Source organism: Aphelocoma coerulescens, chromosome 27, assembly GCF_041296385.1.
Source record: "Aphelocoma coerulescens isolate FSJ_1873_10779 chromosome 27, UR_Acoe_1.0, whole genome shotgun sequence".
In the NCBI taxonomy this organism is placed as follows: domain Eukaryota; kingdom Metazoa; phylum Chordata; class Aves; order Passeriformes; family Corvidae; genus Aphelocoma; species Aphelocoma coerulescens.
The window spans coordinates 5,335,223-5,553,157 of NC_091040.1; the positions used below are offsets into that span (position 1 = coordinate 5,335,223).

At 52.4% G+C, this 217,935-nt stretch overlaps 5 protein-coding genes across 7 annotated transcripts; 1 reads left to right on the top strand and 4 right to left on the bottom strand.

Annotated features, from left to right (window-relative positions):
* Nucleotides 1-14,623: 14,623 nt before the first annotated feature.
* On the bottom strand, nucleotides 14,624-15,796 carry LOC138099304 (histone H2B-like). Its single transcript, XM_068996471.1, has 3 exons — nucleotides 15,694-15,796; nucleotides 15,224-15,427; nucleotides 14,624-14,889 (listed from the first exon to the last, which is right to left on the bottom strand). The coding sequence occupies exons 2-3, from the start codon at nucleotides 15,368-15,370 to the stop codon at nucleotides 14,689-14,691; spliced, it is 348 nt and encodes a 115-aa protein (XP_068852572.1). The 5' UTR covers nucleotides 15,371-15,427; nucleotides 15,694-15,796; the 3' UTR covers nucleotides 14,624-14,688.
* A 1,850-nt stretch (nucleotides 15,797-17,646) lies between these two features.
* On the top strand, nucleotides 17,647-174,168 carry MYO1D (myosin ID). 3 transcript variants are annotated; one of them, XR_011146736.1, is made up of 23 exons: nucleotides 17,647-17,837; nucleotides 53,240-53,448; nucleotides 54,311-54,404; nucleotides 55,219-55,384; nucleotides 57,107-57,160; nucleotides 58,014-58,109; nucleotides 59,202-59,318; nucleotides 60,478-60,681; nucleotides 61,830-61,975; nucleotides 62,057-62,171; nucleotides 62,792-62,962; nucleotides 67,585-67,655; nucleotides 69,509-69,583; nucleotides 71,015-71,147; nucleotides 81,510-81,676; nucleotides 86,257-86,464; nucleotides 100,447-100,670; nucleotides 101,883-102,027; nucleotides 102,500-102,604; nucleotides 109,579-109,692; nucleotides 115,934-116,088; nucleotides 123,824-123,885; nucleotides 124,423-124,816. XR_011146736.1 is itself a non-coding variant. In XM_068996795.1 (22 exons), the coding sequence occupies exons 1-22, from the start codon at nucleotides 17,743-17,745 to the stop codon at nucleotides 171,891-171,893; spliced, it is 3,021 nt and encodes a 1,006-aa protein (XP_068852896.1). In that variant the 5' UTR covers nucleotides 17,647-17,742; the 3' UTR covers nucleotides 171,894-174,168. The 3 variants fall into 3 exon arrangements, 2 of the variants coding, with proteins under 2 accessions (XP_068852896.1, XP_068852898.1); XM_068996795.1 differs by lacking the exons at nucleotides 123,824-123,885; nucleotides 124,423-124,816 and adding an exon at nucleotides 171,737-174,168; XM_068996797.1 differs by lacking the exons at nucleotides 123,824-123,885; nucleotides 124,423-124,816 and adding an exon at nucleotides 118,666-118,999.
* On the bottom strand, nucleotides 174,016-176,776 carry CDK5R1 (cyclin dependent kinase 5 regulatory subunit 1). Its single transcript, XM_068996798.1, has one exon. It carries the CDS (start codon nucleotides 176,745-176,747, stop codon nucleotides 175,854-175,856), a length of 894 nt encoding a protein of 297 aa, XP_068852899.1. The 5' UTR covers nucleotides 176,748-176,776; the 3' UTR covers nucleotides 174,016-175,853.
* Nucleotides 176,777-179,266: 2,490 nt separating this feature from the next.
* On the bottom strand, nucleotides 179,267-198,639 carry PSMD11 (proteasome 26S subunit, non-ATPase 11). Its single transcript, XM_068996405.1, has 14 exons — nucleotides 198,498-198,639; nucleotides 196,545-196,646; nucleotides 191,369-191,493; nucleotides 189,133-189,204; nucleotides 188,780-188,837; nucleotides 186,770-186,964; nucleotides 186,123-186,267; nucleotides 185,830-185,890; nucleotides 184,241-184,303; nucleotides 183,523-183,648; nucleotides 182,947-182,982; nucleotides 181,634-181,685; nucleotides 180,643-180,785; nucleotides 179,267-180,519 (listed from the first exon to the last, which is right to left on the bottom strand). Exons 1-13 carry the CDS (start codon nucleotides 198,586-198,588, stop codon nucleotides 180,643-180,645), a joined length of 1,269 nt encoding a protein of 422 aa, XP_068852506.1. The 5' UTR covers nucleotides 198,589-198,639; the 3' UTR covers nucleotides 179,267-180,519.
* An 8,129-nt stretch (nucleotides 198,640-206,768) lies between these two features.
* Nucleotides 206,769-209,099, bottom strand: FZD2 (frizzled class receptor 2). Its single transcript, XM_068996612.1, has one exon. It carries the CDS (start codon nucleotides 208,603-208,605, stop codon nucleotides 206,932-206,934), a length of 1,674 nt encoding a protein of 557 aa, XP_068852713.1. The 5' UTR covers nucleotides 208,606-209,099; the 3' UTR covers nucleotides 206,769-206,931.
* Nucleotides 209,100-217,935: the final 8,836 nt, after the last annotated feature.

Here is a 217,935-nt window from a genome sequence, read left to right on the forward strand (position 1 = left end):
TCAAGGGAGGAGTGGAAGGTGTCGCTGCCCATGGCAGGGACTGGGAACAAGATGATCTTCAAGGTCCCTTCCAGCCAAACCATCCTCTGATTCTAGATTGAGTTTGACTAAGAAAAGGTTAAGGAGTGACTCAGTTGTGTTCTCCAGTGGAGATTCTGATGTTAGAGGACATTTAGTTTAACAACAGAAACACCAATGCAGCCAGGAGGAGGAAGGAGGCAAATCCAGGCTGGCACAAAGAGCAGAAAAGGCTCATTGAATCCACTTTAACTCCATCAGTGAACCAAAATTAAGTGTCTGTCTCAGCTTGACCATCTCCCACAGTAATTCCTGCATTAAAATAAACGGCTCCTACCACAACATGGAATTGCAGCACAGGATAAGCTCATGGCTGTGTCCCCTCCCCATCCGTGTCGTGTTACACTGTCACTGGTTTGACTCAGAGACGAACTCTCCGGTTTGGCTCATGTAACACCCGACACAGAAAGAGCTCATTCATCAACGGCATCCCAAGATGCTCTTGCAACATCACGGGGAAAAGCTGCTGCTTTGCCAAGTTTAGATGGGGACCTGATTCTCTTCTCTGTACACCAGGCTCAGACATGTCTTAACAGATCAAAGAATTGTTATAGATAAGAGCAGCAACTCTCGTATTAGATAGAAGCAGCTCCTACCCTGTGAAGTTAAGGAATAGGTTCTTCTTTTTTAATGTAAATGTACACTTCAAAAAGTCACTTCTAAAAAAAAAAAATCTTTTCTTAAGAAAAGCAGGTCTGAGGAGAATCTAAAGCATTTTTCACTCCCTCCTGCTCACAGGACACCCATTCTCCCCCACTTCCAGAGGCATTCTCAGACAGCTGGATAAGGAGCCTGGACAGGACTGTGTCACCTGGAGCCACATGTATTGTGTATTGTCCCATGTGGACATCTTGAGCAGGATTCAGAATTTTGCTGCCTGTTTCACCAGAGCTGCACAGGGTTTTTTCAAAAATTCAAAGATCACTTTTGCCAATGATACCATTTTTAGGACTGGGCCCTCTGCTCCTGGGCACCAGGAACGGCATCTCTGTTACCAGCTCTATATTTGTCCAGTTAAGAGTGAAGGGTCCAGCAAACACATGCCAACAGCTGCAGCCACTGGCATGGATCCTCTTCCCACCTTCCTGCAGCATCACCCACTGCCATGTGTTCTATTCATGAGCTGGTCTGGGAGCCCAGTTCTTGAATCACCTGTGCTGTGACTGTTCCAAGCTGCATGTGGCACAAGGACTTGTCCAAAGGATACCTCGAGTTTTCCTCGAAGAGCTGGAGAGGGCTCACCTTCCAGGGAAGGCATTCCAGAGAAAGGAATGGAGCTGGGGAAGGGTCTGGAGCATCAGAAGAAGCTGAGGGAGCTGAGGGGGGCTCAGCCTGGAGAAAAGGAGGCTCAGGGGGGACTTTTGGCTCTGCACAACTCCCTGACAGGAGGGGGCAGCCGGGGGGGTCGGGCTCTGCTGCCAGGGAACAGGGATAGGTCAAAAGGAAACAGCCTCAAGTGCCAGGGAAGGGTCAGGTTGGATGCTGGGGAAAAATTCATCATGGAAAGGTTGTCCAGCCCTGGGACAGCCTGCCCAGGGCAGTGGCAGAGTCCCCGTGCCTGGAGTGACTTAAAAGGTGTGTGAATGTGGCATATGGGGACATGAGTTAGTGGTGGCCTTGGCAGTGCTGGGGGAGCAGTTGGACTCAGAGGGCTTTTCCAATTGAAATGTTTCCATGATTCTGTGATCCTTAAGGAAGCTTTGGGCAGGATGGTGCTGGAAAATCCACCGAGCTTCTGAGCTTGTGTCCACTCCAGCTCTCAACCACAGGTCAGCTGGCAGGGCTAATTCAGCTACTGCATGTTCATTTTGTGGCTGGAAATTGAGTTTCTGGACACTGCAATGGATCTGGCTCTGGGCCAGAGAGAGGTGAAGGATGGCAGGTGGCTATCCTGGGCATGCTTCCCTGTGCAACTTCACATCTCAGGCAGGTGAGGACAAACCCATCCAACACCCTGGGGAGCTGTGAGCAGAGATGGATGGGGGGCTGTGCCCCAGTTCATGTTCTTTGACATTAAAATGCTCATGAATGGGGCAGCTTGAATCAGATCTATTCACGGGGTAGATCAAAGATCATCTGGCAAAGCACCTTGGCACCAGCTGGCATCAGAGCAAGGACTCCCCAGCAGAACCTTCTGGAGCTGAAGCCACTCCCTGTCACTGTTGTCCCTGGACTAGTGCTGCCCCCATGGTAGCTCCTTCTTTGGGGACAAGTGCACAGGGGGGACTCAAAGGTCCCTGTGACCCCCATGGAGGCATCCCCCAGTGTCACTGCATCCACCAGCCCCTCTCAGCCATTTCTGCAGGAATTATTGATGGATTGGAATTATTGACTTGGATGTTTGCACCCAGCAGTGCCTGGGGGAGGCTGGGCTGGTCCTGGCCACCTGTGCCCCTGCCCCACATCCGTGTGTGCCTGACAAACCAGCAAACCCAACCAGCACCAGGTCTCTTCCAGAAACAATTACCTCATGTTGAAGCCATCGAGCATGTGATTTCCCAGCCTGACACTGAGAGCCTCCCTCCTCCAGAGGGAGAGGAGCGGTGCAGGAGCCAGCCGGAATTCAGCAGGAAAGGCTTTATCCTCTCTCCCAGGACATGGTGTCCAAGCAGGACTCTGCCCAGGAGATGGGACTGCCAAGGCACCATGCAGGAAGCAGGCTGCACCCTTCAGAGAAGGAAAGCCCTTAAAACTTCAGTTCTGTCTGGATTTTGACCACCTTAAAACTTCAGATCTGCCTGGATTTTGAGCACATTTCCTGGGAAATTGGCTTATTTCTCTCAGAGCCATTAAAGTATGGATGGATATTTCCAAAGAGGGAGTTTGAATCAAGGCAGAGGAGCTGCACCTGCCCGGTTTGGCATGTTGAGGTGAGGGGATGTGAGGAAATCTCCCCTTGGTGAGGCCCAAACTCTGTACAGCACCTGGCACCTGGCTCTGATGGGGACAGACAGTGTGGCTGAGCTCCATGGCAGCAGGAGCAGGCTTTGTTCTGCTGCCAGGTTCTCGCCAGCACCTCATTCCTTGTCCCATTTTCCTGCAGCCTCGTGATTCGGGGAGGGAAGGGGGGAGCAGCTTTGCTCGGGCATTGAGCGCCTGGCCCGGCTCAGGTCCCACGTGGATGTCTCACAAGGATCCCCTTTGATCCTGGCACAGCCAGGAGGCTCCAGGAACGAGGGCAGAGGCCACGAGCGCTGCAGAATAATTAATCCAAGAGAGGGAACCTACTGGGAACTGCTGTCTGAGACAAATCCCAGTCTCGGGAGACTCAGGTGTTCTTCTCCAGCCGGGACTGGCAAGTTTGTGACTCGCAGAGCCTGGCTGGAAGCAGAGTTTCCCTGAAACCCTCAGGCCTCTCTTTCCTGAAAGCTCCTCTCTGCAGATTAGCAGATGTCTTTGTTGGAGCCCTGGGCCCCTGCCAAGGATTACTGTAAACACTTGGCGAGGTGCAGCCTCTTGGCACCCGCTCCGTGTGGGGGAGCGCAGGTCACCTCACGAGTGGCACTTGGGTGTTCACAGAGAAGCTGTTAACTGCAAACAGCCTGGGCAGGGCCAGCACAGCTTCAAACAGCATCCCTGAAACAGCACCTGTATTTTGGTTTTCCCACCTTTCTTACCAAGGAGGAGTGAAGGGGTTAACTGGGAGATGCTGTTCCCAGACCTGTGAATTCCAAGTACACGAAGGCTGATTTCGGTGTAAAGACAATGTCTGCTGGTGCCAGGTGTCAGAAATGTGAAAGACCAAGACAGAAATTGATGTATGATCAAGGGCCAATCCAGGCCTGAGTGGCACTGGGCGCTGGGAACTGCTCACCCTATGTGGGATCAGGAGAGTGAGGAGAGAAGACCTAACAGATGCCTCAGCTGTCATGGGATCCCAGAGTGGTCTGGGTGGGAAGGGCCTTAAAGCCCATCCAGTACCACCCCCTGCCATGGGCAGGGACACCTTCCACTACCCTAGGTGGCTCCAAGCCCTCTCCATCCTGGCCTTGGACACTTCTAGGGATGGCCAATCTGGGCCAGGGCCTCACAACCCTCCCAGGGAACAATTCCTTCCCAATATCCCATCTAACCCTGCCCTCTGGCAGTGGAAACCATTCCCCCTTGTCCTGTCAATCCAGGCCCTTGTCCCAAGTCCCTCTCCAGCTCTCTTGGAGCCCCCTTAGGCACTGGAAAGGGCTCTAAGATCTTCCTGGAGCCTTCTCTTCTCCAGGCTGGACACCCCCAGCTCTCCCAGACTGTTGCTGGGTAAGGATTTGGTTGCACCCACACAGGGACTAAGAAAGAGCTCCAGAGGACTCCCTCACTTAGAGATGGAGCAAAGACCTGTGTGACATGTTGGCCCAGAAGCCATCACTGGAGGGCCCTGCCCTCTCAGCTGTGACACCTGCAGGACCATCACGGTCAGCTCCAACTCCCCAGCTCCAAAGGCCACACTTCAACCCAGTTTCAATGCAGGATTGACTCTGAACAGAACATTGACTGATGCAGGACAGCACTGAAATAACTCATATTTGAAGAAAAACCCCTTATAGCAAAGGTCTGGAGCCCCAGTTCTGACTGTCAGTACTGATCCTGCCAAGGCCTTAATGAGTGGCTCCAACAATGAATTACCTCCCCTGTAAAGAATGTGCTCTTTCCCAGTTCCACACATCTCTGTTGGCCAACAGCTCTGGCGTGTGTTCTTCCTTTTCCCTGCCAGACAGAAGAACCCTCCCGTGTCAAACTTCTGCTCCCCCATGGGAACTGCCAGGGATCCAGTCTTTCCTGAGCCGCAGGTGGTACCACAGGTGTGGGATCCCAGTTCTGCTCCAGGTTTCCCAACCTGCTGATGTGAGCTCCCAGGCTGGCTGTGGTCCCTCATGCCATTTCTAGAGCCTGATTTTCCCATTCTAAGTCAAATTTACACAGTAACTCTGATCCTATACATAAGATATATATTAAAATGGGTGCAGTTCTGGGTCCCAACATTTGAGAAGGATGGGAAAGCCCTGGAATCTGTCCAGAGAAGGAGAACCAAGCTGGTGATGGGCTGGAAGACATGGAGAGAAGGGGGCTGAGGGGTGACCTCGTGGCTCTGTGCAGCTTCCCGAGGAGAGGACATGGAGAGGGAGATACTGAGCTCTTCTCCTTGGGATCCAGGGACAGGATGCCTGGGAGTGGCTCAAAGCTGCACAAGGAGAGGGTTAGACTGGACATTGGGAAACATCTTTACCAAGAGGGTGGTCAGACACTGGGATGGGCTTCCTGGAGAGGTGGTTGATGCCCCAAACCTGTCAGTGTTGAAGAAGTGTTTGGACAGTGCCCTTAACAGTGTGCTGTAACTTCTGGTCATCCCTGAACTTCTGGTCAGGCAGTTGGAGTAGATGGTCATTGTAGGTCCCTTCCAATTGTCCTGTCCTGTCCTGTCCTATCCTATCCTATCCTATCCTACCCTACCTTCTTTTCTGAGCTACACAAACATTTGTGTGACCCTCTCAAACACATCCTCTCCATTCCCATCCAGCTCCCAAAGTGACAGCGGTGGCACTGGTCTCATGTACAGCCTCTGGCTGCCTCCTAGCATGGATCCAAACAGCCCCTGGCATCCCCATCCCCACTGCCCCGTCGTGCCCTGGGCTGCAGCCCCCTCGCTGGGGCCAGGCTGGAGGGGATCCCAGGGCAGGACCCCAGCAGCTCATCTTGTGCCATCCCTAGCCAGGTGGGATGGCATGAACCCAGCCCTGCCCCGGTGCTGGTGTCAGGGTGGGGTGGCCAAGCTGAGGACCTGGGTCAGGCCAGGGCACATTTAGCAGCTCATCCCCTCAGAAGGTCCCACGATCCATGATTTCTATCCCTGCAGGCATCAGGGGCATCAGAGCGAGCTGCTGCCAAGGACGAGGCTGCACAAGCTTCTCCTGACTCTTTTAGTGAGGATGAAGGCCACCAGCCATGCAGGATGCTCTCCTGGCCTCCCTGAGCATGGAAGAATTGTAGGGAGGGGAGACCAGAGCACTGGGGAGCAGTGGGGTGGTCTGAGCCTTTTCCGGTCATTGCTGCCTGGTGGTACCAGGAGAAAGGGGACAGGAGGAGGAAATAACCTGAGGAGAAACGTCCTGTGTGTTTATCCTGGGAACTAATGACTTCCTGAGCTCTTTGGGTGGCCTTGCCCTGATCAGAGCAAGCCTACAGGACAAGGGCAGTGAACAGGGATGGGGACACCAGGAAGCAGTCACTGGTGGCATGGCAGTGCAGTGTCAGCTGCCCATCCTGTCGGTCCTGCCTTCACAGCTCGGCAGATCCCAGCCCTGTAATCCCAAACACGTGGGAGTCGTGGGGAGGCTGCAGGAGCTGCTGGCTGAGCCATGGTAGGAGTCACCCACCAAACACTTGGATGGGTCTGGCTTTGTTTGGAGCCCAGCAAGTCAGTACCTGCTTCTTGACTCCTTCTGCTTTAAACATTTACCTCCTGCTCTTCCTCCAGAGCTTCCTGCTGGGAATCTCTCTTCGTTAATGATCTGGAGATGGGACACAGCGTTTACACTGATACAAACCCTGCGTGAGCCCTTGATGGAGCGGAGGGTTGTGCTGCCATCCAGAGGGACCCGAGGAAATGAGCTGGCAGGAACTTCATGCAGTTCAACGTCTCTTTTATTTTCCTCTGGCCCTGGGGTTCTTCTAGCTCAAACTCACCGTCCTCGTGTCTTTTCTGTGCTACACTGCCCTTACTTTACCCTTCTTCAGCAAGCTCTGGCTGCCTCATGCACACAGAGACCTGGGGAGGCTGAGCCCAGCTCCCTCTCAATCAGTTCACTTGAAATCCACAAAACTCTTCCCTGCCTAGGCCCATCACATATTTGCTGATCATGAATTCTGGTAGCCAGAAGTCAGACAAGTCCTGGGCTCCAGGGTCCAGGCAAAACTCTTTCATGCCAAGCTAGTTGGAAACCACTCAAGTGGACCTCTCTTTGGCTGTTCTATTTCTTTAGAATCTCTGCTGAGCTATGCCCACAGAATCCCAAAATGGTCTGAGCTGGAAGAGACCTTAAGGATCACCAGTTCCACTCCCTGCCATGGGCAGGGACACCTTCCACTAGACCACATCAGTCAAAGGCCCGTCCAACTTGGCCTTGGACACTTCCAGGGATCCAGGGGCAGCCACAGCTGCTCTGGGCACCCTGTGCCAGGGCCTCATCACCCTTGATTTTGGGGGGAGGGGTTTGGCTCTTCCACACAGCCATTGACAGCTTTCCCAGGAACTGGAGCACAGAGGAACTGAAGGTTGTTGCTCACAGCCTCTGGTGCACTTGGCCGTGTTCAGCTCATGTCTGGGACTGTTCTCTCACAGCCAGGAGAGCCCCAGGCCCTGGATGCTGCGCTGAGGTGGTTGGAAGAAGCTTTTTAACATTTGCAACATATTTTTCAATGACTGATCAGGAAAGTTCATGCCTTCAGGAGTCCTTTTGCTCGCATGACACGGTGTTGGATGATGAATGGATGGTTGTCATACTGAGTTATGCTGATACCACACAGCTGAGCTCAGGGTGCCAGTTTGTGTTAGATCCAGGGATTTTGAAGATTTCGAGATGAAGGAAATGCCTATGTGAATTTTGACATTGTTCTGGCATTGGGAGCCCAGGTGTCTGTGAGGGATCTTCCCAGGCATTTCACTGCATCTTAGGTAGCTGGAAACCTGCCTCTTAAATTGTCATTCCCACTTGGAATGGCCCACCATTGCAGCTGGCCTAACTTGGGATGGGATGGGACAGAATAAAATAGAAGAGAATAGAAACAGAGAAGAGTGGAATGGAATGGAATGGAATGGAATAGAATAGAATAGAATAGAATAGAATAGAATAGAATAGAATAGAATAGAATAGAATAGAATAGAATAGAATAGAATAGAATAGCTTCCAGGGGGAACAAAGCACTACAGGGAGACTAATTATTCTTCAAAGACTTTTTTCTGATAGGTAAATCAGGAGCTGCTTTTTTTATGGTCAGGATAAGCAGCATCATATCCAAGGGCCATGGTGTGGTCTGGCACCTCCTCCCTTGGCCCAGGGGAGGGCAGGGAATGTGGGGGCTGCTGCAGGTGAAGGTGCTCTGTGGTATTGCTTGAGACATCTGCAGGAAGCAAGAGAGCTGATGGACAAAGAAGACCCAATAAATCACCTATTTCATGAAAACCACCAGGTTCAGGATCCTTTAGGTCACATCAGTTGGGATGAGGAATTCTCATGGAGCTGGATATTTACGTGATGCAGTACTCTTGGTTTCTGAAGCCTGGACAAAGGTGGTTGGTCCTTCCAGAACTGCTTTGCTGCCTTTGCTTCCCATCCTGTGCTTTTGCAATGCTCACACAATGCCAGGTGAATTTGGAATCCTTCAGTAGATCCCACAGCAGATCCCACCTCCAAGGACTGGGATGGGAACTTGCTCTTTCCTTCCTACAACACATCCTGAAAAACCTCCCTTGTTCTGCTCACAGCAAGGATTAGAGGAAATCTAGAAAATGTGATCTCTGAGGGAAGAGTGAAAGAATTGGGTTGTTTGGTGCAGAGGAGCAGAGCCTGGGACAGCTGGGGATGAGCTGACCTCCAGCCTCCCCTTTGCAGCTGGGCTTCCTGCCCTGCTGGGATAACCCTCCTCCAGTAAATAAAGGGCTGCCATGGAAAAGAAGGGAATAAACTGCTCTGTGTCTGCCTGGAGAGGATGAGGAATCACAGGGTGAAGCTGCAGTGAGAGCTTTAGTCAGACAGGGGGGACTGGCTGAGTGTAAACACAGCACTGGGCCAGGACAGCTCGTCTGTGCCGGGGCTCCGTCAGTGGGAGTTTTAGGAAGGAAGAGCACAAACTAAACGAACATCCATCATGAGGGGTTTAAGTTGCACTTACCCTGTGTTGGATCAGGGTGAGCAGCAATTGCTCCAGGCTGCTCCCCTGTCCAGCTGTCTCCAGGCTGGACCCCTCCAGCTCTGCTGCTGTTCCCAACAGTCTCATAGCTCCAGGCAGGCGAAAACTGCCCTTGGCTTGGAGCCAGATCCTCCTCTCCGAGAGTGGATGTTTGGAGGAGGGGTTTGCTCCCATTCTTGGGACATTCCAGCTGCCTGGACGCAGGAGCAGCACTGCTGGGCTGCCTCAGGCCCACAGCAGGTGGGGAAGGATGAAGAAACACGCTGGGGACAGTGAGGTGGGACCATGGAGCTGGGTGAGTGTTGCCAAAGATCTTCACACTATCAAAACGTCCTTTTTTTCTTTAAGGCATTTTAATGGAAACCATTTGGATGTCGTGTACTGAGGCAACAGGGTAACAACTTCCCAACACTGTGCTGGGAAGCCTGGGTACAGGAGGCTGAGATTTCAGTGGTCAGCCTGGGCCTCCATCCCTTGTCATAGAATCCCAGAATGGTGTGGGGACCTGAAAGATGATCCAGTTCCACCCCCTGCCATGGGCAGGGACACCTTCTACTAGTTTAGGGTGCTCCAAGGCACCTACGGATGGGGCAGCCACAGCTTCTCTGGGCAACCTGGGCCAGGGCCTCCCTGCCCTGACAGGGAAGGATTTATCCCAATATCCCATCTATCCCTGCCCTCTGGCAGAGGGAAGTCATTCCTCCTTGTCCTGTCAATCCAGGCTCCTGTCCCAAATCCCTCTCCAGCTCTCTTGGAGCCCCTTTAGGCACTGGAGGGATTTCTAAGGTCTGCCTGGAGCCCTTTTCTCCTGAACAGCCTGTTTTGTGCTGGCTCGGGCTGGCTGCGGCTCAGTGCCACATCTCCAGGAGAGCAGGGATGGATTTTTATCCAGGAAGCTGCAGAATCGGCTGCAGTCAGACCTGGTGAACATCTCAAGATGTTTCCCTTCTGTTCAACTGAGTCTGGTGGTTTTGGCTGGATTCCCAGCCCTCGTCAGCCTGGGGAATCACAGACCTGGATGTAAATAGAAGTGGCTCATAGTGAAGCTTTGCCACGGGGCAGTTCCTTCCTGAAGAGGAAACAAAGCTGTTGGATGCTGCTGAGGGACACAGCAGCCCACAATCCCTCATGCAGCCTCTGGCTCCTCCACCTTCTGCTCCCAGGAAGACAAACATCCTCAAGAGGATTCTCAGGAACAGCTTTGGGAAAGACTTCCTCTTATGAGAAGCAAAGGCCTTGAGGACTCTGCTTCATCTGGGTTCTTTCACAGGCTGTCTGGCTCTGCACATGCTGACCTGAGGGGGATATTAATGTTCTCCCACTATAAGTGGTCATGGATTTGTGCAACAGTCACATTACAGTCTTCGTAAAACTGCCTGGAAAACTCCATAAAAGAAAACGCTGTATCCACTTTAATTACAAAAAGCCTAGGAAGTCAATATTTAGTTTATTTACAGTTTGACATCCTCCTCCTTGGCTCGAGACCTTAACATCAATGTGTGTGTTGGGCTGGAAATTCTGATGTGCTGTCTAATTTTCTTTATTACTTCCCTTTTTGAAAAAATAGAGAAGAGGGAAGGGCACAGTTACTCCCTCACAAACGGTTCCTGCTGGGGCAGCCCACTGAGCCATTTACCAGCAGGGGAATTGTGGAAAGGAGGAAGGGGCCCTGCCTCATGAAACAGAAGAAATACCACAGGAAGCTAAGAAAGAAGAAATGAAGAATCAATATAAATGACCAAAAGCAAAACTCATGTTTTTAAAGAGAGACCAGGCAGTTAAAGCATCAGAGAACAACCTGATAAAATCCCAGAATGGTTTGGGTTGGAAGGGACTTTAAAGACCATCCAGTGCCACCCCCTGCCATGGCAGGGACACCTTCCACAGTCCCAGGCTGCTCCAAGCCCTGTCCAGCCTGGCCTTGGGCACTGCCAGGGGTCCAGGGGCAGCCACAGCTGCTCCAGGCAGGCTGAACACCCTCAGCTCTCCCAGCCTGTCTCCAGAGCAGAGGAGCTCCAGCCCTCAGAGCATTTTCAGAGAAATCCCTGTGTTTATGTTTTGTCCTCATTTCCATCCTTCTATCCCAGGCAGAAGCTACATCCCAGAGAAGTTGTGCAAGCCTCATGTGTGATACAGAGCTGTGGTTTTGAGGTGTCCAGGCCCAGTTGGGGGACCCCAGTGGCTGATGTCCTGCCTGAACTCGGGCACACCCTGGCACAGAGCTGCACTGAGTGCCCAGCCCTGAGTGCCCTCCCTCTGGGTCCCAGAGCAAGCCCAGCCCCAACCCTGTCCCCCTGTTTTTTGGGATCAGGTAAAACTCAATCCAATATGTAAAAGCAAACCCTCCCAGGATTTGGACCCCTGGCAGGGGTCCTGCCCGGGCACAGGGATGTGCTCCACAGCCCATTTTCAGTTCACCACTGGCAGCACCCCAGAAAGAGGACACAAGTTCATCCCTCCTCACACTTGGGACAAAAAGCAGCAGCTTTTAATGGGCTTTCCCCCATTTTGCTGGAGCACAAAGCAGCTCCACTCCTTGTTTTCCAAAAGCTTTTAGGATCGTGTACTACAAAGTCTCCAGCCAGAGCTGTAAATCCCACAGCTGTGTCCTGCAGATGAGAGATTTGGTTTGGGTTCAGACCTGGGTTTTGGAAAGGCCAACACCATCCTGAACACAGGCAACAGGAATGGCACAAGTCCACCCTGAGAACAGCAAACCGTGAGAACCCTGCTCCTCCTTCAGGGCTCCAAAAGGACAGAAGTCTTCGTTGGTTGATTTTGGATCCACAGACTGACAAAAGCACCACGTTTATGTTTAACCCTTCCACTTCTGCAGCCTGTCTGGGCTTCTGTCTTCTATTACCAACAGAGCTAAAAAAGATAATAGAAGAAATGAGCAACAACAAAAAATATCATCCTGAAAAACCCTTTCAGGCCCAGCTACTTGTGGGTTCATCCTCCTGCTTCTGCCAAAGCTGCCTTTTGGGGTGACAGGAAAGCAGTTCTTTGACAGGTATGCACAAGGTGTGTGCAGCCTCAACAGGCACTTCCCCTATGGGAATAAATCATCACTTTCAGTTTTTTAATCCAGGATTTGCATCCATGTGTTTCCCATAGGCTGGAGGAAGAGGCTGAAATCACAGAGAATGCAAATGAAACAATAAATACAGACTTTTATGGGGGTCTGGCACAGGGGCCCCTGCCTGTCCCTGGGTGTGCCAGGGGCTGCCCATTCATACGGAATTCCTGCTGCCACAGGGGCAGTGGAGCACATTTCCCTCTTCCCCCAAAGAGGGACTGGACTCTAGAAAATCTTTTGAGAAGTCACTTGATTCATCTTGTGCTTCAGATCCCTATTTGGTAACATTTAAATTGCAAAAGCCCTTTGAGATCATAGAATCCAACTGTTCCCTGTGGCACTGCCAAGGCCACCACTGGCCCACGTGCCACATCCACAGGGCTTTCAAATCCTCCCAAGGATGGGATCCCCACTGCCCTGGGAACAGGGTATCTCTTACACAAGATCTCTCAATTCCAAATCAGTAGGACCTATAAGGACAAAATGCAGGGCAGAGGCAGGGGTTGTGTGGGGAAGGCAGGACAAGATAAACAGGAAAAAAGACCAAATAAAGATACTGAAGAGTAGATCCCAGAGAGCTGAGGATCCACTGAGTCAATGGTGAGGCTAAGTAAGGTCAAGCACCAGATGCAGAGATGCACCTGAGACACCACAGAATCCCAGCATGGTTTGGGCTGGAAGGGCCTTTAAAGACCACCCAGTGCCACCCCTGCCATGGGCAGGGACCTTCCACTATCCCAGGTTGCTCCAAGTCCCGTCCAACCTGGCCTTGGACACTGCCAGGGATGGGGCAGCCACAGCTTCTCTGGGCACCCTGGGCCAGCCAATATTTTGTCTCTCTAGAGCCCAGTTGAGCTACAAGTTTTCAGGTAGGAAAAGGTCCATTGATAACATCAAATCTCCTGCCCTGGCCAGGAACCTCCCCATGTGATCTCTCCAGCATCTCCTCCGCTCCAGCTGCTTCCCCTGAGAGCTGGGGATGGCTCCAGGCTCACTTCCAGGGTGTGATCTCCCACACAATTACTGCAGGGGCTAAGAAGTCAGGCAGCCACATTGCACAAGAGCAGCCCCACCTGTCACCCTCCCAGCAGCAGCAGGGGCTCCAAATACACAGAGAGCAGAGAAGAAAGACAGCAACTGCTCCAGGCTGTCTGCAGGGATAAGAAAAACTGAGTGAATGCTCTTCTTGGTTTTTCCTTGCTGTAATACAAGAGAAAACACTGACGGGATGATGAAGCTCCAAACCAGATGTATCAGAGGGCATGGAACCCTCCCCCCTTCCCCTCCCTGAGCTTTTGGGGCAGGTTGACTAGACCCCAGCCAGCAATGCTGGAGGTAAAATCAGCCTTGGCAGGGGCTGTGTGGGAGCCTGGCTGTGTCCTCAGGTTCAGCTGCAGCTCTGATTTCTGCAAAGGCTAGGACTTTCCAAGTCCATAGATTTGAGCCAATCCTAATCAACCCAAAGAGTCAGGCTGCCAGAACAGGGACTGGACTGAGCTGAAGCTCCTCAGCAGGGGTGTGACAACAGGGCAGTGCAGGCAGCAAGGACATCAAAACTCAGCTCTCAGGAGTTGGTCAGGATATGCTCCTTGAGGGCATCTGTTATCTCGATATTTGACAGGGAAAGAGCCAAAGGACGCTGGTAGGTGACAGTCCAAGCACTGCACAAGTCCTGGATACACCCAGGAGAGGGGAGAGAGCAAACAGGAGCAGCTTGGGGACACAGCCAGAGCCACCAGCAGCTATAGCCAGGAGCTGCTTCCAGTGACAGCCACAGTACCCATGTGGTGCCACAGGAGTGTCACTGTCCCAGATCTGCCACCACACAGTCCAGCAAGCCCCCCCAAATGCCAGCAGGTGAGGCAGCCTCCAGGGTGGGCAGACCTGTCACCACCTCCCTCTGAAGGGACCTTCACAGCCTTCAGCTCATGCCAGCATTACAAGGTGCAATCCTTATGGAAGCATACATCCCTTTTCCAGCCCCCTGGGAGTGCAAGCTCAGCAGCTGGAAAGGCTGGCCCAGGGAGGGTGTCCCAGTGCTACCAGGAGCTGCTGGCACTTCACTGGGACTGAGAACCCTCCCTGGGAAGGCAGGTGGCTGGGCACTGTCCATCACCATGGCAGGATTTGGAGCCGCAGGCAGGAAGCTGGAGAACCTGGAGCCATCCCTGAGACTGGTATGTGCAGGGGCTCCATGGAGAGCCTGGAAATGGGTCACTCAGTGCCAGCACCTGGCACAGCAGCACCAGGGAATGCTGCTGCCTCCAAGCCTGGCATTCCCCCAGGGCTTAGAATAACACCCACCTTTCCTCCTTTTGCTTTTCTTGGCCAAATAGGGTGCAAAGATGCAGCCCAGGCTGCCCTGGGGGGGCTGTTGAGCAGCTGACAGAGCCAAGAGGCTTTCCTGGCCCAGCAGGACCCTTTGGACCTCTGGGGACCATTTCCCTGCTGGCAAGGCTGCCCTGGGAGGCAGATGTGTGTGAGCACCCCCCCCTCCGGGCACACAGGTACCCAGAACTGCTGTTCCCAGTGCTGGCAGCACTGGCCCAGGGAGGAGGCTCTGCCAAGCAATGCCAAAAAACCACTTTATTTACTAAAACCACATTAAAATACTACAAAGACTGTCCCATCCTGCCTCAGCATCCTGGAGGAGGCTTGTAGAGCTCACGCAGCAGCACCAGCTTTGTGGCCAGCAGGACCTCACGGTGGCCAAGGTGGCTCCTCCTGCCACAGCGGGACAGCCGGGAAGCCTCCAGGGCCACATCCCTGAGGAGCTGGGGACTGCCCAGCCAGGCCAGCGCAGAAGCCACCAGGCAGGAATCTCCAGTGGAACGCGTCTGTGGGGAGAGCAACCAACTGCATCAGCACAGCCATTATAGGGCAGCACAGCTGGCACTACCCAGCCCCACCCACCACAGCTTCAGTTTGGGATCATGGAATCATTCAGGTTGGAAAAGCCCATAAAGATCAAATCCAACCACTCCCCCAGCACTGCTAAGGCATCCATTAACCCACCACATCCACGCATCCTTTAAACCCCTCCAGGGATGGTGACACCACCGCCCTGGGCAGCCCCGCTCAGCCTCCGCCCATCATCCAGCCTGGGGTACGCGGATGAGCAGGCGGAGCTCGGGAAGCAGGAGGCTTCACCCCAGCTCAGCCGGGACTTACCCGGTTTAGGAGCTTGTAGATGTGGGCGGAATAAGCCACTTTCTTCTTCTGCCTGTGGAGACGGAGGCAGCGGAGGCTCTGCCAGGCACATCCATCTGCTGCCTTCGGCCTCAGGGGCTCAGGGAGGGCGGGAGGTCCTGGCTCCATGGCTACTGCCCACACTCAGTGCTGGGGTCCCACACCCTTCCCGTGGCTACAAAACCTCTGCCGAGAGAGAGCCAAGCAGGGGCTGAACATGCTGCTGCCCTCACCCCCCACTACCACCTCACTCTGTCCTTCCCAGAGAACTAATTAGAATCAGGCAAATTAGGCACCTACAACACCAAAGCCATCCAGCATACTGCATAAACAAGGCCAGAAGACACCCCCTCCACAAAGCTAAACATACCAGAAAAGCAAAGCACAAATACAGTGCCTTTTCTTTTTTTTTTTTTCTTTCTTTCCCCTCCCCCCCCCCTTCCCCATCTCACTTCTAAGAGCTCCTCCAGTCTCGTCCTCCCCCAAGAGCAGAGAGGAAGCTGGGATCTGCTGCTTATAAGCAGGGGGGGATCATTGCTTTCAGCTGGGAGGGGAGGGGGCCCATCCAGCTGCGGGGATGGGGATGGGGATGCAGACAAGGACAGGGATGGCCACACCACCTCACACCTGCACCCTGTCTCCTACACTCAAACCAGCCATTTTTGCCCAAAATCCTATTAGGTGAGGCTGCATCAGCTCTCAGGTCATCCCCCTGCCCCATTGCCTTAATTAGTATCGTTAATGTAATTAGCCCATGGTGCTGGATCTGGGGGGACTTTGTGTGGTTTATTCTGCATTAATTTGAGGGAGTTCCAGGGTTTCACTAAGCACCAGAGTGAGCAGGGTCTGGGGGGCACCCAGGGGTGCCGGGCAGGGCCTGACCCTGCCCAGTGAGGCCCTGGGGTGGGGGTTACCCTGGGTGCAGCATCTGCTTTCTCCTCCCTGTCCTGGTGGGGGTCTCAGTGCAGAACCCTGTTCTGTGGTGTTTGTGGCATTGGGGTACAGCAAAAGGGGCTCAGTGTGTTCCGGATGTGGCCCCATCCTCAGGGGGATGAGTTTTTGAGGGGGGGAGGATCTCTCAGGTGCAGCCCCCCACCCCACAGGGTGTTTTTGGGGGGTACCTGGGGTGCAGCATCTTTTCCTGTGGGATAGGGGATGGGATTGGTTGTCCCTGCAGGACCTTGTGGAGAGGGGTGGGGGATCCTGGGATGCAGGATCTGTCCTGGAGGGAGGGGAAGGAGAAGATGTTCCCTGAGTGCAGGATCCAGCCCTGCTCTGGGATAGAGATTCCATAGGGTGCAGGATGTGGCCCTGTAGCACGTCCCAGTGCAGGGTCTGCCCCTGAGGTGGAGAGGGCGAGTGAGCCTCTCCAGATAAAGAATGTGACCCCTTAGCACCCTGTGCTGGGTGGGTGAGGGTCTCCCCTGGGCGCAGGATACACCCCAGGAAGAAGTCTCCCCTTCTGAAGGACACCCTCATCCTGCAGCCCCTCATCCTGGGGGTCTCCCTTTAGCACCCTGCATTCGGGGGTGCAGGGGGCTCCCCTGGGTGCAGGATACACCCCAGGAAGGAGTGTATCCTCCAGGAAGGGACAGCACCCTGCAGCCCCTCATCCTGGGGGTCTTCTCAGGTGCAGAAAGCGGCCCCTTAGTACCCTGTGCTGTGGTGGGGGGACCTCTCCCCAGGTGCAGGATGTGACCCTTTTGCACGCGGTGTTGGAGAGGGGACTCCCCTGGGTGCAGGATACACCCCATGAAGGAATTATTCCCCTCTGAATCACATCCTCCCCTGCCCGGAGCACCCTGCAGCCCCCCACCCTGGGGGTCTTCCCGTGTGCAGAGCAATGTAAGCGGCCCAAGGCTGGTTCTGGGGTGCCCGGGTGTTGCAGGGGGACTTCTTGTGTGGTTTATTCTGCATTAATTGGGGAGGGTTCTGGGGTGTCAGTAAACGCCGGAGTGAGCAGGGTCTGGGGGGCACCCAGGAGGTGGGAGCAGGACTGACCCTGCCGGGTGGGGTCATGGGGTGGGGTTTCCCTTGGATTCAGGATCTGCTTTCTCCCCCCCTGTCCTGGCGGGGGCTAGAAAGCACCCTATATTTGGGGTGTGAGGGGGAGCTCCTCTGGGTGCAGGCCACACCCGAGGCAGCACAGCCCCGGCCCCAAAGCACAAATCCCCCATCCCGGAGCTCCCGATCCCGGTTTCCCCGGGATCCCCGCCCCAGCCGTGCCGCCATCCCCGCCTGCAGCGCGCGGCTCCCGCCGCCTGGGGGCGCTCCCGCCCCGCCCCGGCCCGGGGGCGCCGTGCCCGTCGCGGCCGCCAGGGGGCGCTGCGCGGAGCCGCCTCACGGCCCCGCCCCGCCGCAGGTGACACCCCCACCCCCCGCCCGGGGAGCGGCGGGAGCCGATCCCGATCCCGGTCCCGGTCCCGGTCCCGTCCTGGTGCTGTCCTGATCCCGCTCCTAGCCCGGCCCCCATCCCGGTCTCGGCCGTCCCAGTGGTCGCCATGGCGGAGCAGGAGAGTTTGGAGTTCGGCAAAGCCGACTTCGTGCTGATGGACGCCGTCACCATGCCCGAGTTCATGGCGAACCTCCGGTTGCGGTGAGTGAGGAGCGGGCGGCGCGGCTCCCCTGCCCCGGGGCTCGGCGAGTCTTCCCCTCACACACAGCCCGGTTGGGATGGAGTGTAGGGGGGTGAGGGAACCGAAACTCTCCCTGAGCCTCCCGCGCCTCTGCCGCTCCCTGACTGAGCAAACCCGCACAAAAGTGTGGATTTTTCTATGAAGTGGAAGAGCTGGGTGAGGATGAGGGTGCTCAGAGTGCACCAAGCCCTGGGGACTGCGGGGGTCTCAGTCCCCCATCTGGAACGCCTCCCTCCGGGCTCACCTGCCTCAGTGCCCACCTCCCTCATGGGATCACGGAATGGTTTAGGAGCGAAGAGACTTTACAGACTTTACTTTTAAACAGTATGTTGTTGATCACAGAAACACGGGGTGGTTTGGGTTGGGAAGGGACCTTAAAGCCCAGTGCCACCCCCTGCCATGGACAGGGACACCTCTCATTATCCCAGGTTGCTCCAAGCCCTGTCCAGCCTGGCCTTGGACACTTCCAGGGCTGGGACAGCCACAGCTGCTCTGGGCAGCCTGTCCCGCTCCCCTCTCCCAGGTTTCTCGCCTATGCTGACATTCTGCAAAGTTGCTTTGGAAAAAAAAAAAGGAGCAATAAAAGTCACCAAGTCCAAGGTTGCTCCATCCCGAGGGGACATTGCAGCCGCTTGCTGGTGTGGACTTGCTGTGTTAACATTTTGTGATCTTTATGGTTTTATTTCCCTTGTAGACGTGGTGGGTGCTGGGAAGATCCAAATTTTCCTGCCTGTTCCCTCTCAAACACAACTAAATCCTGGGCAGCACTGATAGAGGATGGCCAGGGGACCCTAAGTCTGCGGCTGCTTTTCACTTTCCATTATAAAACATTCATGGGAGCTCCTCCTGATAAACTCTTACGCCCTTGCTTGTGCAAGGATTTGATAATTGCCGAAGGGAAGCCTTTGGGATAAAAATGTGACTTGTTGGCTGTGTCCCACCCCCGTTCTGCTCAGGCTTTCCTGCCTGTTCCTCTCCTGCCACTTGTGTTCTGGAGAGTGTTGGAATCAGTCACCTGTCAGGCCCCTGGATGCACCTGAAAGTGGCTCTGGCAATAGATGGGAGGTGGGCTAGGCTCCCTCAGTAGGCTTGAAACTATTGAGGAAGGAGAAAATTAAGCTTTTTCAGACAATTGTGATGCCTCCTCTGGGTGAAATCTGTAGATTCTGAGATCTGGCTGCTTCAGCCACTGGGTGCTTGGGAATGATTGTGCTACACAGCTACAGGGTGTACCTGTGCCCTGAGGTGCTGCAGGGTTAGGGCTCAGATCCTGTGGGGTATAATAACAACCAGCATACTTCATGCTGTTTTTCTTTTATATTTTGCATTTCTGTTTGGGCAGAGAGCGCATTTGTGTTTGAATATAAGAAAGTCATAATGAGAACAGTTGAGCTTTGAACATGATGTCAGATTGAAATGAATTTTGCAGTGCCTCTAAAAGTTTAAATTTGTTTCTCACTTGTACACTCCATGATATTATAATTGTATTAGAAAGGGCTTGCACGCAGCATCTTTGTAATTAGCAGCAAACTTATGTGTCACAGTTTGTTCTTGGGGTTTTATTCTTTGGTTAATGTGTACTAGAGATCTAAATGAAGTACTGGAAATTGATTGATAGCTTAAAAATCAATGTGGCACGTTGGCCTTTAGGAATCCATTGAGAGGTGCCTTGCAGGGACAGACTTTGCTAATTTGGTATGAAAGGATGAGAAGAACAAGCCAGCAGTCCCAGATCCTTACAATGAATGTGCAACTTCATTTATTGTTTTCTCTGTGCTGCTGCTGATGGTGCCTGAGGGTGTTGTCAGGACATCCCTGCTGTGTCTGATACACCTTGGAGGCCCTGTTTAACTGCAGTGCCTTGGTTGCTGGCACTCAAACCTACCCAAAGCCAGGCTTATCCTCTGAGAATGGTTCAGACTTGAGTTCTTCTCACCTAGCCATGAGCTCTGCCTGTTTCAAAGTCATCTGGTGTCTGTGCTGTGGGCAGAACAAGCTTTTGTCAGAAGCTAATTGATACTGTTAATGTTTCTAACCTTGCTGCTGTCATCCCCTGCCTCTAGGCCTGTCTGCACTGGGACATTTGGGAAGCCTGATCTGAATTTCCCAAAAGTGTGGCCTCTCAGTAAAGTTGCTGAGCTCTGCCCAGCGTTGGGCGCTGTGTGGTGGCCCTGGGCTGCCGCCCTGGCCCTGCTGCTGGTGTTCTACAACACTCAGGCAACACCTGCTGCTCACATTTCACTGCTCTGGAGAGGGCAGTTGACTCTTGGTGCTGACATGTAGGAAACTGTGTGAGACCCAACTCACGACCTGCTCAAGGATTGGTTACATCACTTGTGGAGATGGCAGAGTCTCCTTTGTGCTGAGCAGAGGGAAGGAGTTGCTGCTCCTCCATCGTTGAGTCCCGGTGGCGGGTTTGTTCAGTTTACACTTGGATGGGCTCCACCCTATTCCATAAATCCAGCTTTCTGCCAGAGCTATTTTTGTTCAGGGTCACTGGCTGACCCAAGACGGGCTGTGCTGGATTCAGTTCCCAACTGAGCCCAGATGTGGGTGGAATTGAAATCATACCAGTTTCAGTGCATGCAAGGATATTTCCCCAAGGATGTCTCTAATGGGAAAAAGAGGAATGGTGAAGCTGCACTTTTCATTACTGTAGTACTTGGATTTAGTGGTGTTGACATGGGCTGGATGAGTGTGCCTGGGTGGGTGGGTGGATGCTATGTGAATTTACTACCTCATCTCCCAGCCCTTGCGCTCATGCCCAGTTATTTGTAGGTTTGAGTGGTGATTCAGCAGGGATATCACGGTGTCAGTATCTTTTCATGGCTGTGTCTTACAGCTACTTAATGAATGTTTCATTGGATGCTCAGCAGTCACTGCGTGTTGCACTTTATTGTAAATAAAAGTCATCCTGTCCTTGAATTCCTTGGTCCTGAGCACGCTTCATCCCAGGGTCTGGTTGTGATTCTTAGTCATCAGAATAGTTAAAATAAAAGCAGGACTATGGGAACAGTCTGTGTGGACTCAGTAGCTTTGTTTCTTTATAGTAATCTCCGAAATGGTAACAGACAATTGTTTCTGGAACGCTCATGAATCAGAATTATTAAAACAGCCATATTTGAGTGGTTTGTGTGTCAGCAATTGCCCATCATTCCTTCAGTGAGTGCCTGTTCATTTCTGTACTGCTGCAGGAGTAACTGGAAGTTCCAATTACAGGACATCAGATTAATTGAAAGACTCCTTAAAACAGGGAATCTCTTTGTGTCCAGCAGCTCTCAGGTCCTGCCACTGACAGGCAGGTATTTATCTGTAGAGAAGTGTTACCTGCTGTAAGTGATGGGAGAATGCTCTGGACTTGGTAAAACTCTTTATTTCACTGGTTTTGAGTCAATACGACCATGACTATTCCACAGCAGGTGGAGCGAGATGGTGCTTGTGGAAAGGGAGTGTAGGTCTGGCCAGAGCTGCTCAGCTTTTGCAGAAATTGTGGTGTAGACGAAACTGTTCAGAGAAGCAGGAAACTGCATCATCTCATTTTCTTCATGTCATAGTGAAAATTTCAAGTAGTAAAAGTTACCATTTTTAATTTACTTCCTCATAAGGAAGAGGACAAAAAGCTTATTTTTCACAAGTATGAAATATTCTGGTTTATCAAGTGATTTCTTGTATTACACTGCAAAGACTACTCACTGTTCTGTACAACTTGAATTTGTCTTGACAAACAGATCAAACCTCAGAGCATTAAAAATGGGATCTGTGGAATGCAAAAAGGGAGCTGGAGTTCTTGAATTGTCTGTTGTGCAGCCTTAGTGATGCCTTTGGGAGTCACTTCAGAGCAGTTACTCCTCACAGGGTCTCAGGTGTGTTCTGTGCGGGCAATAGGATCATGTGGGGGCCCAACTGTGGGCCAACCCAGCACCCCATAACCACTAGGAGTGGGAAACCACATGGAAATGCAGGGAAAAGCAGACAATTACACAGGGCAGCATCAGGGCAGCATTTGGGGTAGTCTGATGTGAGCTGTGTGCTCGTGGTGTTTGTGTTCCCACATCTGCGTCGTGAGCAGGTGCTACCTGACTCATCCTCTACTGATTTCTAGTGAGTTGCTCATTCTTCATAAGCATTGTGCAAATCCCCTCTGGGAACACAATAGATCTGTGTCACCTTTATTAAAGAATTCAAGGATGTATGAAAGGAACACAGTGAGAGCACCTGGTGATGTGTAATGATTGTAAAATGAATTTGGGGTTGTTTTCCTCTTCTTTTAACTACTTCCAGCATGAAACCCGCTGTGGAAGGCTGTACTTGCTGCTCAGATGGTTCCTGGTCATCCTGAGCCTGAGGATGTGGTGCAAAGAACTGTGGGTTAATAGTCGTTGCAGTTGTCTCCCTGTACACATGGTGATTTCTGGCCACCTAAAGCAGCATTTAATAAAAAACAGTTCTGTGTTCACTTAAAAACACAAAAAAGTGGTTTTTCTACTGTTTCTCAACTATCTCACAAACCCCAGCATTTTCAGATTAAGGCAATAGTTGTAGATCTGTATTTATTTCAGGTACCTTTGAAACATAAATAATATTTGCTGTGATTATTAATATTTTTGGCATCAAGAATCTACACTGAAAATCTGGTTCTCCTGAGAATATGCTGAAAGTATTTGGTGCTAGGGATGTGTTTGCTGTGCAGGCAGGGCTGAGGTACAGGCTGGAGTCCTAGAAAAAGGTGTCTGCAGCCTGCGTTGTTTTCCTTTCATTTCTCAGGTCTGGAAAAGCAAGCACAAGTTCTGGGGCTGAGCAAATGCTTTAATTTGTCCCCATCTTCAGGAAATCGGTGTCCCTGTAATCCATTAGGAGCAATTCTTAGCAGGGATGTGGGTCCCATTTGACTCTTGCTCTGTACCACACCCTTTCTGCTCTTCCTTTGATGAACCTCAGTTGCAGTTTTGGAGTGAAGGGTGCTGTCTGTATTACACTGATATTTTTACACTGAGTTCCTTATCTTTTGAGCACCATCTTAAACATTCATATTTGGGGTTGAAGTTGCGGTGGGAGAGGTTTGGCTTCCTATGTATGATCCCAGCAGAGGAAATACTATGTGAATGCTTGGTTTCATTTGTGCTTTTGCTAATGAAATATTCATGCTTCATAAACAAGCTTTTCATGCCTTTAAGCCATTTTAATTTCCTCATTCTAAATAGTTATGAATATTTGAATTGTTCATGTGGTGTTGGATTAAAGAGCTGCTCGGAAGAGGCTGCTTTCTCCCTGGAGAGGGGCACCTGCCTCTGGGTGCTGCAGGACACTCCTTGCTCTGCTCAGGCCAGCAGCAGTTGAGTCTCATCCTCCCTTCTTGGCTTCCTCAGAGTTGCTCAGCCTGCAGAAGCTGTCTCGTGTCACAGTTTGGAATGAATGGAATGAAAATTTCCCTTAGTCCATCAAAATTTGACTTACAAGCTTGGCCAGGGGCCAGCCTGATCTTCAGACATGGAAAAGGCCATCAATCTCACTTAAAAAGCAAATCCCAACCAGACGAGTAGCAAAGGGAGGATCCAGGCCAGCTTCCCAACTCCGCAGGGACTGTTCAGCCCATGGACACCTGGAGCTGCTGCAGGTGTGCTCTGGGATTCCTGACTGGAATTCCCATGAGCCAGGCTTTGAATGAGGTGATGTTCCAGCCTGGAGTCTGTTTTGCCTCCATATGTGCTGAGTTTATCTGGTTTCACTGGACCTTCCTTAGCACATCTGCCCTCCCTGCCTGATGAAAGCCTCCTTAGAGGGAAGTTTTACAGGAGTCTTTTTATAGCAGCTGGGTGGAGGAGTGTTTAATAATTTTAGCACCTGGGTGTTGAATAATATACGAGCTCAGATTTATGAATGAGATCAGTCTTCCAGGGTGCCTTGTACTTGTAAACTTCGAGGCTGCTGATGCTGTGCCTCAGACCTACTGGTTCTGCCTCCAGCTGCCTCTGGTCCCTGTCAGAGCACAGGTAACAACATTTAATTGTGGGTAGGTAGCAGCAAGTTGGGGAGGGACATCCATGGCACGTGGCATCAGGTGTGAAACAAAAACCTGACAGAATCAGTGAAGTAACCAGAACTACGGGGAATTAACTCAATAGGAAATGCCCTTTCTTGCATTTTTAAAAGTATTTTTTCCTGCTGTTTACACAAAGTAGATTTACAAAAGTCAGCCGGTAATTTAGGAATTCCTCAGCAGCCTTTTGGCTTTCATCCTTACTCTGCAATTACTTTGTAGATTCTGATGAAGTGCTGTGGCTCCTGAAGCTCCTCAGAGTTGCAGCGCATCTGTTTGGGATGTTGTCAAGTGGAATCCTGTTCTGGTTTTTGATTACCACATGTTTGAGGTGGCTTGTGTAACCTGCATCATCTTAAGTGGAGTAATTTGTCATCACCTGCTGAGTTTCACCAGCTGAAGGTTGACCCTAAGATCTGCTAAACTCTTACAGTAAATATTAGCTAATACTTCCACATACTTCCAATGAGTCTCGTGGCCTCTTTTGGTCAAGAGTCCTTTGCATTGACTTCTGTTCAAAAATCTGCCTCTCCAGGTGCCTTTACTGATCTGACACTCACCGAGCCCTTGCATTTCTTTGACTCTCTGCATTTCTTCAGGCTGAGCAGGCTTTGACACTACCTGAACTTAGTGATACTTACTCAAATTCCTTTAAAGATGCAGATCTCAGGAGGTGTTTGGAGTTACGTCATCTCTCTCTGCATCATGATTGCATCTTTTTATGGAATGAAGGAATTCTGAGAGGGGGAGAAGGAAATAGATGTCTGCACACAGTTTTGCCTGTAAGTGTGAAACAGGGGAGCTGTGTGTCCCCTGGTGGGAAATGCTCATTTCCAAGTGTCTGAAGCAAAAATACAACTTGTAAAGAAGATTTCTGTTCCTTTAAGGGCTTTTTTAGTGAGATGTGATGAGATCTCAGCTCCCGATGCTGCTGTCACGTGATGTTCCTGTATTAGACTAGGAGGAAAAGTGTTCAGTTGAGGTGTTTTCAAGTGCTGAAAGAACAGCCTGGCTGTGAGGCTGTTCTGTATTTGGGAGTGAAAAAGGGCCATTAGATAGACTTAACTTGTTTGAAAATACTTCTTTTTTCTTCAAATCTAAGCCATTAAACTGCTCCCGAGATAACCTCTGTCTTTGGCTAGGAATGAGGTTTTTCTGGTCTCTGAGTTAGTTGTTCTCTGTGGCAGCAACACCCCAAGTGGTTCCTTTGGGTGGTGGTTTAGATGGACAACAGATACTGTCCTGTCGGGGCCCAGCTGAGGTAGGAGGAGGGGGATATCTTGGAAAGACCTTTTAAATAAAATAGTTCTTAATGATAAGCCAGAGGACCCAACCCTGTCATCACTGATGGTCCTGCAGTGCTCCGCTTCTCAGGCTCGGCAGCAGAACTGGGACTGGGGCATAACAAGGCTGCTCTTGCTCTAACTCTTGGTGGTGATGGTATCTTCCATTCTGCCCCCAATAATTTCTGAGCATTTTTCTGAGCAGACTTTAAATTTTCTCCTTGAACAGCACTGGAGTATTTGTTCATCAGTTCTCTCCTGTTCTGCTGAAGCATTTTGCAGCCCACGTTTCCTTGCTGCTGGAATGCTGCTGACCTTCCTTTCTGGGTTTAAAAGTTGGCAGTGACCTGCCCTGTGGCTGCCACTTGCCCAGTGTGACCTGCCAGTCTTGAGATGTGTGACGCTTCAGAGAACACTTTGTGTGGGACTGTTGGGCTGGTCTGATCCAGAGCTTTATTTCCAGAAAAATGTATTCATTGGATGAAAATACAGCATTAAACCAGTTCCATGTCCTTGGGCAGCCACTTACCTGCCACGGTGTCATTTCTCATCCTTGGATGTTCCTTGCTCTACTCCGGGGTGTCAGGCATTGACTCCCACTGTCCCTCCAAGAAGTGTTGTCCCACCTGACCTTCCTTTCTCCTCCTGCTGACTTCCCATATTTCTGTAACTGCAGTACCCTCCTGGTCATCCTTGGTGATGCCTCTCTCCTCTTTCAGTATCTTCTGTGTGCAGCTGGACACCTCTGCCCAACTTTCCCCCTTGCTGTTGATGTCCCTTCAGCTCTCCCAGTGTTCTCTCTGATCTTGGGCTGATTTTCCCAGCCTTGCCCAGTCTGTCAGCCAGAATTCCCTGGGGCTGGAGCGAGTGAGCTCCTCTGGACAGCAGTTCACTTGTTCCACCTGCACTGTTGAACTTGGTCCTTTCTAGGCCTTTGCATCCCAAGTCAGGTGTTGTTATTCCCCTGTGGTGTGCCAGGTCCAAGCCTGAGCCATACACAGAGCCCAGTCTTGCCCAGAGTCACCTCACACTGATTTTTGTGCTCATTCCTTCCCTGTGCCTTGACAAACCCCCTTTCCCACAGAGCTTGTTCAAAGTTATCTACAAAGATTGCTTTTGCTCTCCATTCTATCTCCTTCACCCATCTCCTTGCCTCCCTCCTGTTCCTCCTCAGAACACAGCTTATCTTCTCCCCGTGTTTATCAGTTTCTCCTGCAGGACTGATCTGTACCATGTCTGTCTGAGAACTTTTTGACCAGCATTTCTGTGCTTTTCCCTCAGTTGCTCCTTTTGGCATGCAAGAAACACCATATAACTGCTTCCTCCTTCCATGTGTAATTTCTGGAGCCCACACAAAGTGTGCCATGGTAGGAGGTTTGCAGTGCTGCAGTCACTGATTATCGTGTTCATCTGCTCAAGTTGTTTCCTGGCTCCACGCTGGATCTCAGCCCGTTGGAGTTCATGTTCTCTTGGGTCTGGACAGAGCCTGCCCTGATGTTATCCTGCCTGAGGTTGTTCAGGTAGAAAATTATCTGATTAGAGTATCTTGATATGTTCCTGTTTAAGGTTGATGTAACTTAATTTGGGAAGCCCGAAGGCTCATTACATCTTCCTGGGAAATGAAAACTGGAGATTTGTGTCAGGACTCTGCAACATGTGGGGTGTGATGTGCTGCTGGGGCTGGATGTGCTATTTGGGGTGGTGGGTTTAACTCCATCTCCAAACACAATGTTTACATGGGGGTTTTTGTCCTTGTCCCTGCATTGTTATTCTCATCAAGCCAACTCAAGCCATGTTTCACTGGAAGTTCTGACAGTGAACAAATCTCTTTGTTCTGGGGCCCCTAACAGGAAGGTTTTCTGTCCCATTCTGATGGAGAGCAGGCGTGCATGGCTACTCCTCAAATGAGTTATGCTTTGAGGCACCAGCTGAAACTTTCAGGAAAGATTCTCTTTCAGTATCTGCCCCCATTACAGCATCAGTGCCTTCATCATTGCCCGGGGGTTTATTTATGGTGCCCAGGACAAACGTCCCAGTAGGGGAACTAAAGGGAACTCCAGCACTTCACTGCATTGTCCTGCCCAGGGAGTCCAACAGCTGGGCAGGAACGAGAACCCATCTTTTAACAGCTACTGGATGGCAGCAAAGGCTGTCTCACCATGAATAGCAAAGAAATACAAACTGAAACAGAAAATCCCCTTTCCCACTGTAGGAACAGCATGGCTTTCTTTGGGGAGAGCTCCTCCATGGCATTTGGAAGGGTAAAAACCGTGGTGGCTGTGAAAGCCTTCACACCACGGCCATCAAGGGCACAATGAAGCTTTCATTCTCCACATCACATCGCTGAGATGTTTACACTAAAACTTTTGCTGTTATTCAGATTGCTACGCTGCAGCTAAATAGGTTATTTTGTTTACAAGAATGAATGATAAAGTAAATTTCACCTTCAAAGGAAAACTCCAGCTATGGTTCTTTGAAGGCCTCCCCTCCCCTGCACTGTTTATAAAGCAACTGGATATGGAGTTTATAAACTTCCAAGGCTGGAAACAGTGCCTTCTACTCCTCCTTAATACCAGCTTCTTTGTGTGTTGTTTCTTCTTGATCCCGGGTGTAAAGACCAGGGGAGTGAATGAAAACAGCCTCGAAGAGCTGTAAATACAATTTAGGCTCCCAAAACACCAGACCTGGAGCAGCGGAGTCTTCAAGTGAACTTGCTTGGAAAAATTGTTGCCCCTGCACCCTGCAGAGAATGTCCTCTCTTGTTTGCTTCTCAGAGTATCGGAAGGACACCGTGCTGCTTTTCCTTGTGCTTGCAGGGACAGAGGAACCCCCGTATTCTTTTAAAGCTGGATGTAAACACCTCCTTGGAACAGTAGCTGTTAAACTTTGTTGAAAAGTGCTTAGCAATGACAAAAAAATGTTATTTCCGAAAGGATCTCTGTAGCACTGAGGAGGTTTTTTTGCAAATGAAAGTCCAAATTTACCACAAAAATGTCCCTGTAACCTCTTATAATTCAAAACATATTCCTTGCTTTTCAAAAGCACAGGCAAATTACCAGGGAGCCTTTCTAAAATAAGCCCGAGGTTGGATGTTTGACTTTGCAGACAGTGCTGCTTGATAATCAGCGTTTCCTTTTTTGAGTTTGCCTGTGTCGCAGTCAGAAAGGGACTTTGCTTTGTGTGGTTTCTGACCTGTTCCAGGTGAGGAGAACACGAACAACGCCTGTGCTGCAGCACTGGGATAGAAACAGGAGTATCCCTTTCGCTTCTTTTCCTGATAAATGTAGCATTTGTGTCTCCAGCAAAACAAACAATGGAAATCTTGTCTTTGTTCTTGTTTTTTGGGCCGTGCTGCATCCTGGCTTTCAAGGATGCAGACATTCCTGAGCTAGACATCTCCAGTGTCTGGCAGCTGGTTCTCTGACTCCGTGTTAGTTACGGAACTTAAACCCCTCTGAGGAAAAGCCAGGGAAAAGCAAATCCGTGTGAAGTGTAAAGCCTTTAAACCTGGTATGAAACCCTAAGAGCTGGGCTTGGTAGGAAACTGAAGGAAAGCTGAGCACTTTTGAAATTATTGGGAATATATGGCTTCATTTTTCCAATCAGTCGATAGAAAACATGTTTTTCATTAAGGACTTACATTTCTGGAGACTTAAGGGGGGGGCTGCTTATTGTCAAAACGAGTCTTGTTGTTCACCAAATATCTTGACTGCCTGGTTTGACTTTTGGTGCTGTCCCTGTGTCCCTGCAGGCAGTGAGGGGGAGCTGGTGCTGGGCTGGCACCTGGAATGCTGGAATCATGGGTGCTTTGGGGTTTGGATGCTGAGTGCTCGTGCCCTGAGGAGCAGTGCCAGGCTTCAGCTGGCTGGCAGGAATGGGGAAGCCAGGAAAGAGTGATGGGGGACACCCATCTCCTAAAAGATGCCACATGTATCATCCCCTGCCATGCAGGAAACGAGCAGCAACATAAATCTCAAGCTTTCATAAACCTAAAGAATGCCTGATTGTTTCTGTCCTGCTTTTCCTCTGGGTTTCTGGATCTTGGATGCTCTCATGAAGGAGCCAAGGTGGCACCTGCTGCTCACTGGATGAGACATTGGAGCAGGAAGATCTTCACTGTTCCCAGGGCTGCTCTGAGGGGATAATGTGAGTTTGGGGCTCTGCTCTCACACCACAGGCTGTGATTAATTTCAGGGCCAGCCCAGATGTGTTGCTACTGAACTTTGGGAGAAAACTCGTGTCAATCTTGGTCTTCTCCCGGGAGTTCTGCCCATAACTGATTGGTAACTGGCTGCTCAGCTGCTTTGCTGAGAGGCTGTTTATTAAAGTTTGTGAGCAGACCCAGTGCAGATGGACAGATCACTTATTTTAGTGGACAAACAAAAATGTGTTGTGTTGCAAACTTTGTAGCTGAATCATGGAAACTGTAGAATTGGGTCATAATATTTCAAAATGTTAAACTCCATCTGATACATTTTAACCTTCTGCCTTTCCCATATTGTCCTTGTACCTAGGAAAAAACAACAGAAGTTAAAAACAGTAAACGTGGTGAATTTTGAAGACATTCTGTGGCACCTTGACCAAATGAAAGGAAGCATTTGCTAGGGTTACATTTATTAATGTGCACTTAAATCACAATAAATGACAGGAGGGATAAATGAGCAGGTTCTTCTTACAGAAAGCCTGGCTTGGTCAGTGTCAGGTTTATGTTGTACAAGGATGTGGGAAGCTCAAACAGTTCAGTAGTCAGATCAGTGTTTGTTGGGGTTTTTTTTATCAAGACACTTTTGCTGCCTTTTTGAAGGCTCCTCTTTACCTGTACCTGGTTATGTGACATAAATCTTGTACTGGTAGTAATTCCCATGCCACCTTCCCATCCTTTGTGCGGTGGCAAAGGATGTTTCACCTCAAGTGCCAAATTCTCTCATATCTTGATGAGCAGGGTAAGCCCCATAATCAATCTGGGAAAGCTTTCTGGGGAAAATAGCTCCACCCCGTGCCTTTCATATGTAGATGTACTGGCTTGCCTTGTTTAAGACAAACGAGCAGCCTCTGTTTATCCTAATGAGGTATTTGATGTGGAAACTGATAGCACTAATGGCCAAATCCCAAATAATTTGCTGTGTAGGAAAATTGCCCAATTGTGCCCACCCATCTGGTCATCCCTGGGTGTCACATGGAGAGTGGGAGCCTTTGATTCATTTCCTGAGTAATGGAGTGCAATGGATATTTTGCAAACTAAAAGTTTCTATCACTGAAGACAGTGATTTCTTTGTGTTTTGACCTGGGTTTTGATACTCTTTGTACCCTCCAGTGCTATGAGTGCCAAATAGTCCCTTTTTTTCATCATGGGGAGAAAGTAACTTGGAAAAACATCCTATCCCGTGTCGGCTACGAGCCATCCATTTATCTATGAGGACAGGGGAGGAGCAGTGTGAGGGAGCAGCACTGGCGAGTTCAAGCATTCCCTGGTTTTGTTCTGCTCTCTGATGTTTAAACCTTTCAGATATTCTGTGGTTGTTTCCAACTTCACAGTGATGAAAGCTAAAAACCTCTTAGTAAGGGTGAGGATGGTTGTATTCTTTTTACTCGAAGAGGGTGTATTTTAAGAAAAAAACAATAGTTATCATGATACACATGGAATAAATCACAAGTGGTGAAATTTATTTCTCAGACTTTTCCTCCCTCCCTGCTCAGTGCTGCTGCCACCATCCCCTTGGGTTTTCTGGGACTAACTTCTCCTGCCGTGGAGTTTTCACACCAAGGATTTTGACTTTGAAATTGCATCTTTCACTCAGAGGGGGAAAGTGGAGTAGTTTTCAGTCTCACAGAAATTTTAAATCAACACAGAGAAAGTAATGGCAGCAGATGGATTTTTATGGAGTGGGGAATGTCAGAATTGCCTTTCACAGGAACTGTATTGTCACACAAGAACTGAGGGGTTTCAGGAGGGATGTCCCTGCCCTTAGGTGCTCTCAGGTCCTGGTGTTAATGCCTGGGAACTGATTTGGCTGGAAGAAGGATCTTTTGCTTCTCTGCTCAGGATCCCCAGGTGGCTTCCAGGGTGGGAACTGGTGGCACAAGGTGATGCTGGGGTCCTGCTGGCTCGGGGTGCCAGACCTTCCTCAGCATTCCGTTCCCACTGACCCCCTCCCTTCTCCTACCTGTCCCATTAGAGAGCTTAGAGAAGGTCTCAGTGGAAACCCTCTTTTCTGAGCTTTTTAATCATAGAATGTTAAGGGGTTGGAAGGGATCATTTAGTCCCATGATGGGCAGGGACACCTCCCACTAGACCAGGTTGCTCAAGGCCTCATCCAGCCTGGCCTTGAACATTTGCAGAGTTGGGGCATCCACAACCTCCCTGGGCAACCTGTTCCAGTGTCTCACTATCCTCACAACAAATAAATTCTTCCTAATATCTAACCTGAATTCCTCTTTTTTTTCAATTTGTACCCATTCCACCTTGTCCTGTCACTGCAGTTCATGACGAAGAGTCCCTCTCCAGCTTCCCTGTAGCCCCTTCAGACACTGATGGTGTTGTGAGGTCTCCACACAACCTTCCCTTCCCCAGGCTGTGTTAATGTTGAGTTAAAGTTTCCTTTCCAGCATGGTTCTCTTGGTGTTAGTCTTAGAGGGCTGAAGGGCCCTACTCTTAGCCAGTACCTGCTCCTCTGGGAGCCACAGAAACCCTTCAGTCTTACCCCCTTGCTTTGCTGTTCTAATTATTATCATTCTCTAATTATGCACAGGATTAGTCACTTTCTGGTGCTTCTGGATGCCACTGCAGCGTTTGTCACTCATTTGCTTCGGGGTTTCACATTTGCGGAGTGTAACTGGCCACTCTTCACGTGCCTTGGAGTTTTCTTGTTAGATTGTCCTTGAATTGCATCACAGAGAAGTTGAAATAGTAACAAAAACTCACTTCCTAATAAGTGGATACCATCTTGTCTTGCTGTGGCTTGCTTTCTTACTAAGTGTATTTTGGGATCTCAAGAAAACTCATTTGTTAGATCACACTTGTGAAGATACTTTAGGGGGCTTTGTTCCTCTAATTCCAAATATAACCATCCTGTCATCTTAATCAACATTTGCTTTAAACTTTTCCAGCTGGAAGTTAACTCCCTGGCAAATTTGGCCAACACCAGTGGCAATGTGAAGGTGGCTTTTTTTTGGTTATGGACTTAGTTCTTCTTTTCTGTGTACAGATATGACTGTGGTAGGGGAGCACTTTGGGATTTCCTCCAAAGATGACTCATGTTTGCCAGATCCACCTGTAGCAAAACCAGGCCAGGCCTGAATATTTTACCCAGCAGTCAGTGAACTTTCCCTGGTAGCTTCTATGGGTTAGTTTGCTTTTCTTCTCCCATTTGTCCCCCAAAGAGCAACAAAACCCTGGCATGAGGGTGGAGGGTGTCTCCGTTCAGGCTTTTGCTGCTCCCCTGCCCTCCCATCTGCCTTGATTTTGTAACCGGGAGTGGAAATTGCCCAAGGTCACCTTTGAGAAAGCAACACTGTTCTTGCTGCCAGTCCTCTGCCTCTTGGCTGGTTTCTGTAGACCTCGGACTCCTGCTTGCAGCAGCCTGTGGGAGTCCTGGTGGTTAATGAGTGTTAATTTCCTAGATAGTGTCGGTTATCTCCATTTCAGCGAGAGTTTCGCCTTGCAAAACCTCAGCTGCAGCAAGGAGCTGGTCGTGGGTGGTGAACTGGTGGTAGTTGCGTTTCACAGGAGTTGTGAAGCTGATGGGATGGGCTTGAGAGAACTGGGGGAAACACTCTCAGTCTAGAATCTGTGCGGTGTGGATTCCCCAGAGAGCAAGAACTGGTCTGATCAGGGACAGATGACTCCCCCAGCTGCTAATTAGCACCGCCATCTCCTCTGAGAGCAGCATCTCCTGAAGCATCCAAAGGGAGGGCAAAGTTCCTCATGCCTTATCCAAAGCAAGATCTTCCTGCAGAAACTTCATCACCAGTAGCAGCATCTGCAGCTGGGCCTGGGGTGGCAGCTGTCAAATACTGCTGTGATGAACTTCACACAACTGGAATAGAAGTTGAAAAGATTTGTAGCTGCAATTTTTATTTTTTTTCTTGCCTAAGACACTCTTTCCCATTCTTTTCTGTTCTCCAGCATTTTGTTGCTGACATCTTTGTCCACTGGCCTCTGGTCCTTTTTAAACAGTTTGTTTGGAGCCAGGAGCAGTTGATTTGTTATGTCTCTATCACAGGTGTTTATGAAATTCATTTTGAAATAAATTAAAGGTTAAATGGAAGGCAGTTGTCTCCACTTATGGATTCTATGGGTGAAGTTAAACACTCAGATCTAAACAAAAGTGCAAGCTATGCATTTCCCAGGATTAAATTATCCTGTTTATGGTGCTTCTTTTGCTTCCCCCCCCCCCCTAATTTACGGAGTTACTTCCTAATATTTACAGATATTACTTCCTAAAAGGAGATTGTTATCAATGCTTTAGTGCCCCTTCAGGGCTGCAGCAACAGGGTGACCTAACCGGGTTAATTCCTCCCAGTTTAAATTCCTTCTGTCGAATCAGGAGTAACGCTTTGGATAGGGAAGCGTTTCTAGCAGCATCCCACCTGCTCGGCGGTGGTCCGGCTTCCCTGGATTGCGGTGGCGATGTCCCGGGAGGGAGGTGCTCTGCAGCCCTGGGGTTGAGATCCACTCCACCCTTGGAAGCTCCGCTCCCGCCGCTGCCCTTCCCTGGCGCTGGCAGGGCCGGCCCCGTTGTGTAACGTCCTGCAGGAGAACCGGCTCCGGGACACTGCTCCGCGGCAGTGATTAATCGGGGAAACATCTAACAACCTTAAATGGCAGCAAATTTATTTTGGCAGGTGGAGACTGAGAAAGTCCCTGCTGCCACGGAGGGAGTGTTGCTCTGAAGCGCTCGGATCACAGTTTGTTTGCCCTAACACTTTCTCCAGTCTCAAACTTTTACCACTGCACTAAATTCTCCTTTTTACACATCTTTGTACCATGATTCCCACCCAGGTCAGAATGTGGGGTGACATTTTTTCAGACCCTCACTGAACAGCAGAAGTGCCATTGCTTCTTGCCCCAGAGAATGCAGTGCACATGCCTATGGATAAGGGGTGAAGTGTCCCTCTGCAGTGACATGGGACAGCCACAGCTTTGTGCTCAAGTTTGTCTTTCCAAGCCTTATGAACTGGCACTGCAGATAATCCCAGATGTCCTCTGGGAGACTGGGCACGATGAAGTCATGTACCAGCCTGCCAGACCGAGTATTTCAGATGTTCTCGTTATAGTCTTTCTGAAGGTGAGTAAGTAACTGGGTCCATCTAAGAGTTCTTTAGGAGATTGGTTAAGATTGGTTTTTAGATTTAGTGACCCACCTTTAAAAGATCCTTGATAAGGGAGAATTGATTTCTTTGCAAATTTTAGTAACACTCAATATGTGAACTATTTTTTACTCAAAAGCTCCAATTTCTCAGCACTTTTGCTATATATTTTGAATTGGAATTTAGTTCTGACTTGAGGAATAGTTTGCTGGAATTTTTCTTTTTTAATCTCCTTGTTGGCCAACATGAGTTTTGTTGGTGTACCCATAAATTTCATGGAAGTTTGTTTATATTACTGAAGCTCTGTTCAGGGAAGAAAGTACATACCTAAACCTAAATTTTATATGCTCTAGAAAACTTTCAGCCTCTCTCTCAGGTTGCAGTGGTTAAGTAGGACTAAAAATGGCTGTTTCTATCATGTTACTGCTCGAGATGTTTGTGGCCTGCACTGGCTGTGGTTATGGGGGTGTTCTTAATTCTTAAATTAGTTCCCTCTTTACCAGCAGAAGTGGTACCGTGTGGTGTTTGCTTCCAACCCTGTGCTAAAGCAAAGGCATCAGCAGGCAAGGAACTGACACCACCAAAAACCCTGAGTTGGTGTTTGCCTTTAAAAAACCCAATAGCACAGATTTGAGACAGTCAATCTCCTTGCACACAGACGAGCTGTGAGTCTGGCAGGATGTAATTCCATTTTCCTGAGTAGTTTGATTTCCTTTTGGCCTGTCTGTGCTTCAGCTCGTCACTGCTCTTGTGCTGAATTGATGTTGACTCTAAGGTAGTTTTCTGAGTAATTCAAGCAAAGGGTATTTGTGAAAAGATTGTGATTTGCTTTTATCTATAGCAAATGCAGGCTATCAAGAGAACTTACAAATGCTAAACTTCTAGGCCCATCTGTACATAATTTTTCAAGTCACATTTTATGACTGCACATGGTGGCTGCAGCTCCTAGTGCAGAGAAGCAGCTGGCAGACACTGTCCCTTGTTTTTTATTAGGGTATGAAGGCACAACACATCTGACACAGCCCAGAGACTGCCATGGCTTAAGAGTTCATTCAGTTTACTTAAAATCTTAAGGCAAGTCTAATTTAAGCATGTTGATTTTCTCAGAAAGCTTTTGTTAGTTTGGCTAGTGGCCACATTATGTAAGATATAATTATTTGGCCTCAAAGTAGTGATTTCAGCAGGGAAACAGTGTAAAGCTGGATGTGGGCTGTGTTGTGGCAGCACCCTTCCGAGTGACACAGGTGAGGTGTGGCCATAAAGGCTCTGGCTCCTTTGTGCCTGTATCCTATTCCCCTCCAGGTGTCTGTGACTGTCCTCAGTGCCAACAGGCAGGAAAACCAGAAAACAACCAGGAAAACCTTCTCCTTTCATGTCTTCTGAAGGGCTTTGTGGCTGAAGTGGGCAACTTTCATGCAACTCTTCTCATGGACATGCTCCAAGAGGTGCCACAGCCAGGGCTGACTCCAGAGCAGGGGTGCAGCCCCTGGGGAATGTCTTGGGTGATTTTACCACTCTTTTTGTCTGGGTCCCACCAGAGGTGTGTTCAGAGAATCAAGAGCTCTGGTTCTTCTGGCACAGTAGCCACAGCTGAGGTGTTTTTAAATCTGTTTTCCTGATATTGAAAAGAATTGTTAGGAACCTCCTTAAATTCCCTTTAAACAGCTACTTCATTTTCTTTGGTTTTTTTTTTCTTTGCCCTAGATGGAGCCGAGGGAGTCTGGAATAACGTGTGTGGAATCGACAGGCCATGTTCTGTCGCACACAGCTTTCCTTTGAGATGACCTTTAAGCCTTGTATTAGTTGCATTTCCATTTAGGGAATCCTTGAGCTATTGGATATTATTGTGGGGAGGAAGGCTGAGATAGAATCAGAATTTTCAGTGTTTGTTTTCTGATAGTAAATTGCCTTCTTGCATGTCCTCCAAGAGTTCACACAACCAATACTCCAAACTGGGCTGCTCTCAGAGGTGGCAGCAGCAGCAGCAGCTCTTGGGTTGAGGAGCTGTGTGGGGCAGAGCAGGGACACCCCGAGCACAGGGACAGGGGACATGGTACTGGTATCCTGCTCACAGCCTGCAGCAGGGGACAAGAGGAAAGGTCTGGCACTGAAAATGTTCCCTGACGCACACTCGAGATCCAGGGTTTCTCAAGATTCTGGACACATTTTAAGTTTAGGAGAAACTGTGCCTTAGTGCAGCACCAAGGAAGGCTCTGGAGGAGGCAGGTCCTTGTTGGGTCATTCTGTCCCTCTCACTCAAATGTGGAATTCTGGGACAGCAGAGCTTGGCAGGAGCTTGATTTTATCAGGAGCTCTGGCCTGTGCTCGTCAGTGAATCTCCGTGTTTCACTTTAGCATCTGATCCTGTTTTGGAAACTCACTTCCTTTTCCTTGTCTTGTGCCATTTTATGATTTAGATGCACTGTTCACATGATGTTTCACTACTGTGTTGAACATAAACTGTGGGTTCCTCTGTGTTCTCCAGCGTTCACATCCATAGCAGTGAACAGGGATGGTCCTGGGGCTCAGGTGCTGCTCTCCCTGTGGCTCCTCTCACCCAACCCCTCCTGCTCCTGCACCTTCCTCCCTGGCTCTCCTGACAGGAGCGGTCCTGGGGGATGATCTGGCACAAAGATCCCAGGAACAGTCCTGCATTCCAGTTCAGACCTGTGTGAGCGTTTGAAGCTTCTCAGTCCTAAGACAAAGCAAGAAACATTACCATCAGTGCAGGAATTAACTTGCTTATAAGTGTTTTTCCTGTCTAAAGCTTTTATGACTCTGGGAGGTGGCATCAATCTCATCTTGGGAAAGCTCAGATTAGTATTATATGGTCAAAATACTTGTCATGTATTTATTACTGATTTGTCAGGTACTGAAAGGATGAACCAAGCCAGTGACTGCTGACAGACCACCTTGGCCAAAGTGGCCGAGGGGTTGATTTTCAAAGCTACATCCCTTTACCGAAGGTACCACCCTGACACAGACCAGTTTTGCTGTGGAGGAAGGTGCAGGTCTTTCTGCTGGACGGTTTTGTGGTCACAAGTCACTGAACCTGGTTTAAAGCTATTTTTATTGTCTTCATTTCCTTCAGATCTATATGGAATGCTTGTGCTTTTAACGTCCTAGTTTTTGTTGTGATTCTGTGAGTGCCAGCTGTGAGGGAGGCACTGCTGTAATTGCAGCTCTGCCTGGGAGTGCCAGCACCTTGTGTGCTGCTGCCGTGTCAGACCTCTCTGTTTGAAACAGGCCCTTGTTTGGATGCCTCCCTGAATGATCTGTCAATAGCTGAAATAATACCTTGATCCCAGAGCAAGTGGTGCTGCCAGAAATGCCTCTTGCTGGCCTGGCTGGCCCCGTGTCACAGCTAATAAATAACCTGTCCTGGTGCTCCCAAGCTGCCCTTCCCATGCCTTCAGGGGGTGGGTGGTTCCCTCTGCTGGAGTGGGTACAAGCCATGCCTTCATGATGGGAACACCAGCACAGACAGCTGCCCAAATTCTGGCTGACCGTGGCTAAAATTTGGGCCTCGCTGGACTTTTTGCTGTCAGCTGTGGTGTGAAGACAGTTGTGTCTAACCATTTTCCCTCTTTTTTTTTCTAATTAAGCATGGGTACAATGTTACAATGTGAGGGAGAGGCAGGAACATGAGGGGGCCACGAACCAATTCCAGGGTTCAAGAAACAGCAATAAAAGTGCTATTATGAATGAGCAATGGCTTGTAAAGGGCTCCAATGTGCTAATGTAGGTTACTGGGTTGATACCGTTGCTTTAGTAACGGTTCTTTCATCTGGTTCGATGTTTTGACAGTCCTTGCAGTTGGACTGTGAGGGATTGGTCCCTTGTGAATTTTGGATTATTTCTCCACGTCACCTTTCTAGTTGCAGAACCTGTGTAATAACACTGAGCTGCAGAGCACGCTGCTGTTCCTGATCAAACTGGGACGATCACAGCCTCAGTAATTGCAATGGTGTTAATGTAATTATCACCCAACAGGCTGTAATTTGAAAATGGGCCCCACTGCTTGGCCAATATGGTGCTGTAGTTTGGAAGCTTTTAAAATACTGATCCCTTTGTTTTGTTATATACTGCTTATATCTTATCAGCCTGTGATGAAAACCTCCCACGTGCCCTTTGCCTTGTAATTACACATTTACAAACAATCAATGCTGTGGGGAAAGTGCAGCAGGAGGCTGTGTTTAAATAAGGAGTCCCACACTCAGTGCAGTTTCTGCACGTGCCATATGGTGCGTGCTGTGTGCTGGTTGTGTGTTAGCAGCTGGTCAGTGTTTTATGAGGTGGTGTCCCAGCATCGGGGGGGTTTTCCCTACGGAGGTTGCTGGGAACAGAAGGAAGGACTGTGTGATACCTTTGGAGACACAAATGTTACACAGCCAGGGCAGTCTCACCTTGCTGCTCATACCAGTGCGGCTCAGGTACCTGTTCTCCCAGGTCTCTTTGGAAACAGGGGTCAAACAGGCGATCAGGAAGGACCTCATGAGCAAAACAATCGTAACTCACCCAGCTAAGCCATGGATACGAGTTCTGCCCTCGTTTGGAAGCAGTGATCAGTATGTGAGGAGGCAGTAACTGATCAAAAAGGATCCTAAATTTCTGCAAGTCCCCTGGGTTCAGGGAGGTGATGGTATATATCGTGTGTGTAGTTACACTGTTTGAAACTGAAGTGGTGCTTGATGTTCTCAGTAACATCTGGGTGTCAGCACCCTCTTCTTTCCTGACTTACTGAGGAAGATGAGGGGCATAAAACAAGATAGTCCAGCAGCAGCGAGTTAATGTTTAGTTGTAGTAATATCTGGTTTATTTCCTGTGCACTTAATCCTCAGATGCCCTAGAGTGGGTGATCTGGTTGCAGATTAACCACAGCGCTGATAAAGGTGCCCATGAGCTCCATTCAGAGGCAGCTGGGTCCTCGCAGGGCACAGCAGCCCAGGTGTGGAGCTGGGAGAGCGTGCCCATGCTGCTTCCAGGTGGGGAGCTGCTTCCTCAGCCTGTGGAGCTCCAGCTTGTGAAGCTGCAGAGCTGAGGGGGCTCTACACAGAAAGGTTTTAGCCTTTTGCCACCGTGTTCTCTGAACAGGAGCCCTGGTGAAGGAGCTTCAGGGATCTGTCAGGAGGTGATCCCCACTTCTGCAGTGTGGGCACCATACAGGAGTTATTGGTGTTAAAATATCTTTATCCAGTCCCTGGAAACCTGGCCAGTTGATGTATCAACGCCAAAACATCAGCTTCCCATATGAAGGTATCCAGGGGAAGGTTTGTGGCTGGTGAGCCCAGGGGCAGGGCTGGCAGCTGGGAATGCAGGGACTTGACAGAGGTTTGGTAAACCAGCTTTGGCCTGCAGGGCTGCTCCAATGGAAGAGATGTAACCTGGCCTACAGAGGTGCCCTGTGAGAGCAGAGTGTGGCTGCTGGAGAGCTCTGGGACTGTGAACAGAGCTCTCCCAATAGATCCCTGTCCAGGACTGCTGCAAGTGCTGGGCAGTGGCTGCTGAAACCTCTGCTAGGCCAGGGGCTGCTGAGGACACTGGGCTTGTGGGGGGAACAGGAACCTCCTGCAGTGATCACAAAGCTGAGGTAGCTGTTGTAAAAACAAGGTTCACAGCATCAGCGGTGCCCAGCAGGGAGATGCCCCTGCCAAAGATGCTGGATCCCAGTGGATGCAACCCAATTATCCAGAAAGCTGAGCCATTCATTTCCAGCTGAGTAATGGGCTGAGAATGGCAGGGTCACAGATCAGTGCAGAGGGTGATGAGAGGACACCGAATGCACCGTGTAACACCAGGCAGCAGCTCAGAGAGCTTCATGAGGTGGCTGGATGCTGTGGGAGGAGATGCAGTCAAAAAAGACAAGGAAATGTTGGTATGACTTAATAAAATACAAGCAGGTTTTGTTGTAATAAGTATAAACAGGTTTGTGTCTCTGTATTTAATACAGGATAAATGAAAAGAAATTGAGATGGTTAATGTGGTGTACAGTTACAAGTGGTTTGTGGAGGACAGTAAATCAAATTTGAATGAATCAACTAGAAGTGGAAGCAAACCCAGACCTGAGCTGATGGAATTACACTGTGTCTGTTCTCTCCTCTCCTCAGCCTTCCTTCTCTCCCCACTTCTGCTCACTTCCCCATATCACCACCAAAAAAAGGGAAGGAGAAAGAATTTAAGGCCTAACACTGGTAAAGTGGCACTGGGTGGGAGAGGGGAAATGGTGAACTCTCCTTGCTGGCTGGGTGCACGGGTGGGTTGGTTGTTTGGACAGACTGACCCTGTGTCTTAGGGCTTCCACTCAGTGCTTGCACAGGCACACGCAGGATTCCTTCATCCTTGGCTAGTGAGGATCTGTTGTTCTCTTCCCCAGAACTGGATGAGACACAGCCCAGATATTTCCAGAGTCCTCTTCGAGTGGTGTTAAACTGTTTTGGATCCCTGGCCTGTCTTGCTTGAGGTTACATCAACAGATCTGGACTAAGGGAAGGATTTTTCTTGTATCAGGTTACTGGACAGTTTAGGAGGGTTTTTGCATGGCCTGTTTCCTGGAACCATTGGCATTTCCACTGCTGAACTGGGATTATTTTAGGACTGAGACAGACATTTCACTCCTCAAGCAATTACCTTCAAAAGACAACTCCTGCTTACATGAGCAGAGAAGGAGGAGGGATAATTAGCTGGGTTTTAGCTCCTCTGACCTGGGACTTTGAAAGAAGTGTAGATAAGGTGATAGTAACTGTCCTTATCAGTATAATGACCTGTGCAGCTTATCAAAGCTGTTGATTTTATATATGTAGGACCATTTCCTTAACTCAGTGCCACTCTGTACCCAGCTAAAGGCCAAAGAATGGTGTTTAAGATGAGTGTAGATACGGAGTGTCAAGTTCCTTTGTTCTCCTGCTCAAAGGACAGAGATGTGAACAGGAAATAACTGAGCTTTATTTCTTTTCCTGTAAGTCTCTCTTGAATATATTTAGGAGGAAAAGAGTCATTTCATAAATACATTCCACTCTCCTTTTGACAAAACCAGGATTTGTAGTAATTTTGTTGGCACTGCATGAAAGTGCTGTGACTGAAACACTTGAACCCTGTCTTTATCTGCAAGTCCATCAGGCCATGTCATTGTGTCCAAAGCTATAGACACATTTTCTGGCTGGATTGTCTAAGTGACCATTTTATTCCTCAGATTCAGTCAGAAGAGCGTGGGCAATATTTACCAGGAGGAACCTTGTGTAAATGTAAACCTTTAAAGTTCATTTTACATACAAATATCAAAAATAAAGAATCATGGAATCACAGGATGGTTTGGGCTGGAAGGGACCTTAAAGCTCATCCAGTGCCACCCCCTGCTGTCAGCAGGGACACCTTCCACTGGCCCAGGGGACTCCAAACCCCATCCAACCTGGCCTTGGACACTGCCATGGATGGGGCAGCCACGGCTTCTCTGGACACCCTGTGCCAGGGCCTCCCCACCCTCCCAGGGAGGGATTTCCTCCTGATATCCCATCTCACCCTCGTCTTCTTCACCTTAAAGCCATGGCTAGATTAAATAAAAAGAACATGAAAATACTATAATCCTTGAGGATTGGGATGTGTGAGAGAGCTGTGTATTAGTAACAGTTGCATTACATTTTATACAATATCTAAAATCTAAAGTAATAAGAGTTGTGTCTATTGTGGGTTCAAATTCTTGCATTCAAAGCAGAATTTCTTAAGTTCACCAAAGGCTGCTTTGGTGTGAGGGTGGCAGCTTTGCTGCTCATGGATAATCATGGATAAGCTGATGTCATGATGTGTGTGCTGATAGATAATGGTTGGCGGTTGTATTCCACTATGGATTGCCACCTAAACCTGTGGATTGTCAGTGCTTTCCCACTGACACAGCAAAACATTCTGAGAAACTTAAAGCACTCCATTGTTTCCAGAAGTCCTTGGAAAACTGGCAGTAAAGCCATTCCCCTCATTTGCTATTGCCTGCTGGAGGCTGACCACTGAGTGTGTGAGGAGCTGATAGTGACCGTTCCTATGTTTATAATTATTGGTAATTCAGGAAGATCTTGATTATTCCAACTACATGAGTATGGATGAGATATCCATTCATCTTTTGTGCAGCAGGGATGAGTGTGAGAAGGGTAACACAAACCACTTAAAAAAACCCATAGAAATATATTGTAGAAAATACGTTTTCCATCTAATAGATGATTTTCTCTCTATAAGAGGTGTAAGGAGATTGACAGTTTGTGACTGCCAGACTTGTTGATTCCAAGTGTTCCTTTGTATTTCATGCTGTTCTGTGAGGGTTCAGCAGCTCATTGCTCAGGGGAGGGAGGGAGGTAGCTGCGTTTGGAGGAGGATGTGTCACCTGAAGCTGCCCGTGGTGTGCCAGAGCTTGGCAGGGGCTGTTTGAGGGGACCTGGGGAGGGTCCAGCGCCCCTGCCCTGAGCGGGGCCAGCTGCTCTGGGACTGGTGTGAACAGGGATGTGACCACCCTGCAAAGGAGCAGCAGTTTTACTCCGTGCTGCTGCTCTCAGTGTGTAGTTGGGTCTGCTAAAGCTGAGGGTCCCTTCACCACCACTTCAGGCTAAATCAGTGCTTTCAGTAAATAATTAGTGGCTGAAAACATCTTTATTAAACTGTCTGATAAACTGTGGCGCTGCTCTGACTTTTGGAGATTGTTATTAACTAATACTCTTTACCTGACAATTGATACTTCGCAGAAGTAGAAGCCTGCCTGAATCCTCGGGCTGATTTGTCTTTCAAAATATCTTGTTTTAAATAATTTCACGGGGCTCTGAATTCCACTGGCTTAGGTTTAAAAATTTGATAGTGTGGTCAAAGCCAGCCTGGCTTGTGGCAGATAAATTGAAGATACTTTTCAGGTTATCTGCATGTTAATTTTGATTTGTGTGGTATTTGTGCTGTCTCACATTATTATTACTTGAATAGTCTTTCAGCTTCTGAGTGGGAGCTGTCTTTGACAGAGAAAAATATGTCAAATGTAAGGGAAGTAAATGAACCCAATCTTTCCGGTGATAATTTGAAACGATAAACTAAGCAGCATGTAAATCAAGTAATCTGTTTTACTAATCAAACCTTTTAAGTCCTTTTCCATTTTGCTAATGTTCCCCTGGGTTATCTGTGTACAGTTGCCATTTAGGAATTCACTCCTTTTGCAGTGGATGATGAATGCATAAATAGCAGCTCTCCTGCTGCTCAGCTGCTTTTCCATTCAAAGAATGTAAAGTGAGGTACTTCAGGCTACTGTGCAAATTCATTTGCTTATCTTGCCAGTTCTGCCCTGCACTTCCCATCCCCACAAGGCTGTTTGAAGCATTCTCTGTGTTGTTCCTTCTCTTTTTCCATTTTGAAGTTGACTTTCAGTGAGAGGGAGAAAGATCCTGATACTGAATCTGCCAGGTCAGTCACACTCAAGTGAACCCACTGCACTTGGTTGTAGTTAAGAACCCCTTTATTTCTCACCCAAACTTTCTGTGAAATATTAGTTGCTCTTTAATTGGAAGAACAAACCTTGTGTATTTACTGGGCCTTTTCACACTGACAGGATCTTGTCCCTTACAGAGCCTGAGGTTTGTCTTCCAGGGCACCTCCTGCTTCATTCTTGGTGAAGGGAGAGACTGGGGGATGGAGAAGAGGGGTTTCAGTGCAGTTCTGTTCAGATCACCATTAGGGACACGAAGCTTTTCCAGTACAAAACAGAAAATATTTGAAAGAAAGCCCCAGAACAAACCTGAGCCAAATCTATATCCAAACTGGGAAGCTTTTCCTGACTAGCCATGCTTTCAAGGGAGCACGAGGAAAAGTTCTTTCAGCCTGAGCAGTTCATGGACATATTGTTGAAATGTATTTGCTTTGTGATTTGCAAACTTAATTTTCCCCTCCACTGCTTGTGGTTCTTTGTCCACGTGCTCTGGCTGAGGCCGTTGGTGTCTGAAAGGCGTTGATGGCAATCTGAGGGTGGCGGAGGTCACAGCTGTCTCTCATTGTCCCCACAGCAGACGTGGCAGAAGGGAATCTTTGACTGAGGGGCAGGATGGGCAGCTGGAGGTGGAATATCCTCATCTGCTGCTTGGAGACTCAGTGGTTTGTCCACCAGAGCCCTTGGCTGGCACTGGAAGGGCTGGGACAGCTCATGGGCCAAACCACGGAGCTGAGTCACCACCATGTGCTGTAAAACCCAGGGTGCCTGGAGAAGCCCAGTGTCACAGCCCAGTGTCACAGCCAGACAACACACAGGCCTGTGTAAGGACTTCCATTATTTGGTTTGGGGTGACATGGTGCAGATCACTGCAACAACTCCAAAGGAAGCCCTAATGATGCAGAAACACGAGTCATTATGTGTATATTTTGCATTATTATTTTTGCCTGGTTGGCGTGGCCTGTATTTGTATAAATAAGGCGCCTAATTTTATTTTAGATGGAACATTACCAGAGCACGGAGCCAGTCTTCTGGAGTGCTGGCAGATGGGGTTCTGTATCTTAATGCTGCAAGATGATTCTTGGGTTTTCTGAGCCCTGTCCCAAACAATGCTGCATTCAGGGGCTCCAGTAGCATCCACGGGTCAGCAGTGGCCACGGGATGAACAAATCAGAATATTCCTTCCCAGCAGAACAATGAAGCAGCTGAACATCAGCAGCTCCCAGCCAGCTGACTGCTAAAGGGGTCTCCAGGCATTTCCAAAGAAAACCTGTGGAATACTGGGACTGTACCTTGGCACTTGGGCTTGTGGAGTGAGGAGAGGTGTAGTTATCACAAGGTTCTGTTAATTGTGCAATACTCCAAGGGCTCAAGGGACGACAGGAGGAGAGGGGGCTGAATCTGTCCAGGGCTTCGTGCAGTGCCCTCCCGACCACCTGAATCCATTCCTCCTTCACCTGCCCACCATGGCTTGTCCCTCCCTTTCTCCACAGCTTGGTCCTTCCCACACCTGAAGACTTGTCAGGGTTTCCCCTTCATCCCCTCTAAACCAGACAGTGTCGACTCCTTCCCCAGTTCAGCCAGAGCATGGACAGAGTTGGGAAGGTGTCACACCAGGTATGTGTTAGAACATGGCTTAGAAAATAAGGTTGCAAATCATCAGTGCAGGGGCTGATGCAGCGTCAGGTGATGTTATTTGTGAGTGGTTGTTGTTTCCTGAGTTACTGGAGAGTTGGGAGCAAGGAACAGGAGCTCAGTCATGGGCTTTGTTTTGCTGCATGTTTCTGGATCTTTCTGCTTGGTTGAAGGATTTTATAGCCCTTCCAGCATCCCTCACAAGAAGGTTATTTAGAAGCATCAGCTTGCCTGGAGGCCACTGGGACAAAGCCACGGCTGCAGAATTCACACCCCACTGAACCAGGGTGGGGGAATCGGTAAGGATCTTTCTCATGCAAATCTATCCAGCCACCAGGCAGTGCCCTGGTGTGTGCCTTTTAGGCAGGTGTTTTTGCGGTTTTGTCCCCTGAAATGCCTGAAGGTAGCAAATGCTTTAACACAGTCCAACGTGCAAAGCCGAATTCCCAAAATTGAAGGCCGAGATAATCGTCATGTGGCAGGTTACAGTTAATATGGACACGGGGTTTGGAAAGAGGAGGTGAATGAAGGTGAAATGTCCTTTTTAAGTACCTGTGTGCTGTAACATCAGAGTGAAAGGAACATAATGGATCATGAAGTCAGTTGTGGGTTAGTGCAGGAAGCCAAATTTTCTAAATACATCTGTAAAATAAACTCAGCCATATCCAGCAGGGCTCCCTGGTCCTTGCAGCTCCCACTGAACTGCTCTGCAGCTTTGCCTCTCCAGCCTGTGTTGGCCAGGGTCCTCCATTCCCATTTTCCCTTTGTATGGGCCTGTGTTGTGTTCTGTTTAATATTTTCTTCTGGCTGCCTGGCAGGATGATTCTCATCTCCCCAGGTCTTTACAGGCGATCACTTCCACCTTTTTCTGCTCCTCAGTAGTTCTGTGAGTGTCACGTATTTAAGTGAGTTCCTTGCATGACAGGCTCAGTGCTCCAGCTGGCTCAGGGTGTGATGGGAGCAGAAAGGAGAACCCACCTTTTGCTTTTTACTGTCCCTTTATAGGTTATGTGCTTTTATTTGACAGATTAAAAAGTTAGAGGTTATGGCAGATGGCAGTCTCTTGTTTGCTGCTATCCCAAGCCTGTTCTGCTCTTTCCTGGTTAGATCTGGGATCACAGGATAATTCTGCCTCAGGACAGCACTCAGGGCACCGTCCTGCCCAGAGCACAGTGGTGTGGTTACTGCACTGAGATTTTACAGTGTCCCAGCCAGATTTTCACATGGAAACTGGGAGTGTGTTTTACTGCTCCACACACAGGGAGCAAACTGCTTTCCTCTACCTGTGCTGGCAGTGACTTCCTCCTGTGCACATTGGAATAAACCACAAAGCATTGTGTTGTCCTGGAGGCTTTTCAAAGAACTTCCCTTTGACTCCTTATCTGTTTCAAGCCTGCTTCTGCTTTCTGCTGTGCTTCCAGAGCTGGAAAAGGAGTGTGCAGTGCTCCCCTGCTGCAGAGAGAGCTCGGCTGGTCTGACGCAAATAGAAATGGAAGTTCACTGACTCCTGTGTTTAGTGGTTTGGCATTTTTTTCAGTGCAAGGTTAGTGCTTTATATTTAAGGAGAGGGATTTTATTATCATTCTGTTCCTACATCTCCCAGTTTTAGACTTTATTCAGCATTCATTAGAGCTGGTTAGCATCCATCTCCCATTTTCCTTCCCCTGACCTTACCCAGTGGGTTTGCAGAGCTGGTGGATGACTCAAGGGTCAGCTGGGTTGGAGCTGAATCAGCCTCATCAAATTACAGTCAATTTGCTTAAACCTTGGTTTGGTGAGGAAGATGTGGCAGTGGTCACTCGTAGTTTGCTAATTTTATTTAGAAAAAAAATGACATCATTACAAAGAACTCTTTTAACCTAATTTCAAAGCTGGCTGGAGGCTGCAGATGAATGGAGTATTCCTCACCCTGCCCTGTCTGCTCCCTCCATACAGGAAAGGAGTGGTGCAGAACACGCTCCAAATGGCATTTCCTATTTTGTTCAACTGGCAGCATCTGAACACCGAGTCCATGCAGGCCAACTGCAAAAATCTCACCTGCACCCAAAATGAATTTAATTGCAGTTTTTCTGGCCCTCAGGGTGGATCAGAACCTTGTACACATGCATAGTTTGAATATTGTAGACATGCATATTCATGATCAGGACAGACTTGGATCATTTTCCTGGTGCAGGGAGGTTATACTGACTGGACAGTTTTTTGGTCTGTTTTTCCAAGAGCAGCAGGAATATTTTAGCCATAGTTCTGCCAACGCAAATCCTGTTTATCTGAGTGCTCTTGTGAGAGGCTGATTTGCTGTGAGACAGTTTATGAGCAATTTACTGAAGGATTTGAAGTCCTGCTTGACAGCTGAGTTTATTTTGAGATTTACCTAAAATAAAGTCTTTGAGCACCACTGCACTCTCAGCAGGGAGACCCGGTATCACATAGGAAAGGCACAAGTACCTGAGGCACAGAGTGAAGTTTGCTTTAGGAAAGTCACTCACTTCCCAAAGCATGAGGAGAATGGGGTTGTTCCCTTGGGTGAGTGCAGGCTGCTCATTCTTGCACTTCAAAACCAGGTGAATATGGTTTCAATGCCAGAAGTCTGCCTAAATTCCCTTCCTTAGTGAACACATCCTAAAGGCCCAGCCTTGGCTGTCCATGAACATCTCTTCATGAACACAAGTTTTAATTAAATGTCTCCACATAGGTTTGCAAAGAGAATGGACTCAAAGCCTGCAGTCATGGATTTTCAATGTATATATTTCATGGAAAAAAATAACTAAGGCTTGTTACCCTATTTGGGAGAATAACCCAAACTACATGGGGTGTTTACAACAGGAAAAGGAATTGTCCCTGCTCCACATATTGGAGGTGTGCAGCTTCTGGATCATTCTTCCCGTGCACAGAGGAGGAAGAAAAAGCTGTGTGCTCATACTCAGTATTTCAGTTTGTGCTCTGGAGTTCACAAATAAGCTGGAAATAGAGAATAGTTTGAACCCATCAGTTTTGATTCTCTTAACCTTCAGTGAGCCTGGGTTAGCTGCTGACCAGCACAGCTAAAGCAGCTGTAGCACTCCTGATTCTATCCTGAATTATTTGCTTTTCCTTAACATTTCCTTTCCTTTAAGCCCCTGCTGCACAGCCAAACTGAATCCCATCTCAGTGGGTGTCTGTGCTGTGACTGACCGAGCAGCTTCTGTCCTGGGGGACCTGTGGAGCATCAGGAAGGGCTGAGACCAAGGAGCTTCAAGGAGCACCTGCTAACGGGGAGAGCTTTGGTGTGTGTGTAAAGCAGAATGTGCTGCCAGTCTGTGAGCAGTGCTGAGAAAGGAGCAGGTCAGGACCAGAGAAGGGCTTTTTCCAGTAGAAAATGATCCAGAATACCAACACCTACACTTCAGCTCTCCTAAAGGAACAGCAGACTGGTGACCTGCCATGATTCTCCAACAGATGCTCTGTCCTTTGGATGTTGGACAGATGGGCACGGACTGGCACAGTGGATTAGTGAGGAGCCGTTTGCCTGGTGCTCAGGGCTGGCAGTGCTCCCCCAAGGGCTCTTTGGCTTCTGGAGCAGAGGAGTTGCATGTAATGATTAATTAGGAATCCCCTGCCTGATGTGAGTGCTCGGAGCAGGGTGGCCTGGTGGGGTGTCTTTGTGTAACGGTCCCGTCCTGCAGATGTTGTTTGGGAGTGTGGGTTCCAAGTCTTGCCAACTAACTTTTCTTTATTTGTGCTGAGTGCATTTGAAGTTGCATCATTTCCTCAGTAAGAAAAGTTTTATTTTTGACTGGAGTGTTTGTCAGGTGGGGGAAATCCTAAATGTGAGTGCTCTCTGGTGGTGGAGATTTCTGCTTCAGTGTTCCCATTTCTGCAGTGTATTTTCCAGGAGCAACTGCATGTGAATATACCCTGCCTGGAGTTAAAGATCGTTGGGGTTTTTTTTAACTCCTTTCCCTAAAAATAAAAACTACAAAACAAAGTAAAAGCCTTTTTCTTGCCTTAGTGGACTTCTTTCCTAGAGAAGAATTTCTCTCCCTTAAAATTATTTATATTCTGTGACTCACTGGTTTTTATTTTCTCATTATCAATTGATGTTTTAATGAGGTAATAAAAACTGGTATAAAAACTTCTCATGAAAGAGCTGATGTTCCTCCTCAAAATAACCCACAAGAATTAAATACTGTGAATTGCTTTTTGGCTGCTGAGCTGCTGGAGAGAGGGGACTGAGGGGAGACTCACTGAGGCTGCAGCTCCTCCCCAGGGACAGCTCCGATCTCTGCTCCCTGTGAGCAGGGACAGGACCCCAGGGAACAGCTGGAGCTGTGTCAGGGGGATTTGGGATGGAGATCAGGGGTGCTGGGCACTGCCCAGGCTCCCCAGGGAATGGTCCCGGCCCCGAGGCTGCCAGAGCTGCAGGAGCGCTGGGACAGCGCTGCCAGGGATGCCCAGGGTGGGGTTGTTGGGGTGTCTGGGCAGGGCCAAGGGTTGGACTGGGTGATCCTGGGGGTCCCTTCCCACTCTGGATATTCCAGGATTCTATGACATTGATACAGAAATTATTCAAATGGAATTATTCCAGGGAAATGTTTTGTTGTCGCACAAGCTGATGTGATTTCCATGAGATACAAACCAAGGTTTGACCCTGGGGGTGTCACCCCGGGAGTGGACACTGGGGTTCCTTTTATCAAGGAGCTTTTTTTGGTCAAGGAACTGCACTATTGTTGCTTTGAATAACGCAACCCCAGTTCCGTGTGTTACACCTCAGCACTAAAATGACTGTGCTAGCTGTGAAAAGCACCAAATGGATTCATGGTCTTGTTTTGTGACCTCGCCCTGCAGAGGAATCATGGATTTAACACCGCTCAAAGCTCCCCATTTGCACTGCCCTCGTGGGTTGTTTTCTTAAGCTTTCCTGAGTTCTCCATGGGCAAGGCAAAGCCGGCTCTCCCACCGGAGCCCTGCAGCCAGGAAAACAGGCCCTGCTGTTCTTGGCCTGCTGCTGTGCTGAGCCACGCTCAGGGATGAAAAGGGGCTTTATCAGCAACGAGGGCCGAGGAGCCGGAGCTCCTGGTGGGAACATCTGAGCACAGCTCTGGAATTTTAACTCTGGTGCTAGGAAATAAAGAGAAATGAACTGAGAGGTAAATGAGAGTGTCACTTGTTCATAAACTCTGTATCCCCAAAGCCAGGCTGGAGAGGTGCCTGTTTGTCAAGCCTGGAGATGGATCCTTCTTCCCCCTCATCTCCATCTGCCTTTTCCCACAGAGCTGAAGACACAACTCATCAGAGCCTGGTAAAACCTTTTAGAACTTGGCTTGGAGGCCCAATGTGGGATCTGTCTTCAGCTGAGCTGTGGGGAAGTGACAGGCAGGATGTGAGCCTGCTGCCTGTGCCAGCATCCCAGCTGGAACCCCTCTGGAGCAGGGGCTCTGCAGGGACAGGCTGGCAGGACCAGATCTGGGGGTTCTGCTTAGAGGCAGAGGGTGCTGGGCACTGCCCAGGCTCCCCAGGGAATGGTCCCGGCCCCGAGGCTGCCAGAGCTGCAGGAGCGCTGGGACAGCGCTGCCAGGGATGCCCAGGGTGGGGTTGTTGGGTGTCTGTGCAGGGCCAGGAGTTGGACTCGATGATCCCTGTGGGTCCCTTCCCACTCAGGAGATTCTGTGATTCTGTCATTCACTCAGAGACACTGAACTGTCATGGGAGGAAACTTAAACTAGGTCTGGCAATGCAAGTTTACATAATTCATTACTTAAGGAAGAGGTCAGAGTATTGGGTGCTGTGATGGTGGCTTGGCACGACACTGCAGCAGCAATGGCCTTTATTTCTTTATTTCTCCTCAGCTAAACCAACCCCCTCACCTTCTCTGTGGCCATGAACCCTCCAGCTGCTCATGGAGTTTAAAACCTCATCCACAATCTGCTGGATCTTTATTTTCAGCATCAGTAGTGCCTTGAGCAGCAGTCCTGTGCTGCTGGGCAGGGACTTGGGAGAGCAGCCTTGGAGTTCTCCATTGGGTAACTCACCTTTTTTGGGTGTCCGTCTCCAAAAGGTGGGAGCGATTCTGCTCATTGTGATGTCCTTGTGGTTTCCATTACATATCGATATCCCAGTGTGACTTGATCTCCTTAATACCAACAGCGTTGTGTGGGTTTGATTTTTCAAGCTCTCCTCTGTGTATGCAGAGTCCCCCATGGACTCCCAGCCTGGTATCCCATCCCTTTGCACTTCTACCTGTTTGGGATCTTCCAAGAAATTAAAATTAGGGGTATTGGTATTGCTAATTATGTTGACCTTATCTTTTCTATTATCTTTTATTTATTTATTTTATTTATCTATTTTTGAAAGGTACATTACTGGTACCTTTCAAACAGCATGTATCTCAAAAATGTAAAATAACTTAGCATTTTAAGCTCATTATTGTTTTGGGAAATGCGTATCAGGACACCTTCAGTTAAAAGTGATGCAGGAAGAAGAGGAAGTTTTGCAATTTTCGTGTCTTCCCAGTGCAGTATTCCAGGAGGAAGCTGGAGTTGGAGGCACAAACACTCCTAGAAAGTGGAATGCTGGTTGCTGGATGATATTTCTTGAGTTTTATTACACCTGCTAAAAACTGAAGCTGCCAAGATGCTGCAGAAGATTCTCAAATGAACAATAGAAAATGTCAGGGCTGTCACCACATGGGGGTGGTAATAAATTCAATAAAGTAATGCTGGAATTTGTGCTGGAGTCCATCCGGATTCGAGGCTCCCGGGCTGTGTGGAGGAGTTCTGGTGCCATCTAATGTCCCGAGGTTTAAGTACAGCTGCAGACGGGGATTGGCGCTGGAAATCCAGGGTTTGTGTGTTGATCCCTAAACCTGCTGCTGTCCTTTCTCCTCCTGAGAAACAAATGCTGTGTGACTTCCTCAGCTGTTAATCTGGAATTATTCTGAGCTCTCCTCATAGGTAACTTTCAATAAAATAGGAATTTGTTTGGAAACGTCTTCTAACTTAAACACTTTTTTTAAACTAACATCAAGTTATTTTCTGTCTTGTTTGCAGAAAGAATCGAAGGGCCAGGTAGGGATAGGAATGGTGTAGTTTAGGGTTGTTTGCACACATTCTTAGAAATTTTTCCCCTCTGGTTTAGCAGCAGTGATGATACTGAAGTGCCTTCCAGCAAAAAGGACTCAATGCTAGAGCTGGGAGGCTGCAATTCCCTCCTGGGCTTCTGTCTTTGTTTACTTTCAAGTGTGATTAGACCTCTCAGTGAGGGCTTCAGAACTTCTGCTCCACTGGCCTGAGGGGTCATGGACAACTACAGAACGTGAAAAAAGAATTTGCCTGTAAATCCCCTTTATGAAGTGGATTAGATTTGCTCCTCACACTCGTGTTCACTTACTGTCCATTGTAGAAACTGTAAATTCCATATCACCTGTCTGGAAGTGAAACAGAGGTAGAAATGTCCTTTGTAGGTGGTGGAACTCCAAGTCAGCCCTGGGCTGTTGTCCTTGTACCCTCGGGTCTCTGTATCTGCTGCTGTGCCATCCCTGCTTGGGGCATGTCCAGAGCCAGGGTTTTACTGTGGTGTTTCCATAGGGTGATGGATGGAAGAGTTCACCCGATGGCCCGGGCAGCTGCCTGTCCTGAACCTTTGCACTTGTCTGATTTGTGCCTTTTGTCTCCTGCCGGGCAGGTTCGAGAAAGGCCGGATTTACACCTTTATCGGGGAGGTGGTTGTTTCCGTGAATCCTTACAAGAACCTGAACATCTACGGGCGGGACACGATCGAGCAGTACAGGGGCAGGGAGCTCTACGAGAGGCCTCCCCACCTCTTTGCCATCGCTGATGCTGCTTACAAAGCCATGAAGAGACGATCCAAAGACACCTGCATTGTCATCTCAGGTAGGCTGGGAGGGCTCTGAATGGTGATGAGCACTTGATCTGTGTGAAATTCCAGGCGGAAGGAGAATAATTGTTTGGCTAATGACAGCGTTTTATAAAAGAAACTTCATTAATCTTAAAGCTGCTCATTTGCATTTGAATCCGTGTGTGGAGACCGGCACAATTATTTCTTATCTCATTCGAGAGCTGGTGCCAGTCAGGAGCTGGATCTGTGCCTGCAGAGGGATAATGTGAGCAGGAGCCCTGTGTCTGCTCTGGGATGTGACCTGGGATCAGGAGTGACCTGAGATCAGGTGTGACCTGGAATCAGGAGAGCTGGGGTCAGGAGTGAGCTGGGATCAGCAGAACTGGGCTTGACTCCCCTCAGAAGCTGCTGATTTTTGTCGCTGCCCTGGCTGGCCACTGTTAGTTCCCTGCTCCATTGGAAAGGCAGTGGCTCCATCAGTGGGAGCAGGGCTGGTACCAGAGTGATCCCTGGCTGGATCCTGGCACTTGCTTCCTTAATGTCCCCGTGCTCGAGCGGCTCTGAAAGGAGAGAGCCCCGGGCTGGGGTGCTGAACAGTGGCCCCTTGTGCTGCTGCAGGCCAGGCTTTCTCCTCTAACAATATTCCTTTGATCCTCTGTGTTCCAGCCCTTTTCCCGACCTGTGAAATCTCACAGCACAATTGCTCAAAGTCAGCCCAGCAGCAACCAGGCAGGGTTATGGCTGTGTTTAGAAAACGTCCCAAGTGCACACAAAGATTGCTTTAAAAAGAAAAACTCAAACCCTCCAGGCACTGTTGGGGTAGAATTGAGGTCTTCTGTCCAATGATTTGTTTTGCTTTTTTCATCTGTTTGGTCACTGTGGTGTTTCTGCCCCCAGGTGAAAGCGGGGCTGGGAAAACTGAGGCCAGTAAATACATAATGCAGTACATAGCAGCCATCACCAACCCCGGGCAGAGGGCTGAGGTGGAGAGGTAAGGCCTGGGCTGGAAAAGAAGGGAAATTCTCCTGCTTGTGGATCTCCTTCTGTGAGCTCTGCAGCACCACATTATCAGACAGTTTCTTGTACATGCTGATTTATACTTCTGCTTTTACTCTGGGAATTTTGCAGTATTAATTGCTGAAATCACAGTGAAAAGTTTATTTTGAAAGTTCAAACTTTCAAAATCAAAACAGCATCTAGAAATACCATCCAGCCAATATCAACTATCTAATGGCAGGACTCAATGATCTTAGACGTCTTTTCCAACCTAAATGATTCTAAATCACTTTTCCTGGGGCAAACTGCCTGAAATTTGGGTGGGCTAGAACACCATGTGGAGTGCAAGGAGTGTATTCCGTGACCTTCCAGGCTCACATGATTCCGAATTGCAAAATGTCCCTCTCTGTCCTGGAGTAAAAGTTTTGGAGCAAAGAATGTGGCTTTCTGCAGAAACAGACTTAAACCTACCCAGAATGAACTTTTGAAAATGACTTGAAAAAGAGTTCAGAAAATTGGTTTCAGAATTCAAATGTGTATAGAAACTGAATTTCTGGTGCTGCTTTCAGGGTGGGGGTCTGGTCTTTGAACCAAAGAGCAATTGCTTGCTCTGAGGAGCATTGCTGACAGCTCCCAGCTGATTTCCCATGGGATTGCTGATGTCATCCACATCTGCCCAAATCTGCCATCAAAGAGCATCACTGCTGTCATTGAATTCTTCTGGAGAAATGGCTGGGAAAAAAAATCCCATGGTGTGAGTGTTGAAATCTTACCCTGTTCCCTTTTCCATCCATCCGTCCGTGCTGCAGAGTGAAGAACATCTTGCTGAAATCCAACTGTGTGTTGGAGGCCTTTGGCAACGCCAAAACAAACCGCAACGACAATTCCAGCCGGTTTGGAAAGTACATGGACATCAACTTCGACTTCAAGGGAGACCCCATAGGTGGGCACATCAATAATTACCTGCTAGAAAAGGTGAGGCACCCTCCCTTCCACAGTTACAGCCTTTGCTGGAGTTACTTTTGCAATCTGGGCTTTGCCAGTAGAAAGTTTTCCGTTCAAACGTGTACAGCAGGTGAGATATGAGGGCCTGGAAATAAATCCGGGGTTTAATTTTTCCTCAGGAGTCAGGAGAGCCACTGCAGTGCTGGCAGCACCCTGTTCCTGGAGCACCACGACTTCAGCAGGAACAGGGCTGTGTTACCCAAAGGATTCTGGGGGGGGTGGGGGGGGTTGAAGCTTAATGTCAGTTTTTATTTTGGATACAATTTACCCTCTGCACAGCTCCTTTGTAATTCCTGCCCTGAGCTCTTCCTGGAGGAGGAGATCTCCAGGGCTGTAGGGAGCAAGTCTGCTTGAGCAGTGTTATTTTGGAATAACGCCACAGCCTTGGATGAGCTGTTGGTAGTGTTGTTTTTATATGTTCCAAGTGATCCTGAGCATAATTATTTTCTTCGTGTCATTAAGTGGTGTCTGAAAACATTGGAATATGCAAAACTGGAGAAACCAGGCTTGAGCCATTAACAGTTCTTGCTGTGTGAGACACGTCTGGCTTTGATTATGTGTTTGACCACATCTGCCAACACCCTTTTTTGTTTGTGTTTCTTTTTTACTTCTCCCCTTATTTCCCTGAAGTCTATTTTCAGAATAAACACTTTATTTTAAAAAACAAAACAACAAACCCAAACATTTAACTTTGGATACTTTGATGTAAAAAGAGGGCTGGGACTGCAGCTGCAGTGACTTAAATCCTGATGATTTATTTATCCTGATTGCTTACTTCATATTCTTGACTTCTCCCAAGTTAAATTTGTTTCCATTTGAAAGCAGTGGAGGCTCTGGCCCAAACACAAGCTGTAACAGACAGTGGCTTTGCAGCAGGAACACACTGGATCATGGAATGTCCTGGGTTGGAAGGGACCCACAAGGATCATCCAGTCCAACTCCTGCCCTGCACAGGCCCCCAACAATCCCACCCTGGGCATCCCTGGCAGTGCTGTCCAAACACTCCTGGAGCTCTGGCAGCCTCAGAGCTGTGCCCATTCCCTGGGGAGCCTGGGCAGTGCTCTGGGGGGAAGAACCTCTCCCTGATATCCAACCTAAACCTCCCTAGCACAGCTTTGTTCTTCATTACTTTCCATAGTTCAAACTCACAGCATAAAATAAGGACACGTTGCTTGGTGACTGAATGCCTGCTGCATTTAACCCTTTTTTGTGCTGTTTACACTGATTTGGAGGGAAGGTTCTGGAATGGAGCTACGGCTCCCTGAAACAAGGCCCTTGTGTCAGAGCAGAGCATTCCCTGGTACCGTGGCTGGGAGCTGTGGGCAGCCTGTCCTGGGGGTGTAGGAGTGGTGACCACCAGGCCCTGAGCATTTGTCTGTAGTCACAGAGTCCTGATTTTCACTTCCAGTGATTAAATAATTCTAAAACTAAAATGAAGTTTTATTTCACTCTTCCATGAAAGCCACCCTGTGGTTCCCACATGGAGTTCCTGGGTGGAAGTAGGACATTGCAGCTTTTACACAAGCTGGTGCTTTTGACTGTAGACCACAAGCTCCAGGGTGACACGTGTGATGGTGTTCCCAAGAGCCTGAGTGTGAGATGTGATGGATTTGGGGTGCCCTGGTGATCTGGGTGTCTGAGGGGAGGTGCTGATGTCCCACTAACACCCAGTGCTGTGCTTTGTTCCCCCAGTCCCGTGTGATCGTGCAGCAGCCGGGGGAACGAAGCTTCCACTCCTTCTACCAGGTTTGTGTTCCTTTGCTGGAGCAGTGACTTGTCCCCAGTTTCCCAGACGCTTTGGGCAGAGCACTCAGGGCTTTCACCCTCTCATGTATTTTGCAGAAGGTTCCCTTTTGCAGCATCTTGGGTGATCTTGGGTTCTTCAGTTCTCTGCGGGGGCCTGGGCTGGGAGGGAGCCTGGGAAGATGGATTGTTTTCTATCCTCCAGTCCCATATTAACACATTTATAAACTTAAAAGGAGGCTGACTAAACAAATATGGTAGGACATTGGACTTTGACTCACTGTTTTATTTGTAGTAAGTCTAATCCCTCTATTTTCTCTTGAGGCCTTTAGTCCATATGGAAGTAATTTTATTACACCAAGTTGACTTTTTTTGTTTTTTGGATGTTTTTAATGTCTTCCACATTGTGTGGTGGTTCCCTGTGTGTCCTTTGGGGGATATGGTCAGCCTATTAGTATAACCTTATTCTGCAGTGAGGGAAGGGGAGGTTTGTTTATTTTTTTCCCATTTCTCAGTACTCCACGATGGCGTGTTAGCACTTTCCTCACGGATGTGTCATTTCCAGGAGGAAAAGTCTCTGTGGGGGCAATGTGCTTGCCAAGGCACAGCTGTGGCATGGCCCAGGTGTGAACAGGTCTGGAGGGGGTTCAGGCTGGTTTTTATACAGTTGTAACTCTAAAAGGACAGTGATTTGTGGTGGCAGAGCCCTGCACCAGTGCAGACTCCACATCTTGCACGCTGTGTTCCACATATTGCAGCAGTAATTAATATTGTCATGATTTTGCTTGTCAAGAGACAGAAAAAAGAAGGATTTTATATTTTTCATTCACCATTTCTTAAAACACTCTTCATGCAGCTCCTGCAGGGAGGATCTGAGCAGCTCCTGCGTTCTCTGCACCTCCAGAAGGATGCATCAGCCTACAGCTACATCTGCCCTGGGGCACAGCTCAAGGTGAGGGATCTGAGGGACCCAGGGACAGCTTAACATTGGGAATGCTGCTGGAAATGCTCAAAGCACTGCTGAGCTAGCACAAGTTGAGATCAGTGGGGATGAATATAGAAAGGTGACACTGGTGTGCTGTTTGTAATGAAGTTTCTGGCACTACATGATAAAGCATGAGTTTACTTAAATCATAGAAAAAATATCCCTCTATTCTGCTTAAAATATACAAATATACCTGTGCATGCTGCATGTGTCTGCTTATAAACAGCAATAAAATGTTTTATTAATAAATGCAGGTGTAGATATTTAACACATTACCAGTGGCAGACATTCCACGCTCCATGATAGGTAACTTAAACTGCTTTCTGCACCAAAAAGCCATAAGGACTCATTTTTTTGCAGCAGGATCTTTGAGTTACTGAAGCACTCAGTCTTCATGTCTGACTTGTCCTCAAGGGGGAACTCTGAGCAAGAAAGAAGGGAACAAACCCATAAAGTTTTTAGGACAACAAGATCCTGAGCGCTTCAGATACATCTGGAGTTGCCCCTAGTGTTGTCCCTTTGAAGCAAGGTCCAGACACAAGGCTCCCTGATTTCCTGGGTGCTTTTGTGAGATGTGCTTTGGTACAGAAACCCAGAGACCTCCTCACATGCCAGATGACTCCCTCTAAAAATGTGCATTGAAAACAAACCCGGGAGGCTGCAGGGAGGGAGGGAGAGGCTCATCTTGAGAAAGGTGGAGAACAGACATTTCCTGCTGGTGCTCTGCAGCCGCTGCTCAGAGGGTCTCTGACTGCACAAATTGTCCCTGTTCTTCTTGGATTTTTTATGAACTCTTTCTCAGCAAATTCCACTGGGAAATTTATTGTGCTGTGGTGGATTTCTGTGTGTCCTGCTGCCAGAGTATGTGTGTGCAGTGCAGGGTTCAGTGTCCAAGCACGCAAGATGGCATTGGAGTAAGCTGGGAAACCTCATGACAGTGGCTTGCATGTGAGAAACATCAAAGTGCATCTTTATTTCCCTTGGGCTTGTGAAATCCTTGCTTCCTCACAGCTGACTTCCATTAAACCCCCCACATCCCAAACTTCTCTCTCCCCTCAGTGTTCCATCAACGACGGGGCCGAGTTCAAGGCAGTTGCTGATGCCATGAAGGTGATTGGCTTCAAGCAGGAGGAGATTCAGACTGTCTACAAAATCGTGGCAGCCATTCTGCACCTGGTGAGCTCCCTGCCCATGGATATCCATCCCTGAACCCATCCCTGGGCTGTTCCTCAGGAGGGCTTGTACTGCCAGCAGCTCTGATTTTCCTGCTGCAGAAGCACTTGGAAGCTCTGTTGGCTGGGAAAGTGTGTCCAGTTCTCAGCTCCAGTGAGGAGAGAAAGTCCTTGCTGGAACAGGGCACTGCAATAATGATCACATGTATTCTGCATGTTCCAGATCCCAAACCAGACATCCCACTAAGTACTGGGAGCTGTTAAATGTTCTGAAAAAGGAACTGTTGGGGTTTGGCAGTGAGGGCATAGGGAGTTCTGTCCCTTTTTGCCCTCACACTCACCTTCACCACAGTGGTTCTGCTTCACGTCATGGTGAAGGTTGAGCACAGGAAACACAGGAGACCTCTTAATTCTTTGTATTCTGAGGTTGAGGAAATCTTCCTTCTCCTGGAGCCTCCTGGGAGCCACAGAGCCTCCTTCCCTGCACAGTGTCCCTGTATCTCAGCTCTTGTGTGTCCCTGAGGAAAGAAGTGGGCAGGAGGAAGGTGGCAAAGAACATCTTTGTTGCAGTTCCTTCTCCTCCTTGGGGGAGCAGTGCTGGGAAGGAAGGGAGGCAGAGCAGAGTGGGGCCATGCAGGCAGGCTGGGAGAGCACCTTCTTCTGCTGTGGGTCACCAAAGGGTGTCACTGCTTAATCCTGGCACAGAAGGTACCCAGGAGCAGAGCTGTGGTGGTGGGATGCTGCCAGTCCAGTCCCACTGGCACTGACCTCCCAGCTTCCCCACACCATTCCGTCTGTGGAAGGAGCACTGCCAGGAGAACTGCAGCCAGTGAAGACAAGTGCTGCATCCAGCATTTGTATACATGGTGCAATTCCCTATCCCTGGAATCTGAATCTTGGCATGGTGTTTGATTAAATCTCAGGAAGTGTTTGATGTCATTTGTCCCAAAAGCTGAGCTGAACACTGAGCAGGAATGCTTTGCTTTTAGAAAGCCTTTGCTGCTCCCACTGACCTTGGAGCTTTGAGGGTGTGGATATGGAAGACCCACCTTCCAGTGAGGCAGGATATTTCCTGCTGGGAATAACAGGTGGAAAATGGATGGACCTGGGGGGTGGTGATTCCTGTTAGTAAAAGGCAGATTGAGAAATGCTGCTGATTGCAGGGGAGCCTGAAGTTCTCTGTGGATGGAGACACTCCCATCATCGAGAACAGCAAGGTGGTGTCGGTCATCGCCGACCTCCTGTCCACCAAGGCCGAGCTGGTGGAGAAGGCGCTGCTGTTCCGGACAGTGGCCACGGGCAGGGACGTCATCGACAAGCAGCACACGGAGCAGGAGGCCACCTACGGCAGAGACGCCTTTGCAAAGGTGAGTTCCAGTCCCCTTGCTCTGCACAGGTGTGGGACACTCAGCCAGACACGTTCCTGCTGCCTTTGCCCGTGGGCTGAGCTGCTCTCGGTGCCCAAGGAAGGCTTTGCTGTCAGAGCTGCACAGTGCTCAGTGCCAGGAGGATTCCTGCTGGGTCCATAAGCAGTGCTTGCTGTACATCCTGCAGATTTCTCTCTGCACCTACGTGTTCCTGAGTTCTGTAGGGGTTTGTGGCACCTCCCCATCCCTGCCCTTCCAGCAGGGTCCAGCTCCCACAGCCAGCAGTGCCAGGAGGGGCACACTGAGGAGGGGACAGGCTGCAGGCCAGGCTGGCATCTGCAAATATGTCATAGAGGGAGGAATTTTCTGTGAAATGGGTTCCTCAACTTCATTTTGCAGTTAAATTCAAAGAGTAGAGAGTGGAAATGGAACATCTAGAATTCAGGTTGGAAACACAAAGTGTTGGGTTTTTAAAATTTTTTAAAGAATTGTAGAATGGTTTGGGTTGAAGGGACCTTAAAGACCCTCACATTCCAACCCCCTGCCATGGGCAGGGACACCTTCCACGAGAAAAGTGGGTACTGATGGCAGGAGTGACAATTGTTCCTCCTCTGCTGCGAAATCAAATTATAAGGGAGGAACAGATCAAGTTATGAAGGTCCTTGATTATTAACTTGACTTCTTTTCCTGAGATAATGTATTTACCCAGCTTCACAGAACATTTTGAACATGAGGACTTTGAAGACACCTCTGCCTACAGAACATTTTCTTTGTGGAAGGTGAACAGGATTATTTTCTTGTCATAGTGTTCAGTTTTTGGGTTTCTGTGACTGACCTCTCCCTTGCTCTTCACTATTGTTAAATAATTCTCAGGAATGGTACTTATTAGGCAGCTGAAAAGCTGACTGGAAGCAAATTAGGGAACTGCTGCACCCAGTGACCTCACTGGGATTTCGACTTGTTAAAAATGACTTTTGGAAGAAAGAAAAGAAATACTTCCATAGAATATTTTCTCCAGTCAGTAGCTGCTCACTTTCAACAGAACATTACCTGCAGCTTTGGTGGAGGCCTGGAATGAGCTGTGTTGAATTTCCTGGGAAGAGCTGAGGCAGGTGCAGGCAGGAGCCCTCAGTCTGTGTTTCCTGCAGGCCATTTACGAGCGTCTCTTCTGCTGGATTGTGACACACATCAACGATGTCATCGAGGTGAAGAACTACGACACCACAGTGCATGGCAAGAACACAGTCATTGGGGTCCTGGATATCTATGGCTTCGAGATATTTGACAATAACAGGTCAGCCACCTTCTAAAGCCCAGTGTTGTGCCCTCGCCTGTCCCAGAACACTCATCACCTTTTCTTCTCATGTTATTGCAGTTTTGAACAATTCTGCATTAATTACTGCAATGAAAAGCTCCAGCAGCTCTTCATTCAGCTGGTTCTAAAGCAGGAGCAGGAGGAGTACCAGCGAGAGGGAATTCCCTGGAAGCATGTGAGTGCTTTGGCAGGGGAGGGAGAGGTTGCTGTGAGGTCAGTGTACCAGCACAAGTCCCAGATCTGAAGTTGCTCCACATGCAGGCTCCAGTCGATGGGACATCTGTGTCCCTGCCAGCTGTCCTGTCAGGCTGGGATCAGGCTGGGGCAGGAGCTCCCCAGCCACCTCAGCACGTGTGTCCTTGGGAAAATAAGGGACTCCAGGTCTGAGATGAAACCTCTTGTGGCAGCTCTGTGATGCCACACACACAACTGTGCATTTCTGTTCTGAGTGCTTATGGATTTTTCTAGTTGTTGATAGTAACACTCAAAAATCTTGACTTTTCCTGTTCAAACTCTCTTCAGAATGCCAAGGACAGGATGTGCAGTGTCACTGTGGTGACTGCACACAACTGAATTGTAAAAGACATTTTAAAGGGCATTCAGCAGCAGAGGTCTCAAGATGTTTGTGAGGGGTTTGAAAAATCACTTCCTTTGCTGTTCAGCATAGGAGAGCAGCCTGCTTGTTCAGGAATTAGAGATCTGCATGTTCAGAGCTGATTGCTCCTCGCTGTCACACTGGTACCCTCCCATTTCTGCAGCCAAGGTCACCAACACCCTGTCCTTTGTTTGCTGCAGATTGATTACTTCAACAACCAGGTTATCGTGGACCTGGTGGAGCAGCAGCACAAAGGGATCATTGCCATTCTGGACGATGCCTGCATGAACGTGGGGAAAGTCACGGATGAGATGTTCCTCGAGGCCCTCAACAACAAACTGGGGAAGCACGCGCACTTCTCCAGCAGGAAGGTAACCCACAGACCTTGCTGTCCTCTGCCATCCCTTCTCCGTGTTCTGAGGTGGAATGGAATGAGGAAAAAGGGGTTTAGGGGTGGCTGGGTTGGAATCGCTGCGACTGACTGTGAGATGAGGAGCCCGGAGCAGCTCCAGCCGCAGAGGAGCCCGGCAGAGGGAGCTCCAGCACGTCCGATGGCACATCCCTTTTATTCCGGGATAAAAGGAGCCTGAGCTCGTGCCTTGACATACCATGATGTCATCTGGAACCAATCGATGCGCCGGCTCGGCCCACGTGTTGTTCTTCCCAGGCTGCTCTAATACATAGTGACAGTGAAATTGTTCACACTCCTGCATTATTACAGCGCTGTGATTTGGGCTTTTTTCATCGTCATTGGCTGCAGAACGTGCTCATCTCCCGCTGCACCTCAGAGCACCCCGGCCCCTCGCCCGGCTTTGTCTGGGCTACAATGGGCGAATTAAAAGGCTTCATTTGTTCCTCACTTGGCAGCAGATTGCAAAATGGTCACCAGCCTGATTAATTTGAGAATCTTTCACACTAAGTAATCAAATAAGAGCCTTTAATTTATTGATGTCTCTCTACTCAAAAACACTGTCTGAAATGCATGGCTCAGAGTGCCAGTCCCCCCTGTTCCCTCCCACCCCGGCACAATGTTTTATGTAGGTCAGAAATACCAAATTAGCCTGGTTGTGTAAGATATGTGCTAAAGGCTGCCTCCGGGAGGCCCAGGATAAACAATGGGTCTGGCTGCGGCTGTCTGAGGAGAGGCCAGGATGAAAGTAAGCCAAAACCCACTTTTTCCTCCCAGATGCTGCTTTCCTTAAATGCCCTTTTGCTGCAGCACACCTGATGTCTCACCTGCCACGTGCACCCGAGCTCAGGGAGTGGGACAGGGAGCTTGATTCCAGTGTTGACCCAGATTTCACATGCCTGAGCGGTGACATGGCACGTTCTGAGAAAACCCACCTGAAAACAAGTGTGAGGCCTAGTCTGGGTTCCTGTTTGAATGCAAACGGCTTCCTTTAGTGGTAATGCTGGTGGGATGGAGCCTGGGATCCTCTGCAGTGGGGTGCTGGGGGAGTGGTCCAGTTTCCGGAGCTGTCTGGTCAGTGGATGTAGAGAGAGGAGTTTGGTTTCTGCTCTGTCCTGGCTCCCACATCTGCCCAGGGGCTCTGCCACAGAGGGAGCAGGTGGTCCTTTAGTGCGGTGGCAGAAGGGGATGGAATTTCAGGAGGTATTATGGGAGGCTATAAAATGAACATTTAAAAATAAAATCTGCTCAAGTCCTTGCCTTCAGGAGTCCCCTCCCAGCAAGGAGACATTAAAGGACAGCATTGCCAGCTGCAGCGTTCCTCAGCAGGAGGTGGCGTTGTCAGAAACTGCCTGCACAGGCTACAAGGGAGACAAGGAATCCTGCTATAAATAATGTTTATTGAGGGGGTGATGGATCTGCCTGGCTTGCTAATTTCTAGTTAAATCAATAGAGCCTTGAAAACATTGACCCATAAACCTCTCAGCATAATGATTATTTTTTCTCCCCATCACATCTCTGCTGATGTCCCAGCACCTCAGAGCTCTTCCTCAGTCCCACCCACAACTGCTGTGGGAAGCCTGAGCCTTCTGAGCTCTTCTAACTTGGATTAAAACAAAGGGCTTGATTCCATCTCATGCCCCTGCCTTTGCAGACTGCAGTGGCTCCACGCAGATCCTGTAAAGTTCCACACAGATGGGAGCTGTTCCCGAAGAGGTAAAGTCGTGTGTTGGGAGCAGCTCCTGTCCCTCAGCCCAGTTCATGCTCTGCTGCTCCCTGCAGAGTATGTTGCACACAGGCTCCATGTGGAGAAGCTCTAGGGGGCTGTGGTGCCCTAAATAGTCGTGTCCTACTTTGTGTACCCGGCTGCTCCACGCTGTTGGCGCCCTTGTCCTGGGGAAGGCTGAACAAGCCAGGAGAATGCTGGTTAACACTTCCACCAGCAGAATTTGTGGCAGAATGTTGTGCTCTTGGAGCGTGGGGTGTCCTCCTCAGATTTGTCTAATACTAATCTGGATGTGCAGATGTGCCACACGTTCTGGTGGCCCTTCCCAACATCACTGTTCGTATCCTCAACCTCTCCAAATTCCATTTCTTTTCTGTTGATATTATACTTTGGAAGGATCAAGTGCAGTGACAGACAGTCCATGAATGCCTCAGTCTTCAAATTGTGGAGAGTATCAATCTCATCAAACTGGTTCTGAAGGGAGGAGTATCAGAAGGTCCATTCCAATCCACCTGATGTTGTGTCTCCCAAGACACTGGACAGTGGTGAATGCCCACATGAGAGCCCAATATCGGACAAATGTGAAGTGATAACTTGACCTGCTCCCATCTTCAGGGACCTGCAGCCCAGGAACCTCCTGGTGTCCTTAGTAGGGTTTTTTGTGTGGTCTTCTTGGTTTTTTAAATATACAAAGAATTCCACAGCTTAGATACCCATGTGAAGAGCTCCTTCCTCCTTGTTTCCCTCCCTCCTCCCTTTTCCATTTTAGATTACATCTCTCACCTCCTAGTTTTTAAATGGCAAAACACAGTCATCTCCACGTTTTTTGCCATCATCTCTGGGCATTTCTTTCCTAACCCAGAGAGGCTGAGTTCGTTGGCCCATCCTCCCAGGGCAGGCAGTCAGCAGGGGATGGTTTTGCCCTTCAAGCCTCTCCCAGTTCTCCGTGTTCTTTTTGAGATGAAGGAGGGTAGGTAAAGGGACAGTTTGGGGCCCATCAGTTCCTGTGAACTTTGCCCTTTCTCAGTGGGAATCCCTGCCCTGCTGGGGCGTTTCATTTGCTCTGCTTTGCCCTCATTTAACTCTGGGTGTCTCCCGCAGTTTCTCCCAGGCAGCCCTCAGTGATGAAGTGCCACCACCCAGCCCCACGACCTTCCCATTGCCCTCAGGTTATGGCTCATTTCAGATGCTGTGAAAGCACAGCCTCAGTGCTGGCTCCCACAGGATTCCCATCTTTCCAACACCTTTCTCCTGTCTTTACTAGCCTTCAAACGCTGTGAGCTGTCAGTGAGGAGCCTCGTGCAAGGGCTCCCAGAAACCCAAGCAGATGATCCACTTTATCAATGGACTTGCTGCTCTTTTTTTCATTGATTTCAGCTGCTTTGTCCAGCAGACACAAAGTTTGGAGAGAATCACGCCTTAAGAAAAAACAAACCAGCAAACAACAAAACCCCTGATTGCTGTGTTATGGCTCCTTCCAGCCTCTCCAGAGCTGGATGAGCTTTAGGAGGAGCTTGTGCTGCCAGCTGTGCCCTGTCTGGTAGCACAGACACATTTCTTTTTCCATTTGGTATTTGCCTCTTTTATTGACTCGTTGGTTTGAGCTGTGTGTTTGGGTGGCTGACAAAGGCACTCCCCAGCCCCGTGCTGGGAACACACTGCAGCAAGAAAAATGACTTTGTTTTCCTGGTATTGCCTCGTTCCTTCACTTCCTCTGTGTTCTGCTGCACCTCGGTCATCCATCAGCTCTGCAGCTCCCGGTGCTCCCTCCTCCCGCCGTGCTGGACTTCCCACACCTCTGGGACCTCCTGGGGACCTTGGTACTCACACTCCTTGGGCTTCTCCTTGTGATTAATTTTGTGTAAAGTATATTCTATTTTTTTCATTTTTCACAGTCTATCCTGTGCTCTCGGACACAGGTGAATTTTTGGAGTGTATCTCCCTGTGCCAATCATCCCTCCTGCCCTGCATTTCAACCATGCTAATTTCCTCTTTTATTTCTCCAAGACTTTTTGTGGATAGCAGATATCTGCTCATAGCCCTCGGTGTCGTTAAATGCTGCCTGCAAAGACTTAATTCATCTCCTGCTCCTTATGCCTATAACAAAATCCTCATTCTTATCTCATTCTGCCTTTTTAATTAAGCCAGCACTGATGGATTTTTTGGCTCCTGCTATTCCTGGAGGGATGAGTGTGTTACAGCCACTGCTGCTGAACAGCTGCCATGTGGGCACTGGACATCTTCTGTTGTACAGAAGGGATGGGATGGGATGGGATGGGATGGGATGGGATGGGATGGGATGGGATGGGATGGGATGGGATGGGATGGGATGGGATGGGATGGGATGGGATGGGAATTTGAGCCAGAAGCAGAGGGCTGGAGCATGGATCTGCAGGGGGGTCCCTGTTTGAGGGGTGTCAGATGACCCAGTGGGATCTGGGGCAGAACAATTGTCACAGCAGTTGGCCCATTTCTCTGCTGAGGAGCTACACTGCAATGGGAAAAAATATAAAGGAAGATTTTAAAAAAGTCGTAAATTAACTCGTGGGTGCAGTGTTTCTCTACAGGCACAAGTGTTCTTTTTGCATAATGGTGTTTCTGAGATAATATCAATTTCCTGATAAAATTATAGGCTCTTGCAGCTTCATTTGTACAAGCACATATTCTTACAGTGCATCCATGAAAACATTATCCAGCACTGGGTTTCACATCTGCACATGCACATAGAAAGTGGAATTCCTGCAGTTCCTAGTGCTATTTTGAAGGCAGGTTGTTCTTCCATGGAGCTTGTAAATCCAGGGATGGTGTTTTAATATCAACCCAAGGGTAGTATTTTGATGTATGTGGATTTATTTCAGCTTTGTGCCACGGACAAAACGCTGGAGTTCGACAGAGACTTCCGGATCAAGCACTACGCCGGGGATGTGATGTGAGTTGCCTTCAGAAATAAAGTTGCACCTTCTATTTTTGTCTTCCCAGCAGCTCTGAAGTGGTACAATATTCTGATTTACTGCTGCTTCTGGTGCAAGCCAGAATAGCTGTCACACACAGTCACAGAGTGCAGCGCTTGCTTATCAATTAAATCTTCTGCTGGTGCCTTGCTCTACAGAGTGGGAATTTGTACTTGGAGTGAAACAAAAGGAGAGGGAGGGGTGGGAGTGAGGGGAGAGCAGTGCTCCAGGGGAAAAAAGAGGGAAAAAAGGCAGCAGTGTTTATGCGAGAAAGCTACACTGAGCTAATAAAATCTGGTTTAGACATCTGTTTGGTGTGATTATATAACTCTGGCTTTAAATTCTCCAATCAGCTGGAGCAGGCTGGAAGCACAGGGAAGGGATAACCTGCAGGAGGGATTGGGGCAGGAGGGTTGGGAGGTGCTTGCCTGGAACCTGCAGGAGCAGTGCAGGAGGTGACAGCAGTGGGAAGGGAGAGTGAGTGGAAGTGAAGGATGCACATGGTAGGAACCATTTGCTGGGAAAGCTGTCGTGTGGAATATCACTGGAGTCACTTAATGGTTTAGGATTTGTGTAACTTCCCATGTCAGAAGAAAGGGAGTTACTGAGGGAATAATTCATAATTTCTTTTACCTTGAGATTGATTTTAATTTTAGTTCCAAGGACAACCAGTGTTACCAGACTGGAGCCCATGTAGCACAGGCAGGTTGTCTTGTGGAGCCTTTGCTGAGCAATTCCTGACAGATATCCCTGATTTCAGGGGGATTTGGAGGAGAAAATACAAGGTGCTGTCTTAGTGGTTAAACCTTCTGAACTGCCAGTGGCTGACAAATGGTGAAAAAGAAAACTGAAATGTGGAAGGAATCACAGATAGTTCAAGCTCAGATCTTACGTGGAGCCCTAAGACTTGAGGGTGGGGAGGCCCTGGCACAGGATTCCCAGAGAAGCTGTGGCTGCCCCTGGATCCCTGGAAGTGTCCCAGGCCAGGTTGGATGGGGCTTGGAGCAACTTGGGATAGTGGAAGGTGTCCCTGCCCATGGCAGGGGGTGGAATTGGATGACTTTTAAAAGGTCCTATTCCATGATTCTGTAATTTGAGGATGGCTTTGTACAGGGATTTGCAGGTTGTAGGTTGATCCCAGAACCTGCAGGTTGGATGCAGCTTCCCAGGGTGGGATCTGCAGCTCAGGAAACATCTGCGTGGGAGTCACTGAATGGGGAGATTTTGGACCTTTTCCATGAGGACAGAGCACTGCCTACCTTGAGACTTGGAGAAGGGATAAGACCCTGAAACAGTGACCTCCTGGAGTGGTGTTGCTGTGGGAATAGAGGAAGGAAGGAATCTAAAATGTGTGTGTGTTGATTTCCAGGAGAGCTCCCCAGTCACTGGTCAGAGGCTGCTCTGGAATTCAGCCTCTCTCCACCACGAGAGGGGCAGACTGCACAGACTGAAAACCAAACCTGAGTTTCTCTAGGATTTAACACAAGCACACGCTCAGTTTGGAGACAGAATCCTGAGTGTAACTCCCGAATTTGGGCCATCTACCCCTGCCCAAGTGCTGTGAGGTGTCTCAGCCATCCCCGGCCCAGCTCCAGGGGCTCTCTGAAGCCAGGTTGTTGTTCCTGTGCTGGAGGTGGGAGCTGGGCCCAAGGATCCAAGTCTCACACTCTGCTCCTGCAGCAATTAGTGATAGGCTGGGAGCAGGGCTGGCCTCCTGATGAGCATCTGCTGTGTCTGTAGGAGTGCAGGGATGCTGATTCCACAGTTAGCAGCAGCTCACAGATGGAGTTTGCTACTTTGTAATTAACTCTGGTTTTCCTGTGTTTTTTAGTTACTCAGTCACTGGATTTATTGACAAAAACAAGGACACTTTATTTCAAGACTTCAAACGCCTCATGTACAACAGGTAAGAATATTAATGAGGTGAATTTTAATCTGATTTGTCAGAATCCTTTTTTGTGGAGTGATGCTATCAGAGACTCAGGTTTTCAGTGATTCTCTCTTCAGTGTGTGTGAATAAACACTTTGGGATTTGATCTTTGTACATCTCCCGTGACCCAGAGGCTGTTAGTTTGATTTTTCAGGTTAAAGTCCTTATTCTGTACATGTTGTCTCTGTCCTGATGCAGCCTTTAATTGAACTGAATTTAAAGTGTTTGTTCCAAACCAACTGATTGTGCAGTCAAGATAGTGCAGCACTTGCTTGTACTGCCTGATTTGTCATTAACCAGTTGCAGATTTACCATCACTGCTCTGTCTGTAATCAGTGCTGAAGATACTGGGGAGCTTTGGTCAACAACAGATATCCTTGGCCTCAGCTAAAACATCCTGGTTTGGATGAAAATATAGGGGGAAATGGGCAAATAGATTTGAATTCTTTCATGTGTGCAGTGACGTGAAAAATGCAAACCATGAGGTCATGTGCTGGGCAAGCAAAAATTGCCTTGAGATTTGAAATCCCATCAGAATGTGGGTGGAAGTGTCCACAGAGCTGTTTTTCTTCACCTGGCATTAAACATGTCCTGGTTCTGTAATCTGCAGCTTTCAGAGGCTCTGCTCAGAGGACAGTGGGTGCAGACGCCCTGCAGTGCTGGGCACTGTTTACCTGGGCGGGTGTTAAATTGGTCTGCAGTCCTTTGGGCTGCCTGGCTGTGCTCCCCCAAGCAGTCCCACTGTTCCTGTTTTCAACACTTCCCATTGACCAGGAACCTTGCAAAATATTTGCTGTGTGATTTTATTAAATTTAGCCTGTTTTTTGTGTGAAGTCTCTGGAAAATCCTGTTCCCCAACACCACTTCCAGCACATTAAAGCCTGTGACAGATTGGCCATTGGACTGCTGTAAATGTGCTCAGTTTTTGTCTGTTCCTGAACTCTTGCCATCCATCAGGGCCAGTTTACCTCATGCTGAACCCTTCAAAAATACAGGCTAAAGTGTATAAATTACTTTCTATATCAAGAGAGGTGCAGAAATGCAGCTTGAACACAGGTGCCAGGTTCCAAGGGAGGATGGTGTGGTCTCACTCTTCTCTGTGTTGATTAAATTCTTTCTGTTGTGTCAGTGAGGCAGCCCGTGCCTTTGATGGATCACTCTGTGGGGTTTCACTGTCCTATTCCTGCACATCTTGATCTGAAGGGAGAATGTGCTGGTTGTTCTTCCAGATACTCAGTTGTAAGCTTGAACTTGCTCTTAAGAGCACGAAATGTTGTGCCAGGAATGTCACCCTGGTGTGGGTGATGTGCTGTGAGCTGGAAGCAGCAGTGGGTCTGGGTGGAAAGCAGCTGTTGGATTGGCAGTGGAGTGGGAGTGCTGGGAGACTGCAATTAGACTCTCTCGTAGCTCCAACCCTGTGTTGAAGATGATGTGGCCTGAAGGGAAACTGAGCATCACTGAGGTCACCAAGAGACCTCTGACAGCGGCTACTCTGTTCAAGAACTCCATGATTGCACTGGTGGACAACCTGGCACTGAAGGTAAAGATTCCTGTTTCAAAATTGACTCTGACTTCTGATGAGAAGAGTGTGGCTTCTCCCTGGAGGGATTCCTACCTTCCCATCGCTGCCATGTGATGGGAGCTGAGCTGATCACAGGCAGAGAGGAGCCATGTCTGGGAGGATTGGCTCCATCCCCCATGAAGAAGGTGGACTTTTGGTTCCTCCATGACCAGTGTGTCTTTCACTTGTAGGAAAGCCAGTCTGTCTTAGGTAATGATTATTATATGAAATCAATATGAGCTCTTTGGGCAGAGGGCCCAGAGGATGCTGTTCATGGTGGAGAGGTTCTCTCTGGCTTCCCAGGCCAATGGGCTTCCATACAATACAGGCAGACCTGTGTGAGTTCCTTCTTTCCTCCTCTTTGCCATGCCAGAGGGTGAGGAGGGAAAGCTTTTATTTCACCAAATATTTCAGTTTTATGGTAGAAGGCATTGCCTGGGCAAGAACCACGTTGTGTGAAGGAAGGGGGGGAAGGGAATGCTCTGGGAAGGGGCTGTTGGAGCAGCGCAGCCGAGCAAGTGCTCAGATCCTGTGTGAGCAGAGATCCCTGAGGAATATTGGGGTGTTACTGGAGCTGGGTGGCCTTGCTGGATTCCTGGCACTGGAGTACAGCCCACAAGAGATGAACAGAGAGCCCAGGGTGCTGCTGTGTGTTCACATTCAGAATAATTAAGCAATAAAGAGCTAAGTGTTCCACGTGTCTTCTCAGGAGCTGTGGGACCAAAGGAAACAGGTCAGAGCACGGCCACCCAGTGCTGCCTGTGCACAGCAAGAGAGAGAGCTGCCCTCTCTTCTTGTTTCCAGAGTTAGAATATGAAATCACACCTGATTTATGGGGTCATACCCAGAGCGTGCTGGGCACTGCCCAGGCTCCCCAGGGAATGGTCCCGGCCCCGAGGCTGCCAGAGCTGCAGGAGCGCTGGGACAGCGCTGCCAGGGATGCCCAGGGTGGGGTTGTTGGGGTGTCCTGGGCAGGGCCGGGGGTTGGACTGGATGATCTCTGGGGGTCCTCCCAACTGAGGATATTCTGTGATTCCATGTTTCTGTATTTTCCGTCCCTGTGCTGGAGTGGGTTTGATCTGAGCTCTGCAGGAGGGTCTGGGACCCACCAAAGCTGCCTGGAGGTGCCAGCTGAGTCTCCCCAGTGGGGAATGAAGCCCCGTGGCTCCCCCAGGATGTTTTGCCTCAGGGCTCCTGAGAAGATGTCCCCATGAGCCCAGCCCAAGGCCAGGCCTTGCTGAAATAGGCACCATTAGTCAAAACTGAGAGAGTGCCTATGTAGCCAGAGAGGAGCTTTCCTGGATGGCAAATCATGAGCTGTTGGAGCTGGGAAGGTGGCTGTGACTCTGGTGGGGATGGGGACGCACTTCAGTCTGCTTCCCAAAGAGTCAAAATTGATCTGAACTGTCTATCTTCCAAATAATCTGCTGGCTGGCCCTGAGCTGAATCTGGTACAGGTGCCAGGAGGTGCCAGGAGCCCAGGGAGTTTCTTTGTGTTGTGAGAGGAGCAGTTGTGGAAGGAAAAGTTTCTCCTTGGTGTTGCTGGCTGTTGTTGCAGGTCTGGTCCTACAGAGTGGCCGTGGTCACTCATGCCCAGCCCAGCGTGGGGAGCCTGAGGCAGCCCAGGAGGGGGTTCAGGACAGCCAGAATCACTGTGGGGGTGTTGTGGGGAGGGCTGTGACCAGGGCACAGCAGGGAGCTGGGAGGGCAGGTTCAGCAGGCATCCGTGGAAAAACTTCCTTTCCTTGTTAATTGGAAAAGTTATTCCAGGCCACCTGGAAGTTGTAAAAATAGAATAGTCCAGAATATGCTGTGCACTGTGGTGGTTTGAACAATCCCTGCAGCTCCCAGCAGGGCATGGAGGGTTTAAATCCCACCTTATCCATCTTGAATCAGTGGGTACCAGCATTGCTCACTGAAGGCTGCCTGGCTTGGGTGGAATTAATTTCCTTCAGTCCATTTATCATCAGTATCTCCATCACAAATACCAGCCTTTTCCAGGAGTAGGCATAACCAGGAACTGTTTCCAAGTCAAATTCACTTGAGGAGCTTCCTGTGTGTGTCTCAGTGTAGTCCTTTCCCATTTTTTACCTGTCCTAAACGTTCACTGAGAAGCTTGTATTGAAGCTGTTGGGGTTTTCCTGATTTTCTGTTGAATAGCAATGGAGAAAGAAGATTTCATTAGTATTGAGATACCAGTGCTGATAAGCATAATTTAAACTCAGCATGCTCCAAAACCAGATTTCATGGAGTCACAGAACTGTTCAGGCTGGAAAAGCCCTCTGAGATTGAGTCCAACTGACCCTCAGCACTGCCAAGGCCACCACTGACCCCTGTCCTCAGTGCCACATCCACACCTTTTCTGAACACTTCCAGGGATGGGGACTCCACCCCAGCCCTGGGCAGCCCCTCCAGGGCTTGAGCACCCTTTCCATGAAGAAACTTTCCCAATATCCAACCTGAGCCTCTCCTGGCACAGCTTGAGGCTGTTTCCTCTTGTCCTGTCTCTGTTCCCTGGGAGCAGAGCCTGACCCCCCCGGCTGCCCCCTCCTGTCAGGGAGTTGTGTTTTTGAGACCCATCCTGCAGCCATGCTTGTGTCAATTTAAAGGGTCTAAATGTTGGGGAAGTTCCTTAGACAAGGCTCCTGAACACAACCTTTGTGTACTTCAAACAGTAAATCAGAGTGTGGAGAGCTTCTGGCTGGCTGCTCTGCCCTGAACATCTCTGTGAGGTGACTTTCGGGACAGTTAATGATATGCACATGTCATTAGCAAGTCAATAATTGGGCATTCAGGCCATGCCAGTGAGATGTTGGTCATGCACAAAGGACTGGATGCTCTGCCTCAAGTCACTGCCAGTTTGGATACTTGGCTCTTCCTTCTGCTGGGGCTGGAACTGCTGCTGGTGAAGCCACTCTGCTTTGGGGACACCATCACTGCAGTTCCAGGTGCTCTCCTCCTTCCCTGGGGCTGTGTTACTCATTTTTCCCATGCTGAATTTGGGACCGAAGTTGCACTGGTGGGGAATCAACAATGACACTCTCTGTGTGTCTTGACTGTGGCTTGGACCCTGCAGGACTTTTTGGGAAGCCTGTGGTCACAGCTGATGGAAGCAGCTCTGAACACTGGGTTGCACAAGTTGCTGAGGTCTAGGGATGTCAGAGGAATAAGGTTCCTTAGTGACAGCTAACACCAGTTCATATTATTCTCAGCTGTTTCTCAAAAAGCCAAGTTGAAGATAGGTCTGAGTTTTGTGCAGATGGAGCTGATGGTTTATGGACATTACCTGAGTGTGCCCAGTGCAGTCAGTGCTCCTTGTCTCACCTGGGCTGTTCTGCCTCCGTGCTGCTCTGAAAACTCCTTTAAACCCTATTTATGTGCCCACTTTCTGTAGTGCTCAAACAGGATGGCAGTCCAGGAGCTCCTCTTTATTTATACTCATGTTTGGCCTCCCCGGAAAGCTGCAGGGTTTTTTGGCTGTAGCAAGAGTATCTCTAAACCTGTCCTTTGGGGGAATAGTCTCCAAAAGTGCCAATTTGATGGGCAGGAATAACAATCTTGGAATTTTAGAATTGTTAAGGTTGGAAAAGACATTTAATTAAGATCATCAAGTTCAACCATCAGCCCAGCACCACCAGAATATCAAAGTCTGTGACTGCAGTAGCTGCAGCATAAGTGGTTGTTTAACTTTTCTGCTATCTAAAATAACAACCTTTAAAATTCTCTTTTGTTGCTATTCTGGTTTAAACCTGGAATCTGGTGGTGAAGCAGAGCTCTGCAGTCTCTGAGAGAAGGGGCAGGTGTTGTGGTTACTGGGATGTCTCAGGGGCTTCCATAGGGTCAGTGGCACGGTACTGGTGTTGTTAACAGTGCAGGGGCTGTTCTCAAATCTGGTTTTAATTTCAGCTTCTGCAAACACAAGTCCATATGGAGACACTGGAAATGTGGCTGGAAATGCCACACCTCCAATTCTGGGGGCAGTTTTGGGGCCACCATAACAAGAAGGACCTGAAAGGGCTGGATATGGGAAGGGATCGGAGCTGGATGGGGCTGGAGCCCCAGGAGCAGCTGAGGGAGCTGAAAAGGGGCTCAGCCTGGAGCAAAGAAGGCTCAGGGGGGACCTTGTGGCTCTGCACAAGTCCCTGACAGGAGGGGGCAGCCGGGGGGGTCGGGCTCTGCTGCCAGGGAACAGGGACAGGAGGAGAGGGAACGGCCTCAGGCTGGGCCAGGGGAAGTTTAGGCTGGATATTGGGGAAATTTTCTTCACAGAAGGAGTAGTCAGGCATTGGCACAGCTGGCCAGGGCAGGGGTCGAGTCCCCATCCCTGGAGGGGTTTCAAAGCCATGTGGACGTGGCACTTGGGGACAGGGGTCAGTGGTGGCCTGGGCAGTGCTGGGGGTCAGCTGGATTCGGTGATCTCAGAGGGCTTTTCCAGCCTGAACAATTCTGTGACTCCAGAAATCTGGTTTTGGAGCAAGCTGAGTTTAAATTATGCTTCCCAGCACTGGTTCTCAATGCTGCTGAATCCTCCAGATTTCCAGAATCTTCTGGGCAAAAACTTCTCATAGATAGAAAAAAGTGCTGTTTTTTCCAAAACCAAACCACTCAAAACAAAAACTGCCTTTTCCGGTTGCCATGTGCCATTTCTCAAGCACATTTTACTGCCCAGGCTCTGCTCTCTGTGATGGATTATTTTGGGTGTCTGTTTTGTAAATCCTTGCACAGGAAGCCCTGTGGCTGCCCCAGCTGCAACTGGTGAGCTTCTCTGGGAACTCTCTGGACATGCATCTCTCCCTTGTTTCTTTTCTTCTTTTCCTCCTCCTCTGTAACTCCTTTTGTCTGCCTCTTCCTTCCATCTCTCCCCTCTCCTATCCAGGCTGACAGGTTTCACCTCTGGTAAGTTATAATGTCACCACTGTGACTGGTTGGACACACCCAGCATGAATTTGTCAGTCCTGTGTCCCATGGCTTCTCTCATGTAAGGAGCTGTAAAGTGCAGAAAAGAAACCCCTCAAGAAGGAGTTCATTTAGGGTGCAATGGCTTAAAACTGGTTTGGTTTCTTTTTAACACTTAAAAATCTAAAAATCACTCAGCGTGATAGAAAAAAATAAAATCAGCTGCAATTAAACATCTAAAGAGCTTTCAAAGCTGGGGCCTTTGTGTCTCTGCATTTCAGTTCTTCCCTTTACAAATTGCACTTCTCTGACAGCAAGAATGGGAGCTGCATAATTATCCCCCTGAAGAGCTGGGGCTGGGGGGATTGGAAGCATGGAATAATCTACTTTAGAATTTACTCCAGGAGCTGTCGTTTCTGAGAGGCTTTAATTACACTGTAATTGCACTGATAGATGATCTCCTGTCTGTGCAGGCACTTCCCATTCCTGCTTTCCAAAGGATTTCAGCCTTTTAATATCAAATGCAGGCACAGTCACAGCCCTTTGTGCTGGACCTGAAGTCACGTATTCGAGGGGTTTTGCATTTTTGAGTGGCAGAGCTGTGCCTGACAGCCCAGCCTGTGCTGGGGGCTTCTGTGGCAGTGGTGAGGAACAGCTGAGAACTGGCTGCTGTCGTGTCAGCAGTGAACGAGTGGCACTTCCTGGAATTCATGCTCCTAATGGCATGTCCAGAGAAGCTGGGGCTGCTTTTGGATCCCTGGCACTGTCCCAGGCCAGGCTGGATGGGACTTGGAGCAGCCTGGGACAGTGGGAGGTGTCCCTGCCCATGGCAGGGGGTGGCACTGGGTGATCTTCACAATCCCTTCCAACCCAAACCGTTCCATGTTCCTTTCATTTGGATTCTGTGTTCCCAAGGTGTTGCAGTTCTGTGGATTGAATGTGGAATATTTGTGATATCAACCCCATCAAGGGATTTAGATGATTTATATTCATCCTGCCATCAGATGCAGCACAGGGCAGATCTGGCCTGGCCCAGCACCATCTGGTGTTGGTGACCCTGCTCCTGACACTGAGTGAGGTTTGTCCCTCATGGTGTGGGTGGGAAATGGCCCAGGGTGAAAATCAGCAGGAGGGGAAGGGGAAAAATGCTGCCCATTCACCTTCACAGCTTTGGGCTCTTTCCCAGCATCCAGTCCAGGTGTAATTCAGAGTTCTCTGTGTATCCTGCATTTCCCTAAGCAGCTCATTCCCAGTCACATGGGAGCCAGGTTTCAGCAGATCAGGGCAGCCATGCCCACAGCAAATTCTGAGAGCTGCCAGGAGACTCTTGAGGGAATGAAAAGCTTTGGAAACCTTCTCACCTTCCATGCAGAGAGAATTTCCAGGAGAAAGCCAAAAAAGTGAATATAGAAATATCTTAAATCTCTTAAAATTGTCCCAGCTTATTATGTGTCACCTTCTTCTCCTTAAGGAAAGGGGAACAAGTGTCACTGGGATGGGTTGAGTTGAAAAGACTGATCTCTCCAACTCCCTGACAGGAGGGTGCAGCCAGGTGGGGCTCTGCTCCCAGGTAACAAGTGACAGGAGAAGAGGAAACAGCCTCAAATCATGCCAGGAGAGGTTTAGATTGGCTATCGGGAAACCTTTTTTTTACTGAAAGGGTTGTCCAGCCCTGGCACAGCTGCCCAGGGCAGTGGTGGAGTCCTCATCCCTGGAAGTGTTCAGAAATCTGTAGATGTGGGACTTGAGGACATGGTTTTGTGGTGAACTGATGGTGGTGCTGGGTCAGCAGTTGAATTTGATGATCTTAAAGGCTTTTTCCAGCCTTAATAATTCTGTGAGTCTCTGAACTGCCATGGCAGAGGAAAGTGCTCGGTGGTGGTGACCTTGGAGAAGACCTTGCACAGAACGGAGCTGTCGCTCAGCTGCCTGGTGTCACATCATGGAATCATCATGGAGTGGTTTGGGTTGGAAGGGACCTCAAAGTTCATCTCAGAATCATGGAGTATCCTGAGTTGGAAGGGACCCTCAAAGATCGTTGATCCAACTCCTGGCCCTGCACAGACACCCCAAGAGTCCCACCCTGTGCATCCCTGAGAGCGTTGTCCAAACACTCCTGGAGCTCCTTGGGCCCTGACTGTTCCCTGGGAAGCTGTTGTGACCATCTCATCCCCCCCCTGCCATGGGCAGGGACACCTTGCACTCTCCCAGGTTGCTCCAAGCCCATCCAACCTGGCCCTGGGGAAGCCGTGTCCTTGGTGCTCCTTCCTTGTCTGAGCCCCCTGCTCTGAGGAAGAGCCGGATGAGGAGAGCTCTGCCGGTGTGCTGGGAGCTGGGCACAGATTCCCCGTGTTCCCAGTGCTCCCAGTGCCCTGTGTGCAGGAAGAGGAGCCAGACAAGGCTGGGAATGAGCAGTTCCTGACGTACTTGGGGAGCGCTGGAGTGGCTGGGAGAAGGGAGATGCTGCAGGAACGGATGTTGCCCACACATCCTCTGCTTCTCCTGCACTCCTCACACCCATCCCTGCTCCTGGGCTGCTGCCGGGAGGGTGGGCAGTGCCAGGATGCTGCCAGCTCCTTGTGGGTGCTTGGCTCAGCTTTTGCTGTCTATTCCCACCGCAGGGACATTTCCTGGAGAAATCACAGCCTGGTGCTGCTGATCCCATCCTTAGGAAAGCAGGGAAACCTTCCAGCCCAACACTCTCCCTGGAAGATCCAGAGGCTTGTCTCAGCTTTCAGGATAGGAGGCTCTGCTTTCCAAGGCCTCCCTCTCTTGGCCCATTTGTGGCTCACACTCATCAGGGAGTGGAGGATCCATGGGCTGCTCCATGGTGCTGCAAAGCTGCAGGTTGTGCCAGGGCTAGCCAGGACAGCCACAGATGATCCTGTTCCCTCAGTATTACTGAAGGGAAATGGCAATTTGGGGCCTTTAAAATTATCCTGAGATTAGGTAAGTGACCTCAAATCATAGAAATAAGGCTGAATCATGGACAAATCATAGAAAATATGGCTGAGGGGGACCTTAGGAGTGCACCTAATTCACCTCCTGTTTGAGGACACCTCTGCCTGTATCTTCCCTTTGCAGGCTCTTCTCCCCACTGGTGGATGTTCCCTCCTTCCCACAGGCATTCTGTTCTCACTCCTCCTTTTCCTGAAGCTTAATTTGAATTTTTATACTGAGGTTAAAGCCATGACTTCTTTGTCCTATGTTCAACTTCTTTGAACATTTGCATTTCCTCGTATCTATCCTTTAAATACACAAAATCTCCCACCAGGGGGGTTCTGTGCCTCCTTGGTCCTTCTGGGCTAAAACCTCAACTCCTCTGAGTCACGTTTGCTGGATTTTTGATCTTTCTTCTTCTTTCCTGCACTGACTCACATTCCCACTTGAACTGCAGTGCCCTGGCTCTATGAGATGCTCAGAAAACTAGAAATGTGTTGGGTTTTTTGTCTTGCAGTTTTCCTGTTCCTGTACCCTTTCCTACAAAAACATGGATTTGCCTCAGGTCAGCTGGAACACCTGGATCTCTTTAGCACCACGGTCAAATCAGTTTTTCATTCTTCATTGACCAACTCTTTCTGCTTGCTAAACGTGGAACTTTGCATTTGTTCTCACTAAATTAATCCTTTTTTTTTCCCCAGATCATTCCTCCCCTTTGTTACCATTGTGGGTTTTTGAGGCCATCCAGGAGTGCTGGAACAGAACAGGCTCCTCTGGAGAATTCCTGGGCTTTCCCTTTTGGGATCCCTCAGGTTCCTCAGGGCAGCATTAGAGGTGGTTTCACAGGCATTGGCTTCATCTGGTCCAGGTTGCTGAAAGGCCATTCCTGGTTATCAGCTGTGGTTATCAAAGGTGACATTTTGTCACCTTAACGATGTCACCCAGGCTGTGTATTCCCCTTATCCCCATGTCAGATGGCCGTGAACTGCCTTTGGAATGCTGCAGTTTGTGTGTATCTGTGACGTCCTCTGAAGGTCTCTGGTCATACTGGGACCTTCTGAGCTCACTGGGATCCTCTTGGAGTTCTCTCTGAGGCTGAGGCTGGGTGGGCTCTGCCAGCCTGCAGGATGTGCTGCTCCTTTTGCAAGGGCTACTTAAAAAGTTTTATCTCTTTATATTAGAAGAATAGAATTTGAAAAGCTACAGTGGGCTTTCTATGAAGCTGTGCCAGGGGGGTCAGGCTGGAGATCAGGGAAAGGTTCTTCCCCCAGAGGGTGCTGGGCACTGCCCAGGCTCCCCAGGGAATGGGCACAGCCCCGAGGCTGCCAGGAACACCTGGGAGTGTTTGGACCGTTCCCAGGGATGCCCAGGGTGGGATTGCTGGGGTGTCTGTGCAGGAGTTGGACTGGATGATCCTTGGGGGTCTAACTCAGAACATTTTGTGGTTCTATGATTATTAATTGCTTTTCCACACACCAGCAAAGTTAAAAGTGGGATAGCAAAGGCCAACCAGGAAGAGGAAGAAATCACTCCAAAAGCCAGTGGGATGGAAGTACATAAGGTTAAAGGCTTTGTAACCCCCCCTCAAAGGCTGGTGTGGTTACAGATCATATTGGCCTAAACAAAAACTGCCTTTAATCTCATAAAAATAAAAGTAAACATCAAAATACTCCAACAGACCTGGGTGGGGTTTATCTCAGGGTGCAGGAGGGCTGGCAGGGAAAGGAGTGTGACCCCGTGGGACTCACCTGGACATCTGGGGTCGGCCCTGGCAGCACAGGGCAGGACCTCTGCAGGGTGGAGTAAAGGCACCTGTCCCCACTGCGCCTTCCCTGCCCCCTGCAAGTCCCGGGTGGTGCAGGAAGAGGAGCTCATGTCCTGGTGGCCTGTGCTTGTTCTGAGGAGGGGGTGGCTGGAGGCAGCTGGGTTTGGGGCTCCATCTTTTCCATCGTTCAACCGTGTTGGAATTGGGGGTGTCTGACTTGGCTCAGCACAGATAAAAGTGGTGACCAGGCTGCTTTTGGAGGTGATGCTGGGAAAGCTCTATCCAACATGGCAGTGAATTCCATGAATTCCACGGGTTTGATATCCATTCTGAGGACTGGTGTTATTATCCTCAAAGCAGAGGAGGAGGGGGATGTGGTGCTGGGTGGGTGCACAGCACAGGCCAGTGGAGCTCCAGTGGGGAACACGTGGGTCCTGTGAGGGGTCATGGCAGGGTGCGAAGGAGGGGAGTGTCAGAATCACAGAATCAGCCAGGCTGGAAAAGACCTTTGAGGCTCATTGAGTCCAACCTATGACCTAATACCACCTTGTCACCCAGACCATGGCACTGCGTGCCACATCCAGGCTTTTCTTAAACACTGTTATTGTCCCTTCCATTTTAACCTTCTGATTCCTGCTGAGCAGCCAGGCCTCGTGGGCTGGGCTCACAGCTTGTGCAGGAAGGGCTGTGTCTGCACAGAGTGTTCTGCCCAGGTGACACTGCTGTGATCTGTCCCCCAGGAGCCCTACTACGTGCGCTGCATCAAGCCCAATGACAAGAAGTCCCCGCAGCTCTTTGATGAGGAGCGGTGCCGGCACCAGGTCGAGTACCTGGGGCTGCTGGAGAACGTGCGGGTGCGCCGGGCCGGCTTCGCCTACCGCCAGACCTACGAGAAGTTCCTGCACAGGTGAGAGGCTGCGCAGTGCCTCGGGCTGGGCTCGGTTTAAATCAGCTCCTGGTTAAGCTGAAGCAGATCCCACACGACCATGGATGCTCTGGTTCACCTCTGCTGAGGTGCTTGTGCTGCTCAGGCTCAGGTCCTTATCTGCTGAAACGCACTGGTTGTGTTACTCTGCAGCAGGAATGTGTAATGAGGTGCTTCCCCTGAGTATCACCCTAAAACCTGAGCTAATTAACTGGTGTTTTCTGTCTGAATTGTCTGATTGTTGCAGCGAGAGAGACACACGGACGTGGTGTGTCTGGGGGAGCACGTGATGGTGCATGGTGACATTATGTGGGAAAAACCCCTGGACTTTAAAACTGGGGGTGGTATCATGACCCCGTTAAATGTGTTCTTGATACTTCTTGTCTGCTTAATTCCTGCCAGACTTGTGACAAATGACATGTTTTAGATTGAAATTTGTCTTAAGTCTTCGCTAAATTGATGTGGGCCCTGCGAGTTCAACCTGCTCTGATGGAACAGTGAATGGAGATTTTGTTCTGTTATTGAATCAGGTGAGAAAAGGGCTGTGAGAGTAGAAAAAAATTAAACTATCCAAGCAGGTGGGATGTCATGAGTTAGAAACTAAGTGCTGGTGAAAGATCTTTTGCTGTTCACAGTGGAGATTTGCCTGGATGTATCATAATACCCAAGGTGGAATGAAAGGCTCTGGCTTCCTAAATCCAGTCTGCAGCGCTGGGGATCATTCCTGAACCATTCTGCAGTAGATAGAGTGTTCTTTCACCTCACATGTGGAATTCATTACAATTTACTCTTAAGATTTGTGTAATCGCTATTAATATAAACAGCTGCTTGGTTTTTAATGAATGTTTGATGAGCTCCCGTGAGCTCCAGCCCAGCAGTGTTTGCAGCCAGGAAGCCAAATCAGTGCATGGCAACTGCTTCAGCTTTTTGGGCAGCTGGAACAGGAGCCCTGCCTAGCCCTGGAGTGGGATTTGACATCCAGAGTGAGGGATCAGACACTGTGTGTGTGGTGTTGCTCCACGCCTGGTCTGCAATGGCTTCTCTAAATTCAAAAAAGGAGAAAAATATTCCTCTGGCCTGGATATTGTTTTCAGGTTTTTTTCAATAATTCCTGGTTCCTTGTCTTTGGGTGAGCCATTCCCTCTTAGGGGCTGGGGGATGTGATCTGTGGTACAAGCTGCACATTTCTGAGCTGATTTTGAGCAGGGATCACACAGGGTTTCTGTTTCTTTGTATTTCCCAGGTTTACTGGGAGACTGGGAATGTGGAGGGGACTCCAGGCCCCTCAGCTCTGGACTCCTGCCCTGTGTGTGGGGCAGTTTTAAGACAGATCTTGAGTAACTCACAAGAGGCAATTTTGGGATGTAAATTGATCATCTGTTTGCTTCCATTTGCAAAGATACCATGGAGTTCAGGTCCACAAACAGATATTTAACTCCCTGACAGGCCCCTGAGGCTTTCAGGTGTTCTCAGCCCAGAACAGATCCCTGGGGTTTGTTTTGCTAATTCTTCTTAGGGGCCAGGAGATCGAGATCAGGATATAGAGAGATAAGAGGTAACACGTATATAAAGTTATATATGAGCACGTGTGTCTGGGTTTTATCTATACGTGTATATAATCTCAAAAAAATAACTTCTCTTTCTGTAGGAGAAGAGTTTGTTGATATTTAGCCCTAAATCCTGTAAGGTAGTTGGTATCTCCTCTCTCAGTGGGGAACGAAATGAAGCACAGTTAAGGCCATTATAAATGTCCTTTCCAAGCTTTCCTTGGATAAAGAAAACCTTCCTTTGAGCTCTGTGCAAGCCAGGCTGCCCTTTCCAATTTGAAATATGTTGTATTGGACAAGGAGAAGTTGTCCTTTCCCGTGGTCACAGCATCAGCCAGTTGGGTGGCACACGTGGCACTAACACAGATGGGGTGCATTCTCTTGGTTTAATATATAAATTACCATAAAAAAAAAAAAAAAAAAAAAAAAAACAAAAAAAAAACAAACTGATTTCGTTTCAGGAAGGGGTTTGTGAGTGTAATCCAACCCTTTCCACACGGAGGCATCCATATGCCTATCCCAGGCCATGTCAAACATAGCATGGAATCAACCCTGAGAGCTGTGAACAGCAGGCTGGGAGGGGCCAGCGAGGCCCAGCTGCAGCTGCACAGCCCATATTGTTCCTTAAAGCTTCACCATTTAGTGGCTTGCAGAAATCTTGGTTCTTAGGAGAGCTGGACTGGGAAATGTCCAGGAGCAGCCTCATGCATGTTGGGTGTTTCCATAGGGAGGTACAGAGGGGAAGGAGAAACAAAAGGTGGCAGGAAGAGGGTGTTCCATGTCTGAGTGACTTTGGAAGCTGTGGGGATCTGCAAGCAGGAGAGGGGCAGGGCTGTAGTGTCAGGGAGCAGATTTATTCCAGACTCTGCCTGGCTATAATTAGTGCCAGGCCAGGATTGTGAGTGGCTGTGGCATCCAGGCCGTGCCCTGTGCTGCGGGGAAGGAGTTGGTGGCATTGTGTGACACGTGCTGTGGGAACAACGGGAACAGCTGGAGAGCTGGGATATTCCACCTGCTGTGGCTGGGAGGAAGGGGGGCCATGGGCAGGGGGTGTCTCTAATGCCACAGCTCGGGTTGCTGTGGAAAGGAGGAGGAGGGTTTGACATGTGGGGCAGGTTTTCAGTTCTATGGCATCCCTTCTCTCCTGAGCTCCTTGGTGGGGCAGGCCTGGCTCAAAGCCTGGGTCCCAGCCTGATCCATAGGCTGGGTCCCACATGATCCATAGGCTGGATCCCACATGATCCATAGGCTGGGTCCCAGCCTGATCCATAGCCTGGGTCCCACATGATCCATAGGCTGGATCCCACATGATCCATAGCCTGGGTCCCACATGATCCATAGGCTGGATCCCACATGATCCATAGCCTGGGTCCCAGCCTGATCCACAGCCTGGGTCCCACATGATCCACAGCCTGGATCCCAGCCTGATCCATAGCCTGGGTCCCAGCCTGATCCACAGCCTGGGTCCCACATGATCCATAGCCTGGATCCCACATGATCCACAGCCTGGGTCCCAGCCTGATCCATAGCCTGGGTCCCACATGATCCATAGGCTGGATCCCACATGATCCATAGCCTTGTCCACCGCCTGTTTCCCAGCCTTGTTCCCAGCTCAGGGGGTTGCATTACCACTGCTTTGCTCTTTTATTTTTCTTTTTGCTAACGTAAGTGTCTCAAGGTGAGAGATTTTTCCCAGTGAATGAATTATTGCAGGAACATTTTCCTGATGAGATCAGGGAAGAGAATCCAGCGTGCAGCATTGGTGTCCCGTGTCCGTGTGTGTGAGAGAGCAGGAATGCTTCTGCCAGCACGTGCTAAATCTTCTCCTGGGAGCCTGAAGGGGGGTTTATAATCCTGTTTATTTATCAGTGAGATCCCTGTAACCCCCGGGGATGGTGTTCCCTGCTCAGGCACAGTGTGCACCTCCACTTTCTCCCACTTCCACAGCGTATTCCAAAGGCTGATTTGATGAATGAACGCAGCGCTGGGATGTGTTTCCATTCCGGCTCTTCGAGGCTGTTCCGAGCCTCCTGCGGTGCCGCCACTCCCAGGAAAAGGGTGATTGTGAGGCCGTTTAAGTGTAACTGAGAACTGAGAGTGTCTGAAGCATTGAGATTGATGCCTGCCTTGGCTGGGGGCTGTGAAGGGCGAGGTGGCTGAGCTCGCTGAGTGCTTGTTTTATTTAGGACACGGCTGCGGGTTCCATTCCAGGGAAAGTGTCTATTACAGCTCTTATTATGTCCATAAATCTTATGCAGAAAATTCATTGTTGCTTTTTGCAAATGCCTGTTCCCCTAATCAGCATTTCCTGGGCTGGTAAATCTTACAGAGCTCGGGCTGATGCCGGTACTTCAGGTTTGATTTGTAGATGTCTTCGTTCCAGTCTGCATCTCTCTTTAGTGGGAAAATGAGTTTGGGGAGTGAGGATGGGAGGAATGGCTGGCCCACAGTTACAGGCAGTGTTTGCACAGATTGGGGCAGTCAAAGCTCTGCTGCTGGGGCAAGTGACAGAGTCTGGTAGAAATGCATGAGAAAAAATTACTTGCAGAATTTTTAAATCCAGGTTTTCTGACAAAGCAGTTGGTTGCAGATGGCTCCTTATGCAGAATGTGAAAAAACCAAAGCTTTCCTTCTTTACAAACAAACCCCAAACCAAACAAAACCCAACCAAACAAATAAAAATTAAAATTGGATACTGAAGGTGTGAATAATGGAACAGACAAATCTGCAGGAGGCCAATGCTGAGTTTGTCCCCTTGCATCAGTTCAGTGCTGATGAATTCAGCCCCTCCCAATATTATTTTTCAGCATCTCACAAAATCATGCCTCTCCTTTAGTCATTTTTCTTGTCTTTTGAGGATCATGATTCCTACACAGGATGCCTTGAGACTCTTCCATCTGTACTCAGTTTTATTACAGTTTAGTTGATCATTTTTTCCAAAACCAGTTGAAGTTTGACCTTCTCGAGCACCTTGGTGGCAAGTTCACATTTGTAAATTGTACCTTTTAATTCCAGGTACAAGATGATCTCTGAATTCACTTGGCCCAACCACGACCTCCCCTCAGACAAGGACGCTGTGAGGAAGCTCATCGAGTGCCACGGCTTCCAGCACGACGTGGCCTACGGCAAGACCAAGCTCTTCATCCGCACGCCGCGCACTCTGTTCACCCTGGAGGAGCTGCACGCCAAGATGCTCGTCAGGATCGTCCTCTTCCTGCAGAAGGTAAAGCTTCCAGCACCTCAGAAACTCAGCTCCGGTTCCTTAAACCACCCTTGCTCTCCTTTCTGGCTCTGTTGCTGCACAGATTCCAGACTGCTGCACTTTGGTCACTGCTGGATATTTTCAGAGCTCTTTCCATTGTGCTCTCTGTAGCCTTGGTGTGGTGGGAGCTTGCTGTGAGCTGTAGTACCTAAAAAGTTGTTCATCACTGTTTAAAAACTTGCTCTGTTCTCAGTGGAGAGAGCATGCCTGGGAGCTTGAGGGACTTTTATGGCTGAAATGTAGAATCACAGAACTCCAGGCTGGTTTGGGTCAGGAGGAACCTTAAAGACCAGTCCCACCAGGCCTTGGGACAGGATGCCCAGAGCAGCTGTGGCTGCCCCATGCCTGGAAGTGTCCAAGGCCAGGCTGGACAGGGCCTGAAGTAGCCTGGTCAAGTGGATGGTGGCCCTGCCTGTTGAGCTTTTGATGGGCTCCCCTTCCTTCTCGGACCAGGGTGAAAGAGCAGAGGAGGCTGCTGTTCTGCTAAGTTCTTTATTTCATAGTCTCATAACTTTCTTGAAGGCAGAGTTCAAGGGGTTACATGATAAAGCCAAGCAGCAACAGCAAACAGCAGGCAGAAAACAGTTTCTTCTAATTTTAGTTTCCTCTATAATTTTTTTCTTACAGAAGTGTGGATTATATTTGTTAACTGACCAATAAGATTAACACACAATTCTAGTTTTCCTTTTCTTAACCTATCCTGGTCTAATTCTAGCAGTTGTGAATCTTACACAAGTGTTACACAGGTATTACACAGATTTGCATTTACAGTTTCTACCAGCTCTTATTGTTTATGTGAACACTCTATCTAAAAAATGTGAACAGTGTAATTCTATCTAGATTTTGTCTAAAGTAAAGAATTCTTTGAAAAGGTAACACTGCTGCAGCAAGACCTGTGTTTAAGGTCTCTGCTGCAGCTTTTTAATGTTTAAGGCACTTAGCATATATTTCTACTAAAAGTTAAAAATCTCTATTTCTATTTCACTTTGGTGTGGCTTCATGTATCTCAGCTTGTCCAAAGGTTTTTATTCAACCCCTGTGCTTTGGCTTCCCTCTGGGCCTGAGTCGAAAGAAGCTTTCACTCCAACACCTGCCCATTGACTGGGTGAGCTTTCAGGTTCCTTTTAACACAAACCATTCCCTGACTCTGGTGTTAGTCCTTGCTGAAAACTGTGTCTGTACGAGACAGATCTGTCTGGCAAAGAGCAGAAATGGTGGGGCTGACTTTTCCCTGTCAGGCAAAGTTGATTAGTTCAAGACTTTTAGAAATTAATTTGTTAAAATGCGTATCTTCTGTGAAATTCTTGGAACCTGGGAAAGAACAGAACCTCTGAACCCATTCCTGTCCCTCACAAATAGAAGCTGCTGACAGATGGGTATAAAAACTTGACAGGGCAAAAGCTCTGCAGGGAGCACAGGTTTGCACAAACTTTCCAAACCTGATGGATGGAATGGGGAAGAGCCTGAAGGAGAAACTCCCCCTGGGAGCTCTGAGTTCTGTGGAACACTCACATTTGTGGTGTCTGCAGCGCCTTGGATGTGATTCCCTTCCTGGAAAGCCAACCAGTTTGGCCAGTGTGGGAGCAGAAAGCATCGAGTCCGGGGTTGGTCCCTTGTTCTTTGTTGTGCTGAATGGTTTGTGTTTAGTAGGGAATTCTGCACCTTCCATGTGCAGTGAGTTTTTTCAGAAGGGCCAAGCTCAGGCTGTGGAGGATGCAGGCCCTGCCTGTCCCTGAGCTTTGTGCTTCAGAGTTTTCTTCCCTGCTCTGAGTATGTCCTGCTGCTGAGCTTCCTTGGGCTGCTCAACATCTTCTCCCACCTTCCTTCCCTGGAAAGGGCAGCACTTTTCCAGAAGCTCCATCTAGCTTATTCTCCTGGGGTGGCCTAGGGCTGATCTGTGGGGCCCCCCACACCTCCTGGGAGGTGTTTCTGGATCCTCAGCTGTGCTTCCCCCGTACTCACTGGGGTTTCTGGGGAGGAATTTCCTGCCTGGAGCCACTTTGGTGCTGTCAGGGAGGTCACAGCTCTAACCCAGAGTCTCTTTCTTCCCAAAGAATGGGGTGAGCTAATGAGCTCCTTGTGGAATAAAGCTGCAGTGGGGGACTGCTTGCTCCCAGGTGACTCCAGCTTTCCTATTAAACCAGGGAGGAATTGAGGGGTGACCTTTTTGGAAATTGCAAGGTGCAACTACTGGAGAATAACTTCAGAGCCCCAGGCCATGTTGCTGTGGGAGCAGATCATGGCTCAGTGAGCTCCAAGCTCCTCCTTCAGATAAATTCAGCGAGAGGCACAATTTCAACAGCAACTTGTCAGTTTTGTGAGTTTGCTGCCAGCTCCAGAATTACACAGTCTGGGCTGGGATCTGGACTGGGCTCAGCATCAAAGAGAGAAGGGCAAAGGATATTTTTGCCCCTGAAAGGTAATTACCTGCTTAGGAGTAATGGATCAACTCCCTGGCTACACGAAGGCTTTTGCTGCCGTGGTTTTGTGTGGCATCAGGTGTGGAATAACTGTGGTGCTTCTGGGGGTTTCCTTGTTGTTACAGTGAGCAAAAGTGATAGAATTTAAAATGCTGGTGTACGCTGTCCTGTGGCATCACAAACCTCTCTGCCCTGTGTTCGGCTCTCCCTGGGTGGAGAGGGACCAACATGAGTCTACCTGAGGACTGAAGTAGGACATAGAGGCATCTTTTGGTTATTTTTCTGTGAGAAACCTCCAGGGAGGTTCTAACTTACCTCATAAAGGATTTGTGGGGAAAACACAAACTCCTTCTCTAGTGCTTAAGGTACTGAGGACTCTGGAGAAATCTGGATATCCTCCTGGAGCTCCTTTCCTGTAGCTGAACCCTCTCTGCTTGCATTCACTGGATGTTCTTCAACCAGGCTCTCAAATGCTGGCAAGAGGATGCAGAGAAGTTTTTCAAAGTCCTGGAACTTGCAGCTAAACCAAGAAACACTCAATGAATCAGTAAATGCTTGTTAAACAGCCCATCAGCTAAAGAGCAGCTGTTGAGCTGATGTCTGTAGGTAGGGATTAGAGACCTTGTGCAGTGTTAACTCTACCCGGAAAACGCTTGAGTTTGTCTCCAGTTTCAGTGTTTCTCTTATTTCCTGTTAACTCTGCTCCCAGCCCTGTCTGGGATCCCTCCCGTGCTCTGCTGCCGGCAGATGGGGCCGGTGGAGTCGGGCAGTGCTGGAAAAGGAACAGTCAACAATCAAAAATCAGACCAGAGGAGGGATCTGATGAGGGCTTCTCTGAGCTCTGAAAGCATCAAGGCAATTTTGCCTGTCATTTCTGTTCTCAGCTTGCTTTCAATTGTTCATTAACAACTCACGGGGAAATGTAATTCTTGCTCTTTTCCTTCTGTAGTTTTGCCTGTGAGCATCAAAGGCTGAGGGAGACAAACTGTGAGCACATCTAGAAGGACTTGATTTTCTTTTAAATAACTGAGCCTTCTCTTGCATTGGAGTTCCTCAAATTTGAATTTAGGAAGAGGGAAAGATGAGAGGAGATGAAATGTGGTGTTGTGACAATGGGCACTTGTGTGACACAAGCTGAGGCAGATGTGAGGAGCAGCCTCAGAGCAGCTGATGCCAGCCTGGGGCCCAGGGGTGTTTTCCTCTGCACAGGAATGAGTGTAAGTGAAAGAATCCACATTTAGCAGCTCTGTTTCTAACGATGTGTATTCTGTGGCTTATTGCTCTCCTGCAAATCACGAGGCTTTCCAGAAGGGATTCAGTAATTATCTGGAGAGCTTCATCATCCAGTGACCCCTAACCCTGCAAACAGGGCTGCTGCCTTTGTGTAATGGTGCTCACAAGTTTGGTTAAATTGAATTAAAACTGACTTCTAGTTTAAATAGATAATTTTACTTTCTTTTGTTCTATATCTCCTGGATGTCTTCACCTTTAGATTTATCTTCCACGCTTCTTTTTTTTCCATGGTAAAATGTCAGTGAGATTCCAGGCTGTAATTTTCCTTCTGCCCCAACGCAGTCAGTGAGCAGATGTGATGTGATTTAACCGTGGCAACTTGCTGGCTCCAGGAGAATTCAGCAAGTGAGAGCTGTGTCCAGTGTCACAAACCCCATATGGCAGCAGGGATGTCACACCAAAGGGTCACTTCAGAACCCCCAGCTGAGATTGCTTCATGTGGTGCTTAAGGGTTTATTTGCTGTACCTGCGCTCCTGCCAGCTCTGGGACTGTCACCCTGAATGCAAATGGAGCAGCTCTAATGTTAATCATGCAAATAAAAAATAAAAAAACCCGCTGCCATGAAGCTCTGCTGCTTTTCCTGCCCTTGGAAAGGCTCCCACAGGCTCATTAGCTGTGCAGAGCAGAGCTTTGTTCGGGGAAGAAAGCCCGGGCAGCCGGCACGTGCGGGCTGCGCAGATGATGGCTCCTGTCACTATAATTTACTGCACTATTTCGGTGTCATTTTATCAGGCCGGCACAGCTGCGTATGGAAATCACTCCCGAAATCTTCCTGCCTGGCACGGAGGCAGCAGGAATGTCCTTGAGTGCAGCCCGGCCCCTCCTGGGACACAGCCCGGCAGTGGGGGGAGCCCCGGGGGGCAGCAGGGCTGGGAGAGGCAGTGCCGACCCTGGGACATGCCCTGGGCATCCCAAGGTGTCCTTGGGCATCCCAGCGTGTCCTGCAGCCCGGATGGGCTCTGCAGAGGCTCGGGAGCTGCCATCACCATGGCAACGCTCCCCAACCCGCGGGGACAGCAGCACAGAGCCATGGCTGACGTGTCATCATTCCATGTCATCATTCCGTGTTTCACCTTCCTGCTCCAGCCCCACGAGCCCTGGCAGCTCGGGACACAGGGAAGCCTCAGCCACACAGGGAAGCTTCTCCATGGACACAGGACGTGTTTCCTGTCGGGTTATGGAGGGGCAGGAGCAATCCAATGGGGGCTTGGGCCAGTGACCCAGATAAAAGGGATGCAGTGGATTTGCCTCTGGACTCCAGGCTTTTTCCATCCCGAGGGAGTGTTTGTGAATGCTGAGGGAACAGGTCTATAATGACATGTGGATTTGTTTCCTGGACCCAGGCTTTGATCTGGAGAGGCTTTGGCAGGCAGGAGCTGTGACAGGAGATGCTGTGGCTCCTTCCCAAGGAGCAGGGGGTGGGAGCTGCCAGGACCAGGAGCAGGGAAGGAGGAAGAGCTGGCTCTGTCTCCTGCGCCAACACTGACTGACCGCAGGTTTTAGGCTGCTGCAGCTGCTGTCAGATGGAAGGTCCATGGACACCATGGTTGTGCCTCCCAGAGGGACAAGCAGGCAGTGCCTTGGGAGCAGCAGGGCCAGGGTGCACCGTCTCTCCTGAACACTTCCTCAGTCCCACTGGATTCGGGATGACATGAGCTGGGAATGGGTTTTTCCATTCAACAGCACCCCCTGGATTTTCTCCTTTCCATGTCCCATCAGGTGTTAGGTTTTGCAGCTGCCTTTGGCAAGCTCAGCTGGACACTGCAGGGGAGGGACCTGGCTGTGTTTGGGTCCCTGCAGGCACCAGCCTCACGTGGCACCCTCAGTCCTGCACCAGCATGGCAGGATTTCACTCAGGACTGGAAGCGTGAAGGAGAGAGAAGCTGGAGAGGGACTTCCAGCTTCACTTCCACTGTGAAGCTGGAAAGAGACTTTTTGCAAGAGGAGGGAGTGCCAGGACAAGAGGGAATGGCTTTGAGCTGAAAGAGAGTAGAATTATATTGGACATTAGGAAGAAATTCTTCCCTGTGAGGCACAGGGTGCCCAGAGCAGCTGTGGCTGCCCCTGGATCCCTGGAAGTGTCCAAGGCCAGGCTGGACAGAGCCTGGAGCAACCTGGGATAGTGGAAGGTCCCTGCCCATGGCAGGGGGTGGCACTGGGTGACCTTTCCTGTCCCTCTTAACCCAAACCATCCTGTGATTCCATGATTCTGTGGACATCTGTCACATCCCTTCTCAGTCCTCTCTTCCATGAGAAGTGTCCCAGGTAATTTAATTTCTCCAGGTTTGGAGGTTGTTCTGTGCTTCTGGCTGTCCCTGCAGCCTTTACCAGTACCAAACACTGAAGGTGAGGAAATGACCTGTGGTTCAGGACCTTCAACATGAAAAACTCTACCTTGAATTTTCATGGGATGAGAGAATGTTCCTGCCTCCCTTTGATGGCAGCAGCTTTGTTCTGGTGACTGGAAACTTCTGTGCTTCCCTGACACTGGAGCTTTGGCAGTTCCCATAATCTGTTGATACAAAGTTGGCTCCTCCCCACCACATTTTCCTTCCCTGGACGGGGAGGTGGTCACAGCCCCGAGGCTGCCAGAGCTCCAGGAGGGTTTGGACAACACTCTCAGGCAGAGGGCAGGATTGTCAGGGTGTCTGTGCAGGGTTGGATGATCCTTGTGGACTCCTTCAGGAGATTCTGTGATTCCTGGTGTTGCAGAGGCAGGAAATCCTGCAGAGCGCATCCAGGATTAACAGTGTGTCCTGTCAGGTCCATGGGACACCACAAAGGACACCCATGGACCAGCAGCTCCACTTGGGGGGTGGTTGGGAGCTTTCCCAGGATTTGGAATCTCATCCCTGTCCCAGAGCATGGGGGGGCTTTGCTGCAGCCATGGCTGAGCTGCAGAAGGAGCTGCAGGAGGAAGCTGGAGCTGAGATGTGGCTGCATCCCACACCTGGGACCTGCTGAAGCACGGCTCCTTGGGTGATTTTTATGTTCATTATTGGACACGCTCTTGTTAGTGCCAGCTAATTAATCTCGGAGTGGGACCCTTCTCTCTTCCCAGTCTCTGCAATATTGTTGCTGTTAAGCGAAGCAATAGAATGAACATTGTTCAGCTGACTCATGTGAAAAAACAGCTCTCAGCAAATGCAGCAGCTCTTCCCCCTCGCTGCTCTCTGAGGTGATCGGGGAGCCTTTGATTTAAACTCTTTGCCTCAAACCTTTGTGGGATCCGCATTCACTCAAGCTGGGAAAAGGCAGGTCACAAACTGGGGCTGTGAGCGGGGTCTGAGCCACTCCATCACAGCCCTGCTCTGTGAGGAGGTGACCCTTTGGAGCAGTCAGGAATGGGATCACTGAGGATGGGAGCATTTCTCCGAGGCCCCGTGGCCGCCGCGTGTGGGGCTCCTCTGCTCTGGCACAGAAATATTTAATAACCCTGCCCCTGTGAGAGCCCCCAGAGCTGAGCAGGGAGCTCCGTGCCTGCGTGAATGATGGGCTTTGTGTGGTTCTCTCCAGTTGGGCTGCCTGGAGGACAAACCATGAGCTGGGGCACATGGAATATTGATCATGGAGCAGTCCGGGCTGGGCCGAAGGAGGGTGGTGGGAGGAGGTGTTTGTGGTGCAGCTGGAATGGAGGAGTTTTCCAAGGTTTGTTTCCTTGCAGAACTGCTCCAAAATACAGCGCTGGGGTTTAATTTAGCCGAGCTGGGTTTGTTTGCTGAATCCTGGGCATTTGTTTGCTCGCTCATGTGTTTGGATTGGGAGCTGTGTGGGTTTTCTGCACTCATAGGGATTGCAGCATCTAGGTCAAATCTAGATTATCCCTTTTTCCATGGAAGATGCACAGGCGAGGCGATCCCTGCATCCTGGGCCCACCCTGGCTGCTCTGCTGGCTTTCCCTGTGCTCTGCAGGGCCCAGTTCATTGTTTTCCTTTATTTCTACCTCTTTTTTTCCCCTTTTTTCAATAGCACCTGGAACAGCCTGCAGACAAGGCTGTAATGCATAGATTGGTGTGGAAGATTTATGTTCTGCTGAGGTGATGGATGTGACCTGAGTGAGGTTTCTTTAATCTGAGAAACTCTGCTAGAAGCTCACTGAGGTTTTTAAACTGATTCTAAATGTGTGTTCAGATCTTCCCTGCCATTCACCTGAATTTTAATTTATTAAATTTTAATCAAAAAACACGTGAATTAAACATTCTTTAGAAAAAAAAAATCAGTGCTTCCCCTAAGATGGGATGTGTCTCCTGCTTTGGGTGGATGCTGTTTGTGCAAGCCCCTGGTTTAGAAGCTGCCAAAGCAGCTGCTGCACTGGGAGTAGTGGGATCATCCCCGGGATCACTGCTGGGATCACTGAACACCCGGGGCTGTGCAGGAGGAGATCCCTTGGTCTGGAGGTTTTCATGTCCCCAGGGGTCACTTCCACCTCTGGGGTGCCTTAACTGAGGGAATAAAAGGGACTGGAGGAAAGCCCCTGGATCCCTGGAAGTGTCCCAGGCCAGGTTGGATGGGGCTTGAAGCAGCCTGGGGCAGTGGGAGGTGTCCCTGCCATGGCAGGGGTGGCACTGGGTGGTCTTTAAGGTCCCTTCCAACTGGGATTTGGGATTCCATGGTTGATGTTTCTATGAAATATCCCATTTTAAAGGCTGTGGAATTGGTAGAGGTCTCTGGAGAGTGAAGAAAGAACAAGGAGCTCCCTCACTGGGAGCAGCTGTAGAAATAAATATTCTTTGTAATGTTCAGGAATTTCAGCTGTGTTCAGACTTTGTTTTTCTAACCTTTTCCTTTCTGTCTATCCCTCTCTTAGCCCTTTAGTCCTGGTTTCAACTGCCCTCCTAATTTTTCCTCCCCTGAATTTTAGGAGGACAAAGCATAGAGAAGGCAAAGGTATTGAAAGAGGTGAGGGGAGACTGTGGGTGAGGGCTGGATGGGGGAATGTTGTTTGGTTTGTTGCTTGGTTTATGGTGCTGTTTGGGGGGGGGTTAAGCCAAAAACCTCCTTTTCTTTCCATTTTCAACATGATCACCATTATGTCTCTGCTCTTGTGTCCGTGATTTGCTCACGGGCCCTTCCCTGCCTGCTCACACTGAGGAATCAACACATGCTGCTGGTTATTCCCCTCCCCTGCCGTGTCTCCTCGGGCTCTCCTCATAGGGACAATCCATTCCGTGTCCTGTTCCTCTGCTCCTGCTGGTCCCTGGGCTGTGCTCTGATCGATGGCACAATCGACTGCCTTGGAGTCTGTTCCAGAGGGGTCACTTGGAAAACTGTCACCAAACCGTTTTTTTTGGGAGCCATCGAATCCTCCACCCCCTCCCTCATGCCCCACACGAATCTCCAGCTCCTCATCCCTCTGGAATGTTGCCAGACTCTCCTGGTGTCCTCTGCCTGTGGTGCTTGGCTGGCAGTCGGTGGCTCCGTGTCTGTGGCTGGGATTTGGGATCTGGGGAGGCAGATGGCTCTGGAGCTGGAGCTGAAGCCGTTCCAGCAATGTCACTCTGATTTCAGGCTCCTTCTGCCCTGCGGCTGATTTTTCCTGAAAGATACAGGGACTTGGCCTCTCGGAGGCTGCTGCTCCTCTGTCAGCTTGGGTGGGAGCTGGCTCGGGATTTGGGAGCTGTCAGGGCAATCTCGGGAGGTCAGGCGGGGACAGGGGGATCTTCAGTCTCATTCCCATGGGAAATCAGCTTAACCGGCGGGGAAAGCTACAGAAGGAGGAAAGGGAAGCATGGATTTATTCTTGCCTGTGGGAGGGATGACACAGGGCTCTGCCATCCCAGGCTGCTTTACTCAGGCCGTGAGGATTCTCTAGATGCAAGTTCTGAAGCCCCCAGCTGGCTGGGGTATGTGGCTGGGTTGAAGTGGGAATTAAGAGGTGCCTCTGGCTGTCAGGTCTCAGAGGGGTGATCTTCTGGATCCCTTTGGAACTGAGCATGAAAATCTCTTGGATCTTACCTTGGGTGCAGAGGCCCAAAGGAGAGAGGCAGAACCCTGGATGTACAAATCCTTCTGTGGGGGTTTGGCCCTCCTGGGCCCCCAGCACACACCAGAACAGGACCTTTGCAACAGGAGAATCTGTTAAAGGCCAGGTAAACTTCCCTCTGGGAATCTGATGTGTTTGATTTCATTGTACAGGGCTCAGTGTTCTTGAGTTATGACCTGGAGGTGGGGGAGAATTGAAAAGGTGCATTGGGTAGAGCTCTCCCAATATTCACACCCAAGGAAGGTGTGAGTTGGCAGGAACACTTCAGCATCCTGGAACTGCTTCTTCTGGAAATGCATTGGCACAGGGTGCCCAGAGAAGTTGTGGCTGCCCCTGGATCCCTGGAAGTGTCCAAGGCCAGGCTGGATGGGGCTTGGAGTATCCTGGGATAGTGGAAGGTTGCCCATGGCAGAGGGTTGGAAGTGGATGATTTTTAAGGTCCCTCCAACCCAAACTATCATGTGATTCCATGATTCTGTGATCCTTGTTTGTCTTATGTCCTGCTGCTCACAAAGTACCTGCCCAGCAGGGAGTTTCCTGCTTCGACACCTCCCCTTGTCCCTAGGATGGACCATTCCATGTTTCTGGAAGGCTCCGTGGGACCATCAGGCAGCCAGGTCACCATGGCAGCTCAGCATTACTGAGGGGCTGCTTTGAGCTGCAGTGAGCCCTGCAGCGAAAAAGAAAACCACCAAGGCAGAAAAACAGTTAATTTAAAAAACAGTTAATTTAAAAAATATTTGTCCCCCATTCCCTGGGAGAAGTTTGTCCTTCCCTTTGACTGTTTCCTCACCTTTGAGGTGCTGCCGTGGTGCCGTGGAAGGTCCTCACTGGCAGGGGGTTCTCCAGTTATGACAACTTGATTTGAGAACATGCTTTTCATTAATAGTTCACTGTGTGTGTAGCCAGGGGCATGCCTGGGCTGGATAATTGGATTTGGGAGGCCACTGTTTGTACAGTTGTGACACCTCTTGCTGTGAAGCCAATTTCTGCAGCGATGCAGCTGATACAACATCGGGGCAATCTGTTCCAGCCTTTGTTCCAGGGATGTCTGACTGGTGGAAAAAGTAACCACAGCGAGAGACTTCCCTCAACAGCAGCTCTGCTTCCAGCCCAGGGAAGCAAAATCAAGACCTTGTTCTGTGTCTCAAATGATCCAGGGAAAAGCTGACAGACGTGAAGCGCTACAAAGTCTTGAGCATCTTACACAGATTTGCTGTGTGTGTTCTGTTCTTGAGATCCTGTGGAACACCCAAGGGCTGTTGCACTGTGGCCCTGAGCCCTTTGTTCCTCATTTCTGTTCTTACTAAATTCAAAAATGAGAAGTTGGCAATAGGGTTTTGCCCAGTGGATCGTTTATTGTCCATACATCCCTTACAGGTACATTTTATGCCTCTTCAGTCTATGCTTAGCCTTCTCAGGCAATCCAAATCTTCTTTGCTTTTCTTTAAAACAATTTCCCCAGTACCATTTGGATGCTCAGTTTTTGGATCCTAGTTGGTGATTCTGTCAAGTTCAGTTTCAGAGGCTGCTCTGCCCTCAGTCAGGGAAATGCCAGCTTTAATCCAGCCTTACACGCTTTGGGTGAAATCCAAGCCTTGTGCAAATCAGGTTTAGCCAGGAAGCTTCGAGCCTTGAGCTTCCCAGCAGCTCTGAGGGCCTTTGCGTGGCTGGGGCTGCACCAGATCTGAGCTAAAGCCACCGTGGTCACCGAGTGTGGTAGCAGTGACTGCTGGGCACAGCACGGGGGCTGCAGGGGCTGCTGCCTTCCCTCTGTCCATTGGCCTTGAGGGATAAATAAGGAACGTGTTGTGCATTACTTTATCAGCACACAGGGCTGAGACTCTCAGCCCCAGCTCCCTGGCTTTGGTTGGTGTGCTCAGTCCAGCACTGCTGCTTTCTGCTGTGGCTTTCGTGCCTCCTGCTCTCGCCTTTCCCTTCACTGTCCCCTGTCCTGCCTGGCTTCCCCAGCTCTTCCTTCAGCCACTGGAATGGTCTCTGTTCCCTCACCCTCCCTGGGAGGGAGGTTGCCTTTGGTCACCTCGGCTGTGTTGGGTCGTGCTCAGAATCCCAGAGTGCTTTGGGTTGGGAGGGACATTAAAAACCATCCAGTCCCACCCTGCCATGGGCTGGGACACCTTCCACTAGAAGGGATGTTCAGCCTGGAGGAGGTTCCAGGGAGACCTTAGAGCCTTTTCCAGGGGCTAAAGGAGCTCCAGGAGAGCTGCAGAGGGACTGGGGACAGGGGATGGAGGGATAGGACACAGGGAATGGCTTCCCAGTGCCAGAGGGCAGGGATGGATGGGATCTTGGGCAGGAATTGTTCCCTGGGAGGGTGGGCAGGCCCTGGCACAGGGTGCCCAGAGCAGCTGGGGCTGCCCCTGGATCCCTGGCAGTGTCCCAGGCCAGGTTGGACATTGGGGCTTGGAGCAACCTGGGACAGTGGGAGGTGTCCCTGCCCATGGCAGGGGGTGGAACGAGAGGGTCTTTCAGGTCTTTCCCAACCCAAATTGTTCTATGATGCTGTGATTCTATGTGGGCAGGACTATGCAGGTTCTGGGCTCTGTTCTGGTATGTGACAGCACAAATGGGCTCCACTGATGGGTTTGATGCTCCATAAAGTGCTGGGTGCTCCAGCAACTGCCCAGGCTCTGCCAGAGCTCCACGGATCGTGTCTGTTGGGAATGGGAGACATCCCCCACAGGGACAGTGAGGCCAAAGGAGAACAAGGAGGGAGAACTCTGACAGAGGTTGAAGAGAAATTCTCTGCTTTTGAGGGGTTTGGGACCCAAAATCTCTGTGTTTCTCTTTAAACTTGGGATGTCTGGAGAGGATCAGCCCCTCACAGCTCTGCACTGATTGCTGTGTGAGCTTTCCTCAGCTGCATGGCAGGACTGTCAGTGAAGCTGTCAGGAGAACCTCTGACATCAGCTTCACAAAGCAATGGCCGTGTTGAAAACTGCCTTGGGTAATTAATTAATCCTTCTGTAAATAGGGGCTTGATGTGCACCAGCAGTGCTGTGGGATCTTTTTCGGAGGGAAATAAAGTCTGTGACAGGACTGTGGTGAGCAGGGAGGCTCTTGGCAGGTGCAGGAGGTTCGTTATCCTTCCAGTTAAATTCTGCAAGGAAAAAAAATCCAGTCTGCTGCTTGGTGGGTTGTGTTGGAGGGTGAGTACAGGTGGGAAGGGATCCCTGGGGAAGGTGCTCGGGAATGCCCGTTCCTCTTGGCTGGTTCCAGGATGGAGCAGCACCTGCCTCCTTCCTTCTCCTGGGGCTTCTCCTTAGCAGCTGGTGGCTGTGCACTGTCACTGTCATGTCAGCACTGGAGCAGCCTTCCAGCACCACTTCCCAGAGTGTCCCCTGGCAGGGGGTGCCAGGAGAAGCCCAGGAGCTGCTGTGTGCTCTGCTTGTGGTGCTCTCCAGGCACAAACACAACTCACAGTGACACTGGAGAAGCTGGGCCCCATCCCAGAAGTTTGGGGGATATCCTTTGGTTTGCATATTTGGTTGTTTTTCCACACATGACCAGAATAGATACTCCCCAGGCTATTTTCAGAGCAATCTTCTTTTAATCAGAGTTAAAAATGCTTCTTTGTTCTCAATTAGCACAGAGTCATGGAATGGGCTGGGGTGGAAGGGACTGGAATGCCCATGCACATCCACCCCCTGCCATGGGCAGGGACACCTTCCACTGTCCCAGGCTGCTCCAAGCCCCAATGTCCAACCTGACCTTGGACACTGCCAGGGATCCAGGGGCAGCCCCAGCTGCTCTGGGCACCCTGTGCCAGGGCCTGCCCACCCTCCCAGGGAACAATTCCTTCCCAAGATCCCATCCATCCCTGCCCTCTGGCACTGGGAAGCCATTCCCTGTGTCCTATCCCTCCATCCCCTGTCCCCAGTCCCTCTCCAGCTCTCCTGGAGCTCCTTTAGGGCCTGCAAGGGGCTCTGAGCTCTCCCTGGAGCTTCTCCTCTCCAGCTGAGCACCCCCAGCTCTCCCAGCCTGGCTCCAGAGCAGAGGGGCTCCAGCCATTTGATCATTTCCATGGCCTTCTCTGGATTTGCTCCTTTCTCGTGTTGGGATCTCAGCCATAGACACGCTGGTTTTCAGTCATGTTCTACCCGGATTTGATTGGCACTGGGAAGTCCCTTCCCTTGAAATAAAACTACAAATCTGTGTAGTACAGCAAGAGAAAAGCAAACGCTTCTCCTGCTCTCCCTGCTGACTCCGTGTGTCCCTGGCACAGGTGTGGAGGGGCACGCTGGCCCGCCTGCGCTACCGGCGGACCAAGGCGGCGCTGGCCATCGTGCGGCACTACCGGCGCCACAAGGTCCGGGCCTACCTGCGCGAGGTCGTGCGGCGCTTCCAGGGCGTGCGGCTGCTGCCCGACCGCGGCCGCAGCATCCCCTGGCCCGCCCCGCCCAAGGTGCTGCGCCGCTTCGAGGAGGCTCTGCAGGACATCTACCACAGGTACGGCCCAGCTGCCCCGTGTCACACCCACTGCTCGCCCCAAGGGACACCTGGCTGAAGGATGTTGGTTGGGTGTCGCTGGCGCTGTGCCCTTGAGCAGGCGGATAATTCTGGTCCAAACATTTAGGGTTGAATCACAGAATCCCGGGATGGTTTGGATCTTAAAGCCCATCCAGTTCCACCCCGGGCCGTGGGCAAGGGCGCCTTCCACCAGACCAGGTTGCTCCACTGTGATGAACATTGGGTTTCCTTCCCTGGCCCCTTCCTGGGCCCCTTCCTTGGTCCCTTCCTGGCCTTTCTGGTTGGTTTTGAAAGGAAGGAGCAGCTGCTCTTGGATGAGGGGGAAGAGAAAAAGAATCTTCTCGATTTCCTCAAGACTCCTGGTAGTAAGCCAGTGTTTTTCTGCAGTAAAATGAGTGCTGTTCCCCTGGTCACCCATGTTCTGTGTGCAGAACAGGTGTTTGTACCTTCATTAAACCTCCCAGTATCTAAAGGCTGGGCATTTTTTCTCTGGGAAGCTACAATTTTTCTCTGGGAAGCTACAACTGTAACAAAACAGTTACAATTCCAGTTTGAGAAATGACTTTGGAAAGTGGCTGAACAAGAGAAATGTTGGCTGGAAGGGCTTTCAGAGATCTCCTGTCCAGCCATCAGCTTGCAGCGCAGTTCCAGCAGCTCTAGATCAAGTCAGCTTTGTTATTTTCCCCAGCTGTCTCTTTCAGGAGAGACATCCATCCACCCACAGCCTGTCTGGGGAGAGAGGCCTGCTTTCAGAATTAGCTCAATTATCAGAACTACAGAATTTTAGTTGCTAAAATGTCTTTTTATAGCATTAATCCTGGAGCTCTGGTGCTGCTGAGCAATGGATGGGCTGCCCTGCCCTGCCCCGTGGTGCAGTTGGAACTGAAGGGCCAAATTCAGCTGTTAAAGGAGAATGATGCTGAAAGTGAGCCCAAAAATGGGGCTAGCAAACACTTCATTGCAAAGAGATGCACCAGTGGTAGACTCATGGGTGTGGGATGGGGAGTGTGGCACCCAGACCTATCAGGGTTGGGGTGAGCCGTGACTTTAAAACATCAACTGACCTTTGCAGCTTTAGGAATGCTCGGGAAGGACTCTGAGGGTGTCCTCGTGGTGCTGCTCTGGCAGCAGGAGTCCTTCCTGGGTGAGCTCCAGGCTGTGGGGCTGACCCAGGCCTTGGTTTGGTGGCAGGTGGAGAGCGGCCGAGCTCATCCGGAGCGTGCCCCCAGAAGCGCTGCCTCAGCTGAGAGCCAAGGTCGCTGCCATGGAGCTGCTGAAGGGCCACAGGGCTGACATCGGCCTCCAGAGAGCCTGGCAGGGCAACTACATCGCACTGGTGAGTGCAGGGGCCTGGGCTCAGGGTGCTGGAAGGGGGGAAATTCGGGCAAATGAGCATTGGTTTCTCAGGAGGAAAAGTACTTGGAAATTTGCTCTGTGAAAGGGTTTCATGTGGGTTCAAACTCTTGACTTCCACTGCACTGGAAGTGACCTTTGTGAATCCTGAGCAGCAGCATTAAAGCAGTGCCATCAGCTGGCTCTGCAAACAGGCAAAGCCAGACCTCACAGGGAGGCTAAAATGCTGGATGGGGTGGAAAAGAGCAGAGACTGAACAGGAACAAAGAAATTCTCTCTGGGCAGGTTTGCTTGCTGCCCTCTACTCCATCCTTCCTTCGAGCATTTTGGTGTGGCAAGGTTTGGTTTCCCAGAGCACAGAAGGGTGGAGGGAGCTGTGTCCCAGCCATGCCACTGCCAGCCCCTCTTCCCCCAGCCCCCCAAGGAGAGTCCTGAGCCTGTCTCTGCTCTTCCAGAAACCAGACAGCCCCCAGAGCTCGGGCTCCTTCACCCCGGTGGCCAACGAGCTGAAGCGCAAGGACAAGTACATGAACATCCTCTTCTCGTGCCACGTCCGCAAGGTAACGGGGCTGGGGCGTCCTGGGTGCCCAGTGGGAGCAGGAGGTGACCCTGGGGATGCTTGGGCAGCAGTTCAGAGCTGTTCCAAGGAGCTGCATCAGGGATTTTTTGGGTGGATACCTCCTGCGCCAGGGCTGGGTGGCTGCTGGGGCCTCGTTGCAGGGAGTTGGAACTGAATGGTCTTTAAGGACCCTTCAACCCAAACCCTTCCATGATTTCATGATAAAATCATTTCATTCTGCATAACTGGTTTGGGTCTGACATTTTTCATAGCGGAATTGGGTTTTTTGTTAATTTGGTTGGAAGGTTTAAACAACTAATTAAAAAAACAGACTTGCTTAATTGTTGTGGGTAGCTCCTACAGATGCTGGTTTGAAATATCTGTCAGGGAAGGATATTTTAATTTTACAAAGCCAACAGACAAACCCAATTTTAGTGGCAAGCCAGGGCTGTGGATGTTGAGGTGTTTTTAAGAAGCTGTATATTCTTTTTATTTCTAAATATTGCAGTTGGTCCCCACGTGCACAGTTATTCCTTATGATTCTGCAAATGTTACATCTGCACAACTCATTCTGCAGCACAAAATCTCACTTCATAATAAAACTTTGCCAGTGGCAGCGAGTTATATTGTTTATTCAACAGCAATTGGTGTTTATAAAAGTAGAAATCTCTAATTGGTTTCCAAGCAAAAACATTTCAGTGGAGTTTGGTGTTGCTGTGACCACGTTCTCTGTGAGGACAGGGTTCACTGCTGGGATGGGTGCTTTGGGTGAGTGGTCGTGTCAGGATTAAAGGAGGAGCGGGCGAGTCTGAATCCAAAGTTCCTCTTTACAACCTCACAGCTCTTGGGCTGAGCCTCCCTGAGGGACAGAGAAATGCACAATTCCCCCTGGCTTTTTTCAAGTTAGGCTAAAAACAAAATAATTCTTCTTCTAACTCATGTAATGAACTGAGTCCAGTTGTAGTTTCTGGCTAAACTGGGATAGCTGTAAAAAGGACAATATTCAGTCATGAGAGAGGTGATGATGGGAATTGTGGGTTTGGATGGGAATGGAGTGATGGTGAGGGGAATCACTCGGGGTCTGTGTGAGATGAACACAGTGTGGGAGTTTTATCTGGCTCACTGTCATGCAGCTTTCCAGCCTTTAAGTCCTTGTGTTTCTCTTGCTCCTGGTTCAGCTCTCAAGGACAATCTCCTGCGCAAGCACAGGGCAAAGCAGATTCCTGAAGCACAGATCCACATTTCACCCTGTTCCCTAAGTGCAAGGACAGAGCTCCTGCCTTCAGACAAGTGTCTGAGCAGCATTTGTTGGTTTTGGTGTGTGAAGGAATCCCTGAGCCGTGTTTCCATACTGTGACTGTGCTGGGAAAATCCAGGTTTTGTGGGGTTTGTTGCATTGAGATGCCAGCACTTCAACAGCAGAAGCAGAATGGGGATGGAATAGGTGTTACCCACCATAAAGTGGATTTCTCCTGAGCCTGAAAGGCTTTCAGTGCTCTCAGAGGCAAAGCTTTAGCTGATTGTGGGTGCAGTAAAAGGGCAGCTCAACTGAAATCACAAATATTGCAGCGTTAGAGACCTGCAGCCTTGTGGTTTTTAAATTACCTTGTAACTTCTTTTACCTTTTGAAAGGTTAAATTGTTGTTACTTTCTTCTCTCAGAGAGGTGGGACTTGATCTCCTGCTGGCCTGCTCAGTTAGGGATTCCTTGGCATGGCTTTGGAGCCATCAGCAAGGAAGCTCTTGGATCCCTGGAAGTGTCCAAGACTGGGTTGGACAGGGCTGGAGCAGCCTGGGACAGTGGGAGGTGTCCCTGCCCATGGCAGGGGTGGCACTGGATGGGCTTTAAGGTCCCTCCAAACACAAACCACTCCATGATTCCATGATCTCAGCACTGTTGAGCACAGGACTGCAGTGCTGTGCCATCCTCAGGGTTGTGTGTGAGCCTGCTGAGAGATCCCAGAGCATCTCCATGTCACAAATCCCAACCCACACTGGGATGTCGCCCCTTCCTGAGGGAACCGTTTGTCTTCCTGCTTGTATGGACAGGAAATATCTGGGTGAGCCTGACATGAACAGAGCAGGGAAGACAAACACTGCTGAAATTTGAAGGTTAACAGGACAAGGATTTGACGTGAGAATTTAGCATTTCCCTTTCCAAGCAAGGCACTTCCTCAGGTCATCTGTTCTGGCTTAAACACTGCATCTGCAGACTAAGCACCAGTGAGAGCTGAGGGAGAGTGGGAGTGACTCCGTGCTCCGACTGCAGCACAGGCTGGGAACAGCCTCAGCCTCCCTTTGCCCTTCACAGGAAACAATTTCCACCCTGAGCTGTTTAAAAGGAAGGTGTTTCTCTTGTCAGAAATACAAGTCTTGCCATCCTGCCTCTTTCCCCAGAGTAAGGGCAGTCCCCGGGTGACCCTCAGTGCTGGGGCAGGGGGAATCTCTCCTGGTTGCTGCATTCTTCCCTTTGAATTTTTAACAAATAAATCATCAGTTTCTTCCTTTTAGCCTTGACTTCCCCATGTCCTACCAAACGTTCTTGGCCCAGGGTGGCACTTGGTGCTGGCACGTGCAGCCTGGCCCCGTGCTCAGGGCAGGTTTGTCACATCTCTGATGTTAAACCAGGTTCCTTGTGGGTTTGCAGATTGTGTGTGTTCTCTGCTGAAAATTGGTTCATGTGAAGCTTTAACAGGGGCCTGAAAAGTGAATTACAGAAATGGAATTGTAATTATCAGGTGATTTCATTGCTTCCCTTAAATAATTCTCCTGAACAAAGCAGCAATTCACAAAAAAGGCTGTTCAAGTTCATCCGTGGTGTGTTTTCATGATTCAGCTTATTTGAGGACTCTTGAGCAAAAACCGTGCTGCTCCTGCTGGTGCCTGAGGCAGGAAGGTGTTTGTGGGAAGGTGTTAAAGGGCACTTTGGTGAGCCTGGGGTGAATGTTCTGTTTCTGAGGCAGCATCAGCCTTCCTTTCTGGCTTCCTTCAGGTACTGAGTCACCAAACCATGTGTGACGTAGCTGTTGACAGTCAACAGCAATGTCAGGGTCTGCTCTTGGAAATGCTCAGATACCTGCAGTCTAATACACTTCTTTATTTGAACAGGATAAGAGCATAAATACTGGGCAACTTGAAAAGACACAGGTTGAGCCCAGAGGTCACCTTTTAAACACATTTATGAGTGGAGCACACCCTGTGACCTGGCAGATATTGGTTCATTAAATTCATTGAGACAGGATTTTTGTAGCTGATGGCTGACATTGATCTGATGAGCACTTCAGGAAGAATCTAGAAGATTCTAGATCAAGAAGAATTTCCTGGAAAGGGTGGTCAGGCATTGCAAGGGGCTGCCCAGGGGGGTTTGGAGTCCCCATCCCTGGAGGTGTCCAAGGAACACCTGGAGGTGGCACTCAGTGCTCTGAGCTGGTGACAAGGTGGGCATCGGGTACAGGGTGGACTCAATGATCTTGGAGGGCTTTTCCAAGCTCAGTGATTCTGGGATTCTAAGTCAAAGAAGTAAATTTATCCAGGAACTGCTCTCCAGGTTTTGAGAGGTGCTGGTAGAGTTGCTGCTGGTTCTTTGCCTGTGTGGGGGCCCAACTTCAGCAGCTTGAGCTGAATAATAACAGGGGGGCTCTGTTTGGACCAGTTTTTACAGAAGGGTTCTGAAGAGGCTTTGAAGCCTCACTGTGGGCTGTGTGGTTGCTTCCCTGCAGTAGGTACAGGTAGAAGCAGGTCATTCCTGCCTATGGAAAAATCCATCTTTTCTGAGCATTGTGGTGCTCTTCACTTTTTCAAAGGAAATCTTCCCGATTTTTGCCTTAGGAGAAACCAAATGCATATTTCATGCAAACCTCCAGATTTTGTTGGATCACCTAGGAAACAACTCTCTCTCTTTTTTTTTTCTTTAGAATAAAGCTTTTCATCCCACTTTTCCCTTGTCACTTGTGGCACCAAGCTCCCTTGAGAGCAACATCTCTTCCGAAGGCCGGTGCCCTGCGGTGTCCAGAGGCCACTGACAGAGACCTGAAAAACTTCCTTGAAGATTTTTCAGCTCTAGGCCAGACCTTCATTTCCCCCATGAGCTTGTCAAGAAGCTAAACTAGGACTGATTCGCATTTGGATCAACAAGATATAAATACAGAATGCCCAGAAGGTGCAGAGAACACAATGCTGGGAAGGGCTGTTCCCCAGGAGGGAATGAGCTGTAGCTGAGAACATAAGGCCTGTCCTTACTCCTACAAGCCCAGTAATGGTATTTGCACTGTCTGAGTCCCTTCTGTGCCTGCTCCCCACTGTGACAGTTTTTACTTTAACCCACAGCAGGTATTATTTACTTAAATGCACTGTAGGTGCATGAGGCACCTGAGGCCTCTTTTGCTTGGAAAGAGCTGGAAGGACATGAGAATTTGCTCCTCAGGTGAGATGAGCTGCTGGTACATTTCTTTAGCTGAATTTTAATACTAAAACCAAGGGGAAGTCGAGAAAGAAGAGGAATTTAAAACATGCCTGCAGAACTCCCACAGTATTCCATTGCTGTGGAATGCACCTTTGGGGAGCTGGTTGCCAGTGGCTGAAGGTGAGTCCAGGTGTGCCAGAGGCCACCTGGTTCAGGAATAGTGTGGCAGCAGGAGCAGGGCAGTGCCTGTCCCCTGAGCTGGCACTGCTGGGGGACTTCCAGTCTTGGGGTCAGTTCTGGGCCCTCATGACAGGAAAGACTTGGAGGGGCTGGAGTGTGTCCAGGGAAGGGAACAGAGTTGAGAAAGGCTCTGGAGCCCCAGGAGCAGCTGAGGGAGCTGAAAAGGGGCTCAGCCTGGAGCAAAGGAGGCTCAGGGGGGACCTTGTGGCTCTGCACAAGTCCCTGACAGGAGGGGGCAGCCAGGGGGGGTCGGGCTCTGCTGCCAGGGAACAGGGACAGGAGGAGAGGGAACGGCCTCAGGCTGGGCCAGGGGAGGTTTAGGTTGGAGACTGGGGAAAATTTGGTCACAGAAAGAGTAGTCAGGACACAGCTGCCCAGGGCAGGGGTGGAGTCCCCATCTCTGGAGGGGTTTCAAAGCCATGTGGCACTTGGGGACAGGGGTCAGTGGTGGCCTTGGCAGTGCTGGAGGAACAGTTTGATTCGGTGATCTCAGAGGGCTTTTCCAGCCTTTCTGACCCTGTGAAAGCTGAGTGTGCTTCCCATCTCTGCTTCCCAGGCAGCAGCCACGGGACCTCCTGCCCTGGGGTGGCTCTGGCATCACAGCACCAGAAATTTGCTCCCTTTGTCACCGGGGGCTCGGGGCTGGGGGTGGGCAGGGACAGCAGCCAGGCAGGATCAGTGCACAGGGAGCGTTCACTGGGTCAGACTCTTCAAACAAATCACAGTAAATCAATGCCGCAGCATTGATCTGAGCTCTGAGGGGCAGATCCAGCCCCAGGGACTGGACTTTGGTTCAGCTCCCAGGACGTGGAGCGTGGAGAGCCCAGAGCTGCCCCCGATCCTGGTGAGGAGCTGGTGCTGCTCCGCTCCAGCACCCGACATGTGGCACCAGGCTCTCCTAGCCAGGCACTCCTAACCTACTTTCTCAGGGCCATTCAGTGTTTTGTAGCCTTTAGGCTTTTCTCTTCCATTCATCTGCTTCCTAAAATAATCCTGGTTACTCAGCATCTCTTCCTGTGAGCCTTCCCAGGCCCTCAGTCATGTTCTTCACCTTCTCTGAACCACCCCAGTCTCCTTCACGCTCACCACCCTGGTCCTTCACAGGCTATTCCAGGTGAGCCCATGGCTCCCAGGACGTCATTCCCATGTTATCCCTTGCCTATGCCAGCATTCTGCTTTCTCTGAGCTGCCTCATGTCTTTGTGCCAAGATCTCTCCAGAGCTGTCTGAAATCATCCTCGGTTGCTTTTTCTGAGTCGATGCTGTTAAAGTAAAGCTGTCACAGAGCTCCCCAATTTGCATTTTTTGCCTTTATTTGCTCTGAACTTTGTCACTCTGCTGCCTCCTGACTGAGGATATTTAAGTTCTCCCGTTTGTCTCCTGATTTCACCCTGGAAAATCCTATTTATGTTCATCCTCCTCGTCACGTCTTACCCTTGTCTCCCCTTCTCAGTTGATTAATAAATATCTCAGTGACTGTGATACACTGATGACTCTGCTTTTGCCTCAGTGAAAAACAATTTCTACTTTGTGTCCTACTTTCTTACGCACTTCCGACAAAACTTCCCATCCTGCCTGGTGAGTGTTTAGTGCTGAGGGGCATCCCACAGCCTGGATGAGGTGGAGCTGCTGGACTGAGTCCAGAGCCACGGAAATGCTCTGAGGGCTGGAGCCCCTCTGCTCTGGAGCCAGGCTGGGAGAGCTGGGGGTGTTCACCTGGAGAGGAGAAGCCCCAGGGAGAGCTCAGAGCCCCTTGCAGGTCCTAAAGGGGCTCCAGGAGAGCTGGAGGGGGACTGGGGACAAGGGCTGGAGTGGCAGAACCCAGAATCCAGAACAAGGATGGCCCAAAGCCTCAGGTCTGGACTGTGCCAGCCCCTGGAACAGCCTGGGCTCTGCGGGGCAGGGATTTTCCATGGAACCCTTGGGGTGCCAAAGGCACATGGATAATGTGGGAACAACAGCCTGGGATTGGGCTCCACATGGACTTGAACGTGGCTGGGGGTAGCATCTGTCCTGGGTTTGAGTGAAGCCCTGGAACTTCCCGGGGTGCCACAGCTCTGCTGGATAACCAGGAACGTTGCTCCTCTGAGACGCTGCGTTTCTCTGTTTGTAAAATGGGACTACAGGGACCATGTTCCCTTTTCACTCCGAGGAGAAAACCTGTTTAGGAGCTGTGTGGGTTTGGGGTATTTTTGTGTGAGTTTGGGGTATTTGTTAGAGTGTTTGTTGTGTGAGTTTGGAGTGGTTTTGTGTGTGTTTGGCACTTAGCACCACACAGTTTCCTCTCCTGTGTTCCTGCAGTGATCAGTGGCACTGAGCAGGTGTTTCTCTGCAGGTGAATCGCTTTAACAAGGTGGAGGACAGGGCCATTTTCATCACTGACAGACACCTGTACAAGATGGACCCCATGAAGCAGTACAAGGTGATGAGGACCATCCCGCTCTACAACGTGAGTACAGCACTGGGGATCCTCCTCTGAGGCTCTTTCAGGACAGTGTCTTTACTCTGTAGCTCCATTTTCAATATCCATAAAATGGAAAAAGTCCTTGGGTTGCAGTTTTTAATATATTTAATGTCTTTATATCAGTTATAGCGCAGTTATTGCAACACCAAAGCATCAGGGTGGGAGTGTTGGGGTGTCCTGGGCAGGGCCAGGAATTGGACTGGATGGTCCTGGTGGGTCCCTTCCAACTCAGGATATTCCATGGTTCTATGATTCTCTGATCATACTAGCTTTTAATTTCAGTGCATAAAATAAAAGCTAAACCCCAACTGCCTCTTCCACTTCTCTGCTCCCTCCCTGTTTCAGTTTCCTTTGCTGTGTGCAGGATCCTGCCCCTGGAAGGGGTTGGCATTTCACAGCAGCTTATGGCACTATTCCCATGTCTCTGAGGGATTGTTTGATCCTTCCTGTTGTGCTTGAATTTATTTATTTTTATTTTTTTATATTTGTTCATGCTTAATGTAAATCTTACCAAAGCTAAACTTGGAATTACAGCGAGGTCTGGCCTTGGGGGCCGCAGTGTGGAGCTGCCAGGGCCAAGGCAGCAGATTATCAGGGATGGAAGGGGGTGGGCAGCACCTCAGCTCTGCTCCCTGGCATCCTGGAGCAGGGATTCAGCTGCCTGCCTGTCTCCCTCAGCCCGAGGTGACAGTGCTCTGGTTATCTCCAACCTCCAGAGCCTGCCTGGCTGCTGGGAAATGCCCTGCACAGATTTGTTGGGATGTTTGCATTTGGAGAAGCGACAAACCTGGCATTTCTGTATTGCCGGGAGTGCAGGGATGGGATTAGGGTGAGGGTGAAATCTCATCCACAGATGTGGGGGCAATGATTAGCTCTGGCTGCATCCATAATGTTGGGTTTAGAGTCTCCTCCTGCCCTCTTTGCTGGGCATCAGCCTCAGCTGGGCACCCAGCACAGCGTATCCATGGAGTAGCTGCTCCCAGTAGGAATCCTGGCTGCAGCAGACAGTGTCTCCATGGCAGTGCCTCTTGTTTTGAAAGGAAGCTGCCCTGAGCAGCTGCGGGAGCTTTTCCTGGCTGCTGTTCTGTCCCAGTGCCGGTGTCTCAGTGCTCAGAGGGGCTGCTGGCACATCCTGCTGTGTGCCCAGGGGCTGTGTGCCCGTGCAAACCGGGGTGCAAACACTCCCAGCCTGGTGCAGACACCTCCAGCCCGGTGAAAACCGAGGTGCAAACATCCCCAACCTCTCAGCAGAGCTCAGACACTCACACACTCACAGCCTTTTAGCAGAGGGGTTTTCCACACCTGATTTCCCAGGTGTTCCCAGACAAGTGTTATTTGATGACGTGGACATGGTGGGGTTTTGTCCATCAGGATTTCTCACTGCTGTTTTCTCCTCTCTTACCTTAGCCAAAGTGTCCAGGTCACTGAAATTCACTGACTGTAGGGCTGGTTAGAGATAAATCTGTGTTTATCAGAGGTTTAGAACAATGTCTGCTGTACCTGTGTGCCTGATGGGTGTAAGGGTGCAGACTGTACATTTACAACAGCACAAGACCAGGCCATTGTTGGTCACCTGAACATTTCCCTCTGAAATCCTTAAAGCCTGAAAAATTAGAGGTGAGCAAGTCAGGTACAATGGCAGGTTACTTAGAGAATATCTGTTACTAAGAAATGTCAGTAATTGTTGCTTTTTCACCAAAAAAAAAGTGTGTCTGAGATAGAATATCCATTCCTACAGGGAGCCCCAGGCTGTGTGGTGGTCCTGTGCTGGCTGTGTTCTGGCTGTGGTTTTGGCTCTGTGTTGGTTCTGTGTTGGTTGTGTGGCTGCTTTGCAGTTCCTCAGGACGAGCAGTTAATGGTCTGTGCAGGCAGACCATTCTCTTGCTCTGAGAGTTCTCACATTTCTGCAGATATAAATCAGTTTTATTGGTAGATCTGCAGTTATTCCCTTCAGTAATCAACCACAGGGATTCTTGGCCAGTTTCTTTGACCTGAGCAGGAGTCCTTGGTATTCCAGGGGTCCTGGAGTGCTTGGCACAGGAGGGATGGATCCAGGAGATCCTCTGCTGACCCAAACAGGTGTCAGGGTAATATTCCAGGGTGGAAATTTGATTAAAACAAGCTTTGGTAAATTCCATGGTGTAAAATTCCAGCTCTGTTGGCCAGAGCCTCTCCCTGTAGCGGCTCCTCCTGCCCTGTGGTCCTGGGGAGCAGCCCCAGCCCTGCCCGAGCCCAGCGGGGCTGCTCCAGGGGCTGGGGTGGGCACTGATCCTGCTGATGGATCCAGAGCCCCCCGAGCTGCAGGAAAGGGAGAGGAGGAGAGAGTTTGGGGTGTCTTTGATTCATACACAGGACACAAAGTATTTCATAGAATCATGGATTGAATTTGGATTGGAAGGGACCTTAAAGCCCCTCCAGTGCCACCCCTGCCATGGGCAGGGACACCTCCCACTGTCCCAGGCTGCTCCAAGCCCCGTCCAGCCTGGCCTGGGCACTGCCAGGAATCCAGGGGCAGCCCCAGCTGCTCTGGGCACCCTGTGCCAGGGCCTGCCCACCCTCTGAGGGAAGAATTTTTTCCTAATATCCAGCCTAAACCTACTCTCTTCTAGTTTGAAGCCACTCCATTTGTATTTCTCTTGCCAGGATTTCTCAAATTTACCTCTGGCAAACAGTCAATCCTGCAGAGGAGTTGTTTGTTCCTTGTTGTAGTTATGTTTTATATTTGTTACCTAATGTTTGTATTTGTGTTGTTTTTCCACTCCTGAGCTGCCTTGCACACTGTCCCCTGTTTTTCTGTGCCTGATCCCCCCCTTCACGGGAGCCCTTCCTCCATGTGAGGGAGGCAGTGGAAAGAGCTGGTCAGTGATACAGAAATTCCTTCCTTTTTGGGAAAACAGCAATTGTTTGAAATGCTCTGAAGGTTTTTTGAGGAGCAAATGGATGATGATGACACCAGCTGGGATGTGTATCCGTGGAGCAGCCCTGTCCTACGTTTGGATGAGTGTTCTCTGGGAAGAGGGAGCGTCCTTCCCACGCACAGAGGTGAACCCGGCTGGAATCCTCTGCCTGCTCCCTCTGCTGCTCCTTGTCAGCGTTTCCAAGCACCCTGTCAGCACAGCAGCATCCTCAGGGGTGGCGTTTCCATGGAAATCTCACTGGAGACAGTCAGCTGATGGCTGCTACAGACACAAACTTGTTTTCAGCTGAGGAAATCGCTCCCCATCGCCCACAGCCAGGTTTGCCTGGCCATGGTTGGAGTCACTCGTGTCCCTGCACGGTGCCAGCTCTGCACTGGGACAGGGGGAAGGGCTGGGAACTAAACAGGTTTGGTTTGGCTCAGATGGAAGGAAGGAGTTCTTTACAGTGAGGGCAGGGAGGCCCTGGCACAGGGTGCCCAGAGCAGCTGGGGCTGCCCCTGGATCCCTGGCACTGTCCCCAGGCCAGGCTGGACATTGGGGCTTGGAGCAGCCTGGGACAGTGGGAGGTGTCCCTGCCCATGGCAGGGGTGGCACTGGGTGATCCTTAAGGTCCCTTCCAGCCCAAACCATCCCAGGGCTCTGGGTGAGGAATGTGTCATTCCCTGCACGTGACAAAGAGCAGCTTCCCTGTCAGCCCTGGTGGATTCTCCGTATGGAGAAGCTGCTTTGGGGGATTCTGTGGGTGGGTTTTCCATGTGCCAGCACTCTGGCACTGCCTCAGAGTACCAATCCACAGTGACCTTCTTGTTCTTACCTGAATTAAAACTGAGCAGGTAATGGCTGTGAGGAATTAAAAGGCACCCAAGCAGCAGAAGGGCTCTTGCAGCCACCTCTCCCCTCCAGTGGTGAACATAATAAAGGATGTTCTGGAGAAGCTGAGGACTTTTTCCTGCTCTTCAAGCAGGGCCAATATTAGTGTTGGTAAATACTGAGATAAGCACCTTCTCTGAAATGATTTCTTTTGTGTTGTATTTATTCGCTCACAGAGTCTTGTGGGGAGGGGTGAAATGGGAAGATTTTGAAGGGCTCTTGGCCTCCTAACAGGGTTCTGTTGAATAATTAATGTTTAAATTGCCTTTTCAAATCTGACACTGCGACTTGTTCATCTTTCACACTCGCTGCACATTTAAAACCTTGATGGCAGCAGTCCCTGTGGTGCTATTGTGCTCACAGGAGGGTATTTAGGCATGCAAATTAATTTTAAGGGACACTATAAAGCCAGGCAGCTGTTAATGCCTGTGCATGAAGTGGAGCTTGTTTGGAAAGCATTTCACAGCCCCAGAATAGCCTGAACAGGGAATAAACTCCACCTGTGCTGGTGGAACTGGTAGCAGAGGGTCCTGCCCGGGGTTCCAGGAGCAGCAGCTGCTGTCCTTCAGCTCCTGGGGTAAGAAACCAACAAAATCCCAGGGACTGGACCTTGTGTGGTGTCTCATCCCAAAAATAGGGCCCAGACCATGCTGCTGTGGGCTGGGCTGGGCTTTTCTGGGATGTGTGAGGCATCCAGAGCTGCTGGAACAGCTTCCTTGGAAATAACACATTGTGACTGCTGAAGCAAAGCCAGGGAGTCGGGAATCTCCAGCTGCATTGGTGCTCACAGGCTCTGGAGGACACAGGAGCCTCTTCCTTAAACAAGGGAATAATGAAACTTTAACTTCCACAGAATGGTTTATGGGTGCCTCTCACTCGGAGGGGAGTGGGGCTTCTCTCTGCAAATCTCTGGATGGCTCAAAGGAGCCCTTTAATGGGCAGGGAAAGTCCTCTGTGTTCTCTGTGTAGTCATCATCCTTTCACCTTTATTTTATTTTATTTTATTTTATTTTATTTTATTTTATTTTATTTTATTTTATTTTATTTTATTTTATTTTATTTTATTTTATTTTATTCCATTTTATTTTATTTTATTTTATTTTATTTTATTTTGTTATATTCTATTTATTCCATTTTATTCTATTTATTTTGTCCCATCTCTTACATTCTATTTATTTTAACCCATTTATTATATTCTATTTATTTTATTCTATTTCCCTTTCTCTGCTTTGCTGTAGTTGCCTTTTGAGGCTTTTTTTGCCCTCCATCCACTTTGTTTCCCCAGCACAGATCCTTTTTTCGCTTTCTCTAATATTCATCTGAGTAACCTGTGCTCCCAGATTGCCCCTCCTAAAAATGTCCTGCTTTTCCTTAGTGAGGTGATGACAAAGCTTTTAGTGAGCCAAGTGCAGTTACTTAACAGACAACAAAGAAAATGCCAGAAAATAAAAAACCCAAACCAAACCTCGGCACCTTTTTATTTTGTCAGAACAGCCAGACCTCATCCATGCCTAAACATGGGAATCACTGTGGCTTTGTAGGGTTTGCAACTCAAATTCTTCCTAAATTCTTGTGTTACCTGCAAATCACAGGGGCACTGAGGTGTTCAGGTTGAAAAAGACCCTTTAAGATCATCAAGTCCAGCCCCCACTAAAGCTGCACCCCCACTAAGCCACATCCTCTGGTGCCCCATCCACACATTTTCTGGACACTTCCAGGGATGGAAACTCCACCCCTGCCCTGGGCAGCTGTGCCAGGGCTGGACAACCAGGGCTGGACAACCCTTTCAGTGAAGAAATTCTCCCCATATCCCACCTCACCCTCCCCTGGCACAGCCTGAGGCCATCAGACACCGTTGGTTTCCCAGCCTGTGTGGGTCTGCAGATGCAGTTGGGCAGACTCCTGGTGAATGTGGGGTCCAGTGCTGTCATCCCACGGAGCTTTTTGGGGAGAGCTTTTACCTGGGGCTGTTGGGACAGCAGCTGGTGCCATCCTTGGCAGATGCCCCATGGCCCTGGAGAGGGAGAGTGGCACAGCAGTGGCACATGAGCTGCTCAGAGCCATCCCAGGCTGGGTGGGGAAACTCCCTCACACCTCCCAGACTCTGAATTCCACAAAGCTGCTGTGGTTTCACCTCGCTCAGCTGCTGGGGGAGCACCCACCCACTGCCACCCCTCAGCTCCGTGGTGGAGCTTGGGAGCATCCTGGAGAGGAAAGAAGCAGCCTGGCAGTGGCAAAGGCACAGGGGATCATGGAATGGCTCAGGCTGGAAAGACCTCAAAGCTCATCCAGTGCCACCCCTGCCGTGGGCAGGGACACCTCCCACTGTCCCAGGCTGCTCCAAGCTCTGTCCAGCCTGGCCTGGGACACTTCCAGGGAAGGGGCATCAATGTTTTTATATCAGCACACCCAACACTGTTCTCCCTTTCTCTCCACAGCTGGTGGGGCTGAGTGTCTCCAACGGGAAGGACCAGCTTGTGGTGTTCCACACCAAAGACAACAAGGATCTCATCGTTTGTCTCTTCAGTAATGACCCCTCCAACGACAGCAGGATCGGGGAGCTTGTGGGAGTCCTGGCCAGTCACTTCAAGAGGTCAGTGCTGGGGCTGCTGGACACCATTCCAAAGTGCCAGGTCATCCCTGGAGTCACTGTGGGGTTGGGCTCCAGCTGGGGCTGTGTTACTTCACTGCAATCCCGGGATACCAGAGGGACCTTTTTTCCTGGCATTTTTGGGACACACGTTTTCCTTACAACACCTTGATGCCTCTTCTGCTTTCCCTGTATGTGTGTGACAGCCATGGGTATTTGGGGGACAAAGATCACTGAAGATGCACTTGAAATGTGTCACAATGGCTCCTGAGGGCTTCCTGCAGCCAAACTCTTCTTATTTAAAATTAAGATGGAGCTTTTCTTTGCTCAGATTGCCCCCCTATCCCAGTACCAGCAGCTGATTTATTGCTTGAGCTGCAAAATGTCATCTCTGCTCCCTGAACTCTGTCTGTCTTGAAAATCCCTGAGCCAAAGCTGGTGATCAGCTGTGGGATATCTGGGATTGGAGCTACAGCTGGAGCAGCAAGAGTCACCTGGATCCCAGGAGGGAATTCCAGGCTGCCCACGCCAGCACCAGGCAGTGGCTGCACTGCAGCCACAAAAGGAACTCTGGGGAGAAGCAGGGTGTGGAGCAAGCAGACCTTTGGGTTGTTCCCTGGCTCTTCCAGAGGAGATTCCCAGGAGGAATGATGCTGCTCAGCACACGCAGCCTTGGCTTTGCTGTTCCCATGCTCCACAGGAGTGGATAAAGGATAAAGTGGAGTCTTTACAGGGAAATCTTCATACAGAGCTGCGAGTGGCAGGAAAACAAGGGGGAATTTTGGTCACTTTAGGTCCCTGGGTATTTTTCCATGAATTCAAGAATGTGCTGGTCCAGCCCCCTCTCACCAGCACGGGGTGAAGTTCAGGGCTGGCCATGCTGCTGGAGGCAGGGGCTGAGTCCACTGGAAATGAATTCTCAGTGCTGGCATAACTTTTTTGGGGAAGTTCAGTGCTGCAGAATGACAGAAAACATTCTCTGGTTTTGCTTTTCCCTAAATATCATTGCATTTCAAAGGCTGCTCTCGAAGGCTTGGGAGATTCTGTAAAGCAATGCACTTTATTTGGGAATCCTTGGGGTCCCTGGAGTTCTTCCATCCAGCATCACCTGCAGGTGGCTGATGCTCCTCGGGGCCTTGCTGGGTCTCTGATGTGGGGATGGGCTGGGACACAATTGGCACAGTTGGAGACAGAAGCATATGAACTGCTGAACACTCCATGGATGGCCTGGAGAGAGCTGAAGGAAAAGGGGGAGAAAAAAGGAAAAAAATAGGGGCATCAAGGCAGGCTGATTTGGACAAGGGGAGAAGAAGGAGTCTGCCCAGAGATGGTCTCTTCTCCCATTTGGAGACTCCCCATGCTTTTCCTGGTGATTGGCTTTACCATCCTAATAAAACCACGAATTTGGGGGTATTTAATCCTTAATCTGCATCATCTCCTCCCCTCCTAGGATGAGAGCACCTGGAGGGATCCAGGTCCCACGTTCAGTGTCCAATTCCCCAAAATTGCTGTTCCTTTTGCTCGGATGGGTCCCCCCAGCACCAGCCCTTGTGTCACCTGTCCCCCACGCAGCCCCAGGCACAGCTGCTTCTCTTGAACAAAGGATGTTGTGAGCATCAGCCTCAAGTATTGCACTGCTCTCCTAAAGGTGGAAACTGCTGATTCTCAGTTTCTTCCACTGATTTTAACAATGACATTTCTATCTTTAAAAATAATTAGGCTTCATCTAATCACTGTCTGTAGGAGAATGGCAGTTAAATACATTTGTGTGCTGATCAGCTCCACTTAACACAATATTAGCTTTATTTTAGTGCTTCAAATGACAAATCTCAGCACAGCTGGGTAAATGGGAGAGCTGCTCTAGAAGCCCATTTTTCTCCAACATCCAATAAAAGTTCCTGGATGAAGGGCAAGGCACAGGACAACTTGCATTTAGTTTCCCAAATATATAAAATGTCATGGTTTCCCTCTTCAAAGCAGCATCTGTAAATCAAAATAGAAGGAAATATTCATGTTTTCCATCACTTCCCATTTTCCTGGAGTCAAAAGCTGCTGTCAGTGAATGGGATTAGCTGACCCCTTGCTGGAGAGGCGCTGGGGGAATTCCTCATTAACCAGGATTAGCTGCGGGTCATGTGCCCCTGGCAGGGGTCAGTTTTCTCCTCCTGCCTGAGGAGCTGCTGCTCTGAGCAAAGACTGGAGCCAGCAGGAAAATCTTGAGCCTAAAAGTTCAGTTTCTTGGGAAGATCCCACCCATGGTGGGGTTTGAGAGCTTTGCTCCACCCAGGAGGTGGGAGCAGCTCCCGTGGGTTGTGGAGCTCTCACTGAATATTGAAAGCAGTTTCTGGCCATCTCAGACCCATCCTGAATCCCTGCTGGGAGGTTTTGGCAGGGCTGAGGTGTCACAGGCACCTGTGGTTGTGTGGGGGGTGGTGGGTAATGATCCTTTAACTTTGTGGAATAAAATCATGGGAATTCAGGGCCATTCTGTGTTGGTAGGGAAGGGGGGGGAGGAGGAGGCTGCTGGGGTCACCTGTGCTGGGGATACCCAAACCTTCTCATTCAGATGCTTTCTGACAGGTTTTGGTTTTTATTCCAAACTCTTTGAACTGAGAACTTCACTGCTGACATGTCTACTTGGGAATTTTGGGCGTTTCCAGCAAGAAATAGCTTGGACATTTCAGAGCAGTTACAGAGGTGACATCTCTCAATGCTGCACTCTGCAGCTGCTTCTGGGCACAAAGGCTTCACATTTGGGAATGTTTTGCCTGAGTTCACATTTCTTTGCATCACCCATGAAAGCTTCACAAAGCTGGGTCTTTTAAGAGTTATTCCTGGTAGGAATTGTCTTACTTTGAGATTGTGGATCACAAGTAAGTGTTCATACAGTGGAAAACTAACATGAGGCTTCTGGGAGCTGTTTTTAATGGAGTTCATGGGACTTCGAGTCACACTTCCACTAAGTCAGCTGGATTTGGGGTTTTTTTACAATGCACCTGAATTCCCAACAGGAATGATGGGAAGCTGGATGAGGTGTTGGTGTAGTGACCACAGTAAGTTCATGTCTGCCTGCAAAACAGTGCCCATGAGCCTGAGCTCCCCTGGGAGCTCCACCTCAGGGATGGGCATCTCCAGCCAGAGCCCAGGAGAGCTGGGATGCAGTGAGTGCCTGGAACAGCTGGGAAAATCCAGTGGTCCCTTGCCAGGAGCAGGTGTGTGAAATGTGGATCGTGTTTTGCCCTTGGTGCCCAGCAGGAAGCAGAGGTGCACTGCAGTAACTCAGAGCTCAGTGCCCTCGTCCTGGGTTTGCCAAGGCAGGGAACAGCTCCTGGGAGCTCTGGGTGTGGCCACAGTGTCCCTGCAGGGGCTGGAGCTCGGGAGAAAGGGACCTGAGGAGCTCTTGGAGAAGAGGAGGTGGGTGGAGAAGAGGAGGATTCTATTTGTCCTTTCCATTTTACATCCTCACAGCCCCTCAGGCTCAAGAAGATGTCTGGAGTGGTCGGTGCTGGGCACTGAGGACTTTCTGGGTGCCCTTCACCTGAGATGACCCAACTGTGGCCACCTCCCTGTGCTCTCACTGTGCTGTGGCTCCCACCTGTGTTGGGTCCTCCCCGTGGGGGTGATCTGATCCCTGGGGGTGCTCAGGTGTCCCCAGGGAGGGTGCCCAAGGCCCATCCTGTTCCCAGGCTCTGTTCCCCTCCTCCCAGGGCTGATTCCCTGCCCGGGGGTGCAGGCAGGGTTTGTTCTGTCTGGCTGCCCACGCGTTGGGATCAGGGAGTCACTGCCCTGCTCTCCGGTGCTTTCTGTTCCCTAATCCCCACATTGTCTGCAGCCTCAGCCCTTGGGTTCCTTCCAGGATTCCTGGAGGGAAGGGGGCGTTAAAAGAGCAGTCAAAGGCAATCCCTGCAGAACTCCAGCAGAAAATCACTTGCCTGAGGATAATTTTATATTTTCTATTGTGCTTTGGGACCTGTCAGCCAATTTTAATCATTAGTGTGCCCTGGATTCATTTTCCTTAGTTCTGGGCCTTACCCTGGAGCGTTGGCTCCGGTACTGATGGGGCAGGAATTCACTCAGAGGGATCTCACTCAGGGGGATCTCTCACTGCCCCAGGGCTGTGGCTCCAGGTCCTGCTCCACACAGGGCTCCCGGTGATCCTCAGGAAAATCACATTCCCTGCCCTTCCCTTCCTCCTGCCCTGAGTGCTGTCCTTGTGCTCCATCCCTGCATTCCATTGCATGAGGGAGGTGGCAGCAATTTCTTTGATTGGGGAAGTGGAGGGGTTTGGGTGTTGGATTCAGTGGCACCTGCACGTGTGTCACTGTAACCAGGAATGGGCGTGTGCAGGTGGAATTTATACATAAATTACATACAGAAAATTGGGGAAAATCCATGTACATCCATAGATGGGCACAGATCACAGAATCCTGGAGTGGTTTGGGTGGAAGGGACCTCAAAGCCCATCCAGTGCCACCCCTGCCATGGGCACGGACACCTTCCACTGTCCCAGGTTGCTCCAAGCCCCATCCAACCCGGCCTTGGACACTTCCAGGGATGGGGCAGCCACAGCTTCTCTGGGCACCCTGTGCCAGTGCCCAGAATATCTGCAAGCATTCAGGAAAAATATGTTTCTATAGCTGTAAAACGTTCAAAACTCTATTTATGTACATCTGTGTGCACAAGTGTAAAAAAACTGGAGGGAAATCTGTGCCCTCAGCCTCTCAAAACCAGGTTTGGTGGAAGGTGCCCAGGTTTCTCAGGCTTCCATACCGAGCCAGACTTGTCTGGGGAAGCACATCCCAAAACACCTCAGTGCCTCCTCAGCACTCAGGGATACAGCTGGGATTAAAGCTGCTTCTGCTGAATTCTGAGCAGAGCAGGACCTGGGAGGGAACAAGTGAGGTCACCCCTCGGTGAGGTCACCCCTCGTTGGGGTCACCCCTCGGTGGGGTCACCAGAGGCTGCTCATCCCTTGGGGTGGGTGTAGGGAAACCCAAAGCTGAGCTGGGGCTGGAGGAGACACCTCAGGGGATTCAGAAAAGCCTTTTTTAGGGAAAAAAGAGCACTTTGCTTCCCTGGTATTCAAAGCTTCAGCCATAGAACTGAAACTGCTCAAAACTGGGGGTGAGGTGTTATTCCCCTGACCCCCTGCGCTGCAGAAATCACTGTCAGGTAAATCCTCCCCAGAGCTGCAGCGATTTGGGGAGGTTGGATCTGTTTGGTACAAAGGGAAGAACACACAGATGGTTTTTCTGGTGTTTTGCTCTTTGCACCAGTGGTGGCAAACAAAGCTTCTGCAAACAGGGGGAAGTTCGAGGGTGTAAATGGTGCCGTTACCTCAGAGGAGGTGTTTGAGGTGATGCTCCCGGAGCTGAGGGGTGATTTTGTTATTTAGTCTGAATGTGGAGGGGTTTGTCAGGGAGATGGAGACAAACACCCCATAAATACCCATTTTCAGCCCATTGTGCAGGAGCAGGAGTGTTTGGTACATTTTTGGTGCTGGCTGTAAACAAAGCCAGAGGAGATTCAACTTGGGGTGATTTTGATTGTTTAGGAAAAAAATGCTCAGCTCAAAGATGAGCCCGGCCTGGAACACAAATCATTTGATTAAAATGGATTCAAGATTTTTTATTTGATGGTTTTTTTCCACTGATGTGGAGAGACAAACCTTTGGCTCAGGCCCAGCAATCAGGCAAGGGGTTAAACCTTCAATTTGTCATATAAATATGCTTTTTCCTATCAAAATTGGGCTGATTTTAATCAGTTTAGGATTGTTCTTTTCTTTTTAAGCTGTTTTCCTTTCTCTGGTAGAAACCTTGATTAACTGCTGAGATTCAGGGAGCTAAACCTGGAGCGTGTTCTGGGTAGCAGGACCATGGGGATATTAATGTTGGATTTTTGGGACAAAGGCAGGAGGAGGAGCCCAAACTGCTTCAGGAGAACATGAGCACAGCTCCCAAAGCCTCTCCCCAGGAAATAACCCTGTCCTGGGGCAGAGCCTGCCCTCAGAGGAGGGGTGGCACCCCCTGGCATCACACAAATCTGGCACTTGAGCTTTGAGAGATCCCTGAGCTGACAGGGGGTCACAGCCAGGGCTGAGGGGGCTCCTTCATTTTTAATCATAATCCATTTTTAGGCAAATTCTGCTGGGTTTGGGGGGAGCCTGAACCCACAGGTAGCAGCTTTTAAGCACCAAGTACCCTGCAGAAGGGCAGTGGCAAGGGGAAAACAGTTTCCTTATACAAAATAAATGGGAAAATAAAACAAACTGGAAAAATTGGCCTCGTTCTCTTGGCTTGTGTTTGTGACTTCAATAAAACCTCTAGCCTGTAGCTAAGATTTACCTTTGATTTATGGTGTTTATAGAGTTGGACAGGGCTTGGAGCAGCCTGGGATAGTGGAAGGTGTCCCTGCCCATGGCAGGGGTGGCACTGGATGGGCTTTCAGGTCCCTTCCAACCCAACCCATTCCATGATTCCCCAATAATCACCTCTGGTAATTCCTCTGTCGACCCCACAGTTGTAACTTGGGTTGAGAAATGAGTTTTCCTTGGGAAAACAGATGAAAGATTTGTTGTTTTGAGTGACTCTAGGGCATGGAGAGGTGGAATTACAGCACCCTGATGAGACTCTGTCTCTGCTGTAATTCTTTTACATCTCAGAAAACTCTTGTTGAAACTTTTCCCCAACACTTGTCCTGTGGGAAAGGAACTTGTTAAGGAACTCAGAAGAGGATCATGCCCTTCCTTAAAACTCATCTTCCCACTGCTGCTGCTGCTCATTCTCTGAGTGGGTCCCTGGCCAGGGAAGCCTCCCCAGCTCACACTCCCATGGAAAAGCAGCTTTTTGTTACACTTCTCAATGTGTTCCTGACACGGAAAAAAGTATTTGTCTCCCACAGTCCTGGATTTGTGATCTTGAGAACACAATGAGCTCAGGGGAGGGGTTTGGGCTCTCACCAGGCCAATGGATTTGTGTGAATCCTTTATTTGAGTCCCAGCCTCTGCATCTGAAAGTCAATTCTTGTGTCTGGTAACATAAATAGTAACAATTAATTGTATTTCATGGCCTTTCTTTGAGTCCAGCCAGGTTTATTGGTCAGTTTTCCTTCCCTAATCTGCCTGTGCCCTGCACCATTGTGTGTCAATTTTGTCCAAAACCCTCTGGAAAGAGGATTCAGTTTTATTCCTTTCCATCCTTTATTCCAGCATCCCTGTGGAACTTTGGTGCTTTCCCTTCCCTGAGCAGCTCCTGGATGCTGAAGGGTCCTCCTGGGAGGGAGCTCTGGGTAGAAATGAAGTTATTGGGGCTTGGGGTGCTGAAGGAGATTGATATTCCCATGGTGTCGCTTGGTGTTTCCTGGAATTGTTTTGTGTTCGAGAAGTCTCCCCCAGGGCACTTAAAAATCGTGGATTACTTTGGGAATTTGGACCCAGGTTTCCTCAGTAACTGTAATTCCTGTGGAAGTAGATCTCCAGTGACCCAAAAATCCTCTTCACTGGCTGGAGGTGCTCTCTGGTGTCCAAAGGTGCTCCCCAGAGATGCCAAAGTCCTCTTCAGTGGCTAGAGGTCCCCTCCTGTGGCCACAGGTGCTTTCAGTGACCCACAGGTGCTCTCAGTGACCCACAGGTGCTTTCAGTGGCCCACAGGTGCTTTCAGTGGCCCACAGGTGCTCTCCAGCCCTCCACCTCAGTGTGATATTACTACAGATGATGTTTGCTCTCGCTGACCTTTTGCAGAGCTCCCTGAGTTTCCCGGTTCATTCCCTGTCTCCATCTGAAGGATCTGTTGGGTTAAACAGGTAAATCCTTTCCATCCTTGGACAAGCTAAAGCTCCAGAGTGAAACTGGACTTACTTGTGGTCTGGGGGGAAAAGCAGCATTGAGACTGTCAGAAGAGGTGAGACAGTCCTAGAGTAGAAAACTCAAAGCCATCCTCCTCCACCTCCTCCTTCTCCTTCTCCTCCTCTTCCTCCTCCTCCTCCCTCAGGGTTTCAGAAGCCTCAGACCCCTAAATATGAACATTTTCATATTTTAGGGCACTTAACATTTTCTGTGTCATTTTATGAGGCTCTGTCCAGCTCTCTGCTCTCCTTGAGACATTTATGATCAGAAATTAAAGCAATTAAGGCAATCACTCCTGAGGATCTGGAATTCCTGCATCCCACAGCTGCCCTTCCCAATCCAGCTTCCCTTTTGGTGCTGGGAGCTGGGGATTTCCTCCAGCACAGGCAGTGATGTGGGAATAGGAAAATGGAAATTTCTCATCTTACAAATCTCTTCCTCTCTGGCTCTGGGCTCTGTTCAGTGCATTCATTATCACAAATTCTTATTTTCAGTCTTGAACCGCAGCTCTCGGCATTCACTGAGCACCGGGGAAGTTTGACACGAATCCACACTTCTTTCTTTTCCTGAAAATGCTCAAAAATCCCGTGGATGTGGCACTTGAGTGATGAACATGGTGGGGGTGCTGGATTGACAGTTGGACCTGATGATCTTCAAGGTCTTTTCCAGCTTTAATGATTCCATGATTCCATGAGCCATCACCCCACCCCCGTTAACAACCTGACAGAAGCAGGAGTGTCTCTGAAAAAGTGTTGGATGGTACAAACACAGCCCTAAATCCTCTGCTGCATCCAAAAATCCCAAAATCCCAGAATGGTTTGGGTTGGAAGGGACCTTAAAGCCCCTCCAGCCCCACCCCTGCCCTGGCAGGGACACCTCCCACTGTCCCAGGCTGCTCCCAGCCCCAATGTCCAGCCTGGCCTGGGACACTGCCAGGGATCCAGGGGCAGCCCCAGCTGCTCTGGGCACCCTGTGCCAGGGCCTGCCCACCCTCCCAGGGAACAATTCCTTCCCAATATCCCATCCATCCCTGCCCTCTGGCACTGGGAAGCCATTCCCTGTGTCCTGTCCCTCCATCCCCTGTCCCCAGTCCCTCTCCATGTTTCCTGCAGCTCCCTCAGGCCCTGCAAGGCCACAGTGAGCTCACCCCTGGTCTCCTCCCCAGGCTGAACAATCCCAGCTCTCCCAGCTCTCCATCCCTCAGATCATCCTGGAGCCTCCTTTTGTTCCCAGTGAGGCACTCCAGGCTGGGTTTCCCACCTTGGTTTCCCACACTGGCTCTCATTATTCCCAGTGAAGGTCTTGTTGTGCTCTGTGGGCCAGACCCTAAGCCAAGCTTAGGAGAAGCTTTGCCTTTTAACTGCACTCCTTCAGTTTGGAGAGAGCTCTGAGGATCAATCCCAAAGAGGTTTCTGTAAAAACTTGGACAGCAAAGGTTTTCAAGGCCTTAATATTTTTAGAGAGACGGAAATTTAATAAAATAAAGAGGATCAGTAGGTTGGTCATGTTTGAAACAATAAGGGAAAGATGCATCTTTCTCTTAAATATTTAATCAAGAGAAATAGAATCATCAATAAAATATTGGTATTGATTAATGTATTGGATATTTGATAAGCCTCATCAAAAATATTCCAGCCACTTTTTACATTCTTACATAAAATGAAGTATCATGAAAATTCACATGAACAAAGCTTTCCTGCTCTTCTGCTCTGTGGCATCTTCAGCAGAGCCAAAACTGCTCTTTGCAGCTTCCTTTCCTCCCATTCTCCTCTGGCCCAGCTCTTTGCATCTCCTGAGCTCAGGTTTGAGTTGTTCCCCAAAAAGCTTTGGTGTTTCTGTGACTGCTCTGTCAGAGGTCACTGGGATCCCAGAAAATGATTCTGTTTAGTGCCTTCAGTCTGTTTAGGGATTCTAATGAGTGATTTTTCACAGAATGCAGAGGGGAGGTTGGGTTTGAGGTTTTTCTGGATGGTGTGGAAGATCTCACTGATAAGACCTGGATGTGCTGAAGACCCCGAGCTTGGGGCTTGGCATTTTTGGAAATATCTGAGGACCTTTCTAATTAGATACTAAATATTTGGCAGAAGTATTGCCTCCCAACAGTTCCTTCTGAAGCTGAGGTCAGATAAATTGGAATTTAAATGTGGCTGTATTGGAAAAACAAAGCAAAACCGTTTATTTCTCAACATGTTTTAGAGCTTTTATTTTGTTTTTTGCTACAGATACAGAACTGAATCTGTGAGCTGAAGGTTTAAAGCTCGTGCTGTAAAGCAGGCTGGAAAAAAAAAATCATGTTCCTGGTGTAAAACTGAAGTAGATCAACTTAATCTACTGAGCCTGGAGTGTTGCTCTCCTTCCAAATCCTCCCACACCAGGTTGTCATTTCTTACCCAGATTTCTGAGTGTGTTTGGTCCATGGCTCTCCTCTTTCCCCTTTGCTCTGCCAAATTCCCAAATTAAGCAGTGTTGGGGTTTTTATGTCATATAAGAAAGATTTGCATAAGTGCAGTTATGGTAATTTTGTGGTGAGTTTCAATGTGTTGGCTTCATTTCAGCCCTTCAGACCCTTAAATCACTTTTGATTTGCTGTTGCTTAAACATTGTCTTTTTACCCCTTTGGAAAACAGATGCATTGAGGATGAGCCGAGTCAAATTTCCTTGGAAATCTGCTTTGTTCCTGGAGTCAGGCTGAGAGCTCCTGCCCAGAGCTGGGTGTAATAATTTATTATCCAAATGGGATGTTTTAGGGCTGAATTAAGTGAGGGGGAAAAAACCAGAGGGGAGTGCCAGTGAGGAAAATCCAAATTTTTTTCCCCAATTTTTTTCCCCAAATAAAAAACCTTTTTACAGTGGGCATGGGGAGCCCTGGCACAGGGTGCCCAGAGCAGCTGGGGCTGCCCCTGGATCTTTGGCAGTGCCCAAGGCCAGGCTGGATGGGGCTGGGAGCAGCCTGGGACAGTGGAAGGTGTTCCTGCTGTGGCAGGGGTGGCACTGGGTGGGCTTTAAGTCCCTTCCTATCCTGGGATTCTGGGATAAATCCCACTCAGAGGAGCCAGCTGAGTTCGGGCTCCTCTCCCCACCGGGTGTAGTGGCAGGATCCTGACCATGTCTGTCCCACTCCCAGGAAAGCTCTGCGAGCTGTGTTATTCCCAGTTTCCGTGCTGTGCTGGGCTCCAAGCTGTGGGATCCCTTCGAGGTGCTTTAAAAAAAAGAAAGAATTCCATGGTGGAAAATGGCACCTTAAAGGATCTGGCCTGGAAAAGTGCTGCTGGCAGCGGGCTGGTGGGGCAGGGCAGGGCTGTGCAGCCTGGGAAGGATCCAAGTGCCAGCCTGGGTTCCCTGAAAACCTGGGATTCTGAGGCACAGCATCGAGTGTGGGGATGGGTGGGGAGGCAGCTGAGCACAGCAGCACAGGCTCGGCCCCGAGCTGCTGCCGGGAGGTGCCACATCCCCATCCTGGTGTTCTGTGCTCCCGGCAGCGGCTCCAGCGCTGATCGCCCCACCCAGCCCAGCCCCATCCCACTGCAGCCGCATCTCCCGCTCTGAGGAGGCTTCACGGTGTCCTCTGGGCACACAGGAACAGCCTGCCTTCTCCAGGGGGTGCCCGAGGTGTTCCTGCCTTCTCCTGGGTGTGCCTGTGGGGTTCCTGCCTTCTCCTAGGGGTGCCCATGGGGTTCCTGTCTTCTCCTGGGTGTGCCCATGGGGTTCCTGTCTTCTCCTGGGTGTGCCTGTGGGGTTCCTGCCTTCTCCTTGGGGTGCCTGTGGGGTTCCTGCCTTCTCCTGGGGGTGCCCGTGGGGTTCCTGCCTTCTCCTGGGTGTGCCCGTGGGGTTCCTGCCTTCTCCTGGGGGTGCCCGTGGGGTTCCTGCCTTCTCCTTGGGGTGCCTGTGGGGTTCCTGCCTTCTCCTTGGGGTGCCTGTGGGGTTCCTGCCTTCTCCTGGGGGTGCCCGTGGGGTTCCTGCCTTCTCCTGGGTGTGCCCGTGGGGTTCCTGCCTTCTCCTGGGGGTCCTAGTGGGGTTCCTGCCTTCTCCTTGGGGTGCCTGTGGGGTTCCTGCCTTCTCCTGGGTGTGCCCATGGAGTTCCTGTCTTCTCCTGGAGGTGTCCATGGGGTTCCTGCCTTTTCCTGGGGGTCCTAGTGGGGTTCCTGCCTTCTCCTGGGGGTGCCTGTGGGGTTCCTGCAGCCAGAGCTGCTTCCAGCATCTCCAGGGTGCTTGGCCACAGCCTCTCCCCCACAGAGAACAATGAGCCATTTTCTCCTTTCGAGCCTTGCTGGGTTGATAAGTAGTTGGCAAAAGGAGCTTCATGGGGTCACAAAATCCCGGAATATCCTGAGCTGGACCCAGGAGGATCATCAGGTCCAACTCCTTGGGGAGTTTGGGGTTTGTTGCCCATGCAGGCCCAGGGAGAAGTTTATTTGCAGGCCCCTCACCTCCCCACAGTCTGGAATGGGTGTGCAGGGAGTAGCTTTCACTACAGATTTCATCCCATTTCAATTCATCCTTTCCTTCAAGGATTTCATTTGGGAGCTGCAGTGCTGAGAGGAAAATGCAATTCAGGTGATAAAAACCAAATTAGGAAAAGCCCAAGGAGCACCTGCTGCTCCCATGTTCAGATCCATCCAACACTGGGCTCTGCCTCGGAGCTGGATGAGTTTTTGTGTTGGTTTTGGCCTGGTTTCCTTCCCACCAATGGGGAATGCTGGGGTGGAAGGAGCTCTGGATATGCACCAGGCATGGAGGAGAGACAGATATTCCAGAAAACTTCTGAAATGCTCCAGCTTTCCAGCAGCATCACTTTCAAAATGTCCATCTCTGCTTGTGGCCCTGAGGGCCAGCACTGGGCTGTTCCCAGGCTCCTCCAGCCAAGGCTTGGAGGCAGAGTGCTGGTTTGGTTCTTGGGGCAGGATTGAATGGGTTTAAACTTGGGGGTCAAACAGCAAGAGCTGGCAGTGACACCGAGCTGCTGGCTCCGTGCTGCTCCCTTTGTTCCCCCTCCTCTCCCCTCTGGAAGCTCCAGCTCTGGCTGAACCCTGTCAGCGCTGGTCAGGCCATGCAGGGCTGGGGGCTGTGACCACCCAAACGTGGGGTCCTGCTTTGGAGCCGGTGGGATCCTGTGCCAGACACGGAGCATTTGGATCCAGGAGTGCCATGGGCAGGGAAGGGGCAGGGGATGGGCTTTGGGAATGGGGCACTGTCCTTTCAGGGCGGAGTGGCCGCTCAGGCTGGGGCTCTGTGTGCTGGTGATGCTCTGCTGGCCTGGGACATCCCTCCCTTGGCCTCCCAGCACAGCCAAGAGGAGGCAGCTCCTCCACAGGAATCCTCCCTGTCCCTCTCCCATCTCTGTCCCGTCCCTACACAGCACATGATGCTCCCCAGAGCTCCAAAGGGCAGTTTCCTTCCTTCCTTCCTTCCTTCCTTCCTTCCTTCCTTCCTTCCTTCCTTCCTTCCTTCCTTCCTTCCTTCCTTCCTTCCTTCCTTCCTTCCTTCCTTCCTTCCTTCCTTCCTTCCTTCCTTCCTTCCTTCCTTCCTTCCTTCCTTCCTTCCTTCCTTCCTTCCTTCCTTCCCTCCCTCCCTCCCTCCCTCCCTCCCTCCCTCCCTGCCTTCTTTTCCCCCATACCCCACTGCAGAACCAGGCAGGGGGTCACTGGGGCAGGTGCTTTGAGGTTGATTTCCTCAGCACAAAAGTCCTGAGAGGAGGGAAAAGAAATCTGAAAGGAAAGAGGATAATGCTCTGATTCCATGAAATCCCTGGACCTTTCCCCATATTCCTTATCCTTCCTCTAAACACCCAGTTCCATACTGGGAACCCAGTAGCAGCTCTGTGTGCTGCTGTGGTGATCCCAGGAGTACACAGCTGCTTTCAGGAAGCTGCCACACATTTTTCCCTGGAATTCTGCCCACCTCGCTGCTGTTCCATCGGTTCCCTCCTCCAGCATTTCCCTCGGTTAAGGGCCGCAGTGACTGACAGCAAACAAAAAACAACAACAACAAAAGCTCCATCGTGATCATATTTACTGGTGACCTACTTTAAATGCTCTTTCCTGCTGCTTCGGTGTGTGCTGCAGCGCTGCTGGCTCGAGTCTCCCGGGAATTGCTGCTGGAATGATAATGAATGCAAAGCGTGGCCCCTCGCTTGTTTAACTGGAGTCTCTCAAAGACGTGGTTTATTTTTTATTGCATCATTTAGACTTCCTTCTTTTCCCCCTCTTGTGATGTATTATTCCCATTTTTGGTCTCGCTGCTTTGTGCCTGACTGCAGACAGTGCTGTTGTTTGAAGTGATGCCATTAAATCATGGGATGCCTTCATCTTTTGATAATTTTTCCGTTTGTTTTTCAGGAAAATTAGGCTTTTAGCTCTCTCCTGGAGAGTCTGAGCTGTGTTGTCAAAGGCTTGTGCTCAGCATAATTTTTTTTTTTTTTCTGGTGGAAATACTCCAGCAGAGGTGATTATTTATTTAACAAACACTTCACGCCTGCTCTGGTGCGTTGTTGTAGGGTTGCTGTAAATGGGTTTGCAGTGCAGGATGGGAAGTCATCAGCAGTTTGTGTATTTATAAATCATGGAATGGTTTGGCTGGGAAGGGAGCTTAAAGCCCATCCATTCCCACCCCTGCCATGGACAGGGACACCTCCCACTGTCCCAGGCTGGCCTTGGACACTTCCAGGGATCCAGAGGCAGCCACAGCTGCTCTGGGCACCCTGTGTCAGGGCCTCCCCACCCTCCCAGGGAACAATTCCTTCCCAGTATCCCATCCAGCCCTGCCCTCTGGCACTGGGAAGCCATTCCCTGTGTCCTGTCCCTCCAGGCCTTGTCCCCAGTCCCTCTGCAGCTCTCCTGGAGCCCCTTTAGGCCCTGCAAGGGGCTCTGAGCTCTCCCTGAAGCCTTCTCTTCTCCAGGTGAGCACCCCCAGGTCTCCCAGCCTGGCTCCAGAGCAGCTTTGTGGTCTCATCTGGACTTGCTCCAGCTTTATAATTGCCCCTCTCAAGTCTTCCTGGTTTTCCTCTTCACTGATTCATTTAGAGAAAGGTTTGGATGTTCCTTCACTCCCCAGTGCACTGCACTGCTGTGTTTGGGAGGGATGGGGCTGTGTTTGCTGTAATTTGTGAATTCAGGATTGACTGTGTCCATGGAATGGTAAATTAATCCTACCTTTGCAAAGAATATCATGCCCCATCCCTGGCAGTGTCCCAGGCCAGGCTGGACGGGGCTTGGAGCAGCCTGGGACAGTGGGAGGTGTCCCTGCCCATGGCAGGGGTGGCACTGGGTGGGCTTTAAGGTCCCTTCCAACCCAAACCATTCCATGGTTCTGTAATTCCATGAATATCAGGATGATGCAGGAATCCACTGAAGCCATGGATAAGGGATCACACCTGAAATGTTCTTTTCTAGTGACTCCAGAATCCTTCTGGTTCATACCTCAGTCACACAGAGCAGGCTGTGTTTCCATGCCAGCCTGAATTCCCTGACCTCGAATCCAAACAGAATTCGTAAGCACACGGATAAAAATGCATAAAATAAACTCCACCTCGTGTCTTCTGTGTTTCCCAGCACCCCAGAACTGTGTTATTTGAGCAAAGCCCTGGGTCAGGTGTAAATAACAAACTCAGGTTCTTGAAGCCCATAGGATCACAGAGTCAGGTTGGAAAAGTCCTCCAAGATCTGAGTCCAGCTGTTCCCCCAGCACTGCCCAGGCCACCACTGACCCCTGTCCCCAAGTGTCACATCCACAGGGCTTTTAAACCCTGCCAGGGATGGGGACTCCACCCTTGCTCTGGGCAGCCTGTTCAGATAATTCTCCAGATAATTCAGATAATTCAGATTTCCTGGTTTCTCAGCAGACACTCTTGCACTGGGGGTTTATTTTCACGGCTGGCTGGGGGATTGGAGGTGTGAGGGAACATTTGCCACCCTCTCCCAGCCAGCTCTGGGTGACTGCCCTGTGCTCCCTTCCTAGGGCAGGACTTTGTCCCTGTGGTGTCCCCACAGAGGTGACAGTATCATGGAGGGGGCAGGACAGGGGGTAATCAGCTCCACTGGTAAAACCACTCAGCACCCGTGGAAATTAATTCAGACTCTGGCTCCAGGGTGCTGGCCCCAAATGAGGCTGTAAGGAATGTTTGGTTCTCCTCTAAGTGAGTGGTGAGGAGGAGCTGGGCAGGAGCATAAACACGGGAACAGCTCGGTGCTGCTCTGGGAGGAGGAACTCATCCCTGGTGTCTCCTTAGTCCATGGACATGGTGTCCCCTCCAGCTGGGATAACTCCTAGGTGATGGCTGAGCTTTATAAAGGGAGTTTGGAGCCTTTGGAGTGGGTGTTGCTGCCTCCATAGGGAAGTTGGGATGTGTGTGCTGTTCTCAGGCAGGACAGTCCTCAGCCCTCATCCCTCACAAACCACGGGAATAAACTGGGATTGACTGGAAGAGCTGCCAGAGAAGTTCTTGCCACAAAACGTGGCTCAGTGGGAGGAGGTTGGGATTACCGTGAGGAATATTGTCTGTCCAGGTCTGTGTCTGTGGGAGTTCATCTGGGAACAGTACATGGAATATTTGGAAGGACACAGAGCAAGCAGGGGAAGGAACCCATGACGGAGTTGTTGACCAGAGAATCTTTGTCACAGCCAGTGGATTTTAATGCCACCATCTCCATATTTAATGCCACCATCTCCACATGTCCCAGCTGCCCATGAGCTCCAGTGGCTGATTCCACCTTACAAAGCACCCTCAGTTTCAGACATTGATCAGGGGTTGTGTCTTATCTCCTCATCTGCTTTAATTTCAGTTCATCCACCAGAGCCCGTGGTATAAATTAATATTCCCAGGCCACGGGGTGCCTTGCATAAAGCATTTTTACATCTAAATGGCACCATACATCCTGGAACAGAGCTGTGATTCATGGGCTGTTACATGCTAAAGCTGAGGTGGAGCCAGCTGACTAATTTATACCGAGTAATTAGATTCTGAATTAAATGCACAAAAGATGATTTTTTTTCCCCTTTGTGCTTTTCCTCATGTGAACTCAGATGAGCTGATACTGGAGAAGGAAAGGTGTTTTTCATTCTCCATCACCCCAGCCTGGTGTCTGCTGGCAGCCTCAAGGGCAGCTGTGGAAGATTTATGGGGATGGCTCCATCCCTGTGCCACCCTCCTGGGAATGTTCACTGGCCAGGCTCCCTTCCAGGAATCCCAGTTTGCAGCCCGGCCTTGGGGACCCTTCCTTCACCCGGGAATGTGTTTGTGTTTGCAGGGACAGACACTCCAGCTGTGATGGTTCCTTCGTGTACAGGCAGAGAGCAGCCAAAAGCAACAGAATAGCCCCGTCTGTGCTGCTCATGGATCAGGGGATGGTTTGGGTTGGAGGGACCTTAAAGCCCATCCAGTGCCACCCCTGCCACGGACAGGGACACTTTCCACTGTCCCAGGTGCTCCAAGCCCCGTCCAACCTGGCCTTGGGCACTGCCAGGGATCCAGGGGCAGCCACAGCTGCTCTGAGCAACCCCTCCTTAGAGCCCCCAGTCCCCCCAGCCCTGATCCCCTGGCACAGGAGTCGTTCCTTTGCTCCTGTCCCCACGGAGATGCTGCTGGGAGCAGATTTGCAGAAGCTGAGCCATGGATCCAGCAGGATCTGGGCTGTTTCCTCCTCCACACCATGGGGACGGGTCCCCCCAGGCTGCTGGTGACCACCTCTGGTTCTGTCCTGGGGGTTCCAGCCACCCCCAGCCCCACAGAGCTGCTGGCAGCTGAGCCTGGCCCAGGGATGGTTCCCAGTCCTGCTGCATCCGAGGGCAGCTGGAGGGGCTGAGCTCTCCCTGCCCAGGCAGGAGGGTCATTCCCCACCACGTTCCACAGGGACAGCAGGATTTCCACACACATCCCTCAGCACCCAGGGTCAGCAGGGGGATGTTGGCCCCCGGTGCCATCTCTGCAATTTCCACACCCCTGGCCCAGTCTCCCCAGCCAGCCCCACTATTTTTAGCTTGGTTTCCCAGGGAAACGGGGCTTTATGTGGCTGCTGTATCCTGAGATTTGACAGTGAGGGAGAGAGGTAGTAAAGATCATTCTCTGTGAGACTTTTTTTGTGAAAATAGCTCATTTTGATTAAAGAGACAAGCCCTGAGATCTTCAGTCATCATGAGGGGTTTCAGCATCCCCAGCCCTTGGGCAGCCACTGCCTTGCTGCTTCCTCAACCCTCCAAGAATTATCCCAGCATGGAAAGGAAAGGGTGCTGAGGGCCAGGACAGGAGTGCAGGGAGGGATTTTTTGGGTTTATTTATTTGTTGGGAAAGCACAGTGTAGTTGTTCCTCCACTCACAGAATGTCTCACTGGATGCTTTTCATGCTCCATAAAAGATGCTTCTGTGGAGCCTCCAGCCATGTGCAGGATCCAGCAGCATCCCCTGAGTGGATCCTTTGCCTCTTTTTAATGTGGAAAAAAGGAAAGGAAAGCTCTATTGGTGCCTGAACCCAGTGACCCTGGGCTGCTGCAAACTTCAGCCCCATGAGATTGGCACACTTGGGCTTGGTGTTCGCATCCAAATCCAGGTGGTGACATTTCCTCCCCAGGAACTTTTGAAGAGAGTAAAATGGGTGATTAAAACACTTACTCATAATTTGTCACCTCAAAGGCCAGCACATGTTGTGTTTTGCCTCACTCAGCATCGGCTGGAGGCTGAGGCAGGACAGGATCCTGTTTTCCAGAGCCAGGGAACATAAGGTGCATCCCCAGTGCAGGCATGACTCGTGTGAAGTGGGGGTTTAAGGAGACTGAACCAGGGGAGGTGGTTTTTAAATCCCTTGTGGTGTGTCAGGAATCTGCCAGGGGCTGTAGGTGGGACCTGGGACCCGCAGAGCCTCCAGCCCTTCTGCAGTGATGGCTGGGGACAAGGGGTGTCCCCCAGGGTCTCCAAAACACCACCACAGCTTCATGTTCAGGACCTTCATTCCACCATCCTCCTTCAAACCAGAGCAGGAGATGTCTCCAGCAGTTGGACAGGTCCCTCTTTGGGGCCGGTGGGACTGGGGTGCCAATTCCCAGAGCGTCCATCCCTGCCTGGATTTGCCTGAGTTGTTAATTTGCAGTGTGAGGGAGGTGTTTGCCCAGCTGCTCGTCGGGGCTGGGCTTGGCTCAGGCTGGAATTAATTTGCTTTATAATAAGGAATTACATGAAGACGTTTGGATGTTAATGGTCCTCCTGTGCCTCGCTGACAGCTCCACCGGTGCTGTATCCTGCAAATTGGCCAGGAGAGTCCTGAGCAAGGGAAAGGAACAGGACAAGGATGAGCTCGGAACAGGGCAGAAAACACAGCTTGGGAGAGAGTGAGCTTTAGAGGAAGCTGGTGCAGCCCTCACACCTGAGTGACTCAGGGAGGACTCAGTGCCTGCTGTGGCTCCCACCCCCCTGCAGCAGGAGGTGTTGGGATGTGTCACCTCCCAGTGACAGTGACGAGGATCTCCCACTGCTGGGAGGGACCTGAGGCAGCTGAGGACCTGCGAGGGGAGGGATCAGTGCTGGTGACTCCTCTCTGCTGGGGGCTTCAGCCTGAGGGTTCTCATCACAGAACGATAAAATCATCAGGGTTGGAAAAGCCCTCTGGGATCATCGAGTCCAACCATTCCCAGCACTGCCGAGGCCACCACTGGCCCCTGTCCCCAGGTGCCACATCCACACAGCTCTTAAACCCCTCCAGGGATGGGGACTCCACCCCTGCCCTGGGCAGCTGTGCCAGGGCTGGACAGCTTTCCATGAACAAATTTTCCCCAGTATCCAACCTAAACCTCCCCTGGCCCAGCCTGAGGCCGTTCCCTCTCCTCCTGTCCCTGTTCCCTGGGAGCAGAGCCCGACACCCCCAGCTGCCCCCTCCTGTCAGGGACTTGTGCAGAGCCACAAGGTCCCCCCTGAGCCTCCTTTGCTCCAGAACAACCAACAATCCAACACTCCCAGCCTGAGCAGCCCCAGCAGCCACACAGGCTTGTTTAGAGCCAGCTTAGGGAGCCACGGGGCACACAGGAGGAACAGGAGTGGCAGCAGTGGGTACCAGGTGTGACAGACCTTGGTGAGATGCTGAGCTGAGCAAGGCTGGCTCATCACTGTTATTCCTGTCCAGGCTGTTGCCTCATTATTTACTTTGAATAAATTGGAAGGGCTTTTGTATTCATGAAATCTGAGGCTGTGATTGATGACTTTGGGGTTACACCCCAAACTGTTCCACCTCCTTTAGGTGGCACTGCCAGGCCTGAGCTGCCTCATCCTCCCATGGGCAAATCTGCTCGGAATGACCTTGGTGCTCCTGATCCAACCCTTGCCAGGGGAGCAGCACTGGCCATGCTCAGCAGGGCTTGGGGGACTTTGGATCGACAGGACACAGGGAATGGCTTCCCGCTGCCAGAGGGCAGGGATGGATGGGATATTGGGCAGGAATTGTTCCCTGGGAGGGTGGGCAGGCCCTGGCACAGGGTGCCCAGAGCAGCTGGGGCTGCCCCTGGATCCCTGGCAGTGTCCCAGGCTGGGCTGGACAGGGTTTGGAGCAGCCTGAGCTAGTGGGAGGTGTCCCTGCCCATGGCAGGGGGTGGAACAGGATGGTCAGGAAGGTCCCTTCCAACCCAAAGCATTCCATGATCTTGCCCACATGATTAGAGGGGGGTTTGTTCATATTTATGTGGAGAAAAACAGCAGAATGAATGACTGAACAGAGGGGTCAGTGCTGCTGGCCCAGTGTCCATAAACTCTGGGATTCTGGATTCCTCGTGTAGGGTCATGCAAGTCTCATGTCAGTTGTGATCACACGTCTCTTGTAGCTCGTAGCAGTGTTGTGTTGTGGTTGTAGCTGCAGCTAAAAATAAAGAGGGAAAGGGCAGGATGGCCACCACTGACCTAGTTCTGGGATTTGGTGTGCTTGGCTTTCTAAGAGTCAAAGAAATAAAAGCTGTCTGCCTGTCACCTTAGCTTCCAAGGGATTGTTCCCTGGTCAGGCAACTTCCTCCAGGTTTGGTTAAAGAATTCAAGCACGTTCAGCTCAGAGCAAACCTGGCTGCAGATTGGAAGGAAATCCTTGAGAGGTTTAGTGGTCTTCTGTATTAGCCCCTGTTCTGCTTTGGTGTCACTGCTGGGGAGGTCCCTGAGCCTCTCTGGGACAGCCAGAACTGTTCAGGGAACACGTGGGAATGTGCAGGACCCCACAGACACCCCCATGACCCCGAGCTGGGCACTCAGCTGTTGGGGGCTGCTCACGCCAGGAGCGTTGGAAGCTTGGAAATCAATTAACTTCCAACTGCAAAGCTCATTAACCCCAAGAAAATTATCTTCAATCCTGGGGCAGAGGTGGTTATGAGTAAGGAGAGGAGGGTTTCAGATGCAAGGCTGGAAAAGGCACGGGGCAGGTTGGGGTTGGATGAGTTTTGCTCTCCAGCAGAGTGTCCCTCGCTCCCAGCAGCAGAGGATGGGTAAAACCTTCTTGCCTGAGGATTGGTAAAACCTCCTTGCCTGAGGATTGAGTCCTTTTCTTCCAAATACCACCCTTGGCACAGCAGCTGATTCCTCCTCCCTGCTGCCCTCCCACGGGAGCTTCGCAGGGCAGGGTTGGTGCCTTTGCCTTCTGTGGCCAGTGCAGAGAAATCCACGTGTGACAGGAGCCAGGCAGAGCCACAGGCTGGGTTTGATCTGCCTTCCCCCAGAGAGGGGGTTATTATTTATTTGGGTACCCCGGCACTGTGCTTTGCATTTGATTTATTTATGAATGTTCTCCCTGTCTGTGAGATTTGGGGGTGGAGTGGGGACAGCAGAGGGAACCAGGCTGAACTGCACCTCTGTTTTCAGAAGACAGAATTGTATTTCTGCTTTCAGTCCCAAACATCAACCGTCAGCAGAGGAAGTTTGGGCTGCCAGAGGTTAAGTGTGCAACAGCTTTGTGGTTTTTACCAAGAGCTTATTTTTAACCATAAACTTTCCAGGGGAAGGTTCTCGACTTTCCTCTGCACTTCAAAAAGGTCACCTCCTGTCCCAGGCTGTGAATCCACAGCAGTCCTGCTCCCAGCTGGAGCCTTCACCAGCCTTGTAGCTGCCCTTGACTTTTGGGGCAGCCTCGAGGTGAATTCCCGGGGGTTAAACTGAATTCCTGCCCATTAGGCCTCGGGTTACTGCAGTTTTCTGTGTCCTTTGAAGATCCTGTCACTCACAGCTTATCTCCTTTTCTCAGAGCAGAGATCTGACAGGGACTGGGCCTCCAGGCTGGGATTCCAAGTGACTTAGCAGGTGTAAATGTCAGGGGAGATGGAGGCTTGAAGCTTTGTGGGGTGGAGGGGCCCTGCTGCAAAGGGGACAGCATCCACCCCTCCCAAGATCCCTCTCTCACCCATCTCTTGGTGCCCTTTATCTCTGAGGAGAGGTGTTGAACCCCACATCTCACTTCCCCTCTCCAAAAAGCTCTGCCAGTGCAGCTGTGTCTGGATAAAAGTCTTTTCTCAGCATGGCTTCGGCCCCTTTGTGCCTCTTCCCACCCCTTGCTGACTGCTCCTCCTGGGAAAGTTTGTCTTTAATCTGAGCCTTCCTGAACTGGTGCCTCCGTGGGGTTTGCTGGTTCCAGGTTTAATTATGTGGAGTTCTTTGTGTCTAGACAGGTGAGGGGGGTGGGTTTCAGTGTGGGCAGCGGGTGAAGGACCTGCCTGGAGCTCTGTGGGGTGACGGCCTCGCCCTGGCTCCTTTGAGGTGTGTCCTGCTTCACCCAGGCCCTGCTGACAGAGCCCTAGTGGGCTGGGTTCCCTTGTTTCATCTGAAGCCCTGTCATTCTGCTTGTTTTGTTTCCAGAAGACTCAGAACTGCTTTTTCAAGGTACTTGCCCAGCTGGAATATCCCTAAATATGCATCGAGTCCCAAGTCACGTCTCTGCAACCCCTGCGAGCGAACACAAGCAATGTTTCAGCAGGGGCTGTGAAAATTTTTAAACAAAGGTAGCAAGCCAAGGAGGAGGTGGCAGGTGATGAAATGAAGGTGGGGAAAGAAGCAGATGAGATCCCTGATGTGCGAGTGCCCTTTCTCCAGGTCTGAGGCACCCTCGGTGCTTTGCTGTGTCAGCTCCAGCTGCGGTGCTGGCGTGGCCCCGCTGGGTGTGGGCACTGCTGGTGCTGCAGTGCGGGGTGGGCTCTGCTCACCCCTCAGGTGGGTGCAGGTGATTACACAGAGCAGCTGTGTAATGAGTATTTTAGCCCAAACCACTACACCAAGTCATTAATTCCAAACAGGGAAACAAAGAGGAGTTTTTCTGCAGAGTGGTTGGAAGGAAAATGGGTTTATCCAGCCACAGCTTCCTGCATGCCCCCTTCCCACTGGCATCCCAGACTGGCCATTGGTCATGTGGAGTGAGCCAGGCCAGCTCTCATCCTGCAGCTCCAGGGCAGCTCATGCCAAGTGACAGTTGCCCATTTGGAAGTGTCCAAGGCCAGGTTGGACAGGGGTTGGAGCAGCCTGGGATAGTGGAAGGTGTCCCTGCCCATGGCAGGGGGTGGGAATGGATGATCTTTAAGGTCTCTTTCAACCCAAACCAGTCTGGGGTTCCATGGTTAAATGATCTGGAAGACCAATCTCTGGTCCCGTTTCTTCTCCCAGAATGCAGGACAGTTTTATCACCACCGTGGGTTCCTGTTTGTGTTACACAGTTCAGAGCAGAGGGACACAAGGACAATGGGGCAGGGAGGAGGTTTCTGCACAGTTCCGGAGCCTTGGGCCTGGTTGGGCCTGCAGTGCTCACTGCGAGGTACAGAGAGCAGCGGGGCCGGTTCTGAAATGATCCAGAAATCACTTCTAAACAGTGGTTGATGATCTCACAGGGTGTTGGAGTGGTTTGGGTGGGAAGGGACCTTCCAGACCATCCAGTCCCACCCCCTGCCATGGGCAGGGACACCTTCCACTGTCCTGGCTGCTCCCAGCCCCAATGTCCAGCCCAGCCTGGGACACTGCCAGGGATCCAGGGGCAGCCACAGCTTCTCTGGGCACCCTGTGCCAGGGCCTCCCCATCCTCCCAGGGAACAGTTCCTTCCCAATCTCCCATCCATCCCTGCCCTCTGGCAGTGGGAAGCCATTCCCTGTGTCCTGTCCCTCCAGGCCCTTGTGAAATGTTCCTTCCTCTCCAGCCTTTTTGTAGGCGAGGATACAGAGTACCAATAAATCTGATTACCAAATTCACAAGCTGTTTTCCAAGGAAAGAGGAGGGATGCAAAGGAGAGTGCCTGGAATGCAGGGATGGTGTGAGGTTCCCCATGTCAGCAGCCTCTTGGACAGACTGACGTGGGATCAGCACTCCTGAAATTTTCCTCCACGTAGTCTGGGAAATTCCAACATCATCAGCTCGTCCCTCTGCAGCTCAGCCGGGATTCATCCCTTTTGGCATCCCTTCGAGGTTGGTTGCCAGTGATGTGTTACTGCATCTCCTGCTTGAGTTCAAAGGAATTGGGTTAATGAGCAGAAAGGCAGCCATCAAATTACACTGACGCTCGCAAGATGCCTCCTGGATTTCCCACTGCAGCGTCTTTGATCTCTGGGATGCAGGCAATTAAATACAGCAGCATTAAACACAAATCACCTCACACGCTGGGCTTGGTCCCTTGTTTTTGTGGAATGTGGTCTTCAGGTGAGGCTGAAACAGGATGAGAGTGAGGAGGTAGAGGAGGGAGGAGAACACAAATCAGTGGAAAGCCTTTTGTCTGGGGAAATAAAACAGCTACAGAGACAGGCTGTAACATCCTAAAATCCTCAGGTGCTTCAGCAGGCTGGGGAAAGGCAGCAGCCCAGCCTGGAGGAAAGGATGGATCCATCAGGAGTTACTGCACCTGGGGCTGGGGATTCCACAGCGCCGAGGGAGATCCCGGCCTGGGCTCACACAAGGTGCTGAAAGGCAGGACCGGGGGAGCAGCATCAGGCTGGAAAAGGAGCTTCCCTGGGTGGCTGCTGCACTGCTGGCTGCTGGCACAGGCCTTCGGAGCAGAAAGGGATAAAGGGATGCTCCCTCGGTCTGATGCTGGAATAACAATCACAACAGCACTGACCTGACCCAGGAATCAGTCCTGGGCTTTCCAGGGCTTTAAATATTCATTTGAAGAGGGTCCTGCCCCAGGAGCTGGGAGGGAGGCACAGATCCCTGTGGGAGCTCAGGCCAGCAGCAGCATCCTCCAACCGGCCCTGCGGCACTGCTGTGCTAGGAGGGGCTGTTCAGTCAGGGAGTGCCAAAATTCAGTGTGCAGAGAGAGCCAGGCTGCTGCCAGCTCCTGCCTTGGGCTGGGGAAGGGCTGTCACCACCCCGGAGAGCAGCACAGTGACCCCGGGCCCTGTCACATCTTAAAATTCCCTCCTGAAGAGCAACCTCTGCCGAATCCTGGGGGTTGTTTTCATTTCACCTGCTGACAGCAGCCACATCCTGCTGGGGTTTGCTGAGTGTTGTCAGCTGAGCTTGAGAGAGCAGGAACTGGAGGTCAAGGCCTGCCTGACAGTGAGAATTAGGAATGAGGGCATCCTAATCCTAACTCCGGATTTAATGATTCCTTTCAGCACCATTAAAAATATTCAGGGAGCTTGTGGAGTCGGGCTCATCCTGTAACTGTGTGTGTTGGGGAAGTATATTTTCTCAAAGAAAAGCTGTTCTGTTCTGTTCTATTCTGCCATGACTCAGGCCTGGGGATTGGGAGCACAAATAGGAATGATCCAGCCGGGAGAGGACGTTTCCGTGGTGAGGAGGGTGGCAGAGGGGGCGTGCTGCAGCTCCACAGCCTCACACACTAAAGGAAAACATTTTTAGCTCATGCAAATGTTTCACTTCCTCCTCATATGGTGACTTCACAGAACCCGGCACCGGAGATGGTTCTGTCAGCAGCTCCTCGGATCCACTCACCAAGGTGCCAGCACGCCCTTGAGCTCTGGGAATGATCCTGGCAGGCTCAGGAGCTGCAGCCTGGCACAGGGCTGGCTCCGTTGGTGTGTGAGGGCCGGCGATCAGCCCCTACAGATGGGATTTGCTCTGCGTGTTTTATATTGAGTTGTGTCTCACAGACCTGGCTCAGCTCGGAGACGGGAGCCGGGCTGGGCAGGGGCTGGGATGGAGCTGCTGCAGCCTGGCTCAGGCTGCACTGCCTGTCCTGCCTATCCCTGCCTGTCCCTGTCTGTCCCTGCCTGTCCCTGCCTGTCCTGCCTGCACTGCCTATCCCTGCCTGTCCCTGCCTGTCCCTGCCTGTCCTGCCTGCACTGCCTGTCCTGCCTGTCCCTGCCTGTCCCTGCCTGTCCTGCCTGCACTGCCTATCCCTGCCTGTCCTGCCTGTCCTGCCTGCACTGCCTGTCCTGCCTGTCCCTGCCTGTCCCTGCCTGTCCCTGCCTGTCCTGCCTGCACTGCCTGTCCCTGTCTGTCCCTGTCTGTCCCTGTCTGTCCCTGCCTGTCCCTGCCTGACCTGCCTGTCCTGCCTGCACTGCCTGTCCTGCCTGTCCCTGCCTGTCCCTGTCTGTCCCTGTCTGTCCTGCCTGTCCCTGCCTGTCCCTGCCTGTCCTGCCTGCACTGCCTGTCCCTGCCTGCACTGCCTATCCCTGCCTGTCCTGCCTGCACTGCCTGTCCTGCCTATCCCTGCCTGTCCCTGCCTGTCCTGCCTGCACTGCCTATCCCTGCCTGTCCCTGCCTGTCCCTGCCTGTCCTGCCTGTCCTACCTGTCCCTGCCTGTCCCTGCCTGTCCCTGCCTGTCCTGCCTATCCCTGCCTGCACTGCCTATCCCTGCCTGTCCTGCCTGTCCCTGCCTGTCCCTGCCTGTCCCTGCCTGTCCCTGCCTGCACTGCCTATCCCTGCCTGTCCTGCCTATCCCTGCCTGTCCTGCCTGTCCCTGCCTGTCCCTGCCTGTCCCTGCCTGTCCCTGCCTGTCCCTGCCTGTCCCTGCCTGCACTGCCTATCCCTGCCTGTCCCTGCCTGTCCCTGCCTGTCCCTGTCTGTCCCTGCCTGTCCTGCCTGCACTGCCTATCCCTGCCTGTCCTGCCTGTCCTGCCTGCACTGCCTGTCCTGCCTGTCCCTGCCTGTCCCTGCCTGTCCCTGCCTGTCCTGCCTGCACTGCCTGTCCCTGTCTGTCCCTGTCTGTCCCTGCCTGTCCCTGCCTGACCTGCCTGTCCTGCCTGCACTGCCTGTCCTGCCTGTCCCTGCCTGTCCCTGTCTGTCCCTGTCTGTCCTGCCTGTCCCTGCCTGTCCCTGCCTGTCCTGCCTGCACTGCCTGTCCCTGCCTGCACTGCCTATCCCTGCCTGTCCTGCCTGCACTGCCTGTCCTGCCTATCCCTGCCTGTCCCTGCCTGTCCTGCCTGCACTGCCTATCCCTGCCTGTCCCTGCCTGTCCCTGCCTGTCCTGCCTATCCCTGCCTGCACTGCCTATCCCTGCCTGTCCTGCCTGTCCCTGCCTGTCCCTGCCTGTCCCTGCCTGTCCCTGCCTGCACTGCCTATCCCTGCCTGTCCTGCCTATCCCTGCCTGTCCTGCCTGTCCCTGCCTGTCCCTGCCTGTCCCTGCCTGACTCTGTCCCTGCCTGTCCCTGCCTGTCCCTGCCTGTCCCTGCCTGTCCCTGCCTGCACTGCCTATCCCTGCCTGTCCTGCCTGTCCCTGCCTGTCCCTGCCTGTCCCTGCCTGACTCTGTCCCTGCCTGTCCCTGCCTGTCCCTGCCTGCAGCGTGCCTGACTCTGGCCCTGCCTGTCCTGCCCAGCTCAGTCTCCTCTCCAGCGTAATCATTCCAGCATTTGTCCTTTCCCCTGCCCACAGGGATGTGTTGGAATGGCCACAGCATCCCAGCACAGTCCAGGGGGCTCAGGTTGATTTAGGGGACTGAATTAAGGGTCCCTTAAGTGTAAACACAAATTCAAGTTGTGCTTGCTTGGGGTTTTTTTCATTTAAAAAAAGCTCAGTATTGTGCAGTATTTGAACCAGCTTTCCTGACTCTGCAGACACAGGAGGTCAGGCCATGCCAGTTAAAACTCAGAATGTTTTTCTCCAGGTAGCCCAGTGGGTCAGATGGCTGCTGGTGGCCTTGGGGGTGATCCTGTCACTTTGGCCAAGGGTGATGCCCTGCGAGGATGTCCTGTGACAGCCAGAGCAGCTTTTGTTTCAGCCTTTCTAGGAAACAGCTGGAGCAGAGCCAGGGAGGACGGGATGGGAGAGGGGACAGGGAGGGACAGCGGGGCTGGGGGTACGGATGTGCTTCTCCCGTGGCAAAGAGGAGGGGAAATGGGATCCTGTGTGCAGCACACGGGGGCAGAGGTGCCTGGGAGAGGTGAGGGGGATTTTGGGGTCCCCAAAGCAGGGACAGTCACCATGGCAACAGCAGCAGCATCCCAGGCAGTCGCTGTCACACCGCCTCAGTGATTTAATGAGTTCATCTCCAAATCCTTAACAGTAACAGTAATAGCAATAACATCATGGAAATGTTGGTGGCCAAGGGGCTGGGGCATGGCTGCAGCCCCTTATTCCATGGGGAAGCCACACGTGGGGTTCCTAGAGCAGGGATGAGCAGGGATGAGCAGGACGGGGAGAGGAGGAGGAGGAGGGTGCCCTCCTGCATCCTCTGGGCTCCAAGGGAGGGCTTTGTCCCTCATTTTTAGCTCCGTGTGCTCAAGACAGAGTGTGGAGAGAAACCCTGAGCGTGCAGATTGCTCAGTGCTCTGCGAACTCCCCTCAGCAGAAATGGGGGAGCAGCACAAAAAGCCCATTTCTCCCAAGTCCCAGCGAATCTTGGGGGTTTTTTTCATGGTGTGTGATTTAACAACAAAAGTCATTTTGCTTCTCAGACCCTTGTCAAGCTTTAGCCACAGCTCTGGCTGTGCAGCACCTTGGTGGAACAGGTGTGGAGGGATTTTCCATGCTGAAAATCTGATTTTTGGTACATAAAATTTTCCATGTTGAAAAAAGAAGCCTCTCTTACCAAGGGGGTAAAGCATCCTTTCCAATTATTATCTTTTCTCCCCCTTATCTCCTGTATTTTCTCTCCCTTACTGGCCCGAACTACAGCAGGGGAAGCAAATCCATCTCTGCATCTATAAAGGTTGAATTTTTTATAGACAACTAAATATTTTATCACATGGAGACAATAACACTCTCTTGTTAAAAATAAGCAAACTCCCCCACCTTAGTTATGTGGCAGTTACCAAAAAATAACATCCACTGGAGCACTCAGCTGCAATTTAAAAGTAAAATTAAAATTTCGTGGTGTTTGTCTGGTTTGACAAGATTTATTGCAGTCTCTCATTATGCGGCAGGTTCAAGGGAACCTCTCCAGAGGACACAGAACAATTTAGAAAATGAAAGCCTGAAACAGTTTATTATTAGAAGGTGGGTTGGAGTTTGTAGGGCTCCTACACGGAGTTATTTCATCTGGTGCATTGGAGATATTTTTGCTGAAGCCATTAAACCCCTGGCACACAAACCTGTTATTAAAACTGATTTAGGCTAAGACAGGATAAATACTTTGAACTCTATTTAATTGACTTATTTCACTTCAGAATTCAGTCTCAGACCTAAGACTAAAGAGAATTTAATTCACAAATTTCCCCTTCCTGCCTGTTTGTAGGTGCCAGCTCCAGGTCCCCACTGTCCCCAGACCTCACAGCAGCTTGCAGTGTAGGAATATTTCTCTTTTTCACTTGGATTTGGAGCTTCAGGGTGGGAAGATTTTCCTCCCTGTGTTGCTGCTGCTTCATCCCATTGTGGGTGATGGCCTTGGTTGGACACAGAGCATTCCCTGCCCTCCCCCAGGTCCCAGCTCTGCCGAAGGTCTCGCTCAGGAGTTCAGAGTGAGCTTTGTGTCCACGTTGTGTTCAGCAAACACGGACCAGGAGGAAATGGCTGCTCAAATAAACAGAGATCAGCTGCCCAGGGAATGGTCCCAGCTCCAGGGAACTCTGGGAGGGTTTGGACAGCGCTCTCAGGGTGGGATTGTTGGGGTGTCTGTGCAGGGCCAGGAGTTGGACTGGATGATCCTGATGGGTCCCTTCCAGTTCAGGATGTTGTGTGGTTCTGTGAGATTGAAATCTGGTTTTATACAGCCCAGATTACAGTTTTATTGTCCTGGTTTTCCTCCTGCTCATGCCCCCAGCTCTCTCTGCGTGATTTTCATGTCTGATGACAGCTCCACCTCTGCCTCTCAGCCCTGGCCAAACACTGCTTTTCCCTGGGTTATTTTCTGTGTCCCTGCAATTACCTTGGCGTGTTTGCTTGGACTGAGGTCTGACATGAAAGCAGGCAGTGTTTGTTGGAGGGGAGGGGATGCACCTGGGATGCATCATAATTCCTGCCTGGAACACTTGGATCTGCAGGTCTGGGCATGTCCTGTGGGGAGACACAGGACAGGCTGGGCTGCTCAGGCTGGGCTGCCTCAGACGTGGCCACAGCCAGGGCCAGGGGACAGCTCTTGGTGGCAGATCCTTCCCCAGCAGAGCGTCCTGTGTTCCCGAAAGTTGAGCCAAATTCTCTTTTTTGTGCTTTTTCTCCTTTCTGGGCAGTGCTCGTTGCAGCCATCACTGTGATCTCTCTGCAGTTGTGCCCAGCTTTGGGGTTATTTTCTCTCAGGAAGGGTTTTGGTAGGGCTGTTCCTGTGTGCTCCAGCTTTGGAGCATCCCCCTGGCACAGCTCTGGGGCTTGTCCTTGTCCCAGGCACAGCAGCACTGCTGGAATTCCCAAGGGAATGCTCAGCATGGGATGAGCCTTGGAGCCTCCCCCTGTGTGTGAGGAGCACCAGGAGCCACCATCATGTTCCAGAGCAAAATGATCCTTTGAGAAACCCCCAAAGTGAAGGGTTTGAGCCACCACTGGCCAAAATCTGTTTGGGTACCTGCCAGTGGAGTAAGGCTTAAAAAACCACAATAAATATTGTGGTTTTTTGTGTTAATAATAAAAAATTATTTTATCTCAAGTATTTAGTTATTTGCTTAGCAACAACTCACATGAATGTGTAACAATGATTGAAAGGCCCAGAATCAGAGAAGAGTTTGGGTTGGAAAGGACCTTAAAGCTCATCCAGTGCCACCCCTGCCATGGGCAGGGACACCTTCCACTATCCCAGGCTGCTCCCAGCCCCGTCCAACCTGGTCTGGGATACTTCCAGTGTCCATTTGTTGATGCCAACAGGAGCTCAGCTGGTCAGAACAGGATCCTGAGCTTCCCAAAGAGCTCCCAAAGTGTGCTCACACTCCCACCCTCCCCAGAGCCTGCGTGGGGGAGCTGGGGACGTGCAGTGCTCAGAGCTGGGATTGCTCAAGCAGCTCTGAAGAGGCTGAAATTTGTTTCATATCCTCGATTCTGAATTCCTGCTGGAAGCAAAGCCAGGCTGTTTGCAGGGTACACAACAGTCCCTGTTTGGATTGGCAGGGTTGGCTTTGCCACATGGGATCAAGGTTGGATGTTTCCTCTTCCAAAATCCTGTGGATGGTCAGGGATATCCTCAGGGTGATCCCACAGGGAGCTGCTGCTGGAACAACCTCAGCTCTTGGCATTGGAGGTGGTAGTTTGAGCTGAAGCATAACATGGCAGAGAGGTTCTCTGCAGTTAATGTGATAAATATTAATTATCAGCATCAAACAAAAAGATGGGATAATAGATCCCACTTTATAATCCTCCAGCATTAGGAGAGACATGTCCAGGAAGTGGTTTCTTCTCTCCAGTGTCTTCATAAATTCCAGTTTCTCACATAACTAAGTGGTATCTTTGGGATGATGGAAATTAAAATACATATCCATAAAATATATAAAATACACAAAAGCCTCCCAGGTTAGGCTGAGAGCTTGGTGAGCTGTCCCTGGTGGTGCAATCAGTGCAGAGTTTGTGGTATAGAAACTTCCCAGTAAATTAGGAGTGGAAAGGATAAAAAATCCCAGCTGATGGGGGCTTTTTGTTCCTGTCCTGCAACTCTTTTCAAACAAATGATAATACTCTGATACCGGACTCTGGTGTTCCCACCAGGAGTTATTGCTCAGCATCCCAACCCTGGAAATAGATGTGTTGGGGATGCTTGGGAAACATCTGGGCTTGGAGGAGTGTTTGCTGTACATTGGAAAAACCTCTCCAGACTCCTTTGCCTCCAGAATTCCAACTGGGCTCCTTCAGGACTGAGCTTTCACAGTTCTAATTTTCAGCCAAAATCTTTTCTCTGGAGTTTCCAACTTCTTCTTTATCAACTTCCTTCCACATAAACATCAGGAGCAAGTGTGGAGGTGGCTCCACAGGCAGCAGGAGGAAGCAGCTGAGATCCTGTCCTGAGGGTCTCGCAGGCCAGAGAAGCTGCTGGAAGTGTTCACAGGTGATATCTGTAGGGAAAATCTGCTCCTAGGCTGAGGTGGTGGATGGTGCTGAGGTCCTTTCCCTGGTGCCAGTTGTCCCCTGCAGCCACTGGGTTTGGCCCCTCGTGTCCCTCAGCTTGGGGTGGTTCATATTCCATGTGTTGAGGTGATTCAGGGAGTGCAGGAACCCAGGCCATGCACTGGGAAACGAAAGCTTCCCATGGTTCAGGCAAAGCCCTCCCGGCTTCCTTGGTCTCGGTGAACATCCTCTGCTGAAGCTTCAGCTCCTTCAACAGCTGAGGCCCAGACAGCGCCCACAGAGCCAGCTCCTGACTCATTCCCAGGCTGATTTCATCAGAAATTCTAAACCTGCCTGAGTCAGGGCTTGTGAAGGCGGAACCTCTGGGGCTGTCTGGAGGCAACCCCTGAGTGCTCTCCAGGATCACAGGAGGATGTTAAGTAGAGCATCTCCCTGAAACGTGTGCTGTTTGCAAGGGTAAAACCAGGTGCTGCCAACAGAGCTGGAAGAACTTAAACACATTATCCAGAGAGATGCCATCAGAGAGAGATCATTCTGGGAAGATGTGTGGTGTGGGAAGCCCTTGATAATCCTCCAAGAGAAAAATGGTGGCAGGTCAGAGATCTGTGATCTCTCAAACCAGCAATTCCCCGTCACAGCACTGTGCCTCTGCAACTTCAGGTTGCAAAAAAAGGGGCTCCTGACATCATGACCAAAGAAATTCTGTGTATTTATGGGAGGGGGAGGATTTCAGAGTGTTTGCTCCCAGTAGCATTTCTTAGAGGATGGAACTGAGTCCTGCTCTCCACGGAGGGACATAGAAAAGGATGTGATGGAAATGCTTTCACTCAAGAGCTACAAAAGTGATTTAAAGTGCAGAAAACCAGAGCATGTTAGCACTTGATCAGGTCAGTCTGTCAGTGCACTGGTTCTCTTAGAGCTGGGCTGATTGTTATCTGTGAACACACAAGAACGTCCTCCCCATTTGTCCAATGCTTGTCACCATCTCTTTAGGGCCGTGGTAGAAACTTTGACACAAAGTCGACATTTTTGTTCACTTCCCAGTCTTCCAACCTCAAACCATCCCATATTCTGTATGACCCATGTGTGTGCTGCTGGTGTTGAGGTGGAGAAGGGCCCGGGAATGCCAGGGAGTGCCAGGGAATGCCAGACAGCCCCAGGGCTGAGAATCCTTGGGGCCAAACTCCAGCAGAGTCCTTTCAGCTCATTCAGGTAAGATCTGCCTGGAGTGCTGAGGGACGGTGACAAAGGGAGGGTCTGAAGTCTCCAGGAGGTGCCCGGCTCTGGAACAGGGACCAAGGGGCAGGAAGGAGGTGCTGCCTTACCAAAGCCCTCTGGTTTGTGTTTACAGCGGAGCTGTGGGGCAGAGCCCTCGCTGCAGGAGAGGCAGGAGTGTGCTGGGGAGCAGAAGCTGATGGAGCTTCAGCGCTTTGGAGAACAGGGATTAAATTGTCCTTTGTTTCCTCCCTGGGGCCATCTGAGTGGTTCCAAAGGAGATGAGTTGCTCCTGCCAGTGCCCAGCACCCGTCAGGGCGGCAGAGGGGGAAGATGTGGGGTAGAGCCCACCCAGGTGTCCCCCTGTCCCTCCTCCCCTCCTTCCCACCACACCCCCAGCGTTTTCCTGTCCGCTGCTCCATCCTCCTGCTGGCCAAGAGCCACGTTCGCTCTTTTTTTTAAAAACCCTGTTTGTGAGTGTTTGCTGCACTCGCCTGGGGCGGGCGGGAGCGCAGATGGACCTGAGCAGCATCAGGGCTTGGCTCCGTGCCGGCTTTCATTCGCACTCGATGGAGGAGCTCCTTGAGCTAAGTCAAGCTCTGTTAAACCACAGCCAGCGCCGCTTTATCTCTGCCCAGAATAGATTTTGGCCACAGGTGTGGTTTGGTGCTTGGGTAAAGCCGCTCCGGTCGAAGGTGGCAGAGCCAGACACGAGCCTGTCCCTCTCACCTGCCCACAGTGAGGTGTCACCCAAGGCTCTGCTCACCTGGGGAAGGTTATTTTGTCTCCTGGGCAGCACCAAGGAGTTTTCCAGCAGGAAAGGAGTGGAGCAGTTTTCCTGACCCGTGGAGTGCATCCCTGGGAACACCGGCTGCACCATCCCCTCCCAGTACCCCCAGCAGGGTTTGGGTGAAGCCATCCCAGATCCACGTGCCAAGAACCCCTTAATTCCATGAGTTTCTGGCAGAGCAGATGGGTAGAAATCATGCAAAGAAAGAAGCTGACAGGGAGCAGGCTCTGCTCCCCCCTTTCTGTAACCAGGGGATCAATTCCCGTTGCTACAGCAACTGATTATTGACATTTTATTAACAAAAAGCCCACTTATGACTTGAAAGTGCTTATTCACAAAATCTGTTTGCACTTAAGATTGTATAAGGAGGCACAGTCTGCACTGCCTGACATTATCCAAACCCAGCAACTCATTACATTTAACCAGAGCTTGGGCAGAGCTGTTTCAGAGCCCTTTCCACTCCCAACCTGCCAGGCCCTGCTGGGGCTGATGCCCCCAGTTTCCAACTCTAAATATCCACTCAGTAATTTAATTTCTCCTGTCTACAGGCACAAGGGCAGCAGGGCTGGAATGGGTGGTTTGGAAGATGGTTTTTCTGGACTCTTGATTTACCAAAGGCATTTTACCCCAGATAATGAATTTCACAGAACCACAGAGGGTGGGAAAGACCTCCAGAATCACTGAGTCCCACCACTGGTTTGGTCTTTGCTTTAGAGGATATTCCCCTTCTTTTGAGCATTTTCTTGTTTTCCAAAGTAAAAGCAGAAATGTTAAAAGAATGAGAGGAGGTGGGATTTCAGCTGTATTGGTTCTAGGCTGGGTTCAGCTTGTAAATATAGCTCCAAAACCCTAAATACAACTGCCAACACTTGCTAATTGTTCTTGTTAATACTTTGTGAGCTGCCAGTGATTTTACTAAATCAAGTTGCTGATTCAGTAATCAAAGTAATGACGGTGCTTCAAAATTCTTTTAATTTGAAGTCACTCTGGATGCTGCAGAGTTAAGGAATCGTGCAGGGAGTTATTGCCAGTGGGGCTTTCTACAGACTTATCATTTTCAAACCCAGCATTTTCAGTTTGTTTTAGTGAAATGGTAGAAAAAGGCCAGAAAATCTCTATGGCAAATTAGAAATGTTCTTTTGGATTTGGAGAACAATGGAAATGGAAAGTATTGACTAGGCCTAGGTTTAATTTAGGTTTTAATTATAATTTTTGTGTAAGTAGTCTTTAAATCCTTCCTACAAAGCAATCAACACTCCAGAGGTAAAATTCCACCCCTAGGAATTGAGGAGGAGGCAGCTCAAAATAGCACAGCCCCCTCTTCTCCCTTTTCTGCATGTCCTTGTGCAGCCAGGCAGCAGACAGCTCATCCCTCGGCTTTCCTCTCCTTTGGGTCTGCAGGTGAGGAGATAAAGGCAGGAGGAGAGGCAGGAGGAGCCCCAGGCCAGAGTTCCACAGGCAGGAAGTGCCACAATCCTTTTCCAGCAGCACAATCCCACCTCCTCCAGTGCTCCCGGAGCCAGAGGCTCTGCCCTGGGGTTTGGAACCAGGGCTGTGCCCCTTTGCCAGGCACCACAGCCATTCCCTGCCCCTGCTCTTCCTGCTGCTCTTGCTTCAGGAAAAGCTCAGGACGACAGGAAGGAGCACTGGTGCATCCCTGGCTCAGCAGCAAATCCATCACCCATTTCCATTTTCCCAGTCTCTGCTTTTCACTGTGTCCCAGGCCTGGGGCTGTGGGAGCTGCTGCCCTTTGCAGCTGACCATGCCCTGTCCCAGGTGCAGTGAGGTGTTCCTGGGCTTTTCTCTCCATTCTGATTCCAACATTTGTGGAGCTGTTGATGTCTCGTGGTCCTGTGCCTGGAAGCCTCTAGGAAAATCTTAAATTCGTCTGGATTAGGATCAACATCTCCTTGTCCTTAAAGGCTGTGAAGTGGCAGCTCACAGGCAGCAACTTCCCTTCAGGAGCTGCATTCAGATGCAGAAGTGGAATTTTTGGAAAATCCCTTTCAAAGCTGTCACTTTGTTCATGGCCAAACCATGCCATCATTGGCCTTCTGGCTTTTCCTCATCAAATAAACCTGGGGGGGAAAAGCAGCTGGAGGCAGATCCAGTCAGAAGCAGCAGGGGTTCCACCAGCTCACACCTGCAGTGTGGTGATGGTGATGAGTGACAGCGATGGTGCAGTGACCACATCCACAGTGATGGGACAAGGGAATGGCTTCAAACTGAATGAGAGCAGGGCTGGATGGGATATTGGGATGGAATTCCTCCCTGTGAGGGCGGGGAGGCCCTGGCACAGGGTGCCCAGAGCAGCTGTGGCTGCCCCAGCCCTGGCAGTGTCCAAGGCCAGGCTGGACAGAGCTTGGAGCAACCTGGGATAGTGGAAGGTGTCCCTGCCAGGGCAGGGGTGGAATGGGATAGGTTTTCAGTCCCTTCCAACCCAAACCATTCCATGATCTTGGAGTGCTCCTCCTGCACAGAAACACACCCAGACAGTGTCCATCCAGCTGCCTCCAGAGGCTGCAGCCGTGCGAGTCCACAGCGGGGCCAGGTTTGGGTTGTGGTTTCCTATGTGAACGAGGACACAGAGGTGCTGCTGGAGGGGACAGGAGCTGCCCTGCATCTTCTCCAGGTAAAGTTCTGCAGCACGGGAGGCTCCAGTTCTCCTCTCAGACTCAGCTTGGTCAGCAGGAAATACTGGGGATGTTCCAACAGACCAGGAGAGAGCGATGGGGGTTGCTCTGGAGCACGGGGACCTTTCAGGCCAACCCGAGCTCGCTGCACCCTCCTGCACTCCCGAGATCCCGCTAAACGTCAGTGGGAACTGAAGGGAAGCCTGAGGTCCATGTAGAGCCCCTGCTCTGTGACAGCTCAGGGGCTCTCCTGTCCCGGGCTGGGAATTTGAGACAGGCACCAGGGTAATTCCACAGGGAAATCCTGCCTGCTTCGGGATCTTCCCATTCCCAAACAGCAACTGGCTGCTTTGAAATCGATAGTGCATGGAAAGAGGGGCTTTGTGGCTTTGAATAAACTGAGTTTTCTCATCCTGCCTTCTGGGGAACAGTTGGATGGGAGGCTGGGGGCTCTCAGACCTGTCCCTGGGGTAGAGAGGCTCTGAGTGAACCAGTGAGGTACCAGTAAATTACCAGTAAGGTGACTTTTCTTTCCTCTGCTCGTTTATTTCGCTGCCTTACAGCTCCCATCGCACGGCCAGCAGCTGGCGTGCTCCTATCCAAGGGATTGGGAACAGGAGCTCGGCCTCTCCTGCTGCCCAGCCCAGTCCCAGCCAGGATGCCTTTGAAATTCAATACACTCTTAAATGCGCTTCCTGCGCCTGTTGTTAACAGCTGCTCCGGCTGTTGGGTTTGCGGGCTCCTACTCGGTGTGTAAATCCCGGGGCACGATGCTGCCGCTTGGATTTCCATGTGGGGCTGTTAATCAGCTCCTGTTACCACTTGCTCCTTTATCTCAAGTGGAAGTTATCTCTGGAGCAGATCGAGTGCTCAGGGTTCAGTTGTACCGTTTGTCTTTGTGAGGGGAAATGAGATAATTACCCAAGGGGCAGAGCAAAATCAGGAATCCTTGAGCTTGGAAAAGTCCTTTAAAATCATCAAATGCAACCATGAAATCTGCAGGGAGAGCCTCTTCTTCCCCTCACTTCACACCGCTGCTTTCAAACGCTTGATCCCAGTAATGGGAAGAGTTTGGATGTGTGATTCCTCCTCTTGGCACAAGAGCATCGAGTACCTGTTAGAGCTGGACAGGTTTGGTGTCACAGGACGTGGTGTTTATGGGGTGAGTTAATGTAGCCCCTGCTGCGCTGAGACAGAAGCACCTGCAGGCAGTGAAGTGAAAAACCAGTGATTGTAGTGATTGACCCACAGGGAAAAGCTGGGGAGCTTTTCCCTGTGCACAGCAAAGGTTAAAATCAGAACTTGGGTTTAATTTAAATATCATATTAAAAAAAGGGAAGCAAACCAAAAAACCCCAGCGCTTTTACAGTTGTAGCCATACTTGCAGGCTGCTGAGTGTTGGCTGCAGCCTCGCTCCATGGGATCCCAACATTCCCAAGCCCTGAACTCCCCTCTCACCCCTGCAGCTGCACACGGGGCTCGCACTTCCAGAGAGCTCAGAGGCGATGGAGAATGTGGAACATCACAGAATCATTACGGTTGGAAAAGACCCCCAAGATCATGGAAAGTCCTTGCAAAGCTCTCAGCACAGAATTGCAGATTAATAAACCTTAATTACGCTGCCCTTTTGCTCGCAGCAGCTCAGCTCTTGTGGGAGGGACAGAAAGAGCCAAGAGCAGCTCCAGTGAGTGACCTCAGTGTTTGCTCTGCCCAAGGAGCTCGGAATTACCTGTCAGCAGCTGCTTTCTCCTGGTCGCCAGTGTTTACACATGGAGCCAGAAATTCCAGCTGTTCCCCTCCCGTGCTGCAGGAGTTCTGCAATAATTACAGGCAGCAATTTAAAGGTAGCTGGTTCTTCCCTGAGCGGAGTCATGGGAAGGTGCAGCCACCCAGAGAGAGTCCAGTGAGTGTCATCACCTTTGGGAAAGGCTGGTCCAAAAAGATACAGTGACAGAATACAGGGAATGGCTTCCCAGTGCCAGAGGGCAGGGTCCGATGGGATATTGGGAAGAAATTCTTCCCTGTGAGGGTGGGGAGGCCCTGGCACAGGGTGCCCAGAGAAGCTGTGGCTATCCCATCCCTGGAAGTGTCCAAGGCCAGGTTGGAGCACTCTGGGACAGTGGGAGGTGTCCCTGCCCATGGCAGGGGGTGGCACTGGATGGTTTTTAAGGTCCCTCCCAACCCAAACCATTCAGGGATTCTGTGATCTCCTTCCAGCATCTACTGCAAGGATGATGCTGCACCACAGGTGTGAGCTCCCCTTGAGGCTGTGGGGCAGCGTCTCCCCAAAGCCCAGGAGGGATTTCTGAGCTGCCAGGTCATTCTCAGGTGGGTTTTTCAGAGCCTGGCTCACTGAGCAGCTCACCTGGGCTGGCAGCGATGCCACGCTGCGCTTGGCAGCAGGAGGGTTCTGTGACCTCTGTTCCTCAGGGATCCCAAGAAGCTCTCCGGGCTGGGGCAGGATTTTAGCGCTGGAGAAATTTGCATGACTTAAGGAGGGTTTTCGCGGCTCTCAGGGTCTGGCAGACTCTCTCTCATCGTCTAAACAAATCGCTTCCCCTGCCAAGCCGAGGAGGTTCACCCAACAAGGCAGAGAATTGCTTCATTCCCGGCTTGTGGTGTAACAGAAGCTCGCTCAGAGCGTTTGGTAAGAGCAGGATCCGCGCCAAGAGAGCACTGCCCTGCGAGGGTCACACCTGCGCTCGCTCCCTTTCATCCTCTGGCCTTTCCCGCTGGGTTTTTGGTTTCCACGCCCTGTGCTCATGCATGTGACAAGGTCTGAGTGTGGTGTCCCCGTGTCCCCGTGTCCTCTGCTCCTGGGTGTCGTCAGCTCTTCTCCCATCAGAGAGTTTTGCCTTTGGAGCTGCCGGCAGAGAAGCTCTGGGCTGCCAGGGGGAAGAGGTCAGTTCAGTGTGCTGCAGACAGGAAGGGAGAGTCATGAGACTGAGAACAGGTTCACAAAAAAATTGGGTTTATCTTTTTTTTTATCCTGAAAACCCCATCAGCCGCCTCTGTCTGCACCAAAAACCTGTGGTGCCAAAAGCCGAGATCCTGAGGTGCAGCTGTTCAGCTGGACTGAGGAATATTCCACGGCTGTGATGTCGGTGGGAAGTGTTGGAAGTGTTCTGATGGGGGGAAGATGCTCCCCATGCAGGTTGTGTCGAGCTGAGGGGTTAATTTGGCTTTTGGGCCGTGCCCCCTCCAGCTCTGCCTCAGCCTCAGTGGGGGCAGAGCCCTCAGGCAGCAGGGACGGCTCTTTTCCCAGAGATTATTTCCCAGTGGTGGCATCTTATCTTGTCACTGCAAAGGCTCTTCAGAAAACATGGAGGGAGCCTCTTGAACTGACGTGACAGCCTTGGAACAAAGAGTTCATCTGGTTCTGGGGAAACATTTGCTCTACAACTCATTTTTCCCTGTCCACAGCTCAATTTCTCAAGTTTTCAGGAGCAGTGTGAAAGATTTAACTGTGGTGAGCCTGGAGGAGGATGGAGGCTGATTAGGAACTGGGGTGGGGGGAGATATTTCGCACAGCTGGAATGACTGCAGCAAAGGAAATGAACGCTGAATGCCCGAGCCGTGGATGTTTGATTTGTTAATGGCTTTGGCTTTGCAGGCATTTGCTTGATGTAGCAAATTTCTCAGTGCCATGTGCAGAAGTGCTGATTTCTCCCAGCACAGCCTCAAAATATGGAAGCAGAAGTGGTGATAACTGTGCCTGCTGAGAGATGGAGCTGCTGATGGTGAAGCTGCAGCGTTTGGTACCTCCAGACAGGATCCGACACAGCTCGGAATTGTTGTTCCTGTCCTTGCACAGCCCTGGGAAGTGACCAGCATCCCTCTTGGGCTGGAAACCTTCAGGATATCTCATGCCATGTCATATTCTTATCTGTCTGTGGAGAAATTGATAGGGGAGCATTAAACCCTGCACATCACCAGCTCCATTTTCTTGCCACCTTGGCAGCAGCACTGAATCCCTGTGGGGTGTTTGTGGAAGGAGTGGGATGAATCCAGAGGGGTGAGTCCAGAGGGATGAATCCAGAGAGCCAGAGGGTGCCAGGTTGTTTGGGATGATGCTCATGTTGCTGGAGTTGCAGCAGTGACTCTGCCAGGAATCACAGCCTTGGTTCTGATCCACATGGAGCAGCAGGTCCGGTGTGGGAAGGGAAGAGGCTCATAAACATCATTTCAGGGAAAACTTGCCCTCCCTGCAATCAGAGATAGGAAGAAGGATCAATTCTCCTGCAGCTGAGGATGCAAACTGTGCCAGACAGTCATTAAAGGCATGTTCCTGTGCCTGGTGACGTGGCTCTGCTCTCAAGCCACATCCCAAGTCTGCTCAGGAACTGACCCGTGGTTATTCCAGGGACATGGAGGCTCCAGTGGCCTCACTGCCAGGTCACAGGTGGGCACCAGCCCTTCACTGTCCCTCTCCCTTTGGGCTGAACCCTCCTTGCTCCTTCCTGGGGCATCACCTTGCTGAAAGCTGGATGAGATTCTCCTCAGATCATTAAAACCCCATCTAATTAGGGCAGGGATGTGGATCCAGCCCGTGATCTCCAGCATGAGATCAGTTGCCTGCTGAGCAAACTGGATCTGGGGCAAATCCCGTGGGATTGGCTGTGTTTCCAGGAGGGGCAGCTGATGACAGACACTGGGATGCTGTGTGCCCACGCTGTGTTTATGGAGGTGTTGTCCTGCAGTAACAGCCCAGTGTGAGAATTGAAATGTTGTGCAAATGCTGAGAGCTGGGGGTGCTCACCTGGAGAGGAGAAGCTCCAGGGAGAGCTCAGAGCCCCTTGCAGGGCCTAAAGGGGCTCCAGGAGAGCTGGAGAGGGACTGGGGACAATGCCTGGAGGGACAGGACACAGGGAATGGATCCCAGTGCCAGAGGGCAGGGATGGATGGGATATGGGGCAGGAATTGTTCCCTGGGAGGGTGGGCAGGCCCTGGCACAGGGTGCCCAGAGCAGCTGGGGCTGCCCCTGGATCCCTGGCAGTGTCCCAGGCCAGGCTGGACATTGGGGCTGGGAGCACCCTGGGCTAGTGGAAGGTGTCTCTGCCCATGGCACTGGAGGGGCTTTAAGCTCCCTTCCCACCATTCTGTGACAGTGGGAATCAGCCTGGCAATGTGCATTTCCCCTGCAAACTTTGCATTTCTATAAGTAAGAATCTCTTTGTTTATGCACCTGTTTTTCATGCCAGCTTTGCCACAGGGAAGAGCATTTTTCACATGATCCGACACATTTTTTCAGCTATTTCTGCAAATCCAGACTCCTCGTGGAGTGAGGCAAAGGAAAAGCAGAAATAGGTCAGGTATTTAAATAAGATGTAGTTGTCTCTCTTCACAGCAAGTTGCCTTTTTTCCTCCTTGTGTGAATTGTGCTAATGTATCAGGGAATAAAGAGAACAAAGGGAAGCAGAAGTGCCAGCGTTTTCATTCTGGGATTGCAGCTTCAGAGCTCTTTACTTTGCAGAAGTGATACCGAGACCACTCTGGAACATCTCAGCAAATGCTCCTGAAATAATAACCCCCAAATTGTCTGCTCAACCTCTCTGAATACACAAAATCCACTTAAAATCCTGCCTGTCATTCTGCTGTCACATAAAAAATTGATTTCCCAGCTCTGAGTCTCGTCCTTGGTGCCTCACAGTGTCGTGAATGCATAATATAAAGGAAACACAGGGAAATTTGGGTGCTCTCAGGAATCATCTGGCTTGAAATGCAGAGAACAGGCTGCCCTTGATCGTTTGAGGTGGATTTGGATTTCTCAGCTTGGGTCTGTGTTCCAGGAGTGCCTGTGGCTGGTGCCACCCTCCTGCCAGGCCGGCTGTCACCTCAGCTTAGGCTGATCTCGCTGCTCCTGCTCCTGGAGAGGACATTAGGAATCCACAATGAAATTCCCCTTTTTAAATACCTGCACTAATGGCAGGACTTGGTTCCTTGACTTTAAAGTTTTGTGATGGAAGGAAAATCTTCCTTACAAAACCCACCCCAGCCTTTGTTCTCCCCAGCTTTGTGTCTTCAATCCCGACTCACGCCAGAGCTCCCAGGCGGAGCAGGGATGATTTCCATCATGGCCTGAAATGTGATTAGACTCAAAGTGTGTCCTTGGGGTGCTGTAATGCTGATCCAGAGGTGATGTCAGTGCTGGTTCCAGCTGGGCTTTCCCTCATGGACAGTTTCACCTGGTGAATGAAGCAACTTTTCCCTTCATTATAGGACCAGGGACTGCTGCAGCCCAACCATCCTCATTCTTCCTTCCTGCCATTCCTGAAATCCTGAAATCCCACCCTTCCTCCTTAACCCATCCATCTCATCATTCCCTGCTGCAGTTACTGCTCCTCTTCTCTTTTCTGCCATCGGAATTCTCCTCAGTGACCAGCCATCGCCATCCTCTGTGCTGGGGAAGAGGCCAGGTTTCCTCAGGGCTGTTCACAAACCAGCTGTGTTGGGAAGGTTTGGTGTAGCCGAGGTTCATCAGCCCCCAACATCCCGAGAACAGCTGTAACCTGTTCAGACATCATCCCTGAAACACCATCCCAGGAGCACGTAGGCATCAGCCAAACCCCGGTGCTCTGAGTCACTTCAAGATGTGGGTTCTTGTTCCTGAGACCCCTGGGCTCTGCTCGGGGATTTTTCAGTAGCACCAACCTCAGTCCAAGCTGCCCCTTGGCTTTCTTCCGACCTCCTCGTGTGTTTAACCCCCTTTTTAAGCCTTGCACATTTGCTGTGTCTCTTCAGGCTCCTCCGAAGGGCCCTGGCTGTGCTCTTGCCCCAGGGATCGATCAGAGGGAAGCAGCAGCGGGTTCAGAGCTAAACCCCGGCTGCGATGATGGAGCAATGAGAGGTCTGCCCTGAGTCACCCTGACTGTGCTGCTTCCTCTTCCCGTCCGTCGCGCTCAGCCTGACCCTTCCCTGCCCTGTTCCGCAGGGTTGGGGACGTGTTTTCAGCTGCCCTTGCTTTGCCAGGACAATGCGTTTGAAGGGAGCACGGAGCTGCCTGCAGCGTCCCCGCTGCCACGTCCTTCCCATCACACGGCTCCCAGGAGGGACAGCAGAAATCCCAGGGATGGAACAATCCCTGTGTCCCAGCAGTTCTCATGGCCCTGGAGAGGGGCGTTTTGAAGAGGAGGGACCTCAGCGAGGCTCCTCAACATCAGGTTAAAAGCCTGTCATTAATTGAAGGATGATTCAGCTTCCTCAGCTAAAATGTCACCGTGTGGATGCCGGGAGAGGAGGAGGAGGAGGAGCCGCCTTCCTCGCTGGCACCGAGCCACGAGCACCCCCTCTCTCTGCGCTCCCATTCCGCAAGAATCCATGGGTTAACACGCAGGAACGAGCTGGGGGTCGCGGCCCTAAAGCCGTGGGGGAAATGGCCGTGTGTGTCACTGTTGGCCCGTGGCGGTGTGAGCCCTTAGAAGGTCCGGTGGTACCAAAGTGTGACCCCTTAGAAGGCTCGGTGTGACCCCTTAGAAGGTTCGGTGTGACCGAAGTGTGACCCCTCAGAAGGTTCGGTGGTACCGAAGGCGCGCTGCTCACGGGGAGCGGGCGCGGGGACGGAGCCGCTCTCTGGAAATCGCTGCAGCCGGGCTCAGCGCAGCGGCAGCTCTCTCTTCATGGCGTTTCTGTGTCCCCTGAAGCTTTAGCTGATTTCTCTCTCTTTCCATTAGAAAAGGAGAAAAATCTGGGTTTTCAGATCAGCTCTGGAAACAGAGGCAGGACCCAGCGCAGCTGTTCCAGGTCAGCGGAGGGGAGACGTGTCCCGTGCTGACAGAGCAAGGTTATCCCGGCGGCCAGAGGTGCCTCCTCGGCAGAATCTGCCCTCGGGGCCGGATTAGCTCAGCACTGCTGCTGGACACGGCGGTCCAGAGGGCCGGGAAGCCGCTGGCAATTGGACATGATGTCACCGCGTCCTGCATTAAGTAGGTCACGGTGACAGCCCGCCCGAAAGCGCCCGCGCCAGCGCTCTGCCACTGCAGCCTGGCCAGAGGGCCACCCCCAGGGGACCTGAAAAACCCCTCCGAGAGGGGAGTTCGTGCAGGATTGTGCTTATCCAGGGGTTATCCGGGTGCGGGGAGCAGCAATCGCGGCAGTAAATGAACCCATCCCGCTGCTCTGCAGCAGCCCCGGTTGGCTGGCAGGGATAAGGCATCAGATGGGATGAGGGATATCCAGGTTGCTATAGCGACCGGGAGCTGCGGCGCTGGGAGCAGCCGCTCTCCATCATCCTTCCAGCGCCCCTCCAGCACCCCCAACCACCCCCCAGCACCCCCACGTCCCTCACCCCTCATGTCCATCACCCCCCATGTCCCGCATACGCAGCCGCTGGATGCTGCCCGTGCCCAGTGCCTGGCCCTGGATGTTCCCCAGGATGGCAGAGCCCTCCCGTCACATTCCCAGCTCCGGCTTTAACGAGCTCAGCAGGGATGGGATGTGCATGGAATATAAGGGAGCTGAGCTGTTTGCCTCAGCTCTGCACGGGAGCATGGGGACAGCGCCCGCCCGGTCCCCGCACAGCCAGCCCGTGAGGGGTCACTGAACCAGAGCTGTGGGTGGGATGTGACAACCCTGCTTCCCATCCCCTCTGCCCGGGGACAGCCCTGGTGCTGTTGTCCTGTGGCTTCCAGCCCCTGGAGCCAGGCAAGCCGAGCTGGTGGCTTCACCACAGCAAATTGTCCTCACTCTTATCCGAGCTGCTTCCTGGCAGTTTCACTGGCACAGGTTGATCCCAAGGAATGATAAGAGAGAATTTCAAAAGTGTCTGTACTTTTTGTTTTCCTGCCATGATTTTGGGTGATCTCTATGAAGCTCGGTGGCAGCTTCCCCTTTGTTGTGGCTTCAGACCTCTGCCAGGCTCTAAAAATATCCATTTAATTCACAGCCCTGCAGTGGGAAAAGCAGAGCTGCTCATCCCTCGGGATGGCTGGAGGTTTTCTCTGTACCAAAGCGAGAGCAGAGCTTCTCTGTGCCGTCGTTTTCCAGTGTAAAGCACCCATCAGCTGTTCCAGCCACTGCTTGCTGCTCCAAAATTGTTGCCCCTTGTAAATTTGAGTGCAAAACAGCTGAATAATCCCCCACCTTTGTCCTCTCCATCAGCCCCCTGTACCTCGCAGTCTTGCAGATGTTGAACAAACACATCCCAGATGCCTGAAAGGTGCTGGATTCCCTTTGAAGTATGTTTTTGAGGGGGGAATTTCTACCTTCCTTAAGCTTCAGAAATTCATTCAGCTGGCAGAATTTGATCAGCAGCTGCTGAACAGGCCGGGAGCATCCTTTGAGGGGGGACTTTGCAAATGTGCCCCAGTAAATGTGGGGCTGGTGAATTCATCCCCCCAGCTGGGCCATGGCAAGGACCAGCACTGGGGAGAGAATACAAGAAAAGACTTTTGCTGTTTCTCAACCTGCCTGGGAACTGAGTCCGCGATGTCCCAAACAAGAGGCAGCTCTGTGCTCATCTTCCTAAGTGCTCTTATTTTATTTATGTGCTGGTGCATTCCTGATGCCGGGCTCTTGGCATCACCCCCATGCGCTGCTTTCCTCTGCTCCAGCCAAGGACTTGGAATCATATTTTTGGCACGGTGGTTTTTATAAAATATGGAACACTCCAGCATCTTGCGGCCACGGTAGAGCCGGGAGCCGGATGAGCTCTGACTCCCCAAAGCTTTGCCAGGCTCAGAATAGCTCTGAAATGTGACTTAATTGGAGGCTGCAGAAGAAGCTGCAGTTTATCCCTGGTGCTGTCAGTGCTGAGAGCAGGGTGGGGTGGAGGAGATGAAGGGGAGCAGCACATGGGGCTGGCCTGTGACGTGTCCCCATCGCCCTCCCTGCCGTGTCACTGGGAGCCACAGGCCCCATGTGCCCCAGCCCAACTCTCCCCACCTTTTTCCTTCCCTTCAAAAATTCAAATTACGTTGAATTCTGAGTGAATTTAATTCACAGAATCATCGAGCAGTTTGTTTTGGAAGGGACCTTAAAGGTCATCTGATCCAACCCCCACCCCTGTGGTATCACAGGGATCAGGGAAGGAGCACTCAGTGGATTTCAGAGTTCTCCCCAGGGTGGCATGTGGCAGGTTGGGGGTCTCTGTCAGGATGTTCCATCTATCATCCATCAGCCCTGGCTGCCATGGGGGCTGGGAGCTGCCTCCACCTCAGGGGATTGGGAATTTTTCATTTTGCCTGCTGGAGGAAATGAAATATTTAACACACTATTGGTGCTTGTTTTTCAATTTTTTTTTTTAAGCTCCTTTATTACTGCCAGTTCCCAGGAAATGCCCTGTTGTGTTTTTCCTCCACAAAACCCCTGACCAGCTTTAGTGAGTGCTTGTGGAGGATAAATGGCATCAGGCACTGGAAGCTGATGGCACAAGAGGTGGGAAAACCTGGGACTTCTCTCTTTGAATCGCAAAGATGAATTCCCAGCTCCCACAGGAGCAGAACTGAGGCAGCAGCAGGAGCCTGGAGCCTCCTGTGCTGGGGTGGGCAGGGAAGGGGGAAATTTATACATGGAATGGTTTGGGTTGGGAGGGACCTTGAAGAGCATCTCAACTTGAGCAGGGACATCTCCACCAGACCAGGCTGCTCCAAGCCCTGCCCAGCCTGGCCTAGAATGAATTAATAGTCCCAGAGTGGTAACGAGGTCCAGGCATGGTTTGTGGCTGAGCTCAGGGCCTCCTGTGCATCCCTCCCACCCCAAATCCCAACACTGTCAGCTCAGGGCCAGCGCTGTGTTAGGGCTGGGGCTGGGATTCAGGCAGCGAGGGTTGGCCCTGGAGCAGCAGGAGGGTGGAGCTGGGGAGGGTTTGTGATCCCTCTCGTGGATTTCACATGATAGGAACAGTGACATTTCCTCTGTATTTCCACATGTCCCAGGCTGGAGGAGGGGGATGTTGGGACACACCACGCAGAGTGCCTACACAGGGATGGCTCAAACCACCTTTGGGGCTTACCCACCATAAAACACTGCTTTGGGGTGCAGCCCCATGGCTGGGACCTGCCCCACTGAGCTGCCCTTGGGCTGTTTGGGTGTTTTACAGCAACCCAAGCTCCCAAAGCGGGAGAGCAGCCCAGGGAGGGGAAGGGGAGGTGCAGCCCCTGCACCATCAGCTCAGCATCCTCTGCCCAGGAGCACCTGAACCAAAGGGGTTTGCTGGAAGAGGCGGAAACACTTCACAGCTCGCTGGCATTCCCAGCTCTCCCTGGCTCCTGAGCAGGGAGGCACAAACACCCCAGGTCCTGATTCAGTGAGGAAGGACGTGCAGCTCAGCAGCTGTCCCAGGACCTCCCAGCCTCGGGATCAATGGGAATAAATGCACTTTAAGAATGAGACAGCCAAATACTTATTGGACTGGGTTTGCATCTCAGCCAGAGGGGAAGGAATAAACCTGGATGTGCTGCAGACGCATCGTGGAAAAGGCCCAGCAGTGTCGTGGCAGCTGCTGTCATCTCAGGAAAGCGGCTTTTACAGCTCAGACACGACTCGAAGGGACCATCTCGGTGCAGCTGGCTGGGCTCTGCCCTGCCCTGTGCCATGGGACACTTGTGACACTTTGCACTGGGAAGAGACCATATTACCAATTCTTGTTGCTCATTAAAAGGGCACAAACAGCGTTGTTGTCACAGCTCAGCCGCGCGATGACGAAATCCGTGGTGCCCAGCACTTCCCAAAAGCACGCTGTGGTTTGCTCTGGTAGCTCAGTGTCAGCACGAGCTGCACAGACAACACGTGGGCAAGGCTGAGCCACAAAGGCTCGAAAGCCACTTCTCAAGTGCAGGGGTTGAGTTCTCAGGTCGCAGTTGTAGCCTGGCACTCCTCCCGGACATTAACAAATTGCTTCTGAAAAGCCGCTCTCGCAGCTCCGAGGTGATTTGCCTGTGCAGACCACGAGGCACAAAACTGTGGTAGAAATACCCTGTAAATATTTGCTGGTTTTGAAGATGGAAAAAAAATTCAGTGTCTGAAGTGTCACTTGACTGCAGATAATTGTGAAAAATCACACGGTGAGGAAGGACCTGGCGGCCGTGTTCAGCTCAGTGACCTTTCCCGGCATCAAAATGCCTGGAGCACTTGGTCTGACCTTTGACTATGGAAATTCTCCTTTTGATCCTGACTTGAGATCTCCTTGATTTGTGTCTGACTTTCTTTGTAGTCTCTTTTCCATCGCTTTGATCCATCTTAATGTCTGATCTCTGCCAAGGCCACCTGGCTCTGAGGAGCTCAACAAGCCCAGAGCTCCGAAAAGCCGGTGACACTCAGAGAAAAACATCCTGTGAGCCCTGAGAAGCTTTCACAGGTTTTGCAAAGCCCTTTGTGGTTTCAAATGTTTTCCTGTCCCTCATGGCACGTGTGAGTCACAGACTGCCCGTGTGTCTGTGTGTGCGTGTGCATCCCCTGCCTCCTCCAGAGGGGAGAGATCTGCACCCAAAAAAGGCTCCTGGTTCATCTCCTCCCCTTCTCAGGCAGCCGTGGGATGAAGGGAGCTGCCCGCTCTGGCTTTGGGGCTGCACTGAAAAGGAGGGGCTGGGTGGAGGGGGGCTCTCAGTGCAGCCCAGCACCCGGTCAAGAAGGAAAGAGGATGTTAAATCATTTCTGGATCACACAGGACAGTAAATCATTGCTTTTAACCTTTTACAAGAGCCAGGGTGTTCTAACAAGAGCTGGATGGGGAAAGGTGTTTTCTCCCTGCAATGGCAGAGCAGAGAAAGATGGAGAGTGCCCAGGAGTCACAGGGATGATGCTGTCAAAATCATCTGAGTCTTAAGGGAATTTATGCTCTGTGTAAATCTCTTCTGGCAGTGGGACCTGGTGCTTTGGAGCTGCCACACTTGAGATGTGAGTGCCCTGGGAGAGGCTGAGGCAGAGCTGAGGTGCTGGAGCTGCAGCTCTGCAATGAAACATCCACCCAGGATTATCTACATGTGATGCCCTTTGTGTCCTGGCTCCCTGGGGACAGTGGCTTTGGGCATTCTTGTGGTCACATGAAGAGTGTCAGTCCTTCCCATGGAGACTGTCAGTCCTTCCAGGGAGCAGCTCCCACATGCTGGGTGGTACAGGGGGGACACAAAATGCACACAAGGTTTCAGTGCAGGTTTTGCTCCTGTACCCCTTGGGAATCCAGCTGTTCCTATTATTCTCCCTTGAAGCTTTTGTGGGAAGAATTTTTTCAGTGAGGTCTGTAAGTTTTCCTTTGAGCCCATCACCCTCAGTATCATTGTCCTGCAAGCTGCAGAAAGCCACAAGTGGTGGGGTGAGATATACCCCAATCCCTGCCCTGCCAGACACCCAGCCTGGGCCCTAAACCCTCCTGGGAGAACACTTATCTGTCCCCAAATGACACTTGTTGGAACTCAGATATGTCCTTGTTTATTACCCACCTTACATCCGGTGTCTTTTTAGACCCTGCTCAAGAAATTCCTCCCTGTGGGGGTGGGAGGCCCTGGCACAGGTTATTCCATGGATGCCCCATCCCTGGGAGTGTCCTAGGCCGGGTTGGACAGGGCTTGGAGCGCCCTGGGACAGTGGAAGGTGTCCCTGCCCATGGCAGGGGTGGCACTGGATGTGGTTGAAACTTGATGGTCTTGAAGGTTCCTTCCAAGCCAAAGCATTCCGTGATTTTATGACTCCACGATTGTCACCTCTCTGCCACCACAGCCTGGAGTCCTCCCCAGCAGTGACACCACACATAGCCTGGCAAGCTGATTTACCCCTTCTTGAAATTTTCAGTATCCCTGTTCGTCTTCCTGGCTCTCGTTAGGAAGCAGAGCCTTGAAAACTGCCTTTTTTTAGTCCTCTTGAGTTTCTCTCTCCACGCTTCCTGTGTATTTTCTTCATGCAGAATATAGCTGTTGCTTTTTTGGGCTCTTTTCTGCAGCCTCCCTTCATCTGGGAGCCTTTTTAATGTTTTTTTCATGGCTGAACCCTCTCAGAGGCTGCAGCCGGGATCCAGATGAGGCTGCAGCACTGACTTACATAAGGTGTTACCTTTTTGGGGGTATTCTCCATCCTGCCCCTCACAATCCTCACATCTCCTGTGCAGCCACAGGCTTCCTTGGAGTCAGAGAATCACAGAATATCCTGAACTGGAAGCCAACCAGGTAGCCCACAGTGCTCCTGCCTTTCCAGAAAGAGGCTTTGGTCTAAACTCTGGAAAGGTTTGATGGTTTAAAGCAATCCCCTCTGGAATCCATCCCAGTGGGTTCATTGCTGCTGAGCCCTCATTTCACACTTGGTTGCACACTTGGTTCAAATCCCTCTGGTTTGTTGTCATGAAAATCAGGCAATTACTGTGCTGGCTTTGCCATCTCTGCCCAAATTCTGCTTCTGAAAAGAGCTTGTTTCCATCACTCTGTGATGGCATTGGCTGCATCCCTGAGACAGCACCTCATTTAAAGATCCTGAGAAATCTGCACGAAGCCCTGTTCCATCAGAGCCCTGTCAGGGATGGGGCTGCAGCTCTGGAGCTCCCCACCCCTGGTTGGTGCTGCTGTCCCTGGGGTGTTCGCAGCTCCCCATCCCACTGTGCTCCCAGATGGAGCTCACAGGGAAAATCTCTCACCAATGAGTCTTTGCTGTGTTTTCATGCTTGTTACAGCTCCTTGCAGGGCATTCCAGGTCATCTGGGCTTGTTCTTAATCATGGAATCATGGAATGGTTTGGGTTGGAAGGAACCTTAAACCTCATCCAGTCCCACCCCTGCCATGAGCAGGGCCACCTTCCACTATCCCAGGCTGCTCCGAGCCCTGTCCAACCTGGCATCTCCTGTATTTAACATTTATTTAACAATACATTTATTTAACTTCCCAGCCTTACACCGCTTGTCATCACCAAAACTCCCCCTGATCTTTCTGCGCTCCTTCCCTTCCCCGTTCCCTTCCCACCCCGTGTTGGTGCCGTGGGTGTTTCTGTGCTGTGTGCAGCTCTGACAGATGTCTGTGGCCATTTCTGCGCCGCTTGCCTTGTGTTTTCCCCGAGGTCCTGGATTAAATGCTCAGTCAAAACTCTCGTATTTCATGGGCCAGTGATCTGCTTCCACTCGGAGTCCTCCCTTCTCTGCTGGTTTCCCTTTTGCCAGCGTTCCCCCAGTGGCTGCTCAGCTCCTGCGGTGTCTCTGGGGCTGCTCTGGCTGTGGGATGTCCCCCACACAGACCCTGCTCACGTGGGGCTCCCACCGGAGCCTTTAACTCCTCCTTGTGAGCCAGGAGAGTGAGGGGAGCTGGGGAAGGCGCTTTGGGTGCTGGGGTGGGCTGGGGCAGATGGAGGAAGAGAAGTGCCCCAGTTCTGCAGGGTTTGCTGAGCCAGGAAAAGGCAAAGAGCAGCCCCAGCTGTGGCTGGTACTGCTCAGATGTCAGGAGAGGCCGTTTCCACCCAGAAATATTCCCTGTATTGTACAAAGAGCTGTGTTTGCAGAAAGCACCAGCACCTTGGTGTTTATTATAAACAGAAATTACCCCGTGGTTCATCATTCCCAGACAGTCCCTGGCAGGGTGGGAGCAGTGCTGGGGTAGATCCCAACCTCTTTCCCCTGTTCCATTTTGCCACAGCCTCTGGCCGGGGTGCTGGGCTGGGGTTCCTCCCCTGGCAGTGCTCAGCCAGCGCTCACATCCCGCTGTCACTTCTGATGGAATCCCTGTTAATAATAACTGGGATTATTTCCCAGGAGAAGCCTGGCAGCAGCATCCGTCACTTTGTCCTGATGGACTTGACATCCATCAGGGCTTGGTCACACCAGGGCTGGGTGAGGAGCCAGAGCTGCCATCAGCCAGGGCTGGACTCAGCCAGGGCAGTGCCTGGTACCCACAGGGAATCCCAGAATGGTTTGGGTGGGAAGGGACCCCAAAGCCCACCCAGTCCCACCCCCTGCCATGGGCAGGGACACCTCCCACTGTCCCAGGCTGCTCCCAGCCCCAATGTCCAGCCTGGCCTGGGACACTGCCAGGGATCATGGGGCAGCCCCAGCTGCTCTGGGCACCCTGTGCCAGGGCCTGCCCACCCTCCCAGGGAACAATTCCTCCCCATATCCCATCCAGCCCTGCCCTCTGGCACTGGGAAGCCATTCCCTGTGTCCTGTCCTTCCATCCCTTACCCAGAGTCCCAAAAGGTGGGACAGGTTTATGCCGTGAAAACTCCTCTTTCAGCCCAAGTTTGATTGGAAGTGGGACTTGTCTCTGCCTGTGCTGCCATCAGGGTCCTGCTGAGCATCACTGATCCCCAAAGGGTGTTTTTGTTGTGTGTTGCCCTTGTCTATGAGAGACTTTCAGGATTGTTCTGGTCCCTCTCCGTCTCAGCTCCTTCCTTTGGGATAAATTCAGCAGGAGCTCGGGGAAGCAGCTCCCCAGCCAAACCGTTTGCAGCAGTGAGCTTGGGAAGGTCTCACTCTGGTTTCCTGGCTGGTGCAGCAGCTGTTCCCTCCCCTGGGGTCCATAAACAAACCTGGGGACCCCAGGGCAGCCAGCAGCTGCCACCCCTGTGCCACTGCTGCTCCAGGAGCGAGGCTGCTCTGCCCGCTGGGCTGGAAACCAAACGGGAATTTCCTCCCCCCTCTCCCTCGCTGGCCTCGGACCAAGCACCGGAGCAGTGGCCAAGAGTCCCGAGGTCCCAGCAGGTCCAGCTGCTCCTGGAGCTGGTGGCAGGGTTGGTGTTGTGGGGTGCCCAGCAGAGACACCAAGAGGGGTTTGTCACCCCTGTGCACTCACAGATCCCTGGGAATTGCTCTGTCCAGGAGCTGTCATGCTCCCCCAGCAAAAGGCTCTGAGGCTGAAACCTCAAGGTGAAGGAAAGCACCACGTGATGAGTGAAGGAGCTTTGGCAAGGGGGGGGTCTGGAAGTGAGAGAGGGGGAGGGAAGCCTCCGTTTAATGGGATCATCACACGTGGCAAAGATTAGAGCGTCTTCTCCGGATCCCTCCATCCCAGGACAGCGTTAGCTCCACACACACCTGTGTTCAGGGGGTTCTCCTCACCCCAGCAGGAGCTGGGACCCGGAGAGATCCCACTTCCTGCTGCAGGTCCCACAGCCACAGGGCATCCAGGACCTTCGGATTGCCAGGCCTGGGTCCTGCTTGGGGTCAAAATTCAGGTTATTGCCATTTCTCTCCCCAGATCCTCTGCCTTGTCACCCAGAATTTGCTGTGGGAGGGGAGAGAAAAGTCCTTCACCCTGTTAGGGACACTTGGTGCTAAAGCTCTTCCCAAGCACGTGGGGACCGGGATCTCCACGATCTCCTCTGCGTGTGCAGCTCATTCCGCTAAGACACGGCAAAAATAGCAACCTAAGCTGGGATTGCAGCCTCAGCTCACCCAGGCAGGAGTAAATAACATTAAATACCTGGGACAGCATGAGGGCTTGGTGTGCTGGGCCCTGCCAGCCCCCTCCAACCAGCCACGCCTTTTTATGGAAGTGGTGAAAATCTGAATTATTTGGGAACTGCATAAAAACCCAGCTGAAGGGATGTGACACGACTTGAACAGTCTGTGAATGGAAATGGAGTAAAAACTGCACAAAGGACTTGAGCTGTGGCAGTGGAAATGCTGAAATGGCTTTGGGCAAGGCAGGACCTGGGGTCTGGGAACCAAACACAGGGAATGGGATCCCAGCACATCCCCCTGGGGTGTTCGGAGCATCCTGAGAGGCAGCGGAGTCAGTGTCAACAATTCTATAATTTATTACACTAAAAATGCTGGAAATTCGGGAATTTGAAGTGTGGGTGAGGTCACAGGAGAGAATTCCCAAAGGCCATGTCCCTGGACAGCTCTTCCCATTGGTGGTGGCTCATGGGGATGGATCTGCTGTAGGTTTTTCCTGCTGATCCCCTCTCCTGGAGGTTCTCCTGGGGTTCTTGGCTGGTCCCAAGGGATTGTGGCTGGAGCTGGGGCATCAGTGTGGCCTCAGCTCCATCCCAGCCCCCGGAGCAGCCGGGCCATCCGTGGGGCCGTGGCAGTGCTGGGTTCTTCACTTTCTGCATGGAAAGGGCTGTCCAGCCCTGGCACAGCTGCCCAGGGCAGTGCTGGGGGTATTTTAAAGCCATGTGGATGTGGCACTTGGGGACACGGGTCAGTGGTGGCCTTGGCAGTGCTGGGGGAATGCTTGGACTGGGTGATCCCAGTGATTTCCAGCCTGAATGATTCCATGATTTGTGATTTCTCTGCTTATGGCACAAGGCACATTATTTGGGATTTAGAGCAGGGGCCTTTATGGCCTTTAGCAAAGGGGGACGTTCCTGGCAGGCATCCCTGTCCCTGCCTTGGCCGGAGCAGGGGTGGACAGGCCCTGGCCCTGCTGCCCTCATGTCCCCATTGGCAGTGACCCAAACAGCCAAGGACAAACCGACGTGGGTGGCACAAAGTCCCGATTCACTCGTGGGAATCATTTTTAGTGCCAAAACCGGGTTAGGGGGTTCAAAAGCTGCAGGGACAGAGTTTTGTCCCAGCCATGCCCAGCAGCCAGCTTGGTCTGTCTGTCTGGAGAGGGATTTGGGAACAGCCAGCACCCCACATGTGATTCCTTCCACTGTTCCAGGCTGTATTTCAGTCTCTGAGCTCAGCCCAGGGATGTCCCTGTCACTGTGGGCTCATTCAGGGGGCAGTGGCTGAGCTGGCAGCAACCCCATGACCCTTTGACCCAGCCTGTGCTCTGCCCGTGGAGCTGTGTCCTCCCACCAGCATCGATCCCGATCCCAGAGTGCGAGGCTTCACAAGCAGGAGCCCAAAGCTGGGCTCAGAGCTCAGGCCTGACTTAACACAAGAGTTTTGGGATGTCTGCGGGATGTGCCTGACGCAAAAACGCCCATCCCATCCCATCCCATCCCATCCCATCCCATCCCATCCCATCCCATTCCATCCCATCCCACCCCTCCTGACCCGTGTCCCTTCCCCGGCAGGGAGAAGCGCGCTCTGCACGTCACGGTCACCAACCCGGTGCAGTGCAGCCTGCACGGCAGGAAATGCACCGTCTCTGTGGAGACCAAGATCAACCAATCCCAACCGGATTTCACCAAGCACCGCTCCGGCTTCGTCCTCTGCGTGCCGGGCAATTAACGGCCCCTCCCCTCGCACCGGGGCTGGGCTCGCCCTCCCCGCACCTGGGACTCGCCGGGATTCATCGGGAGATGCTCAGCTGCGACTTGTCAGGTGCCTAAAGCGGCCTCTGAAGCTCAAGGTTTGGAAAACCCAAATTCCAGGGGTTTAGAAAAGCCAAATTCACATGGAATGAAGGCTTAGAATAGCTGGTGACCTGTTCTCCACCTTACGAACCAGGCTGGAATATCAGGAAAGTGCTTCCTTTGGAATTAGTCTGAAAAAAAAAAAAAGTTTGTAGGTACTTCCACCCTTTCTTCCCTTTCCCACGTTGATTCCTCACCCCCTCTCCAATTTCCCCTTCCGTGTTTCTTTCCCATGTGTCCGTTTTTGCAGTATGATGCAGCCTCCTCCGGAGGAGCCACAGATACCCGGCTCAGGGAGCCACGTTCTGTAGGGCCAAATCCCACGGAACTGGAGCCAGAGTGGGAAGGGAGGGCTGGCTACCCCCACCGGGAGACACTCCACACTCCTGCAGCCCCCCACGGGGCTGGGGTGGTACCTGGAGACACCTCCAGACTTGCTGCTTTCCCTCGGGAATTCATTAACCCCTTGAGGCACCTTGGCTGGAGAGGGGACTTCCCAGTGCAGGGCCTGGTTTTGTTAATCCTGCATTGCTTTTTGCCTTAATTACGCCCTCCAAGGGCCTGAATCCGGTGGGTTCCCCTTGGGACCGTGTGGCCTTGCTGAATTTTTAGATGATCCACGTGGCTTCGTGTCTGTGCCAGCGCTGGGGTCAGGGAGGGCTAAAGGGACCCACGGCAGGGGTGAGCCCAGGAACAGGGGGAGCTTTGGGGGCTAAGCTTTGCACTATCCAACACTACAGCCCCAGCTGCCAGCGCCCAGGCTCCTCCCTCCAAAGAGTTCTCCTGGCTCTTCCCAGCAGTGAGCTGTGGGTGTTGGGGTGTCCTGCCCGGTCCAGATAACCCCGAGCTCTGTCTTGACAGAGGGACGTGAATCTCCCCAGTGGTTTATTCCCACTGTGCCGGGCGCTGCCATGGTCCCTGAGCAGCCCAGGCTGTTGGGATTGTACACTGGGATTGTCCTGGCACTGCTGGTCAGGTCAGGATTCCCAGCCCTGGAGATTGGGGGGCTGCATGGTGACCCCACCTGGGGAGCACTTGTTTGATGGAGCATTTTGGGAATTGGAAAGCCTGGAAGAGGCTCCTCACTAACAAAAGGTTTCCCAAAGCCGTGCCAGGGACATGGGGCACGGGGACAGGTCGCTGCAGCCTTGGTACCCCACTGCCACCCCGAGACTGGAGGGGACACGAGCGTAGAGCAGCTCCGGCCCTGCGTGAACCGGGCCAGGCCCGTGCCCTTCGCCTGGAGGCCCCAGGCCGGAGCTCTCCCATTCCCATCATCCCTGGCCTTGGACCAGCCCCGGCAGCATCCCAGCAGCACATCCCAGCCCCCAGTGCCCCCTTCCAGTGTGCAGCTCTGGGATGTCCGGAGCAGGGTCCTGTGCCAGGGGCTCTCCAAACGCCGCAGCCCCGAGTCACCACCAGCGCTGGGGCCGGGAGGTGACACCGGCAGCCCCAACCTCGCCACGCTCACACAACACCCCGGGACCACCACGGACCCTCCACGGACCCTCCACCGCCTCCTTCCACCCCCCACCGGCTCCTCAGGAGGAGCAACACCAACGCCAAAGCCAGGGGACACCCCCGCTCCTGCCGGGGACGCTCCCAAGGGAAGCTCCCGGCGCTGCTGTGCCTTTGGATTTGCACTTCTCGCTTTCCACGTCCTGGTGCAGACGCCTCCCCCCCGCACTGACCCCGGGCAGGGGGTGGGATCAGCACTTTTGTACCCTTGTCCCTCCAAAGGAATGGTCGGATGGAATCGGGATGGACGGCAGCGAATTGCAGGCTTGGGAAATTTCTCCTACCATGAGATGGCAATATTGTATGTGATGAGATGTGTCTTATAAAATATATTATCTGTTCCTGCTCTGGTTTTATATATATATATAAAAATATATATATAAATATATAAAATATATATATTCCTGGTTTTCCCATAAATTAACTATTTCTAAATTGAAACATTGATTCTCAGCCAGGGGCGATAATGCAATGAACCCTTTTTTTTTTTTTTTTTTTTTGTTTCTTTTTTAATAAATCGCTGATATTTTATGTGTAAAAGAGCAGAAAAAAAAAACCTACTATAACAGACCTGGGTTTTGTTTACATAATTCACTGTAATAAATAATAAAAAAGCAATTAGTTGCATCCCACCGTGGCGCTGCCCGTTCCTGCCAGCGCGGGGGCTGGGGGTGATGATGCCCCGAGGGATCGGTGTCCCAATATCCCAGTATCCCGAACGTCCCCTCCGGCTGCTGCCGGCCCCGCCGCTCTCCCACCACGGGGTGACCCCGGCGCCGGTAACGCGATTAAAGCGGCGGCTGCGTTAAACCCTCTGTCGTCAACACAAATCCCATTCCCAGCGTCCGAGGGGTGGGAGCGCAGAAAAGACTCGGCCACGAGCCGCTGCCGTGTAATGGATGGTCAGTGCATTTTTATTTAATCAGCACAGTACAAAAATAAATAAAAATAAGGGGAGGGGATTAAATTACAGGCACACTGAGCCCCATGACACAGTCGGTCGGGTTATAAACCACACATACTTACAAACACACTATACACATACATACAAAATGAGACAAATATAAATTAATAAGTAACAATACCCACCAATTTGGTCAACAAAGATCTACAGAAGAGATTGCACTAAAAAAACGTACGTACACATGTATCATTAGCAGGGTCCAATGTACAGCCATGAAGAGCTTCAAGTGAAAAATCAAAAATAAAAATAAATGGCACGTTATTTCTCCCTCTCGTTCGCCAGTTTAACGCCCGATGGACCAGAACTAAACTAGAACTGAGCACACGGAGAAAAAAAAACGATAAAACCCAAAAAGAAGGTCTCAGTCCCCAGGCCTGATACGGGAATACCGGCTCGAGACTGCGGTGTCGGGGTGGTGGCGGGTCTTTGTGCATGGGTGTAATTTTACAGCCATCTCTCGTTAAGGTTTTTCTTTTGATTATTATTTTTTTATGCGTTTTTTCCTTTTTTTTTTTTTTCCCGAAGACACAAAATGCTCCTGTTTGCATGCGCAATACCACTGGAAAAGCAACAATGACAGAAGAAAGACGGGTTTTTTTCTCTTTCCCCCCCGCAGGTTTGCAGTTCATTGGGTTTGTTCTAGAAGAATTCATATAGCAGCATGTGGCGGCTCCCCTTGCTTGCACACTCAAGTAGATCCTTTACACAATACTCATGATCAGTGCACGATGGGAACAAGACATTTCACATTGATCTCATGAACAGTAGCGGTGATTCCCGTCACCCGGACCCGCTCGGGAATTCGAGTCTCTTCAAAGAAAATAAATAAAGGGGGGGATAAGGGAGGAAGGGGGGTGGGGGGTCCCCGGGCCGTGCCCGCGTCTCTGTCCCGTTACTGCCGGTGAGTCCCGACCGGGCCGGTTCAGCCGCCTCCGCTGGAGCCTTTAGAGGATTTTTTTTCCTTTTTTTTTTTTTTTTTTGGCTCCCCTACCTGGGCTCTGTCTCGGTGATGCGCTGACCGGCCCCGCGGAGCCCCGCTCCGCTCCCGGGGGATATCGGCTGGGGGGGGGGGGGGGGTTCTTGTCCTCCCATCCATGAATTGCTGGGATCAATCCGGTGGCGGAGCCGCAGCATCCCCGGGCCCGCAGCGTGGGGAGGGGGCGGCGGCTGGAAAGCGGCGGCGCGGGAGGGAACCGGGGGTCTGCGCTCCGGTCCGCCGGCGGCCGAACCCCCCGTGTCCCCCCAGGGGGGCGGCGGCGGCTCCCGCCCTTCCCCGCCGGGCAAATCCCCCCGGGAAGCGGCTCCGGGCCGGGCGGGCGCGGCGTGTCCGGGGGCGCGGGGGGCGGCGGGCGCTCACCGGTCGAGGCCGATGAGCAGTCGGCCCTTCTCCTCGGAGCCGCTCTCCTTCTTGAGGTCGGCGAAGACCTGGGTGAAGTAGTGCGGGTCGGCGTTGACCTGCAGCATCTTGGGGCTCATGAGGTCGATGATGGAGAGGCAGCGGTCCCAGAAGGCCTCCTTACAGCTCTCCACCAGGAAGGGCTTCAGCGGGTAGGAGATCTCGTTGCCCATGTAGGAGTAGGAGAGGTACAGGCAGGTGAGCAGCACTGCCTGCAGTTCGTGGTCGCTGGCCACCTCGGCCGAGATGACGTCCCGGCACAGCATGTAGAGGAAGACCACGTTGGCCGGCGTGATGAAGCCCTGGTCCTGCCAGCCCTGCAGCAGCAGCGAGCGGTCCACGGAGCGCAGCCAGAGCACGGGGTCGGTGGGCGAGAGGTGCTTCAGGCGGTAGCAGCGGCGGCACAGGAACTCGCCGAGGCAGCGCAGCAGCTCGCTGGTGGACGCCTGCACCACGACCCGGCGCGGGGTGGCGGCGGCGGCGGCGGGCGCGGCCGGGGGCGCCTTTTGCGCCGAGGCGAGGGCGGCGGCGGCGGCGGCGGGGGGCGGCGGGGGGGCGAAGGTGGCGAGGTTGGCGCAGGAAAGCGACTTCTTCAGGTTCTCGTTGTTGAGGTGGGTCACGTTGCTCTGGTAGCCGCCGTTGGGCTGCACCTTCTTGGAGCTCTTCTTCTTGGCGGAGACGGCGGCGATGCGCTTCCAAGGCAGCACCGAGATCAGCGAGTGCCGCTTCAGGCCCTTCTCCTTCGCGTTCTTGCTGTTCTGCACCGCCGTGTAGTGCCCCACCGTGGCCGCCCCCTCCTCGAACAGCGGGGCCTTCCGGTAGCTCGGCGACAGCGACAGCACCGTGCCCATGGCGCCGGCCGCCCGGCGGGCCCCCCGCCGCCGGCCCCGGCCCCGGCCCCGGCCCCGGCCCCGGCCCCGGCCCGGCCCGGCCCGGCCGGCCCCGCTCTCGCTGCTCCGCCGCCGCCGCCGCCGCCGCTCAGCGCCGCGCCCGGACCCGCCCCGCGCCGCGCGCGCTCCCGCCGGCGCAGTGCGCGCGCCCGCCGCCCCCGCCGCCCCGCCCCGCGCCGCCACGTGCGCCCGCCGCGACAGCGGAGGCCACGCCCCCTCCGTGGCCACGGGTGGTGATGGCCACGCCCCCGCCGCACAGGCCACGCCCCTCGCGGGGCCGCTGCCGGCGGAGCCCCGCCCCTGTCGGCTCCGGCCCCGCCCCCTCCCCGCCTTGAATGGTTTGGGGGCCGCCCCAGCAGCCCAGGCCCCGCCCGCATCGCCCAGGCCCCGCCCGCATCGCCCAGGCCCCGCCTCCCGCTGTTTATGAATGACGGGTGCCCCGCCCCCGCCGTTTGCCCCGCCCCCTCCCATGGCCCCGCCCCCGCTCCCCGAGCGCTGCCCGCGTCGGGGTCCCGGCGGCCGCAGCCCCCGCGGTGCCACCGAGCCCCGGGCAGGGCCGGGGGAGCCGCCGAGCCCCCGGACAGGGGCCGAGCACGACACGGAGGGGAAATAAGAATAAAAATCAACGATTTTTTTTTTTTCTTAATCCCAAAATCAAGTTTAAAACCCTTCTCCACCGGCATCCCGGATCCGCACCCCGGATCCGCACCTGGGCCCCACACCCCGCACTCGGAACCCCGCACCCCCCCCGGCCGCTCTTCGCCGCCGCTCCCCCCGCGCGGCGGTGCCTCCCCAGCTCCGGGCCGGAGGCCACCACTCGCCCCGAAGGCACCGGGGCAGTGAAATGCTCGGTACCGCGTTCTGAGGCCGGGCCGGGTTTTGGGGAACGCGCCCGCAGCTCCCCTACCCCCCCCGGGTGCCACGGTCCCGCTTGGAGCCGCCCCCCCCACCCAGCCCGGCGGCCCTCGCCCTGGCCGGGATCCCATTCCCGCAGGGACCGGGCTCCCATTCCCGCTGGGAGCGGAGCGGCGCCGGCTCTGGCGGGAGGCCCCGGCAGCACCGACCTGCAGCGACACTCAGAGGCCGCTCCGCCGCGGCTGCCGGGCCCCGCTCCGCCCGCGGCCACCGGAGCCGCCCCCGGCGGGACCCTGAGGCCCCGGAGCTGCTGCCGGCAGCAGCAGGGAAAGGTCGGGCTCATCCCGGCCCTGCGCTAATGACCCAAATTCATTTATACTCATTTGTACCTATTTATGCCCTGCCCCGGACCTGCGGCTGCCGATCCCACTCCCACAGCAGGGAAATCTGAAAAAAAAACCCCAAAATCTCCTGTGAGGACAGACCTGTCCCAAAAACCTGCCTGTCCTTCAGAGCCCACGCAACCCTCTGGGGGAGCTGGTTTTTGGGGGGTGGTCAGGACTCTCTGCAAGACTCTCTCCCCCTCTCAAACGGCTTTGGAGGCTTTGCTGCATCACGGGGACAGTGACAGCCCAGCCTGGGCACTGCTGTCACTGAGAATCCCCTTCATCCATTGAAACATCCCCCAGACCCAAGCAGCGCTGTCGGCTTTTAAGTTCAGCCTTGAGTTTAAGCCCAAAGGGTTTAACAACAGGCTTTAGCATTTGAGGGGTTTCGGCCCTAATTTTAATCTGCTTGGAGTGCCTCAGAAAACCCCGTTGTTCCAAAGGCAATTCCAAGGACTGATGTGTCACTAACCCTTCCTGATCCCACCAAGGCACCCGAGCTGGCGTCACCACAGCCCTGCTGCACCATCCCTGCTCCTGCTCAGGTCCCCTCATCCTCACACACAGGGACCTGTCAGCCTCCCCATTGGCACCTGTGGGGTCAGGACCAGTTCTGTCCCCACTGGGGGATGACAGCTGGAGCTGGACACGATCCCCAGCAAGGACACAAAGGACAGAAACTGAAGGGGGGAAGGACAGGACGGGATATTGGAAAGGAATTGTTCCCTGGGAGGGTGGGCAGGCCCTGGCACAGGGCGTCCAGAGCAGCTGGGGCTGCCCCTGGATCCCTGGCAGTGTCCCAGGCCAGGCTGGACATTGGGGCTGGGAGCAGCCTGGGAGTTTCAGACAGGAAAATTCAAGATATTGTATCAATGACACCCTAAACCTCCTCCCCAGCCTATCGAGTGTCACACTCCAACCCAGCATAAGGGCATTTTCAGGAAAGGCTGGAGGGGTGAGAGGCCACATTTAATCAATTTTTCACCATAATAATAGTGCTAATAATAAAAATTATTATTATTATTATGATACATTCAGTAGCACTAGAACTTGTGCCAGGAACACATCACAACCCATAAATCTTTCGTGATGCTGCCTCAAACATTCACATTTGGTGTCCCCAAAATATCGTCCCCAATGATGCTTTGGTGAGGGGATGCTCCCACCCTTCCTTAAGCAAAGGGAGAAGCTGCACCCAGCCCAGGATCCGCCCTGGAGGCTGAAGACGGGAGACAGAGGTTTTTGAAAAAAAAATTCTTTATTGGAACTCATCTGAACATCAGATATACCTGGTGTTGGTTAGCAAGAACCGTTTGTACATTTGATATTGATGGTGCCAAAAACCCAAACAGCGACTGACTGGAGGAGATGGAAATTAAGAATAATAAAATAAAATAAAATAAAATATAGGGTCGGAGAGGTCAAAATGTGAACAGAAAGGGGAAAAATCAGCCAGTCTAAGAGTCAGCGTGAAGGCAAAATATTTCCTGATAAAACAGAATCCTTTTACAAAATATAAATTTTGTAAGGAAAACGTGGAGAGGGAAATAGAGACAGAGGGGAAAGGAAAAAAAAAGATGAGCAGGACAGAGATGCAGAAGCTTACACTGCCCAAATGGCGTTAAAACTTACTGGAAACCTCACCAGAAAATGGAACATGCTGGAATACACCGTGCTCCGTCCCCCAGGACTTCGGGACCGAGGAGGAAGCTCCCACTGGGCTGTTCCAGAGGGCCAGGCTGTCCCACCTCGCGTGGGGAGCCAGAGCTCAGCGCTGCTGCAGCAGAGGCACAGCTGGAGTCGGCTCCGCCGGGCACCTGCTCCTCCTACCAGCGCAGGCGGGGAGGGAGGAAACATTTAAAATCTAAGTCTATCTGCAAACAAGAGCATGCAAGTCAGGCTCCAGGGAAACCTGCGCCGTCCCCTTCGCCGAGAGCGGCCGGCCAGGGCTGCGCCGACAGCTCCGGCCCGCAGGAAAATCATCGCGGAGCTGCTTCCGAGGGGATCGGAGGCCTTGAGGATGGAAAATAAACCAGCAGTCTGTACATTTTGGGCTTGTTTGGTTCAGTACAAATGGAATCGAGTTGGCTGCTCGGACACCGCCAGCACGTCTCCGATTTCAGGGCGGAGGAGATGAAACAAACTGGTTTTGGGCACCTACTGGTAACAAAACGCTGTCCCTGCTGAACTCTGCCGTCCCTCAGGAAGTGGAAAGCACATGTTTAGGTAGTGTAAGCCTTTTTCCTTTTATTTAGAATACCCTCTTTGTTTAAACAATATTCCCCCCCCAGATACAAAGTTCGGCCAGTAAAGATTACATGGAAACTGGAACACGCATCGTCTGGAATACAAGATGCACCGGATGAGGAAGTTTAAAAACTTTCCGAGCGAAAAGTAGAACAAAGAAGAAAAAAAAAGTCTCCTAACATTTTCCCAAAGGTTTCACTCTCCTGTCACACACACTCTCCAAATGACAGCTAGCAAATTCAACTCTGCAAAGAGAAAACAGAGCCATGTCACTCAACAGGAGAGGGAACAAGGCTCAGGGACACGGAGCACGGCGGGGCCTGGCAGCGACTCCGGAGCTCTGCGGCCCCCGGGGAGGCCCCACTCACCTATGTCAACTTCTTGGCTTTGTTGTAGAGCGAATCCACTACTTTGCTCATGTTCTGAATCGTCTCGAGGGCAGCCTCGTAAGTTTTGTCTACGGGGGGTTCGTCAAAGATGATCAGGACACCCTCGCCCTGGTCAAGGATTCCTGTGGGCACAAGCTGCTGTTAGCACTGGGATGCCCGATGGATCACGGCTTCCAGACAGTAGGAGTTCAGGGATCTACCCCAGAAACACCCAACCAGCTGTGCACGGTTTGGGAAGGGCGCACATGTTGGGCTGGACTGGCTGATTTTGGTCAGGACTGCTTCAGCATTCCCAGAAAAAAATACATCCCAGAGAACAGCCTGAGAAGCCATCCAGGAGATGAGTATTCCTGCTCATTCCCTGCCCACTCCAGATGAGTATTCCTGCTCACTCCCTACCATCTCCTGGCCTGCTCAGTGCCCAGCTGGTTTATTGCAGCTGTGCCCAGATGCCAGCTGGGCTCTGTCCTCCCAGAGCGCTCCGTGCCCAGGGTGCAGCTTCCAGGCATTCCCCTCACTCAGCCACATCCAAGGACAACAGAACCAAGAGCACAGCTGGTTCCTTGAGAGATTACTGGGGCTGCAGCCTGCTGTGGGCCCAGCCAAGCCACAGCACCCCAGTGTGCCATGGGCTGCCCCCACGGAATGCTCCCAACACAAACAGCTGGGAAAGGTGACCACATCCCTGGTCAGCTCCAAGGGGGACAGCCCAGCCTGGCCAGACAGCCCAGCTGGGGGTCCCACACTGTCCCTGTCACAGCAAAGAGGGACCCAAAAGCATTTCTGAAATTAACCCTCAGGATTAAGGAAGGTGGATGGAGCAACAGGAAGAGCCTTCCTGACTGTCACTCCTGACTGCCACTTCCACATCTGCTGCCTGAGCAGGACCCCCAGGTTCAGAGGAGGAAGGGGAGCCCAGCCACAGCTCATGCAAACACAGAGCACTCAGAGCTGAGGGATGCAGACTCACCATGAAACTTCTTGTCCAAGATCATCTGTGACAGTTTCCTTTCTACCTCAGCCTGAAATTGAAGCAGAGAAATGAAAAGTCTCCCAGAACTACATAAAAACACGTGAATTTTACTGCTGCACACCCAATAGCCCTGGTGGGACTGAGCACTGCTCAACAGCAGCTCCTTCCTCCCTGAACAGGGCTTGGACACCACCCACTGCTTGAGATGCCTCAGGAAATGACAGAGCAGCTGTTAATGAGGGAGCACCAGGATGTCCCCTGTTCCACAGGTGACACTGGATCTGTCACTTCACACAGGCTTTACTCGTGGGGGGTCTGGAACTTTCGGTTCAGCAAGGATTTAGACAAGAGTTGGTCAAGTTTTATTTAATCCATGCAGGACCTAGCTGAGCTCCTGCCCAGCACCAGGCAGGCCCACAGGAGGCAGATCCTCTCTGGGCAGAGGGGGCACAGAGCAGCTTTTACTCTGAATATTAGGGACGTGTTGAACACCACGGGCCAGTCTGGGAACAGACTGTGTGCCAGGGGAGGTTTAGGTTGGATATTAGGGAAAATTTCTTCATGGAAAGGGTTGTCCAGCCCAGGGCAGAGGCAGAATCACCACTCCTGGAGAGATTTCACAGATGTGTGGATGTGGCACTTGGGGACATGGGTGGCCTTGGCAGTGCTGGGGGAACATCTGGACTCGATGATCTCAGAGGCCTTTTCCAACCTGAATGATTCAGTGATTCCATGACCACAAAGGCTGAGCTCAGCTCACTTCCCAACCTCTGGCCTTAATGCCAGTACAAGACAACAGCACTCTGGGGTGCAACTGGCTGGGATTACCGTGGATTTCCCCAAAACTTTATCTGTCTGGGATTATCTGTAAAGCAGTTACTGCATAGTCAGTGTGACAGATGCATCCCTAATGGCACTGCAGGGTGATTAGCTGGATCCTGGATCTTAAAGGTCTAAGTAAGGTTCCCCTGGGAACACTCAGAGGATTAAGCTCAGGGCATGGGGGAAGACTGAGCTGGTCACGACAGAGCAGAGCAAAATCTGCCTCAAATAAAAAGCAGGAGCCAAGACAGGGAGCAAAACCCACAGGAGGGAAGGGGACAGCACAGCAAAGCCTGGAGCACAGGAAGCCTCAATGCCTCCCAGGAGCTGCCTGTGTCAGAGTTCAATTCCCAAGGGTGAGATTTGCCTGGCAATGCTATGGAGCTCATCTGTCACCCTTCATGTTCAGTTCCCAGTGGCAAATGCCATTTAACCCCAACTCCTCTGCCCTCTGAACACAAGGCACCAATTTCTGGGGAGGTTCTTACCTTTGAGAGCTTGATGAGGCTGGATATGTGTTCAATCTATAAGAGAGACCAACATTTAGGTAAATCTTTAGCTGCCCTTTGGACACACAACACAGAGGTTTGGGGTTCTCCCATGGAACAGCTCAAAGGCCTGGAAATGCTTTGGCCTAAAAATCTCCAGTGGCTTTCTCCACTCTGCAGCTTCAGGCCCCTCAGGTTTCACATCTGATTTTAACTAAGATGGACTGGACCCCTAAAGCCACTTCCCTCTGAAAGGTGAAATATTTCTTCTCCAAGACTATGGCACAGCCTCACCCTGCCAGAGGCCTTCGAAGCCAAATGCTGTCACCTTCAGGGTTAAAAGCCAGTCACCTTTCAGGGAGCATGAGAGAAACAGGTGGAAAGGGCAATGACCCCGGAGTGTGGTTTTCCAAAGGTTCCCTCAGCCTTCTCCTTTTAATTTTAACATGATGAACCCTGAGCTCTGGAAGTGCTGAGCAGCTCAGAGTAAGAAGTGTTCCACATGGGAACAATCCCCTCACCCTCAGCAGCAGGGACAGAGGGGCCAGCCCATCCAGGTGCTCTGGAGACATTTACCTGTACTCTGGAGAAGGGTTCGATGACTCTGATCAGGTTCTGTTCCAATAAATTATCATAGAGCTTGGCCAGGTGAGTGTTTATGATGGGGTCGTCCCTGAGCTCCACCTTGTAGTCTGTCAGAGCCTGTGGGGACACGGTGGCAGGAAATAATTCTGGCAGCAACAGCTCCTCAAGGTCTTCGGAGGATGAAATCCCCTCCCTGCCCAGCCACGTCCCATGGCTAATCCAATCCCTAACTTGGCTAAAAGCCAGAGGATCACAACAGCCCAGCAGCCTTTCCAACATCTTTTATCTGCACCCTGCTGGAGGCTCAGCAAGCCCCAGGCTCTGTTCACAGGGAGCAGAGCACGACAGGTTTGGATCCTGACACAAGAATCCTCTCCCCGAGCTCTGCAGCATTCCTGCCGAAACCAGGAAAAATTTTAGCAAGATGCACATCCCAGTGAACAGCACCTAAAGGAAAACTGCTTCTGAGTTGGCTCTCCAAAAAAATAAATAAATAAAAAGAAAACTGGGTTCAAGCAAGTTTATCCCCCACGCACTGAAAACCCAACCGGTTGATTGTTGGGGGGTATTTCTTGGTGCACTGTTGCTTTCTATCAATGTTTCCATGGTTTCCTGCTGTGGGATGTAACAGCTCCTACAACTTTCCAAACCTGGCATTTCTGACGGGTTTTTGCCCAGCCAGGCCCCGTTTTCTGTGTCCCTGACTCACCTTTTCAAAATCTGCCAGCGACCGGTTCTTGCTGGCCTGTGCCACGCATTTTAGCGCTTCTGTCTGCGGGGAAAGAGAACCAAAGGAGGTTATTTTCTTCTGGATTCTCCTCAGGGTGAATATGCCAACTGTGCAGTATCCTGGGAACGTGCTTAAGCAGCAAACCAGGAATGTTCCTTGTCACTGCCACAGGCAGAGGGAGAGCAGCTGCTGAGGGGAGAACAAGCCCGGCAGCTGCAGGACATGAGCTGAGACAACTCCAGAGGGACAAAGCACCCAGCTCTGAGAGCCCCAGCTGCAGGTTGGGAGTGAGCTTGACACTGTTTTTAAGGGAAGTGCACATTTTGGCACTGGCTTAATGAACGTGGCCATTTTGGGCCCTCAAGCTGAGCTTCTCCCCTTCGGCACGGCCACTTCTCTGCCAAATGACAGGGGCAGGGCAGCAGCTCCCATGGACACCCCACCATGGACAGCACCAGGGATGGATCTTGTCTACCCCAGAACTGCTGAAATGAAGCAAAATCCTCATCCCCAAAGAACCCCATTTACACCCAACAGTGGGAATCCCAGCAGGGAACAGCAGCCCAAGTGGGGGGGACGGGACGAGGACAGCCCAGTGCCTCTGGTGCACAAGGCCCAGGCTTCTGCTGCCCTCTCTTTTTAGGATTGTCCCATGCAGAGACAGGAGCTGAACTAGATCCTTGTGGTCCTTTCCAGTTTGGGATGTTCCCGGATCCCCATTGAGCTGCCCCCAGGGCTGCTCTCTCCCTGCTCCCCAGCTGCTGCAGGAATTGCTGCTCAGGGCTGGCTCAGGAGCAGTGTGGGAACAGCCAGCAGCTCCTGCTCTGGAGAGGAGCCTCCAGCTGCCACTCAGGGCAAAGGGATGAGGCAGGATTGGAGCTGCCCTTCCTGATCCAGGAGGGATATCCCCATGTCAGACCTTTTCATGCACTGAGCTCTGCTAATTCCTAATCCCCCGTGGGCAGCTCGTGCATCAAAGCAAAGCCCAGGCTGAGCACATCCCCTGAGGGCACTCCTGGCATGCTGGAGCGTGGCCCTGCACCTTCTCCAAGCACCCTTGATTTAATTTGGGGGTGGCATTCCCAGCCTGCCACGTTCACGTGTCAGAATGAGCAGTGGGTTTAACACTTCCTGCCTGCCTGGCTCCCACCTCACAGCCATCCAGGTCTCCTCTGTTCAGCTACACTGCCAGGGATGGAGTCTCAGGACTGGCTACAACGAAGTAAAAACAGTAACTTGGATTTAAACCCTGCAGCAGCTGCTGAGAGCAGGGACACAAGGAGCTGGTGGCATCAGGCAGTCTGCAGCTGATGAAGAAAAGCAGGGAGGAGAAAAACAGGGAAAATGAAGCCAGCAGCCCAAATTCTGTGGTTGTGAAAATTGCTGTAAACCCCTTTGAAGGCAACTGACTTCTGGTAATGACTCATGGTAATTTAATCAGTTCTGGACCCAGTTCAGGACACGCAGGAGTGATGGGTGTTTGGTGTGAAAAGAGCAAAGTGCTCGACAAAACAAATAAGTCACTATTGAGAGAGGTAAGAGAGACAGAAAGGATCAAGTTTCTATACCTGTCTTCCTGCATACCGCAGAGCAAGCTTCCCACTCACTAATGCTTGCACATCTTCTGGGCTGCAGACAGAGGGAACAGAGCATTTACAGAGGGACATGGCCAGCTTAAACCCCAGAGTGCCTCAGAAATCCCCAACTGACAGCAAAGTGCTCAACTCAAATACCCCCACATCAGGAGCACTCATCAGGTGATAAAGACACTGCTTGAGCCCATTAGTTCCGAGTCCCATAAACAAATGCATTTCCCCTGGAAATGCAGGAAGTGTTCTTCCCAGAGCCATCTGCCACCTACCTGTTGAGCATGATTTTGCACAGCAACATGTATTTCAGAGCAGTGATGGCTTTGGGGTTGTCAATTGAATCATTGCCCTCAAACGCCTCATAAAAATATGAATATGCTGTTTTCCAGTCCTTCTCTTCTGCTGCGTGGATAATACCTGGGAGAGGCACAAATGGGTTAATTCTGAGCATGACTGGGAGAGGATGGAACAATTTGGTTGTTCAGTGCTTTATCTGTGACTTCAGTGAAGGGAATCCTTTCCTCCTGTGCCCCCCCCTTGCCTCATCTCTATCAGAAGAAAATCCACACCCTCTCTTACGAGGACATTTTTGGACAGACAAGTTTGGGGCACTTCGGGTAAGTGCCTTCAAAGTGGGTCAGGAACAACATGAAATGGGTCAGGAACACAGTGAGAGGCTGGAACGGCAGTGCCTGGGGAGGTCATGGACCCTCCACCACAGGAAGCTTTCAAAAATGGGCTGAAAACATCAGTGTCAGGAACAAGGTCACTGCAGCTGATGCTACCTGAGGCAGAACTGGTGATATCTTGAGGCCCCACCAAGCACCACTTTCCATGATTCCCTCAGGAAAGAAGGAATACCAGACAAGTGCAGTGTCAGGACAAGTCCTGGGCGTTGTCCTTGTCCTGCAGGCCTCACCTGACTGCATGTCCAGCGCTGCCTGCAGCTTGGGGGGACAGTAGATGGCGTTGGCCGTAGTCCGTGCTGAGGTTAAGGCTGCTCTTGCTTTTGGCAGATTGCTCAGGGCATGGTAAGTCTTGCTCTCTAAGAGCTGCACTTCCACCAGCAGTGCCTTGTCATCCATCTTTTTCAATTCCCGAAGCAGTTGGGAGCCTGGCAGAGGGGAAGGACAAAGCTCTGTGAGCTGCTCTGCATCAGCATCCACACAAACCCAGCCTCTCCAGGGGACACCATCCTCCCCCAGCAGTCAGGGCTTTGAGGGAGGGAGGTGAGGCTTACACAAGCTCTTCTTCCAAGGAAAAGCAAGGGAGAGGGAATAACGGTGGGACAGTGCCAGTCCACAGCTGGAGGATGAAGCAGTTTTGTGTCAGAGGTGGGGTGTGGGCAGCAGAGTGTCCTGGAGGGGTTGGGCAGCTGGGATGGTCACTCTGGCACCCATTCCCAGGTGATTTCCCTCTCCCACAGGGAGCTCCTGCAGAACTGCCCTCTCTGCACCATGAAGCATTCTCAGGAAACTCCTGAGAACACGGGATGAGGGAATGTTTTTAACACGAGACATCTACAGGTCAGATTTAGGAGGCAGGAAGGGACAGCCTAAGAAATGCCAAGACAAGCTTTCACACCAAAGCCTTGTGAGGACAGAACGAGCCAGGCCTAGAGGAAACTTCTCCCCTTCTTCCCCCCACTGAAGCGGTAACTTAGGGTGAGCAGAGCTAAAAACCTCCTCCTCCCTTGCTGTGCTCAGGAGCTGATAACCAGAGGTGAAACAAGAGAACTGGGCAGAAACAAATGGATTCTCCCTGGAGACATCCCTGACTCTGCTTGCACTTGCTCCCCACAGCCTGGTCAGCCACAGCACAGCACTGACATCCTGACAGAGCATCAGAGGCTGTCCCAGAGTACAGACCTCCCCAACTCCCCAGGCTGTCCCACCAGCAGCCAAGGGATTCAATTAATTAAGGACAGCTTTGAAATGTGGCCTCCTATCAGTTTAAACCTGAGTTCATTACATATGCCTATGCAAACTAGTTCTAATTCCGTGCTGAATTCCATGAGCCAGAGCACTCAACATTCTGATGAGATAAATGTCACCCAGGTGACTCTGGACATGACACAGGCTCGTGCCACCACACAGGTTAAGAAGTTCTGGGTCCCAGGTGAGCAGTTCAGGCAGTGTCCCTGCAGCTGTCCCTCAGCCCCGGTGGAGCAGGCTGTGCTAACACTCCTCAGACAGCTTAAACCTCACAGCTTAAACCTCACTGACAGCTTAAACCCCGCTTACAGCACTGCAGTCATTTGCAAAATGAGTATTTAAAAAGCACCAGGGGAGCTTAAGAGGTCCTGCTTTACTCTGCTTTGGGGCAGAACAGGAGTTCACTGGTTCATTAGCATCCCTCAGGTGGTGCAGGAGCAAATTCTTAAAGCCTCTGTGAGACCTTGGCTAATGACACCCACAGAGGTTTTGCCATTTCCTGGTTTTATTGGGCTGTGTTTGACCAAACTGGAGAAAAGCTTCTTTCTCCCTTCAGCCTCTGTGGCCACAGCTGTGTATTCCAGCATGTTCCAGCAGGAGCCAAACCTGTGGCCTTCAGCTGGATACAGCTCCCAAAATTACCCAAAATGAACAAATCGCAGAATCCCAGAATGGTTTGGGTTGGAAGAGGCCTTAAAGCTCATCTCATTCCACTCTCAAATGGGCAGGGACACCTCCCAGGCTGCTCCAAGCCACATCCAAAACAGCCTTAGGACCAGGTGAGATGGGTGAGGATGGTGAAACAGCGAGAACAAAGACATCTCTACGAGCTGTTATCACCCAGTTACAGCAAAAGGTGGCAGAACTGGACCAGCCCTGAGAAATTAAGACCCAAATCGTGCAAAACTTCTCAAGGAACATGACACAGTCGATGGCTTTCCTTGTCAAGAGCAAATTAAAAGCAAAGATTTACCACCACCTAGTGGGAACCTCACCTAGCTGCAGAGCTTCTTGGTACCTCTTGGTGTCGAAGTACAGAGAGACCAGCCTTGCCTGGAGAACAGAAAAGGAACTGCTGTGAGGAAAGCCAGAACAGATTAGTTTTGTAAAATGAAGCTTTGTATTCTTCTCTGCACAGACTTCACTACATTAATCTGTATTTGTCACATGAAGTGGTCCAGTTGTGCAAGGAGTAAAATCCTGCCTTTTTAAGGAGAATTTCAGGGTAATTAATGCCCTCCCCTGACACCCAGGAAGATCTGAAGGGCACACAAGTGCTCTACTTTTACTGCTATTAAATGTGACAAGGGGATGATGCTGCTCCATATGTTTGGCATCTGGGACCTACCTCCAGAGCCTGGCGTAGGAAAGTCCTCTTCTCTGATTTGGCCCACTCAATACACTCTAAACACAGGTCAACCTTAAAGGGAACAGAAAGAAATCAGTCAATTCTAGAAGTTTTCTTCGTTAGTGCCCACCCCAAATGCCTCCAAACGACACCAGAGGTGTCGTTTGGAGGCATTTGGGGTGGGCACTAACACTTTCCCAGAGTTGAAACTCACAGCCAGGCTGTATTTTCAATAAAGAAAAATAAATTTCATGTGCTTTAGGGCTTAAATACATCAGATCAGGTGATCTGGATAAAGCAGCAGAGGTGCTGGGCTCTGCTCTGGGGGCCTCACCCATCACCTCAAAGCACAACAAAGAAACCCAGAATTTCCCCATATTTTTCAGGCTGAGATTCCCATGATGGATAAAGCAGAACTGCTCCACCTCAATTAGATATGATTATATCTTATCTTCTCTAGTAACATACAGTAAGTGATCCCGTGGTGCCAGGCTCAGGAATGCCTCTTCCCAAAACCTCTGGATTGCAGCTCAACACTGCAGGCCTCATCAGCTCCTTCTCACTGCTCATTAAACGTGAACATTTGATGAGAAGCCATTATGAAGTTTCAATTTATTACAGGGTGATAGCTGGAGCATTAGGAGCTGGAGAAATCTCCAATTTCACTGCTTTACTGGGCTCCTGGGAGCCTGCTGGATGTGAGTTACACTGAGGAAGGAAACGCTCCTCGGAACATTTCTGAATGGATTTGAGATTGCTGCATCAAGGACCTCACAGGCTGATGTCATCCTTCCTTAAGGTTTTGGGTTTTCAGAACATGTTCCAAAGTGACTATTTTGACTGACTTTTTATTATTTCCATCACCATTACTCCAACCTGTTCCTCTTTTGCAACTGCATCCCAATATTGTCCTTTACACCACGTTACCTTGAGAAAGCCTGAAGCTGCTCATTTTCTCATTTTCACTTTTAGGAGTTCTCCCTTCTCATCCCACCTCATTTCCCCTGACCTCTTCTGTTAGAGAAAGAGGGGGAAAACATTCTGCCACCATTTATCACCCACAAGCCACAAGGACTGGACAGTAAACGAGGGACGTTGGCTGGGTTACCTGCACTAAGGGATGACAGTTCTAATTTGGCTAATTTTGTGCTAATTTGGCTAATGAGAGCATCACCTGCCCCTCAGCATGGCAGAACCTCTCTAGCCTGCAACCTGCCAGTCCCTGAGTGCAGGTTTCACGTGCATGTTGTCCCTAACCTGCTGCTCAGACCCTCCCTGTGCCAGCCTTGGTGTGCCAGCACAACCCTCTGCAGGGCAGCACTGCCTGGAATGGGCTCCTCAGCACTTCCAGGGTGCTCCTGTCCTTATCCCGCTCCCAAATAACCAACAACTGGGGAAAACAAAGAGAAACTAAGACAGCTGTACCCTGGGGAGCTGATGAGAATGGAGTGGATCCTAACTGTGCACTACCTTAGACTGCCTTGGGTTTTCTGGGGGGGAAGTTCATCCACTGGAGCAGTTTACACCTGGTAGCTGCAAAACCCTTTCCACTCCCACTTCAGGAGTGACTTTCGTGTCTCTGCACAGTCAAACACCCATCACAGGTGTGCCCACGTGCCATCCTGACCAGCTCCAGGAGAGCCCCTGAGCAGAGGCTCTTGCAGTTCTGTGCCATCCCACAGCACCCCCACCTTTCCTGCTCCAAGCTCCTTGGGAACACATTCTCGACACTGATCACACTACAAAATACTCCCAGTGCTGCACCTAAAATCAATGAGGTTGGAAAAAGACTCTCAGATCACTGAGTCCAACCATTCCCCCAGCACTGCCAAGGCCACCACTGCCCCATGTCCCCAAGTGCCACATCCACAGGGCTTTTAAATGCCTTCAGGAATGGGGACTCCAGCCCTGCCCTGGGCAGCTGTGCCAGGGCTGGACACTCCTTTCAGTGAAGGAATTTTCCCAATATCCAACCTAAACCTCCCCTGGCACAACTTGAGGAAGCAACACAAATCTAAGACCATGGTGGGAGTCACTCCTAACCTGCAGCAGGGAGAGGCTTGCAGAAAACATGGTTATGAATTCAATTATCTGATGTTTTATTTATAAAATACACCCAAATGCATTAAAAGTCTGCTTCCTGACATGAATAATTCTTCAGTGTGAAGCAAACTAGGTCAGATAATGGTGTTGCAGGCTTTTGAGGAACAGCCTGGTGCTGCAACTGCAGCCTCACCTCCTGTCCTGTTGCTGCCTCCATGTCCAGGAACAGGTCGAGCAGGGACCGGACCAGGCGGGCGGCCTTGGCTTTGCTGATGGAGTTCAAGAAGGGTCGGACGTACTTCAGGAGTCCTCCCAGCTCTGTAAAAAACCCCAAATCATGAAACACAACCCCCACAGCCAAGAGCTGCGCAGAGCTGGAGCAGCCCCACATCACCTGCACCAGCAGGATTTGTCACACCAAACGTTCCCCAGGTGGTTTCTCAGCATCATCCACAGAACAGAGCAACAAATGTCACCTGCAGGGCAGCCCTGCAGCAAACAGGGGCTGCAGAGGGCACTGGGGGCTCCAGCCTCACCACAGCCCTGCCTGTCACTGCAGCTCCTCACTCACCCCCAGCTGTAACTGCCTCAGGCATGTTTTAAAATGCAAGAATCTGCTAAGTGCTTTGAGATGTTTCTATAAAATAAGGGATGGAGTTTATAATTGAGGTGTGTTTTTTATTAACTCACAGTTTGATGCTTTAATCTGCCCCACCTAGCCTAGCCCAGGTGTCAGATACACCTTGTGCTCCACCACTGGAAAATCCTATTCCTTAGCACTCCAACTCCACCTTTACCTGATCACTTTGACCTCACTTAATTACATTTCTGCTTCTGCATCTCCTCATTAATTCACAGTTATAAACCAGTCTTTTTAAGAGGTGGAAAAAGGAAAAGTCTTTTTTTATGGAGAAACACTGAAGTGTCATTCCCAGGGAGCAGAGGAACGTGGCAGTCACGGCACAGCAGCTCCAGAGTCACTCAGGAATGTTGGACTGGTGGAATTGCAGAGCACAAGTGAAAAGTCTCCTACAACAAACACCACGTGGCCCTGGGGAGCGCCCAGCCAGAGCTGCTCCCAGTTTGGGAAGATGATCCTACAGAGGGGCAGGGTTCAGTGCTGACTCATCAGCACTGGGGCTGCATACTGAAATCACAGCTCTCTGCCCCAGATTTCTAAGTCTCACCCAAATACCAGGTAGATCTCACACTACTGTGTTTACAAGATTCCACAGCAAAAGGAAAATCAAAACAAAGCTGGTAATGACTAATTCAGAAACCTTCTACACCAACCTGGTATCAAATCAAAACTAAAATAAGAGATTAATCTAATGTTATTTCAATTAGTATATGGAGGAGTATCAGGAGAATTTCAGTTTGGAAGGATTCCAATAAAAACAAATGTAAACAAGGGTTCTTCTGTATTTTGTTTAGCAGTAATGCTAAAGAATGCTAATGCTAATTGCTATAAGAACATCTTATTAATATCTAAAAATGATTCTTCATATTTTTGACTTTTTTAACCTATTCACTTTAAGTTTAATCAAGCCTGATACACCTCATTTATCACACTCTTAAGAAGTGGAACTCACTTTTTTCCAATCACTCATGGTGATCATAGAATCCCAAGATGGTTTGGGTTGGGAGGAACCTCAGAGCCCATCCAGTGCCAGCCCTGCCATGGGCAGGGACACCCCCCACTGTCCTGGCTGCTCCAGGCCCCATCCAGCCTGGCCTTGGACACTGCCAGGGATCCAGGGGCAGCCACAGCTGCTCTGGGCACCCTGTGCCAGCCCCTCCCCACCCTCACAGGGAGGAATTCCTTCCCAACATCCCATCCATCCCTGCCCCCTGGCAGTGGGAAGCCATTGCCCCTTGTCCTGTCCCTCCAGGCCCTTGTCCAAGGCCCTCTCCAGCTCCTGGAGCCCCTTAAGGCACTGGAAGGTTTCCAAGCATCTCAAAGTGCAGATTTAGAACAAACAGAACTTCTCTTGAGTGTGACCCTCAGCTTTATTTCCCAAACTGCAGTGCAGGAGATCCTGACCCCAGCAAACCACAGAGCCTGACCCCAACAAACCACAAAGCCTGACCCCAGCAAACCACCTGGGCTCAGGACAGGAACACCACAGGATGCTCTGACTGCCACACTTGCTTCCATAAAAGTTTGATTTTCTCTCTGCCAGAGCATAAACAGGCAGCGTTTTGTACAACTAAGGTGCAGCTACTTTAACATCTCAGATTGCAGCCTGCAGGCTCCACAGGGAATCTGCTGCTCCATGACTTTTCCCACACCATCCTGTTCTGAGTCCATTTAATCTCCAGTGCTACTTCTGGATGCAAATCCCAATCATTTTAATCCAAGTCAAATGCTCTGGTCTTCTACACAGCAAACACCCGACCACAGACAGTCCAACACATCCTTCCAACACATCAGTTCTGCACAGAGCTCCTCTCCAGGATCTTGGTGGGAGCTGGGAAAGGTGGGCTCTGGATCTGTCTTACTGAGGCTTTCCAAGATCCATCAGCTCTCAGGCACTGGCAGGCACCAGGAACCCTCCTCCTGTGCATCCCTGTGCTCCACCAGCTCCTCAGGACCAACGCAATCAGTGCCCAACACACTCTTTCCCACAGGAACTTCAGAACAAAGCAGGAAAACTTCAGTGGAACACACTGCACTGTTAATCATCCCACTGATGTGCTCCAGAGCTGCCCCAGAACTCCCCAGAAAGCAGATCCCAAGCCAACAGCTGGAATCCAGCTGTGCATTCTGCAAACTCCACATTCAGCCATGCAGGCTTGAAGTTCCCACAGAAATTTCTCTCTCCTACCAATGTAACCATCAACTATTTTTAGGATTTTATTTTTCTAAAGTAAATGCAATGCCTGGTAAAGGGGTGTGATTGACAGCTCTGCAGGAGTGATGAGCAGCAGCCCTGGAAAATGAAGCCTGAAGCTCATGCTCAGGGAAGTGCTTCCACGAGCTGACACTCCACGTATCCAAATTCCTGCTCCAAGTTATTCCAACCCTCTAGTTCTGTGAAATGCTATAAAAATCTGGAACTGTCATGAAGAAAAGTAATTAACCTGTGAGTTTATCTGCTTGATAAAGATTAAGGATTGAAGAGAACAATTATATTATTGTTATTTTTGTAACAAAGGCTGCACTTCAGCAGAGTCATGGAATCATGGAATGGTTTGGATTGGGAAGGGACCTGAAAGCCCATCCAGTCCTACCCCTGCCATGGGCAGGGACACCTCCCACTGTCCCAGGCTGCTCCAAGCCCCAATGTCCAGCCTGGCCTTGGACACTTCCAGGGATCCAGGGGCAGCCACAGCTGCTCTGGGCACCCTGTGCCAGGGCCTGCCCACCCTCCCAGGGAAGAATTCCTTCCCAATATCCACTTCCAGGGACAGTGCAGCCACCACCTCTTTGGGCACTGCAACCCCTCAAACCTGTCCAAGAAGTCCCACTGGCTAAAACCAAACCCCCTGCAGTGAAAGCCACAGGATGAAACCCCAGTGTCTGCCCAGCACCGGGGTCTCAGAGCAGCTGTACCTGGTGCTGCCCCTGACTTGTCACTCCTACCTGGAAAGCTGCAGGAGGGGAAGGGACAGAGCCCTTCCCACAGCTCCAGCACCACCCTAAGCCAGGGCACCCTTTCCTTCATCCTCCACAACTCCAGAAAACACCTGCGGATCCTGCCGATCTCCCTCTGAGCTACACACACCCCCCTGGCTTCTGAATGGGGCCAAGTCCATTTTCTTCCCTCCAGAACACACTCACTCTGCAGTTTAGTGGTACCTTTAATACACCACAAATACATTTCACGTTTGTCCCCTCACAACCCTGGGTTTGATCAGTTAACAGTGTTATTTTCAATTCCTCAGCCTTCCCCTTGAAAGAAAATAAATCTATCAATTACCACCCTCTGGGAAAACCCTGGAGCTCTTTATCCTCATGCCAAACTCCAGCTTAAACTCAACACTGCTCCGAGCTCTGCAGAGGTGAGGAGGCCACAAGAACTCTGCCCTCAGTTCTGCTCACCATCAGCACATCCACACTGACCTGAAGAGACTCTGGAGATGATTTCCCCCTTTTTACCCCCCCCCCACCAACATCTCCCCTGCTGCAGAGCCCAGCCGTGTTTGGTGATCTCTGGTGAGCAAACACCAGGGTGCAAAGGGCACTGGCACAGCACAGACACCCACACTGAGCTCACTGACTTCAGCCAGGAAAGGGGCACTTGCACAGCAGCTTCCTCTGTCCTGCACGAGCAGCTGAATCCTGTGCTGGAAGGGTTTGTTTCCCTCACAGACCCTCAATGCAGCCCCCAGCAGCAATCAGAGGTGGACACCTGAGTGAGGTGACACGAGCAGCACCTTGGTATCCAGCACTCTCCCAGGGCCAGTCAGGCACTGTCCCCAGCCCTGTCCCACTGCAATCCTCAGTGGGATCAGGGTCTGGAATGCTCATCCGAGCACGTGTGACACGGGCAGAGCAGTGAAAGGGCCCGGCCAAACAGGAGTTTCCCAAGCCCAGTGGGACACCAAGGGACATTTCACAACAGATGTAAACTGTGGCCTGGATCTGTGGCTGAGCCCTCACAGAGCTTTCCACGAGCTACTCCAAAGTTAGGCCTGGTGTCCCAACACTTCCAGTGTGATTAAACCTTCTGCTGGGTGCTTCCCCCACCCAGGGCCACACTTGCAAGCAAACATTTTCCACTGCCCAGGGCTGCAGCCCAAGCACAGAACACTCTGGGTACGGACACAGCGTGTCCTGAAATGCTCCAGGGCAAAGGCACAGCACAGCTCCAAACTGCTGAGTGCAAAACAACCAACTGCTGCTTGAGCTCTCCAGGAAACAGGAGACAGGAACAGATTCAAAACCATCACTGAACAGAGAACTCGACTCTGTCCCTGTCCCCTCACACACTCACAATAGAGGGACTGTCCCATGCAGAGCTGGGTAGGGGCTGCTGATGTAATGGTCCAGCAGATAAATCAATTAATTGTGAGAGGAGCTGCTGGTGAGAAAGGACTTTATGGGACAAACTTTCCCATGTGAAACCAATCAGGAGACACCTCTCATCTCAAACATAACAAACTTAGCAAAACTTTAGTCACTCATACTGAAACAGCCCCATGTCAAAGGGCACAGACTGAACTGTGCATTGTTTGGAACACTGGGCAAAGCAACACCAGAGTAATATTTATGTTCTTTATTTGGTTTTTAGTTTCTGTCCTGTCTCTGAGAGAACATTTCCTGCCAAAAGCTGTTTTTCCAGCTATCCCACTAAGTAAGGAGACTAAATCCATTGGCTGCAAGATCTCCTGCCTGTTACCTCAGCTCCTGATTTCAGGCTCACCTTCTGCCTGCCCAGTCTTGGCCAGCAGCGACCCCAGCTCCAGGATGCTCTGCTCTTTGACTTGCACCGCTTCCTCATCGTTTTCCTGGACATCACGTTTCACTAGGAAGAAAAAGAGCAGGAAAGTTGCCTTTAGTGCTGTTTCAGGTCGAAGACCATCCCTGCTGGTCAGCTCCTGGAGAGGTGCCCAAAGCAGGACCTGCTCCAACAGGCACCATGGAGTTCAGCCTGGCCCAAGAGGTCTGAGAAGTTTAAATGCAGTGCAGGGAAGTTTGCAGTGCTTTGTCTGTGCTCCACAGGGGCTTTACCAGCCCACAGACCCCACTGCTCACTCCAGCTCCAGGTTTGAACAATCCCAGCTTGTCCAGCTGTGCAAGTGTCGCCTACAAACAGCACCACACACCAGACCCACAGAACCAAGTAAGAGACATTTAATGGCATTTCTGGGGTTGGACACTCCACTCTGGGATTGCTGATGTTGCTGTTTTGTGTATTAAGCTGAGATCCTGTGCACAAAATGCAGCACATCAGCAAAGTGAGGTGGGTACATCCCCCCCAACTCTGGTGTCACACCTGCTGCCCGTGCTGAGCCCTGGCAGTGCCATTACCCTCTGCTCCAGGGGGTGACTCTGCTCCGAGGCAGATAAAGGGACAAATGACACGCAGCAGCATAACCCGGGTGTGCACAGCATCAGTTCCATGGGAGTTATGCACCACACAGTGCCCTTCCTTCCCAGCCACCACCCCCAGCACAGAGAGCTCCTCCAACTTCCACATAAACAGAGCCAAAATCCCGGCTCTATGGAGCTGACACTGTGGCTCTCAGTCCCTGTCATTCCGTACTGAAAGCGAGGGAACTTTGCTCTCAAGGAAAAAAGCATCAGAGCAACATTGTCTGGGCCACTCCTGATCCTCCCAACCCACAACAGGGGCTGTGAGTCCTGACTGAGCCTGACCCGCACCTACTTCTGAATAACCAGCAAAACACCGAGGCACAAACAACTCTTAAAGCCCTGACAGCATCTCCAAGGTCTAACAGTGACACTACGGAAACTTTTCCCGACACACCAGCGTGGCAGCAGGGTGACAGCATCCCTGCAGAGGTCACCACACAGCACAACAAACAAGAATTACTGGTTTACGCACCAGTTTCAAGGCCCACACGCCCCAACCTCGACCCCCAGAGCAGGCGGGTGCCCACACCACCTCGGAACGCCTCCAGAGCACCGACACCTCCCTGGCACTACGGAATGGCCGGGACAGCCCAAAGGGGCCCGTGCTGAGACCAGCGCCCGGCTGGGACAAGGAGAAGCGGACACCGAGGGAACTTCTCCAGCGAGGAGCTGAGCTCGGCCGCGGCACCCGGGAAAGCTCCCCCGGCTCCGTGCGAGCAGCGCCGGGAGGGCGATTCAGCACGGGCGGAGTGTCAGCGCCGCGGGAGGAAACATCGCTGCCGGCGGAGCGCTGCCGGGGGGCCTTCGGCACGGCCGGACCGGGCAGCGACACCGCGCCCCGAGCACGCCGCGAACCGCCCCGACCCAAAGAGCCGCGACACCCCGCCGGTACCGGCCCCGCCGCGGCCCCGCACACGCCGATCGGGGATCCCGGGCTGGCAGGGTCGTTCCAGCCGGACGGGGAGGAGCGGCCGGCACGGCCCCGGGGCTGCTCTGAGCGGCTCCGCGGACACGCACCGGGGACCGGCCCCGCCGCCGCCGGGCTCCCGGAGCGCGGCCCCCCGCTCCGCCCCGCACCGACAGCTCCCGCCGCCCGTGGCCCCACGCGCGGGGGCCGCCGCCGGTGCCGTCCCGGCGCGGTGCAGCCCGGCGGGGCCGGGCCCAGGCCGCGCTCCCGCCCGGCGCGCACGGTGAGTCAGCAGCGGCGGCGGCGCGGGGCGCTGCGCGGCGCGGGCGGCGGCGGGGCGCGGGGCGGCGCGGGCGGCGGGCCGGCGCTCACCGATGGAGTGCAGGATGCCGATGGAGGCCTCGCGGTCGGTGGAGAGCAGGGACTGCGCGCGCTGCAGCTCCAGCACCGCCGCCGCCGCCATCTTGCCGCTCCTCCGCCTCGCCGCCAGCACGGAAGCGGCGCCGCGGCCACGCCCCTTCCGCGCGCGCGGCATGGCGGGAACTGCAGTCCCGGCGCGCGGGCGCCGGAAAGGGCGGGGCCTGAGGAGGGGCGGGGCCTGAGGGCGGGGTCTGCTGAACAGCGCCTGCGCGGGGCACCGGGGGCGTGGCCTGGGCAGAGGGCGGGGCGCGAGGGAGGGGCGTGGCCTGGGGAAAGCGGCTCTGGCGTTAAACGGGCGGGGGGGGCGTGGCCTAAAAGGGGCGGGGCAGGGCGAGAGCGGGAAGGGGCGGGGCCCTGTGGGGCGGGGCGGGGGCGGGGTCTGCGCAGTGCGCATGCCCAGCATTGGGGCGGGGTCTGCGGTGGGGGCGGGGCTTTGCCGAGGGGGCGTGGGCAGGCAAAGGGCGCGCGGGCTGAGGGGAGGGGGCGGGGCCCTGAGCTGGGCGGGAAAGGCGTCAGGACGTGGGCGTGGTCGGTGGGTGGGGTGTCGTCATTGGGGGCGTGGTCGGTGGGTGGGGTGTCGTCATTGGGGGCGTGGTCGGTGGGTGGGGTGTCGTCATTGGGGGCGTGGTCCATGGGGGCGGATCGCGGTCTCTCTCGTGGGGCCCGCGGGGGTCCCGTCCTCGGGAAAGAGGGGGGACAGCAGCTCGAGGGGCCCCGAGCGGGACCTGTGCGGGGTCCTGGGCCCCGGGAGAGCCGCTGTGGTTGCGGGGCCGTGGGTGCGGTCCCACCCGCGACATCCCCCAGCCGCGGGTCCAGTGCTGGAGGTGGCCGGAGCGGAGGGACCACCTCGCTGGCCACGTGCTGCTGGGGGGTCCCCTAGAGGATCCACATCCCCACGGCCCCCCCAGCGCCCCAGACAGCCTCGGGAAGGGAGGAGAGCCCAGCAGGGCCGTGGCACCAGTGACGGCAGGGTGTGTGGGGGAGGCTGTCCCCGTGTCCCCGAGGAGGAGGGTCCTGTCCCCGTCCCTGCAAGGAGGACCCTGTCCCCATCCCACTGCCGGATCCACCCTCAGGGCACCCACGGTGGGAAAGGCCCTTCCCGTTTTGTTCCCCCGCTGTTCCCAGCCCCTTCCCGTTTTGTTCCCCGCTCCCCTCCCAACCCCTTTCCCTGCTCCAGGAGCGCTGCCGGCAGCAGGGGCTGGGCTGGGGGGAAACCTGGCCTTGCACCCTCAGCTGGTCACAAAACAGCCCCCAAATCACCACTGAGCTCCCCAGACCACCCACGGCCGACCCCGTCCTGCTGCTGTCCCCAGCCAGCCGGCATGAGCATCCCTCAGACCAGCACCTTTCTGCTGCAGGAAAAGCCAATTTAATGCCTTAAGGGGTCAGTTTTTTATTAAATGGGGAATAAAACCAGAACCCTGGTGAGCCACTGCTCCTGGGAACTCATGTCACAGTGGGATCACCCAGGAGGTGACAGCCCTGGGGACAGGCCTGGGGAGGTGGCACCGAAGCAGTGACATTTCCCCCCCTCAGCAGCCAAGTTTTGGTGCCCAGCAGATGATGTTTGATGGGTCAGGGGTGTCTGTGTGGCACTGGGGGGGCTGAGGGAGCTGTTAGACCCCAGCTCTGCCTCCCTGCAGTGGGAAAAGCCAGGGGAGCAGACACTGGGATCGCTGGCACTGAGACCTGACCCACTCCCCCTCCCCCAAACTCATCACACTGATGGCAGCCAGATCCCGCAGTGCCGGGGTGGATCCAGCCCTGTGTCCCTCCAACCACCAGTCAAGAAAACTCTCAGAAATGGAGGGATGATGCATAAAAGCCCCCAAAGGAGGCTTCAAGGGGGGAATGGAGCAGGGATTTTGATGAAGGAAAAGCCAGGAACCTGTGGGGGAACCTCAGGGTCCATGAGCAGTACCCTGTGTGCACAAGGCACATCCTGGCATTCTGGAGAGTCTGCCCACTCTGGCATGGAACCAGCCACTGGACTTAATGAATCCACCCCAAAAAAGAGCATTAAACAGGTTTTGAACCCCACATTCACCCCTGAAACCCAGTGGGCACAGGGTGAGTGTAGTGGCAGAGGGTGGTGCAGGCAGAGACACGGTCCATCCATCCCTCCCATCCATCCATCCCTCCCATCCATCCATCCCTCCATCATCCCTCCCTCCATCCATCCCTCCCTCTATCCCTCCCTTCCCAGAGGAGGCAGGCCAGGTCATTTGCCATGCTGAGGACTGATTTTTTTCCTTTTATTAATAATAATAATAATAATAACAAAAATTAATAAAAATAATGAATAATTAATACAAAGTGGGAGGTTGGGCCAAGGGAATAATTTGTCCAACCTGAACCAGCTGTTTTGGGGTAAAAGCAGTGGAAACAGGGAGTGGGATCAGGCAGCATCATGGTCCTGGCAGTGCAGGGGTTAAACCCTGATGGGGGCTGCCGGGTTTTGGGGTGTCCTCTGATGGGCGGCCCCAGGTGCCATGGGGGGACACTCCCAATTTTCTGTTTTGAGGGTGCCATCCCCCTCTTCCCCTTCCCCCATCACCGTTCTCCTCTTGTTCCATCTGCAGAGGGGAATCAGAGCCGGAGTTGGGGGCCGGGCTGGGCAGGGATGAGGGGTCACCCCCAAGGTCCCCGCAGTGGTGGCTCCTTCAGTCCCCGGACAGGGCAGGGAGAGTCAATGGCCTTTAAACCTCCCTGGCCCCAAGCGTGGCTGCACTCCCCGAGAGCTTTCAGGGAGTCAGCAGGGACCGGAGTGAACACCAGAACCAGAGCTCCCCGCCGGGACCACACCGGGGCCGGGCTGGGGACCCCCGGTGGGGGGGGGAGTGACCCCCGCAGCCCCTGAGGGGCACCCACAGCCCGAGGGTGTGAACGTGTGTCCCTGGCGTGTCCCTGGCGTGTCCCTGGCGTGTCCCTGGCGTGCGGGGTTTGCACACACGCGTGGGGACAGGTCGGTGTGGGTGGCACCCCGCGTGGGCACGGGGGTGCCTGGGGACCTTCCACGTGGGGAGCGCCCTGCACACGCGCTCTGCTCTCCCTGCACATCCCTTTCCCCCTTGCACGACCCCCTCGCCCCCCCGCTCCCCCTCTCCCCCCTCCCGCTCCCGCCCCATAATCGGCTCCAGCTGCACAAACATTCCCGCACCCGGAGCCGCCGCCGCCTCCGGAGCCGCCCCCGCCCGGACCCTCCCCCGAACCCCCTCTGGGCCCCCCGGCTGGACCCTCCCCCGAACCCCCTCTGGGCCCCCCGGCCGGACCCTCCCCCGGCCGGGGCAGCTGCGGAGCCGCGTGGCCGAGGGGCAGCCCCGGGCAGAGCCCTACAGGACAGGGCGGGGAGGGGGCCTGGGGGGCTGGGGGTGACCGTGTCCATCCATCCGTGTCCATGCATCCATTCGTGTCCATCCATCCCATCTGTGTCCACCCATCCCGTGCCTACTCATTCCATCCCTGTCCATCCATTCCATGTCCATGTCCATCTACCCCCTTTGTGTCCACCCATCCAGTGTCCATCCATCCCATCCATGTCCATCCGTTCCACACATCCATCCATTCATGTCCGTCCATCCCATATCCATCCATCCATCCATCCATCCATCCATCCATCCATCCATCCCTTCATTCATCCCATGTCCACCCATCACATCTGTGTCCATCCACCCTCTGTCCATCCCTCCACTCATCCATGTCCATCCATGCCTTGTCCATTCACCCCACACTCTCTGGATGGGACCTGGATGCTGGTGGGGTCTCACGCTCACCCATCCCAGCTTCTCCAGGAGGTGCACCAGGATGGAGATGGGAGCCCATGCCCACCTGGCTGTGTCCATCCATCCCTTATTTTCCAGGAGGGGTGTTGGGATGGAGATGGGGTGTGCCCATCCATCCCAGATTCTCCAGGAGTCACCCAGGATGGAGATGGGGTCCCACACCCACCCAGCTGTGTCCATCACCCCCTGCCCTGCAGAGGGGTGCTGGGATGGAGACAGGGCACCACATCCGTGTGTCCGGGGGAGGACACTGAATGGCACAGCTCATCACACCCACTGATCCCAAGCTCTCCGGGACAATGCTGGGATGTGGAGGTGGCCCCCCCATTCCTCACTCCCGCACCCTTCAGGTGTGTCCCTGTACAGAGCCAGGATCCCACACGGCTCCGGGGACAGTGATGGGGATAGATCCCACCCCCACCTCACACACCAGCGCAGGATGGCGGGATGGGGACGGGATGGGGACGGGATGGGGACGGGATGGGGACGGGATGGGGACGGGATGGTCCCCCCCGCCAGGGCCCCCCGAGCTGCGGTCCCGTCCCGCAGGTTCCATCCCGGCAGCTCCCGGCGGCTCCGTCTCCTTTAAGAGCGGCGCGGCCGGAGCCGCATCCAGCCGCCGGCCGCCTGTCCCCGCTGGCGTCCGGCCAGGGCTCGGCCTCGGCCGCAGCCAGATCCCGCTCCAGCGCCCGCCCGGGGGGGACAACGGGGCCGGGGGGGCCGGGGACACCCGGGGGCCCGCTGGCACCATTGGGTGCTGGTCCCTTGGGTCCCTCCTGGCTCTGTCCCCGTGGGAGTGAAGGCACACGGAGCCAGAAGGCGAGGACAGCCAGAGATGTCCCCACAAAGTCTCGGGACCTGTCATGCCAAGTGATTATGGGGACACGTGAAGTGTAGCAAAGAGATGTCTCTCGTCACATCCCTGCGCCCTGTCACCTCCCTCTGCCACCCCCGGGTCACTGCTGGAGAGCAGGACAAGAGTGGCAGGGGAGGGGACAGGGGAGATGGATCCCACTGCCCTGAGGGAATTGTCACCCGGGGCTGAGAAAGGGACAGTCTGGGGACAGGAGAGCCTGGGGGCCATGGGGACAGGGGACAGGACAGCCCCAGGAGACAGGGGCCCCGCGGCACAGGGGACAGGAGAGCCCATGGATATGGGGACAGGAGAGCCTGTGGCCAGGGGAGCCCATGGTCCAGCGGACAGGACAGCCAGCGGCAGGGGACAGGAGTGACCACGGCCTGGGTCCCAGGAGCACTGGGACAACCAGTGCTGGGGACACACCCTGGCCCATCCTTCTCCCAGTTCCTTCCTCCTTCACTCCCTTCCCTGCAGCAGTTTCACGCCCGGGGCTGTCCCTGTGCTGGGACAGTCCAGTGCTGTCACCCCACGGCTGACCCGGCCCCCTGTCCCCATCCCCAGCAGCACGAGCCCCGCGAGCACTGGTGGCACTGGTGTGATGAGTTGCGGGTGCTCCGGGCCGGGCCGGGCGGGGGTTTGGGTGTTAATTGACTCCCGCGGCGGTGGCAGCTGTGAAAACAGCGCGGGGCTCATTAGGGGACATCAAAGGAGCCCCGCAAGGCCCGGCGGGGACACGGCCCGAGCCGCTGGCGTTTGCTCCCTCTTCACTCGGCTTAAAAGGGGAAGAGGAGGATGGGAGCCACCGGCCTGGGGAACCGTGCTCAGCAGAGGTCCCTGTCCCTGGGGTTAGTGGGCCCTGGGGGCACCCATTCTCTGGGTGACATGTCCCCAGGGTTACTTGGACATGGGGTGACCCATCGCTGGGGTTAATTGGATTTGGGGTGATCTCTCCCCATCCTTAGGGTCACCCATTCCCAGGGTGACCTGTAGCCAGGGTTAGTTGTCCCTCATGTGACCATTCCCAGAGAGATCCATCTTTGGGGTGCCCCATCCCTGGGGTGACAGAGCAGGGGACAGAGGGGACGCGCGCTGACCGCTGCTTGCAGACACCCTCCAGCTCCTCCTGCTTGGGCCTCAAACAGCCCTGAGAGCCAAAAACCTCCAACCCCCCCCCCAAAAAATTGCTTGGAAAGGGCCACATGGCCCAGTTCCTCCTATTCCAACTCCATCACAGGAGCCTGTGGGGCCGGGGAGGGGGACAGGGACCCCCAGCGGGTCCCAGCAGTGCCCTTGGGGTGCCCAGAACCCCCAGATCCCTTGGCACCCCTGGAGCCCAGGAGTAGCCCTGGTGATCCCAGATCCCAGCTCTGTTTTCCAAAGCCAGGACACGAAGCCTTTTAAAAAAATCTCCTCTCGCAGCTCCTGCATTCCTGGGTGGAGAGTTTACATTCCCCCGTCCTCCGTGAGCCGCGCTTCGCCTCCGCAAAACAAAGCGGCCTTGGGGGGGGGGGGGGAAGCTGCTTTTTGGGGAGCGGGACCCTCCAGCCAGAGCCAGGACCCCGAGGGCAGCACCCCGAAGCCAAAGCACCCAGAGCCCGGGCTGGATATGGCCCGGGACCCCCATGGCAAGGGGGACCCCCTGAAGTGGCACCCTTGGGGTGGGGGTTCAGGGGTGCAGGGGGGGTCCCCCGACCCCATGGCCGAGGCTCGTCCCACCCATGCCACCACCAGAACAGGCAGCAGGAGTCACCCCGCTTGAATTCCCATTTCCAGGGGCTCCCAAGGTGGGGGGCGGGGTAACAGGGGGTGCTGGGGTGCCCTGGGGGGTGCCAAGGGGGTGCTGGGGGGGTCCCGACCGGCCCAGCCCGACCCTCAAACTCCTTCTCCAAACCACAGAGGAGGGGGGAAAAAAGCCCTGGATAAGTTTCTCCCCCTCTTCTCTCCCCCTTCCAAGTCATCGCTGGAAAATTAAACCGGATCCAAAGAGTTTTTCCTTTCCAAAATGTGCTGGAGAGGCGCTGCCTTAACCCCTTCGGCTCCCGCCTCACCCTCATCGCGGGATTGGGATTTTTAAGGGGGTTTGGGGATTTTCCCGGGCTCTGCTGGGGGAAGGGGAATGGCACAATGCCCCCACAATCCCTCTTTGTGCTCCAGGGATCCCCAAATCCCCTGGAATGAGTGAGATAAGAAGCGCTGAGGCTCCCCGGGGCCGATTTTGGGGCACCCCTGGGGCTAGCGCTTCCCGGCCAGGTCTCCCTCTCCATTTTGGGAAGAGTATTTTTTTTCATTCCAATTAAATCCAGCTGATTAAATCCATCCTTCCACACCCCCCCCCGCCCTGAGCTTGTCCCCCTCCAGCTGAAACTCCCCTACATCCGCCCTCCAGCATCCCCCAAATCCCGACACCGAACTGAAGCCGGGACCCACTTCTCCCCAGAGCCTTGGGATCGGGCGCCCACCCCAGCCAAACCCCTAATCCCAGAGAAAATGTGAGCTATTTCCTCCCGGGGGGGGGGGGGGGGCACAGGAGAGGCCCCCCCTCCCACTGGAAACCGAAAATTCCTCATTTTTTGAGTTAAAAACCTCTTTTTTCCACTTTCAAAGCACTTTGTTCCAGCTGGAGAGAGACGCTGGCTCATCCCCACGGAGCGGTGGAAGTGGGGGCCCGGCAGAATCCATGGGGACCCCCACAACTTAATTATTGGGGTTTTTTGAGGGGAAAAAAACAAGCCCTTGGGAATAATCTGGCTTTTTTTTTTTGACTCATTTGTATTTGTGAAGGGTTGTTCAAAAAACGATTTGGGAGGAAAAGTCATCGGCCAAGTGGGGGGGCCCAGGGAGAGCCCCCGGGAGGGCAGCCCCAGCCCAGGGTCTCGTGGGAGCAAAGGGGTGGGGAAGAAAAAAATCCACTTTCTTGGGGAATTTCGAAAGGAGAGCGAGAAAAATGGGCTTTTTATTGGGGTTTTTGCCTTCTTTCACCCTTTCTTCCAGGGGCCGGCGGAGCAGCGGCTGGGGGGAGCCGGGACGGAGCGGGAAGGGGGGAGCAGGGGGGTGAGGGTCCTCTCCCAGGCTCGGCAGTGTTTTTTCCCTTTTTCTCCTCTTTTTTCTCCCTTTTCCCACCTCTTTCTCTTTTTTCCCCGATCCTTTTTCTCCCCTCATTTTTTTCTCCCCTTTCTGTCTTTTCCCCTCCTTTTTTGTCTTTTTCTCTTTTCTCTCCTTCTCCTATTTTTTCCCTTTCCTTTTTTTTTCTCCTTTTTCTCCTTTTCCTTCCCTTTTCTCCTTTTTCCTGCCCTTTTCTGTTTTGCTCTCTGTTCTCCCACTTTTGTTCCTCCCTTTCCTCCTTTTTCCCTCGTTTTTCTCCTTTTTCACCCTTTCCTGCTCATTTTTCCCCTTGTCTCTTCCTTTATTCCTTCCTTTCCTTTTTTCTTCTCTTTCTCCCTTTTTTCCTCCCTTTTCTACTGTTTTCTCCCTTTTCCTACTTTTTCCTCCCCTCTTCCCCCCTCCTTTTTCTCCTATTTCTCCCTCTCATCCTATTTTCTCCCCCTCTTTTTTCACATTTTTAAATAGAAATATATCATTAAATTTACAAATGCTATTTACAGGTTTAATTACAAAAAAAAAAAAAAATTCAAAGAGAAAGAGAGACACCCCTTAGACGTTAATAAATCTAAAAATAAAAAATATATAATAACTCCCCTCCCCCCCAAAAAATATTTCAGGCCGAAGGGCAGCGGGGCCGGGGGGGTCACACCGTGGTCTCGCCCTGCTTGCTGTTGGTGAGCCGAGTGTAGAACTTCCTCCAGGAGTGCAGGGTTTTGCCCGACCATATCCAGAACCCGGAGGTGATGCCCACGATCAGAGTCATGAGATACTTGATCATGTAGACGGTGAAGTCGGGAGTCATGCGGGGCGTGAAGTGGAGCGGGCAGGGGATGGCCAAGCTCTTGCAGTTCTGGCTGATCCAGCTGCGCTCCCAGTGCTCGCGGAACGCCTGCTCGTAGAAGTAGCAGGCGATGACGATGGTGGCCGGGACGGTGTAGAGGACGCTGAAGACCCCGATGCGAACCATGAGCCGCTCCAGCTTCTCCGTCTTGGTGCCGCCGTGCTTCATGATGGTGCGGATGCGGAAGAGGGAGACGAAGCCGGCCAGGAGGAAGGAGGTGCCGATGAAGAGGTAGACGAAGAGCGGGGCCAGCACAAAGCCCCGCAGAGGGTCGATGTTGTTGAGGCCCACGAAGCAGACACCGCTCAGCAGGTCCCCGTCGATCTGCCCCATGGCCAGGATGGTGATGGTCTTGACGGCCGGCACAGCCCAGGCGGCCAAGTGGAAGTACTGGGAGTTGGCCTCGATGGCCTCGTGGCCCCATTTCATGCCAGCAGCCAGGAACCAGGTAAGGGAGAGGATGACCCACCAGATGGAGCTGGCCATGCTGAAGAAGTAGAGCATCATGAAGAGGATGGTGCAGCCCTCCTTCTTGGTGCCCTGCACCACAGTGCGGTAGCCGTCCTCCTGGAAGCGCTCATTGCAGACCACCCTCTCCTCCAGCACGAAGCCGGCGATGTAGGCCACCGACACCATGGTGTAGCACCCCGAGAGGAAGATGATGGGTCGCTCGGGGTAGCGGAAGCGCTGCATGTCCACCAGGTAGGTGGTGACAGTGAAGAAGGTGGAGGCGCAGCACAGGACGGACCAGATGAGGATCCAGATGCGGGCGAAGCGGATCTCGTCCTCGTTGAAGAACATGTGGCCGTCGGGACGGGTGGGCTCACAGGGCGCCGCACAGTCCTTCTCCCCCAGGAACTTGTAGTTGAGGTAGCTGGGCACCTTCAGTGCCCGTGGGCAGTGGAAGGGGTGGTCAAGGGTGGCATAGCGGGGAGCGCCGGGGGTGCCCTGGCCGGCCAGCGGCGTGGCACTGGTCAGCAGTGCCGGCGAGCCGCCATCCTCCGAGTGGTTCTGCCCCACGCAGATCTGCTCGGCGCCGTGCCGGGGGAAGTTCTCACACCGCAAGCGCTCCGGCCACTGGAAGCCAAATTTATTCATGAGGGCCTCGCAGCCCTGGCGCGCCCGCTCGCAGATGGAGCGGCAGGGCGGGATGGCCTGCTCCAGCACCGTGCACACGGGCGCGTACATGGAACACAGGAAGAACTTCAGCTCCAGCGAGCACTGCACCTTCACCAGCGGGTAGAACTGGTGGACCTCCAGCCCCGCGTCCTCCTGGTTTGTGTGACCCAGCAGGTTGGGCATGATGGTCTGGTTGTAGGCAATGTCGGTGCAGAGCGGGATGGAGATGGGCTGGCAGAAGCCGTGGTCGGGGATGGAGATGCCCTTCTCGCCGTGTAGCTGGGCCCGGCTCGGCACCGGCACGCTCAGCCCCGCCAGCAGCCAGGCCAGGGCGGGCAGCACGCCGGGGGGGCCCATGGTGCCCCGAGCCGTGCGCCACGATTTACCGTGCCTGGTGCCCCGTCTGGGTCTGCCGTGCCCGGTGCTGCCTGGATGACTCCCACAACCGGATCTGCCGTGCCCGGTGCTGCCTGGACGACTCCCGGTGACTGGATATACTCGGGTCCCGCCTAGATGACTCCCGGTGGCCTGATCTGCCGTGCCCGGTGCTGCCTCGACGGCTCCCAGTGATCAGCTCTGTCGTGCCCGCTGCTGGCTGGACGACCCCCGGTGACTGGTTGCTCTCAGGTCCCGCCTGGACGGCTCCCGGTGCCCGGATCCCCCGTACCCGGCGCTGCCCGGACGGCTCCCGCTGCCCGCCGGCGGGACGGCTCCCGGTGTCTCGATCTACCGTGCGCGGCGGGACGGCTCCCGGTGCTCGGGCGTGCGCTCCCGGTGCTCGGACGTGACGCTCCCGGTGCTCCGAGGCGCTGCTCCCGCTGCCCGAACTTGGCGATCCCGCTGCTCCCGGTGCCGGGTCCCGGAGCCGCGGGCGGGCGGTGGTGCCGGGAGGGGGGCGGGAGGAGGGTCCCGGGGAGTGCCGGGGGGGTGCCGGGGGGGTGCCGGGGGGTGCCGGGGTCCCGGGGCGCGGGGAGCGGAGCGGCCGCACCGGACGCTCCCGCCGCCTTTGTGCGGGGCAGCGCCGCGTCCCCGCCGGGCGGGGCCAGCGCCCCTCGCCCCGCCCCCCGCGGCCCCGCCCCGCCCGCTCGGCCAATCACATTCAAACGGCACGGCTGCCACGCCCCCACCGGCCCTGGCCACGCCCACCAGACCACGCCCCGTCCCGGGGTCACCGCCCCCGCCCCCCCCCGCAAACTTTTTTCGAGTCGTGCAAACTCCCCCAACTCCCCCCGTGGGTGGGGTCGGGCCGGGGCCGCGGGGAAACGGCCCTCCCGTGTCCCCTGTGCCCCCGTGTCCCCTGTGCCCCGTGTCCGCAAGCCACGTTGTGGCCTCTGCCCTCCGTGTCCCCTGTGCCCCCCCGTGCCCCGTCTCCCCTTGGTCCCCGCTCTGTGTGCCCTGCTCTCCTGTGTCCCCCCGTGTCCCCTGCTTTTCCCCCCGTCTCCTGACAACCCCCGTGTCCACTGTACCTCTGCCCTGTGCCCCTACCCTGTTCCCTGCGCCTCCCATGTACCCTGTGCCCCCCGAGTGCTCTGCACCCCTCCGTGTCCCCTGCCCCCTGTGTCCCCTCCATGCCCCGCCACGTTCCCTAGCCCCGCTGTGGCCTCTGCACTCCCTCCGTGTCCTGTGCCCCCTCTGCACTCCTCAGGTGTGTAACCCCCCCACCATGACCTGTGGGACTTCTCCTCCGCCTAAGACCCACATCCCTCCTGACATGCTGTAGGGGGTCCCCCACTGCCCCCAGGTCCCACTTTAGGGTGCAGTGGGGCAGGATTAGCTCCCATGCCCTACTGGAGGCCTCCAGAACAGGGGTGCATCGACCCCAACATCCCTTGTCCCCAGGTGTCAGCCAGGCAGTGCCACCACCCTGTGGGTTGTCCATGGCCACCCTGGGGTGCTGCACCCCCACAAGGCTACTGCACAGCCAGGGGTGTCCCCAAATCAGTGGGGCGTGGTGGGAAACATCCTGTACCCTGCCCTACCTCTCCCCAGTCCCACACCTCCCACCCCAACTGAGGTTGTGGTGAAGGGAACCTCTGTCCCCAAAAACAGGGCAGTGACAGAGGCCTGGGGGACTGGGACACACTGTGGGGAACTGGGACACATGTTGGGGCTGGGACGCACTGGCAGGGACTGGGACACACTGCGGGGCGAGTCTCGGACATGCCAGAGAGGGACAGGGCTATGCCTGGAGGGAACCAGGACACACTGGGAGGATCCAGGACATGCTGGGGGGATCTGGGACACACTGGGGGGGATTGGAACACACTGGGGAAACACTGGAACACACTGTGGAGGACACTGGGACACAGCAGGGGGACCCAGGCCGTGCTGGGGGCATCCAAGACACATTGAGACTGTTGGGACACAGGCAGGTCAAGCACAGGGGGGTCACAGGACACACCAGGGGGGTCAAGCACACACTGCAGGGACTGAGACACACTGGGAGAGACTGGGACACACTGGAGACCCTCATCAGGAAAAGAAACTGTGGGCGATCACCCCAAATTTCAGCACCAGGATGGGGGGCTGCCCTTCCCAAGGCGAGGGCAGCTGGGGGGCTGTGGTGGGCAGTCCCCTGCCCCCGTCCGCTCGGTTTTGGGGGGCTGGGGGGCTTCTGGCAGCCCCCTTCCCTCCCTCCCTCCGCGTCCTCCCTCCCTTTCTCTCCCTTTCCTGTAACTTAAGCTTTTGTTGTGAGCAGGAGACCCGGGCTGCCGTGAAAAGAGGGGGCCCCACCGCCTTTCAGAGCGTAATTGAAACCATTGCGGCTCCTGGCCGAGGGGGAAGGGCGGGGGGGGGCTCCAAAATCAAAGCCTGGGGGGGAAAGACGGGACACACGATGCTGCCGGGCCCCCCTCCCCGCCAGCCTCCCCGGCCCGGACGTGCCGGGTGTCCCCGCGGGGCTGCCGGAGGCTCTCCCCGCTCCCGGGGCTGGCGGAGGCTCCGGGGGTGCTCTGGGGTGAGGCGGTGAGATGGGAGCCAGGGCCGGCTGTCCCCGATGGGGCATCCAGGGGTGCTGCCTTTGGGCCCCGCCGTGTGCCCGGGCACGGCCGGGGTCGGTGGGTGCCCGGTGGTCCCGGGCGGGAGGCGGCGGAAAGGGGCTGGCACGGCGCCGGTGGCGGGGGCCGAGCCCGGAGCCCGGAGCTCGGCCAGCGCTGCCTCCGGCCCGTTCCCGCTCCCATTCCCGCTCCCCGGCTGCAGTGGGAACGCGGGGCGGCTGCTCCGGCCGCTGCTCCTCTCGGCCCTGTGGCGGCACGGTCTGGTTGGGTGACCCCCGCCGTGTCCCCCAGGCCCACAGGGACAGGGACGGAGGGGTGCAGGGGTGTCTGCACAGCCACGTGGATCTTGGCTTCCTAAACACTTCGGATTTTGGCTTCTTTCCGGAGATGGGGGGGGTTTCACTTCCAGAGGGGGTTGCAGAGGCTGTCTCCATGCTCCCTGTCCTCCTGGGTGGTGGTGGCTCAGGACAAGGGTCCCCAGAGCCTCCAGGGACACACTGGGACATGGTTCATCCTAGAGTGGGTGCCAAGGCCTCCTGGGGAGGGCGAAACCCAGAGCAGACCCACCAGTCAGCCCCAAAAGGAACCCCTGGGTGGGCTAGGGGTGTCAGGGGACACCCCAAGGAGGCAGCCAGGGGGTTGCTGCCTGCTCAGGGGTGTCCCCTCACAGGGACATTCAGAGTGGCCAAGGAATCCTGTTGATACCACTTGTCCCTGTCACCAGGCTCCCAGCCCCATCCCCAGGACCTGCCAGGGGCATGAGGGGTGGCAGAGGGTGCTGCCCAAAGCTTCCCAGAGAACACTGGGGTTGGTATCCTGGGTGCAGGAAACACTGTGAAGACAACGACCAATGCTTGCACCCAGTGGGAGAGGGTGGGTGCTGCCCAGACTGGGCTTTACTGGGAATATGGGACTAAACCCAGCTCTTCCCCCCAGCTCCCCTTCATGTCCTCCCAGAGCTGCTTAGGGTGGGGGGCACCCAGGACTCCCAATCCTTCCATTGCTCCACCCTCACTTCATCCCGGTACAGCACTGGGGGAGGCTGGTGGGCACCCAGTGTTTCCAGTCCTCTGCTCCCGGAGGCCCATGGGTACCACCACCTACAAGAGGCTGGTGGCTCCCATGTCCCTAGTGGAGCAGGACATGGTGCCCATGCAGGCCCTGTCCTGGGATTCTTCCAGCACCATGAGGTGCCAGGGTGCTTGTGGGGTCCTCCCTGCACCCATCAAGGCCAAGGATGGGGGTCCTTGGACCCCCAGCAGCACCCTAGCCCAGCCACAGGCTGGTGGCCTCTTTCTGGTCAGGTGGCCTGGGAGTGACACTGGGGGCAGGACCATGGCTGGCACAGGCCCCATGCATGGCCCTATGCAGGGCTGGTGGCCAGCACCAGTCTGGAGGACTATACTTTGAGGGGGCACTGGCAGCACCAGTTTGCACTACGTGTCCCTTAGGGATGGGCACAGAGGATGGCAGGAGCAGAAGTGGGGAATGGAGGGGCTGTGGCAGGCGATGCCAGGCAGGACGGGGACCCCGGGGGTCCCCCAGGAGCGCAGAGGAAGGGAAGGGCCCCCCAGCCCTTTGTTTCACACTTAAGAGCCTCTAATTAAAACCAGGCACAAAGGCCCTGGCTGGCGGCGGGCGCGAGGTGCCAGCAGAGGATGGGGGTCTGTCACCAAGGGAACAGGAGTGACACGGGGTCCTGGGCACGGGCACTGTGGGGGCCCTGCACACATGGGCATGAGCAGGCACACAAGTGCACACACACACAGAGACACAGTGCACACACACAGACAGTGCACACACACACAGACACAGTGCACACACACACACACGTGTGCACACAGTGCACACACACAGACAGTGCACACACAGTGCACACACACACAGTGCGCACACAACACGTGTGCACACAGAGAGACACAGTACACACACACAGAGTGCACACACAGTGCACACACACAGAGACACAGTGCACACAGACACTGCACACACACAGTGCACACACACGTGTGCACACAGACTAACACACACAGTGCACACACACAGACAGTGCACACACACACAGACACAGTGCACACACACACACACACGTGTGCACACAGTGCACACACACAGACACTGCACACACACAGTGCACACACACACACACACAGTGCGCACACAACACGTGTGCACACAGAGAGACACAGTACACACACACAGAGTGCACACACAGTGCACACACACAGAGAGTGCACACAGACACTGCACACACACAGAGTGCACACACAGTGCACACACACAGACAGTGCACACACACACAGACACAGTGCACACACACACACACGTGTGCACACAGTGCACACACACAGACAGTGCACACACAGTGCACACACACACACAGTGCGCACACAACACGTGTGCACACAGAGAGACACAGTACACACACACAGAGTGCACACACAGTGCACACACACAGAGACACAGTGCACACAGACACTGCACACACACAGAGCGCACACACAGAGTGCACACACACACAGTGCACACACACGTGTGCACACAAACACACACAGTGCACACACACACGTGTGCACACAGATACAGACACACTGCACACACACACAGACAGTGCACACACACACACACGTGTGCACACAAACACGCAGACTGACACACACACACATGCTCTCTACCCTGTGGGCTAGGGAGAGTAGTGCTCAGGCCTGGTTTGTACTGGTCTAAACTGGTCTGATGGTCTGCAGTGGCTCCGTGGGTGGGAGGGGTCTGTGAGCAGCACTGCGCGGGGGGTTGGGGGGCAGAGATGAGCCCTGGGGTGCATGTGGGGTGAGCCAAGCCCTAGGGCAGCTGTGGGGTGAGCCCTGGGGTGCCCCAGCCCTGGGGGCAGCCTGGTAGGCAGTGGGCACAGCTTCAGCCAACGACCACAGAGGGTCCCTGGCTGGGACCAGGGAGCTGGTGAGTGACCCCGAGAGTGGCTGTGAGGAGCTGGGGGATGAGCCCTCAGCACAATATGGGTCTGGCTGCCTGGATCCCTCAGGGTGGTGAGACCCCAATGCCATGGTGTCCCCCAAAGCCACCCCCGGTGCCAGCGGGGCACGGAGCCCGCCGGGGCGGGCGCAGGGGAAAGTGGCTTAAGCACACCTTGACCTTGCTGGCGGGGGAGGGATCCCCTCGGCTTGTCCGACACATCTCCTGCCAGCGCCGGCATTGAGAGCGCACGAGGCCGCGCGCGGAGGAGCCGGCATGAAAAGGCAGCTTAGGCATCTCCTGCTGCGAGAGATGGATTAGGGGCTTCGGGGAGGCCGGGGACGGCCAGCGCCACTGCCACCGTGCCGTGACGGCCGTGTGCCGGCGGCCAGGCCGCGTGGCCGGGGTGGGCACAGCGGGCACACGGCCACTGCCCCATGGCACCGTCCTGCTGGGACACGGGGGCAGCGGGGCGAGAGCCTGGGGGTCCCCGAAATGGAGTGTGGAAAGCACCAAGGGCTGTCCTGGCAGGGAGGGGACACCCGGGGCTGCCAGCCCCGGCCCCCTGCGGGTCCCCCTGGCCCGGCTGCAGCTGTCACTGTCAGGGCTCGGGTATTTTTAGAGCCGCCTGGGGACCGCAGTGACCATTTCTGCCCATGGAGCGTGTGGGATCGGGGGGGGGGGGGAAGTTTCCCTTTTTGCTCTGCTTTGGGGTTGGAAATGCCCTATAAGTTCCCAGGGAAGCACCTGGAGCTGGCAATGGGTCCCCATGGGGCGCAGGGACCCTACATTGTGGGGGTGGGCATGGTACGGCCATCTCGGCTCTGTCCCCATGCTGGGTTGGGGTCTGTGTTTCTGGGGCAGTGACAGTGATGCCCCACAGGAACAGCCTGGACCCCTGGGTGCTCCCTGGGAACTGTTCGTGGTCTGTCGCTGGCCCCTGTGGTGGAAGCGCAGGAGGGATGGGGTGCCCCCTTGGCCATCTCTCCCTCTCCCCAGAACAGCTGTGCCCCCGGCTGGGGGCAGGGGACCTGCCAGCACTGGGCATGTGACAGGAGGTGACAGAGCTGCTATTTATACCCTCCTGTGTCAGGGCTGGGTGTGGGGACACCAGTAAGCCCATGCCACTGGCCTTTGGTGACTCTCAGGGTCCCCTGAGTGCCCATCTGTCCCCCAGCAGCAACCGAACACCCCTGTAGGGTGGAGTGGGCTCAGCACGACCAGAAGTGTCACACTCCATGGTGTCACACAGCCATTCCAACTGTCCCAGCCCAGTGGGGGCACAGAGCTGACACAGGGACATTGAGCTGTCCCCATGCCCAACGGGGACAGAGTTGTCCCTGTGCCCAGTGTGGACACTGAGCTGTCCCTGTGTCTCACAGTGGCATGAAGTTGTTCCCAACAAGGACACCGAGTTGTCCCTGTGCCCAGTGCGACACGGAGCTGTCCCTGTGCCAGTCCCTCCAGGCTAGAGGGTACCAGAGCGGGGCTGATGTGTCCCCCAACAGCCACAGGTCCTGGTTGGTGAGCACATGTCCCCAGCAGCACAGGCCCTTGGTGTGGGGCACTGCCAAGTGGGGGGGGAGGGGGCATTAATTCCCAGCCTCCCTCCTGCTCCTGTGGCAGCAGGGCTGGGGAGCACAGCCCAGAGAGGGCCCCAGAGAAGAGGGGCTCTGGTGGATGCAGAGAGGGGCCTCTGCCCATGCTGGGCTCTGGGGTCCCCTGCGCTGGGGACACTGTGCCCCTTGGGCACCTCAGGCAGAGAAGCCCAGGGACTGTCCCAGCTCACCCTTTTGGCACCAAGGGACACAAACAGGGCTGAGAGGCCTCGGGCAGCACTGTGGGCGCCCAGCCCCCGGAGCACCCCTGCTCTGAGCTCAGCACCCCTGGAGTGCCAGGTTCCCAAAGCCCAGGCAGGCAGGGCTGGGTGCCCCCACCCATGGGTGATGATGAGCACCAGCTTTGTGCACCTAGTGGGGTGGGGGGGATGTTGAGATGGGGCAAAGGACACCACCACAGCTGGGTCCTGCCAAGAGGGCTGCCATCCTCCCCAGGAGTACCCACATTCCCTGTTCCAGGTTCATCCCACCTTGACACAGCCCCATCTCCCTGCAGGGCCTTGTCTGCCCAGCACCCCATGGTGGGTGGGGGTCCCAGTGACCGCTGGGGTGGGGCAGGAGCTCCCTGTTGTGGGCACAGCCCCTGTACTGGGCCCAAGGGTGCAGGACCCTTGTGTCCATTTGACCAAGTCACCCACAGGGCTGCTCCACAGAGTATGGCCACACTCCCTGGGCAGGGGTCCCAGTCCAATCCTGCCCACCTGGACCCAGCTGGGTGCTTTGGGAGGACAAGGAGGGGACCACAGACCTGACATGGGACACTGGGGCTTTTGTGGCACGTTGAGCAAAGCAGACAGGCAGAGCGTCAACTGGACTTTCTTAGGGCAATGAGGAGGAAATTCGAGATTGTTTCTGCCCAGCAAAGGCTCTCACAGCCACCCTGCAATGCAGAGGTCCCAGCCACAGCCAGCAAGTCCTTCTCAGCACACAGGGCTGGCTGGTCCCAGGAGAGAGCCACAATTAGAATCATAGGATGTTAAGGGGTTGGGATGGACCTTAAAGACCATCTAGTCCCACCCCCCCTCCATGGGCAGGGACACCTCCCCCTAGAGCAGGTTGCTCAAGGCCTTACCCAACCTGGCTTTGAGACTTGCCAGGCTTGGGGCATCCACAACCTCCCTTTCCTGGGAGGTTTTAATTTCCAGGCAATCCTGGGGGCATTCCCAAAGGGCTGCTGCGGTGGGGCAGTGGGCTGAGCACAGCATTCCCTCCTAACAAGAGAGAGGCACGTGTTCCACGCAGGAGTTCTGGCAGCACAGGCCAGCCTGGTTCACTGTAGGGACAGATCGAGTCTAGAGCTACTCCGCGGAGCAGAAAGCACAACCACTGCTTCAGCACTCGCTGCCTCGCTGCGCAGGGCACAGGCGGCCCCTCAGGGCCAGGTCTGGTGGCACACGGAGGCACGGAGAACACACTGCAGCCAGCCCCGATCCCGAACTCCTCTCCCTCAGCCTGCCCTGAAAGGCGGCAGAGGGCAGCAGGGCCCGGGAAGAGAGGCTGCTGCGGAGAGAGGGAAAGCAGGGAATGAATGGAGACAGATGGGATCCGTTTTTCCTGCTGTCAGGGCGGGCGGAGGGCCGGCGACACACGGCACTGTGCTCAGGGACAGCTGGTGACAGCTGTGCTGGGGGATGGAGGAGCAGAGACCTCTGCAGACCCAGACCCAAACTTCAAACCTAGACCCAGATCCCAGACCCAGACTCCAAACGCAGCCCTAGCCCGCAAATCCAGACCCAGACCTAGACCCCGAAACCAGCCAAGGCCCCCAAATCCATCCTTCAGCCCCAGGTCGCCAGCCCTGGCCCCCAAATCCAGACCCAGATCTAGATCCTAGACCCGATCCCAAAACCAGACGAAGACTCCAGCCCCTAACCTCGCACCGGCCCCCAGCCTCCCGGTATTGCCCACGGCATTGCTGCTGTGCCACTGCAGAGAAGGATGGCTGTGGCTGCACGAGCCGGGCACACACTTCCCACCAAGGGACGAGGAGAGGCTCCTGCAGCCCGGCCGGAGGGCTGGGGCAGGAGCCAGGGACACGAGCACGGCTCCGCCGGGCCCTGGGCTGCCCCTCGGGGCTGGCTCTGAGCACCGCGATCCGCCTCAGG

Coding starts and splice junctions, on each gene's coding strand:
- LOC138099304 (XM_068996471.1), bottom strand. CDS start 15,370: ATGGAGCCAGGACCTCCCGCCCTCCCTGAGCCCCTGAGGCCGAAGGCA. Junction 14,890..15,223: donor TCTACAAGCTCCTAAACCGG/GTAAGTCCCGGC, acceptor CTCTCCCCACAG/ACGCGTTCCACTGGAGATTC.
- MYO1D (XM_068996795.1), top strand. CDS start 17,743: ATGGCGGAGCAGGAGAGTTTGGAGTTCGGCAAAGCCGACTTCGTGCTG. Junction 62,172..62,791: donor AGGGAATTCCCTGGAAGCAT/GTGAGTGCTTTG, acceptor TGTTTGCTGCAG/ATTGATTACTTCAACAACCA. Junction 81,677..86,256: donor TACGAGAAGTTCCTGCACAG/GTGAGAGGCTGC, acceptor TTTTAATTCCAG/GTACAAGATGATCTCTGAAT.
- CDK5R1 (XM_068996798.1), bottom strand. CDS start 176,747: ATGGGCACGGTGCTGTCGCTGTCGCCGAGCTACCGGAAGGCCCCGCTG.
- PSMD11 (XM_068996405.1), bottom strand. CDS start 198,588: ATGGCGGCGGCGGCGGTGCTGGAGCTGCAGCGCGCGCAGTCCCTGCTC. Junction 182,983..183,522: donor AACCCTTCTCCAGAGTACAG/GTAAATGTCTCC, acceptor TCTCTCTTATAG/ATTGAACACATATCCAGCCT. Junction 181,686..182,946: donor GCCTCATCAAGCTCTCAAAG/GTAAGAACCTCC, acceptor CTTCAATTTCAG/GCTGAGGTAGAAAGGAAACT.
- FZD2 (XM_068996612.1), bottom strand. CDS start 208,605: ATGGGCCCCCCCGGCGTGCTGCCCGCCCTGGCCTGGCTGCTGGCGGGG.